Source organism: Peromyscus eremicus, chromosome 18 (genome assembly GCF_949786415.1).
Source record: "Peromyscus eremicus chromosome 18, PerEre_H2_v1, whole genome shotgun sequence".
In the NCBI taxonomy this organism is placed as follows: Eukaryota; Metazoa; Chordata; class Mammalia; order Rodentia; family Cricetidae; genus Peromyscus; species Peromyscus eremicus.
Window position 1 is genome coordinate 17,632,528 of NC_081434.1, and position 228,930 is coordinate 17,861,457.

Here is a 228,930-nt window from a genome sequence, read left to right on the forward strand (position 1 = left end):
AGAAAACTCACAGAATCAACTAGTCTGGGCTCATAGGGGCTCAGAGACTGAATGGACAACCAGGGAGCCTGCATGAGACTGACCTAGAAACTCTGCAAAGATGTTAGGTGTGTAGCTTGGTCCTTTTGTGGGACTCCTAACAGTGGGAGCAGGGGCTGTCGCCAACTCTTTTCCTGGCTTTTGGGACCCTACTCCTCACACTGGGTCGCCTTGCCCAGCCTAAATACATGGGGAGGTGCTTAGTCTTACTGCAACTTGATATGCCATATTTTCTTGATACTCATGGGAGACCTGCCCTTTCCTAAATAGAAACAGAGGAGGGGATTAGGGGTGGGAACAGAAAGGGAAAGGAGGGAGGGACTAGGAGGAGAGAAGGGAGGGGAAACTGTAGCCAGAATGTAAAATTAAAAAAAAAAATTTTTTAAAAAAAGGATTTAAGCCAAATATGTAAACACCCTAGTTTTGGGGTTTTTTTGTTTGTTTGTTTGTTTTTTTCAAGACAGGGTTTCTCTGTGTAACTTTGTGCCTTTCCTGGATCTCGCTCTGTAGCCCAGGCTGGCCTCAAACTCACAAAGATCCACCTGGCTCTGCCTCCCAAGTGCTGGGATTAAAGGCGTGCGCCACCACCGCCCGGCTAACATAAAAATTACTCATCGGTTTCAGCAATCAATGAGGAATATATTTTCATTTTGTATAGAGCAGTTATACATTTCTTTCCCTTTTCTTTCCTCCCTCCCTCCCTCCCCATGCCTGATTTCTGAGATGGTCTCATGTAGCCCAGGCTAGCCTTGAACTCCTGACCCTTTAGCCTCTAACCTTCCAGGGCTAGAGTTACAGGCACATGCACAGTGAGTGCTCTGTTCTATGTTTTCTGGCCTCCCCCAAATAGACCTGTTGCAGATTATTTTAAGATGTGTTACATTTGTTTAAGCAAAGATGTGTTGCATTCCTTTATGTTGCATTTGTTTAACTCTGTCAAGCTGTGTTACTGTGCCTGTCTACAATACCTGATTGGCCTAATAAAAAGCTGAACAGCCAATAGCAAGGCAGGAGAAAGGACAGGCAGGGCTGGCAGGCAGAGAGAATAAGTAGGAGAAAAAGAGAGGAGTGAGAAAAGAAGGGGCCAGCCACCCAGGCAGCCACGGAGTAAGAATGATAGTAAGATATATAGGAGTAAGAAAAGGAAAAAGCACAGAGGCAAAAGGTAGATAGGATAATTTAAGGAAAGCTGGCTAGAAACAAGCCAAGCTAAGGTTGGGCATTTATAAGTAAGAATTAAGCCTCCCTGTGTATGATTTATTTGGTAGCTGGGTGGTGGACCCCTAAAAGTGGTAAAGGACCCAAAGAGTAAAATAACAACCAACAACTTGGTCTTTTGCCTCTGGACATTTCTAAGAAAATTATGGCACCATGTGACTAATTCATTCAATAAATGAACACACTTTATGCAGACTGGAACACCAGGTAGCAACCTTTCAAAGACAAACTTTCAGTTTACACTACTGACCTTTGACTCAGATGAAAAGATAACCAATACAAACCAATGGCACATCTGCAAGTCTTTCAGTGCTTTCAAAGACTGAAGAATATTTGAGGCAACAAAAGACAAAATGAAGCAAATAACCTGACAGGCAATTTCAGTTTAAATAAAACTCAACAGAAACTTTGTGTAGCAGTTTAATGTAGGTTGATTACATTAATGTAGGTAGAGGTCATTCAAGGAGAAGTCACTCTTTTTGGAGAAATGGCCGCTGGCTGGTAGGTTGTGCATGCTCCAGTATGTGGACTCACACACATGGGCACATGGGCACCACTACGTGGACTCAGAGGATTAGTAATAACAAAAACAGAATGCATGAAGTTAAGATGACACTGGAGACCTCTACAGGGAGTTGAAGGGATGAACCAGTCAATGGATGTAATCAAAATATAGTCTAAATGTATAAGCTCTTCAAGAATAAAAAATATTTTAAAAGGTACTCATTAAGATAATGTGGTGGTTTCAGTAAGAGTATCCCCCATAGGCTCATATACTTGAATGCTTAGTTATCAAGGAGTGGCATTATTGAGAGGATTATAAGGATTAGGCAGCAGGGCCTTGCAGGAGGAAATGCGTCACTGGGGGTTTTCAAAAACCCATGCCAAGTCCAAAGTCTTTTCTCTCTCTGCCTATGTATGGGTCAGCATGTAGTTTCAACTACTGTTCCAGAGTCTGCCGGCATGACACCATGCTTTGTGCCACGATGATGATGGGCTAAGCCTCTGACACTGAAAACAAGCCCCTGATTAAATGCTTTCTCTTGTGATGGCTTCCCTGATCATCGTGTCTCTTTACAGCACTAGAACAATGGCTAGACAGTTAGGCTGTGGTTCAAGTCACATAGTTCACCTCAGGAATCAGTTGTAGGCCAAATTTAACATACATACTCTTTGATGCATTTTTTTTATTTTCCCAAAATATTAATTATTTGAAAATTTCATACAATATACCTTGATCACACTTGCTTCATATTCCTCCCTGGTCCACCCACACCCTTGTGCCATTCTCCCCCAGAATAGAAAAAATACACTACAAGTCAAATATGTGTTGCCCATATACTCATTGGAGCATGGTCAAACTTGCAGTGGCCAGCCACTTAAAAAAGGAGTCCTTCCCCAAACCCGCACCTGAAGCCATCAAATGTGAAGAGCTACAGTTAAGCATCTTTATTACAATTTTCAAGGACTCTCTTCAGTAAGGTCCTGTCTAGAGTGTTTCTTTTGGAGATGGTAGCACAGAAGCCTTCGATGTCTGTCATTTCCAGTTATGATTCTGCAGTCATGGATACTACTGCAAAAGAAGCTTCTTTGACAAGAATGTCAGTGGCAGTACAGATCACGGACTTCCACATGGTTTCCAGCAGCAGCACAGATCAAGGTCCTCAAGATTTCTGGTGACAGCTTGGATAACTGACATCCATCTGGTCTCTAACTTCAACACAGATCACCAACATAACGTGTTTGCAGGTGGCATCACTGATCACTAACACCAGGATGCCTTCTTGTGGCAGTACTGACCACAGATGACAACACAGTCTCCATCAGAATCTGAGTCATGGATATCCAACTGGTCTTCACCATGCAGCCCAGACCATGAATATCAGCATGGTTTTTGGTGGCAGCACAGAACACAGATGTCAACATCGTCTCCAGCACCAGGATGGCTTAACGACATTAAAATGATTTCTGTTGGCAGCTTTGATCATGCATATCGACCTAGTCCCCAGCAGCAGCACAGACTACAGTCATCACTGTCATCATTATGGATTCAAGTGGCAACGTGGACCATGGACATCCACAAGGTTTAAGATTCCAACACAGACTATGACCATAAACATGGTTACAAACGGCAGCATGGATGAGTGACATCAACGTCATTTCAGATGTTAAGTCAGATAATGAACATCAACATGGTTAACACAGGCAACAGGGATCAGTGACATCAACATGGTTGGTAGTCTGTGGCAGATCATGTACATCAACTTAGTTTCCGGTGGCAGACTGATCACAGAAATCAACATCGTACACATTGTCAGCACAGGACTCTTAGGTGAACTGGTCTCAGGTGGTAGCATGTACCACTGATTTCAGCACTGTCTCAGATGATTACAGACTACAGACAGCAATATGGCTACAAGTGGTAGCAAGGTTCAGTAACATCCAACACACAGATCAGTGACGTCAACGAAGTTTCAGATGGTAGTTTGAATCATGGATACCAGCAAGGTTAAGAGAGACAGTGAGAATCAGTCACATCAATGTGGTTGCCTGTGTCAGTACAAATCAGGGATATCACTTAGTTTCAAGTGGCAGACAGATCATAGAAATCAATATTGTACACATGGGCGACACAGGAAACTTACTTGAACTGGGTCTCAGGTAGCAGTATGGACGAATGACTTCAATACTGTTTCTGATGACACTGTACACTGCAGACATCAATATGGTTACAGGTAGTAGCAAAGTTCAGTAACCTCAACATGGTTGACAGCTACAACACATCAGTAACATCAACAAAGTTTTGGACGGTAGGTTGGATGATGAACATCAACGTGGTTAGAAGATGCAGCAAGGAACAGTGACATCAACATGATTTCCTGTAGCAGCATGCATCAGGAGTATCAAATTAGTTCTGGATGGCATGTGGGATCAAGGAAATCAACATTATTCATGTTGGCAGCACAGAATACTTACCTTGATGTGGTCTCAAGTGGCAGGACAGAACATGGACGTCAACATCGTATCCAGGGGCAACAAGGACCACAGGCATCACCATGGCTTCCAGAAACAGCAGGGATTGAGTGGTAGGGCAGATCATGGGCAGCAACTTAGCTAACAGGCAGCAAGGATCAGAGACATCAAAATGTTTGCCAGTGGCAGTACAAATCAGTGATATCAACATAGCTTTGGGGGGTAGGGCAGATCAAATCCCAGACAACAACATGGTTAACAGAGGCAGCACAGATCACGGACAGCAGCATGGTTACTGGTAGCAGTATGGAACAAGGACAACCACATGGTCTCTAGTGGCAGCAAAGACAAAGAGTATCAATGTAGCTTACAGAATGAGAAGGATCATGGAAATGACATGGTGTCCAGCACAAAGAAAGACTAGATGCATCAACACGGTTACCAGTGACAGCATAGCCTCTGGTGGCACATTTTACAGGGACATCAACATGCTTACCAGAAATGGAAGGATCCATGACATCACCAAAGTTTTGAATGGAGGGTTGGATCATGGATATCACCATAGTTAGAACATGCAGCAAGGATCAGTGACATCAATATGGTGGCCTGCAGAAGCATGGGTGATGAAGTACAACTTAGTTTTGGATAGTAGGTTAGATCAAGGAGAAGAACATACTTCACATTGGCAACAAAAACATTTACCTCAGCATCAATTCAGGAGTCAGGACAGAACATCGACATCAACATCATATCCAGGGGCACCAAGGACCACAGGCATCAACACGGCTTCCAGAAGCAGTAGGGACAGCATGGCAGGTCAGATCGTGGTAATCAACATGATAAACAAAGGAGCAAGGATCAGTGATATCAACATGGTTCAGGGACAGAATGAATTACAGATATCAACTTAGGTTCAGACCATAGGTCAACTCATGGAAATCAATATTCTTCATGTTGGCAACACAGAAAACTTACCTCAGCATGGTCTGGGGTGGCAGGACAGACCATCAACATCAGCATCTTATCCAAGAGCAAAACATACCACAAGGCATCAACATGGCCTCCAAACCAACAGGAATAGTATGGTAAGGTTTACGATAGACATCAACTTGGAAAAGGAGGCAGCAGACAGCAGTGATAGCAACGAGGTTACAGGTGGCAGCATGTACTATAGATACCAACATAGTTCAGATGGTCGCTGAGATCACGGAAAATAACATTCTTCAAGATGGCAACACAGAACTCTTGCATCAACATGGTCTCAGGTGACAGAAGAGATGATGGACATCAATGTCATATCCATGGGTAAGAAAGACCACAAGCATCAACAAGGCTTCCAGAAATAGTAGGAATAGCATAGTAGGTCCACCCGATAATGGACATCCATTTGGTTAACAGAGGCACTTGGGATCAAACATGGTTTCAGGTGGCATCATGAATTATGGATTTCATCTTACTTTTGGATGGTGGGTTAAATCTTGGAAATTAACATCATTTTGCATTTTGGCAACACAGAACACTTACTTTAATGTGGTCACAAGGGGCAGGAGAGATGTTGGAAATCAACATCGTATGCAGTGGTAGGAAGGACCACAGGCATCAACATGGCTTCCAGAAATAGTAGGAATAGCATGGTAGGTCCTATGTTGGACATCAACTTGGTTAACAGAGGCATGTGGGATCAATGACATCAACGTGGTTGCAGGTGACAGCATGAATCATGGATATCAACTTATTTTCAGATTGTAGATTAAATTTTGAAAATTGACATCCTCATTGGCAACACAATGGCAGCAAAGATGGGCATAAACTTCCTATCAAGGAGTAAGAAGGACCACAGGCATTGACATGCTCTCAGAAATAGTAGGAACACCATGGACTATCTGATCGTGGATATCAAAATGCTTAACAGAGGCCGCAGGGAACACTGGCATCAACTTGTCTGCAGGCAGCAGCATGAACTATGGATATAGTTAACTTAGTTTCAGATGGTAGTTTAAGTCTTGCAAATTTACACTGTTCACATTGTTAACACAGAACATTTACCTTAATGTAGTCATAAATGTCCAGACAGGTCATCCATATCAAGATGTTACACAGTGGTAACAAGTTGGTATGATGGGCATCAACATGGCTTCCAGAACCAATAGGAATAGCATGGAAGTTCTGATCATAGACATCAACATAGTTAATAGAGGCAGCAGGAATCAAGAAGATGACCATGGATGCAGGTGACACCAGGAATTATGGATATAAAATTAGTTTTTAAGATTGATGAAATCTTGGAAATTAACATTTCAATGGTTAAATATTGGAACTTAACATTCTTCATGTTGGCAGCACAGAATACATAATTTAACAAGGTCAAAGACAGCAGGAGAGATCACGGGAATCAAAATGGTATCTACTAGTACAAAAACAATGGGCATCATCGTGGATTCCAAATGTGATAGGAATATCATTATAATTCCAATCATAAACATCAATGTGTCTAACAGAGGCAGGAGGGATCAATGACTTCAACATGTTTGGAGGTGGCACCATGCATTCTGGATATCAACTTAGTTTCAGTTGGATGTTGAGTTCTTGGAAATTTATGTTCTTCACATTGACAGCACAGAACACTTAATTAACATTGTCAAAGTTGGCAAGAGATATCAAGGAAATCTTTATGGAATATAGGGGCCAGAAGGACCACAGTCATCGACATGGCTTCCAGAAATGCTAGAAATATCATGGGAGGTCTGTTCCTGGACATCAAAATGGTTACCAGAGGCAGCAGGGATCAATGACTTCAACATGTTTGGAGGTGACAGCATGCATTCTGGATATCAGTTTTGGTTTGTATTTCTGTTCTTGGAAATTTACATTCCTCATGTTGGCAACACAGAACACTTACATTAATATGGTCATAAGGGGCCAGAGAGGTCAAGGCAATCAAAATATTATCCCATGGAAACAAGGACTACACACATCAACATGGCTTTAGAACCAATAGGAATGCATGAGAGCTCCATTCATAGACATTAACAGGGTTAACAGAGGCAGCAGGGATCAATGGCATCAGCATGGGTGCAGGTGGCAGCATGAATTATGAATATCTGCTAAGTTACCAAAGGTTCGTTAAATCTTCTGAATTACCATTCTACACATTGGCAACAAGGAACACTTACCTTGACTTGGTAGCAGGGGAGATCATGGAAATCAACCTGGTGTCCAGTGGTAAGGAGATCATGAGCATCAACATTGCTTCCAGAAGTAGTAGGAATAGCATTATAATCTGATCATGAACATTCATATGGTGAACAGAGGCAGCAGGGATCAATGATATCAACTTATTTGAAGGTAGCAGCACACGTTTAGGATATTAACTTAGTTTCTGTTGGTATTTCAATTCTTGAAAATTTACATTGTTCACATTGGCAACACAGAAAACTTATTATGGTCATACGAGGCAAAAGAATTCATGGAAATCATGATGTTATCCCATGGTGACAAGGACCACGTATATCAACATGGATTACAGAACCATTAGAATGCATGGGAGGTGCAGTCATAGACATCAACAGGGTTAACAGAGGCAGCAGGGATCAATGGCATCAGCATGGTAGCAGGTGGCAGCATGAACTATGGATATCAACTTAGTTACCAACGATTGGTTACATCTTGGAAATTGACATTCTACATATTCGGAACAAGAAACACTTATATTAACATGGTCACAGGTAGCAGGAGAGATCATGGAAATCCACCTGGTGTCCAGTGGTAACAAGATCATGAGCATCAACATCGCTTCCAGTAGTAGTAGGAACAGCTTTGTAGTTCCGATCATGGGACATCCATATGGTTAACTGAGGCAGCAGGGCAAATCCACCTGGTTTTAGGTAGCAGCATGTAGAATGGATAGCCACATAGTTTCTAATGGTAGTTTAGATCAGGGAAATTAACATTCTTCATGTTGGAAAGACCAAACTCTTGTACCAACATGTTCTCAGGTAGCAGGACAGATGATGGACTTCAACATCAGATCCATGGGCAAGAAGAACCCTGGCATCAACATGGCTTCCAAAAATAGTAGGAATAGCCTGGTAGGTCCACTCATGGACATTCACATGATTAACAGAGGCAGCAGAGATCAATGACAGCAACTTGTTTGGAGGTGGCAGCAAGTATTCCGGATATCAACTGAGTTTCAGCTGGTATTTCAATTCTTGGAAATTTTTCACATTGGCAACACAGAACACTTACCTTAATATGGTCATAAGGGGCCAGAAAGGTCATGGCCATCAAGATATTTCTCATAGTAACAAAGACCACATGCATCAACATGGCTTACAGAACCAATAGGAATGCATTGGAGATGCATTCATAGACATCAACAGAGTTAACAGAGGCACAAGGATCAATGGCATTAGCATGGTAGCAGGTGGCAGCATGAATTATGGATATCTGCTTAGTTACCAATGCTTGTTAAATCTTGAAAACTACCATTCTACACATTGCCAAGAACACTTACCTTGCCTTAACATGGTCACTCATAGCAGGAGAGATCATGGAAATCAACCTGGTGTCCAGTGGTAAGAAGATCATGAGCATCAACACTGCTTCCAGAAGCAGTAGGAATAGCTTTGTAGTTCCAATCATGGACATCCACATGATTAACAGAGTCAGCAGGGATCAATGACATCAACTTGTGTGGAGGTAGCAGCATGTATTCAGGATATCATACTAGTTTCAGTTGGTATTTCAATTCTTGGAAATTACATTCTTCACATTGGCAACAGAGAACGCTTACCTTAATACGGTCATAGGGGTGGAGAATTCATGGCAATCAAGATGTTATCCCATTGTAAAATGGACCACATGCATCAAAATGGCTTGCAGAATCAATAAGAATGCATGGGAGGTCCCTTCGTTAACATCAACAGGGTTTGCAGAGGCAGCACTAATCAATGACATCAGCATGGGGGCAGGTGGCAGCATGAATTATGCATATCAACTTAGTTACCAACAGTTGGTTATTCTTGGAAATTACCATTCTACGCATTGGTAACAGGGAACCTTAAGGTGGTGACTAGTGTAGCAGGAGTGATCATAAAAATCAACCTGGTGTCCAGTGGTAAGAAGATCATGAGTATCGCATTGCTTCCAGAAGTAGTAGGAATAGCATTCTAGTTCCGACCATAGACATCCATATGGTTAACAGAGGCAGCAGGGATCGATTAAATCCTCATGGTTGCAGCTGCCAGTATGTAGAATGGACAGCAACATAGTTTAGATGGTAGCTGAGATCAGGGAAATTAACATTCTTCACGTTGGCAACACAGAACTCTTGCATCAACATGGTCTCAGGTAAGAGGACAGATGATGGACATCAACATCAGATCCATGGGCAAGAATGAATCCTGGAATTAACATGGCTTCCAGAAATAATAGGAATAGCATGATAGGTCCGCTCATGGTCATCCAAATGTTTAACAGACACAGCAAGTATAGAAGACATCAACTTGTTTGAGATGGCAGCATGCATTCCAATATCAACTTAGTTTCAGCTGATATTTCAATTCTTGGAAACCTAAACTCTTCACATTGGAAACAAACAATACTTACCTTAAGATGGTCCTAAGGAAGGAGAGGTCATGGCCACCAAGATGTTATCCCGTGGAAACAAGGAGCACATGCATCAACATGGCTTTAGAACCAATAGGAATGCATGGGAGGTCCATTGATAGACATCAGCAGGGTTAACAGAGGCAGCAGGGATCAATGGCAGCAGCATGGTAGGAAGTGGCAGCATGAATTATGGATATCAGCTTAGTTACCACTGCTTGTTAAATCTTGGAAATTAACATTCTATACATTGGCAACAAGGAACACTTACCTTAACATGGTCACTCATAGCAGGAGAGATCATGGAAATCCACCTAGTATTCAGTGGTTTAGAAAATCGTGAGTTTCACATTGCTTCCTGAAATAGTAGGAATAGCACTCTAGTTCCAGTCATGGACATCCATATGGTTTACAGAGGCAGCAGGGATCAATTAAACCACATGGTTTCAGGTGATAGCATGTAGAATGGATAGCAACATAGTTTAAGATGCTAGGAGCTGTCAGCAGGGAAATCAACACTCTTCACATTGGCAAGATGGAACTCTTGAATCAACATGGTCTCAGGTAGCAGGACAGATGATGAAAATCAACATCAGACCCATGGGCAAAAAAGAACCCTGGCATCAACATGGCTTCCAGAAATAGTAGGAATAGCATTGTAGGATAGCTCCTGGATATCCAAGTGTTTCACGGCAGGGATCAATGACATCAATTTGTTCAGAGGTGACAGCATGCATTCTGGATATCATACTAGCTTCAGTTGGTAGATCAATTCTTAGAAATTTACATTCTTGACATTTGTAACATAGAACACTTACCCAAATATGGTCATATGGGGACAGAGAGTTTTTAGCAATCAGGATACTATCCAGTGGTAAAATGGACCATATGCATCAACATGGATTACTGAACCAATAGGAATGCATGGGAGGTCCATTCATAGACATCAATAGGGTTAAAAGAGGCAGCAGGGATCAATGGCATCAGTGTGGGTACAGGTGGCAGCATGAATTATGGATATCTGCTTAGTTATCAACACGTGGTTAAATCTTGGGAATTACCATTCTACACATTGCCAAAAGGGAACACTTACCTTAACATGATCACACATAACAGGAGAGATCATGGAAATCAACCTGGTGTCCACGGTAAGAAGAACATGAGCATCAACATTGCTTCCAGAAGTAGTAGCTTTGTAGTTCTGATCATGGGCATCCATATGGTTAACAGACAGCAAGGATCAATTAAATCCACATGGTTTCAGGCAGCATCATGTAGAATGGATAGCAACATGGTTTCCGCTGGTAGTTGTGATCATAAAATTAACATTCTTCATGTTGGCAACACAGAACTCTTGCATCTACATGGTCTCAGCTGACAGGGTAAATGACAGACTTCAACATCAGATCCATGAGCAAGAAAGAACCCTCATCAACATGACTTCCAAAATAGTAGAAATAGCATGGTAGGTCCACTCATGGACATCCATATGTTTAACAAAGGCAGCAGGGATCAACGGCATCAACTTGTCGGGAGGTGGCAGGATGCATTCTGGATTTCAACTTAGTTTCAGTTGGTATTTCAGTTCTTAGAAATTTACATTCTTCACGATGGCAACACAGAACACTTACCTTAATATGGTCATAAGGGGCCAGAGAGGTCATGGCCATCAAGATGTTATTCCATGGTAACAAGGACCACTTGCATCAACATGGTTTACAGAACCAATAGGAATGCATAGGAGGTCCATTCATAGACATCAACAGAGGCAGCAGCATGGTTGCAGGTGGCAGCATGAATTATGTATATCAGCTTACTTACCAATACTTGGTTAAATCTTGGGAATTAACATTCTACACATTGGCAATAAGGAACACTTACCTTGACTTGGTCACAGGTAGCAGGAGAGATCATAGAATCAACCTGGTATCCAGTGGTAAGAAGATTATGAACATCAACGCTGCTTCCAGAAGTAGTAGGAATAGCGTTATAATCTGATCATGGACATCCATATGGTGAACATAGGCAGCAGGGATCAATTAAATCCACGTGGTTGCAGGTGGCAGCATGTAGAATGGACAGCAGCATAGCTTCATACAGTAGTTGAGATCAGGGAAATTAACATTCATTATGTTGGCAACACAGAACACTTGCATCAACATGGTCTCAGGTGGCAGGACAGATGATGGACTTCAACATCAGATCAATGGGCAAGAAAAACCCTGGCTCAACATGGCTTCCAGAAATAATAGGATAGCATGTAGGTCTGCTCATGTACATCCACATGTTTAACAGACAAAGCAGGGATCAATGACATCAACTTGGTTGAGGTGGCAGTATGCTTTCTGGATAACAACATAGTTTCACTTGGTATTTCATTTCTTGGAAATTTACATTCTTCATATTGGCAATAGAGAACCATTATCTTAATGTGAATATAAGGGCTTGAGAGGTTATTGCAATAAATACACTATCCTATGGTAATGAGGACCATTTGATCAACATGGCTTCCTGAAGTATTAGGAACAGTAAGGTATGTCCATTCATAGACATCAACAAGGTAAACAGAGTTAGCAGGGCTGAATGATATCAACATGGTTAAAGATGGTAACATATAGTTTGGATATCAACTTACTTTTGGATGGTGGGTTAAATATCAGAAAGTAATATTCTTCACATTCAACACAGAAAACTTCCTTTATATGGTCACAATAGCAAGAGGAAGATCATAGAAATTTAAGTCAGTGGTAACATGGTCCAAGGTCATCATCATGGCTTACAGAAGCAATAGCAATAGCATTATGTGTCCATTTGTGGACAACAACATGATTAACATACGCAGTAATGGTCACTGAAATCAACATGGTTGCAGGTGGCGGTATGAAATAAGGATATATACATAGTTTGGATTATAGGTGAAATCACAGAAATGAGCATTCTTCATGTTGCCAATGCACAACACTTACCTTACCATAGTCACAGGTAGCAGGAGAGATCCAGAAAATTAACATGGTATTCAGTTTTAAGGAGAACCACAGGCATCAGCATGGATTCCAGAAGCAACAGGAAGAGCATGGTATGTCTCATCATGTTATAACATCATCATGTTGTTATAACATCATGTTATAACATTCATCATCATGTTATACAGAGGCAGCAGGGATCAATGACATCTCGGTTGTAGCAGACAGCATGAAAAACGGATATCCACTTAGTTTGTGATGGTATGTTGAATCATGAAAATTAACATTATTCATGTTGGCAGCAATGAACACTTCCATCAACATGGTCTCACATGGCAGCACAGATCTTGGTTATCAACATCATTTCCAGGAGTAACAAGGACCACCATAGGCATCCACATGGCTTCCAGAATCAGTAAGGATAGCATGGTAGGTTGGATCATGTACATCAGCATGGTTAACTGAGGCAGCAAAGATTTGGGACATCTACATGGTTGCCATTGTCAGCATGGATCCTAGATATCAACTTAATTTCAGATGACAGTTCGGATAAAATAAATCAACATTCTTCATATTGGCAACAAAGAACTCTTGCATCAATTTGGTCTCAGCTGGCAGAACAGAACTTGGACCTCCACATCATATCCAGGGGCAACAAGGACCACAGGCATCAACATGGATTCCAGACACATTAGGGACAGCATGGCAGGTTGGATCACGGACATCAGCATTGTTAACAGAGGCAACAGGGTCCAGTGACATCAACATAGTTTTGTGTGACATCTTGAATCCTAGATAGCAACATCATTATAGAAATTAAAATGTAATAAAATACAAAATGTGTAAATTTAATGTTTTGCTTCTCTAAAGTTTTCTAACCTTAGACAAGTTAACTAGCTGGACATAAATGCTAAATTTTCTTCTATACAGGTAATCTATTTAATATTTGTGTTTCACTTGTATTATCTTAGCTGTTCCCTTATATATAGCCCTTCTTCATGCTTTATATTTTATTGTTTCACTTCCTTTCCTTTCCTTTTGTTGCTTCATACGGTCTTGTATTTTATGTTCATTCTGGTAGTCCTCCAGTTTTTCTGTTTATCATTTGTCAAATGATATACTACCTCAAACATCTTCCCCTTTACTTCAAACACTTAACTTTATGTTGAGAAAATGCTAGAAGAGAGGTAGTAGGCGAGAGCTCTTGTTTTAGAGAAAGGGCAAAGAATTCAGAGAGTGCTAACAATGACTAACGATGAGGGACTACCAAATGTCCCTTAATTATAATGTATCCCCTTGACAATGAGAAGATGTTTATCTCTATGGGTAAATTTCCATACAAATTTGAGGAATATTCAGGTAACTCTGGCAAGCCCAACAAGAATCTTACTTATGCAATGTTTTCAAACTTCATGTCTCATTCAAAAATTATAACACAATGAGAAAAGTAAATCAAGGGTTTATGTTGAATAACTGAAATATTCCAGAAGCCAAATAACCTGGTGTTCTTGCCTTACTAATATATGCAAGAAATTACTCGTATGAAAGTTCACTGCTTTCATTATAGTTCACAATTTTTAACATTGTTATTTTATTACATTTCAGGTACTGTGATAAATATTTAATGACACAAAATTTTAATTCTCAACTAGTTTAAACAAGATAATTATTGGAAAGATGCGAATCTTGAGTTATTCAATGTTAGGGAAATTTTCTCAAATGTTTATGGTGATTCCTTTATACGACTATTTCTATGGTCTTTGGGCAACCACAGAAACTGGATATCTATATATGCGTTTTAATACAATAGAAATACTGTCCCTACTACAGAGAATTGTTCTGAAAATTAACTAAAATGTAAACATAAGGCATGCTTTATAATACCTAGTATGATGGTCAGTATTAATTAATCAGCACTTAGGAGGCAAGCCACTCAGCACACCTATGAGGAATTGTATAAATTAAGATTTATCTGAGATTGTCTTTGAGGGGATAACTTGATTATGTTACTTGATACAGGACAAGCCAACTTAATTTTGTTGAGAACCAAGAAACCAGTGAGATGAAAGGGACCACGGCACAGTTAGTGGTAAGACAGCAGTAAGAGGGCCATACCAGGTTACACATGATCTGAAGGAGGCTATGGAATAGACAGACAGCGAGGGAGAGAAATACAAACGGAGGGTAAAATAACAGTAAGGATGTCTGAAAGAGTCATAAGAAATCACACTGTTAAATGACTACATAAATACCTCTAATATACATAACTTGGTAAGTGAATGAATGCACATGGTTTAAGTAAAATGTTCTAACTTTAGTTTACATATTAAAGCCAATGTATATAATTATGTCTTTTAATTGTACCTTATGTAACCATTTCTAATCATGTCCATTTTGCTTATGATAGGATTACAATTTTCATCACAACTGAATATTGACCAAACATGTATGCTGTGGTTTGTGCAGGAGTTGTTTAATACTATATCCATTTAGCAAAAAATAATAGTACTATGTTCTCCCCTAGGGCCTATGACACCCCAAGATATGGGTTCATGGGTCTTGAATCAAATCAGAAGCCTAACTTCCAATGACTAAAGTTATCTAGTTTCTTAATTCTTAACTGATGGGTGAGTTTAAGTTAAAAAAAAAAAAAAGCCAAAAATCGGAGAATAAGAAGTGCAAATTGTATTATCTGTAATGGTGTGTAATTTTTTTGTTGACTGAGATTTTCATACATGCATATAATGTGTTTTGAACAAGTCCAATCCTCATTTTCTCCCTTCTAATTACTCCTCTATCCCTCTACCACTGTCACCCCTATATTTTATGTGTTCCTTTTGTTAAATCCATGAAATCCACTGTATTAGCTACTTTCCTGTTGCTGTGATAAAAACCATGGTCAAGGCATTTTATACAAGGAATAGTTTATTTAGGCGTATGCTTTTAAATGAAAGAGAGTCCTTCAAGGTAGGGCAGTATGGCAGCAAGTGTCAGGAATGGTAGAAGTAGGAAGCTGAGAGCTCACATCTTTTACTATGAGCACAAAGAAGGGGACCATTTTGGAAGTAGAGCAGTTACATATTCTCAAAGCCTGCCTCCAGTAACATTCTCCTTCCAGGATGGCCATAACCTACTACACCTTCCCAAACACCAACACAAAAGGGGGGTCGAGTGTTCAAATGCCCGAGCTTATAGGAGACATTTCTCATTTAAACCAGTATATTCAGTTACTGCTGCCATTAGGTGCATGGCCACATCCCTAAAGGAAAGAAATTTCCATCTCCAAACAGCCACCAGAAACTTGTTAAATTTCCAGACCTAGCAGTGGGATTTCCTGATTGTCTCTTCCCTGCAAGCTGGGATTCTGTCTGGCTTGATCTTGTGCTTGTCTTGTGCATGGAGTTAGACCCACTACCTTTTCCCATGTACAACTGCCTTGTTGTGTCTGGAGAAGAGCTTCTCTGTAATTATCCACTACCTTTGGTTCTTGCAATGTCCCCACTGTCTCCTCTCTGATGATCTCTGAACCTTGGGATGAGTGTTGTTGTGATTTAAGAAAGAAATAACCCCCATAATCTCTGGCATTTGAGGTTAGTCCCAAATTGGTAGTTTTGCTTGGGGAGGATTAGGAAGAAGTAGTTTATTAGAGATGGAAATTCAGAGCTAGTATCTTCACACATCTTCCAGTTCATTCTCTCGGCTTCCTGCTGCTCCAGAGGTGAGCACTCAGTATCCTGGTCTAGCTTCCATCTTTGCTGCCTCCACTTTTCCTGTCTCTCCACTGTGATCAACTCTTAACCTTCTGGACTCAGAAACACAAAGAACCTTTTTCTTCTGTAAGTTTCCTTGGTTATAGTGTTCTATCACAGCAAAAGAAAAGTAACTAAGAAGGGTACAAGACAGATGTCTGTTGTGGAATATTTTAAGATGTGTTACATTTGTTTACGCTGTGGAATATTTGTTTAACAATGCAAAGATGTGTTGCATTCTTTTATGTTGCATTTGTTTAACTCTGTGAAGCTGTGTTACTTTGCCTGTCTAAAACACCTGATTGGTCTAATAAAGAGCTGAACAGCCAATAGCAAGGCAGGAGAAATAACAGGCAGGGCTGTCAGGCAGGGAATAAATAGGAGGAGAAATGTGGGAATGGAAAATGAAGGAGTGAGGAAAGAAGGAGGTAGGCACACAGCGAGAAACTGAGTAAGAAGGAAAGAAAAGGTATGCAGAAATAGAGATAAGTAAAAGGCCAGAGACATAAGGCAGCTGGGATAAATTAAGAAGCTGGCAAGAAACAAGCCAAGATAAGGCTGGGCATTCATAAGAAAGAATAAGTCTCTGTGTGATTTATTTGAGAGCTGGGTGGTGGGCCCAGAAAGAGTGAAGAGCAATATATATATATATATATATATATATATATATATATATATATATATATATATATATATATATATATATTGGCGTATCAGTGTTAGGCTCTTGAATTTCCATAGGACCTGATAAAGCTTTAAAAAAGGATATGGCTCCTTTAAGAAGTTCTGCTAGAGGAGGCGAGTGACTCTTCTCCACCCAGAGAGTCCCATCTCTGGGACCCAGGTCTGGGGACATAATCTATGCCCTGCCACCCCACCCAGTGCTGCCCCAGCTGCAGGCCAGCAGGGAAGACTCCTGCAGAAGGCCTCCCCAACACCCCCTATGGGACCCTACAATCTATAAGATCCACTCCTTACCCCAAAGCCATCCAACCTCCTGCAACTTCAGTGGCTCCCTGAGACACAGAATCTGCCAGCTCTGATTGGACCAAGAGGTGAGTGACTCTTCTACCACACAGAGTCCTGCCTCTATGACCTAGGCCCTGAGGCACAATCTGTGCTCCCCACTCCCACCCATTGCTGCCCCAGTTGCAAGCCAGCAGAAAAGACTCCTGCAGGCAGGCAGCCCGACCAACACCCCCACTGGTCCCTGCAATCTACAAGACCCACTCCCTACCACAAACCCACCCAACCCCCTACAACCTCAGTCACTCCCGAGACCTAGAATCTGCCAGCTCCAATTAGACCAAGAGCTCTGACTGGACCGAGAGTGGTCCCCTCAGACAAAGACACAGCAAGCACAGACTGGACCAAGAGCAGCTCCCTCAGACACAGACACCTCTTGCACCTATTGGAGAAGAGATAGATACCAGTGAATAAATATATACAACAACATAAAGAGCAATATGGCACCACCAGAACCTAAAAGTTCTACAACAGAAAGACCTAAACATCACAACATAGAAGCAGAAGAAAGCAACCTTAGAAATAATTTTATGAAGATGATAGAAGCCTTCAAAGAGGAAATGAAAAATTCCCTTAAAGAAATTGAGGAAAAGACAGATAAAAAATCGCAAAAAATCAATAAATCCATTAAAGCAAGCCAAGAAAACCAAGAAAAAGCAATTAAACAGGTGAAGGAAACAGTTCAAGTCCTAAAAATTGAAATAGAAAAATGAAGACACAAACTGAGGGAATGCTCAAAATAGAAAATCTAAGTAACTAGAAAATCTGAGTAACTGAAAAAGAACTACAGACACAAGTATAATCAACAGAATACAAGAGATGGAAGAGAGAATCTCTGGTGTGGAGGATACAATAGAGGAAATTGATTTGTTAGTCAAAGAAAACACTAAAGCCAAAAATGTCATAACACAAAATATCCAGGAAATCTGGGACACCACGAAAAGGCCAAACCAAAGAATAACAGGAATAGAAGAAGGAGAAGAATACTAACTCAAAGGCACAGAAAATATATTCAAGAAAATCATACAAGAAAACTTTAGCAACTAAAAGAAGGAAATGCCTATGAAGATACAAGAAGCTTACCGAACACAAAATAGACTAGACCCCCCAAAAAAGTCCCCTCGCCATATAATGATGAAATCACTAAACATACAGAATAAAGAAAGAATATTAAGAGCAGCAAAGGAAAAAGGCCAAGTGACTTATAAAGGAAGACCCATCAGAATAACACCTAAATTCTCAATGGAGATTCTGAAAGCCAGAAGGGCCTGGATAGACGTTATGCAGACACTAAGAGACCATGGATGTCAGCCCAGACTATTATACCCAGCAAAACTTTTAATCACCATAGACAGAGTGCACAAGATATTCTAAGACAAAACCAGATTTAAACAATACCTATCCACAAATACAGCCCTACAGAAAGCACTAGAAGGAAAACTTCAACCTAAGGAAGTTAGATGCACCCACAAAAACATAGGCAATAGATAACCCCACAGCAACAAATCCCAAAGAAGGGAAATACACACACACTACCACCAAAAAAAAAAATAGTAATAGGAATTAACAATCACTGGTCATTAATGTCCCTTAATATCAATGGACTCAATTCGTCTATAAAAAGACACAGGCTTAAAAAGACACAGGCTAACAGAATGGATACAAGGCTGCATACAAGAAATATACTTCAACTTCAAAGACAGACACTACATTAGAGTAAAAGCCTGAGAAAAGACTTTCCAATCAAATGGACTTAAGAAGCAACCTGGTGTAGCTATCCTAATATCTAACAAAATAGACTTCAAACTAAAATCAACAAAAAGAGATCAGGAAGGACATTACATATTCATCACAGTAAAAATCTACCAGAATGAAGTCTCAATTCTGAACATTTATGCCCCAAATACAAGGGTACCCACATATGAAAAAGAAAACATACTAAAGCTTAAATAGCACATCAAAGCCCATACACTTATAATGTGATATTTCACCCCACTCTCACCAATGGACAGGTCTGCCAGACAGAAACTTAACAGAGAAATAAGGGATCTGACAGATATTATGACTTTAATGGACTTAAGAGATATCTACAGAACTTTTGACCCTAACAAAGAAAAATATACCTTCTTCTCAGCACCCATGGAACCGTCTCAAAATCAATCACATACTCGGTCACAAAGCAAATCTCAACAGATACAAAAACAAAAAATGGAATAAATTCCTGTATTTTATCAGGCCACCAAGGCTTAAAGCTAGATTTCAACAACAACAACAAAATTATAGAAAGCCTACAATTGCATGGAAACTGAATAATACTCAATTGAATCACCATTGGTCAAGGAAGAAATAAGAAATTAAAGGCTTCCTAGAATTCAATGAAAGTGAATGTACAACATAGCCAAACTTATGAGACACCATGAAAGCAGTGCTAAGAGGGAAATTAATAGCACTAAATGCCCACATAAAGAAGTTGGAGAAATCTCACACTAGTGATTTAACAGCACACCTGAAAGCTCTAGAACAAGAAGAAGCAGAGTCACCCAGGAGAAACAGACGCCAGCAAATAATCAAATTGAGGGCTGAAGACAATAAAATAGAAAAAAGAAAACATTATAAACAGTCAATGAAATAAAGAGTTGGTTCTTTGAGAAAATCAACAAGATAGACAAACCCTTATCCAAACTAACAAAAAGGCAGAGAGAGAATATCCAAATTAACAAAATCGGAAATGAAAAGGGAGACACAACAACAATAATGAGGAAATCCAGAGAATTATCAGGTCATACTTCAAAAACCTGTACTCTACAAAATTGGAAGAGCTACAAGAAATGGATGACTTTCTGGATAGGTACCACATACCAAAATTAAATGAAGACCAGATAAACAATTTAAATAGACCTATAAACTCTAAGGAAATAGAAATAGTCATTAAAAGTCTCCCAACCAAAAAAAGCCCAGGACAATTCAGCAGAATTCTACCAGAATTTCAAAGAAGAGCTAATACCAATCCTCCTTAAATTGTTCCACACAACAGAAACAGAAGGAACATTGAAAAACTCTTTTTACAAGGCAACAGTTACCCTGATACCCAAACCACACAAAGATGCAACTAAGAAAGAGAATTACAGACCAACCTCACTCATGAACATTGATACAAAAATACTCAATAAAATGCTGGCAAAACAAATCCAGGAACACATTAAAAAAAAAAAAAAACACCACCACCAACAACAACAACAAAAAAAACACCCACCATGATCAAATAGGTTTCATCCCAGAGATGCAGGGATGGTTCAGCACATGAAAATCTGTCAATGTAATCCGACATATAAACAAACTGAAAGAAAAAAACATGATCATCTCAATATGTGCTAAAAAAAAAGGTGCAGACAAAATCCAACACCACTTCATGATAATGGTCTTGGAGAGATCAGAGATACAAGGAACATACCTAAGAATAAAAATATTCTATCAGATGGAAAGTTAATGCCAGGTGAATTTATAGTAATAGTCCTCTAAAAATTGTACAGACCTTGATACAATGGTCATTACAAGATGATGCATTTCTTAATAACTAGATACTTCCAATCTAGTGAAAGTTATAGAGGCTCCACACACAAACATTTCCAATGACCTACATTGGAATTTTTTTTTCCTTTCTTCACCCCTATACTGTTTTGAGGTAATGTGGTTCCCATAACAAGGATATGTAGGCCAAGGTAGAAAGTAGGAATCACATTAAACTGAAATCTATTGTTGCTTGTTGGAGACTTTGGGATCCTAGTACTGAGACTAGCAAATATAGAATGCAGTGTACTAAACAGGCAAGAAGGAAACATTCTTGGAACATGATAATATAGGGCTATGTCAATCAAAGTGGCAGGGGCAGGAAGGTATATTTCAAAACTGTGGATAGATATTCCTGCTCAAGATTTTATAGTACACACAGACATATTCATACTAACTATATAGTATTGCTTTGTTTTCACAATTATGTAATGTTTTTCATAAATACATTAAAATGTTTTATTCATTTTGTTAGAAAACAAAAATTTTGTTGGAAAAGCATTGATTACTTTTATTTTTCTATTACAATGTGATGGATATTTGTACATTCATCTTGGTTTAAGAACATGAAATTTCCTTCTAGTGGAAACACCTAGATCACATCATCATAGGATAGCAATTATTTTATCTTCATGATGTAATTCCAAATTATTCAAAACTAATTAGAGTAACTAAACTCATAAAAAACATAAAATGCTCTTCCCACATAATTGGCAGTACTTATTTTTAGAATAACTTCTATATGAGAGATTTTTCAAATTAGCTTATGGAATTCAATTCCAAATTGTATTTCATAGTTTTAATTCTAATGTCTTTGGTTACTAATGAGCATTTTGTAATTTTACATTTATTGGTATCACATTTGCCAGTTCTTTGATACCTTTGAAATACTTATTTTTATTGCATTTCTGTTCAATTATTCATGTTTTTTTGCTGATACCTAGTGAAAGCCAAAAGGAGGTCTTTAGGAGGGTACATTAAGTGAGGGAGTATGGGAAATTCTAGGAAAAATTAGAGTGTCAGACTTCGGTGATGGGAAAGACTTAGGTAGGTGGGAACACAGAAATATTAACTAAATTGGGGGTATGGAGAGATCTCAAAGAAAGGGTGGATGAAACCTATATCAAAGCCTATGATGTCATAATCCAATTAAAATATAACTGGAAGGAGAGTAAAATTCCTGGGATATGAAACTAAAAAGACGTATAAGGGAGTTAAAAGATTAATGAGGGTCAAGAAAATGAGGGAGAAGAGCAAATATTATGATGGATTTAAAAAAACTATGGATGCACTAAAAATATTTTATGGGAACTCACATCTTAGGTGATTTCCAAATACAACTTAAAACAAAGAATTCAAACATAATTATCTTGCATGCATCGACAATTTCACTCCCACAAAACACGGTTATTAAATGAAAACCACAATGTAAGAAATAAGACATCTCAGCCGGGCGGTGGTGGCGCACGCCTTTAATCCCAGCACTCGGGAGGCAGAGCCAGGTGGATCTCTGTGAGTTCGAGGCCAGCCTGGGCTACCAAGTGAGTTCCAGGAAAGGCGCAAAGCTACACAGAGAAACCCTGTCTCGAAAAACCAAAAAAAAAAAAAAAAAAAGAAAGAAGACATCTCACCTTGAAGGACTGGCCAAAGAGGCCTCAACAGCCTTTAACCCCAGCACTTGGGAGGCAGAGCCAGGTGGAACTCTGTTGAGTTTGAAGCCAGCCTGGTCTACAAATTGAGTTCCAGGACAGGCTCCAAAGCTACACAGAGAAACCCCATCTCAAACACCCCCCCCTCCCAACAAAACAAAACAAAATAACAAATATTTTTCCCACTGTCCTTGGTTACCCACCACAACTTGATGATAAACTCCTAATGATAAAGGTGCCACACACTTTAGTTAAAGACACAGAGAAATCCATTTCAAAATTACTAGAAAACTACCTTCCTGCTGGCTAGTAGTGCACTTTCATAGTGCCAGAATGGGATTGAGGATCAAAGGCACCCATGTACTTACCAGTGCTGGGGACTGCATGCTCTAACACTGACTTGCCAGACAAGATTTGCCCACTGTTGCTATGGTTGCATCACTATTATGATGTAACCACCTGCTTTCTTAGTGCACTGGAGACCTGCCCAACATAAGGGAATTTCATGCTTGGTACTGTAACCAGAGTCAAAGGCTCATGGCTGGGGAGTTCATAGGTCATAGGATAGAACCTGCTATTGGAATTTTTCTCAGAAGTGATGCTATAAAATTGCCCTCTAAACATTTCTGTTTATACCCATAGATTGTTCTCTACCTTGGTAAAAACAAAACAAAACAAACAAAAAACAACTTTTTTGAAGTGGGCAACCATCATTACACAGACCCACAATTTGCCAATGGGCAGAGAATTAAGTGACAGCAAAAGCAAAATCCCCAGTGGACAAGGATGCCACTTCCCACACCCTCCAAGTCTCAGGGGACAGCACAGAAGGCGGAAGTAACACGAACGTAAGAGACAGAAAATGAGGAGTGTCCTAATATGCTCTCTTCTGGACAGAATATGGGTACTGCGCTTATGAACCCACAGTAACTGTGGTTAGCTAGATACCCATATAAAAACAAGCCATCCAGAAGTTTGGCATTGATAGGGGAGTGTGTTCTCATGCTCTGCCTCTCATGAAGAGCACTCGGCAGTTGGTAGCTCTTGGAGGAGGATGTTCTGTTAAGATTTTCAAGGCTCTAGTGGCTCTCCTCACATGGAAGCTCAGATGAGCAGTACTCGTACAACTTAGTTTTGGATAGTAGGTTAGATCAAGGAGAAGAACATACTTCACATTGGCAACAAAAACATTTACCTCAGCATCGATTCAGGAGTCAGGACAGAACATCGACATCAACATCATATCCAGGGGCACCAAGGACCACAGGCATCAACACGGCTTCCAGAAGCAGTAGGGACAGCATGGGAGGTCAGATCATGGTAATCAACATGATAAACAAAGGAGCAAGGATCAGTGATATCAACATGGTTCAGGGACAGAATGAATTACAGATATCAACTTAGGTTCAGACTGTAGGTCAACTCATGGAAATCAATATTCTTCATGTTGGCAACACAGAAAACTTACCTCAGCATGGTCTGGGGTGGCAGGACAGACCATCAACATCAGCATCTTATCCAAGAGCAAAACGTACCACAAGGCATCAACATAACCTTCAAACCAATAGGAATAGCATGGTAAGGCTTACTATAGACATCAACTTGGAAAAGGAGGCAACAGTGACATCAACAGAGTTACAGGTGGCAGCATGTACTATAGATACCAACATAGTTCAGATGGTAGCTAAGATCAGGGAAATTAACATTCATCACGATGGCAACACAGAACTCTTGCATCAACATGGTCTCAGGTGATAGAAGAGATGATGGACATCAATGTCATATCCATGGGTAAGAAAGACCACAAGCATCAACAAGGCTTCCAGAAATAGTAAGAATAGCATAGTAGGTCCATCTGATAATGGACATCCATTTGGTTAACAGAGGCACTTGGGATCAAACATGGTTTCAGGTGGCATCATGAATTATGGATTTCATCTTACTTTTGGATGGTGGGTTAAATCTTGGAAATTAACATCATTTTGCATTTTGGCAACACAGAACACTTACTTTAATGTGGTCACAAGGGGCAGGAGAGATGTTGGAAATCAACATCGTATGCAGTGGTAGGAAGGACCACAGGCATCAACATGGCTTCCAGAAATAGTAGGAATAGCATGGTAGGTCCTATGTTCGACATCAACTTGGTTAACAGAGGCATGTGGGATCAATGACATCAACGTGGTTCAGGTGGCAGCATGAATCATGGATATCAACTTATTTTCAGACTGTAGATTAAATTTCGAAAATTGACATTTTTCTCATTAGCAACACAATGGCAGGAAAGATGGGCATAAACTTCATATCGAGGAGTAAGAAGGACCACAGGCATTGACATGCTCTCAGAAATAGTAGGAACACCATGGACTATCTGATCGTGGATATCAAAATGCTTAACAGAGGCTGCAGGGAACACTGGCATCAACTTGTCTGCAGGCAGCAGCATGAACTATGGATATTAACTTAGTTTCAGATGGTAGTTTAATTCTTACAAATTTACATTGTTCACAGTGGTAACACAGAACATTTACCTTAATGTAGTTACAAATGTCCAGACAGGTCATCCATATCAAGATGTTACACAGTGGTAACAAGTGGTATGATGGGCATCAACATGGCTTCCAGAACCAATAGGAATAGCATGGAAGTTCTGATCATAGACATCAACATGGTTAACAGAGGCAGCCGGGATCAATGACATCAACTTGTTTGAGATGGCAGCATGCATTCCAATATCACCTTAGTTTCAGCTGATATTTCAATTCTTGGAAACTTACACTTTTCACATAGGAAACAAATAATACTTACCTTAAGATGGTCCTAAGGAGATGGAGAGGTCATGGCCATCAAGATGTTATCCCATGGAAACAAGGAGCACATGCATCAACATGGCTTTAGAACCAATAGGAATGCATGGGAAGTCCATTGATAGACATCTACAGGGTTAACAGAGGCAGCAGCATGGTTGCTGGTGACAGCATGAATTATGTGTATCTTCTTAGTTACCATTGCTTGGTTAAATCTTGGGAATTACCATTCTACACATTGGCAACAAGCAACACTTACATTAACATGGTCACAGGTAGCAGGAGAGATCATGGAAATCAACCTAGTATCTAGTGGTAAGGAGATCATGAGTATCAACATTGCTTCCAGAAGTAGTAGGAATAGCGTTATAATCTGATCATGGACATTCATATGGTGAACAGAGGTAGCAGGGATCAATTAAATTCACATGGTTTCAGGTGGCAGCATGTAGAATGGACAGCAACATGGTTTTCTATGATAGTTTAGATCAGGGAAAGGAACATTTTTCATGTTGGCAACACAGAACTCTCGCATCAACATTGTCACAGATAGCAGGACAGATGATAGATATCAACATCAGATCCATTGGCAAGAAAGAACCCGGCATCAACATGGCTTCCACCAGTAATAGGAATAGCATGATAGGTCTGCTCATGGTCATCCAAATGTTTAACAGACACAACAGGATCAAAGACATCAACTTGTTTGAGATGGCAGCATTCTGGATGTCAACTTAGTTTCAGTTGATATTTCAATTCTTGGAAATTTACATTCTTCACATTGGAAACCAACAATACATACCTTAACATGGTCCTAAGGAGACAAAGAGGTCCTGGCCATCAAGATGTTATCCCGTGGAAACAAGGACCACATGCATCAACATGGCTTACAGAACCAGTTATTTTGAGAGAGTCTCACTGAATCTAGAGCTTGTCAATTGGCTGGACTAGCTGGCAGGCGAGCTCCAGGGATCTGCCTGCCTACTCCCGGCAATGCCCCAGGTGTGGGGGTATAGAGGCATGCTGCCAAGCCTGGCTGTTAGGTAGGTACTGGGGATTCAGAGGCAGGTTCCTCATGCCTGTGCAGCAGGCCAGTTTCCCAGTCATCTTCCCAGCCTACTAGCTTACAAACACATTACTAGTCAGAAACATTTCAAATACAAAGGTGTTTTTGTTCTACTTTTTCTAAATTCAATTACAAGCCAATGTTTATCTATTAATCTCTGAAGGCACTGCTTGACAGCACAGCAGAGCCAGCATCTAACTGAGTATTTGCATAGTAAGGATTTACTGAATGAATGAACGAGAAATATGTATTTAAGGGAACCGGTGTGATAACAGTTACTTAACAAGCACATTTAAACACTTGGCATAAAGAAAACATTGTTTGGGGTGTTAGAGAATCACTAAAAGTAGAAGACACTGTTCTTATTCATGACTTGACACACAGTGTGCTGTTTGCACTCAGAAGCTCTTAAAGTGACATGCAAACACTTGTCAACGTACAATACACAATGGTTCAGTTTGTTGCTATAGAATTCCGGCCATGCACCCAAACTAAGAAATACTAGCAACTGCATTAAATCCTTCCAGGGCTTTCGGAGCCAGGAGAAAATGAAAAGTATAATTTCCCATCTTTTCTGGCATTAACTTCTAATTATAAAAGGTGAATTTTCACAGCGCAAAGTCATTTTTGAACAGGTATTCAAAGGTGCAGATTTTGAAACTTTACCCTTTTTGTGTGCATGCAAGTGCCACAGTATACACACGGAGCCCTGAGGACAGCTTTGTGGAATTGGTTCTCCCCTTTAAATTCAGGATGGCAGACTTGGGTGGCAAATGCTGTCCAGCTGAACCATCGCCCCAGCCCCCAACCAGCTGTTTTCAATAGAAATAAACAAACCAAATGACAAATTAATTCATATGCTTTTACAGAGAAAATTTGACTTTATTTACTGCTTTACAAATTTTTCTCACAGAAAAACTATTTTAAATAAAACATAACAATTTCATACTCATGTTTATAAACAACAGGGGATAACATCGGAAGGCCTCTTTCAGGTTGGTAGATCACATGACTATGAAATACAGAACGTTCAAGGAAATGGAGTGGAAAAAAAATACAGAAAAGGGAAATATAGCGACATGCTCCCTTAGACACAGACAACACAGACCTGAGACAGATAATATAACGCAGGAAAGAGACGTATTTAGCCAAGTCTTTGTTCCCTAGAGCTGATATTTGTGTCTGAATGGTCTTGGACTCAATGCACTTAAGGTAAATACTGGATTGCCTTTAAAGTTAGCCAGAAGCCCGTTTTGATTTTTAGCTTGAGTTGAATAAAGCTTTTTCCTAACATGTAGTGTGTGCATCTGAAATGTGTGTGTAGGACACAGGACAAGCCTCAGGACTCCATCCTCTCCTTCCAGCCAGTAACCTCTGGGCATTGACCACAGGTCCTCTGGATTGCCTTCTCCCTGGCCCCGGACTCAAAGTTTGAGCAACAAAAAAACCTAGTGTTAAAGTTCATCTTCTGAATCTTGGTCACTGATCTTCTGAGGTTGTCTCTTAATATTGATTATTAAATCAATGGTTAGTATTTTCGTCAAACACTGAAGAACTGAAGTTAGTAACTGGTACTTACCAGCTACTGGCTCCAAGCCTGAATGACCACTTACCATGGGCTGATTGGTTTGCAGTGCATGCAGAGATCGCATATACAGGTGTGGAAAGCTGTCCTTTCCTTTCTTAGACTTGTAAAGGATTTTTGGGATGCCTAAAAGTGCATTAGCTATTAACACACTGACCAGGGCTTCACCTGACTGCCGGCATTGTTTGGCATAGTTGAGAAGATAGTAATGCAGCAAGATCTCAAAATTACCACCCACTGGCAGAACACAGCCTGCTGGGATAGTTGATGAACAATAACCCTGGGAGGTACAAGTGTCAAGTGACTTGTATATCACTGGCAACGTGTACCCTTTTCCAGGATTATTTGTGACCTGTACATTTTCAGAAGAAGTGTCTGTTCTAGTGTCTTCTGCTGTAGGATTTCCAGTGGAATTATTCTCAGTTAACAGTTCAGAGTCATCAATTACCCAGTTTTTTTCTGGAGACAAGCACTTCCGTGTTTCATCTCTTTGAGATGTATCTACTGGCGTCTCCTTGTGTGCCGACCATGGCATATGTGTTTTTAATTCTGTATCCGAAGCCACCAAATTTGAATATACTTTTAAATATGTCTGAGTGTTTTCCAATTTATTTTGGCTTTTTACTCTTGTGTCCTGATACTTACCATTACTTTCTCTGCTATTGCTATAAGTAAGAGGACTTGGGTCACTCTGGTCTTTGGTTTGTATAATGTAATTTAGATCCAGGTCAGAAAATAACTGCCGAAGCATCTTAAACGCTCCATGAAAAGCACTCTCGTGTTGTTGAACAAGACCCAAAACTGGCCCACAAAGGATCATACAGTGAGGTATAAACTCACATGTGCTAACCAAGCCAAGATGAACATACCTTTTGGATCTAAGGATAAGGGGCTTACAAAATTTCACCAAAGTAGTATCGAAAATTTCACACTGTGAGGTGACCTGTGATAGAGCACATGGAAGGAGACCAGTGATCCTCTGGACAAGAGAAACCTCTTCAGATGACAAGCACTCCACCACCGATATGCTATTTAATCTTGCACAGTAAATCACCAGGTCTGGTTGCTTCACACTGGACAGGAGCAGTTTTATATTCTGACTATGCAAATGGCTCATTACTGCTTTCGTCCTTTCCATGATCCAACACTGAGATGCCTGAAACTGTGCTTCTGAATTTAGAATAAACTCTGATCCGGATGATGAGAACAGAGGCTGGAGGATTTCTGTTACCAACACCATCCTCATATCACCATCTGCTGGGCAATACACAGAAAAGTCTCGGTGCAGCACAAGGCCATCCACAATTCTAGAATCTGAAACAGGGAGGCCTGTCACACCGATACTCAACTCAACAAAACAGTTGTCCACCAGCTCAAATACTTCAATCCCCCTTTTACAAGCCATACACTTGAAAACGTAGTCACACATCAACTGTGAAATAAATCTGCGATTGTTTCTTCCCACTCTTCCACAAAAGTATGCCTCCAGGAGTGACTCTAAAGAGTGCCTGCACAGTGTTCTTCCTTTAGCAGAAGAAGAAAAGACAGACAAATAGTGCCTGCTTAAGTACTGGTCCACAATACAATCTAGTATTTGTGTCTGAAATGTCAATAGAGCCTGAGAAACAGATTTCCACTGACAACAGTTTCTCCAGTGCCTTTCATGGGTCTGAATATTTGCAGAAGTGAATGAATCTTTTTGTTTTTCTCTGGTTGCATGAAGTCCTCTGAGCAAATGGCAAAGAAAAATAATAAATGTTTTAGCACCATCTCCTGTTTTTTTAAGGTGACTGGAAACACACGCCACTATCACCCTGTATAGGGAGGAGGGAAAAAAAGTAACTCAGATTTTCTACATTGGCGCCATGTTAAACTCATGCTTTCATTGCTACAGACATAAAGACTATCGTCTTTTTGACACACAGACTTATCTTGACTTTTTACTTTTCTATACTACTTTGTTCTATTCTGAGATCCCGGGGGTGGGAAAAGAGAACTGTTCTAGGTAGTTGATGAGGTTTGGGACCCAGGACTAGTCGTTTGGGCGGCGCTCTAACCTGATGTCTACACTGGTCTTACAAGATGGTTTTATTCCAGGTCCACGGCCTCAGGACCGGATGGGAGGCGGAGGGAGCCTGCGGGCCTGGCGGACGGCAGGTGGCGCGAGGTACCTGGCTAAGGGATGCTCTAAGTGCAGCGCCTCCAGGAGGCGGCCTCCATCCCGGCTGAGCAGCACCTCGCCGGTGGCCTTCGTACACAACACTTGCCCGCCCTCGGGCCCCACGCAGCGGCTGGCGATGGTTTCCAGCGCCTCGGCCACCCGCAGCACCGCGGTCACGGACCCCAGGGACGCCATGGACCCGGGAGCCTGGCAACCGCTCCTGCCACACAGAGGGCGAGAGACCAGGACCGCCGGAGGACGGAAACGGAAGAGGCGGGGAAGAAGCCGGAAGTGCAGCAGGACGGCTGGCGTGGATTGGCCATTGCCTCGCGCGGCGGGCGGGCGAGCCCCGGGGCTCTGCAGTGGGGTGGAGCCCGCCGGGCGGGGGCGGAGACTGCAGGCGTCCCTGGCCACGCCCCCTAGGTCTGCACCGGGAAAGGCTGGGACCAAGGGACGTGCGTGCTTTCCAGTCCTACTCCTGCAGGGCCCAGCTCAACTGCTCTCCTTAACTTCATGCAGATGGTTTTAGGATACAGGACGGACGCGGAGACCTTGGCCACCGCCATTTTTAGGCTGACTTCCGCTGGGGTGTGCTATCTTTCCTGCGTTCTGCTATCTGAGAAACCCAACTAGTTTGACCACTCCAGCAGAAATGGATGTTTGCCCTTTATTCACACCGATGATTAATAATACGATCCAACACACATTAACCTCGCGTATTGGATACAACCCCCAAACAGAAATGTTCCCTATTAAAACACAGGCTTCAGGGAAAGCATGGGCTCTGAATTCATAGCTGAGGTGGTTCTTCCAGTCAATCATCCGTGACATTCAGCAAATAACTTATGTGGTCCCTGCTTTCCTCATTTAAAAAAAAAAAAAAAATGGAGATTATACACTGAAAAAAAGTTCCACACTAGAAAATACTTTGTACAGTTTCTAACACGGAGCAAGTAGAGTGAAGTATTTGTTACAACATTCTTATGGCGGATCATAACTCTTGGGCTGTTATATCCGTAAGAATGCAGATCAAACACGTCAGTATTAGCAAAAAAGTGATCTTGTAGATACACACTGATGTTTAACACTGAGGATTTTTCCTAATCCATATTCCCATGCAAGACAGAACATTGTAGGTTCTCCTGTTATTTCTAGAAGTAGCAAATGGATTCTGAGGGGTAAACTAGGATGGGGAGAAAGGAGGAGGAAATCAGGAGTAAAACTGTCCTGGAGCTTATTTGAGGTTTACTCAGTATGGACTCCTCACTAACAGGTAACTAGAGGGGACAACATTTAAATGTTCAATGGTACTGCTTTTTTTCCTGGTTGTATTTATCACTTGTCATTATCGTAATATAGACTTAAGTAGTGGGTTATTTCAAACATTTAAATACACAGTGCACACTTGAGTGCACTGTGTAGACATGATTCAAAACGTTTTTTAGCTTTTCAGAAAGATTATGTTTTCATTCTTACTGTTTAGTTCTTGAGGTCATCTAGAAACTCTGAGCCTCATTTTTAATGTATGAAATATGTATAATTTCCACTTATCTAGAAAAACATACATTAGGGATTAGGTTAAATCCCTGTCAAGCCTGTCCCTTTTGCATACACACCCCCAAACAAAGCAAAATGAGAGAAGATTAATTTAGTTACTACATTATATCAGGAGTCATTGGATCAGATTGCTTTTAAAAAAAGTTTATTTAGAGTACCTACTTGTAGAAGTTAACATAATTTTACAGATCATTAGAAAAATTCTTTTCTCTCTGCAAACATGACAGGTTAGGAATAATAGATTAGAAATGTATACATTACAAAACCGCCTGTGACTATCTATACATTTACTGTGCACCTTAAGAGAATTGAACTGAAACTGCAGGTAACAACACACTCATAGCCTATCATACAAAACTGACCAGTGGTAGTGCTTGACTTCATAAACAGCCATTAACTGATGTATTTAAAATTAAATGTGTATTTAACATGCCAAAAGGTGAATATAAACCCAACTGAAGGTCTGTGGCTCATCATTCAAATGTTTCATGGCAATTTTTTTCAAATAAAGAATTTCAATATTACGGTAGTAAAATAACTTTCATGATAAATGAAGAGGCTAATTTCTCTAAATACTTCATAAAGTATAAACACATTCATTTTTGTCAAGGTTTTCCTGTGGCTCTCACTAAGTATGTTAATCTTATTAATAGACCCTGGTCCTGTACAATTTTAACAGTCCATCTTCAATTAAAAATTGTAACAAAATAGTATTGTAATTGTAACAAAAAGTGGATATACTAAACCCACAAAGTACGTAACAAAATGAAACCAACTTATGCAGCGGTGGCAGGTTTACATTTTAAAGAATCTCTTTATACAGGTAGTCAAATAACGAAGAGGCTGAAATGTAAACTCATTGAATTATGGGAGGTTCCCCCCTATAGGTCAAATTGGAAAGTTTGATATAAACATGAATATTTTATTTATATTTAACATAATTCAAAGTAACCTGTAGGCTCATGTATGGCTCATCTTATGCCATCATCCCTGTACATAAGACAAAAACGCAAAACAAAACTATTTACTGCTGACTAGAAATGCTAAACACCGGAAAAAGATGGAATTTTATACATTTGTTTTTTAAAATTTTGATGAAGATATTCTTCAAAAAGTTAAAACTGCCTTCCACAAAGTTCTGTGAATATGGCACGCGTTGACACCCAAAACAGTGTGAATTCCATCAAAAAGGCACTGTTTACAATACTCAGAATTAAGTTTACTTTGATGATGTCTGAGTAAGAATATATTTGAAATCGGTAACTAGACAAACCCTTATAAAAGTACAGCATGACTGTTTACATCGTCTTCAGCTATAGAAAAGGAAATAAAGTGACACAGAGAAATGACCTTTTGTGACAAATAAGCCCACGAATACTTGGAACACACTATAATTTTGTAACACGAAATAATAAAAGTATCTCCTTAAAGGCACAAAAGCATGAAATAGGAAATGAGGATTGTATCTTACGAGGCCAACTGTTCAATGGAATGCAGCTGTCAACTGAGCTGTGACAGAGATGACCACTGTACCTTTCTAAGTCATACACACACCAAAAAAAGCAGCAATAAGAACTACTGGTTAAATGTCTACTGCTGCAGCACACTAACATCTCATATGCCTGTGACTGTATTTCCTAACCAGCAACATCTCTCTAAACGGGGGACAACTAAAGACATTTAACAACTGAAAGATGAACATGTCAATAATTATTACTACTCATCTAAATTTTCATGTGAGAAAACAAGGTTTTAGATAAATGAAGAAAACTGGTCATAGTGTCACAACTGCATGGAGTTTTCAGACAGTTTGCAAGAGTGACTCACACACATTATGAAGCCATTTCTGAAGAAAGATAACCCTCAGATCAGAATGTTCAAAGTCAGGTCACACAGTCTGGCTAGACTCAAGGTCAACTCTACACTGTTCAAAGGACTTCTAGAAGAATCCACCAGTTCCTGAGTTTTGTATTCAGTTCACAGAAAGAAACTCCTACAACTAAAAGCATCAGAGAAACATTTGATTGAACATTAGCTTTCAGTGTGTAAGAAACAGTCACCCTGTTCATTAGCTTCTGACTCCTTGGGCAAGGACCCATTAACATTAGCTCTGAAGTGAAATTAAAAAACAAAACAACTACCTTTCCAGTCTCAGATACCAATACAAATAAAGCACTGTTCAGACCACATGTGACAATACAAAGGAGTAAGACAGAGCCCTAAGGCAGGTCACCAACAATTGAATATTTCAGGGTTTAACGATGAAACAACTTTTAGTGATCAACCAATTAAGTTATATATAATATAAATTAATACTAATTTAAAATCATATAAAGATCAAGTTGTACAATATTTACAAAATATCACATCAATGAATAGGCAGTTGAGCAAAATATTGGTAGTAGAATATGAAATACAAAAAATATATTGACAAATATGAAATATAACCCCAAACTCCATAATAATGAAATACTGGAGACAGGTACACCTTGCTTATGCTGTTTAAAAGTTTAAAATATTTTCCTATGAAGTACAGCCCTATTTTGCTAACACCGACCGGGTGGGAAATGGCTTTTTGTGGGACCCGAAGGTACTGGAGATAGTTATAAGCAGCTGCAGCAATGAAGCAGTCAACTCTTGGCTTTGCAGTCCTCACACAGAGCTGACTGCAGCTCCATCTCAGCTGACTGACTTGCACCTCAGCCTCTCCTTAGCTGAGGGCAGGTGGAGCCAGACCAACAGCTCTTTCTGAATTTTTTACTGTATAAACTTTCTATAACCTGTAGTTTGGAGGAATCTAAATTTTATGACATGTTCCAAAACTTAATTAACCTTTTAAAGAAGTGTTTTTTGACAATAATAAAAAGTCAAAACATTAAACTGAAGAAATAGGCAAAAACCTTTAGTAACAAAACCTGCCTGAGCCTGGACAAAAGGACTTGTACAGAACTGTGGCTGGAAACAGGACGATGGAAAGAGATGATAAACTTCCTAACTTCATATTCTCAAATGCTCAACTTATTGCACATTTAAGCAAGTTGATTTTAATGTTCTTAAAATAAAGGCCACTGCAGTCTTTTCTTACTGCCTTTTTTTTTTTTTTTTTTGCTTCTAAAGTAAAATATTAGAATTTTTCTCTTCTATTTACTCACTGAGCACTCCAGTGTCAAAATGAATGCTAAGATGTTTTCCATAAAGAAACACCAAATGATCAGGATTTCACATACCCTATAAACACTAACATCTGGACGACATCTGGACGATGTCCTAGACTAGCTGACTTAACAAAACCAGGAAAGGATGGCAAACAAATTTGACCATTTGTCAGCAAGTGCTTAAGGTGGGACTGTAACACACAGATCCATGTAGCTACAGACCAGTCTTTAATATTGATATATATATATATATAACTACGGATATACCTACATCTGTAACATTAAGTTCTAGGGGTTAGAAAATCTTGTGTAAACTATTAAAAACTTTCTACTTGTTCCTCACAATATATTAATTCTGACCACTCACACTTTTTTCTTGGTGTTTCTAAGACAACTGAGCTAGATACCTTGGAGATGGTTTTAACAGTATAATGTATTGACTTAGTCATAATATATCTATTATCTATCATTTCTCCACTGTAATTCCTTAATAAAGGTTGTATGCCAGTCTTCTGAAGAAAATAGTTGACTATACATATATTTATAAGATTGATGGCATTTCTGTTATGAACAATGGTATCAGAATATTTCCTAACATACGGCAGAACACAGAAACTACTGTCAGTTAAGAGTTCTTGTGTACACATGTGGATTTATTATACTCACATGTAGGCACAGTCTCACACAAGTGTTCTGGCACTTAACACATAGCCAATTTTAACAACCAAACAGAACAGCTCTTGTTTCTGCTTAAGGATAGAGACGTGAAAAGTAGCAGACACTTCTACATTTATCTCCTAGTTTTGTTTGTTGGATTTAGAAAGATTGTGATGCTTTAATACAGAGCAAACCAATTTGAACACTGGTCCCAGGCCAAATCTGATCTTTCCAGTTCAGTGATTCAACTGTTGAGAACTTCTACTTAAACATGAAGTTTATTATGACTTGAAGCAAAATCAGAAGGAAAATGACGAAGTAGTCTTTTTGTTGCAGAAAATAATCTGTAGCCGGTGTACTTGAAAGTAAATGATTTCGAAGAGCCATAATGTTTCTACAAAATAAACAACAAACTTGATAATTATTTTTCAGAAATGTTAGTACAAAACATCATTATTATAATTATTATATTGTCACAAAGTGTCTAATTATATTACCTCAAGTAACTAGCTCAATCAATTACTACTCTAACCAAGATCTGAGATGCCAGAATTCAGGCTAATGTGCTTTTAAGTACACTGTATTTACTTTACAGCATATTAAAGAGAATCATCACAGTTTAATAATACAAAAATATATTATCATCTTTGCTACCACAGTAGTTTTAAGAAAGGTATTTGCTCTTTAGTTGACTAAGTTTCTTTTATCTTTAATTGAGAGACAGGAGTGGAGTAAAAATTCCAAAAGGAAAAAATGCAACAGAATTCCTAACAACCTCAAATTGAAGAATACTCAATAGCCTTCTTATGCTACAAAAAAAAAAAAAAAAATGTGAATTTAGTCTCTTCATGACATCTTAAATGTTTTTGGCTAAAAGCAACTCATGAGTCAATCACCGTTACTTTTTTTTTGGAATTGTGCTATGAAAAACAGGCGGCAAACACAACCAAGTAGGTTTACACATATACTGAAATTATATAATGTGGACACCAATTTAAGGCCTGATTAAGGTCTGATGATACCCAAGAGGTCATGCTGTCTGCTCTGAAGGAGCTCACGGTCCAGAGGGGCCAACAGCACACCTAAGAGCAACTCTGCAGGGTGCTCCAAAGGAGGCCGGAGGGAACGTCAGGCCAGCTCCTGTAGAGGGCAGGCAGGGTAAACGGTCACATGGCTGCAAGAAGGTGACATGTGAAAGCAACCTAAGGGATATGCAGAAATGTTCTTTTCTGTCTCTTTTTGAGACAGTGTGTCTCCCTCCCGTCCCAATCCCCTGCAATACTCTACCTAGAGCAGGCTAGAGATTTGCCTGTCTCTGCCCCCTGAGTGCTGTGACTGAGGGTGTGCACCTTCACCCCTGGCCTGTCTCTGCCTCCTGAGTGCTGTGACTGAGGGTGTGCACCTTCACCCCTGGCCTGTCTCTGCCTCCTGAGTGCTGTGACTGAGGGTGTGCACCTTCACCCCTGGCCTGTCTCTGCCTCCTGAGTGCTGTGACTGAGGGTGTGCACCATCACCCCTGGCCTGTCTCTGCCTCCTGAGCGCTGTGACTGAGGGTGTGCACCATCACAGGTGCTGGCCAGAGCTTTTCTTGATGAATAAAGGAAAGAAGGGCAATCTGAGAAGCCAACTGCAGTATGGGCAATGGTCCAAACATGAGCATGCGCACACGGCATGGTAGACATGAGAAGCTTCATACGACAGAAGCACGGGACAGGACACGTCCAGGGAACAGCAAAGAGGCTGGAGATAAAACTGCAGCTCCAAGAAGAGAGAAAGACTGTTCGTGTTTAATTACCCCGAACTTACATCCAGCACTGAGTGATGCATGCATAAAAAGCAGGAAGGCTTAATAGTAAACATTTTTAAAGCTCATGTAGCGCTATTCTCAGTAATGAAACAGGAAAGGAAACACCTTTCCTCTAGGACCCTCTGTTAAGTGTTAATAACTGTTAGGTGCTAAATCATCAAGTAGTGTGTGTGTGTGTGTGTGTGTGTGTGTGTGTGTGTGTGTGTGTGTCCTGGTCTCAGAGCAGTGACTATTTACCCACTGCTAAGCAAGTATTTCAGTTATGTTAAGAAGTGATACATTACAATTACATCTTAGCCATACACAAAGGGGACCGCAGGAACAAGCAAGTCTGTCAGCTTTCTCAGAAACAACCCTACCTCCTACTACTTCAGTGTGGGAGGAATTGTAAGCTTCAGACTTCAGGCACCAGAGGCCAGGGCTCTGTTTTTAAACCTTAGCCGTGTCATACAATGGAAAGTTTGCATGATTTCCCTTAACAGTGTCTTTACTCCTCTGGACACAAACAACTGGTCTCTGTCAGAATATATTACCTTTTAATCTCTTCCTGGGTTTGTTTTATAGATTCAATGGAACTCTGAATGTCTCCCAGGTCTATCCCCTTCTTTCTTCGTGTACTCGGTTTTACAGATTGAGCTAAAAGACATTTAGAATGAAGTTGTAGTCACAATCTATAGCTGAATTTAATGACTTGTATAATAAAAATTTTTCTACACATTGGTTTGAATGGCCTACAGATTAACAAAATAAATATTCTGCATTTTTAAAGTCTCAAACATATCAAACCAAAACTGGAACACTGCATAGAGTAGTTACAAATTACTTGTGGAATCAGTTTTATTTTTTAAATTCATTAAAACAGGCACAAAGAATTCATTTAAAATCTGTATTAATTTTGGGAAAATAAAAGTCTCTTCTCCCCCTAGCCGCTGGCACAGATCTGAAGAACTCAGCTCTGTGAGCACCTTTTAACTCGTGCTACTGTTAACTTCATTCCCTTTCCAACTGTGCTCAGATCTCTCTCTCCAGGTTTCTCTTCTTCAACTAAGGTTAATAGGCTTGCCCCAAGTCCACACAGCTGTAAGGCATCAAATGGTCAATAAACAGCAGCAGACACATTACAGGAAATACAGGGTATTGAAAAGAAAGCCAATGAAAGAACTAAAAATATCTCTACATGAGGTACCACTCCACATACCTATCCTATGAGCTCTGTGACCTTGTGCAGGCTAATGAGTTCTAAGGTTCACAGTCCTGTTGGGTCTCCTCTGTTGTAAAATAACAGTAACACTGTAGCATTCTCTTTCTGCTATCACCCACATCCCTGTACTGCCAGCTTAGTTCAGGATGCTATCCCAGGTATGTCCCAGGCCTGGGGTAGCAAGTCACTGGACAGCCTAGTAACTCATCAGGGATCGTCCAAGAACCTTCCCCAACCCAGACTGAGCCCCTTTCTTGTAAGCCCGTCATCACTTATCATCTGTGTCCTTATATTTACTATTTATTACTCTAGTGTTGCCTCTGTAGGTAAATTAGGCTCTCTAGTTTAGTGTAAACTCATAGACATGAGTTTAAGCAGATTTTTAAAAATTACTTTTTCAGTTTCCTACAGTGTCTAAGACATTACCTTAATCCCTTCTTAATTGTATCTCAATATAGTTTGAGACAGTTCACACAGTATCTGACTTGGTCAAGACACTATTTAATCTAGTAGTTCATGAGTTTACATATTTATATTCTCACTTGTCTGCATCTTCCAAACACTACTAGTTAATTTAGGAATGAGAAACTCTTTTGAAACACGAACTGACTCAAAACTTCAAATCTGCTTCTTGAATTTAATCAACAGGGTTTCACGGAAAAGCCAAAGGGTTGCTACTGCAGCGTTTTTTTCTCTGCATCCCGCCCTTCTTCATTCCCACGCCTTTATCTCAGGGTCAGCTCATCTAGAGTCCGAAACAGCATCACACCCACCTCCTGTCTCCATACAAACGCTCACATTCTTGAGCTAATCTGAAAACCACTTACATATACCTAACAGCACAGTAAAAGATTTCTTTAAAATGTGCTCCCAGTCAACAGTCTGTGTGTGATAAATATCTTTACCTTCACTTCCAGATGAGTCCTGGAGATCGGGCTCGGGGGAAGAATAGCCTTTCGCCACTTTCTTCGGTTGCCTTGTTGGTTTATGCTTCATTTTTGGAACACTAACCTGAAATAAATCTTATTACTATTAGGTGAGTTTGCACTATATCCTGTAACTAAACCACCTGTACAACTTTCAAAACCACTGATGGATGTGATGCTTGGTAATCAAAGCACAATCTAACGAAATTTAACAAGTAAGACACACTGCACTTAGCATTCCACTGTCTTAGTGGATTTTAACTGGTCACAGAGACTAAAAAGAAGAAATATATGAAGTAATTTCTCTCCCATTCCTGACTGGTATACAGACTTCATACATACAGATGTATGAAGACTCACTGTGATCCGTAGTCTATTTAGAAGGAAGTGCACGTCTCATGTGTCTCCACCATATCAGTGGGACATAATTTAAAAACATTTTACACCCCAATCTCAGCAGAGGCAGAGGCAAGTGAGTTTCTGCATTTGAGAACAGCATGGCCTACACAGTGAGATCCAGGCTAACCAGAATTACATAGTGAGACCTTGTCAGAAAAAAATAAATCCAAACAAAAGTTTTGCAATTTAAAATTGTGATAGCACGTATATATGATAGAGTTCTGCCATTTCAAAAACTACTACATACAACCTGCCAGCAGTAATCATCTCAATGTTGACTATAGCCATCTTCAAGATTCTGTAACTGCTCACCCTCTTCTTCCTCAGGTCGCTGGGAGCCTGTAATCTACTTTCTGACTCTGGGAATTTGCCTGCTTGGAAACTGTAGAACATTTGTCCTTCAGAGTTTGTCCGTGTGGAAGCATGGGGTGGAGTATTTCATAACATGTTTATTTTATTAACATCCCCTTCTATGGACAGACTGCTTTGTTTATGCACCTATCTGCCAAAGGATCCTGCCCTGCTGCTCTCTCCCGGCCACTGTGAATATCCTGCAATGAATACTGTCACATCGTATTTCCACTTCTGATTTTCACCTCTTTTAGAGCAGAAGAGCTGGGTCACGTGGTCATTTTGTGTTCTATACTCTCTTAGGACCTTCTAAACCGTGTCCCGTACCCCCCCGCCACCCCCCCCCCCCCCCCCCCGGCTGCAGTTTTACATGCCCATCAACAACGCACTGGGCTCTGGTTTCCCCGATCTTCACCAAGACTTTATTTCTTATTTTAATTTTTTATCACAAATTAAGTGGGAAGAGACAAACTAATTGTGATTTTGAGTTGCAGTTCATATACTAATATTAACATTTTTATGTGGTTTTGGCCATTTGTGTATCTTCTTTGGAGAAATGTTTAATCTAGTCATTTGCCTTTTTTTTAAAAACCAGGATGTCTTTCATTAAGTCAGGGATTCTTTAAATATTTTGGATATTTAAATGTTGTTAGATAAATGATTAGCAAATAGTTTCTTTCATTCTGTAACTTGTCTTTCTGCCTTCTTCATGGCATCATCTGATGTTTAAAAACGTTTAAGTAAGATTTACTTATTTGTTTGTTTATTTGTGTGTGGGTGCTTTCCTGAAACTATATATGGACCACACGTGTGCCTGGTGCTGGCAGAGGCCACATGGGAGCATGAGAGCCCCTGAAGTGGGAGTTATGGACAACTGAGAGTTGGTCCTCTACAAGAGCAGCAAGTGTTTTTAACTGCTGAGCCAGCTCTCGATCGCCCATAGTTTAACTTTCTGGTTGCTATTGCTATTAGTGCTTTTAGTGTCTTACTAAGAATCTATTTCCAAAGACAAGGTCATGATGACTTACACTGTTTTCTAAGAATTTTATAGTCTTACCTCTCATTTTATATATAGATCCATTCTAAGTTACTTTCTGTACAGTAGAAGTCAGGTGGCTATGGCTCGGTACCATTTGTTCAAGAGACTAATATTTTTCCAAGGAGTGGGAGAAATAATTGTCTACAATAATTTTCAAACTTTTTTTGAAAACTTATTTTATGTGTATGAGTGTTTACTTGAGGGTGTCTCCACACATACATGCAATACCTGAGGCAGCCAGAACAGAGTGCAGAGCCCTGGAACTAGAATTGTAGATGGTTGGAGCAGCCAGCTGGGTGCTTGGAATGGAACCCAGGTCTTCTGGGAAAATACTAAATGTTCTTAACTACTGAGCCATTTGTCCAGCCCCTCACACATAACTTTTATGGGTTTAAACTGGACTCATTTTATGCTACTGGCCTATATATGAAGCCTGTCTTTATATCAAAATGACTGCTTTGATTACTGTGACTTTGGGATAAACTTTGATGTGGAAAATATGTCTTACAACTTTGCTCTAAAACAAACAAACAGAGATTGTTTTATCTATGCAGGGACCCTCACAATTCCATATGAATTTGGGGATCAGCTCTTCCACTTCTACAGATGGTTTTGGGGTAGCACTATTTTGGGGCACCAACATGAACTCTTCTAGCCTAAGAAAACAGGCAATCTTTTCACTTATTCCTGTCTTACTGAAGTTCGTTAGCAATGCTTTACAGTGTTCACTGCACAAGCCTTCCACATCTTAGTTTCATTTACTGTCAGGATTTTACTCTTCTGAATGCTACTATAAACTGAACTTTTTTTTTAATTTCCTTTTGCAATTCCTCACTATACAGACACACAAATGTGTGTGTGTCCATTTTATACCCTGCAATGCTGCCAGAGTCATTCATCAGTGTTGTCTGGCATCTGGAGCCTTTAATTAAGCATGTTTCATCCATTTCTGTCCCTGATCTTGTGGACTCCATAATTCATACAACCCACCAGAGGGTGCTCCTGCAGGTCTCTAAGGGTCTGTTTACTTTTCATCCATTTGTTCCCTCTCTTTCTCATACCGGATAATTTGAATAGTTTTATCTCTTACGTAACTGATTCTGTCTTGTACCCACTTAAATCTGTTGTTAGACTCTCTAGCACAGTCTTCCCATTTCTGTACTTTTCAGCTCTCATATTTTGTATAATTTCTTGTTGCTGACACTCTCAGAAATGATTGCCTCCACATGTGCCCTCTAGGTACTCCGAGAGGTGGCGTGTGTGCACGTGCCTGCGTGTGTGCCCTCGAATGTGCATACATGTGAGCGCGTGTGAGGTCTGCTGTTCCTTCTGGCATCAGGGACTTACACTGAAACACAGACCTCACAAGACTGCAGCTGTGCTGAGGAAGAGGCGAGGCAAGGACTTCTACAATACCATGATGATGTCTTCCTGCTGCTTGGAAGCCCCTTCTGGTCGGTCCTTCACTTCCTTAACTGCTGCAAATGTTTCAATATTCGGAGAGTTCTGGTAGATTCTGCTCTTTTCTTTTCTTTTTTTGGTGTTTGGGGTGTCAAGAGCTTGAAGCTACCTGTGATGTCACTTTACTAACCTAAATTTTTAAATTTCAGATGTAAATGTCATGATACTAAAGATTTAGCAGATTTGATTCAGGTGGTGGTGGTGGCGCACGCCTTTAATCCCAGCACTTAGCAGGCAGAGGCAGGTGGATCTCTGTGAGTTTGAGGCCAGCTTGGTCTACAGAGCGAGTTCTAGGACAGGCTCCAAAGCTACACAGAGAAACCCTGTCTCGAAAAAACAAACCAAACAAAACAAAACAAGAAAAAAAAAAAGACAAAAAAGACAAAGGAAATTCATAGCCCATCAGACCTACCTACTTTTGTGTTACATACCATTGGAGTGCGATGTTTCACTTTGGTCTGGATAACACCATCCTTTTCAAATTGTATCATATCATTAAGTGGGTCCCATGGTCGGGTACTAAATAGAAAAAAGATATTGAAATAGCTACAGAACTTAATTTCATTAAGTAATTATAAAGGCTGTTCTAATCTTAAGATTTGTCTATATCTAGTCTTGTGATTCTTAGCTTATTTGGAAAACTACTATGATAGAATGTAAAGTAGTTTAAAATTCCACACTATGAAGCCAGGCATAATGGTGCATACCTTTAATCTCAGCACTGGGCACACATGGGTGGAACTCTAAGTTCGAGGCCAGCCTGGTCTCTATATAGCAAGTTCCAGAACAGCTAGAGCTACATAGTGAGACCCTGTCTCAAATAAATAAATAAAAGAATAAATAAAAAATTACACTATGGGTTGAAGAGGTAGCTTAGTGGTTAAGAGCACCTACTGCTCTTGCAGAGAACCAGAGTTCGGGTCCCAACACCCACACAGTGGATCACAACCATCCATTTCTCCAGTTCCAGGGCCTGATACCCTTTTCTGACTTTAATGGGTTCCTACACGCACATGGTATTCATAAACTCAAAAAAGCTGGCATACACACACACATAGATTTTAAAAGTCTGTAAAATAAAAGTTCACCCTAATTCCTATGTTGATAATAAATATACTCGAAATATAAAGGCAATAAATTATGCTAATATATTTTTTGAAATAAACGTTTACATTACTTACTCTGAAAACTTATAGTGCCATTCTCCTGTGAGTGGATCAAGTTCAAATAACTTACAAGCCCACTCTTCATTTTTTGTTTTCCGATCTCTGGCAGCTTGTCTTTGAGCTTCTTCCAGAACATACTTTTCTTGCGTAGCTTCTGTTTGGTCTTTGGCATTTATAGCTCTTGTTACCCGCTGCCAGAGTCTAACAGACATGTCAAAATAATATTTCAGAAAATCGATCTCTACAGATTTTAGTCTCTGTTGGGAGCAAACACTGCTCACGTGGATGTCTACCTTTGACCATGCTTATGCTCATAGGCTTAGAAATGAGTCAAACAAAGCCCAATGCCTCAAACCGGCAACCACCACTAAGTGAGGGCTAATTTCTTCTTGGCAAGAGAAATCAATTCCATGGGTTCTTAAACACAGTGAAAACTGCTGACTGAGGCTGACAGGACTATAGTGAAGAAGTCCTCAAAGTACTCTACATTTTTAAATAGTTCTTTAGATGATTCTGACGCACACTACTTAGGAGTCACAGGCCTCAGGATGATCCACTAGAGAGCTTGGCTGCATGAATTATCAGAGAACTTTGAAATTCAGTCTCTAGGAATAGTAACAGACTCTAAATGCTTCCTAGATTTCAATACACCAATACTGCTAAGAACCACTGATGTACCAAAAAACAGCATAAGAAAAATTATTTCCTCTATTAAAATTTAGCTTTTTCACCAGCTAAATGAGAGTACAACATCTGTATCTCATCCATCTGAGAGGGCAACATGTCAGAACTGAAACAGGCCTTGAAATTTGTTATACATAGGTTAATTTTCTATGTCTTCCACTTAGCTGATGAAGAAGTTTCCTTTTCTAAGTCTTATTACCTCGTCCTTAAAATATGTAGAGCTGGACTGGGTAGAGGACGCCTATGGTCCCAGTACTGGGAAGTAGAGGCAAGAGGATCAGTAATAATAGTTTAAGGTCAATCTCAGCTATACAGCAAATTCAAGGCCACTTTTCTCTGCATGAAATTCCATATTAAAAAATAAAAAGTGTTCGGTTATATACATACACCAAAAATGGCTGCATATCCCTTTGGACAGGGAGCATCGTATGGTTACATCTGAAACAGGACTTGAAAAATTGATGCATACATATTTTCCAATGCTGACAACCTGTATTTTATATAGAAAATAGTCATGTAGTCTTGATTCACAGAAGCAGGACCACAGAGTAAGGACTCCCAGGTATCAAGTGGGTAGTAAGCAATGTTTATACAGGACTCTTTGACACAAAGAGATACAAACAGCAAGTTTATCCAAAAGCGTTAGGAGTTCTAGAAAGAGTTTCATGACTTAAAAACAGAAGCAATGGCATTAACCATGGCACTGCCTACTAATTTAAGTCCTTGGAAACCAGGGCATCAAGTCGCACTACTCTTGTCTCAGAGGACAGAACAAGAGTAGCTGTTTTCTCTCCATGTCACCTTTCCACAGTGTATACCAGACCGGAAAGCAGATGCCAGGGAGAAACTGAGAACATGAATTGTTCTATAACTCTATGCAAACAGAAATCTAGAGCACTGGAGTAGAAGAGAGAAAACCAGGACATTTTAGTTTTGAGCCGCAGAGAAACAAGATGATTCGTGAAGTCTTTATGTCACCTACACCAACACAGAATGCTCTCAATCTCACAAATGACAAACTCTCTTGCTGAATTAACTCAACAGCAGATAGAGAATAGTGTGACTACACTATTATGCAATTTGAAATACTCCTTAATGTTCATAAGGTTAGCTAAAAAAGAAGAAGGCAGACTTACTTCTCTGATTCAAAATCATCCTGTTCTTCAAATTTTACCGTGTGCCTTATTAATCGCCACTGCTTAATGTCAGGTGTTGGATTCCAGAAAATCTCTGAGTTATCAGTCTTTTTGTCATTAATGAAAACTTCACTATCCTATATTGAAAGGAATTAAACATCAATATAGTTATTTCTATTTAGAAGAGGACTACAAAGTACAGCAATACACTAATAAATTCTTTCTGCTGTTAAATTTGAAAAATATTTTAAAACAAATGTAACTAGTGCGTTTCTCAAAGTCCCAAATTCTTTCCATTTGTATGAAAACAGTAGTTTAAATATGTCATTCCAATCAATTAGAAAAACTGGCTGACTACATAGAAAGCTCATGAGGTTTTAGAAGTTTCATTTAACAAATTTCAAACATGACGGGCAAAGTCTCAAGCTTCCTGTCTGAACTGTCTCAGAAGATCATGGTGTGATGCTGTGGACAAGGCAGAAAATCAAATCATTGAAAAACTTTGGAGACTTAGCATTAAAAATTGAACTCAACCTTAGACATTTGATGTTTTTAGAACATCTGTTTTTCCAGGTATGGTGGCACATGCCTTTTATCCCAGCACCCAGGAGGCAGAGGCAGATAGATCTCTGTGAGTTTGAGGCCAGCCAGGGCTGCAACATAAGAGACCCTGTCTCAAAATAAAATAAAATGACAAAGATGGCTTTATCATTGTTCCAAATAATATTCAGATAGGAAGTCAACATCTTTCAGGGACCTGGGAGAGGACTCTATGGGTAAAGCAATTGCCACCACGCTGATGACCTATTCCTGAGACCCACACAGTGAAAGGAGAACACACACACACACCTTTCTCTCCCTCTCCTCTCCTCTCCTTTCTCTCTCTCTCTCTCTCTCTCTCTCTCTCTCTCTCTCTCTCTCTCTCTCTCTCTCTCTCTCTCACACACACACACACACACATACATCACTCACACACACACACACACACACACACACACACACACACACAACACTCTCTCACACATACACACTCACAACATTCTCACTCACCCCCACCCCAACAACACACTCACACAAATTTAAAAAACATTTTGCGGAACCTACGTAGCCACTGGCTGAGTCTCTAAACCTGGCTTCCTTTTCTTCCTGTATTTGCTTACTATATGCAGAATAGCATATACTCAGTGTTTATAGTGAAAATGCATAGGAAATATACCATGATCCGTCTCAGTCGCGTAAGCTCCTTGTAAGAACGCACACAGATGTGAACCGGTTGGCAGAGATGAGGTCAAAGCCACTGACTGCTGTTATACACCACTGCACCTTCCCAACTTCCTCCAACAGAACCCGACTCTAACTGGACCAGCAGAGCTCTGTGCAGCCGGAGGCCCAGGGCTCACTGCCAACTATCTGGCCATTAGCTTCCTTCCTTTTCAAATGGGCACATCTTACGTAGGTGTCAGCAAAACAGTACAGCTAGCGAAGGTACCTGCTACCAACTCTGACGGCCTGCACCTGACTCCTGGAACTCTCACGGTAGAACGGGAGCACTGGCTCCAGTAAGCTGTCCTCTGTCTTCCACACGTGTGTCATGGCACATGCACACACACAGATTAAATAAACATATACGATGAAAAACAGGTATCTATGTACCGATTTCATCAAGTCCAACTAAGTAGTAAATGATAAATACGAGCTATATTCTTAATAATGTACACAGCAAGTACCATATGATTGCGACTTCTACTCATATAAAAGTCTTAGAAACATAAAAAATTTATAAAACAAAGTGTCATTGGCAGCAGAGCAATACCAAAATATCTGCTTTTTAAAAAACGTATTTATTTATTTATTATGCATACAGTGTTCTGTCTGCATGTCTGCCTGCATGCCAGAAGAGGGCACCACATCTCATTACGGATGGTTGTGAGCCACCTTGTGGTTGCTGGGAATTGAACTCAGGACCTCTGGAAGAGCAGCCAGTGCTCTTAACTGCTGACCCATCTCTCCAGCCCCCAAAATATCTGCTTTTAAGATGAAGTTTATTTAATGATAATTTTACAATAAAATTGTCCATTTTCTCCATCAGATAAAATTATTTTTGCAGTGCTAATATATAAAAGTACTTACCCAATGGCCTTCCAACGTAGCTAGGACTTCTTTTCCCAATTTAAGTTTCCCTGATATTTGGTTAACATAATCACTACTTCCTAGAAATGGCTTTAAAACAGAAAATATTGAGCATTTTAGCTTATATTTGCATATATTATAGATAACCAAACATCAAAGAAAAAAGAATTAAATAGTTACCATATTCTTGAAAGTAAAAACAGTGAAATCCTGACTCAAATTTAAATTAGAGACTTTTTAAAAAATTAATTTGAATTATGGCTATGAAAAATATAGCTAAAACATACTATGAAATCTAAATAATTCAGAAAGCTGACCCAGGTATAAAGACCTATGACCTGTGCAATCTGAGTGCTGTTCTTCAGGACTGAGCCCCATCAATGTGGCGACACACCAAGAAAAAGAACTCAGAAAACAGAGGGGATTTAAAAATCTGAAAACAATCCTTCAAAAACTAAAATCACAAGGAATACACGTTGGGTCCCTACACTGTCTTACTAATGTCTTTCTTTAGAGACACAGTTTTGATGCTTTGGTACTTAATGACATGAGTAACTGTTTAAGACCACTTTTATCAAGCAAAGGGCACGGCATCAGATAATACTTAAGAACGCCTTTTCACTAGAAAAGAGACTCTGGTCACTGGGATATCAACAAGGACGTAATTAGCAACACCTATCATTACAGTCCCTATTTTTATCTGAACACAACGCACTAATGATAACTGACTGGTGACAAGGCTTCAGATTTCCCTTTTGTTGAAGCAGACAGAATTTTCCAGAGATGGCTTCCCTTGAAACCCACTCACTTCCTCTCCAGCCCCCACGCTCTTCCTCAAGGAGACCTCGGCCAGCCTCCCCCCAGAAGTGCGTCACCACCCTCCTCCCGAGCCTGAGTGGGTGTAGCTCTTCAATGAAGACATAGGATGTGCTGTCATTTGGCTTCTAGGCTAGTGATGATGGGAGACAACTGAATCCTCAGCGTGCTGCCGAGATGGTGCTGCTAAAGACGACCTCCAGCTGCCTTAGAGCTGCCATGCTGGCAAGAAGCCCAGTCACGTGGAAAGGCCACACCAACAGGTCCTCACAGGAACAACAGTCCTGGCCTTTCACGCATCAGACTCATAAGTGGGCAAGTCTTTAGTGGATTCTGGTCTCAACTAAATCACTCATATTTTTCAGGATTTCCTGATGTCCAACATTTTTCAAGAGAAAAACCATCTCTAATATTCCCATACATTTTTTTGCATTAACATCTGATGAGGAGTTATTCTTAAGCATGTGAGCTAAAATAATTTTTATACAGAAATAATTTTTATACATAAATAGTAACTAATTACTTACTAATTAAAATAGTAACAAATTAATTATGAAATTGTCTTACTGTATGCAACCAGAGTCTCTCGATTCATATCTACCTTCTGGGGTTTTCTAAAGCACCGTTTTAATTCACAGAGATACTTCAATCATTTCTTAAATCTTACTTCCTCTATAGCACCAAGTTTTATCATTAACATTTTAAAAAGGAAAGGTGGCTTCCATGCTAATTTGTATCTTCTCAGGCTGTCTCAGGCTGTACCAAGACACCGAGATTGTCTCTGGACCTGTTTCTCTTTGACCTGGCATAAGCCATGTTTTTATATTTAGTTCTTACTCTACAACTAATCTGTATTTTGTCTTCAGTATTTACAACACAGCTTCCCCTTAATTAGGTGACACCATCATTTACCAACCTTTAGCTTAAATTCAAGTACTGCACTGTATCCAGTCTTCTGACAGGTGATGTTGACAGTTCCCCCAAGCTCCAGCGTCATTGTGCCATAGAGAATACCTAAATTTGAAGAGAGAAACTTGACGAAAGCTGAGGACAGGGGGCCGGTGACAGAAATAAGCAGCGCTCTGCAATTTGATATACCAGGAGAAATCTGTGATCTGAGGCCTCCTGCCTTATCAACGAAACACTTGTAATATAGACAAAGTGTTATAGGACCCACAAGAGCATATTCACATCATGTTGGCAAGTTTACACTCTATTTAAAGTGCAGAGGCGGGCCAATGAGATGAGTCAGCATGCAAAAGCATTTCCTGCCATACCTTAGGATTTGAGCTGGACTGTTGGGACCGACCTGGTGGAAGGGAAGATCCTACCCCCACAGGTTACACTCTGACCCACATAAACACAGTAAGTAAATGTAATAAACACTCTAACTACACAGGTAATCCTCAAACCGATGCCCACTGTGCTCTGTGGCAATTCATGGACATGCTTGGGAGTAAGTAGATGCTTAGGCAGAACTAGGCCCACCGTGTTGCTTCAATGCCTGTACTGGGGGAAAAAACAAACCAACTGTCCTGGGGTCGGTCCTCAGCTCCGGGGAGGGGGTGCATGGAGAACAGTCCTTCTTTGGCAGGATATTTTGTTCATGTGTTTTGTACCTTTGTGCTTTTTTGTTGATGCTTTTGCTGTTGGAAGCTGACCCAGGGCACAGCTGAAGTGCTGTGGTACAGTGTTCTAAAGCTATGCTGGACCTTCCACAGGAACCATGCTAACGCTTCATTCAGTTGAGGGACAGTGTTCGCCGACAGTTCAATGGCAGTTAAGTCAGTAACAAAAAACGACTATTCAATGTCTTTCCATGTGAGCACACACAATACAAGGTTATGTGCCCATTAGTTGGTGGGAACACTGTAGTAAGAGACTCAAAATAATGTAGCCTCATTACCTTCCCTTGAAAGCACAGTTCTGTATGAGCCAATTCAGTGTCTGTTGTCACTTTATACAACATAATTACTACAAATAACAAGGCCCAACTCCAGGTAAGCAAACAAACAAACAAAAAACAACCTCAAAAACGGGTTCTGTGTTCAAAACATATTCTAAGTTAAAGAGACTTGAACAGGTTTGTTCAAGTGCACGTTTTATTGAATTAGACAACTGAGCTGGCCTTTAATAGATAAACACACACTGTTAACTTCTGCGAGGAAACAGACTATGAAATGTTTCTCATAATTATTTGGCTATGGAACTCCTACTTTATAAAATAATTCATGGAACTTAGCAATATAGAAAACACATAGGAACTCTTACTTTAAAAAATTTCCTATTCTTTAATCTCATTTTTTTCAATACTGTGGGAAATACACTACTATGGAAAAATAATTCCTCATTGCTAGTTGGGCACGGATGTAATAAATGACATAAAATTTAAAAATGCTGCCCATCACCACCTGCACCACTCTGGGAAGCAGGCCCTACACCTCCCCGGGGCAGCAGAGCAGAGCTGTCCCTAATGGTAGCACTGTAAGTGAGCCGACCTGAAGACGAAAGAGTGGGAGAGCTGGCCCCACGGCCTGTCATAGGGTGGCGTGGGCAAGGGAGAGACACTCTCCTCACCCCTCACACCTACTGCAGGCAGAAAAAGCTGGTCCCTGGGGCACAAGAGTGGGAGAGCTGGCCCTGCCCCTCACCAACTGCAGCACATGGGAGAGTGGGCATGGCACATCACCTGGGCAGCACACCAGAGCTGACCCTGTTGGGGGGGGGGGCACAGGAGAGCTGCCCCCGTCCTCTCCCTCATATGCCCTGGGATGGCAAGGTGTGACAGGAGGTAGAGCTGACCTCACGGGCATGAAAACAGAAGAGCTGGCCTGTAGTGGATAGCCGGTCCAGCTTTGACCTGGAAGTACTACCCCCACTGAGGTGCCGGTAACTGTCATGCCTACAAGGTGGGGCTGAGAGAGGAGCCCTTAAGACCCGAGATCCGGATGTGCCGGCTCTCTTGGTTCCTGGATCCTGGATGCTGGAGGTAGACCAAGCAGAGTTCTCCAGAGAACACTGCTGGACTGCACCACACCTTTCCCAGACCCTGTAAACTATCCCTTCACTTGTAAGTTACCCCACAAAATAAACCTCCCTTTTAACTACGTGGAGTGGCCTTAATACTATAATATTAATACTGACCTGCCCCTCACCAAGTGAAGCAATCCGGAGAGCAGGCCCTGCACCTAGCCTGGGCAAAACAGAACTGGCCCTGGTGGTGTGCGCTCAGGTGAGCTGGACCTGAGGGGGTGAGAGCAGGAGAACTGCCCCACTCCTTGCTGGCTGCTACATTGGGTGAGCTAGCCAGGGCAGTGCTGGTGGTGATGATGAGGGAAAGCCAGCAGGCTAACCAGCCCAGCGCCAGGATTATGAGGTAGCCCACCCCAACCCCCACCTCGTCTATGAGCTGCTGGAGCATGTGAAGGTGTTGGTCCTGCAGATCCAAAGCCATAGGATCTTCATGACACAGGCAACAACAGGATATCCCAGAGGATTTCTAGTGAGGGCCCAGGATCAAGGGTGCGGCAGATCCAGAGGCTTCAAAGCAGACCACTGACTCATAACAACAACACAAGTAAAGACGGATGGACTAAGGGTGAACTGTGTGACTCACTGGGCCACACTGCAGATTCCAGAACAAGATTATTTATTTGGTTTTGGTGCTGTTGTTTTGTTTTTACTTTTAAATTTTGTTTGGGGGGTGTTGCAAGGGCAGAGGATAGAAGCAAGGGGACAGGGAGGTGAGTGGGGTCAGGATGTATGACGTGAAACCCATAAAGAATTAATAAAAAGATTAAAAACTGATTCTTACTCACTTAAAATTGTAGATATTGCACTTAATTCCTGTTTTAAGAACTATATACAAAGCTCAGAGCACTACCTAGCTTTTTGCCAAATATAAGCATATACATATCAGTGATCTCAACACTAGGGAGACTGAGGCAGGAGGATCCTGAGTTCAAAGGCAGCCTGAGCTATACTGCAAGGTTATAGATCAACGAAACCAAAACCCAAATGGAGAGACTGTCAAATGAGAGTGAAGGAAAACATTGAAAGGACTTGATGCACTGAAAAATAGCAGATGGAGCTGGAGAGATGGCTCAGCGGTTCAGAGTAATGACTGCTCTTCTAGAGGACCCGGGTTCAATTCCCAGTACCCACATGGGGCTCACAACTGTCTATAACTCCAATTCCAGGGCTTCTGACACTCACACAGGCATACACGCAGTCAAAACACCAATGAACATAAAATAAAAATAAATTATTAAAAAAGAGAAAAAGAGCAGATTAAACATTATAGAGGGTATAAATGCAAGAGTATGTAAAGTATCTTTTAAAGATTCTGAAATAAGTAGTTTCATTTAATTTCAAAACTTTCACACAAGATAAATACAAGGAAATTCCATTATTATAACTAAATTTCTTACAAGGTATATATCACAAAAATAGGTGTGACTATTATGTGTGAATTAATTCACCATAGAAACAGTCAGCAAACAGCAATACTCTGAAGTAACTATGGGCCAAGGTTTTCAAAAAATTTGTCTGACTATCTCAAACAAAACAAATTCTATTCACATACATTTACTTACAAACCAAACCAAACCAAACCAAACCAAACCAAACCAAACCAAACCAAACTAAAAACCCAGAAAGAGCTGCTGTAAGTGGAAAAGACTCACCTTTACAATGAGCATAGGGCATTGTCATCACATAATCTTCACCTCGATTCAAGAAGGTTAACCGGGCTTCTCCCTCTAATATCGCAGAGAGTGAATTTCCTACAAAAAAAAAGTATTATTAAATTTCACAAAACCAATATGACCAATTCAAAACAGTATATTTGAGACATTCACATTTCTCCAGGAGAAATATTTAAAATACTTCAATCATAATTCATGTGTGATAACACGTATTCATCACCTCATAACTAAAACATTACTTCATTCATATTCCCAATCTTATGAGTCTTTTCAAAAGGCATACATAGGTATTTGTTTAGGAAAGTCAAATGAAAAATATCCCAACATGTCTGATAGCCAAGAAAATACTGCTTTGTTGGAGCCCACTAGGTTTCCTAGTGGCTGTACCCAGCAGGACTGCATGAGAGGTTGATTGGACCACGGGCCTGGATACCAGGTGACTGTAACTAGCAAGGGGGAGGTCTTTTGCTTCATCCCTTAGCATTGTTATAAATAGACCTTTGGAATAAAGTTCGGGGCCGGTGGATAAGGATCCAGGCCCTCCAAAGTCTATCCTGTGTTTTCTGTTTGTCTCTCCTTTATTTCTAACTAAGTCCCTTATCTCTTATTCCTCAAGAGTCCCTGGGGTAAATAAATGTGGGGGCTGGTCCCCCATACTGCTTCTAGTGTGACTCTTATGAATCAAAATATTAATTCTAGCCGGGCGGTGGTGGCGCACGCCTTTAATCCCAGCACTCAGAAGGCAGAGGCAGGCGGATCTCTGTGAGTTCGAGGCCAGCTTGGGCTACCAAGTGAGTTCCAGGAAAGGCGCAAAGCTACCCAGAGAAACCCTGTCTCGAAAAACCAAAAATAATAATAATAATAATAATAATTCTAAGTCACATATAGGTAAGTCTCAAGTTTTAAATATTTATAATTGATTCAATAATCCTATTAATGATTTAAAAATGTGCATAATCCAGGTGATAAAATGCCACAGTGACTTCTTTTAGCTTGTCTCTGTTTTTTCTTTCCTTAACATCTGCATTTTTAATGGAGTATAATTAACACACACCAAACAGCCTATTTCCAGCATTAAGTGTGATAGTTATGTGGTACCACATAGAGGATTCCTAATTACACCACAGAACTGGCTTGGTAGTGCATACCTATATCAACATTTGGGAAGTGGGCACAGGAGGGCTGGGGCTTCTGCATCAGCCTGAACTGCACAGAAAGACCATCTCAAATGACTGAGGGGTGGGAATGTAGTTCAGTAACACAGCACCTGTCTGCCATGCACAAGGCTGGGGTTTGATCCTCTGTTCACTTGTCTATCTCCCTGCTTATCTACCTCCCTACCTACCTAAACTGTCATCCTAAAAGGCCCCCATTATCCCTAGGGAAACACTGACATTTCCTATCATTGTATTTTTACCAATTCTAGCAAGCATTATAAAATACACCATTTATATATGGCTTATTTTCACCTAGCACATATTTTTCAGATTTGCCTATGCCATTGCACAAGCATACTTTTTTTTTTATTGATAATCAGTATTCTATAGCTATAAGAGGTCTATAGGAGTTGATGTTAAGTTCTGTTTATCAGTGAACCATTATGAGTTAGTATGAACCATTAGAAATAATGTCGTGATATTTATATAAAAGTCTGCAAACATTTATGCACAACCATGACTTTCCCCTGCCTCTACATCAACATGTATAGATTCCAACATGAAAGATACCACGAGATATATGCCTAACAGGCTACTTCATAAATTATACATCATCTCCTCAAATGTCTTTACTCAAAGAAAAAATAAGAATTTTCTTTTTGTGAACTCTTTCACATTATAAAGAGCTAGCCCTGGTGCACATAAGTCATATTAATACATAAGAAAAAAGAAATCAAAGTGCAGAAGCTGCACCTGAACATAAACCACACATCTGGTTCTCAGTAAAAATGTCTTCAGTCTATAGGGATGAACTGACACCCACTAAAGTCACCTACGCTGTAGCTGGGGTGGGGGAGGGACTGAAGCCAGAGGGAGAAGGGGTGTTATCAATATAAAATATGTGGAGCTTCTGAAGAAAAAAAACATCCAACCCAAATCAAAAGAAAAGTAAGTAGGGGGGGGCATCTCTAAAAACCTAAAGGCGGAGCTAGAGAGATGGCTCAGTGGCTAAGAGCACTGACTGTTCTTCCAGAGGACCTGGGTTCAATTCCCAGCACCCACATGGCAGCTAACAACTGTCTGTAACACCAAGATCTGACACCCTCACACAGATATGCAGGAAAACACCAATACACATAAAATAAAAATAAATAACTTTTTAAAACAACAACATTAAATTAAGGCTGGAGAGATGGCTCAGAGGTTGAGAGCACTGACTGCTCTTCTGGAGGACCCAGGTTCGATTCCCAACACCTACATGGCAGCTAACAACCGTCTGACACCCTCTAAGATCTGACACCCTCGCACAGACATACACACGGGCAGAGCACCAGTGCACATAGAATAAAAATAAATAAAAAACAAGAAACAAACAAAAAACGTAAAGGCATGTGCCATGCTCCTGATGGAAAGCTGTTACACTTTACATTTCCTGTCACAGACTAGTTTCTGACTCTGCCCTCTCATGGAATTAAAATTTAGACTTCTGTGTACATATTTTATCTTTTCTATTTTAGCTTTATGTTTGTTTTCTCTCAGGTTTAAAATTCTTTAGTTGAATTTAATTCTCTGAGTTTTAAATATCTTTAAAATTAGAAAGCCAAATAACAGCATTTAAAAATAAATTCTACCACTATACAGTTTTGACTGTTTTCTTTCAATTGTCAAAGGCATTGTATTAAGGTTTCCTACTAACAGCACATTTTTCTACATTCCTTTCCTGTACTCACAAACATTTTCAATAGTATGTTATTTGGCCCGAGGTTAAAGACCATTATTGAATGACCCAGGGCCAAACTGGATTCTTTCGATACTCAAAGACTCAAAGAGAAAGATCAGTTCCCTCAGGTCCACTGTGACAACACTAAACAACGATGAGGGTGAAGACAAAAGAGACCAGCATGCGCGAGAGAGATGGAGGGACCACTGCATCGTCCGCAAGTGAGGATCTCCATGTGTGCGATGAGGTCAGATAGAGAGGAGATGGAGGGACTACTGTGTTGTCTGTAAGTGATGCTCTCCATGTGTGCGATGAGGTCAGATAGAGAGATGGAGGGACTACTGTGTTGTCTGTAAGTGATGCTCTCCATGTGTGCGATGAGGTCAGATAAAGAGGAAATGGAGGGACTACTGTGTTGTCTGTAAGTGATGCTCTCCATGTATGCGATGAGGTCAGATAAAATGTGCAAGGATTAAACAGCAATCAGGAGTAAAGATGATGCCTAAATGACATCAATTCCTTGCCAAAATGACAAATAGAAACTTACCAGAAAACACTGCATTTTGGAAAAGCACAGTTTAGAACAAGGGAAAACTCACCATAGAACTTGGACTTAGCCAGGATGCTACCACTGAGGCAAAATCCATCTTTCCGGTTACTAACATAAAAGGCAGATATCGGTGGATGATGGGACACCTATTGAACACAGGAAAGATCGTGACATTGAACAGAACAAGCCTACTATTATGCTAGCATCAAAAGTTCAAATCTAAGAATGAGTAAGAAGGAGCAGCTGGTAAGCAACAATGAATGTTAATGACTGCCGTCCAGATTTCTGTCTCCAAGGAAATCCACCTCCTGGCATTCACACTCCAAGGCAGAATGTGAATCAACAAGTTTGTGTGGGAATGATAATACAGCATTTCTAACTTGAGATTATAATATACCTTCCATGGGGGAGGCTTTTAGGACACCCTCTCCCTCTTCCCCACCCCAACCCCTCTCTCGCTTGCATGCACATACAAGCACCCAAAGTTCCAAGTAACAAGTTTTTGTGCTATAAAACCTGTACAGAGGGGCCACATGCTGAGAAACTGAATTCCCTTCACAACAGCCATGGGGGTGATCATGGAGAGCAATCGCCCACACCAGCCAAAAGTAAGGGTAAGTATAAACTGGCTGACATCTTGACTGCAGCCACACAGGACAGCCAAACCTGATGGGTTGTGAGCACAATGGTCATCAATGTGTTATGGAGTAGCATTCAGTCTAGAATATCAATGCTTAGCAAACCTTCCCTAACAAGAAGCTAAACAACAGTGATGTACCAAGTTAGCATTTCTCATACCTGTTCAGCAATATAGAACGTTTTGCTGTTTGTTCTGGGATGAATCCATAAACAACGGAAAGTCTCACCAAGTATAGGATTATATGGTTTCTTCAGTCCCTGATTAAACAAATAAACAAACAAACAAACAACAAAAAAAACTACAAGTTAAAAATTACAAATACAGCCGGGTGGTGGTGGCGCACACCTTTAATCCCAGCACTCGGTAGGCAGAGGCAGGCGGATCTCTGTGAGTTCAAGGCCAGCCTGAGCTACACAGTGAGTTCCAGGAAAAGGTACCAAAGCTGCACAGAGAAACCCTGTCTCAGGAAAAAAAAAATTTAGCAAGATATGATCTAAATAGAAATTTTGCAATTTCTGCCAACAAACAATCTAAATAAGAAAGCATCTCTTAGAGCTGCAGGACATTCCTGTAAGATGTTACCTCCAGAGAGCAATGATTGCTTTAAAAAACCCTGACAACTGACTGGTTCAACGTCTCTATCCATATTCATCTGCCGGAGGCTGAGCCCTGTCTATATTTTGGTCACTGCAAATGGTGCGTCAATGGACATGCAAGTGTCTTTTGAATATAAAGACGCCATCTCTTCTTGGTATTTACCCAGTATTGGAAATGTCAGGTAATACAGGATTTGTATATCAGCAGCTCCAGCTCTTTTGAGATAGGCCTAAAATTTAAGTGGTTTGTCCAGGTTCACACATACAGTTCACAACATTCTTAGAAATAAAAACTCATTTTCTAATTTCTGTTTTAAGGTTCCTTCCAGGAATTGCTCTTGTGTAACAGCGCTCACTTCCTGCTTGACCAGCACACTGCAATCGCACCAACTCTCCTACTGGAGGAGGGTGACATCCACTTTTAATACCACACTTCTCCGTGGACTCAGTGACTGGCTTTTAATACCACACTTCTCTGTGGACTCAGTGACTGGCCTTTAATACCACACTTCTCCGTGGACTCAGTGACTGGCCTTTAATACCACACTTCTCCGTGGACTCAGTGACTGGCCTTTTAATACCACACTTCTCCGTGGACTCAGTGACTGGCCTTTTAACACCACACTTCTCCATGGACTCAGTGACTGGCCTTTTAACACCACACTTCTCCGTGGACTCAGTGGCGGCCCATCACCTGGGCAGTGGTGGACTCTGACTGGTGGTAGCTGCCCTCCCTCCACTGGCTGCTTCCTCTTTCCAGATTCAAGCATTTTATTCTAGTCTCGTCATGTTTTCCCACCACTGTCCCGTCAAACCTGTTTCTCACTCCCGCATCCTGACTGTACTCCTTGGGATGGAGCAGATGACCTAGAACACAGAAGACTGCTTTGACTACAGCTCCCACATAAATGCTGTTTGTCGTAGGTGCTACTTAGGTAACACTTACCAGTCTAGTCTAATGATTAAGAAAACAAATGATCACTAACACGAACTGCTCAGACACTCTGGAGAGTTCCGGTGGGTTTTCTGAGTGCCCGGGCAGTGAGTGCCACATCGGGTGATGTGGCACGTGTCTCCAAGTCCAACTGATGACTTGCTGGGTTCTAGACTCACAGACTCTAAGACAGAACTGCCCTCCTCCACGTGTGTACCACGCACGGCACCCAAATACCCACACAAACATACAACGTAAGGAAAAAGGAGGAAAAAGAAGCAAAAGTAAACATTACCTTTGGCTTTTTATAGAATCCTGACAAATACCATTTCACGACTTTCTTCAAACGGAAATACGGATTTTCTTCAAGAGCAGCCCTAAAAAAATTGGTAAATATAATCATTTAATGCAAAATCACAAATTCTCTTTCACACTTACTGTGACTTATACTTGGAAACCTAATTCATATTTAAATAAACAGTAAAATAGTCACGTAAATTTACTTCTAGAATACTTTTCCTTGCTGCTGGAGAGATGGCTCAGAGGTTAAAGCTACTTACTCTTTTGGTAGGACCAGAGGTTTTCCAGCACCCAAGTCCAAGGGCTCACAACTGACTGCAACTCCAATCCCTCCTCTGGCCTCTGTGAGTTATTGCATTCAGATGCATACACCCATGCCCCCAACAAATAGACACACAATTTTTAAAAAACTAATAACCCTCTAAAGAATCATTTTTCTCTTTTAATCTGGTTGCCTTATCCCATTTTTCTGATTCTTTCATGTACTACCTGGACACTGCTGAAAATGTTTTTGGAAGTTCCAAACCAAAGCGTCTGAAATGGGGTTCTGTAGAACTCAGGATTAACAAGGAGCTCTGTGAATAACTTTGATTAAAAAGGAAACATTCTCTGCTTTTCAAGTTGGCTGGAGATGTAATCTCTCAGCTTCCTGCTCAGGCTACCTGCTGCCATACCTCCCCAAGATTATGGATTCCCTTAAGAACTGTAAGCCAAAACACAAACAACCCTCGAAAATCAAACATAGACTTTCGAGATTCGTGCATTGTGTGGTTCCTTGAAGCCCAGTCAACAGCTTGATTAGAGGTCCTCAGTCTCACTTGCCAGTGAAGGAGCATCAGTCACTGTTCACCTGGTCACATCTAACCTGAACAGTGGTGTTAGAAATGAACAGTACTCAGAAGAGAGAGCAGCAGGCTGACGGAGCCTTTCAGATCAAGGAGCACGTGGGTTTGTGCGCCTGCCGCGAGGCTCTTGTTTCATATTGCAAGTGTGAAAGAAGAGTTAAGATCACTTCAATCCAGTGCTTTCCCAGTCACCGTCCTTCACCCTCCTGTATGTGTCACAACTTCCATCAACAGGGTTTTGCCAACCATAGTCCTTCAGTCTTCCAGCATATGTTGTATAACCGGCCGATGTTCCACCTCAACAAACTACCAGTGTAACAGCTAGTCCCTAGTGAAGAATCTGGAGGAGCCATGACTCAGCTTCCCTCTCCCCTTGACCACTTGACTATTACTGCAACTGCTACAAAGCAGTGATTGTGAACGTTCAAAGTGACTTTTATTGGCAAGCTGTTTTCATGTTTGTTTGTGAGGTAGCTAGTTATTAGACCCTTATTTATAAAAAGGCATTCTCTTTCACAAGCACATCAGACTGGAATCTTGATTTTTGAAGATAAGGTGCAAGGTGACAGAGGCTAGTCCTAGGTTTTCTGCCAACCAGAAAGGTTGAGTTTTTCTGTAATAACAAACCAATGATTGTTCTCTTCCTATCTGTAAATGTCTCATTCTGAAGTCTTATTTAAAACCTTATACGACTGATGTGCATACTGCATCAACTAATGTTTGATTTCTTCACAGTGTACCTCCTTCACTCTTGCAGAAACAATTCTGTGGTGATTTAAATGAGAAATGTTCCCCCTAAACTCAGGCATTTGAACACTTGGTCCCTTCTTGTGGGGACCACTTGGGAAAGTTTAGGAGGTGTGGCTTTGCTGGAGGAAGTATGTCACTGGACACGGGCTTTGAAGAGTATATGGCCTTGTCCTACTTCATTACTTTCTTTAAGGTGCAACCTTTCCACTCGTAGAAATTCACCATAGGAGCTCTAGTACCTGCTTTCCATACTGAGAATGACTTTCCAAGACAGACGAAGAAAAGAACCACAGAAGCGAGCAGAACAAGTGGGAAAGCTCTCCATCAACGGGCTAGATGAACAAAACTATGGCGCTACAGCCTTTATCTGCTGCTTCTTATTTTGCATAGGGTTCCAATTAAAGAACTGTTTCTATTTCATTTTTCCCACTTCTTTTTCTACAGGTTATTGGGTATCTTCACTCTGTTTCTAAGAGAGAGCTTGCTAGCTAGCCCTTTTTATTAGATGGAGGGAGATGAATCAGTCTTGCTATATAGCCCTGACTCAAGCTCATAGCAATTCTCTTGCCTCAGCTTCTTGAGTGCTAGGATCACAAATGTGCACCACCATGCTGGCATTAAGAGCTCTTTAAACTCTTAGGAGAATTAATACTTTTGTCTACTACATAAATTGCAAAGTTTTCCTGTAACATATCAATCATCTCTTGATTCAGCTTATGATGTTTTCAATGTTTACTAATGTAATTAACAACTACAGTTGAAACAGATATGGACAACAGATATTGGTGCAGATTCTTAAGTCCAAATCACTAGGCCAAAACTTAGTAGCACAGAAAACAGTGCTACTACTGTAGTGCTACTACAGACGTGGCAACAGGTAAACTATGGAACAGTGAGCAGAAAATTGCTATTCCCCAGAGGATGACCTCAGGTATCATTCCTCCACAGCTGTTACCTACCTTGTTTGTTGAGGCAGTCTCTCACTGGCCTTGCTGAGCCCCAGGAAGCCACCTTTTCCCCCCTCCCTACTGCTGAGATTACAAGTGCATGCCACCATAGCTTTTTGTTACATTATTGAGACATTCTAAAACCATTCAGGGATCTTCTATTTCTAGAAGACTCTACTTACTCAGACAGGAAATCTGCATGATAGTAGTAATCTGAAAGTTTATCCAGGAAAGAACGGGGCTCCAAAATAAATGTAGGAAGAACCACCCTGGACAGGTCCATGCCAGGACGGACTTGTTTGAGCAGAGTCCAGATAAGGCTTTTGTTCTCTTCAGACACAGTTTCCGTTTGAGAAGCCTCACCTGCCTTTAACAATTATAACACAGCAACCTGAAACATTTTTATCTTAGACAGACACATAGACAAGACACTGAAGGATAAAAACAGGACTCTCCAGGACTATCCCAAGCATTATGAAAATGTGCAAACAATCATTTAGGTAATAAAGTCTAGGCTGTAAAAGTACCAGGAGAGCTCCAAGAAGTACCAAAATAACAGCATATGCAAAAGAACCAAATTCTATTATTATTTTGTTCAAAAAAATTTACTTTTCTATTGAGATAAGGTATCCCACGCTGCCTTAAAACTTGCAAACTTCCTGCTTCATTCTCCCAAGTGCTGGGATTACAGGCATGTGCCACCATACCTAGTTTATGGTTTTACTTGCTTTGGTAATAACTGGCAACTTTTAAATTTATGCTACTTGCAATTTACTTTATACCTGGCAATGATATCAAGTAATATCCTATTTCAAAAACACACTTGAAAATGTAACTTGAAGTTTAGCAGACCACACTGGCATTCAGGTATGTTTTTGGTTGCTTATAAATATAAATAAATTTCACAATACAACTTTGAAGAAACATGTGGCATATAAATATTCTTTGGGGAAAACAATAAGCCACACAAATAATATCTACAATTCCATGTGGAGCTTTCTAGAGTTAGTAAGCAGAGAATCTGCCACTAGACAGTGCTCACCTCTCCAAGTTCCTCATGGCTCTGCTCCATGTAGGTGGTCTCCTTCAAAGGCTCAATGGGCTCAGGCTCAATGTAGGAATCATCTTGCCTTTCTGATGTATCTGTATCACTTTCTTCACTTTTCCCCATCACCTCATTGTCAGATTCATCATGCTCTTGATCATTTTCTTTGTCAGATTTATCAGAATACAGATCTTGGTCCTTAAAGTGCTGTCTTTCAATTTCACTATCATTCAACCTTAGTGGAATAAGAACAAAGGAGGCTAAGACTACAAATCCATAAATTAGAATAACATGTGGCATTTACTGTAAATGTACTACGTGCTGTGCACAGTTCTAAGTGATTTACTTGGTTTAGCTGACATCATCTTTGGGATTATCCTGTCTGGCAATATTGTTGTTCTTTCACAGAAGAGTGAGAAAAGGCACAGAGAAATTAAAAGCAGCCTGCAATAGAAGAGGACGAGCTGAGCGCTTGCCTCTCTAACTCTCAGGACTGAAATGTCCTCACAACAGAATGCAGACTACTTGCTCAGTCCACCCACCTACTGTTTTAACAGATGCTGAAACCAGAAGCAGGATCACCACCACATCTGGTTTGAAGAAAAACACTAAGTCAAGACCATCATGTTCTCAGCTTAGTGAACTATGACTTTCCACTATAAAGAGTTTCAAAGTCACCCCAAAATAACCTTTTAGAATAAGAAGGAAGGAAAACCTGCTTTCAGATCTATTTCACATTTATCTGATAGGCTTAATTGTGAGCAGAAAATGACAGGGAACAACGGGAATGACAATTTCTGCTTAAGGAAATAAGCCAACAACCCCAAAGTGAAGCTTCAAATGATGAAAAGACGGATGTTGTTATCCAAGCAATAAAAAGATGCCAGCACCTGAAAAATATCTGTGTATTGCATCCCAGTTTTGCCAGAGATATTATGTTAGTATTCACTACAATGATGCTTCAGGAGACAAAAACCACAAACCAGATACAGTTTCCACTCAAAACGTGTCCACAGGGCCTGGAGAGACAGTGCAGTGGGTAAGGGAACTGGCTCCTCTTAGAGGACCCAGGTTCAATTCCCAACACCCACATCATCTGTGAACTCCTGGCCCCGGGGACCTGACACCCTCTTCTGGCCTCTGAAGGCACAGCAGGAATGAGAGAGATGCCCAGACATAAATGCAGGCAAAACACTCACACACATAAAAACGCTGCATATAAGGCAGGCAGATCCAGTTCCATTACAAACCATGCTAAGAGAAGAACAATGGAGGAGGAGAGGTATCTCATTGTGTTGAGACTGAGAGCTTCACAAGGGATACAGTAGTCAACCTGATCTTGAAATGGGATTATGACAGAAGGAGACACAAGAAGGAGAAACCATTCTTAATGCAAGGTACACTATGCACAAAGACAAAGTAGACACTCAGTTCACTTGTGCCTGGAAAAAAAAAGAATAACGCAAACTGAACTGGCTAGAATAAAGAAAATCAATCTCTATGCCTGATTTATTTATAGCAAAGAAATTAACTTTAAAGGCCTATAATAATCATATAATACCATAAGCCTTCTAATAGTAAGACAGGCAAATCTCAACACTCTACACATTACTAAGGTAGTAGAAATGACAACTGATTTAATGAATGGACGGTCTCTGAAAGCATTATCAATGAGCAGCAAGAGCCACTTACTGGAAGTTGTCGCCACTGTGGAGATTGTTAGCACGCAGTAAACCGTACAGAGTCACGTGGGAGTTATCTGATGAGATGCTCAGGTCATGCTCCTTTCCTTCCCTGATCATTGTGCGTTTAAGAAGACTAGAACATTTCAAGGCCAACTCCAAGGCATCCATCCAGCACCTTCCTACAAGAACATGGGTTCATAGCAAGACAATGAATGAAACCAGCGTTCATTTAATTTAACCCTCTGACCTTGAAACATACTGTTTCTTTGAGAAACAAGCACTAGAAAAGTTAATCTAAATATAAAAGCTTGTCAGGATTTTAATGCAATCTTTTTTAATAAATGCTTTTTAAACAATAAGCATTTTAAAATTACAATAAATAGGAGAATGTATTATGCAAGCATATCCAATCTAAAACTTTAGAGTATTAACATGTAATTTTAAAGTATCAAACAAGGGACATAGAACACACTGAAGAGAGTATGTTTCTACTATAAACTAACTGAAACAATGTTTCATTGTTGACAAGAGCCCTATCCCCAGGCTTAGCATCCACTTTATGTCCATGGAGGAAAAGATGTTAGCACGCATTAGTCCATCACGGGCTTTGCTGTGGTCTTTTCACGTGTGCTCTAACGGATGGAGACCATATTCTCCTCACCCCTCTTAACAACTCCTCCACTCCCTTTCCTTCCTAACATTGCTTCTACTCTCACTCTCTCTCTGCTGTTTTGTTTACATCTCACATATAGAGAAAACATGCAACACCGTCTTTCTGAGCCTTGGTTGTTTTGCTTAACACAAAAAATCTAAGCCAAGAAAATACCTATACAATGCTATCATTAACTGCCATGACTGTCAATATTAATAGCTTTCTTTTATAATTTAAAATTGTATCAGTGGAATTATGAAATATATTAATATATCTAAGCACTGCTAAATTCCATACATACTTGTTTCAAGATCTGGCAGAAAATTAAACCATATAAAACATTTTCATATTGAAATCTCATGTCTATATTTTAATATAAACAGTAATTCTCTTGTATAATAAGAATCAGTACTGGAAGGTTGTAAGATTCCCTACATCAAGCTAATCTAAACTAAAAGTGTAACGGTAAAGAAAAATCCATTATTACTTATTTTATGTTGCATATGTATGTGTGTGTGTGTGTGTGTGTGTGTGTGTGTGTTGTGTTTTTGCTCTATTATTTGCCAAATGAATTATGTATCTGGCTACGAACGAGGGTTGTTGATAAAGTTATTTGTATTTTGCTATCTTACATAAAATCAAATCAAATCAGTATTATGTGTTCCACAATTGTTAATGTATGACAGCTTACAGGTTGAATATCTCACTTCAAATGACAATGTTTAAAGAATTACTACAAAAAAATACTATTAAGTCCCAAAAGAATTGCTGTGTCAGTGGAGAATGAGAGAAAAGCTGAGCTGCAGACAGTGTCCAGTGACATGTGTCTTTCCTATCAGAATTCTTCGTATGCAAAGCTAGGAATGTATTTAGCATTCTACATAGTTTATGGTTACAGTATTTTGCTTCAAGTGTTCTACAAAAATGTGATTTCCTCCAAGGTTAACACAAAGTAGTACGAAAAATAATCCCTGAAAATTAGAGCCAGTCCATCAAAAAGTATTTACCATCTGACTCTGAAGTCGCTCGGATAATCAAGTAACTGCTAGGTAAGGGTTGAGTTATGGATCCAACAGCTTCGCCCTTTGGACCCTTAATAAGAAAACAGATGGTACAGGGTAAGTATTGTGATAGAGCAACAATAAGTTAGCATGATTATTTGTATCAGATGTGGGTTATATCAGGCACAATTATAATCTAAAAGCAAACCAACTTTAATTACATCTGTCTTAAGAATGCCAATTTTAGTATTCAACTACTCTTTCCCAACAAATACGCCTCCTTAATAGAAAGTTGAACAAATGATAATATTTATCACTTAACTATTACCTGTAAATAGTGCTCATATACTAAAAACCTAATATTTAACACACTGACACAATTACAAAGAGTATCTATTTTACAATCTGAGAAATACTGTATTTACAGAAGTATGAAAAAAAGTCACTGGAAATATAATTTACTAGATAAAGGAAAATGAATTTTGACTGGATCTATGGGAAAATAAATATACACTTTATAATCAATTACTATCTGTTTTAAAGACTAATCTCAAAAACTTTTACTTTTTCTGAACCAAGAAAGAAAAGAGAATTGCTTCATTGACTGTGGTTACTTTAAAAAATTTTTTTAAATGAAAACAAACACACACTAGAACCTAGAGTCAGACTACTTAAATTTTAATCCTGTCTCTACTAGGAAAACTACTACAGCAAACACTTTAGGATTCCATTTTCTCTGTATCAGGAACAATCTATATCCTTCTAAGTAAGAGGATGAAATAACAGACTCCCTGCAAAACACATCATCTATGGGTTAAGTTCTTCGCTCTGTAGACAGTCCACATACGTTGTTCATAGAGTAAGAAAACCTAAAATTTACCATACTAATACCATTTTAATGTTAACAAGAATTGTCATCCTATAGGTATCCCTAAGTGATAAATACTTTACTTCTATAAGTCTAAATTAGGTAGTTGGACATTTAATTATAACTCACTAGTTAAAAAAAAAAAAAACAACTGAATTCCCAAACAGAAATAATTCCGTAATCCTAACTTTATTCTTCAATGAATCTAGACTACTGTGACAAAAAGGCCAAATCCTTTCCTCGGGACATCAACATTGCCTGGTATACAGTTAGTCCTTTATTCAAGGTGAATTAATTAATTACCCTTAGAGACAAAAGCAATGATCTCTCTGCGAAACTTAAGATCTGGTCATCTGGTTAATGTAAACTACATTGTTCATGGTTTGTAGAATTTCTTGATGATTAATCAGAGAAAGCATTTCTGTTTCCTGCTTATTGCTGGTGTTATAGCACTCAGGGACCAAACTGATACTTTCAATTATAAAAATTAGTTCCCTGTCTTTACAGACAGCCGCATCTTCTAAGAGCAAATAGGACAGCTTCTGCTCCCAAGCATCCCATCACACATCCCCATCACTACAGGGAAGGCCACAAAAATGTGTCAGCTTCTGTTTTAGGCAGCCATTCTGAGGAAGAATGAAGAGTCAGCCAACGTTACACAAAGTTACAAACAAGAAGTGGATAGGATCCACAACTAAGGAAAAATATAAATTTAATCTTCAATGACAAAAGAGAAAATAAGATGTAATATGTTGGGGAAATGTTCTCAGGAAAATTGTTTTAGGTCTTAAAAGCAAGTGAAAGGTTCTTTGATACCCAACTGAGTACAGCTAGAGACAGAAGGATAAATAAAGCTATGGAAGACAGAAACAATTTTATGCGTCCCATCCAAGGACACGAGGCATTTGGTTGACTTACTTACCTTACCTCTGTCACTTTGACCTTTACCTCACCAAGTGCTCACATACCTTCACTGCCCAAATAGACTGCTCCAAAGGATGGAAAAGCTTGAAGCAAAAGCCATCCTTTTTTGATGGACGTTCAATGATCTCACAGGCATTCAGAAGGACTGTGCCAACCCACTGACCATTTTTTTGTGTTTTATAGATCAGAAGCACCCCAGGTTTCAACACACACCACAACTTGGTCCAGCTCTTCAGGGTACCACGAATCTACAGAAAAACATATTTATTTTGAAGATTGATATCTGTTTCTCTTTCTAGACGACAGAATAATAAGCTGAATAATGTTTTAATCTAACGTTTTATTGCACATAAATTGACACTGAACAGGTCTTTAGTTAAAAGGCTACTTCATGGCATGCAGTGCAGACGAACGTGGAGTCAACATGGCCCCTGATTCTAAGAAGAAGTTCAAATTGTCATAGAAGGGCAGGCCAAAGTTTCAAAAGTATACAATAAGTAGAATCTGAATCTCCTTCATCACCTCAGGGGTCATTAAAACAAACTTCCATAGTACTGAAATTATTCTTTTTGTAGCAGTTGTTACAAATGATTTATGGGAATAAATAATTATTCTGCCTTTTCTAATTTTCCTTTCTGAACACTTTTGGCACATCAAGACCTTCCCTCAAATCTTTGGAAAACAACAGGAAGAAGGAACCTCTACACGACCAGAGAGTCACCTAGTCCTCACACTGACCTCCTTAGGTAACTGCTCCAGCTGGTACCTAAGGTGTGCTATATAAACGTCTAGGAAGAGGAAGCCTTTAAATGTAAGCACGCTACTTATTTTTAAGAAATGTTTCAAGAAGCAAAATGGACAGAACCACAGTAATCCCAAGATACAAGAAGTTAGGGAGACTCTGGAGCCAGGAATAAAAAAAGAAAAATATTTAAGAAAAGGTGTGTGTGTGTGTGTGTGTGTGTGTGTGTGTGTGTATGCACGCGTGCATGCATGTGTATATCTCTCTATATAAAAGAGATAGTAAGCAAAGAGAATCAAAGGAAAGATAGTTACTCTGACATAACACTCTTGATCTTGGATATGACAACAGAAAAGAGGGTCAACCATCAGAAATGAAGGGAAGGTTTAAAAGGCCAGCCACAGAGTTAGGTGTGATAGTATACACCTATATAATCCCAGCATGGAGATGCTGAGGCCAGAGGACTGCCATGTGTTCAAGGCCAGTTGGGGCTACTACATAGATGTGGTGATATTTTATTTGTGCATTAATAAATAAAGCTTACCTGAAGATCAGAGGAAAAAGCCAGCCACAACACAGAAATCATGCAATGTTAACACACGCCCTTAATCCTATCAACTGGCAGGCAGGGATCTGTCTGGATCTCTGTGAGTTCAAGGCCACACTAGGGAACAGAGCCAAGCATTGTGACTCATGCCTTTAATCCCAGTACCAACCATAGAGTTCTGGAGGCCTGTACAGACAGGAAATGACAGAATTGGCCAGGAAGAGGAAGTGATGTAGCTAGACAGAGAGCAAATCAGATGGCAGAACAGCAAGGCATATAAGCCTGGGTAGACAGGAAGTCACTCTCTTTGGAAGCTGTGGAGTTGGTGAGGTGAGGTTAGCTCGTGGTTTGTCCTAGTCCTCTGCTCTCTCTAAGGCTCTCACCCCTATGTATTACTCCGTGTTTTTTATTTAATAAGACTATTTAGAAATTCGTCTACACATATCAATACTGTGTTTCAAAATAACGGGGGGGGGGGGGGGCGGGGGGGGGGGCGGTGAGGCATGACCCTTCCACCCTAAGAATGTCTGGGAACTTGGAGAGGATGAGTTTGGCTCTGGAAAAGAAAACAAGTGGGATCCAGAGCTAATATGCTCTTAAGAAGAGATAAGGTAAGTCGGGATTTATTTTCAGCACAAAACTGAAGAAAACCCTTGTTGTATTTGAACTGTGTGCAATCATGATTAGGACTCTCAGTGTAGCAGAAGAACTTTTTAAAATGTTTCTAGGAATCATTTGGTAGCAGTTTTGCCAACTCAAGGAAAAAGAAAGCCTTTAGGGCTGTGGTAAATGTCAGACACCAGGGCATCCTGGGAGAAAGTCTTACACATTCACTTTCAAAGGTAGGAGTAAAGATTCCTGCAGCTATCCCTCAGGTAAGATTGGGAAAGAGGACAGAGATTGGAGTGAGAAAAATGAACTACAACAGCAGTGTGTACTGGACAGTGCTTCCTGGGGCAACTTCTCTATCAACTTGTCCTCATTTTGTCCTAATAATACAAATTCCAATCTGCAATAATACCTAAGTGGAATAACACAGTTTTATAATGCGTTATATTAGACAACATAGTAACACACTAATCAAAATGTCTTTTTAACAGATTTGCTGTCCATATGTGATGCTCCTAGAGTTCCTTTGTGAAGACTGGCGTACAGAACACAAAAACACTTTCCCTCCCACTGAGAATCTATCTTATTTGGTCTTCAACTTTCTCATCCCGGTGAGTAAGCACTCAGCGAGAGTTCAAACCCAAGGCCTGACCTTCAGCCAGTCGGCCATGACAATGACAGAGGGGTCTGTGATGGTGCTGAGCAACTCCTTCGTGGCTCTCTTCTTCTCCTCACGGTAATTCTTCTTTTGTACCTAAGTTATCAGAAATAGAAACAGAACACTCAGGAGAAGAAACTGCTTCTTAGAACTCCGGGATTTAAGATAAACAAATGGACAGGAGCTTTTGATAAGACAGGTGGGGATTCTCCTCCTCACCATCAATCCTCCACACCATTTGAAATCACTTTTATCCTTTCAGATACAATCTGAAGGAATACACAGCTTCTGGGTTTTGAAACGCATAAAAATCTCCCACTTGATTTTTTGTTTTGTTTTTGTTTTTTGAGACAAGGTTTCTCTGTGTAGACCAGGCTGTCCTAGAACTCAGAGATCCACCTGCCTCTGCCTCCCAAGTGCTGGAATTAAAGGTGTGTGCCACCACTGCCAGCTCTAGGTTTCTGTTTGTTTGTATGAAGAATTTCTATGTCTACCATATTCTTTTAACTGTGCAACAGGATTTACAGCATAAATAAAATATTGAGAGTGTTAACATGGAGTGCATTGGTGAACTGTTATTATTCTAAATTCATATCTATAATATCACTTCATTTAATGACCATAATAAGATTTTCAAGTAGAATTATTATTAGTCTCATGGCATTCAAGAACACTGAGGCAGAGACAGTAATGGCCCAGAACCACAGAGCTATCAATGTGTGAAGCAGGATCCAAACAAAGGCAGACTGGCTTCTAAGGCCATGATCGACATCGCCAGGCTAGTTTTTCCTACCCCATCTCTTACTGGTAGAAATCTTCTTAGCTTCTTCTTAGCTTTTGTTTATTATGCTGCAACTGCTCCCAAATGGAAGATGTGCCCCTTTGTTTTACTAAAATCTAAGACTGAAATAATTAAGAAAAGCAATGAAGAGATCAATTTGTTCAAAATATGAACCATTTTACTTTCATAGGTAAATTACTTCTATGAAATAACCCAAGAAAGCAGAAGGGAACTAATAGCTTTATTACTGTCTTGTTAGTTGAATGGGGAAAGTGTCTCTATTTTTTCTTAAATGGTAAGATTAAAAACCTATCAAAATTAAATTTGAGATTACATACACATAATAAAGTTTAACTGTTATGTATCTCTAATGCCTTAGACTTGTGGCCCTTTTTTTTTGAGATTTTACTTACTTTTGTGTATGGATGTTTTTCCACCCCACATGTATATCTGTGTATCATATGCATACAGTGCCCATGAAGGCCCCAGATAAGGCCATCAGATTTGCAGAGCGTTGCTAGCCGTCATGTGGGTACTGGGTACTGAACTCGGGTCCTCTGGAAGAACAGCCAGTGCTATCAACCACTGAGCCATCTCTCTGTCCCCCTGTGGTCCTTTAAAATACCCATGTCTAAATGAATAGATTGACTATGAGACTGCCAATACAGATGCACACAGGACCATCCATAGAACACAGACAGATGAGGTGGATCAGCAGGGACCAGAACCAGTAGAGAGCAGTGTCCTGTAGGCTCCAAGTTCTATGGCCACTCAGGAAGGTAGCCCCAACACTCCACATCTCTTAAGGGAAGTTAGAAATCTGGACTTTCATTGCCTCAAAATTTAAAACATGATTCAAGTCAAATAAAACACATATTCCTATGGGCCTGGTAATAAGCAAACTAATTTAAATGGATGCCAGAATCATCCACTGGGTGTTTCACACACAGTTAGGTGCTCACTCTACTGTTAAAGCTGTGAAGAGACACTGACGCCCGAGCTTGTGCTTGTGCTTTGGCTAGGCCTGAAACGGCGTGTTCTGGGACAGTCGGCAAAAACTGTCACCTGCTGACTTCACCACGACCATAGAGACATGAACGCTGTGCACGTGTGCTTGCCTTTCCAGCCCCTGGAGTTCTTCCTTCCCCTTTAGGAGCACACACAGAGATACTTCGTATTAGCCCATTTCAAGGCACATGTAAAGCACAATGTGACAGGATCAGGGAGTTCCACCAACACGACTGTCCAAATGTAAAGGGGACAAGAAGAAGCCCACAAGGCCTCAACCCCACAGGAACAACTACAGACAACTGAGAAAAGCTGAGAGCAGGACAGGCGGCCTTCCCCAGGGAAGAGCACCCCAATTGGCTATCCAGTGCCAAATGGTCAGCCTTGAAAACATACCTACGAGTCACATTATATACATGGATGGAGTAGCTTATATTAAGGAATATATATACAGATATGCACAATAACAATTAACAAAAGAAGAGGCCATGAATTTAGGAGAGCAGGGAAGGGCATATGGGAGGTTTTGGAGGGAAGAAAGGGAAGAGTGAAATATTGAAATTATAATCTTTTAAAAAAAAGGAAGTTTAAAAAAGTAACTACAGAAACTAACCTTAAGAGACTCTTTCTTAGTGAGCTTACTCGAAGTTGAACTGTCCTTTTCTGAGCCATTATAAAGTTTAGATTCAGACTGAGATGAAAATGAAATAAAGAAAAGATAATTAAAACTTAAATTTATCTTACATACCACATAAACTTAATGTTGCTTACACACTTCCCATTTACTGCTATGAATTAAGCAAATAAACATTTTCAATACAAGGCTTTCCCTACTTGGTATCTGTGTTATCATACACATACAAACACGCACGCATACACACACACACACACACACACATGCTCAAAAATTAATCTGCAATGTAAAGTTAATATTTCTAAATTTACATTGTATTTCTCAGAACATTTTTAAGAAAATATACAATTGTTCAGTTATTCTTAGTATAAAAACTGCCAAAGCAGTGTTAAAATGACCGTTGAAAAAAATCTGAAAAAAAAAAGGAAACCATGTAAGTTCCATCCAATTGACACACACACTACCCACCACCTCATCTCCTCCGATCTTCAAAAACTAAGACTAAGCCACTTTAATTGTCCAGTGTTTCAACAACAATACTCCCAGGATCTATCTCCTCCCACCTTTCCCGTGGACTTAAATTATGATTAATGACAAAAGTTGTAGGTTTATAGTTAATAGTTATTTAATCTTCATAAAACCTTGAAAATTGAACAGCACATGTTTTTATATTCATTTTACATGATCAAAAAGAGAGGTTCAGAGAGGTTGATTAGTCACAATCATTAACACAAGAGCAACCAAAACCCAGACCTCCTGAGCCAGTGCCCATAATCTTTCACTAGGGTGCAAGAGCATACATTTGAAAGGCATTTCTATAAATCTTCGAACAGCAATATCAATCTACTTCTTCAAAGTCCTCTAAATTTCACTGTTACCATTGTCAGACACAGGGAAACATACCAGCAATCTTAGTAATACTCCTCAGATCAAGGATTACATGGGACTCGATCCAAATGGTGGCTTTCCAATGTTAAACGACCAGACCTGCATAGCATCACTAGCTCTAATCAAAGATAAAAATGCTTAGATACAAACTCCTTCCTCCCATGGTGACAGCACCATGTTATTCACTGGCGATAGCAGTGTACTGGCTGAAGAAAAGGAATGAGTTAAACGTTTTTTTTTTGATAAACCAACCGAATGAAAATGCCATGAAAGCTTGTCTCTTGTCTGTGGTTGGTATGAAGTACTTTCCATAAAGGGGAATGAATGAGGTTATGATGATGGGAGTAACTGCAGATACTTTTCAGTGCAGAAGACAGACATCAGCCGGGTCAAGCGTTTACACTGCTGACCTAACTCAGCTTGAAATATCCTACTGTTAGCTCTCATGGTGACGACATACACTGTGATACCAAAACAATTTAGGAAGAGTGCACGTTAGAAACACTATCTAATGAAGAACACTCAGACTGTTGGCCTGAATGTCGATGAAGTTGGTGGCTGCTTACTACTCACAAAGTACTGTGTACGCCCCACTCCACTTCATGCCTAAAGCAATCCTCAGATAGTACCCTAGACAGCACCCCCTTTACTAATAAGGAGACTGTACCTACAGACTAAGTATCGTTCCCCAAATCATAGACACCAAATAGATAAGCAGGACTTTGTATCTTGGTCTAGCTATCTAATTCTGAGCCTCAGAATTAGTAATAGAGTAATCTCACTATATTGGTTTATTGCTTTTAAAAGCTCCTCATATAGTATAGCAATCAGAATCAAATGGAAAACTTCTCTTTATAAACAAGAGAAAATGCTTCCCCCAACAACTCCAAGTGACAAGATCTGGTTTGGTTATTACAGATTGCACTGTCATATGAATAAGCAGGCTAGAAGCATGTCATGTGACACAGGCAATCAGGACACAGACACCTTCAGCTGACTCTGACATACTGTACAGTGTAGCTGTGGAAAACAGTGAGTCAAACATCACCACCTCAGCTTTCTGAACCAGCACCTTCTCTTTCTTAACCTTCGGGGGTGGGGTTGGACCTCTGGCCTCTTGCATGCTGCTAACACTGCTCTGCTGCAGGCACTACACCTACAACTCCCCTTTTCCTTTTTGAAATTTTGAGAAAGGGTTTTACTAAACTGCTCGAGCTGGCCTTGAACTTACAATCCTCCTGCCTCAGCAGTCTCCCAAGTAGCTGGAATTCCAGGCATGTCCCACCAGGCCTAAGTCTGAATTAACATACCTTTAACAAACCAAAAAACATGAACCATCTTTATTTCTCTGTTGAAGACATTCACTACAGTAGGCTTCTCTTCCTTCAAAAACATGAGTGGTTACCAGCTTAATAATGACCACAGGTTTTTAATACATAAGATTTCTTTTTTTATTTAACTGTTTATTTATTCTGCGTCTTTCACATCATGCCTCCCTAACCCACCCATCTCCCTCCCGGTCAGAATAAAACAAAATAAAATTGAAAAGGAAAAAAGGGGAGAAAGGGAAAATCTCATCATGGAAGCTGCGGTGTGACACAGTGAGTCACGCAGTAAACCCCTTTATCTGTACATTTTTCCATGCAGGTGTTCATCACAAAGAATTGATCTGGTTCAAGGTCCCTGGTCTCTGCTACACCATTGATGACGCTGGACCCTCACTGGGACTCTACCTGGACATCTTTTGCTGCCCTGTGTCATGGAGATCCTGCAGCCCTAGGTCCAAAGGACTGATCCCACTGTGTGCTCCAGCAGATGACAGATGGGGTGAGCACTGGGGGAGGGCCAACACACAGCCCTGGGTCTGGGCCTGGGGGCAGGGTTGGTCAGCCTGCCAGCTCTCCTGTCTTCACCATGAGAGTGAGTGTGCTAACACTGCCCTGGCTAGCTGGTCCCTTGCTGCGATGAGCAAGGGGCGGGGCCAGTTCTCAAGCTTTCAGTTCCCCCATGCCTACACCTTCAGGGCCAGCTCCTCTGTGCTGCCCAGGAGAGGTATAGGGGCCACTTTCCTGAGCACCTTGGCTGATGAGGGGCAGGGACAGCTCTCTCACTCTTGTGACCTCAGGGTCAGCTCTCCCACCTGCCTCAGGTGCCGATGGGTAGGAGTGGGGGGATGCGGGGTTGGGCATTTCCCCCCTCCCCTATACCGCCTCAAGACAGATGAATAATGGGGACAGCTCTCTCATGCTCATAACTTCAGGGTTGGCTCACTCATACCTCCGCCTACAGAGTCAGCTCTACTGTGCTGCCCAAGTGAAGTACAGGGCCTGCTCTCCAGAGTGTTGCAGCTGGTGGGTGACAGAGACAGCTCTCCCACTCTTATGACCTCAGGGCCACCTCTCCCACCTGCCTGAGGCGTTGGTGTGTGTGTGTGTGTGTGTGTGTGTGTGTGTGTGTGTGTGTGTGTGTAGGGGACATCTCTCCCCTGCCCACAGATTTTCTTCAATCTGTTAAATGGCTTTTAAAATACTAGCATCCTCCTCCCCCTTCCCCCACACACTTAACTATTATGGCCTTACAGGCTATGTGACTTTAAGAAGTTATTCATCTCTCAGGTCTTAATGTCCTCATTAGTAAAATACCCTTATTTACTCCTAACTCACAAGGCTGCTTTGGGGATTAAATAAGGTAACACACATAAAGTGTTTAACACAATACTTGGTATACACGCTCTGATTCAGGTTTCTAACTGTAGTCAAAACCCACCTTTCAGAGTAAGGCATTAATGTAGAAAATGTCTTGTCATTTCCTTTAGAAACTACAAAACACTACATTTATAAGGAATAATAGTAAATTACTGTGATTACAAAGATACTTTGGGTTGGAAAGGAATTTTAAATATTCAGGTAAGCATATCTTTTTCAAACAGATAGTAGTAATTTATGAACTTATAGGCAGGTCCATAGATGTTGAAGGATCAAGTTAAGGGATCTATGTTACAAAAACCTCTTATCCTAGCAACAAGGTTCCATTTATCTTACTACACAAATTACTCTTGTCCATTCCTGTCATGGACAAGAGATATTTAAAAATGCTGTTTGGGGAATGGACAGACATCTTGGCCTTTAAGAGCACTGGCTGGTCTTCAAGAGAACCAGAGTCCAATTCCCAACACCCACATGGTGGCTCACAGCTGTCTGTAACTCCAGCTCCAGGGGATCCAATGCCTCCTATGGCTTCTCTGGGCACCACATGGGGTACACACACACACACACACACACACACACACACATATATATATTCAGGCAAAACACCTACACACGTAAAAATAAAATAATGTTTAAATTTTAAATGTGTTCCCCTGAATAACTTAAAGAAGAATAAAAACGAGTAGGTATACATTAACATATTTAGGAACAAACTAGTTCCTACAGATCTCTTGAAAAATAGCAGAATGAGTATAATGTTACCAATCCCAAAGGTTCCCATGTTAAGAGCTGTTCACTCTAGGTTCTGCTTGTTTCTCCAGGACAGGGTCACAGAGAGCCCAGAGTGCTCGTCCATTCACTACATTTGAGTCATCTGACACGGCAGCCACTAGCCATATGGAGTTACTGAGCAGCTGAGATGTCCTAGTATAATGGAGACGTCGACTTCCTACTTCATTTAGAGATCAACACCCTCAATACTCTTCTATACAAAGCACAGGTGTAACAAGGCACATGTCCTCTGTCTTGGTCATTAGTGGCCATCAGCATCTGCAAAGTTGGGCTCCCCAGTGCCTGCCCTAGCTCTGCACCTACACAGATGGGAACTAGAAGGCTATGGCACATCGGTCTTGGTGTTTATGCTTTAGAGCTTCTGAGCAGGAATATTCCTACACCGTATATTCAACGATTCTGGTACCAAGTGTGTAAAAACAAACTTTAAAAAACAATTCTACTGTATTTCTACCTACAGTGCTTAGGGTACATTTTTCTTTGATTTTTAAAAATTACAAGTTATAAGCCAGGCGGTGGTGGTACATGCCTTTAATTCCAGCACTTGGGAGGCAGAGGCAGGAAGAGCTCTGTGAGTTCAAGGCCAGCCTGGTCTGCAGCACAAGTTCCAGGACAGCCAGGGCTACACAGAGAAACCCTGGCCCAGCAGAGCCCAGCACACAGTGCTCCAAACCCAGCATCTTAGCATTCTGCTTATTTTAAGATGAAGGAAACTACAGGACAAGTACAGAGGAAGAAGGCCCTTCTCTGGTTGTATCTTCTCTTTCTTCCTGGGAACAGGCCATAAAAGAAATTCAACTTTTCCCTGCAGCAAATGCTCTCCTATACTTACAGGAGGATCCAATGACACAGAGACACCAAGAAGAAGCTCAGCACACACGCCTGAGGGCTGCCCTTCATCACCCTCTCTGCTGGGGGTTTGTATCTCAGCACACAGCCTGAGGGCTGCCCTTCATCACCCTCTCTGCTGGGGGTTTGTATCTCAGCACACAGCCTGAGGGCTGCCCTTCATCACCCTCTCTCCTGGAGGGATTTGTCAACTGGACACAAACTAGAGTGGCCCGGAAAGTGGCCCGGAAAGAAGGGCTCTCAGCTGGAGAATTCCCGCCATCAGATTGCTTGTGGGCATTTTCTTGATTACCGACTGATGGAGGAGGGCCCAGCCCACTGTGGGCGGTGCTAGCCCTGGGCTGGTGGTCCAGGGGTACGTAAGAAAGCAGACTAAGAAAGCCAGTAAGCAGCATTTCTTCAGTTTCTTCTTCAGTTCTTACCTCCAGGTTCCTGACTGAGATCCTGCCCTGATTTCCCTCAGTGACGGACTGTGACATGGGTGTGTACGCCAAATAAACCCTTTCCTCCAGAGAGCTGGCTTGGTTGGTATTTTATCACAGCAATTAAAAGCAAACTAGAGCATTCTCTTTATTTGTTTGTTTGTTTATTCTTAATGGAGCTGGGAACCGAACCTAGAGCACTGCATTCTAGACGAGGAGTGTGCAACTAGTTCAGACCCTTTTGTCATCCTTTTTGCTCAATCACACCTGTACTCTCCATCAAACCAAAACATAAAAATAGACAGGTTTCATATTTGTTTTTTGGGGGAGGGTTGTCTTCATTTCTGAAGGCTCCAACATTACATGGCAGTCAAATGTTAAATAAATATGCATATTTTTATCTTGTTAATACGCCTGTTATCTGGGACTTAGCTATGAACCTTGCAATGAGTAAGAAAGGAAATGTTACATAATAACTACAGTGCACTGGAGCTGGGAGATGCTCATTTGGCAAAATACTTGCTTGGAAAGTCTGAGGTCCTGACTTAGATCCCCAGAACCCACAGAAAACAGTGGCAGGGTGGGGACAGGTATGGTCGTGTGTGCTTGTAATTCTAATGCTAAAAAGTGGGGAGGCAGATTCTCTGGGGCTCGCTGTAGATAGTCTCACCTATTTGGTGAATGAATTCCAGGCCAACGAAAGACCGACCCTGTGTATTCAAAACAAGATGGATAGTGCCTAGGGAAAAACAGTCATGGTTTTTCCTCTGGCCTCCGTATGCACGTATGTACACATGTACCTGCACACATGTGCCCAATAGTAAAATGTTAACTCTGAATTGTTGTACAAAGCATGCATCCAAACACACCCCGTACTCCTCTCAACTATTCCCAAGACCAGGAGAAGGACACCCAGGGCAGGATGAGCAAAGGCTACTGCAGCAAACACACAGAGTAAGTTCACTGGGCTAAGGGGAGTCTTCCGACCACTGAAGTCGATTGCAAACTCTCTATGAAAGCTCTTGCTGCTGCTACTAAATCTTACCAGAAAACAAACCAAAGTCAAATCCCTTGACAAATTCTGAAAACGCACTCAACTTTATCAGTCTGTAGAGGGCCACCACATCATTATAGTGGTGTTTTTAAAAATACTGATTTAGAATAGCCATGCCCTCTTTTAATTATAGGATAGCACTACACAGATCTTTGTTCATTACCTGGTAAATGTATTTTGACTGTCATATAAATACATTTAAAATACTTAAAGGTGTTTTGTTAGAATTATGAAGCCTGAGACATCTCTTAATGGCACTCTCAGATTCCAGTTTGAGTTCTGCTGTAGCCCACATACCAAAACCAGTATCACTCTGAAGGCAGCAACCGTGACCAACCAGTACTTTCCAAGTACTCAGCAACACCTCAGTCAGTCCGAGTGTAGACCTTTATACTTCCCACATATACTACACGGCTTAAACACACCGACACAGAAATTCTTCTCAACACTCACAGGACTTCAGTCCGGTACCCTCCTTTTAAATGCAGGGAAAACGTCCTGCCACATATTGGGAACAACAGTTTGCCTACCTTGCTCTTTGACATTGACAGTGAAGAGTCATCTTTATTTTGAGAAATATCTTCTTTTCCTCTTTCAAAACCTTTGGGGGAAACGTCAATATTCAATTATTACAACTTTTGAACTTACCATCATTAAACATAAGAGCAAACATGAGCCATTCAATTTAGATACACTTGACATTCCTCTGTGCTTACAGAGCTCGGACTACTATGGTTTATCATCATCTCACCGCATTTCTTTAAAGTTAAGGTGGATCCAAGCTAGATTCTGAGGGGTTTTAAAGGGGGTGGGAGCCTGGAGAGATGGCTCAAGGGTTATGAGCACTTGACAGTCTTCCAAAGGTCCTATGTTCAGTTCCTAGCACCATCATCAGGCAATTCACAACTGCTTGTAAGTCCAGCTCCACGGGATCTCTCACTCCCTTCTGGCCTCTGCACCCACAAACACATGGTACTCATCAATTCAATCAATCACATGTACATTAAAAAATGAACAAAGTTGGGAAGTGGAGGGAGGAAGGAGAGTGTGTATCTGGGAAGAGTTGGGGGGGTCTGGAGGGTGAATATGATCATATAATAGAACTATGTTATGTGCACTGTGAAATTCTCAAAGAAGAAAAATAAGTTGGTTTTTTTTTTTTTTAATTAATGCAGAGAGAAGCAATCAAGAGTTCCCCGAGTCCACCAGTGTCAAGCTGAATACTGTTTTTGTGCTAATGGACCACTGTGCATGAAAGCATCCTCTCAGGGCTTTCATCCTAGCAAGCTCATTTCTTATTTCTTCTGAGACAGGCCCTCATGTAGCTAAGGCTGGCTTTGAACTTGCTATGGAGCCAAGAAAGGCCTGAACTTCTGATTCCCTTTGGGTTTACACAGGCTAGTACCACTTTACCCAGTGTACACAGTAATGGGGATCTAAATCAACGCCATGTACATGCTAGAAATGCTCTCTACTATTCAAGATAAATGCCCAGAACGCTAGTGAGCTGATGTAACTTTTCTCTCTTACTGTCAAACTGGGATGACATTCCAGAAGGTGATAAAGACAGGTGGGAAAATAACTCCTCAGTAAAGGAGGAATCAGAGAGGAAGAAGACACAGGAGAGGACACGGGGAGGAGGGAGGGAAAGAAAGAATAACAAAAGAAAGGGAGAAAAGGAGGGGAAGGAAGAGGTGAGGGAACTCAATCAACTAACCAACCAACCAACCATCCAGTCCTGGTGTGTGGGGGTGTGCCTGCAGTACCAGCTATTCAGGAGGATGAGGCAGGAAGAATAGCTGAATCTGGAAGCTTGAGACTAGATAGGGTAATACAGTGAGACATCATCTCAAAAAGTGAAATAAATATCTAATAATGTGTTTAATATAAGAATTAGATGAGCATATATATAAAGTTGGCACAGAAATTTGCATGTAGTTTATATTGCATTAATGTTGACCCTTATCATTTCTAAATAGTCTAAAAGCAGGAATCTGAAATTCATGAACAGGGCTGAGGAAACTGTGGTTAGGAGCACGTGTTCTTGCAGAAAGCCACATGGTGGCTCCCAACCATCTGTAATTTGAGTTCCAGGAAATCCAACTCCCTCTTCTGATCTCTGGGGAAATAAGGCACACACAAAGTACACATATATACATAAAGGCAAAAGGTAGACTTAAAAATAAATAAATCTAAAACTAATAAAAATTTTAAATGCATGAACACAGTGGAACAAACATGCCTGTATCCCATATTCAAATACAGCCTTATTCAAAGAGCAATTCAGTTATTACTCAAGAGTCCCATTAGCGAATTGACAATACTGAAATGTGGGAGGCAGGTGTAGACGACACAAAACTTAATGAAGTTCCTTTTACTTCTGAGGGCAGGTAACATTAGCTATTCCCTATACTGACTCTGCCTATACATCACCAAGGTGTATCAACAACAGAACCAATGCCTGAAGCATTTCAAAATAATTTTTAACACATCAATGATAATAATATAATTTATTCTGCTTGGGATTTATAATTAAAAAATGTATTTGATTCAGATATTTTAACTAAATTAAATCTGTAGTATGAGAAAATATTTCTCTAGAAAAAGTAAAGATTACTCAGCTCTAATATAGGGAAGGGGAAATTTTCATGAATGCAACATGGATTTTCATATGAAAACTCACAGGAATTTGGAACTTAAATATAAAGTACACAAAAAGTTACAAAATTAAACTTGAAAATTTTAAAATGTATTCAAAGCAACAAATATAGCAATAAAGAATTCTCAATACTAATGACTAATAACTTCAAAGAACCTCTAAATATACACAGGAAAGAACACATTCTCTAAAAGTACAACTTTGTAAACAGAAAAACATTCTTATTTCCTTTCACATGAATAGAATTCCCTTTCTCCAGTGCTGTTTTTGTGTCCCTCCATTAATAGGAACCTATTTACTATGTTATGAAAAATGTCCAGCTAACTGCCTGTTTAAAAACAGAACAGCAAGCAAACAAAGCTGGGAAGTCAACGTTGTGCCTGTGTACTCGAGTGTACGTGTGAATGCCTGTGTACTCGTGTGTACTCGTGTGCACTCGTGTGTACTCGTGTGTACGTGTGTTCAGAGGCTGACGGCATCATTGTCTTTCTCATCACAGCTCGCTCTCTCAACCTGGAGCCTGCCCATCTGACTAGGGCCAGAAAACCCCGGGGATCCTCCTGTCTCCACCTCCCCAGCACTGGGATTCCAGGCCTGTCCTGTTGTATCTAGTTTTCACAAGGGTGCTGGGATCTGAACTCAGGTCCTCAGATTTTCACAAGAGGAAATTACCAACTAAGCCATTCCCCCAGTCCTAAAGCAAACTTAAAAAAAAAAAAATGTAATGGCATACAACATTTCAAATGCTGGAAAATGACATTCATGAACCTAGCTCACATATTACTTGTCAAATCAAAGAATTCCATTTTAAAAGTCTCATACTTTGAACTCGCTAATCATATAATTAGCTTTATATCATATCATGAGTAACTGCAAATTATAATTTTAAGTATAAATGAGTGAAGTTAAGTATACAAAATCTGACCAATTCCTTGAATTTCAACTAAATTTCTAAAATATACAAATATTCTTTCTAAAATATACAAATCCGACGAATTCCTTGAATTTCAACTAAAGTTAAAAAAAAAAGATGACCAATATAAAACACACAAAATGTATTTAAAAACCTCCTCTAAAAGTCCTAAAATTAAAAAATTTCCAAATCACACACTGGATCTCCAAGAGAAATTCCAAGGCAGTAATATAAAATATTATTGCTAGTGTTTATGCTAGGTCTTCCCATGAGACGGGATAGATCTGAACTCCTAAAAAGGTACAAAATAATCTATCTTTTAAAAAAAATATGCCATAAAAGTGTATTTATCATGACCTTTTCTTTAAAACTTAGGCCATGGAAATATATTTATTAGGACGTTTGGGACTTTGTCAAAAATATTAAGTAGTGGCCAGGGATGGTGGTGCACACCTTTAATTTCAGCACTCAGGGAAACAGAATCTGTGGGACTCTATGAGCTTGAAGTCAACTATCATTTATTTGTCAGAAAAAGCTGGTGCCCAGAGAGGAGCCAAGTCCTAAGCCTAAGCGTGTGATACTGTGTTATGTGTTTATGAGGAAGGCAGTAGAACAGTAAGAGAACAGTTCCGGCACTGGCACCATCATTCATCAGCTGCAGACCTTGGAGAAGGAAGCAATTTAACCCAGTGGTTCCCCTTTGCTCTAGGCAAGAACACTAGAAGATCTAAAGAAAGTACCATAGACACTCTCTAAAAACAAAACATAATGATGACTTTCCAAAATGTTCTCGTCATCAAAACTAATAGAAAAGAATTTCCTAATTACAGTTTCCCCAAACAAACGCATCACACATAACTCGGCACTTCAAACACCTAGCATATCCTTTGTTCTAGTATTTTCATATTGGCCGCGGTCACAGGCTCGCAAGCACTGCACTGAACAGAACTCTTCCATCACGCAGTCAGAAAGCCATGTCAAGTTTTGTTTAGCTTCTATGACTTTAGTTTCTCATCTAAGTAGATTTTACATTAGAAAATTTCTTATTAGTACATAGTGTTTTCTTCTAACAAAATAGAACGCTAGCTCCAAGTAAATCAACTTTCTAAAGAATAAGAATGCTAGCATCATTAACCAGGTTCACTCCAGGAGCAAACTTGGCTTGTCAATCATTAATTAGATATAACATAAAAGCAAATTTTATGTTGCTTCGGTCTTTTAAAAATTGGGTATCCTACAAATGTAGGTTTAACAGCCATCTATTAAGTAAATAAAGAATTATCACAAACACTTACTATGCTGAATATCCAAGAACTAAAAAATTGTATGGAAACAAAAGCTGCTAAGAGAGCCGGAAAGATGGATGAGCAGGTAGCGGGCAGCAGTGTTTGCCATCACACTGAGCATGACAACCTGTGGACAATCTCTGAGACCGCAGGATGGAGTCAATCAAATCCTGCACGGTTTTCTCGGACCTCCGCACAAGCCCACAGCATGCTCCCATTACCAACCACACGGGAAAAAATGAACAATTGTTCTTTTAAAATGTTACTTGATACGTGTGGGTCCTTTGCCTGCATGTATGTATGTGTACCATGTGCAAGCCTGGTACCCATGGAGGCCAGAAGAGGGTGTGGGAGCCCCTGAAACTGGAGATACAGACATTTTCAGCTGCCATGTGGTGCTGGGTATTGAATCTGTGTCCTCTGCAAGAGCAGCCAGTGCTCTTAACCACTGAGCCATCTTTCCAGGCCTAAATAATTGTAATTTTTTAAATAGAAGAAGTAAAAAAGTACTTTTAAAGCTTGCAGTGAAGTTTATAGCCTTTTTTTTTTTTTTTTTTTTTGAGCTGAGGATCAAACCCAGGGCCTTGCACTTTCTAGGCAAGCACTCTACCACTGAGCTAAATCCCCAACCCCAGTTTATAGCCTTTTATAGGTGGGTTCTTTGCTAAAGGTTTCCCACAACTCTTAGGTGGTATTCTAGAAACAAGTACAATGACCACAGCCATAAAAAAGAACTGAGATTTAGAGACATAATCAGACCCGAACTAAGCAAAAACACACTGCACCCAGTGTTACTGTGAGTACCCAGCAGGGGTGGAGCTCTAGGATACAGGTCACTATCAGGGCTAAGACAAGACATTTCTTTAGTTAGAATGGTTTGGGGAGGGAAAGATAGAGATGGAAGCAGAAACGGATCAACTTTCCTATGAAAATTAAAATGAAAAAAAATTGACATGTAAAACAAAGTTGAAAGATCAATAATGTAGAACTAATTTCTACTCCAATGCTATTAGATGAAAGCAAATGCATTTAGGATAGTTTTTCAGTACAATAAAGTATCTTAGAAGACATCAGATATTTATTTCTTTTTACCTTTAATTTAAATACACAACAAAAAGCCCTTTCTCTAGAGTACCTGATTCTACTGCATAACTGATAAAGCTGATATTTTTGAAGAGCCTTTATCATGTAGGAAGCATCCTGCATGACTTTCTATACTGGAAGAATTGAGAGACACAGCAAATCATGTATTATTCATCTATTAAAACAAAACTATCAAAAATTATTTTAAATACATTCTTTGATAAGATAAACTCACAATTATGCCTTTAGTCACCTAATTAAGTATATGTCAAACTTTCAAACAGGGCAGTTTTCTATTGTTGAAATACTAAGGTCACTGATTATTCATTAATACTAAGCAGATCTGTGGTATGAAGGTCAACAAATGACATGTACTGTTATACCTAGCAATGACTTAAAAAATACAGTCAAGAAGATAATATAAAAAAGAACCGAGTCTTACTGTACAAGCAAAAGCAGTACTTAACAGTATTTAAAAGCTTCAGGATAGTGCATTTTAAAACCACGTCTGAATAAAAACACACCAAAACTGACACTCACTACTTAAGGACATAAAAAAAAAAAAAAGCATGATCATAGCCACACTGTGTTAAGAAGACAATATGGATTAAATACTGTTCAAAGCAATACCTAGGTACAGCTTAAAACTATGGATTTTTTTAAAACATTGTTTAAAAAGTATGTGAAATTAGTGAATTTATAATTATTTAATTGCTTAGGTATCTCAAAATAATGCATAAACTTATCATCATGATTATTCACAAAGAGCCAAAAATAAAGGTTGGGGATAAAACAGAAACTCTATTCAAATTCAACAAATGTAAATGTCAGAAAAATACATATAAATTCTAGTCAATATTTATTTACCATGAATATTAAAAAATTTTAATGTAAGGGGAAAGGCTGTAATTTTAATTTTCATAATCTGAAAATATAAAAATTACATTAAAATGTATAACCAAATATTTACCTCAATAAATCATTTTCAAATAAAAGCTCAAGTTGTCTGTATCTTATTGACCAATCATTTAATGCCTAGATGATAACTGTAAAGTATCTAATTTTATTTAATATTACTGTGTATGTAACATAATTTTCTTAGAAAAAATTATCTTCGCATAAATAAGCGTAGCAACAAATTTATATTTAGATGGAGAACTTCACTCTAGTCAAGAATAAAAGGCCGTAAGACTAGCATATCTGCTAAACATCAATTATTATTACTACCTACAGAAACAGCTGTTGGTGCTAAGGAGCTGGGTTTCATCGGCTACAACCTCTGTCAATACCATTTCTTTAAAGAAATACATATGCACTGTATGTCAAATTCAGACATGCTCTAATTTATTTCTACAATTCAATCAAAATGCACACAATGAAAAACGAAGGTTCTTATTTCTCTGACTCGTTAGCTCTCAAGTTTTAGCTGGAGACTATTGAGAGAGACCACGGGAAAGCGTAGTCATAGAGAGACAGTTACGGAAAGCTAAGCTTTCAGAACAGAATTGTTTACATGAAGCACAGCATTCTGATTTTAAGATTCCCTGGCTTATTTTCAGTAAGAATATACAAGAAATGAAGGCAAGAACGCAAGCTTAGACAAACAAACCTTGCAAGGAAGGAGAAAGTTCATTGTATCCTCCAAATGAAGCATTCCGGACAAGCTTTCGGCCATCAATTCGTGGAGGAAATAAAACCGACGAAACCCCAGCACATGAAGAAAATCTACGCTGCTGTGAACTCCCTTCTTTCATGGCTAGGTCTTTTTAATATATATGCTCACCCAGAAGGCTAATTAGCCCAATATGGCAAAGGCAGCTTTTCTCTCACGTCCAAACGTAGCAAACCCCACCAGCCACACAAACAAAGGACACACACATTTAACAGCAAAGGAGGACTAGAGACCGTCAAATCAGCAATAAACAGATAGGGAGACTGACAGGAGAGGCATTGAGCCAAGCTCCTCACTCCTTTTTCACAAATGAATTGATTAAAGGGCTACTCCACTAATGTCTTACGCTTGTATCAGAAGAATGATGCCCTACACTGAACTGCTGCCTTAGAAAAACAAAGCAAGATCAATACTTAGCCATTTTGGATGAAGTAATAGGGTCTCTTCTCAAAACGACGAGCCTTTTACCACATCTATTATGTTTCTGTAGTATCTGGCCACACTTCCCTCCTCTTCCGACCCTTTTCTTTCCAGCTTCTGGTTACTTCAAAAATAGATCTCAACATTATACTTTTTATCTTTCCTGAAGCTTCTAGATTTATATCTAATCTGCTGCTTGTCTTGGCCATGATTAAGAATTCATAAGGAAAGATATTCTTTCAAGTACAAGTCTGATGGATCACAACTGCTACAGCAGAGAATTAGCACGTAAATTTTACTTCTAGGAGGAACACAGGAGTCATTAAGACAAGGTTAATGAGAACCAATCAACACAGCAGATTAAAATGACCCCGTAACAACGCCGTGCGCTCTAACACACTCCCTTGAAGCCTGAGCTGCTACAGTCCTTCTCCATTGTGCTGGAATGGCTCAGAATACATAATCTACCAACAACCTTTGCCCACTTAAAAACAAATAATTTCCTATTTCAAAAGTAATAAACTATACCATCTCCTTATGCCTGTTAAAATTCCCAAAATTCCTCTCATTTTATTAAATTCTTTTTGCCTTACTCTACCGTACTTCATTCCAATTAAATTTGGTGGTTTATTCTTACAAGGACTTTGCTCTAAGATTCAGTATTTTCTTTACCATGTACACACTTCAAGACTGGCTCTTGGTTCATATAAAACATCTTTCCATATAATCTGAGAGTGTTTCTCCTTATTAGAAAAGGCATTTAAAATCTCAATTTCTGATAGTCATGGTGGTACATGCCTTTAAGCCCAGCACTCAGGAAGCAGAAGCAGGTGGTCTACATAGTGAGTTCCAGGCCACGCAGGGCTACATAGAGACCTGTCTCAAAAACAAAGATACAAAACACAACTGGATTTCCTGTGTAATGATATGGTTCTTTTCCTTAGCAATGGCATTTCAAAATTACGGTGACAGGAAGTTTACAGCTAATCCCACCAAAGCTGCCGGTGTGCTGTCTCTGTTTTTGTAGTTTTACTCCTTCCCATATCATAAAATGTAAACTACTATTACTTGTAGACAATAAGAGAACTATAATTAATTCATGTAGGCTGGCGCATGCCTTTCCAGGAATAAAGAAGATATTATCACAAAAGGCATTATCCTCTAACAGTCAGATAGGGTTTAAATTTAATGGGGTCTCCATTTCCTTAAATATAAAATGCTAAGCATCTATATTATAGGATTATTATGTAAAGTCTATGAAGGTTCCAGGTTGAAAATATTAGAATCTCTCCTACAATTCAAGGAATGATAGAGGAAAGGAGTTTTTCTAAAGAATATAAACAAGTACGGGAATACATCTGCAACACAAACCTGACAGCTGAACCTGAGACTCACAGCAGCCACGGTCTTGCAGAGGCACAAAAGCCAAGCCACATGCCAGTATTTGTATCAAATAGTCCTTTTGTACACAATTCACAGCAGCAAATCACACTGGAGCACGTGGCAAATGGGTTACTGATGAATAGTTTTTAAATATTCATTAATAATACTAGAAAAGGCCAGACATACAAGCCAATGTCTTCAATATCTCAAGAAGAATGATGCCTCATTTAGGAATCCCAACCCTGCCAAACTCCTTATTATGTATTAGAATACACTAAGATATTTTTAGACACTATAAAATTCAAAATCGAACTTTTAACGCATGTCTTTATTTTCTTTGTTCTCCACGCGTGCTTTTTAAAGAATTCTCTAGTGCCTCTTCTCAGTTCAGGTTCTACAGTAGAATCCAACGTACTGCACAAGGGTATCCATTGTTTGGGATAAGTTCACAATCTCCCAGGTCTCTGCAACATCTCCAACCACATACTGTTTCTTTTTTGTGTGGAGAGAACTGAGAAAATACTCATGTAAATAAATAAATACTCATGTAAATAAATTCCTCTAGGGCTTACTTCTGTCCCAGGATACCAGGCTGGAAAGACAGTACCAGCATATATACTGTGCATAAAGTGACAATAAATCACCACTGTGTGGCATACAAGAGATCATCAAATGTAAAAGAGCTGCTTTCACCAAAAATCCCCTCCAGGGCATCACCTTTCTCAAAGAGAACTGCTTGGGTCAGCTTTGTCCAAGTTCTTCTCTGACCGTAAGCTTGTGCTAGTCTATACTAGAATGTTGTCTCTTTCCCTAAACCTGCATTTGAATTAGGGAATACTTCTAGTACACTGAAGTGTCCTACTTTTCATCTATTCTTGATAGGATATTGTGAGCTACACAGTACAAAATACTTCTGCCATATTCCTGCTACTGTCCGGAACCAAACTGCAAGCAATCCTGAACACCCGAGTTCTCCAGGCCTCACTAGTAACGATTCTGCCCCATCTTCGCCACAGAGCCTTATGGCAACTGAAAAGGGGAGGAGGGGTCTGGGCTCGTGGTTTCAGAGCTTCAGTCCATGTGTGTTTTGGCTTGTCCTGTTGCTAAGGTAGGTAGTGAGACAGAACATCATGGTGGTCAGAGCATGTGGGGAAACCTGCTCACTTCACAGAAGTCAGGAAGCCAAGGGAGACAAGAGGACAGGCCTGCAGACAAGCTATACCTTCTACTAGTCTATTCAGAACCAGGGATTTATCAAGGATTTAATCCACTGATGAAGTTTGAGCACTCAGGATTCAATTTCCTCTTAATATCACCAATACCTGAAACATATGAGCCTCTGGGTTCACTTATGTCCAACCATAACAAGACCCTTATGAAACTCTCAAAGACTTCAAAGCCAAGCTTAGTCTTCTCTGGTAACACTGCCCTTTCTTTGCACAAGTCAATTTGTTAAATAGGCAGAAGATATTTGGACTGAGGCTGTCTCTGTAACTCGAGTTCCTACAGAACAAACTAGAAAACAACTTGCTTATAAGTGAATGCAAACTTAACTTGGTCTAATTTTACAACAGAAAAGCCGGATCTCAGCCAAGACCATAAAGCCCCTGAGCTCCAGCCAGTCACAGGAAACTAACCGATCAAGCTAGGCTCAGGTAAGGCAAAAAGCTGTCCTGTACTCCAATCTGAGTTCTGTCTATCAACACTGCCCACACTGCAGAGCCGAACTCTTTGAATCTCTTTCTGGTACCAAATGCTGCCTGATACACGAATTATCCTTGCTCAAATAAACTATTCAATTTATCTAAAGTTTTTCTTTGAATACTACTTAGTGCCTCCAAATAATTTTTTCCCCCTGAAACAGGGTTTTACTATGTAGCCTTTGCTGTCCTAAATGAAACTAACTCTGTAGACCAGGCTGGCCTTGAACTCACAGAGATCCACCTGCCTCAGCCTCCCAAGTACAGGGCTAAAAGGCACACATCACCACCACCCGGCCCAAATTTCTTAGATATGCACACATGACAGTATCATTACTATAAATACAAGGCAAGAAAAAACCATAGGAGAACTGAGGCCATCTGGTGCGCAGATGTGACAGCGAATGGGGATCAGGGTTACAGCTGAGGACTTCTAACTACTAGCAGTGATCCTTTCTCAACTTGGCGTCCTACGTAAACAAGTGCTGATTTTATTATTCTGTAAATGCCAAGTATATTTTACGCATTTACATGGAATAGTTCATAATTCATAAACATATTAATTTCCTTCTAACAAAGCTGTTAAATTGTTACCAAATGCACAGAAAACAAATAAGAGCCACTATGGTGACAGAATTTAAATTGTGTGTGTGTGTGTGTGTGTGTGCGCGCGCGCTAAGTAGGGGAGGCACAACTGCCCATGGCACACCTGTTGAGGTCAGAGGACAACGTGCAAAAGAGCTGGTTCTTTCCTTGCACACCGTTCAGGGACCCTGGGACAATCTCACAACTCAGACTGTCAGGCTTGGTCGAAGAAGCGTTTACTCACTGAGCCATTTCATTGGCATATTATGACAATAACTTTATTAGACACTTGTATTTATTATACAGAAAATCTGGCTCTATATCCCTCAAAGAAGAGTAAAAATGACAGCAGCCAATTGAACTGAAGCCCTGTAATTACTTGTGTGTGTGTGTGTGTCTATATATAAAGTATACAAAGGAGAATATACTTAGATTTTCCTAACAAAGAAGATTAAGTCCCAATAGCAAGAACTAGTATCTGATAATCCTTCAAGTATCTTAAGTTAAAAATACACTTATAACATTTTTTCAAGAAAAATATTCCTTATTATTCTTATATTCCTCTTTTTACTTTGATAAAGAAACCATTTTAAAGGCCTGGCAATGATAAGCCAGACCATCTCCACCCCTAGTTTTAAGCAAAGATGCTTAAAACAAAGCTGGATTAGTCATTTTTAATTTTCAGTAAACGCTTTCAAGTTATTTTTGTTTCCCTTGTAAAAGCAATGTTAAACATAGATACTGTAACATTTCACAAGAGTTTAAAAATTCTTATATTCTTATTTGCAAAATATGATGTTGACTTTCATTATGCTATGAAGCAACTTCCTAAATGCAAGGAACTACAAACCAGAAAATAACCTCATCTTCAGAAGCTTTGGCAACTTCAGAATCGAATGCACTAAGGACTCAAAAACTCGGAAGGTGGCCCAGCTTGTAATTTACACCCTTTTTAACTAAATACTTAGGGCTGGAAGCCAGTGCAAACCTTGGGATAGGGGAGGGTGTTAAAGATGGGGAAGGAGAAAATCAGAGTTCTCTTTAGACAACACAACTTCCTGAGATGTACTATTCAAGAACATATCTGTGTGTTTATGGTCCAATATAGGTTCAGATGTTCAAATGTCTTACCAAGAAAGGAGGAATTGCTTCAATTCATGGAAGAAAGTGACTTCTAGGTGTCTTTATCTGTGAACCACCTTAACGAAGGTTCTCTTGTGTTTGTCATCTAAGATTATACCAGCAACACCTAACATGGTCACCTGGGGAATATGATACAGCCCTTTACCGTAGAAAGCTGCTTCAAAGAAAACCTGCCTTCACCCTCGTGTTTTTTATTAGCTGTCGGTGTAGACTCCTGCCATTTTTAATGCTGCCGGAACCAAGAGGGAACTGACTTTAGGTTGAAGAGAATTTACTAGGAGATGACAGAAATGCAATACTCAGACAGTCGAAGTTGACTTTAATGAAACCAGGATAATCACTGAACAAAGGCTTTTGCTATGAAATAATTCAAAACTTTAACATTTAAGAATTAGTTCAAGCCAGATATAATGGTACATGCCTGTAATTCCAGCACTCTCAGGAAGGTGAGGCAGGAGGATTATAAATTTCAAGCCAGGCTGAGAAGTATGGGGAGCCTGTGTTTCAAAAAGAACAAACCAAAAATTAGTATAAAATGGGCTGAAGTTTCAGCAAAGAACACAGGCTGTTCTAACACAAAATAATGTCTCTACAAGGTAGCTTAGAAATGAAAACGTAGAAAATAGCTTTTTACAACAAAGAAGGTTAGCTACCAATCACAGCCACACTTTGTGAAGCTTGGTAACCAATCTTAACTATGACCCCGAGGGAATGAGCATCTCTCAGGAGATGAGCTACACCTCAGTGCCATCCTCCTTTGGCACTCCTCTCTTTAGAAACAGACAGAGGGAGAAAACATAATGAGTCAACATGTCTGCCTTTCCCGACACACAAACAAGTCAGAATCAAACAAACCCTACCCCTTCTAGACTGGAACAGAACTTAAGCTCCCAGGAAGGAGGCCGGTTCAAAAACACAGGGAGGCAGGGAACTGAAGAGATGGTTCCGTGGTTGAGAGCACTGGCTGCTCTTCCAGAAGACCTGCGTCCAATGCCTAGCATCTACTGGTGGCTCTCACCTGTTTTTAACTCCAGTTCCAGAAGATCTGATGCCCTCTTCTGGCCTCCACAGCACCAGGCATGCACATGGTACATGGACACGGACACATACACACACACAGACAAAATACCCATATACATAAATTTTACAAAAGTTTTAATGGTAAGATAAGCTGATAAGGAAAAATGTGGAAAATATGCAATTTTTGGAAGAAACTAAGTCACTGCTAAATAGAACAGAGAGCAAAGATTATCCTGACAAACGTGTGTTGGATGAAGAGAATCACTCTTTCTAGTTATTCCAAAGAAAAACAGGAAAATCCCAAAATCATGGGAAGAAATTGTATGTCCTTCAGAAAGCAATTATGTTTTAATCAATTATGACCTCTCCTTTAACTTGATATGAATCGACTGACACAGGAAGGAGACACAGCTAGAAAAACGGAACAATGAAACTAAATGAATTTACTGAATAGTACTTACTAAGCATGTCACTGAAGACATTTAACTCCCTTTACAAACCTCCTTGTTGAATTTGAAGCTAAACTCTACTATCATAACCACACAGAGGAGCAAGTTATAAAATCTCAAGTACTGATATGGGATTTTGAAAATGAAGACAGCAGTATCATTTCAAAAGGTCTTATAGAGGAGTAAATATTTAAGCTGCATCTTCAAGTGGACACACTTAAGAGCCTGGACTACCAGATAAAGAAGTTACAACTTAAGCTCTCAGTGGGCTCAATTACTGTTTTCCATTTGCTGGTTCAAATGATGCTGCATGAGACAGACACACTTGGAGATCTTTATAAACATGTGTTACTACGCTTCACTCCGGAGATTCTGGGTGGAGTAGACTCTGTGGCTGAGCAAAGCTCCTAGGTGATCCCAGACACCGCCCAGTACATGCCACAGCTCTAAGGAACTGGGAGCCGTTGTCTTCTCACTAGTGGGCGTGGCACAAACGCAGGCAAGTCATCTAAGCAATTTTCAATTTCAGGACTGAAGAATTCAGAAGTGCTATCTTGAGTTATAATTCTCTATTTTTACTCATGTTATTTTCCTGGAGATCTGCTTTATACACCCCATGCACTCTTTGGCCACATGCACACATCTGTAGAGGCCTCTATTTCACCAGGACCTCACTTGAGCCTAACAACTTTTTTTTTTTTTTTTTTTTTTTTTTTTTTTTGGTTTTGGTTTTTCGAGACAGGGTTTCTCTTGGGGAAAATTACAAATCTGGCCTCATTAAAATTAAGAACATCTGCTTTGTCAAGGAGACCATTACCATACTGAAAAGGCAAGCCAAGATAGGAAGAAAATATAATAGATAAGGCATGCCAAGATAGGAAGAAAATATAGTACAGAGCCATCAAAAGATGGCACAAATATATTTAATAGCTCTTAAAACTCAATAATAATGCAAGAAGCCAAGTTTTTAAATGGGCCAAGTAAGAACTGATACTTCATAAAAGGTTCACAGTAGGCATGAGAAAGAATGCTCAACACGAGTCAGTAAGGAAATACAAAGCCAAACAAACAAACAAAAGCCCCACGTGATTCCACTACACAGCCAGTAGAAGAACCGAAACGAGAAAGACAAGGCACATGGGACAGTCCTGCTCACAGGCTGCTGGCGGGAACGTGGAGGTGACCAACTACTTTCAGAGCGGTGTGTGGTCTGTAACCCCAGCTCTCAGAAGGCAGAGGGTCACTGCTAGATTAAAAGGTGAGACCTAGTCCCAACCTTCCTACCACCCTGAAAAAAGTTTGGCAACTTTAAACCTTGCAAAAATGTGATGGGTTAAGATCTGTATCTTTGTTTTAACTATTCAAACAACATGGATATATAGTAATACTTAATGTCTTCATTATATTAATTAAAAAAAACTTAGAAGTCCAAACCAAAAGTTATCACCACTAGAAGCAGACATTAGCCAGTAACTAGGCTCTTAGGTACTAACCAAAAGAAATGGAACAACTATCTCCCACAAAGCATTGTGCACATACTAGGACTGTTACCAAAAGACAACCACAATTATTAAAGTTTGGAAAATTTAAGTCTTAAAACATATACCAACTAAATTGATCAAAACTTAAGCTAGCAAGTAAGTGCCAGTAAAATCCAGACTAAAGTTCTTTCCCAGAGTAAAGCTGTTTTCTACACTATGTACAGTTGGTCAACGAAAATCATTCTTCCCAACTGATCAAGTTCCTCATTTGTAAAAGGGGGAAATGATTTATACACCATGCTCCTCTAAGAATTCTATGAGCTAACACCTGTAAAAGCACTGGAAGACATGTGTCTTAAGCATTAATCACTGTACTTTTATAACTAATTCTTCCCACTCAGAAGCAATTACTGGATTGAATATCTGACATATTGTGGGCTCTCAGGGTTTTCTAGATGTGTTTATCTGCTAGAGCAGATCATCTCATCACAGACTTAACATCTTTGTTTTTATGGGGTTGTTGGTTTCAGACAGGGACCCTCAATTGAGAAAATGCTTCCATAAGATCCAGCTGTAAGGCATTTTCTTAATTAGTGATTGATGGGGGTTGGGGGGGAACCAGGCCATTGTGGGTGGGGCCATCCCTGGGCTAGTGGTCCTGGGCTCTTTAAAGAAAGCAAGGTGAGCAAGCCATGAGGAGCAAGCCAGTAAGCAGCTTCCCTCCATGGCCTCTGTATCACTCCTGCCTCCAGGTTCCTGCCCTGTTGGGAGTTCTGGCCCTCACTACTTTTGATGATGAACTGTTATACAGAACTGTGAGCAAAATAAACCTTTTTTCCCCAGGCTGTTTTTGGTCATGGTGTTTCATCACCTCAGTAGTAACCCTAACTAAGAAAACAGTCTTCTGGCAAAAAGATTTACAAGTAGTTAAGAGCATTCACTACGATTTCAGAGGGCCTGCGTACCCACACCCACACCCACACCAGTACCCACACCAGGCAGTTCATACTGCCTGCAGCTGCAGCTCCAGGGAATCCAGACAACGTCCCTCTTGACCCCTGCAGGTACTCCACTCACATGCACATACCCACAGACAGCCACACGCACACATAAATCAGTCTTGAAAAGTCAGGAAAAGACGTATGCAGATACTGTTAGGTAAAAGGTTGACGGAGAACAGGATGTTTGCAGGGTGCCAAACACAGCGTTTCTGTTTGACTCAAAGAGGAAAAGCTGCAACTTCCAATCAAGTGCCACTCGATCCTACAACTCAATCCCATGTCCCCACTAGTAGGACAATAAGAAATTAAGTGAATCCTCATGTGTGGTGGAACATGTTGCAATCCACCACCTCTATAAAATACTACTTTTCAAAAATAGTCCCAATTAATGTGATTAAATCTTGATGTTTCTCCAATTTTACAGAACACAAAGGTGAAGGAACTACACAATGCATGAAGGAATCCAAGTGCCAACACTGTTAGGACACGGGGCCAGTTTACTGGAAGGTCAAAGGCACACGGGACAAGAACAAACAGGTCCTTCTTCGGGATTGAAGATGTAAGAGCGTAACAACGAAATTATTTTGACTTTAACAAGCCTACCAAATAAAGACCTGGGGCTGGGATGCAGCTCAGCGGTAGAGGTCTTCCCTAGCATGTTGAAGATTCTGAGTTCAATCCTCAATACGACATAAACTGGGCATTTGGTACCCACATGGCATCCTGGCACTCATGAGGTGAAAGCAGAAGGATCATGAACTCAAGGTCTTCATCTCAGATTACACAGTTTGAAGCCAGCCTGAGTTACTCGGGACTCTGGCTCCAAACCAAGATGGGCTGAACAAGCCTAGTCTCAAAAGATAATTCATAAAGTTATATTAAAACTTGACAGAGGGGGTTGAGAACTGAGCTCAGTGATAGAGCACTTGCCTAGCAAATGCAAGGCCCTGGGTTTGTTCCTCAGCTCTGAGATGAGAAGAGAGGAAAAAAAAACCAAACAAACGTGCCACAGCTAGTGTAATTATGATAGATAGGGGTCTAAAGGTAGTTTTAAAAACTACGAGATAACTAAACCATAGTCCCTTTTCCCCTTATCCATGGATATTACATTCCAAGACTTCAGTGGATTCCTACAACCATAAATAGTACTGTCTTCTTTTTTTAAAGATTTATTTATTATGTTCTGCCTGCATGTATGTATGTATGTATTTATTACATTATGTCCGCCAGAAGAGGGCACCAGGTCTTCTTATAGATGGTTGTGAGCCACTATGTGGTTGCTGGGAACTGAATCCAGGACCTCTGGAAGAGCAGCCAGTGCTCTTAATGTCTGAGCCATCTCTCCAGCCCCACTAGTACTAAGTCTTATACAGACACACCTAATAATGTGTAGTTTGTAAGTGGGTACCATAAAAGATTAACAATAAACAAGACAATAACTACACCAATATACTGAAGTAGAACTTCTAGCGATACCCCCTCCCATGCCATGGCGGGGATGTTGCATCGAGCAGAATACCCTGAACAAAGGGATGAGTCACATTCCTGGAAGGACAGAGCAGGGTCTTGGACAAGAGTTCATCACAATACTCAGAATTGAGTGGAACTTAAAACTGGAATTGCCCATTTAACAATTTCAAACCATTATTCAGAGCAGATAACTGAAACCACCCAAAATAAAAAATAGATCAATAAATTCAAGTTCTTAAGTCTTAAAAGCAAAAGCTCTTCCACGGCAGCTATGGAGTGCCACGGGGAACCTGAGAATACACAATAAAACTAATTGACTACCAGAACCTTCCATAAACTAGAAAGTGCAATCCATGGGCTTGTGGAAGTCTCTAACACCCTTTTATAGGGTCTGCAAGGCCAAAGTCAGTTTCATAATACTATAATATTAGCCACCAAATTCTTGCTGCCATATACTCATGGAAAAAGAATGTGTTTTGTTGACAAACGTCTTCAAAGAAGCACTGAAACTATTAATCTTGAACCTTTTATACAAATAGGTATAAATATTCTGTATGATAAAATGAGAAATGTATAGACCACTACCATGTAGTATATTTTTAATACAAATTTCAAAGCAGATCAGTTTTAATTTAGTAAAGTGCAGAAAGTTCACAAATGCACTTTCCAATTCCATTTTGCAGCCAACATTTAAGAGTACTATTCATCAGGTTTTGCTGGACAACATAGAAGAATGCCTGATTTGATATATGTATATGGTTGTATGTCCATATTTTATTCATATACTTTAAATTATCATATCATAACCCATTGACTATATAGAAGCAGAAATAAAAACACAGAGGTCTTTTTATTAAGCTAGACATTAAAAGTCTTACAAAAATACCAAAGAGTAAGGGAAGGGGCATCGTTTTTTAATAAAAAAAAATATATATATATTATTCATGATCCAGCAATTCCAAATACTCAAATGAAGGACATCAGTATTCGAGTAATATTTGCAATCCAATATTGACTGAAGTCACAGTAGCCATGATATAGAATCAACCTACATGCTCATGAATGGATAAATAAAACGTGAAACGTGTGTGTGATGTTCAGCCACAGAACACTAAACCTTATCACTCATAGCAACACGACGAGAACTGCAGATACTGTATTAGACGAAGTAAGCAGGCACAAAACTCAAGCACCCAGAGGCCGGGAGCTAAAGAATCAGGCCCGTGGGAGCTAAGAGAACTGGTCTTAGGGAAGCGGGTGTAAAATGGTAGTTATAAACGACTGGAAATGGAGAGATACGGGGCCTGGGGTAGAGAGAGACCGGCTGCACTCACCAGCTGCACTCACCAGCTGCACTCACCAGCTGCAAGCGTGTCAAATTACTTCCCTGATTCTGCGGACAGGTTATCACTATATAGCCTGGCCTGGCCTTGAACTCACACTGCTCTTACCTCTGCACACTGACTGTTATGATCATGAGTGTGTACTCCTGTGCAGCAACAGGGGTGACTTTAAATGTTCTGTGACACAGGACAGTGACTGTAGATGACCATAATTAATCACGTATCTCAAAATAGCCAGTAGTGCGGATTTTGAAAATTTCAAACACAAAAGTACATGAAGTGATGTTAAACAAAAATTCATTAACATTAAAATGTATTATTTTAATTCAATTAATAATAATTTTCTAATTCCATAGGGTTAATTTATATTACAGTAAACATCAGCAAATGTAATTCACATAAACAGAACCTCTTCAAAATTTTAAGTATTTTTCTCTGGATGTAAGGAGGCTATAAGACCAAAAAGCAAAAGAATACCTGGTTTACAAGAATGAAACAACAAAATACACTGGTAAGTCTAAGAGCCGTCAAGTAACTAGAAAGGAAGGTGTATTCTAAGTCCACTGCAAATGATACAAGCAAAATAAACAACAACCACCACCAATCTGCATAAATCCAGGTAGCAATGCGCTGTGGTACAACCGTGTCAGCCTTCCGCAAACAAACAAGAACCCCAAGCCTGCGGCCTCTTACCCTGACTGTGAAGACTGGCAGGACTGAGGGACGGCTGGTGCGCCTCTTTAGTTGGTGTTGGATAAGCTTCTTTCCCTTGGCGCTGACTCATCTTTCCTGGGGTCAAAAGCTGAGATTCGTCACTATTTGCTACAACAGCTCAAGGAAAGAAAAGAAAAGTAATTACCAGTAAAGTCATGGGTTTTATGACATAATTAATAACTGGGACTAAAACTGAAATTCTCTTATGATTATAGTAATCTTACTACTTTAATAAGCTTGCATAATCATTCTGTTTTTATGTTCATTACATAAATCCAAGAGGAACAGACAGCTAAGTCTCAGTTTACACATTACAGACATTGTACATATCGACCTGGTAGGGCCCCTATGGTTTACTGTGTATCTTTCACAGGGTAACGTAACTACTCATTATCTGCCAGTGCAATAGGGAAAAGACAAGTCATTTCAGAGAAGAGTCACAAATGGAAAGACGTATAGCTGTATGAATGATCAGAAAGTACAAATCAGCAGAGGAGAAAACCAAACTGTGCATTCAACTGAATTTCTACTCTGGTTTCTAATTTTTGATGGCAAGATTTCAGTTTCAGATACTTGGGTTCAGAGACTGCCTTCCCCAAGACTAAACAGAAATAACAGGTGAGATTCACTCTTGCACTAGGTCCCAAAGTCTGTCTTCAAAAGGCTGCTGGGTAGGGAGCAGCACCTGTTGCTGTTGGAGGGGACCCTGGTTTAGTTCCCGGCTCCCACAAGGTAGTTCATAGCCATCCATAACTTCAGGTTTAGGGGATCCAATGCTCTCTATAGACCTCTGAGGTCACCAAGGCATACATGTGGCACACACACATACCTACGGCAAAACACTGACACAAAAAAGTCTTTAAAAAACATGTTTAAAAAGCAAAACAACAAACAAAAACACCGCCATCCCAACTATCAGTTCGTAGAGAACTGTGCACTGCTTCTCACCCTCCTGGCCACGCTACCAATACAAAGGAATAACACAAAAGGATGAAAAGAAATTTAAAATGAAAACGATGAGGGAATGGAGCAAATCAAATCCACAGTCCCTATTACCTCCACATTTTTTCATGTTTCTGTGCTCGCAAGATAGTTTAGTTTCATCTTAAAAATTTGGTCTTCACTTACAAATTAACTAGAACCTCTCATTAATATTTTTACCACTGGGGCCGGGCGGTGGTGGCGCACGCCTTTAATCCCAGCACTCGGGAGGCAGAGCCAGGCGGATCTCTGTGAGTTCGAGGCCGGCCTGGGCTACCAAGTGAGTTCCAGGAAAGGCGCAAAGCTACACAGAGAAACCCTGTCTTGAAAAACCAAAAAAAAAAAAAAATATTTTTACCACTGTATCTTTTAAAAATCAAATAGTTTCACATATTTCCTATTGTGCTAAAGTTTTCAAAATTCTATTTTGGCTCCTTATATTTCAAAGCCAAAATACAAAGTACTCATTTATTATCCAAGTAAAGGTATGAAAAACATTTACCATAAAGTTAAAACAAACAAACAAAAACCTATGGGCAGGTAGCCCCTAGATTTATATCTCCACTTATAATATCTCCCGTATCCAACTGCCAGCCTGTGGAAAGAGAAACTGAAAATGAAAAGAGAATGGAAAAAGAAAATGAAAACAATACCCATTGCTAAAGTCAACAGGCATCATGGACGGACCTGGAGCACAGCCTTGGCTCTGCTTCTGGTACCTGTCTCTCCTCTGTCTCAGTGCTCTTCTGTCCCCACTTTCCCAGGGCAAATGCAGAGATGTTCCATGGAATACTTAGACTCTCCTTCAGATGTATCTGGAATGCTATGACCTCTCCCCACTTCCACAATTCCTACCCTGGGCTGACCATGTTGCCCTTCGCTGTGTGGAGTTCATTTTTCACCCAAAGGCATAAAGAGTCATTATAATTTGAGTTACTAAACCAGATGCACATCAAATGGAAGTATTCTTAATAGCTTTCCATTTTATACAGTGCCTGGTGCCACAAAGCATGTAATCCCAGCTACTGGGAAGACTGAGTCTCTCTGCTGGCCCAGGATACAGAGTGCTGAAGTGCATTGTTTCAGCTCGTCACTATAGCTTGGATGGAGTGGTGGTGCTATCTTAGTGCAGGGCCCTGGGTTTAATCTCTAGTAAAAAGAAGAAAGGAAGAAAGTAGGGGGGAGGGAGAGAGGGAAGCAAAGGGGGAAGAGGAGGAGGAGGAGGGAGGGAGGGAGAAAGAGAAAACTCAGAAGAGCAAGCTTACTTTCCTTTCTTCATAAACCCATTGCCTCAAGAGCCAAAGGGTCTGGCATCTTTTTATCTTTTCAATTTCCACTTGGCTCCTGCCATAAGGGCTACCTTAGTATTACTCAAAAACGTCACCTTGCAGTTTTCTGAGCCGTTCTATTTCTTTTTTAAGATTTATGTTTTACTGTGTGTTGTATTGATGTGAGTGTATGCCACCCATGTGTTGATGCCTATGGAGGCCAGAAAAGGATGTCAGATCCCTCTATCATAGTAGTTCTCAGCCTTCCTAATGCTGTGACCCTTTAATACAGTTCTTCATGGTGTGCTCACCCCCCACCCTAGCATAACTTTATTTGGTTGCTACTTCATAACTGTAATTTTGCTACTATTATGAATCATAATATAAATATCTGATATGCAGGCTATCTGATATACAACCCCCAGAGAAGTAACGACCCCCGGGTTGAGAACTGCGGCTCTAGAGCTGGAGTTACAGGGGGTTGTAAGCCAGCCATTGGTGGTGCTGAGAACAGAACCCAGCCTCGGGAAGAAAAGCTCTCTTAAGTGCTGAGCCATTTCTCCAGCCCCTGGGGCCTCTTTCTTGTTCCTTCTATCTGGAATACTCTGGGCCCAGACTTTTACTTCCTGTTTCCTCTTGCTCACTGTCTGTACTCAAATGCTATCTGTTGGGAAAAGTCTTTCGGTGTCTTCATGGCGCTTTCTCCTCGACAGGTCTTGGTTTAATAGAGCTCAGTTCATCAATCTCTCCATTAGTGTCCACCCTCTCAAGCTATGTCTGTCACATTACTTCCACGGTAGCTCATATCACTATCAGGACTATGTAACTACTGCCTCTTCTCCTCCACTAGAACTTCAATTTCAGGAGTGCAAGGCTTTTGTCTGCCTCATTTCCCCATAAATGCTTAATCCTGATGTGCTTCCTGACATACTAAAGATATTGCTTCCTGTTAATAAAATTTCACTTAAAAAAGTCAATCAGGCCGGGCGGTGGTGGCGCACGCCTTTAATCCCAGCACTCGGGAGGCAGAGCCAGGTGGATCTCTGTGAGTTCGAGGCCAGCCTGGGCTACCAAGTGAGTTCCAGGAAAGGCGCAAAGCTACACAGAGAAACCCTGTCTCAAAAAACCCAAAAAAACAAACAAAAAAAAAAAAAAAAAAAAAAAAAGTCAATCAAACTAGCTTTCTATCTTTATAAAGCTTCATTATCACAAAGCATATATTCTGGCTCCTCCAGCTATCTGATTCATTTGATTGATTAAAAAATAACAGATTTATAATTAATAGTTGGAATGCACAAACTCGAACTCATTGAAATACCATTCCAGAAAAACAGTAACAGATCCCTTCAGATGTGTAGTCCAGATACATAACAGGAAAAAGACAAGGCCCTAGGACAACTGATTAGGCAAACCAGACACACAGATTCCATCCTTCCTCATAACACACTCGAGCAATAGTCCCATGAAAATTAAAGAAACCAATGAAAAAACAAAACTTGAAAACTTTTAAAATGTAAGAGAGTATTTTTATAGATTTGGGGTAGGCAATGATCCCTATATAAAGATATAATAGCACTAATAAAAAAGGAATTGATAAATACTATCACTCCAACATCAAAATTATGAATTCAGTCATCAGATAATCCCATAATGAAGCTGAAGAAACACTGAACAGGAGAAATTATTCACAGCCACACAGTTAACAGAGGTTGTATCTAAAGTGCTTTAAATCTACAGCTCCTATATATCAATTAGAAAAGACCAACAGCATCATAGAAAAACAGAAGAAGAACTGAACAGTATTTCACAGAAAATGTACATGTCCAAAAAGTTCATGAAAAATATTCTTTCTGCTTAATAATCAGGGAGGTAGAAATCAGTTTCATAGCATGATATTTTATAGTAATCATAACTGAAAAAGTTAATAAATTGGTAATATCAAATAAGGAAGATGGGATCATCAAGATCTCGGGCGCTGGAGGAGTATAAATTGATACTAGCACTTTGGAGACCAACTTGGGACTAGCACACACTTGATGAATGCAACATGATCTGTTCTTATACCTAGAAAAACTCTTATGTGTTCTAAGGGATAAGAATAAGAAGTTTCAAACAACACTGTCCAGAGAACAAATAAACAAAGCCCCTCGAACAGCCTAAATACTCACCAATTAAAAATCAAATGGAGTGGGGTAAGGAGCGCTGGAGAAACAGCTCAGCCGATAAAGCACTAACCGCTGCTCTTCGATGACCTGGCCTAGACTCCCCTGCACACACGACAACTCACAACCATCTGCAATTCCAGTTCTAGGGGTACCACCGGCCCCCATCTGACCTCTGCGGGCACAGACACACATGCAGGCAAAGCACACATAAAAGAAAGCAGCAATAATAACTCTAAAACTACAAAATGTGATATGATTTAGTCAAGTGTGTGATGTACATCATTACTCCCCGTACCGGGAGGGCACAGGCAGGAAGATCTCTGTTCTTTAAGAGCACTATTCCCCACAGCAGCTTCGAGCTACAAGGCCAGCCAGTGCTACAGAGTAAGACTCTGTCTCATAAAAATAAAACAATGAACGGGTTAAAAAAATGTGTCACAAGCATAAGCTAAAACAGTATATGGTACCTATTTCTGGATCAAACAGCTCAGATGAATCACAGAAATACATCAACTACAAAGAGCAAGTTCTCAATATATTGCACACACTATGATACAGTCCTTTAAAAAAACAGGGTTGGCAGGGCACTTGCCTCGCATGAGAGAGGTGCCCTGGATCCAATCTCTCCTATTATAAAAGAAACAAGTAAGAAATCAAAAACCAGCAAAACTTAGGGATACAGGGACCAGAGAGATGACTCAGTGGGGTAAAGGCACTTGGACCCAACCCACGTTCAGGACTCACACAGTGGAACAAGAGAACCGACTCCCACAGTTGTCCTCTGACCACACGGCTGCACACACACACACACACACACACACACACACACACACACACACACACACGCATGCACAGGATAAATGCTAAATTAAAAACCTTAGAGATACATATGTAATTTAAAATCTTTAAACCTGAAAAAGCAATCCTTTTTAAGCAAAAATTAAAACTAAGAAAGATAAATAAATAGTCATCACGTGTGAGGAAGGCCACAAGGTAGAGAAAGGGAATAGATTAAAGCATGCTTTAGCATTTCATCAGTAATGCACAGGTCTGTGTCTTAAATAGTAGCTCTACTACATAGGAAACAGCTCAGCTCACCTCTTCCCAATCCAGTGCTCTTGTGTGATTTTTTGGAGACAGGATCTCATCACAGAATCCAAACTGGACAGAACTCACATACTCCTGCCTGTCTGCCTCCCTGATGCTGGAATTACAGACCTGTGTCGTCATGCCCAGCTCTCAAGTAATCTCTTTTTTCAGAGTGCCTGACAGCAAGACAGAAAGCCTGTCTTCCTACTTGTTTCGTCTCAACCCATTCACAAACATGAACCATTTCCAGATGAAGGAAGCTCTTCGTGACACAGCTCATTCAATGTCCTGCAGCAAGTGCACAACAGTGGACTCTCTGAACGGAAGCTTAAGAAGCACCAGGACTTTGTTTTGTGTGTATCCACTGACACAACTGATCAGTATTTGCTGAGCAATGAAAAGCTACTTGGCAGTTTCTGACAAGTGATTCACCTGCCAATGGTGACGTTACAGTGCCCTCTGCTGGTTCCACTTATAGTGCAAGTAGCCTACTTTGCATCTCCCATTACTCAACAGAAATCACACCGGAATAATTAATACTGTGTTTACGGTACCATGTGTGAATCTATCACCTTCCTTACTTCCTGAAGTCAACTCAAACATTTCAAGAACTTTGCAAATTCTGGTGTTCTCCCGTAGGCTACATGGAAACCAAGATAAGAAGCCTAAGTAACCTGCATGTCAACCTGACTCTCCTTAACGTTTATGAGGTCTTTCTTTTCTAAAATCATGGTAATGATAGGATACAGTAATATTTGTAGAGGGTTTTAGGGATTTAAAAATATTCTTGGCAAAATAAAAAAATGGGTAAAAAAAGATTTATGCTCTACTTTTAAATTTTCTACTATCTGATAATATTGTTGTGTAATATGCAACATAGTTTAAATAGTTAAGGACTGTTGCAATTTTTAAAAATTAGTGTATTACTTTAAATTATCATTTTATAAAGGGAATTAAATATGCTTTCTAACCAGTATTTGAGATAAAACTACCATAGACTAAAAACTATATATAGATTCCACTTTTTATTAAAATATCTTAATTGTGGAAAAGAATGGGTTTCATTGTGACATAATGTATGTAATCACATTCGAACCGCCAATCCCCTGTCTGTAGAATACCAACAACAGAAAGAACCTCACTAGGAAGAACTCCTGCATTACCTTGCACAATCCCTTCCTTTGAAGCCCAAAGCACAGGGATGGCTTGCAACAGTGAGGTGACTTTTAGACAGAAATACTGAAACTTGTAAATCAGTTTCCTGTGTTGCTACTCAACAAAAATCAGAACCTCTGTCCAACTTACGATCGAAGGAAGCTTTAATGATTTTGACGGACCAGCTTCAACCAACCACACTTGGCTCTCACTATTTTTTTTTGTTTGTTTGTTTTGTTTGGTTTTTTTTGTTTTGGTTTTTCGAGACAGGGTTTCTCTGTGTAGCTTTGTACCTTTCCTGGAACTCACTTGGTAGCCCAGGCTGGCCTCGAACTCACAGAGATCCGCCTGGCTCTGCCTCCCGAGTGCTGGGATTAAAGGCATGCGCCACCACCGCCCGGCCGGCTTTCACTATTTTTTAGTGACAGTAACAGTGGTACAGAGTGGCTGAGCAGCCATTGTAGCTTCCCGGATGTGTAAGCTTTAGCTTCAGTCTCTTCGGTGGTGAAATCAGCATTTTATTAACTGATCTGGGAGGCTCTTTGCAGTTCAGAGCTGCTATGACTTTTAATGGAACAGCTGCTTCTGTCCCGTTTAGACTAAAACAACCCTGCAGTGTCAAGTTTTATCTGTTGCACTTACTCAAAAGCTACCACGATATGCAACCTTATTCAGAAAATGAAAACAAAACCAGAAAAATGTGTTACAGTAGACTGAATATAATTTTACTTTAAAGGATAATCTTCTAGATCTCTAAGATAAAACATATTTTCAAAAAACAAACAAAAATTCACAAATTATATTAAAATTCTACAAACTAAAGACTATTTCTCAGTTTGACGAGGCAGTGAGTTCCTTGTATGATCTCTTTATGCCTGTGATGACTGTACAAGAGTCTCAGAAGAAGGAGGTCCTAAATAATGAATCATTCTCTAGATCAGCGGTTCTCAACCTTCCTACTAGTGCGATTCTTCAATACAGTTCCTCATGTTGGGGTGACCCGCCCAACCATAAAATTATTTTTGTTGCTGCTTCATAACTGTAATTTTGTTACTGCTATGAATCAGAATGTAAATATCTGTGTTTTCTGATGGCCTTAGGTGACCCCTGTGAAAGGTCATGTGACCCCGAGGGGTCACAACCCACAGGTTGAGAACCACTGCTCTAGATGCCTGTGATGTCAGTACAGATTCTGCCCATGTGGACAACAGCAACAGACGAACAGTGGGCATTGAGCATTTCTACAATCAAAATTGAAATGTTATTTGTCATTTATAAGTAACACCAAAATATTAGCATGTCCTCACAACATGACATTCCAACGTTAGCTACTTACTTGATGGCCCAAGGACATCTTTGCTATCACCAAGAAGCTTTGAATGCAGAGGCATTGAGCAGCAAACACACACAATCCAAACCAGGAAGAAGCAGATACCGGACGGAAGCAGCGGTGAGACAAAAGGACAAGAGGAACAGCGTTAGTCTGTGAGTAGGAAGCGCATGCACATTAGTGTCAATCGTCGTCGTCGTAATTTAAGACATTTCCTTCTCTACACCCAAAGACTCTTGGCTTAGGCAATACCAAATACTTGTTTTAACTTGGGGAAGTGAAGAGAAAACGGAATCACCACATGTGTTGCTTTGCCTCCAGTCAAAAGTCCCTTTGATTCCAATCAAGGTAGGAATTAGCGGTAAAGCTTGTTCAGAAAACTAAGAGCACTGAGCATTCATCCTTTTAAATTTAAAGCTTTAAAACTACTTACCATCCATACTCTACTACACATTAGCTATGATGCCATCAGAGCACTCCCTACAGAGATTAGTCTTATACAAAAAAGCAGAATCTTTACTTGGTGCTTATTATATGGCAAGTGTGATGCAAACAGTTTCTACAAAGACAACAACAAAATACATCATTTTTAACCAAACAGCAAAAATAAAAAGGAAAGAGAAACAGTTATTGTCAGATAAATTCCTCAAGGATAAGTTTTCAGTCAGACATAACTTTCTTAGGACTTGCAGAATCTAGAGCTACTCGTCCTTCAAGAAGTCAGAGGACATTCCATACCTGCCAACCCCAACACAACCTCACTAAGTAACCTAGGCTGGCCTCAATCCCACAGTCCTCCTCCAACCTCCCATGTTCTACCGTACCAAGGCCCAGATTCAGTTCTTTAATGAAGAAGTTAAAATGAACATCAACAGAGAAAGGCTGCAGACCTCTATCTGGAAAGGCTTTTAACCTACAGTATCACTGCCTCCCTCAGTGGGTACCCAGCTCTCAGCTATCCTGCACTTCACACACCAAACTGAAAACTTCCACTGATTACATTGTTTCTGGGCACAGTGACTGAACAAGGTGAGCTGTTCGCTTCAGGCTTCTGTCATCTCCTTGGAGAAATTCTCCTACCTGTCACTTTCCTAAAGTGATAGCTATTGAGCAATTCTGGATATCATGTTCTAGTGTCTATTTTTCTTCAGATGCCAATCCATGCTTATTCTTCTATGAACCGATTTCAGTTTCACAGAATACAGCTCTGCTGACAATGAACTCATTGTGCTCAGGTCCTTATTAAAACAGCAAGCTTGAGGGAGGAGATTAAAAGGGGTGAAGGATTAAAGTATTTGTGAATCAGGGATGGAGACCTGGCTCAGCTGTAGAGAGCACCTGAGTCCACAACCACCTGTAACTCCAGCTCCAGAGAATTCACTTCTGGACTCTGCAGGCACCTGCATTCACACATGCACAGACCCACAAAAAAGGCACACACACAAACACGTAATTTACATAGAAAATAAATCTTAAAAATTAAAAAAGCAAAAGTATGTGTGAAGATGATCTGAAATGGCAGCCAGTGGTCCTTATTCCCCGGTGGACAATCCCTTTTCTCCCCAGTGTGCAGAACTGCTGCATTTCCTCTTGTTAGTTCTGCTTTGGGGGCAGGAGGCATAGGCTTGGTTTTAACACAGTGCCAGGCTGTTCTGAAACCGTTCATCTTTCTGCCTCAGCTCCTAGACGGTGAGCAGGTACCACCATGCCTCGCTCTCCACTCATAAAGAGAAAATGGCAAAAGGATGGTGGCCTCTTGAGATCGGGTCTTGGTTCCAGTACTCTCTCATGGTCAGTCTCTAAGATGGCCCTCCTCTCGGTAGCCTTGCAGAGAGGCCTACCAGGCAAACGCTGAGGTGAGGCACTAAATGAAGTTAAAAAGGATCTCCCCTCTCCAGCCAATCAAGTTTTCAGTGGAGTTAATAGTAGAATTCTCCCCCTAATCCTAACTGCAACCAACTGCTCTTGGATTCCTGAGTCACAAAGTTTGAAAGACATGCTCTGTTTAATATGACTTAATTCTGGGGTCACTTATGAGACAATAAATCTATAAATAAATAACACTGGAAAACTGTAAAAAGCCAGGAAGCTGACAGAGACAAGTACAGCCAACTTTAAAAATGCTTCAAATGTATCATCCATGTTTAAAAATCTTCCTGCAATGAGAAATTTAGAGAAAAACCTATATTTATTTGTCTTAAAACGACCCCCTCCAAAAAATTCTAAAACAAACGAAAGGAAATACAGCAGTTTGAATACTCTGGGAGAGAATGGGGTTGTTCACCAGGGAATAAGACCAACCAGTGGGTGTCATTTTGGATTATCACGAATATTTTTGTCTTTCTAATTTCTTCGATTTTTTTTACTATTATTTATTTTCCCCTAGATTTACCAGTAACTTCACAAAGGAAAACTGTAGTTTTAATCACACAAAAGCACACAAGAGCAAGAACATGTGTGCACATGTACACATACCAAACAAAATTTTAATTTTACAAACCTATGTATTTGAAGGTTTTAGAATCCATCTTCTATTTGGAGTAAAGGGTTAATAAGCTTATTCATTGTACAGTTTTGTTTTATATTCTTCAATTCTGTTGGTTAACAGGCCTGTGCTGACTTTTGTGCAGTTTCTATTCCTTACCTGTTCACTCTCAAAAACTAATTTCTAACATAGACAATAACCGTAGGTATTGTTCCAAAAACTGTATATCAATATTATACCTTTTAGCATGTCTGTGCCATTTGTATCTTATCCCACTGGATTAATCCTAACTTGTTCAGTTTGACAGTGACTGATGACCTGAAATACATACTGTCAATACATCCAATAAATGTTTACTGAGAAACACCTATAGACATATATCATTTTAAGCACCAAAGGGTATTAGCAGTAAACAGACAAAAATCCTGTCCTGGGCTGGGGTTTGTACCTCAGTGGTAGCGTGTGCCTACCTCTGGCCCTGGGTTTGACCCACACACCACCAAAATCAGAATTCTGTCAAAGTAGTACTTCAGTTTTAGAGGAGAAACCATATAAGACCATAACAAACACTACATGGTTTAAAAGTAAAAGGAGAAGATATACACAGAGCAGGGGCATACTGAGCCTCAGAGGGAAGGAGCTCCAGACCAGACAGGTAGCCTAAGATCACCCTACCACAGCACTCAACATTAAGAAAATAAGGGAAACTGCCAGAAAGGATTCTACAGGGAACACAAAGCAAATACAGAGCACTGGGATGTGAGCCAGGGCAAAGGTCTGGGCAACAGTGTGAATGCAGAAGCTAGGCTGCATCAGGAAAGTGGAGTAATGACACTGACGTCAACGAGGTAAAGAGGTGCCAGACTATGGAAGTCTTTGCACGGCCTTAGTCAGACTTTGGTTGTGTTTTGAATAGGATTAGGGGAGCAATAAATGGTTTTGAGAAAGGGACTGACTTGGTCTGATTCTATTTTAGCAGGATTGTTCCAACTTGTTATTTTGAAAACAATGTAAGAACGGGAGTATAAATGGAGTTTACTGAAACAATCTGGGGTAACACAGCAGTGCAGTGCAGGTGATGAAAGGTTATCCAGTTCTGCAGCAGGAGGATTTCCAAACAGACCATGTGCAAGACAAGAAAGAAGGAGCCAAGATCATCTCAAGTGGTCTGAATTGAGCACCTGCATGATGGAAAGGCCACCAGCTGACCAGCTGTGTTATACAGAGAACACCACGGAGCTGGGGAAGGCTACATGTGAGACGTCTGTTAAGATATCCAAGTGGATGCCAAGAAGGCAGCTGTATATATGAAGTCAGTACAGAGAAAGGTTCAAGCTGGTAGAAGAAGCACAAATGGTGGTGTGTGTGAGTTAGGTTTATGACCTGAATGCCTTGGTCACTGACGACTGACAAATGTCACAGTATAAAGGAACAGGCACCAGAAAAACAACGAATACTGGACAATACATCTACGACTCCAGTGACAGCACTCCCAAGCAAAGCTGAAACACTATGAGAACAAAGCATGTCTTCCAAACACTGCCCAGGAAGGTGTGGACAGGAGGCATTCCATGGGATGTCAGTAAACCGTCCTCCCAAGCCACCTGAGAATAATGCTGACAGAATGGGGAACAAGCGAGCATCTTCCTGTCAAGTAACTTTCTTCCCCGAGGGGACATTAATGTGTTGGCTTTATGTCTGGGGGATACAGTACCACATTGTGTGATACAGAAAGACTGTGCAATAACTAATGTGGACTAACTCCACCCAAGTATCCGGTGCCTTTTTTATAAGCCAGGCACTCTATGGCTTTAGCTAAAGTACTAAAATACTACGCACATCTCAGAGAGTCCAGAAACTTCTTAGAGTGAAAAACCATTAAGACAGGACGAAACATTTTCTTTTTAATCAATAAATAGCCAAATTCATTTCAGTAATTTGTTACAGAAATAAATCTTCTAATATGACTGAAAATAGTTTAAAAAAAAACTAAAATGACTGAAAATTTTCATTTGGGAATTTGTGTGCTACAAAGCATTTTCATTAAAATCACTTAATATTTACAAGAATTATTTAAATTAGTCTGACTCTCATAAAAAGAGTGCTATATGGAAACCATGATCTAATTGTACTGAGTATCTAAATATATGTCACCGAATCTCTGCGTATTCCACCTTTAAGAAACATAAAGGACAAAGTAGAAGGCTAGCACCGTGCCCTTCAACCTAAGTCTCAGTCAAAGCAAGACAGCAGTCACCCCGAGGTACAGAAACGATTCCCTGGGACGGGCTGTGGTTTTCATCCACAGCTTTAAGCGGTCCTTTCTTCCTTGGACACGCACTAGCTCGACTTGAGCCGTTTGGTGGCGGAAGGGGAAGCACAGAGAGCGCACCAGCAGGGACACAGCTGGCAGCACCTCTCCCCGGTACAGTTCTCATCAGTCATCTCGGAACAGAACCCACACTTGCAGGGATTACACAAGGCGTCTAAGCCGTTCTTCTCAGTGTTATCTTTGGCTCCGAGAAGAAGAAACTCCAGTGAAGGATATATGTTGCAGCTGGGAGCTCCTTGTTCCTAGAACGGGAGTCATCACTCTCTGCTTAGCTTGAATTTCTCATATTCCTCTAATCTGCAAAACTGTGCCCAGTTTATACTTGAGTTTTACATGAAAGATTTTAAACGTTTTTCCCCCCAGGAACTTGAGCTTATCACTGATGGCTCGAGAACATACTGTGGTCCACTAGGTACTTTCCATTTTTACTCCACTTAATGTGAGACAAACACATACAAACTTAGGAAAAATACACTTAAACATTAACAGTGGTCATATTTGGGCAGCAGAGCTTTACTTACTATAGTTTTACATATTATTTAATTATGGTACACTATGATGCATTACTGTTACAGTAAAAAATAAGAAGTGGAAACAAAATTGTAAATTGACTCTCCAGCCTCACTTGCTGCGTTATATAGAGACAATGTACAAAGTGTAGTGGGAAACACCCACTTCCAACTTGAAATCCTAGAAAAACAAATGTTAGCATCTTAAACACAGGACCATACATTACTCACTGTCTCTTGAACTTCAGCAGCTTCTGAGTATGGCATGATCTAAAAAAACAAACAAATGTTCTCAGGAGCACTGTAATCTCCAATACCTGAGGTATGAGATGAAAGAGTACCCAGAGTTTACAAAGGACTTAAGTGAGGAAACAGTATTCCCTAAAGTAACATTTAAAGAAAGGTAAGGGGGTTCAAGAGTACTTTCACACTAGGAATTAAACCCTTCACTTTTTTCTTTTAAATTCTGTGGCTTCGGGAAATTGCAATCTGTCAAGCTATGGGGTTCTCCAGAACACTCCAGAAGGAATTTCATTTTGGTTTTCCTGCTTGTACTAGTGTGACCCTGTCTTATTGCACTGTGTCCTCTCAGTGGATGAGCGGCCCCGATGAGGCCTCCGGCCTGCTAGTCTCTTCTGCAGACGAAGTTGACCTTCCAACACTTCTACCCATGCACTTGGACATTGTCGGGAATGCACTTCTAGTTCCAAAAGTCTGTTAGAAAGGAAGGCTTTTAGGCTATTTTAGAAAGCACTTTTTCTGTCAAAAATAACCCTGATTACTCTCTCTCTCTCTCAGAAACCCGTCCCCCTCTACCCACTTACCCCTTATTTGACCTGCTCAGACAGCTCACCCCACCCAGCTCTAACGCAGTCACTAGGTTCTGATTCTTCTCCTCTACACTGTTCTATTTCACATCGATCTTCTCTTTAATTTCCCACTAATATCCCTGCCATTTCTCAGCCTTTTCCTCCCCCTTTCAGAAGCTGCACCCACAATGACTGTTACCCCACTCATCCATTTACCTTGCTAGACACTGAAATTCAGAAAGGAATGAAAATACCTTCCTACTGCCAAGACTAACCGTGTGTGTTGTATTCACTTGACACTGAGACGCATTGTAATTGGACTACTCAGTTTTAATCATTCTTCAAGCCAGCCCATGAACTCCTGTGATGTTTCTTTCTCCTCTGTGAATGCATTAGTCATTCAACTTTCTCACTCTCTGGAGCTACTGTGAAGCTTCCTAACAATTTGTTTAAGTGTATTGTCTGGTGTCCTTTCAAAGTACGACAACACAAAGAACTGATCTGACAGTATTCAACCTAAGATAATTTCCTACACAATCATGCTGACTGTGTTATTCCCCTAGTCAAAAACATTTGATACACTGTTCTTTACAAAATAAGCCTCAAACTCTGGTATTTAAAATCTACAATTCAGCTAAATGATTCACCCCACAGAAATGTTCTGATCTCCTATAAACAAAGCCTTGAAACTCCACTTACTACACTTTCAGGCAGTTGTGGCTGCCAGAACTGACTGTACAGTGATTTGTAACCTGTGCCCCCACCCCCACCCCCGCCACAATTTTTCCTTTTGTTTAGCTGTCTAAGTTTGAAAATCCTCTCATCGCGGTGGCTCAATTTACGTAACTAATTCTGTTGCCAAAATCCAATCTGGAGCTATCCTTCCCAGTCTCTGGCTTCTTCGGAGAATTTTCCTTATTGCTTAGTGTATAAACATGACACTCCATCTGTATTGCTACTGCATCCTTCTGTTAGCATCAGACAGGACTGTGACAGAGCCCGGTGCCATCTATTCCTTCAAACACTGGCCCTGCACCTGGCAGTTAAACCCAACCACCAGGCTACTCAACAGATGCCCACTGTCACTTCTCTATGCTCAGAAAACACCTTGGTAACCAGGCTTGGTTGTGCAGACCTGTAACTCCAGCTACTTAGCAAGCTGAGGCAGGAGGATTACAAATTCAAGGCCTGCCTAAGCTACAGAATGAGTACAAGGACAGCCTGGGGAACTTAAGCACATTCAGATCTTATCCCAAAATAAAATGTACGAGAATGGACAGAGCACTTTCCTAGCATGCATAAGGCCCATGTTCATTCTCCACCAGAGAAGGAGGGCTAAGGGAAGATGGGTAAATCCTCAAGATTCTGCTCGAGAGCTGCTCCATCAGAAGACATTCTTTACAGTCCACTCCTTAGTCTACGGTCTATCACTCTCTCCTTCCCATCACGCTTTAGTTTTCATCAAACTGACACAGGACATAGTTTACACCATTCAGATATTCCACTGGAGGAGAACTGGGTCTGTTTTGCTCACTGCTGTGTCCCTTAAAGCAACAGGAAAACCTAGCACATTATAGACACTCAACAAACAGCAAATGAGTAAGTGCGTAAGTGAAAGGAAAAGCCTTAATAATTACTATAAACTCGATAAGCAGTGACATTTCTAAAATATTACTGTTGGGGAGTTTGGGGGCTGCTCTTCCACAAAGTTGGGGGGGGGGGCTAGAGGACAACTCTGTAGTCAGTTCTCTCCTTCCACCTTTACCTGGGTTCTAAGGTCAAACTCAGGTCATCAGGCTCATGTAGCAAGACCTTTCTCCAGTGAGCCACCTTACCACGCCCAGGGGAGAAATTCCTCATGTGTAGTTTTCTGCATTCCTGTCTACTGAAGGGCTAGTTCTATTTCTCTAAGACAAAAGTAAGTCTTGTCCATCTTTTTTTTATTTCCACAAATGTTAATAGAGTGCATGCCTAATGTCTTAGGATTACTGTTGCTATGATGAAACACTATGACCAAAGCACCTTGGAGAGGAAAGGGTTTACTTGGCTTATGTTTCCTTATCACTAGTCATCCCTGAAGCAGTCAGGAAAGGAACTCAGACAAGGCAGGAACCTGGGAGCTAGGAGCTGATGCAGAGGCCATGGAAGAGTGCTGCTAACTGGCTTGTTTTCTATGGTTTGCTCAGCCTGCTTTCTTATAGAACCCAGGACCAGCAGCCCAGGGATGGCACCACCCACCGTGGACTGGGCCCTCGCCCCATCAACCGCTGATCAAGAAAATGTCCTACAGGCTTGCCTGCAACCAGATCTTATGGAGGTGTTTTCTCAATTGAGATTTCCTCTTCTCAGATGATTATAGCTTGTGTCAAGCTGATATATAACTAGTCAGCACATCTAATATGACACACAAAAAACAAAGAATTAACGTAGAGTATAAGTATGAACTCTGAGTTTCTCTTTTTATGTCTTAAGACGGGCTAGCCACGAACTAGTAGCAGAGGGTGATAAGTAGCAGAAGGTGACCTTGAACTTCTAATCTTCCTACTTCCACCTCTAGAGTTTATAAAGTCTGAATTATAAGCCAAACTTTATAACAATGTAAAAGTTATAGCCTTGAAGAGTTATCTTGAATTTAGCTTTTCTTATTTGCTCAAAAGATCAAGTCGATTCCTAAAATTTTGTTACCACTAATATTTCAACACAGAAACTGGCCCAATCCTAACTAAGAACATCCTTAGTTTTCATCCACGACATAGTCAAATTTTCTCCCATTATTACTCTTTAGAATCTATACAGATTTATCAAGCTATATCCACTTTTAGTAATGGAGCATAAATGGCAATTCTTCTGGTGCTGGTAGCTTGTCATAACTAAATTCACCTCCTTCATCAAAGTCCTTACACAGAGAGCAGCTCAAAACTGATCAACATGATTTTCATCTGTAGTTTGTGCCATTCAAATGGTGGGGTAACAGGAAGAAAACTGTGGTTATAAAACAAGGAAAATGTGTTTGCTGTCCATGGAATGACTAAACCTGCGAACCTAGCCTTTGACCTCATGAAACATTTTCCTCTAAATCTGACTCAATCAACCATTTACCTGGAAAGGTTATGGAAACAATACAACCAAAATCGTATTATCATGCCACAATCACACCAGGTGAGATATGAGAACCGGTTATATCAGAAATGCAGGTGATATTTCAGAGTTGATCTTACAACATAAGCTTAATCTTACAATGGGTTTAAATTATTTTAATTTTCAGTCTGAAAGAACTTACCTAACCTAGATTTTTAGCTGGCAAATCATTCGCCTTATTTACAGGAATATACGGATTTCATGTTTGAGTGAGTCAAGACCAAGATGTAAAAGAAGACAGAATAACAAAAGTCTTCTCAGCTTCTGGAGTCTGTTTCTAAAGACTGCTGCATAAATGAGTGTACTCATCCATAACCTTGTATACCTTGCTGAATACTATCAGCCACAATGAGACTACTAATGCTATGGAAACGGTGGTCTCTGTACTCCTAACTCTACCACAGATAAGAAAGCGGTTGCTTGTTCTTCAGGTCTCAGAAACAATGTAGTGCCCAAGGATCAACATGAACCTCGGACACAAAGTCACAATTAGCTACCAGAGCAACACCCTGGAAATGATCATGTACCACATCGTTTTCAAAGTGTGCATTATAATAATACAAAATACTTTAAAAGAACGCTTCAGAGAGCAAGTGTAATATAGAGTTTCTGACATAGTATGTGTCTTTGCACACAATGACAAGAAAACCAGAACTGAGTAGCTGTACTCAAGTCTCAAGATTATCCTCTTACCTGGCTAAGAGACCTTACTCAAACGGCCCTCTGAGAGCCTCACCTCTTCCTTCCCACAGAGAATACCTACACTACCTATACCTCATGGTAACATGGAGATTACCACGGAAAGTGCGTGAGACAAGCAGCTCAGGACAGAGCACATAGTTAAGAATGCAAGAAATCATTTTCTTCCCATACAGGTAGAGTAGTACAACAGTCTAAAATTCCGAAAAACAGGGGTGCCGAACACTAGCAAATCCTACGGCAGCTCCTAGAAGAAGCATGAGGAGGTGCTTAACGAACTTCTCACTTACTCCTGTATTCTCCTGAGCTGTGCAAGTAGGACAGCTCTTGACTACAGAGACCAATAGAGCAAATGCGAGAAAAGCCTTGCAGTAAAATGAAGTGTCAAGTTCCACTAGGCCCAACTCTCTCAGACAGAAATAGTGGCCACGTTATTTACTACTACACTATGAAGTCACAAAAGTCCTTTCTAAAAAGAGTGCTCAGTAAGTACCAAATACACACCAGAGACTAAACTGACCTTTTGTATGGACTGCCCTAACTAACCGTATCCTAGCCTCTCTAGACAAACATCACTAACCAGAACACAACTGAAAGGGTTGTGACTAAGAGAGAACTAAGAATGAACAGTATCTTGAGTAACAGAGACAAGCGATGGAAGACAAGGATGAAGGAATCACTGTGGAATTAAGAGCCAGGTGTGATGACGCCAGCAACTGGGTCGTGAGGCAGAAACCCAGGAGTTCAAGGCCATCTTATACCTAGTGAGTTTAAGACCAGCCTGAGCTACATAAGACCCCATCTCAAAATAAACAAACAAATAAAAACAAAGAGAAACATCTGTCTCTAAAACACATCACACCCCAATGGTCCTACTACACCTTACGAACGTGCTTCACTTCCCTGAATATGCTGTGTTGTATGGTATTTTCTTACAGCGCTCCTCTGCCTACAATGCCACTCTGACCTTCACGAAGCCAGAAAAGGGCCTGTGTTCCTTTCAATACACAAGTCAAGTATTATCTTCAAAGACATTTTCCTCAACATTTTCTCTCCTCCTTTAAAATAATTGACTCTTCTGGTCCCCTCTGCAGCATACACTATCATCTACCCATACATTATCACACCGACTATGAATTGTTACATGTATTAATGCCCTAAAACTCACAAACAGAAATACAAGCCTGGAGTCCACTTTCTACTTGCTCTCCAACTTTGGAAAAGGTACATACTTTCCCTAATATTAGTTTCTGCATCTGTAAACAAAGGATGCTGCCACAGACGCTCCAGGTCCTATAGATACATATCTCTAACTCCTTTCACGTATTTTCCGTATGGCTATTGCTACCCTACCGGCTTTAACTGCTGTTAGATAACTTATTCTCCAGTCTGACCAAGAGCCTCTCTTCCTATTGTCAATCTTAGCTGCAACTGCAATCACCTAGACAACCTGGAGGAACTGATGCCTGCATCTCATATGAACAAGGACGTAGCCATGCACTGCAATTTCATAAAGCACACTAGACAACTCCAGTGATGAGTTTCTGGTTCGTGTGAACAGGGTCTCTATGCAGCTCTGCTGTCCTGGAACTCTCTATGTAGAGCAGGCTGAGCTCGACTGCCTGCCTCTGCCTCCCAAGTACTGGAAGAAACGGTGCCCATCACAGTGCCCTGCATCGGATTTAGTGGTTACTCATAACTGTCAGCATATTTTCTGAAAATTCCTCTACAGCAACAACTGGCATTGCCCATGGGCTCTAAAACCAATTCTCAGTGGTGTAGGCGTGAATGCAGCAAGACACTGTGCTGAAGGCATGTGCTCAGCGAAGTTCAGTTATCCAACGTCGTATGCAAATGTCTAACAAGAAGCAGCTTTTCTGCATACCTGGACGCTGTGTATCTCCCCACCCATCACACACACAAATAAAACCACCCTCCCAACCTTGTTTCTGCCTCACGGTGCTCTTTTCAACATACTGAATTTGATAAGATTTTGAAGCAGTTACATAAGCAAATGAAAACCTATTGAATCCAGATGAAAATACTTCGACTGTTCCACTCCTGCGAGATAAAATGGTGTGATTTGCTTGGGCTTCCAACTCAATTTTATCTTCCTGTAGGTCTAACATGTAAGATTTCTATTCCTGTTTCATTTAAAAACAATAAGCAAGTCGACAAAACAATGGTACTGAGACATTTCCCACGTGTGGATCGTCACATTCTGCTCATCGATTCACCACCCTCTGCCTTCCCGTCTCCCTCCTCACTACAGCTCTCACTACAAACAGATCCCAGAGTCACTAGGAGAGGAGTGCACGGCTGTCCTCCTCACTACTGCACACTAGAGTCACTAGGGGAGGAACGCACGGCTGTCCTCCTCACTACTGCACACTAGAGTCACTAGGGGAGGAACGCACGGCTGTCCTCCTCACTACTGCACACTAGAGTCACTAGGGGAGGAGTGCACGGCTGTCCTCCTCACTACTGCACACTAGAGTCACTAGGAGAGGAGTGCACGGCTGTCCTCCTCACTACTGCACACTAGAGTCACTAGGAGAGGAACGCACGGCTGTCCTTCTCACTACTGCACACTAGAGTCACTAGGAGAGGAGTGCACGGCTGTCCTCCTCACTACTGCACACTAGAGTCACTAGGAGAGGAGTGCACGGCTGTCGTCCTCACTACTGCACACTAGAGTCACTAGGAGAGGAGTGCACGGCTGTCCTCCTCACTACTGCACACTAGAGTCACTAGGAGAGGAACGCACGGCTGTCCTCCTCACTACTGCACACTAGAGTCACTAGGAGAGGAACGCACGGCTGTCCTCCTCACTACTGCACACTAGAGTCACTAGGAGAGGAACGCACGGCTGTCCTTCTCACTACTGCACACTAGAGTCACTAGGAGAGGAGTGCACGGCTGTCCTCCTCACTACTGCACACTAGAGTCACTAGGAGAGGAACGCACGGCTGTCCTCCTCACTACTGCACACTAGAGTCACTAGGAGAGGAGTGCACGGCTGTCCTCCTCACTACTGCACACTAGAGTCACTAGGAGAGGAACGCACATTACAAAGTCTCTAATCTTGCAGACTTCTCTCCAGAGTTGTATGGACTCCTTCGTTTCACTAATAAAATTGAGATGAATGTGCAGTTTAACTGACTTAGAGACGGGACCCCTCAGCTTTGGTCACATCCTCTTACAGGAAGCTCCTTTCCATAAGCCTTAGAGCTTCTGGAAAACAGTTCTTAGTGGAGATTAGGAAAAACCTTCAATCCACCCATTTAAAACTTCAGTAACTGTATTATTTATAAACACGGGAAGAAATAAGCCTTTAAAACCAGCTGTCCTCAAGTCTAGTTCAGGAAAAAAAAAAGCTTTCTATTTCTGTTTTCCGGCTAAGAATGATACTGTCTATACTGAGTAAAGAACACCTAAATACCTATCATTTCTATTTAGATTTCTAAACTGTGAGAAGACACACGCAGCAGGAGAATAAGCCCCTCCCCCATTTTTAGAATTGTTTTAAAATTCCAAGCCACTGTTTGGAATCTTTGAGTCACTTTTAGTCACGCTACACATAAAGAAAGTAACGTTACTAGGAAAGAAAACGACTGTTTTGCATAGAAGAAGTAAGCCCACCCCCACTATCACCAACACACATCCCAAGAAATGGAGGACGAGGCAACTGTGGAGCAGGACGTAACTTTGGAAGTCTACAGAAAAGGGATAAACCTACTAAAAGAGAAAATTCTATAAGGACTCTCCAACTCTTACCTCTAAATATATACACATAAAGCACAGGTTCAGCTGTGAGGACCAAAAAGAGAACCACAGAAAGACGGATTACAGACAGGTGTAATCCCAGCACTTGGAAGGTCGAGGAAGACCATGAGTCCAAGGTCTTTTTCAGCTACATGGTAAGTTAAGGCCAGCAATGGCTCCATAGTGAGCTCAAGAGCAGCCTGAAAGGTAGCAGATTTTACTTCTGAGCTCTTCCTAAAACTCCTTAGGCCATTCTAGTCATAAGAAAACAGAGACCAGCCAGGCATGGTGGCGCACGCCTTTAAACCCAGCACTCCTGTGAGTTCGGGGCCAGCCTGGGCTACAGAGTGAGTTCTAAGACAGCCAGGGCTGTTATACAGAGAAACCCTCTCTTAAACAAACAAACAGGGAGGAGGCAGGGGAAGGAAGGAAGGAAGGGAGGGAGGGAGGGAGGGAGGGAGGGAGGGAGGGAGGGAGGAAAAGAGAGACCAACTCCAAGTGAGAAACGACTTGCAAAAGTACCTGGTTGAACCCTTCAAAGCTGTAAGGTGAACCGGGTGTTTTACACCCATCATCTCAGCACTGGGGAGGCTGATGGACTACTAATGGTATGTTGGTCTGGGTTACATTCCAAGCCAGCATTGTATGAGATTCCCTCAACAAGAAGCAACAAAAACAAAGGTTTATTAAAACCAAGTCAAGTATAACAACCTGCCACAGCCTAGACAAGCCCAAGGAAACATGACAACTATGCACTGTGGCAGCCCCGGTGGGACCCAGGAAGAGAACATGAACATTAGGCAAAACTAAGCAAATCGGAATCAAGAACAAACTTCAGTTAGTAATAATTGACTGGGTCAGAAAGACGGCTCACTGAATTCAACCTGGCAACCTAAATTCAATCTTCAGGATGCATATGGTGGAAAGAAAAAATGAACTTCTACAAGTTGCTCTCTGATCTCCCTAAGTGCACCACAGCATATGTGCACACACAATTAATTAAATATTTATTATTGATAATCAGGGTAGAGTGCTTGCCTAGCATGCCTGAGGTTCTGTATTTGACCCCAAGACCTCCATCATGGAACATGCCATTTCTTAGGAGATGGGGGCAGGAGTCAGAGCAGACATTCAAGAGCATCCTCAGCTATACAGCAAGTTCAATGCCAGTCCCTATATTTAAAAAGAAATGAGAACTAGGGTGATGGCACAGAGAATGAAGTGCTTGCCTGAAAAACATTAAGATCCCCAGCACCCACATTAAAAACCAGGTGACATGATGGCAGGAACCTGTAATCTCAGCTCTTCCAGGCAGAGCCAAGAGGGCCTTGAGAAAAGCTCCCTTGGCCACTCAGACTAGCAAATCAGTGAGCGCCAATGAGCTCTTGGTGAGAGATCCCATCTTAAATAATGTGAATAAAGAAAAACATCACACTCTGGCCTACACACACACACACACACAAACCTGTGTGTGCACTGCCATAGACATATGCCAACAGGAACACATGCATATCCTCCACACACAAACGTACAACTTTTTATATGTGTATATGCATACACACATGCCCGTGTGTATAAAATCAGTATGGGTTCATTATGTCAAATGTACCATACTAAATATAAGATCATAGAAGGGGGAAATGGATACAAAAATTATAGAAACTATCTTTGTAATTTTTCTGCAATTCTAAAAGAAACTTCCAATGTCAAAACATTGGAGCTGGAAAAAATTAAGAGAACTTGTTCTTGCAGAGGATCCAGGTTCCACTCTCAGCACCCACATGCTCACAACCACTCATAATTCCAGTTCCAGGCGGCCCAATGCTCTCCTCTGATCTCTTTGGCACCAGTGCACAGACATACATGTGAGGAAAAACCCACTCACATAAAATAAAACAAATAAAAAAATTTTAGCAAGGTCAAAATATCCTGTGGAAAAAATTCAACTAAACAATTGAAATCACAAGATTTCACAAGCATACCTTCAAATAAACAAATAATACCAAATTAGTGTACAGGTACAAGAACGTAAGAAAGAAGCAGAAAGTGTTAAATACCATGGTATTATTACTAGCATAATTTTGATCTCACATTCTGTGAAAGCCTTTTTGGAACTGAAGAGTCCTGGGAACATACATAAGGTTTCCAAGCAGGACTGGGGATGTAGTTTAGTAATAAAGCATTTGCCCATCATACTCAAAGCCCTGTGTTCTAACAGCACCAATGGGGAAAAGAAACCTCCAAGCAAAAATGCAAATCAAAACACACAAGTTTTAGCTAGGAAATCTGCTGATATACTGTGCAGAGGACTGGCTATTTTTCTCACTTTCTTGTTAACTAACTCTTCCCCTTACTGGCTTCTCCAAATTTACTGAACAGTTTCACTGTGAACCTGGAATATTTTATCTTATTTTTATGTAGGAAGACCTACTTTAAATTATCAACATGAAATTGTGTAATTCTGAGAAATCAGCTTTCAGTTGCATTTTGCTTTCTTAAGATTTATTTTCTTTTGTGTGTTGGGAAACATACCTATGTGTGTGGGAGCACACACCCCAGCAAGTAGGTGATGGTCAGGGGATAAACGGACAGAGTCAGTTCTCTCCTTCTATCAAGTGGGTTCCGAAGATCAAAGTCAGACTGTCAGGCTTGGTGGCCAGTGTCCTGACCCAGGGAGTCATCTCACCTGCCATATACCTGGCAAATTTTATCACCACATTATTCAAGTCCCGAGTAAAATCAACCTCTAACAACTACAAAAATATGTAACAGAAAGATGGAATCTTTAGTACCTATTCAATGGGGTAAAGTAAACAATATTTTCCCACTTGGGAACTCAATGACAAATAATTGTTAACATAATTTTCACAAGTTTTAAAAAGATACACAAAATATAAGGCCTTTCAAATTATTCTACACTTTTAAAAAATATTTCCCTTTAGTAGCCTCAGTGTGCTGGTTAGTCTTAAGTCAACTTGACACATAAACTAGAATTATCTGAAAAGGAGGGAAGCTTGAGAAAAAAACCTCTGTAAGATCCGGCTGTAAGACATTTTCTTAATTAGTGATTGATGGAAGAAGACTGAGCCCATTGTGGGCGGTGCCACCCTGGGGCTCATGGTCCAGGGTCCAATTAGAAAACAGGCTCAGCCAGGAATGGTACACGCCTTTAATCCCAGCACTCAAGGAGACAGGCAGGCGGATCTCTGTGAGTTCGAGTTCAACTTGGTCTACAGCGTCAGATCCCGGACAGCAGGACTGTTACTCAGAGAAACCCTGTCTCGGAGAGGCGAGGGGAGGGAAGGAAAGAGGGGAAGGGAGGAAGGGAGGAAGGGAGGGAGGGAAGGAAAGGAAAAAGAAAGCAGGATAAGCAAGCCATGAAGCAAGCCAGTAAGCAGAACTCCTCCATGGCCTCTGCATCAGCTCCTCCTCCAGGTTCCTGCCCGGTCTGAGTTCCTGTCCCGACTTCCTTCAGTGATGAACTGTGATACAGAAGTATAAGCCAAATAAACTCTTTCCTCCCCTAACTAAGACACCAAGCAAAGTTTTTAAACAGCAGAAGGGCTAATAGTCTAGAAGACAAACACATTACAAAATGTGACTGGTTAGTCCGCTTGCTTAAAACTCATTATAATTGTCATTTTCTCAAACCCTCATTTCCTAAGTCAGCTGAGTTAACAGACACGACTCCCATTACCATAACAAGAGAGAAAGTTCACACTGTAGTCCCCTGGCGGTAAGACACAAAACCATCTATAAAGTGCTCGTGGTAAGGAAACTGAAATCTAAATCTAAGCAATCCTCTACCAATTCTAACTTCAAGAAACAGGGACTGGGGAACACATTTAAAAACATGATCATGTTTTTCTTTTTTAATGGGTCAATGGGTGAAGGGTTTGCTATGTAGGCATGAGAACCAGAGTTCAGTCCCTCAGCCCCGTGTGAAAGCTAAGCACAGCAGCACACATCTGTAACTACAGTGCTTGGGTAGTGGAGACGGGGGTCCAGTGGAGAGCAATGAATAAAGATACCTGACATCAGCTCGTGTCTTCATATGTTTCAGATTCCTCATTCTCCAAATTCAAGGGTTATCATTATCTGAATATCCAGTCCAAAAAATCCTTGTTGTGGCACCTGATCTGTACGTCTGGTCTTTATCTGCTGTGGCAATCATTTTCCACATAAACCCTACTGATTCCAACCTAATATATTCCACTTTTACCTTCAACTTCAAACAACTTATTCCCTAGTGATCCTCGCCTCCTATTTCATCCTGAAACGTTCTCCTGGCTCATTTTCAATCCGAAGAGCCCTCCTTCCTTCTGTTTTCACAATTACTATTCTCTTCAAGCTTTTCCAGACGGGAGAGGTGGCTCGGTGGGTAAGAGAACTAACTAGATGCTCTTCCAGAGGACCCGGGCTAGAGTCCCAACACCCACCTGGTGGCTCTCAACCATGTGTAACTCCAGTTCCAGGGGTCTGGTACACTCTGCTGGCCTCCACGACACCAGGTATGCATGTGGTGCACAGCCATACGTGCAGGCAAACATCCATACACATAAAATAAAAATTTAAAAATAAAGATTTTCCAACTATGCAATGTATACAAATAGACTTCACAGACTTATTGATCTTTTTGGAGAGAAGCTTTTTTTTTTTTTTTTTTTAAAGTAAAAGCCATACTTAAAAAAAAGTAGCTTTTATTTAATGGATTTTTTTAAATTACTTTCTCTTTTTTTTAAGATTTATTTATTTATTTACTATGTATACGGTGTTCTGTCTGCATGTATCCCTGGAGGCCAGAAGAGGGAGCCAGATCTCACTACAGATGGTTGTGAGCCACCATATGGGTGCTGGGAATTGAACTCAGGACCTCTGGAAAAACAGTCAGTGTTCTTAACCTCTGAGCCATCTCTCCAGCCCCCTTAATGGATGTTGAAAATGTGTGCAGCATTAGTCTTGGTCTCCATTAATACTCAAAATCACTCTAGAAGGCAGACATTACAGTCATCTTGACGTATTTCACAGGGAAACTGTAACCCTGGAGTTTATATTCATTACCCACATCACACTAAGTGGCAGAGCTCTTTTCTTTGTCTTACATGACATGGGTCTCACTAGGTAAAGCTGCCCTCAAATTCATGTTCCTTCTGCTTTAGCTTGCTGAGCAATGAGACTGCAGAAGGACCCAACACTGGCCAGTCTGCTCAGATTTCTAGCTACAAGTCTTCAGAACCATGTTCTCAGCCACCTCTTCTGTGTGTCAACAGCAACGAGCTCAAGGCACAAAGTCCACTGGGGCTATTTTATAAATAGTTAACTCAAAAGTGAACCACAACACTAGTTTGAAATTCACATTTCTGTAGTTTATATTGAAATTATCAGTGTTGAGTCTCTCTACAATAAACTATAATATATCACAGAAGAAACCCTGAAAGGAACAAAACAGTTTCCCTACTTCTTCAAATCTTTGCTCCAACTTCTCAGGGAACAGAATTTAGAATTAAAAAAATAAATCACTGCAGTTTCATCTGATTCTGGCACAGAACTTAATACTATGTAGTTCGTATTTAGTTTCCTTTCTGTTGCTGTGAGAAAAGACTCTGAACAAACAACTTGAAGGAGGAAAGGATTTATTTGGCCTAGACTTTCAGGTCACTGTCCTGTCCATTCTTTTTTTTTTTTTGGTTTTGGTTTTTCAAGACAGGGTTTCTCTGTGTAGCTTTGCACCTTTCCTGGAATTCACTCTGTAGCCCAGGCTGGCCTCAAACTCACAGAGATCTGCTTAGCTCTGCCTCCCGAGTGCTGGGATTAAAGGCGTGTGCCACCACCACCCAGCCACTGTCCATTCTTAAGGAAAGAACTCAAGGCAGGAATTCATTCACAGCCAAGGAGTGCAGCAGAAACCATGGAGGAATGCTGCATGCTGGCTTGCTTAAGCTTATTCTTTCTTATACAGCTCAGGACTACCTGCTCAGGGAACGGTGCTATCCACAGTGGGCCTGGGCCCACCTATATCCCAAGCCTATTATTGACAATTCTTATTATCACTAAGGCATCAAGGACATTTCAGCCATAAGAACAGTGAAATAGCTTTTCTAAAGATGATTATGGTCAAGTAATAATACAAGGTTTAGTTTTAACTTTTTCTGAAATCACAGTAAAAATAAAATAACCATCAGCTGCCCCATTTCTAGCCAGCTACTATGCCCTGTATAAACCACATTATTTCCAAGCTCATTTTATTCCCTATTAACAAGTGATCACTTTTAAGTTTAACTTTTTTTTTAATGTTTAAGGAACCAAAACAAATCCGAACCAGAAATTCAAAAAAGGTTTGAATCAAGTTAATCCAACTCAATAAAACTGCATGTTGCTATTAATTATTACACTGTCCCTACACTGGGGCCTGAACAAAGGACATCCACTCAATTAAAATTTACAATCACCTTGATGAAATAGTAACTCATCTCCGTAGTAGAATCAAAGACAGGAAGCTGGCCACTGCCTTGCTCCCACAGGGATTTTCTTTAAGAGAGAGAAAACAAACTTGCAGAGATGATGATTTAGCTTAGTGGAAGAATGCCAGTTCCACCATCATCACCACCAAGAACCGCATTCACAAATAAAGGAACCCCTGACGACATTTCATAGAGGAGGCCTTTACTTTGGGTAAGAGCAACACTGCTAACAAAAATTCTATAAATCAGTATTTAATAGAATCACTCAAATATAAGAGCTAAAATGATTATTCTGGAGTAAAGCCTTTATTTTATAACGACATATCATCCACTTATTCTATACCAGGGTGAATTTTTTTAATTATTGGACAGTATATACTTTCCCTGCTATCCACATTTACTTTAATTTCAGAATCTAATTCAGGAAGCATTGTTGATTAAACTTTCAATTTTCCACACACTATATAGTGCAGTTGCTTTTAATTCTTTATTACTTTAAATGTTTCATTCACTCTCCTTGCTCAGAGCTGCACATGATTTGAGATTTAGAGGTATTTAATTTCCTTAACAATTAATATTCTCTTGATTTTACTAAGATTCAAAAAGGGTTTGAGAAAGCAAATACAAACTATTACATCAGTATGTCTGAGACAATATGAATGGGAAGGAACAGAGAAGTAAAGAATCTGAAACAGAAATACCAGAAATTTGACAGGGCTCTGCTCCAACAAGCTGTAAACAATCTGTAATTCTCATAACAATGTGGGAGTTAGAGTATTATTTTTAAAATATTTCAAGTAATTTGCTTTTGCAAGGCATGTGACACTTGCTTTTAATCCCAGCACTTGGGAGGCAGAGGAGGCAGATTTCTATTAATTCAAGGCCAGCCTGGTCTACATTGTGAGTTCCTGGCCTGCTAGGACTACATAGTGAAACTGTCTCAAAAATAACCCCAACCACCCAACCAAATAAACAAGCCTTTGCTCTCAATGAGTTGTCAAGAATGAAGTATGGCTCACATCACGCACTCCACAGCTGTAGGTGGCGCGTCCTTATTGTACTGTTTTAAAGTACTCACCGAAGCTCTGTCAGGGTCTCCGTCTGCTAAGCCTGCCTCCATAGTGGAAGGTCAATTTATGCCTCTCCCTCCATTAATGCTTAGCCATTCTAGAAGTCTGGAAACCCTAGAAGAAGAAACGTGTATGTATTAGCACTGGCTAACAATTAAAGAAAGCAAGTAGAAAATAAACATTAATGATAGTAGAAGGCAAAAATATTTTATACTAAGGTTACTGGAAAATTAAACAAAAAAAAACAGATTTTGACAAAGTTTTTTCATTTGTTTTTGTTTTAAGAATTAATCTTGGTTATTAATTAGATGGCTCAGTGGTTAAAAACACTTGCTGCTCTTGCAGGGCACCTGAGTTCAATTCCCAGCATCCACTTGGCAGCCAACAGCCATCTATTACTCCAGTTCCAGGGGACCCAACACCCCCTTCTGGCCTCCATGGTCACTGCACACATGTAGTGACAGACATACACGTAAGCAAAACACCCATAAACATAAAATAACAAAATAATAATCATACATGTTTTTTAAAAGAATAAAAGTTCGACGAAAAGTGAAACAGAAAATTTATCTCAGGTGAAAAGAAATACCTAGAGGTAAGCTTTAAAAAAAAATGCAACTGAGCCAGGCGGTGGTGGCGCACACCTTTAATCCCAGTGCTGAGGAGGCAGAGGCAGGCAGATCTCTGAGTTCAAGGCCAGCCTGGGCTATGGAGTGGGTTCCAGGAAAGGCATAAAGCTACAAAGAGAAACTTTGTCTCAAAAAAAACAGCAACTGCCCAACATCTGGGAAGCAGAGGCCAGAAGAGTGATGAGGCGCCATCAAACTCTACCTCAAGAAAACAAAAACCAAGGACATCTCCTGGTTTTCCACATGCTGCATTTTAACACAGTTTTGTTTATGCCAATGTAATAAAGAAGAACTATTTTATTCACTAATCATATATTGACTAGAACTAAAAGACTCAGGCATCCCTTCAAAATAATACTTTATATACAAATATAAAACAAAATATTATATATAAGTCCCCAACTGGATCAGGACCTCTGAATAGGTGAGACAGTTGATTGGCTTGAACTGTTTGGGAGGCCCCCAGGCAGTGGGACCGGGACCTGTCCTCAGTGCAGGAGCTGGCTGTTTGGAACCTGGAGCCTATGCAGGGACACTTAGCTCAGCCTGGGAGGAAGGGACTGGACCTACCTGAACTGAATCTACCAGGTTGAACTCAATCCCCAGGGGAGTCTTTGCCCTGTAGGAGATGGGAATGGGGGGAGGACAAGGGATTCTGTGGCTGATAGGTAAAATTAAATTAAATTATAAAATAAAATAAAAATAAATATTATATATAAATATAAAACAGGTAGGCTAATTAAAATACAAAAAGTGGTGAATAGGCAGCCTGAAGTTGAAGCTGGTGGTCTTGGGAATACAGTTGGTAAAACAGGATATGTACAGACGTGTAAATAAACAGGATGTGGAAATAGCAGATGGAAACCAAGAAGCACAGAGGTACAACATTTGCCTAATAACAACTCTATCGTGATCCAGGTGTGGTACATGGGTACCTCTAGTCTTAGTACTCAGGAGACTGAGACAGGAGGATCACTAAGAGTTAAGAGGCCACCCTGGGATACATTAACAAGAAAAACAAAACAGAAAACCCAACTCCAACAGTTAATAAACAATACAAGGAAGAAGTAATTAACAAAAGAAGCAGAAGAAACTTTTCTGCACTGGAAAAATATAGATCTTCATAATGAGAAGACCTCTTTGAAAGCAAACAGAATTATTCAATGTCTCAGCCAATCTGTGCCACCTTCATAACTAAATCCTGCACATTCCAAATGCCACCATGCAGACAGAAGAGGAATTTAAAAAAAGCATTGGGTGACTTTTCTTCATTTAACTTACTGGAGTAGGTGTAATTATCCTTTTCCTTTTCTCAATGACATTTCAAACATCTAGAGAACAGCATAAAATAAATATTGCTGACACTGACCTTTTTTTTTTTAAAAAAAAACATGGACTCCAAATGAAAGTAATGCCTCCCCTGTAAATGTCTTGCCATCCAATAAAGCGAGGTAGAAAGATGAAAGCTATGTTGAAGTGAGTTACAGAGCCTGAGAAGTTCCAAAATCCATCCTTCTTTAACCCTGCCTAAAAGTCAGTGTGTATTCTTCCCAATGTAATTTTCACTTAGAGCAGGGAGAAGACTCGCTCATAAAGCCCTTGACATATAGCATGAGGACCTGAATTGTATCCCCAAACCCACGGTAAAAGGCATGCTTGGTAATGCATGTAATTCTATTACTGGGAAGAGAGAGACAACGGGATCCTACTGACTAGCCAATTGGGCCAAACCAGTGAGCTCCAGGTTCAGTGGGAGACACTGTCTCAAAAACAAGGTAGAGAGTAATAGAGGAAGCTACCCAGTGTCAACCTCTGGCCTACACACACAAATGCATACATGTGCATACACACAGAGAAAGACAATACATACACAAGCTCACAAAAACTTCATGTAACTGGACCTTATATATTTAAACTTTTAATTCAGGGGTATGGGGCATGTGACTAAACCATAGCACATAATCTAGAAATGATCTTTATAGTTCTAAAGGGTTATAAAGGAAAAATAGGAGTAGTGAATAGGAGGACAAAAATAAGTAACACAAGACACTATGTAGACCAGAAAGCCTGAAGTCCTAACTAGCCTTGACAATGATGACAACTAGGTCTCACGTGAATGTTTCATCCAAGGGTGACTCAACAGTGGGAGACTCTAATGACCAAATGGACAGCGGCCCGTTCTGTGATGTCATCTAAGGGTGACCTCAACAGTGGGAGACTCTAATGACCGAATGGACAGTGGCCCGTTCTGTGATGTCAGGGAGTCTTTCCCCAGGCATTCCTGTTTGCCCAATAGATTCATGAACAAAGTGGTCATGGTGGCAAGGATGGAATTGGGATCAGGAATATGGCTTTCTATTTCCCAATTAGGCAGGCAGCAATGCCTTCCTGGAGCATTGCTCACCAAAAGCTTACACATACATATTCTGAAAAAGACTTCTACTATACGGTACTGCTTCTCCATTAGTTAGGATACATACTTCTCGAGGTGCTATTTCCAACGGGATGAATGCTACATTTGGGAGACACAATAATGATCTCACTTGGCTAGAGACTGAAATTACACCCTAGCCATCTTGGAGTATCAGTGCCTCTGAAACAACTGATTTCAGTTACTACAGAGACATCACATTGGTGGTCCACAATGAAGGTAAGAAAGGCTACATCCAAAGTATAGGAAAACCCTTACTAATCTCTTTGTATTACTATTTCTCATGATTAATGTTAATGGAAAACTACAGTAGTACAATCCAAACACCGTAACTAGACAAGATGCTTGCAGAGAGTAAACCATATAAAATGGATATACTAGAAGATACAAATATTTGTGTGCTGTGACTATAAAGTTACAGAGAACTGTACTTTATTTTGAGCATGTCCATGTGCAAATCAAGTAAGTTTGATTTCTTCCCTCTCACTGGCTTATAATGTAAGATATACTGACCTCACATTATATTTAAAGCCATTGTTGTTGTTGTTGTTATTATTATTCTTATTATTATCACTATTATTACAAATGTACACATATGATGGGAGGGATGCACAGGCTATGATGTATATGTGGAGGTCAGAGGTCAGCATATAAATGGGTCCTTTCCTTCCGATGTGGATTGCAGGGATCAATGCAGACTGCAGGGCTTGTGTGCATGCAAGCCCTTCTACCCACTGAGCCCTCACTGACCCTCAGCTTCACCTGTGTAAAGACCCATTGTCTCCACATGCAGCTACAGTCTCAAGTACTAAGGTTGGAAGTGCATTGTGAATTAGTGTGAGTGTGGTTTACAGAAGCATATATGGTGCCAGGCTGACTTTACAGGACCACTTGGCTGCACTATGGTTACCAAGTATTCCGTCATGTACAAGTCTAGATGATGCTGAGAAGGTAGCTTTCAGATGTGACTAACATTTAACCCCTCAAAGTGAAAGTGAAATAGGTTAATTTCCATAATGTGAGTGGAACTCAGCCAATTAGTTGAAGGCTGGAAAAAAAAAAAAAAAAAAAAAAAAACCAAAGACTGATATTCTCTAAAAAGAAGTAACTCTGCTTCTTGATCCCCTTTCATTCAAGACTCCAGTACCAACTCCCTAGGTTTCCAGTCTGCCTTGCATATTTCATAAATATAACTCCTCACTAATGCAATGAGCCAGTTCCTCAAAATGGGCAGAATAAGGGGCTTCATTTAATCAGCTAAGCCTTGGGGAGAGACTATGATCTTCTAAAGAAGGAAGGTGGCCTTGTAAATTTTAGAGGACTGTTCATTTTTATTTGTGTGTTTGTGTTGTTGCTGTTATTTCTTCAGTTTTAGACAATCTCTTGGAGTGTCGTGGCTAGAACACCCTATGTAGCACTGGATGACCCTGAACTCTGATCCTTCTGTCTCCACTTCCCACACGTTAGGGTTACAAGCATGCACTCTCCAAAGCCTTCTGTATGCTAGGCAGCTACGAGTTATTCTACTAACTAAGCTATAACCCAAGTCCACAGATTTTATTTCTAAACCCCAATAAGTATATCAGCCAATTCCTCAAAATCAAACATTTGATATCCTTTCCCACTCCCTTTTACACACACATACAAAATTGATTGCTTTTCTGTAGAACCCCAAGTCCAAAAATATGTAGGCATATGTGATAGTTTAAACAAGATGTACCCCATATTCTCAGGTATCTGCATATGTAGTCCCCAGTTGGTGACAACGTCTGGGTAGGGTGTGGCCTTGCTAAGGAAATGTGTTTTGAGGTTTCAAACGCCATGCACTGTTTCCAGTGTGCATGTGGTTCAGGGTGTGAGCTCTGAGCTCTTTCTGCTGCCCTGCCTGGTGTTTACTGCCATACCTCCCTACTGTGAAGATGGACTCTTATCTTTCTGGAACTATCAGCCAGAAACAAACCCTCCTTTCTATATGTTGCTTTGGTTTTTGATGTGTTATCACAGCAACAGAAAAGTAACTCACAGAGCGTATGTCACCTGCACGGGCACAGGTACATTTCATCATCTATTCTCAGTGCCTGGGTGCTTTCCTCTGCATCAGACACTGAAGGCATGGGAATTCCACTTTGCAAACATCTTTGCCTTTGAGATTCTGAATGATTTACATTAAGACAATGCAATGCTATGCATGTTGTCTGGAAGGTCCAAAAGAAATAGAAACCAATCTACCCTTCATCTGAGCTCAGTGAACATGGATTTGGATAGGCGTGAGGTTTTGAAGTGATCACCAAATGATTCCATGTCAGCTACCACTTGGCATGGCCAGACAACATTTACATTATACAATTATCACCAGTGACAAAATTCAAAAGCAGAAAGTGTCTTCTGTTTTCACATCTGTAGTTTTCTGAATAAACTTACCAGGGTCTAATTCCTCAGACTAATTTTCCTTGGACTTTAATTATCTTCAGTAATTTGCTTTCTCAAAAGCTATCTAACCCGATAATTTTTAAATAGCATTTAATGCAAAAGAGAAAAGTCAGGCAGGGAAGAAGGCAGGAGTTGGGCAGGGAGAATCATGGACAGGAGGGAAGGCCTCAGAGATGATCCCGAGTCAAGACCCCAGGAACATGAGGGAATGAGCCCCACAGCTGTCCAGGCAGAAAAGCAAGCGAGTGCAAAGCCCCTGGAGCAGGACCCTGGCATGTTTGCAGAACAGCAGGGGATTCCTGCTGCAAGTGGGGAAGGAGAATGGGGAGCGAAGAGAAGAGCAGCTAGTTCCCAACCACAGTGAGTCCGGCTCCACGGACAGCACAACTTTACCCTGACTGAGACGGAAGACAGCTGCTGAAAGTAAGTACAAAAAAGGACTTGACTTCTGTAGGGCGGTCGGTCGGTTGGTCGGTCAGTCGGTCGCTCTAGGTGCTAGCTCTGAATACAGTAACAAGTGAGTACTGACTGTGCCATACAAGAGACAGCGGTGGCCTGCACCAGAAAAGCAGCAGACACGGGAGACGCTGCCCAATTTTTATATACCTCGTATATACAGTCAAATTATTATTATTGACGAGCCTCATATACAAGGTATAAACTACAGAGGAGGTTGGAGAAACTGGCAAGGATTTTGCTTTAAGCAACTAACAATAAAAAATGGAGTTGCCACTAACAGGTACTCAGCATATCCTAGGAAGACTTGGGAAGAGCATAAGTGGATATGAACTCATCTCCAGATGGACACTCATGGGATACCACTTAGACCTCTGAATGGAGACATCACGGAAGCCACTGAGGAGCTGGAGAGATGGCTTAGCTGTTAAGAGCAGTTGTAGCTCTTGCAAAGGACCTAGGTTCAATTTCCAGCACCCACATAGTGGCTGACAACCATCTGAAACCCCAGTTCTAGAGGTTTCACCCTCCTCTGACCTCAGGCAGCAGGCATGCACATAGTACACATACACACATTAAGGAAAAACATTCATACAATAAAATAAATCCTCGAATTAAGAAAAAAAAAGGCAAAGGAGGAAGTTGAACATGCAGACCTGACTCTGAGGTGGGTCAATCTAGCAATCGAAAGTGACAGTCTGCACATGTAGCAGAATTCAAATCAGATGAGATCGTGTTGAGAACTGGGGAGGTGAAGCTCAGTCCAGGGCCATGTGATACTTACGCTTGAAAGGATCAATGTTTATTTTTTAATCTCATTTTTAGTTTTCAATGTGAAGAATTTTCTGTTGTTACTCTTTGCAAAGGCAAACTCTCTCTATAAAAAAGGACAGATCCACACAAACTAAATCTTAACATCTAACAATGGGCGCAGGAGAAGGAAAGGAAGCCTGAAGTTAACAGTCTGTGCTATAAGGAACAGAGTTAAGAAACACTGCTAACAGCAAAACCCTGGAGGGAGAAGGTGGTGGGGGCTGTGACGGTTAACATGCGTTTCAACTCGATGGATTAAGAAGCATCTAGGTAACACACCGCTGTGAGGGTGGAGGCAGGTGTTTCCAGGGAGGTGAAATTGGAGGGTGTGGGAGACCGACCCTGACTGTGAGTGTCAGCACCCATGGAGTGGGAGCCCAGACAGAGCCGGAGGAGATATAAGCTAGGCAGCAGGTTTCCTCTTTTCCTGCATCCTAAGTGTGAGTGCAGCATACCCAGGGGCCTCAAGTTCCTGGCCGTCCATGCCTTGCCGTAGAGAAGTCTATCCTCCAAACAGGAGCCAAAACACACACACTTCCTCCTCCCTCACGTGGGCTGTTTTGTTACAGCACCTAGAAAAGTAACTAATGCAGAGGCTTAAAGGATTTGTGCATCCATCTCACAATCTCTTAGAGGTGAACAGTTATGGACATCTCTATAACCCCAACTTAGAAAATAGAAGTGCGGATTGTTTTAACTAAAACGGAAGTTGAAAGCAAGCTCAATGGTAGTAAGTTTACAAAGCAGGCTTGAGGAAAAGAGAGATAGTCCCCTCTGTCAATCAGCAGCTTTTCAGAGTTGCGGTGCTTCAACACCAAAACAAGAGCTTCAGGACTTTAAGAGTTCTGTATCAGAACACTCAGGTCTCACTTCTCAAAACCGCCAAGTGAAGCTAAGGCTGTATGTTAATTACTAGCTGAATTCAAAGTTTAAAAAAGGTCATGTTCTCTCTTTTGTTATCAGTACTCTAAAAAGACCGCTCGGAAAACTGGCCCCTCAATCTCCATACTTAGTCTAACAAAGTTCTTACAGAACCTAAGCATAACAAAATTTCTTCTGTATTTTGGGCTTAAATTACCATTTTGGTCACAGAGAAAAGGCACAGAGAAGCAAGTACCAAGCAAGGGTAACGCCATTTGCAGCCATCCTACAGGATACCCCAGAGGTTTTTTTGTTTCGTTTTGATAAACACATATATAAGAAAAACAACAGCTCTTTCATTTTGATAACTAAATCCACTGAACTTTTAAATAACATATTTTTATCTCTCAAGAGAATTTCACTCTGTCAGTTTGACGTAAAGAAACAATTTAAGGTTACCCGCCAAGCACTGTGGTTTGGCGCGTCTGCATGACGCTTCAGAATCTATGGTACAGCAGTGAGGGTTTGGAGCACAGGCCCGTGAGCTGGGGGGGACTGCAGGCCCTCTGAGGGCAAAGCAAGCCAGAGAAGCGGCCCTGGGCCAAGGAGCAGGGAACGGCTGCGAGTTTACAAGTGGTTTGGATCTACACAGAGACTCTCAAAAAAGGAACCTGACACACCTGCATCTACTCTCCATAGTCTTTAGCTAAGAAGAGGTAACCCTCTGAATTTAACAAACCTGCAGAAGACATCACATTCGATGATGAAACACTTGTCCTCCCACTGTAATGTGGACAGTGTCAACAGCCTTTCCATTTAACTTCACAGTAGTTAGGGATCCTAACTAGTGTAATAAAGGCAATTTTAAATTCTAAGAAGTGAAAGAAAAGAAATTATATTTGCAGATAATGTGAATGCACACAAAAGAATATGAAAATTGGTAGAATTCTGTATAATGACTAATCTTGATCATCAACCTGATTGGATTGAGAGCTGTCTAGGAGCTTAAGTAAACAACACTAGCTGTGTCTATGAGAACATTTCCAAAGATGAACATGCCCAGAACGGCTCTGACAAAAATCAATGCTTTAATCTTTTGACGGATCAAATTCTTGAAATCAGACTACTCAGAAATGATGGCACTGTAGGGGTGGGGCCGAATCCGGGAGGAAGCAGGTCGGCATGTCTTTGAAGGGCTTCTTCTGGCCTAGGCCACCTCCTGCTCCTCTGCCCTGCTGGCTGGCTGCCAGGAACTGAGCACTCATGTCCTCAGGCTCTCTCCATCACGCAGCTGAGGCTCAAAGCAATCGAGCGAGCTGGCTGTGGACTGAAGCCTCTGAAGCTATCAACTCAACAAATCTTTCTTTTCAGTTGTCTTCTGACGTGTTTATCACTGAGATCAGGTTTAACGCAGTGCAGTTAGCAAGACTACAATACATAAGGAAAATCATCCCTACAGATAGGAACTGTCAGAATGACATGATTCCATTTGTAAATGAATATATTTCACATACGTAGAAAATAAACCCAATATAAATATGAAAGGCTTCTATAATGCATAAAAAGTTGCAAAATGTCACAAAAGAAATAAAGAAAATCTAAACAAAGAAAAATATACTATGTTCCTGGCCTAGAAAGCCTTGATATTTTTAAATTGTTAATTCTCAGGCTGGAGAGATGGCTTGGTAGTTAAAAGCACATACTGCTTTTTTAGAAGATACAAGCTCAGTTCAGAGCATCCATATGGGGTAGGGGTTCACAATACCCTGTTTCTCCAGCTCTAGGGGGATCTGATCTCACTGGCCTCCATGGGCACCTACACTTCACAAGCATATACCCATAAACAGACACACAGAGAAACATACACATAATTAAAAAGCAAATTAAATGCATTAAAAGTTATTACTTCTCAAATTAATTTATATACTCAAAACTGTAACCAATCACCCAACAGACTTTTTCTCCCTTTTTTGTAACTAAACATATTGATTTTATAAATAGTATGTAAAATCAAATGGGAAAGGAGGACCAGAGTTCAGTCTGAACAGATATTTGTTATTGTTCTTGGTATTGTTTTAAGAAAGTAAATAAAAAACAGGAGGAACTTCCAGTCATGGTGGTGTATGCCTTTAATATCAGCTCTGAGGAGACAGAGAGAGGCGTTCTCTGTGAGTCCCAGGCCAGCCAGAGCTACACAGTGAGAGCCTGTCTTGAAAACAAAAACCAGAAACAACTCAATCATCTTAAAGCAAAACTAATTTCAAAAAGTACCAGGAGTAGGATGCATCTCAGTGGCAGGGCACTTGCCTGTCATTTGTGAGACTCTGGATTCAATCTCTAACACTTAAGTAAGTGGAGAGGAATTTTAGAGTCCTTTTATAGGACTCAAATTCTAAAGGTCTAACAAATCACTTCTGCAACAGAGTGGCCCACCAAACCTAATACCACCATACCAGTGAGTTTTCTATCAACTTGACAGAAGCCAGAGGCAGCAGAGAGAGGAGGGAGATTCGATTGAGAAAATGCTTCAATACGATCACACTATAGGCAGGTCTGTAGGGTATTTTCTTAACTAGTCATTGATAGCGGAGAGCGCAACCATTGTGGGTGGTGCTGCTGGTCCTGGGTTCTGTAAGAGAGCAGGCTGAGCAAGCCAGGGGAAGCAAGCCAGTAAGCAGCACCCCTCCATGGCCTCTGCATCGGCTCCTGCCTCCAGGTTCCTGCCGGGTTTGAGCTCCTGTCCTGACTTCCTTTCATGATAAATGGTGATTGGGAAGCATAGTCAAATAAACCTTTTCCTCTCCAGTTTGCTTTGGTCATGGTGTTTCATCACAGCAACAGAAACCCTAACTAGGAAATAACATAGGAGAGCTTAGTGGCATTCTTATATTAGCTGATGTTGTAAACTCAACTTGTGGATGTTAAAGGACCACTTGTGAAGTATGACCACTTAAGATTTATTTTTATTTTTTAATTCTCTCTCTCTCTCTCTTTCTCTCTCTCTCTCTCTCTCTCTCTCTCTCTCTCTCTCACTCTCTCTCTCTCTCTCTCTCTCTCTCTCTGTGTGTGTGTATACTTTGAGAGAGAGACAGAGGGGAGAAAGTGTGTGTGTGTATACTTTGAGTGCAGGGAGCTTCAGGGACCAGAAAGGGCATTGGATCCCCTGGAGCTGGAATCACACAAGGCTGTGAGTCACCCAGAGTGAGTGCTGGGAAGGAAATAACCCCGGTCCTCTGGAAGGGCAGCAAGTGCTCTTAACTGATAAGCCCCAAGTGCCGTCACATTAAACCACGGCTGAGTCGTTAAACAGGGGATATCTGGGACCTTCTCAGACTTCCGCTTGCTTGACTCCCCTCCCTACCAAGTTCATCTACCCCACTGCTGCTCATTTATCTACGTTCCGAACTGGTAGAACCGCCCTCCTTCAGATTTTCCACATACCCTCTATTCGTCACCTGAACAGTTTCCGACTTCTCTCATGAATAGTTTGCAATATTGTACTTGGTTCTGGAATTCTATGTACTCCTGGGACTATATCAGACTGATACGTTGAAAATATTCTGTGTCTTTCTCATTTTTAAGGGCTACACTTTACTTTCGCATCATGTGTATATGTTTGCATCTTTGTAGGGTACATGTGCTTGAGTCTCTGTGTGGGGTGTGTGCCCATGGGAATCCAGAGGGGCAAATGCCTCTAGAGTCACAGCACTTGTGAGCCTTCTGACACTGAAGCTGGCAACTGAACCCACATCCTCTGCAAGAAGAACACGCACCTCTTAACTGCTCAGTTACCTTTCCAGTCCCCAACTGAAATAGTTCAATAAATTAAAAATAGGATCTGTATGCAGGAAACAAGAGTAGGGGATGCTCCTGAATATAAACTGTACTAAATGATTTATTAAAATTTGTTTTTATTTTATGTGTGAGTGTTTGCTCGAATGTATACCACGTGTGTACCTCGTGCCTGTGGAAGCCAGGAAAGAACACTGGATTCCCTCAAACAGGCAGTTAGCCACCACGTGGGTGCTTGGAACTGAAACCAGGTCCTCTGCAAGATCAACAAATGCTCTAAACCACTGAGCCCTCTCTCCAGCTCCAGCACTGAATGCTTTCTAAGACAAGATTTTTTTTAAACCATTAAATTAACAGAGACACAGACTTTCATTATTTGTCTCAAAGCCTAGTGGAATTGAGTTCACAGTACTAAGTCAGCCCTTTAACACTCTATTCCCCAGCTGTAATAAAATGTTTTGTGCTTTTCTCCTTATTTCTCTGGTGTGCACTTCACAGCTCTAATAAGGCCTCCCTGTGTCTCATCTCCTCCCTGTCGCTCTAAACACCCGTGGCTTCAGCCTCCATCACAGGCTGACTAGTCCCAGTACCATCTCTATTCTGAAGGGCTCATCCCACATCCACCATGCAGCTTTTCCAAAGCAGAGAGAGCCCTCCATGTCCACATCTGTGCTCGCTCTCCATAGCCTACTCTCTGCAATGCTTCCCCTTCCACGACCACTCTTCACAAGGACACTGGTCTTTGGTGGTTCCAATTTTAGACTGTATTATTTTTCAGAAATGTAAGGCCTATCGTGTCCTTCCTTTCTCAACTTAGTTAAAGGGCTTCGCCACCTGTCATCCCATTAGATCTCCTCAGGGTCTCCTCTGGCCCTTGATGTTATGAGCCACTTCCAAGGCTCAGCTCCTATGCCTCAATGGACACTGTGAGAACCTGGCCACTCTTCATTTTCCTAATGCTTGCCTGTTGTCCAAACTGCTCAAGAATCCCCTCTTCTGGGAAAAAGATGACTTCCTCAGCCTGAGAGAGATACTGTTCAATGGGCTGGGGAACTTACCTTTATCACAAATCACAATAACCAGATGTGATGGCCCATGCCTGTAATCTCAGCACTCAGGAGGTAGAGGCAGGAGGAGCGCTGTGAGTTCAAAACCAACCTGGAAAATATATATAATATAGCATGGGTTACAGAGCTAAACTCTGCTTCAAAAATTTTTTCTTTGTACTTCTGTTTCTTGTTTTATATTTTTAGCATATAGATCTCATTTAATGTTTTAGTAATAACCTTGTAATTTCCATAAATGGGAAAAACTCACTAAATAATACAGGGGAAAATGTAATTAAATCACTTACTCAATTAAGAGTAGCAATGGGTGCTAGAAAGATGGTTCAATGGTTAAGTGCACTTGCTGCTCTTGCAGAAGACCTAGGTTCAGTTCCCAGCACCCACATGATGGCTTACCTTCAGTTCCAGGGGACCCAATGACCTCTTCTGGCCTCCAAGGACAACAGTTAGGCACGTGGTGCATATATGTGTATGCAGGCAACATTCACACACATAAGATAAAAATAAACCTCTTGTTAAGAGTATTCACAAAAGACAGGGAAACGTCACTAGCAAATAAAGTGGGCCAGTCTTTGGGAGCACTTAACAAATGTCATTTTACTGTGAGGGCGAATCTCCAAGGACTGGGGCGTCTGGGCTAGGTTACACCATTAGAACCTACAGCAGTACTTCTCTCACACACAAGAGACCTCAGGAAAGCCATCGGGGAGGAAGAGTTTGAGAGCACAGTCCATCGTGGCAGGGCAGGCAGCAGGAAGAGGAGGTTACAAAGCATCACAGTCAGGAAGGAGAGAAAGAGGACGTGCCTGCTCAGCCAGGGCACAACCCACGAAACGATACTGCCCACTCTGGGTGGGGCTTTCCACCCCAGTGAATCTGATCTATAATCTCCCTCACAGGTATGTCCATCTTTGTCTCTAATGTGATTCTAGAGCCTATTGGTCAGCAGCCAATTTAAACCATCACAGAGGTAGATTGTGGTTTTGATCTGCCCAATGCAATTCCTTTGGTAACAAGAGCTAAGTGTTATCTTCCTTTGAGGAAAGCAGCGTTTTTCCTGATGTATGCAGTTATGAAATGTCATCTTCTCCCAGCCATTAAAAAAAAAAAAAAAAAAGGAAAGGAAAACACACCTCGAGGCAGGCCGACCTCAGTCTCCTCCTCCACACTGGAAAACTATCTGCTCCAGAATAAGGCGTGGACACAGTAACTGATGACTAACCCTCCCAAGGCCCTGACCACAGCCTACCCCCGTCAGCAACTGTAAAAGGCAGTGCAGATGACACGCCAACCTCACAAATGAAGAGGGGAGGGCTCACAGAAGACCTTGTCTTAAAAGCAGAAGAAGCTCGGATGTTCGGAACTCAAACTACTGACCTCCGGGCTACTCATCACCTACACATTTTTAAATTCCAAGTTGTATCAAATACCAAGCTTAGAAATGTCTTTAACAGGAGAAATGTAAATTCATCAGGGAGAAAATGTACTCCAATTTTTTTCTCTAGCCTTAGCAAGTATTAATTCTTCTGAACAAATTAAAGTGGACATCCAAGATCCATCAGCATTTCCATTATGTGAAAAACTAAGAACAGGAACGTAAAATAAACAGACTGTCAAGTCCTTATCTTCTCCTTAACAACTTAGTTGGAGGGACCAAAACTATGTATGAAAAAATCCAGAAAAAAATCATCACACCCATAATCCCAGTGCTTAGGAAGTTGAGGCACAGGAATGCCATTGAGCTTGAGGTTAGGCTCCCCTGTGTAATTTCCTGGCCAGTCTCAGCCACTCGGTGAGATCCTGTCTCAGGAGAAAAAACAAAAAAACAAAACAACTGCAAGGGCTGGAGAGATGGCTCAGTGGTTCAGAGCACTGGCTGCTCTTCTAGGGACCTGGGTTTGATTCCCAGCACCGACATGGTGGCTCACAACCATCCGGAACTCCAGTTCCAGGGATCTGATGCCCTCTGCTGGCCTCTATGGACATCACAGTGGTGCACAGACATACTTGCAGGCAAAACAGCCATACATATGAAGTAACATTAATAATAATAATAATAATAATAATAATAATAATAATAATAATAATGTGTTGGCTTTCCTGTTCCTTTGGAGGTTTAGGAAAAGAAGGAAGAGCAAGTATTTGGGTGATCTTTGAAAACCATGTTGGGTGTTCGTGCTGGTAGTCACAGTGGCTCTGGCCTGCAAGTCCAGCATTTCAGCGGGAGAAGTAGAAGATTGTGAGTTCCAAGCTAGCCTGAACTACATAGCTAGACTCTGCCTCAACTCTCCAGCTAAGCCCTTCACAGAATCCTCACTACTATGGACCTGTCCCCTTCTTTGACCCCTACTCAATCTGTGTCTAACATGTCCCCACTAAATACCGACCTCCAGCTAAGCGATCATCACCGCGGCTCCTCTACCGCTCACACCAAAGACTGGGTCAGGTAAAACCAGGACGCTTCCAGGAAAATGTACAAGACAGTGAGGAGAAGCAACACAGGGTGCTAAAGTAACTGAAAAGTTACAAACTCATTTCTTGACAAATTCAGGTCTTCTCATGGGAGGACAGAACTTAAGGTCTGACCTATGATAGAAAGGTTTCTACTACTGAGCTATACCAAGTCCCAGATTCCATGTTTAAATACCACATTTCTGATACACAACTCTAGTTACCGCAGCCCCAAACTATCCATCTTCCTAAAAATTAGTAAACTAGTCAGGTGTGGTGGCATATGCCTTAATCTAGCACATGGGAGGCAGAGATAGGTGGATCCCTTCAAGTTTAAGGCCAGCCTGGTCTACATAGCAAGTTCCAGGACACTCAGGGCCATGGAGTGTGACTATCAAAAAACAGAAACAAAACAAAAAGCAACAACAACAACAACCACAGCCCAGCAAGCCATACCTCTGTAAGCTTTGGTTAGTTGCTCAGACTGAGGAAGCACAGCTAAAGAACAGCAGCTGCTGGCTAATCCCCACTGACAGTCCAAGTCCTTTGCCTCTTCCTTACTACAAGGAGTACTTAGCATGCTAGAAAACAGCAAGCGTAAGTCTCTGTTGGAGGAACTGGTAAAAACATCAACTTCCCCCGAGACCAAAAATATAAACCATGCCGGGAGGTGGTGGCGCACGCCTTTAATCCCAGCACTCAGGAGCCAGAGCCAGGTGGATCTCTGTGAGTTCAAGGCCAGCTTGGTCTACAGAATGAGTTCCAGGACAGGCGCAAAGCTACACAGAGAAACCCTGTCTCGAAAAAACCAATATATATAAACCATGAGGAGGGAGTCCCTGAATTTCATGTGCCAGACATCATAAAAATGATACTCTTGGCCAGGCGGTGGTGGCGCACGCCTTTAATCCCAGCACTCGGGAGGCAGAGCCAGGCGGATCTCTGTGAGTTCGAGGCCAGCCTGGACTACCAAGTGAGTTCCAGGAAAGGCGCAAAGCTACACAGAGAAACCCTGTCTCGAAAAACCAAAAAAAAAAAAAAAAAAAAAAAGATACTCTTATTCAAAAGCATAGTTTTCGGGATGGAGATGGAGCTGGTAGAGTGTTTGCCAAGCATGCATAAAGCCCCTGGGCTTAATCTCCATTACCACAGAAATCCAGGTATGACAGTACACACCTGTAATTGAACATTTAGGAAGCAGAGGCAGGGAGACCAGGAGTCCAAAATTGTCCTCAGTTATGTAAGGCTCTGGTGCAGCCTACTCTACATGAAACATGTCTCAAAAAAAAAAAGTATAAAGTAATTCTTAACGGAGAGGGACTGGAGAGATGCAGTTAGGAGCATTGGCTGTTCTTTCAGAGGACCTCGGCCCTGTTCCCAGTAACCACATGGTGGCTCACAACTATCCGTAACTCCAGTTCCAAAGGCCACAACACCCTCTCGTGGCCTCCCCACTCAGAACACTATAAGCATGTGGTACATACATGGAGACAAAACACCCACACACATAAAATAAAAATAAATAAAATCTCAAGGAATTATTGAAGCCAATAGAAGAACTGAGTTTAAAAGAAAAACATGATGAGAAGCACTAATTTGAAAGCAGATGAAAGACTCTAGAGCCAGACTGATATCTATAATCCAGCACTCAGAAGGCTGAAGCAGGACTGCCCTGGGTGCAAAGCCATCAAGGACTACATCATAAGACATGGTCTCCAAAAACAAAACAAACAAAAAATTCTATTGGTTTACAAAAAAATTAAGATATATATGGAATTCAAGCAAGATGCTCAGTTCCACTAGTCACCAAAGAAATGCACAGAAAGAAAGGTACAATAACACACTCTTGAAGGGTGACAAGGACAGCTAAAATATTCTTAAATGACAGTGCAAGAACTAAGGATGAGCAAGAACCAAATAAAACACTCCTACACTGTAGGCCCAAGAGAGATGGACAAGTAGCCAGCCAAAGACCTGTAACACGGATTTCCTTCTATAACAGCTTCATTTATAATAGCCAGAAACACAAACTAAGCCAAATGCCTATCACCTGGTGAGCAGATAAATGAAGTGCAGCACAGTCACATTTCAGTGAAACAGTCCCCAGCCGTAACAAGGAACAGTCTCAAACTTCTGCTGAACAAGTGAAGCCAGACTACAGTATATCCTCCAATTCTAACGATATGAATTAAGAACAGAACCCAGATCAGCTGTTACCTGGGGAAGAGTGGGAAAGAAGAGAAATCAAGGAGGAGGCATGGGAGATTTTAAAGGGCTACTGGAAGAACTGTCTAAACTGTGGTGTTGGTGTCACGGGTGTATACAACTACAAAACACAAACTGTCGTTTAAAATGGGTATGTTTTTAAATTTCATGCACACCATATCTGAATAAAGTAGTCTGGGGTTTCCAGTTGTATTTTAACATATGAGAATTATTACAGGAAGAGAGAAAAGCAAGATTATACTTTCACAAACAACGCTGTCAGGCATCCTGGACACACTTTTAATTCCAGCACTCCAAAAGGCAGAGACAGGGGGATCACCGTGACTTTGAGGCCAGCTTGCAGCCTGTGTTAATAGTGACTTAAGGCAACCTGGGCAACATAACGAGGTCCTGTCTACACTCACACTCACACTTTAAAATGAGGGGAAATGTTCAAATTTTAGCACAGCTGAACCTAAGAGGATGCCTAAAGGAAAGCCTGTAGGAAGGAGAAAGTGCATGTGCTCTGCTGTCCTCTGGGAAATGGAAGCAAGGCACAGAACGGCTGTGAAAATCAGACAGGGCAGTTAATCTGCCTGGCTGCCAGCAAGTCACAGCTACGCAGTGCACAAACTTGAACCCTGTATCTGTACTCGGGTGAGGCCGAGACAGTAAGAGTTACATGGAGGAGATGATGAGCGGCCTTCCAGAGGAAAGGATTTGGACGGTAGTTTTGAAGGGAGAGAAGAAAATGGACTGAAGGGAGGGGGTGCACCACAGGTGGGGGGCTGGTGCTGTGCAGAAGCGCGGAGGCGGAAAGGAGCTGTCGTCGTTGTAGAGAGACGGCAAAATGAGTGTGCCTATGGCACCAAGTCCATGTATGGGAGGAAGAAGTCAGTGTCTTCCATCTGATGCAAATACCCATTTAAATTTCACAGGAAGATCCAGAATTGTAACTTCTTCTTCTAGGGGATGCTACCTTATGTAGGAGAGCAGGATATTCAACTGGGAGAGAGCTCCTCCTGTTTAAAAAAACAATGTGAATGTCCATATTCACCAGTTTCACGCTCTTGGACGTCAGCCATAGCCTTCTCTAGAGCAAAAATAATGATCAACTGTAATAATAGATACACAGCATATGGACCTGCTGTGCATCCGTTACCATGTGCTTCAGAATTTTTGAAAGCCTTTACATTTTTCATAATCTCCATTCAGTTCATTTGGAAATCAACATGAAAAAATTCTCCCCAGAAAACTATTCAGGCATGGTGGTACATGTCTGAAATCCCAGCACTGAGGCAGAAGGATCAGGAGTTTAAGGCCACAAACTCCTTTTCTTACATAGAAAACTCAAGGAAAGTCTAAGCTACAGGATACCCTGTTTACACATAAATAAGAATTAAAAACTAAATAAAGCAATGATCTCATCACATCAAAGCTGTATTTCAGAAACCCAAGGGATTTTATGGTTTTGGAGCAGAGTTTTTTGTTTTTGTTTTGGAGTTTTTTTGTTTGGGGTGTGTGTGTGTGTGTATGTGTGTGTGTGTGTGTGTGTGTGTGTGTGTGTGTGTGTGTGTGAAGATTTGAGACAGTGTTGCTACATATCCCACACTGACTTTAAACTCATCATGTAGCCCAAGCTGACCTGGATTTCTCAGAGATTCACCTGCCTCAATGACCCAAGAGCTGGAATTATAGTGTGAATAAAATAATGTAAAAAATTTTTAATTTTGAAGTATTTTTTGTATTAATATATTTTAATGATTACTTCTCAGTCATGGACACGTTCAAATGTAGAACTGACGAAAGAATACAGAATTGTTCTTCTTACAATACTCATAAACTAGCAGATTTTCATTAGGATTCTGTACATATAACAGTGATTCTTTTCTACACTTTATATAAAAAGTGTCCTTTTTAAAGTCTTAGTTCTTCAAAAGGACAGCTACAATACCTCGTTAAAAATTGGAGCCATTTCATTCTCCGCTAAGAGAACTGTGTGCTGAGAAAATGAGACACACAACGAGCATTAACTTTAAAGATCAATAACGCTGACCTTTCCACAGAGCAGGGGCAGTAGAGCTGCCACAGGAAGCAAAGGTACAAGGTAGGCTCCGTGCTGGCCTCCTGTCACCTTGAACAAGCTACGGTCACCGGAGACGAGGAAGCCTCCATTAGAAACGCCTCCAGAAGATGGGAACGAACACACGAAAAGGGCATTTTCTTAATTCGTGGTTGGTGGGGTTCTACCTCCACCACCAAAACAAACACCAGAGAGAAGAACGAACGAACAGAGCACGTGAGGGGGCACGGAGCACACGCACAAGAAAGATGAAAGCTAGCCAGGCTGGGCCAGGGAGAAGACTCAGTGGATGAAGGCATTTGTTGTCAGCCCCGGCTAGGACCCACATGACAGGAGAAAACCACTCCTGCAAGGTATCCTCTGACCTTAGCATGTGCACTAATGTGCACACACATACACATGAAAAAAAGAAATGTACAAGAAAAACTGAAAACAGAGACAAAAACATAAGAGCATTCAAAGATGAAAAACTGAAGGGAAGTAAAATCAACAATTTACAATAAAAAGGCAAGAAACCCAAACCGACCTTTCGTTTGTTTCGGTGTTTGAGACAGTCTTACGTAGTCCAGGCTGACTTCAAAATCCCCACACGGCCAAGCATGACCTTACATCCTGATCCTCCTGTCACCATAATGCTCCCAAGTGCTAAGATTATAGGTATGTGCCCCGGCCCGCAGCTCCACAGTTATGTTTACTAACCATAATCAATAATTAATAACAATAAACTAGCAATGGTAATTCAAAAACAACACCTTCACCCAGCAATTCTTAAAGCTAAGACTGCTTTCCCAGGCAAGCTTGCAAAACAATGTTAAGGCAGAAACCAAAGAGTGGGAAGCACACTCCTGGCTTTCTTTCCATCAGTGGTTCCTATGCCTGGACTCGCACCCTGCTTTCCCAAGGCACTCACTGTGAGAAGATGACATAATTCTCAAGAAAAAAAAAAAATAGTTGAGCAGATCCGAGATCGAACTAGTCTGACCTTCCAAGAGCAGTCAGTGATACAATCATAATCCCAACACCTCCCCAAAAGCATTTCAATTTTCAATCAAAAATATATTCAAGGTTAGTATAGTAGTGCATGGCTATAATCCCAGCATCTGGGAGGTAGAAGCAGGGGGATTAGGAGTTCAAGGCCAGCCTAGACTAATCAAAATAATGCCCCCCACCCCCAGTGACAGACAGACAGACAGACAGACAGACAGACACACACACACACACACACACACACACACACACACACACACACACACACATACACACACACACCACCTACCATAAGTTTCAATGAAGCTACTTTTTTCCATTTTAGGTCATTGTTACGTTAAAAGTAGCAGATCAACCTACTGGGTACACTAGAAATCGTCTTTTTGAATCCTGTTCATCTTGTTTCTGACATTCACTCTGCCCCCTTCTCCTCTGCACCATCATTTTTAACTTGCCATGAGTTTATCCCTGTAAGTGTTCACAGCTGGATTGAGATAATCACTTTCTATATATAATGCAAGGCCTGCTCTTTAAAGCCCTAGCTTTCCTCAATAGCATTTTAGAGCAATTAGGAAACTTCAAATCAACCCTTCAACACCATTTATTTTACAGATGAAGAAACCAAGCACAGAATGACTATGGCATCTGCCTAAACCATAAGGCAGGAAGCCAGGCCTTAGTCTCTTCAGTACTGAGCTAATGTTTTATGACAAAAATCAGTACAAGGACTTACTAAGAATTAAAAGTGATTGGTGGAAAACTGAAAACTAGCATTATAACACAGCTCTGTCTCTGGTCTAAAATATCCCACATACAAACATGTATATGCATTTGCTGTGTTCTCAGAGAGAGAGCGAAGGGGAGAAGACCAACTGGGACTCTTCCAACTCTTTCAGACAATGAAGAGTCTGGTGGTCAAAGATCAGAGTCTCCATAGCTACTGGATGTTCCACTGAGTGGTGCTGGGATAGAACTGAATCTTTTCCCTTGAAGAAAACCTACTGGTCATGCTGCTGCATACCGTTAATCCCAGCACTCAGGAGGCAGAGGCCAGCAGATCCTGTGCCCGGTTTTCAAAGAGATACCGTTTCAGGGAGAGGGGAGAGGGGGGAGAGAGAGAGAGAGAGAGAGAGAGAGAGAGAGAGAGAGAGAGAGAGAGAGAGAGAGAGAGAGGAGAGAGAGAGGAGAGAGAGAGGAGAGAGGAGAGAGAGAGGAGAGAGAGAGGAGAGAGAGAGGGAGAGAGGGAGAGGGTGTGTGTGGGTGTAAAACTAAGAAATTTGGGGGTAAAAATCAGAAGATAGTTTAAGTTCATATTCTCTTCAGCCCTCCCTCCCTCCTCTTTATCAAACACACAAGCTCACTCTCTCACCACTCAGGGTATTACTTTATAACCAGCATTGACCCTGAAATGACCTTAACTGGTCTGCACATTAAATGTGGTCTTCCCAGCTGAGTGTGGTAACATTAGGGGGCTGAGGCAGGAAAATTGTTTTAGTTCAAGGCTAGCCTGAGATACAGAGTGAGACAGTCTCAAAAAGAAAAGAAAAGAATTTTTAAAAGTGGCTTTCCCTTTCGACTATCACCACCTCAGTAAGGTGTGGTCCGTGCCTGCAATCCACATCTACACATGCAGGAGTCCAGTACTCGGGAGGCAGAGGCAGGCAGATCCCTGTGAGTTCGAGGCCAGCCTGGTCTACAAATCGAGTTCCAGGGCAGCAGGTATACACAGAGAAACCTGTCTCCAAAAACAAAAACAAAAGAAAGAGAGATAGCATAACCTTTATTAGAATTATTCTAACAAGTTAGATTAATGAAAGAAAGGTTTGAATTGTAAAATAGATTTAAATATATTTTGTAATCTAAACATTATTTTTTAAATAGACACCAATTATTCAAGTGTTTTGTTTTGACACAGGGTGTCATGTAGCTGGTGAGGATCTTGAATTCCTAGTCTTCCCACTGCTATCTCACCTCCCTGGTGCTGGGGATTACAGGCCTGCATCACCATGCCTGTTTGTTAAACTGGCTTCACTCATGTTTTGTTGTTGTTGTTGTTTGTTTGTTTGTTTTTAAGATTTATTTATTACCTATACAGTGTTCTATCTGCATGGATGCCTGCAGGCCAGAAGAGGGCGCCATATCTCATTACAGATGGTTGTGAGCCACCATGTGGTTGCTGGGAATTGAACTCAGAACCTCTGGAAGAACAGCCAGTGCTCTCAACCGCTGAGTCATCTCTCCAGGCTGGCTCTACTCATGTTTAAGAGTATTTTTGGGAGGCCACACATCCCTACCTGAATCTCCTCTGTACGTTTAAATATTATTATGGTATGCCATACCTTGAAGGCTGGTGAAGACAAAGATGAACGAGCTCACTTCTAGGAGTAAATTATGAGTTTTAGAATTAGTAGGCACAACAGTAAGAGAGTATCACACACTTACTGTCTTAGATCAGCAGTTCTCAATCTGTGGGTCAAGACCCCTTTGGGGGGTCAAAGGACCCTTTCACAGGGGTTACCTAAGACCATCGGAAAACACAGATATTTACATTATGATTCACAACAGTAGCAATATTACAGTTCTGAAGTAGCAATGAAATACTTTTATGGGGGGGGGGGGTACCACCACCTGAGGAACTGTATTAAAGGGTCACAGCGTTAGGAAGGTTGAGAACCACCGTCTAAGTCTATTTTCTGATTCCATAACAAGATGTCTGGAACTGAGTAATTAAAAGAAAGTTCCTGGGAAGTCCACAATCAGGTACCCAAGTGTGGTGAAAGCAGAACGCTGCATCAGCACATGGTGGAAAGGGCAGGTGGGGATGGATGCCCGGGGAAAGTGGGAAGGGCAGCCTGACTCTAACCAACCACTCAGGAGAATGAATCTGATTCCATAGGAACGATATTCATTAACTCAAATACTCTCTTAAAGGTTCCATCATCTTTGACATTCATGATCACATTTCACCAGGCATTTTGGAGGCAACAAACTACACTCAAAGCACAGCAGTTGTCGATAGACTCTTACAGTGGGGTGTCTTCAAGGTTACTTACCTTTCACAGTTTAAAGAGTTAGAGATGTGAGAAAATGCCATTTTCTTCCAATTCCCTTCTAACGCATGGAAAAGTAGTACCCATCCTTCTAACTTTTCTACTATTCACACAAAGCTCATTTCTCACAAAATCTAATGCTCACTTTGCCTCTCCATTCTCTAGACGTTCTTGATCCTCTAAACTGGAGTTCACCCTGTAACCCAGAGGCTGGCCTGGAATCATCAAAATGCTGGCCTCAGCCTTTCAGGTGCTAGGACTACAAGAGTGTGAGAGCCTTGGCTCTTCATCGTTCCTCTCTTTTAAACTATTGCTTCATGTAGGTTATTTTCTCTCCTTATCACCAGCCTACACTTGTATTCAAAAACCATACATCAAAAGGCCTACAGCAACGACTCAAAATCATTCTTTAGAAGATTTTTAAGTGTGTGTGTGTGTGTGTGTGTGTGTGTGTGTGTGTGCGTACGCGCGCGCACAGCGCGCGCAGGTGTCCAAAGGCCAGAAAAGGGTATTGGATCACCTGGAGCTGAAGTTGCTGGCAGTTGGAAGCTCCTGACTTGGGTGTTAGAAATTACACTCAGTTCCTCTGGAAGAACACAGACCACTTTTAACTGCTGGCCCCAGGTTCAAAATCTTTTAAGATGAATCAGAAACATCCTCAAGTTTCTGACTCTGTGGTGGGGATCCAGCCCAAGGCCTTGCCCATGTTAACTGAAGCAAGTGCTTTCGCATTTCACCACACTCTTAGCCCACCTCACCCCCTCTTGTTTTTTATTTTCTTCCTTTAAACTCTGTTTATTTATTATCTCTAGTGGAAGGGAGCACAAATGTTGAAGGTCCAAGGACAACCTTCAAGAGTTGGTTCTCTCCGTCCACCCTCCGAGAGCAGGGGTTTCACAGGACCTTAAGGTATGCTAAAGGAGCCATCTACGTTGGCTCCCCTCACACAGGTCTATCAAGAAACCTGGAGGACCCTGATATAAATGGTAACCTTAGAAAGGGCCTTTGGAAGGCACTGGAGCATTCTGGCACTGAGAAAATGAGAGTTCCAGACAGAAGGAGATTCAAAAAGGAATGCTAGTGTATGGATTTTACCTATTTCAGTTTGTCTGACCAAGGTGACCAGCCCCAGCTAGAGATGAAGAGCCAAGCTGATCAGATGAGGGGAGTGGTACTTGACTGGCCATAAAGACACCCAGATGGCTAACCAGGCCCACAGTGCACACTGTGGGGACAAGCAGGACCTCTTGGGGTTTATCAGGGAGAGAGGAACCCCACTCAGGCTTCAGATGTGATGTAGATTCTTCCTAAAGGCAGGGAGCAGGTGGCAGTGGCCCCTCCTCTACTTGGTGACCACTGGAAGGACCCCAGCCAGGTCCACCGTTGGATGGTTGTCATGTCTGTGGGAATGCTGGTGTGGCTGAACCCCCAGCTCCTGGAGTGGTGAGGAGCTTTGGGCAGCCTGGAGGACAGCAATAGGCAAACCGTACCAGCAGCTGTGACTGACTTTATGGCAGGATGCAGGGCAGGTAGCAATCTAGGTAGTTCATGGCCGGGGAAGACTTCCCCTCACAGCACCGCTCCTCCTGCACCTCCAGTATCAGTGTGCCAGCATCTTCCACGTGTGCATCTCTGGCCATTCACACTGGAGCATGAAGCGCTGGGCATGTTGTGCTCCTCCAGGCACAGCAAGCTACAGGATATGCTGGGTCCCTGGACAGATGCTCTTCCAGAAACAGCCAAGGGTCTGCCCAGCATGGACTGCCATAAAGGGTACGCTAGCAACACAGCAGCTCCATACTGAGGCAGTTTACAGGTAGAACAAGACTATGGGCTTGTGAACCCTTAACACAGAAATCACAATTCTTAAGTTGGGTGTGGTAATACAGATTTGTTATGCCAGCACTTAGGAGTCAGGGACAAGAGTATCAAGAGTTCAAGGTGGCCAGGGATAGGGGTACATGTAGCACGAATATTAACAGGTCTTATTAATAAAATCAAACCTGAAGCCAGGTACTGGGGTGAACGCTGGAAGATCAGAGAAGCAGAACAAGCCACAGCCACCTCACCTCGCCAATTCCTCAGCTGATTCTGTTTCCTCAGACTGGAAGCCTCTCAGCTGAACTGCTGCTCCAAAGCCTAAAAGCTTAACCAGCTCTAGTTCCTGGTTTTCACACCTTAAATACCTTTCTGCTTCCTGCCATCACTTCCTGGGATTAAAGGCGTGAGTCACCATGCCTGGCTGTTTCCAATGTGGCTTTGAACTCACAGAAATCTGGACAGATCTCTGCCTCCTGAATGCTAGGATTAAAGGCGTGTGTGCCACCATTTTCTGGCCTATATGTCTATCTAGCGGCTGTTCTGTTCTCTGACCCCAGATAAGTTTATTAGGGTGCACAATATATTGGGGGACACAATATATCACCTTTAAATGCTGCACTTTGGAGGCAGAGGCAGCAGGTTGATCTCTGTGACTTCTAGGGCAAGCTGGTCGACATACCAAGTTCTAAATGAGCCAGGGCTACACCCTGACATCAAAAAGAGAGAGAGAAAGTCACAGTCACCCTTGGCTGCACGCACAGTTTGAGACCAGCCTGGTCTATTGGGCAACATGCTATCCTGCCCTGGAGCTCAGGAGTGAGGAGGCAGGAGGCGGACAGAACTCTAACTCTTAGATGCTCTCATGCCTCAGATGATCCAATTCCCTCCCTAGTATTCTCTTTTTCACACATTTTCCCCTAGGTACAGTGAATTCTTTCAGTTCCTAGCAAAGGCTGAGTTCCCTTGCTTTTTCTGAGTCATTAAACAAGATGCCCTGACAGAAATATTCCTTTTTCCTTCAGCTCATGTCAACTTCTTTGGATCCCCTCACCTGCTAGGTCAGCAAATCCTTATAGCATCCTACACTCCGTCCTATTAGGAATTCCCACAAAGTGAATTTCAGTTGGAGAATTAGTAGTTTACCCCGGCATCCCTTCCCTCCTGCATACACACAAGCTCAAGGAGGCCCGAGCATGTATCCACCTAGCTCCTACTCAGCTGTCAGCTCCTGTAAGGTGATTTGCACTCAAACTGATTTCTGCTCTTGTAACGGTGACTTATTTTGAACCACAAAAGGAAACTTATTACTGAAAAGGTAATAGAAAGCTAGGCATGGTGGGTGTATGCCTATAACCCCAGCCATCAGGAGGCTGAGGAAGGAGGACTGCAGTAGGGTCAGTGCCTGCCTCTGCCAGAGGACTCCATCCTGAGTTACAGAAACAATCCTTGTCTCAAAAACTAACAAAATAAATTTATAAAACAAAGCTAGAAAAACACTAGAGATATTTTTCTTATCTTTTAATTCTTAGAACTGAGGATACACCATTAAACTCAACCATCTGGAAGCTTTAAAGGGAAAACAAACACCTTCACAAGACAGATTAATATCACAAATTCCTCCACATTCCTATCTGTTTATTATTATTAGCTGAACTTAGTACACTGATATCCAAATGCTATGCAGTTAGGGATAATGTAATCTATAAACCTAAAGGGGCTTGTTGTCTAGTTTTTGAAACAGGGTTTCAGGTAGCTGAAGATAACCTCCAACGTGCTATGCCGCCACAGATGACTCTGGACTTCTCATCTTCTTCCCCCCACCTCCAGAGTGCAGGCAGGCATATGCACCAGGCCTGCTTTATACAGTGCCGAGGACTGAATGCTAGCCAAGCACCCCACCAGCTCCATCCCCAACCTCCATTATCCAAAGTTCTTAAGAGAAAATGAAATTTAGATGTAAGACACTCAGATGGGGTAGCTGCTCGGATTCGTACTAAGCCACAGACAATCACAAATTATGTAACACTAGTTATATTTAACCAATAATTATCATGCAAACTTCTGCAAACTGTTCTACAAAATCTGACAATCTTTAAAATGGAAAGAATTCATTCACCAACTTATTTCTCTAAAGCATGGTGCCAGATCAGCACAGCATCAACCTAAATAGGAAACAGAACTAACAGAAATAATCTCATGACATATTTTAACTAATGCAGCAGAATTTACATCCATACAGAGGTTACCTCAAGCAAGGCATGGGAACACAGGCCTATAATCTGTAATCTCGGCCCCTTGGAAGTGGAGACAGGAGAACCAGGCGGTCAAGGTTTGAGAACAGCCTGGAGTACACGGGACCTTGCTCACAAAATAAGACAAGACAAAACAAAAAGTCACCTCCATTCAAAGGAGCTACATTTAGTTGTTGTTTTGTTTTCTGAGACAGGGTTTTATGTAACCAGGCTGGCCTCAAACTCCTGACCCTCCTCTCTCTGCCTCCAGAATGCTCTATTATAGGCAGGAACCACCATGCCCAGCCAGACTATTCCTCTTTAGAGACTATTCAAGCTGCCAGTGCACAAAGCAATTTTAAAACGACTCTTATCATCACCTTATAAGAGACACCAGAATACGTGTTCTTCCTCTAGTCCTGCTTACATTTAACTAAAACTGACAATTCTCATTTTATTTCCTAAGTGCAGATGGTTTGCTTCAGAAAGAGTTCTTCTTTTTTCCAAACATCGAACTTATTCTCAAAAGATCTAATTTACCACACAGAATATATGTGAAAATAATGAGGTCAAAAGCACTATGAGAAAGTCAAAAGAGCTGGGAATGGTGGCATAAATCTTCAATCCCATTCTTGGGAATCAGTGGTCAGGCTTGGCTACTGGCAAGTTCGCGGCCAGCCTGGGCTCCATGAGGTCTTGCGTCACTAATCACCTCCTGTATATAAGCTCTGGTTTATCTATTTAAAAGCTGGTCACATTTGTCTTTTGGGCACAAGTCAGAGACAGGTCTAACAGCTGACTTCTAATTTTCCTGCTGTAACACAAAACAACCTCATTACAAACTACAGATTATGAAAGGGAACAAACTGTAGAAATAAAATGTGATAGTCTAATGTACGAACGTGGTTCAGAAAAGTAGTGTGGCACACTAAAAAAAAAAAAAAAAACGTGTTCACAGCACAAAACAGGTCAAGGTTCAACTTCTCACTTGGCCCCTTAGCAGCTCATGACCAAATGTTGCACTTAAACATGGTCTATAGAAACTGAAGTAATTCCATTTGTAAAATGGCAGTAACATTGATTCCAGAATTGTTTTAAGAATTACGTAGTTTAGCACATTTCCTGATATGGATTCTAACCTCTAACATCTTCCTCAAAAGACCCCCCAAGGCCATCGGTCCCCAGTGCTCTTCCTTACGAAGACCCAGAGCAGCCAAGCGGTTGTCAAGGGCACACATTTACTCAGAACGGTGACACCCTTCTGGCAGGACTCTTATTTTCCCAGTGTGTCTGTTTTCTGAATCAGTGTTGAAATGATGGGTTCCTCTGGCCTATCACAGAGGTCTCCATGAGTAACTCAAGTCTTCTTAAGGACTGTGCTCACAATTATGTGCTATAAACCACAAATTAATCATTTAGTTCTATATAGTAAATGTTTAAATGTTTTAAAAGATACATATTTTAAGTGAAAGTCAAAATTCACCTGGCTCTACATATTTCTATTTTCTTGAAAGTTTTTTTTTCTAAGAAAAATATTAACCTTGTTTTGACTTGAGGAACTAGAAAAAATAAATGTGTTTCTCATTCATTAAGTATGGCAAACAGTTATAATAAACTTAGTTACCCAGTTTCCCACAAGTAAAAATTCATACCCATACTTAAGTTGAAAATCTATTAATAAACAAATCTTGAAATGCAAGATCTAATCTTAATTCAAAATAGTCTTTGTAATTTTATCACTAATATTCTACTCCAAAAACAATTTCTTCAGACTTGATAAAGATTTAGAATGGCTTTCTGATTTGGCTATAAAAGAAAAATATGTAGTTGAATACCTACCTAACCCTGGCCTAGATGTTCCTTGGTTTTAATTCTAGGTATAAATTACTACAACCAAAGTACTCATTATCTTTAATTTATAATGCAAGTAAACAAAATACTTAATTACACTTGTATATGATGACTCAAAAAAGATCTAAGAAAATCAACACAACGTTTACTATTTAAATTAAGAATAACTACCAAAAATCAGCAATACTGGAGATGACAGTTATACTCACAGTCCATTCCTAAAAGAAATTCTGATCAGCCTCACGGGTAGAAAACTTGTGGTGAGAAACTCATGTCATTTTATTACTACTGTGTGCGTGATGCTGGGGAGGGAGGGAGGGAGGTACACACGTGTCGCAGGGCATGTGTCAGAGGGCAACTTTCAGGGGGTCATTTCTCTCCTTTCACTGTTTGTGTTTGAGAGATCAGAGCCGGGGCAGACTTGCACATCAGGCACTTTTAGCCACTGGGCAGTTCATCTGCCCTAAGTTAATTATTTTGGCAAGAATGTATCTTCTGTATTCAATTAAAATCACAAAACTATACTTTCAGTTGAGAAGTCTGAAGAAACTACTATCATCAGTTACAAAGTCCTCCAAAGTAAGCAATAAGCCACAGCTTACGAGTTAGCACACTGAAGGAGGCATCACAAGCTCTCAGATCTCTAGGTTCTAAGCACTGCTCCCTCAGAACTTACAGCTCCTTTTCTGTGGCTCGTGTTTGGGTTGTGGTGGTCCTGGGGATGAAACCCAGCACTTCACACCTGTGGCAACCACTCTACTTGTTGTGCTTATAGTTTTTATTTTTGCTTTCTTTAATTCCTGTATCTTTTCTCCAAAAAGAAAATGAAAATCAGGCAGGAATGCCGACACCAAGTAAAAGAGTCTGGCATTCAAAGGCCTACAGCTCTACTAGCTAGCTACCTCCCTTTTAACCTAAAACAAAGCTGCCAGAGGACAAACTCGACTGCCCTGATTCCAAATGCTTCATCCAGAACTCCTACTCAAAAGAAAAGCCTAACACAGGTAACAGTTCAAACACGGTAGAAGGGAAGGATGCCCAGACCTTGCAAACTCTAGGTCAACCAACCATCACCAGGAATCAAGGGAAAACTAAGCCTGAAAAAGAACGATTACAAAACCACAAACTGACCACAGGGGATAATGCTAGTACAACATAAGTGGGAAAGAAAATCTGTTGATTAACCTCAGGAAAAGGCTACGAGTGGGGGCCAAAGGAAGCCCCTAAACACAGACAAGAATCACAAGTATGAAAGGAAAAGTAAGACAAGCAGGATCATTCTAAGAACCCAACAAGCAAGCAGGAAAACAGCAGCATCAAGGACACAGTAGACAGGCATTTCATCAAGTTGGGAAAGGCCTAGGATCCAGACTGCAACGGCAACTATGCAGAAGAAATTCATGTTCCACCTTTTTGAGGATGGAGTAGTTTGAAAACACAAGTCTATAGCCAGGCTCTGTGCTTCACAGGCAAGAGGCAGGGAAGGGAGTTGGATATAGGATGTATCGCCACCAAAACAAACCCCCTTTGATGAAATTCATTTGCCCAGGTAAAAGATCCCGGCGTCTTGGAGTCTTTTAGCTAGACACTCACCGACAATGTCTCAGTAGGGTACCTACTAGTATCTGTGAAAGGGAAAGGCCCTGTGAATGTGGCCATGACCAGAGCAACAGCTAGATTCTAACATTATATTCTTACAAAAAGTCCACAGCCATCCTCAGCTGTAAAGTGAATTCAAGGAAAGTGTGGACTACACGGGCCCCTGTCTCAGAAAGAACAAAAGTGAGCTGAGGACATGGCTCAAGAGCAAAGAACAGGTGCTGAGCAAACATGAGGACCCCAATTTGGATCCCCAGCATCTAAGAAGCCAGGGAGTGTGGCCTGGGCTGAAGGGCCGGAAACCCGAAGACTGAGACAGGAAGACCACTGGGGCTTGCTAGAAAAACAGAAGGAAAAGTTCTTCAAATAAAGAGGGTGATTCTTTGTAGCTTAAAATGTCTTTTTCCGGGCTGGAGAGATGGCTCAGAGGTTAAGAGCACTGACTGCTCTTCCAGAGGTCCTGAGTTCAATTCCCAGCAACCACATGGTGGCTCACAACCATCTGTAATGAGATTTGGTGCCCTCTTCTGGCCTGCAGACATACATGCTGTATATATAATAAATAAATAAATCTTTAAAAAAAAAATAAAAAAAAAAAAAAAAATGTCTTTTTCCTTCAGGTTCACTCTGTCTTTAAGGCACTGATTCTCTACTGAAAGTGACCTCACTTCCCCCAGGAGACATTTAGCAATGAATTGAAACATTTTCCAGTTGTTACAATTAAGAGAAGTAATCCTGGAATCTAGTGGGCGCAGGCATGGGGTTACGCATTCTCTAATGCACAGGAACCACAACCAAAAACTTAGCCAGCTAAAATACTGTATGCCAAGATGAGAAATTATTCTTTAAGAAACTCTTCTAGCTTTTAGTTTCTCTTCCTACGTCTTATGATAATGTCTGCATACAAGACAAAGCATTCATGGGCATGGAGACAGTCAGGATTCATCTAAACACAGACTCAAGGACTGCCCTCTGGATCTTCATAGGCCTCTGAGGTCTGGCCACTGGCTCTCAGAGAGTCCATGGCATATGCTATGTGGATGATGTAACACAACATTTCAGCACCACCCACCTCAGCCACCGATCTTACAGATATTCTTAGGACCTCAAACATGTCATCTATTCGATGGCTTACAGCTGTTACAGCATTAGCTACCTAACCCCAAATTCTCAGTAGCTTCCCACAATCAAAATTACAGTCTATTGTTGTGTGTTCCTGTTTAGTGCACAACTTTCTTCCATCTGGAACCAGTTTGTTTACTTTGCAGGTGTTGGGGGGAGCGGGGGTTATAGGTGTGTGTACAATAACACATGGACAACTTGTGTGTGGAGGCCAAGGACAACCTCAAGTGTTAATTCTTCATGCACTGTTCACCTAGTTTTTCTGAGACAGTCTATCTGAGCCCTGAGGCTTACTGATTATTAGGCTAGGCTAGCTGGCCAGTGAGCCCCAGGCATTCACCTGTAATTGAACTCAGGTTCTCAAGCTCTCAAGGTCCTCACGCTTGTGCAAGCATAAGCTAGCTGCCTAAGCAGGCGGCCCTTGCGAGCACTTCACCTGCTAATTTGGGGACTCTAAAGCCTTTGAGTCTATGTCTATTTCCCATAAAGCCACCAGTCTCCAGATCTGGCTTTTTAACTGAAAAGAAAGTTAAAAAAAAAAAAAAGAGCACCCACTTCTGTCACTTCAATCCGGCAGTGACAGCGCACGACTTCTACCACATTCACTAGACGACAAGGAGGAAGACTCTGGTAAGCAAGAATCGGCATCTGCCCTTCCTACCTCTCTCCAGCTGGTCTCTCCCTCCTAACAGCAGCCTCAAGACAAGCTTTGCTAATTTGTTTCCTTCACTTTCTAGTAAAAAATTCCATCTCTTCTCTACTAAGTAAGAACCATGAGAAACTAACTCCCAGGGTGTGTCCACAGCCTTCACATGGCTTCCTTTCCAACCTATCAATTCAGCCTAAATATGCAGTTTCTTCCCCTGTGGCCAGCCCTGGTCGGGGTAGAGATGGTGAGCAGTTCTGAACCCAGCCTGGCACCAGGCCAATGCTGTTCTGCTCTTCTGTATTTCCAAAATAATGATGAGAAGAGAAGGCACTACTAGCAATATTTGTAAAGCATCCATGTGGTACCATTATAAAGCCACGCTATGGTGCACAATGCTGTTTTTCTTTACATCTCAACCGCCCATCTTAAACGGTAGGACGGCCACAAGACACAAAATGACACACTTAGCACACCTGGTTTCTGGAGTCCTTACCCTAGTCTCACTTGAACAATGGACCCAAGCCCTCTAGTCACCAGCTTCCAGCTCATCACTAGTGCTGAGACCAAGCTCCTCTCCCCAGAGGGGCCGCACTCCCACTAGAGACTCCGTAACTTACACGGGGCTGGGTTTCTCTGCAAGACACTAGAGAATGGTATAAACTGCTGCTCATATAAAGCATCTGGCAACCAAAAACCCAGTGCCTTTAGTGGCAGTCATTACAAGTAAATGCAGTCAGCACTTAGATGCAGGACAGATTCCACTGTCAGGTTAAACTTCAAGTTCAAACCCTTCTGGTGGGCTCTACCATCCACACCTCAACCTCTGAGTGTCTTTTAAAGAATAACTTGGTTTGGGAGGGTGGTGGTCCTTGTGAGGATTAGACATGATATGTGTCAAGAAGGTTTAGGATTTCATAGATAGGAGTCAATACACATTAGCTACTATTATTACAAGCAACTAACTATTCCTCAAAGACACCCACAGGAGCTATAATTCCCTTTCAGCCTATCAATTTTTAACAACCCTAAAATAAGAAAGTTTCTTTTTTATTTGAAAAGAGCCAAGATCTAAAACCATAACCCCTTCCTCAGGCTCTTGTTAAAAGAGAAGATTTGTGGTAAACAATTTTTTTACCATTTAGAAACTCAACGTCTATCTATCAAAGTATATCCATTATATATGTATATATATGTGTGTGTGTTCCCAAACAGTAATACAATATATACATTAAAGATATAAATTTATATATTATATCTTATATATATGTATGTATATATATACACACACACACACACACAAGAGGGTTCAAGGGTTCAAGTGAGTATAGGATAAGGACTTTTAGAAACTAAGTGTGCTAAGTGTATAGTATATATATGCATATACATTTACATATATCAGAGTGCTCCACAGACCATGAAAAATACAAAGAATTCACAAAGTATAATAAAGTTTTGAGATTCATAAAGAACAATAAGTACTGGAGCAAAAAGCTTAGCTAAGAAAAGCTGCAAAGTCTGCTAGGGAGAGAGGTGAATGCTGAAGGGCTTGCAAACAAGGACCGAGTTCAGTCTCTAGACCTTGGGCAAAAGCTGGACAGTGGCCGACCTTTACAGTCCCAGTGCTGGGGAAGCAGAATTCAGGACATACGTGAAGCTCGCTGGCGGCTAACCAGTCCAGCCTCCTCAGCAAGCACAACACTGGAATGCATGCATGAGTATATACAAACATGCTCATATACACAAGCACACACCAAAAGAAATGTGTTGTAAAAGCCTATTGACTCAAAAACTACTGAATTCTAGAGTAAAACAGAAAGTAAACATCTTCATGGTTTACACTGATATATCACTAAAAATAGAGAATTTTTTTAGTAAATGTTATTGTAACTTGAAAACTTCTTGTCTTTTGTTTTTCAAAACAATGGACAGAAAAATGTAGTGATAAAGATAATTTCTTTTAAAACAAAGTCTAGGGGCTGGAGGGATGGCTCAGCAGTTAATAGCACTAGCTGCTCTTCCAGAGGACCCAAGTTTGGTTCACGGTACCCATATCAAGTGACTCACCACAGCCTACAAACTCCTATAAACTCCAGGTCCAGGGGATGGACGCCCTCTTCTGGTCTCCATGGGCACCTGCACTCATGTGCACATACCCACACACTGACACACTTATACACATAATTAAACAACATACGTACTTTTTAATTTTACAGGAAAAAAGAAGCCTAAAGGGTCAGATTTCTGCCACTCATGTCCCTTAGTTAAAACTTTACAGTTCTGAAGAATCTAGTATTCCTTGTGATCTGTGACAAGAAACAGTAATACAATTAAGATTCACTCCTACGAGAAAACATTAAGTTTCACTCAAAGACAACTACCTGTGGGGCATAGTGGCGAACCTGTAATGGCAGCACCAGACTGAGGGTCAGGAATTCAATGTCAAACTGGACCACAAAGAATCTGAGGGGGGCAGACACAGACCGAGACAGCACAATCTATCTCAAAAGAGATTACCATTGGTTATTGAGGGAAATCAAGTACATAGGAGAACTCAGGATAACCAGCCTAGTTAGTTCACTAACAGTCCAGTGATAGAGCACTTACCTAGTATACGCAAGGCCCTAAATTTAAATTAATGATACATGAACTAAAATAGTATTTAAAGATCTAGAGGCAAAGAGAAGATTTTACATAATTTTATAATTGCTGAATTTCTCCACATGCTAAATATTGAGGTAGGCAGTTGAAAACACATAATTGCATTCTCCCAACCATCATGTAAGGCAGTGGTTCTCAAGCCGTGGGTCATGACCCCTTTGGGTTCAAATGGTCCTTTCATGGGTGTAGCATATCAGATATCCTGCATATCAGATATTTACAGTTCATAACAGTAGCAAAATTACAGTTATGAAGTAGTAATGTAAATAATTTTACAGTTGGGGGTCACCACAACATAAAGAACTGTATTAAAAGATCATAGCATTAGGGAGGTTGAGAACCACTGATATAAAGTAAGAATATTATCCCACTTTACAAATGAAAAAGCCAGGAATTTGCTCAAGGGGACATTACTTGTTTAAGATATAATCAAACCTCCCTGTAAAATTTTCTGATATTCAGTCCAGTTTCCTTGGTCTAACTGTAATACTGACATTCCTGAAAACACAAGTATTCTGTATGTTCACTCTTACAAAATGTGCTGACTTGTTTTTATTATCATTATTCTTAGGAGAAATAACCACTGGGATGGGAGAAGTTTTCCCTAATGTAATAGGAAAAATAAAACAAAACAAAAACATTGTGTTTATTGTGACATTATTTAAAGTGTGTTTGTGGGTTTTTTGTTGTTGTTGTTTTGTTCTGTTCTCTGACTAATCTGCATCCATTTCCAACATTCTTTTTTACCTTCTTTTTTTTTGGGGGGGGGGGTGAAGGGGGCTGCTTTTTGAGACAGGGTTTCTCTGTGTAGCCCTAGCTGTCCTGGAACTCAGTCTGTAGACAAGGCTGGCCTCGAACTCATAGATCTGCCTGTCTCTGCCTCCAAATGCACATGCCACCACCATCCGATTCTCTCTACTTTTAACTAAGTTGCTAAGGCCAGTCTCTCTTGCTTTGCATTTATGTACTAATTTATAGGGATGGGTAGTGCTTGTGTGACAAAGGACAACGTAAGAAAGTTGGTAGTCTCCTCCCAGCAGAGACCAAACTCAGAACTCAGGTTATCGGGCTTGGCAGCCAATGCTTTTACGAGCTAAGCCATCATGCCAGCATGTTCAGGCTGATCTTGAACTCATTCTGCAAATCAAGTGGGCTCTGACCTTGTCTCAGACTCCCAAGTAGCTGGGATTACACGTCTGCCACACCAGGTCTGGCTTTGGCTCATTCTGTCTCACCCTCTTAAGATACTAGGTTACCTTCAGATACACAACCCACACAAAGCATAACATAAAACTCCTCTTCTCCAAGAAGTTCCCAGATTAAATGACTCCCTTCATCGTCTCACCACTTGTATCTACTCTGAATGACACTATCACACACTCCATTTGTCCTCCAGCCAAGTATCTGGAATTACGTTTTTATTCATACAATAACTGATAAACTAAGTGGACTGCTGCTATTTTGGAGCGTTTTCACTGCTGGTGAACAGCAAAACGGATTATTGCTATTTTGGAGAGATTGCATCACCTAGAATAATAACAAAGGTGATTTTATAAAAGGATAAGGCCTGGGAGTATGAAATTCCAGGCTAAGGACTTCTTCCCCACAAGCTGCCTGACTCACAACATGTTTGGGAAGAAAAATCCCTATTATTATGTCTTCTAGATTCCATCTTTGATTTCATACTTTTATAAGGGTCTGTAATACAGACTAAGGTAGAAAGGATAAATCTACAATCTCTAATCTGGTTCTTATATACTAACATGAGATCTACACACACTAGTCCATATATCTACCTATGGTTCCACCCACAAGAAAACTACTTCAACCACAATTGCTCAAATTAAGTACTCCTGGTGATCTCCTTGCATGCAGCCACCTATATTAAAAGTTTCTCAGCGGTTTGTGGGGTTTTTGTTTAGTAGGTTTGGGTTCCCTTTTTCGTTGACAGGATCTCAAGGCTAGCTGCAAACCGAAGGTAACCCTCCTTCCTCTATCTCCCAAGTGCAGGATCACCAGCAAACACCACACCCAGCACCTCAGTAGCTCAAAGCTGTATTTATGCCCCATTTGTAGATCCTATTTATAAGAATAAGGTATGATCTTATCCTCTACTTTTGATTGCCTGGTATTCCAAGATTATTGTTATTCATGTTTTCAACTCTGGATATAAAACAAATATAATATAACACTTCAAGTTTTGCTATCAGGGCAAATGTTTTCAAAAATAATATTACAACATCTATAAATTCTGTGTGTGAGTTATCGATTGCTGATGGACTAGTAATTACCCAAACCAAGTTGAAACATACTAAGACCACTCAACATTTAGCTAACATCTTACAATTTGTCCCTTAAAAACAAAGATTTTTGTGTAATGGCACATTTTATAAATTCGCAATTGTATCAATTTTTTAAAAAGGCAAATGGAAAGAGAACTTCATCTCACAGGATTGCAGAGCTATCTCCAAAGTAGATTTTTAACTCTCAATTCAAAAACAAATTCAGAATTTTTTAAAAGTTTTCTAAATATATCTAAATTTTATATTTTACTTTAAAAAAAAACTTTAAAAAAATAGATATTTTACCAAATATCTAAATCCTATGAATGTGTTAAGAAACATTCACTTGCTTCAAAAATGTAACAAAAGCAAGGCACAGTGGAACACACACGCAGTCAGAAGGCTGAGGCAGGAGGATTTTGCCACGTTCCAAGGCCAGCCTTAGCTACATAATGAATGCCATGGCCAGCTAGGCAACACAGCAAAACCCTATCTCAGAAAACGAAAGAAAACAAACAAAAAATAAAACTGAAATGGAAAAACATCTGCACAGATGAGACATTCAGTAATGACCACAACTCAATGAAAGAAGTAAACCATGCCCAGTTTTAATTAAACAAGCATTTTTAGGCACCTGTGTTGATCTCTGTGGCTCAAACTGTTCACGTGAAATTTGACCGCAACAACTTAATCTCCATAATTAAAGACCTTTAGGTAGGTCTTAGGTTTCATCTATTCCCTTTACTAACACTTTGAACAAGCATATTGTATTCATTCTACATACTTGCTACCAGAAAGAGTTACAGATTTGAAGTTGGTGGCATTTTTAATAGAGTGCATTTTAAATTGCATGGCCTTTTCCTTCCATCTCCAGCCTGTTTTGTAAAATTAGAATCTTAAGAATCTTACTGCAAAACAGGTTCTAGCAAGCAGAGCAAGATCGCAGTCTCTCTGCATGATCAAATTCAGCGGAAACCCTAAGGGAGGAGGAAATGTAACAAGCAATTTACCTGTTCCTCGCTTGCTCTCTTCAAGAGGCAGAAACTGTTTTAAAAGGTTATCTTAAAAGACCTTAAGTTGCACTAATTTGGGGCTGTTTACAGTGAAATTACTTTAAACAAAACAAAACAAAAAAGCCCTGCCATATCCAAGATATTCTAACACTACTAAATGTTACTTAAGTCTTCCAGCAGCAAAAAAGGCAAGAACTTCATTAAGTTATTTAAAGCAGATATGCTCTTATCATCAGCCAGATAAGTTTTCCCATATGTTTAGAGTGTAACCTAAGTTCGTATTTCTGACGGCATTTAGTTAAAACGAAATTAGGTTATGTTTCACAACGCAGATGTCGCTCATAAAGAAGTGTTAGATGACTTTCGTGAATGGAAAATCTGCATCTACTGTTGCTTCGCATCAGCTGCTCTTGAGTGGGTTGCTCAATGAACCAAAAGCATGCTCCCTATCAAACTCCCTGGAACCTGACTGCACTTTCCACAGCGGTAGCAGCAAACAAAACGGGGAAAAAAAAAAAAAAAAAAGTGCAACGAAGACCCCCCGCCTCGCCTTTTCTCCGGTGTGTGGCAAGAAGGCCACGGGAGAGGTGAGGTTTAGGGAACACCGCGACACTCTCTGCAAAGGCGGGTGCGGTCTGCAGAGCGCGGCACAGCCTCTTCAGGGGCTGTCACAGGAAAACCCCAAAGCCTTGCCTTTAAACCGCCCCGAGCGACGACGAAGCGCCAGGTCGTTCCCCCCTCCGCGGCGCGGGGGGCTTCCGGCGAGCCCCGCCATCGCCCTGTCAAACTTCGGGAGGGGCTGACGCTCGGGACCCAGGACGCCGAGCCGCCCCCGCCCCCCATCCCAGGTCCCCGCCGGGCTTTGTACCGCCGCAGACGCACCTACCGTGGGCCCCAAAACGCGCCACCACCACCCCCACCCCCCCGCCGCCGCCAGCCTTGCCGATCTCCCTTCCACCGGGGACAAAGGAGCGGGAGAGGAACTCGCGGCGCGGGGTGCCCGGGGAGTGTCCACAGCCCGAGCTCCGGATCGCGGGACTGAGGGAGTCCAGTCCTGTCACCACCACCCCCCACACACACAAAGACACGACTCCGCTGGCCCCCCAACTCCGGGGACAAGCGCCACTCACCGATGCGGAGCCCCTGGGGTGGCGGCTCGCCGGGAGCAGGCTTCGGTGGGATCCCGGGGACGCCCGAGTCCCGGGTCCTCGGGTCCGGTGGGACACCCCCCCCTCCCCGCAACTTCGGTCGCGGTCGCCGGCAGCAACCACAGCGAGCCAGCCCCGGCGGAGGGCGCAGGCTAGCTGCGGCGGGGGGCTCGCTCGGGCCGGAGCGGCGCGGGAACTCGGGCCCCTCGGCCCCGCGGGCCAGGGCGGGCCAGGACGAGCGGGCCCTCCCTCTCCTTTTCCTCCCCTACCGCTGCCGTTCCCGGCGGCGGCCAAGTCGGACGCCGCTGCCGCTGCCGCTGCCGCTGCCGCCGCTCGGGCTGCCGCTGCTGGCCGCCGCTGCCGCTACCACCGCCGCCCAGCTGGGAGCGCGTCGCAGCCGAATGCTGTCATCCGCCCCTGACGCCGCCTCTCTGGGCGCCGCGAGCCGCCACCAGCCGGCCCATGCCAGGCCCCGCCCCCTCGCGCCCCAGCCACGCCCCGCCCCGGCGTCCGGCCACGCCCCCTTCCCGTCACGTGACGCCGCCAGGGGCGGAGGCGGCGGCCCTGGGCATCTTTTTTTTTTTTTTTTTTTTTATGCAGACCCGGGCGCTGTCGAGCCTTAGCTGTGCTGGCGTGCTGGCGCGGTCACCTCGCCTCCGCGCGCTCCGCTAGGTCCCCTGAGGTGAGAGGCTTTGCGGAAAGGCCTGGCTCACCTGAGGAGGTCGCCTCCCGACCTCCCCGCCCCGGCTCGGTCCGGATCCAGCCCAGCCAGCCTCGAGGAGGGGGCTCAAAGAGCATTTGGGAACTGCTGCTTCCTCTTTGCAATTGAACGTTCACTGTTGCAAAGGTTCGCTCGTTGGCTGTGTTCCCCCTGAAAAGGTTTGCAACGTGGATTTCAGTCACGCTGGGATGAAAATAGCCTAGCAGGTTTTTGGAGGGTTTTTTTTTTGTTTTTTTTTGTTCCTAGTCATGTTCAGGATCCTCGTGCCAGCTCTTACAGTCATTAAGTTTTACAGTGAGGCCGGTGGGCAGTTTAAACAGATACGTGGCAATTTGGCACTACCTCTCGATTGGAAAATAAAGCCTAATTTATTTTTTTAAGTACCTCAACTCTTACACAAAGATACTTTGGCTTTTTTAACCATGACCCCACCCTGGGAACCCCTCTCCATCCTGTGGATGAAAGCACGAGGTAGATAGAGCTCATCACCGGAGGAAAGCAAGTTACAGTACAGAAGAACAGATACAGGACACTAAGCCCCGCTAACAAAGCAGTTTTCTGAGATAAAAATTCAATCCTTTGCTTTCCCTTCTATTTTAGAACTGTTTTGTTGTTTCAAGTTTACCCAACTCCCGTTACATTGTCTGGACAGGAAGTCGGATGACATCCACATCATCTTCGAACGATACTTCAAAATAAATAGGCCACAGAGTTTGGCCTGTTATTGATAGCTTTCATTAGCAGCTCTAAAAAAAAAATTACAGACTTGACTGGCCATTACGTTGCCCAAGGAAAGAGCAACTGCCTGCCCAGTTAAATGATGCCAGGCTATTGATCTTTCAGGCACGTCTTGAATCAGATATGTTTCAACATTTGAAAAACAATGAGACTTTTGTCATGAAGTGCTGTCCCAATGAGGGAAAGATTCTGCCGTGTCCTGTTCACAAACCTGAGCGACTGTACTTCACATAAACCTAAGTTATGTGAAGTTAGTAACTTTGCAATTTGTTACCAGATCAAATTTGTCACCTACTATCTGAATGGTTTCTTTGTTGTTGTTGTTGGTCAGACCAACTGAAAAACCCATTTCATTTTTTTAAATAAATTAGGTTTCAATAGAATATAATTTAAAAGATAAGAATGCAAAACATCCAAACCAAGCAAAAATTAGTTTGTGGGAGGCTAGAGAGAGAAGCTCAGCAGTTAAGAGCACATGTTCTTGCGGAACCCGGTTTCTCTTCCCAGCACTCACATGGTGGCCCACAGCCATCAGTTCCAGGGAATCCACCTCTTCTGACCACCTCAGGCACCAGGCATGTACATGCAAGCAAAACACTCATATACATAAATCTTTTTTTTTAAATTACTTCCTAAGTAGCTGGATGTGGTAGCCCATGTCTGTAGTCTGCACTTGGAAGGCAGAGGCAGGTATCTGTGAGTTCAAGGCCAGACTGTTCTACATAGCAGGTTCCAGGACTACACAGACACAGAGAGAGACCCTGTATTTAAAAAATAAATAAATCAGGGTAAAAGTGTGCCCCCTGCTGTTGTTTAAATTGCCTTTCTTACTGTGAGCTGCAGTCAAGTCTGTTTAAACAATGCTCCTAAAATATTAGATAACAAGGAAAATACACGAGCTCAGCTGTTTCCTTTGTGCACTGCTTTTACTCTGGTAATTGAGCCTGAAGATTACGACAAAGGAGGCAAATTGCTTTGCATAATTTTTTCCTGCCTCAGCCCCAATTTCTCCAGTTGGCCTTTGGAAATCTGGCCATTTGCTGCAGTGGAACACAGGGTCTGAGAAACACGGAGATCTACATTATGGACATAGCTAATTAGATATGAGGCAAGATAAATTACTCTCTGCATTTCCAGTTCTGAAAAAAAGTGGGTTGGACTACATACTCATTACTAAGAACTGACAACTTTTTTTTTCCTCAGTAGATAATGCAAGAGCAAGAACCGCTCTTAACCACTGAGCCATTTCTCCAGACCCCTGCATTTGTTTGGGGGTTTTTTGTTTTTTTTTTTTTAATTGTTTCTTTAATCTCTTCTTAGACAGGCAAAAAGAAATGTACTATTTAACATACTGAAACTCAAAAACTTAATCATTTCCTGGGAAAGGTAAAACAGTCTCCAACATGCTTCACCAGGATGCCAGTTCATCTGCCAACACCAAGAAAATGTAAATGAACATGACAGACCGTCCCCATCTGCACCTTCATTAACTACTATTCAATAACCCTTGCTCAAGCCTAGACACACAGCACACTTCTTTTTTTGGGGGGGGGGGAGGGGGGTTTCGAGACAGGGTTTCTCCCTGTAGCTTTGCGCCTTTCCTGGGACTCACTTGGTAGCCCAGGCTGGCCTCGAACTCACAGAGATCCGCCTGGCTCTGCCTCCTGAGTGCTGGGATTAAAGGCGTGCGCCACCACCGCCCGGCCACAGCACACTTCTTTTTCTTTCTTTTTTAAAAATGTTTTTTGTTTGTGTTTTCCTTTTATCAAAAATAGATTTTTTTTTTTTCCTCAAATAATGTATCCTGATTATGGTCTCCCTCCCTCTAGTCTTCCCGGCTCCTCGCTACTCTCCGTCCCATCTAATTCCACCCCCTCTGTCTCTCATTAGAGAACAAACAGGCTTCTAAGGGATAATTATAAAATATAGTCCGATAAAACAAAAACTAGCACATCAGAATTGGATAAAACAAACAAACAAAAGGAAAAAAGCCCAAGAGAAGGCACAAGAGACAGAGGCCCACTGGTTCACAACGTCAGGAATCTCATAAAAACACTAAACCGGAAGGGTAAAAAGAGAGCAAAAAAATATATGTGTAAATAAAATTTTTAAAAATAAGGTAAAATTGGGAGGAGAGTGAGGGGAAGATTCCTGACAGAACATTATGAGACAAGGAACCCCCAGGGATGCTGGGGTTCATTTCTGTTGGCTGTCTACTGCTGGGCATACAACCTACACTCAAAAGTTGTTTGTTTCCCCCAGTGAAATCCCTTGGAGGAAGCTAACTTTACATTTCCAAGTGGTTATCAACTGGAGACAGCTTCAGGGTTAGGTATAGGGACATGGGTCCACTTCTTTCAGACCCCATCTCCTGCAGACCTGTGCAGGCCCTGTGCATGCTGCCTCCGTCTCTGTGAATTCAAATGTAAGATGGCCATGTTGATTTTAAAAGGCTTTGTTTTCTTGGTGTCCTTCATCCCCTCTGGCTCTCACAATCTTTCCACCTCCTCTTCTGAGGGGTTCCTTGAGCCCTGAGGGGAGAGATCTGACACCCATTTAGGCTTAAGCGTTCTGAGGTTTCTCACTCTCTACATACACAATGTCTGGCTGAGGGTCTACGTATCTGTTCCCATCTGCTGTAGAAAGAAGCTTCTCCTATGACAGCAGAACAAGGCACTCTTCTAGGAGTATAGCAGAATGCCACTGGGAGTCATTTTATTGCTATGTTGTTGTTGTTTTAGGACAGTAGTATTTGATTGTACCCTAGGTCTCTAGGCTATCTAGACTCAGGTTCTTGGTCATGCTAGCAGTATTAGGTATGGCTTCCATCTCAAAGAGTGTATCTTAAGTCAAATCAGATATTGGTTGGTTACTCCCACAAACCTGTGCCACCATTGACCTAGCATATCCTGCAGGCAGAAAACCATTGTAGATCAGCAGGATGGTAGCTGGGTTGGTGTTTACATTTCTCTTTTGGTGTTGTGCAGCGTACCTTCCTATACCCAAGATGCTAGAATGTGGGGGTGAAGGGTCTATGAAGGCACCAGCTCAACCTCTCCATGTTCAGTGATTTGAGTAGGTGTTGTCTTCAGCAATAGGACTTTACCATCAGTTAAAGGTTATAGGAGCAACCTATAGTCTTGGCAACAACCAAGGTTATTTGGGGATTCTCATGGGACCCCTTTGGCCAACAACTCAATTACATGTAACCCAATCCCAGTACCAGAAGTTTCATTTGGTGACAAGAGATGTCCAGCAGGGGCTTGGTCTCCCCCATTTGGTGATTTCATTTAGATTGCCTACATAAATGTATATATACATTTGTGAAGCTTCTACTGTATTGAGTTTCCACACTACCCCTCAATTGGCCCTTAATTTTAGCCATCTCTCCTTGGATTACCTCATTCCATCACACTCTTTCCTTCTCCTCTCTACTGGATCCTCCTGTTCCAGTCTTCCCCCACCTCCATCCATCCATAAGTATTCCATTTCTCTTTCCTAGGGAGATCTGTCTCCCCTAGTCCCTTGCTCTATACCTAATCCTTATGTTCTATGGATTGTAGCTTGATTATCATTGACTTAACAGCTAATATGCACATATAAGCAAATATATTCCATATTTCTCTTTCTGGGTCTGGGTTACCTCACTCAGGATGATTTTTTTTCTAGTTTCATCTGTTTACCTGCGAATTTCATGATTTCACTTCTTTAACAGTTGAGTAATACTCAACTGTATAAATACATCACATTTTCTTTGTCCATTCTTCTGTTGAGGAAATCTAGACTGTTACCAGTTTTTTGGATATTCTGAATAGAGCAGCAATGAACATGGTTGAGCAAGTATCTCTGTGGTAGGATGATGCATCCTTTAGGTATGTGCCCACGAGTGGTATAGCCGGTCTTGAGATAGATGGATTCCCATCTTCCTGAGGAACTGCCAAGCTGATTTCCACAGTGCCTATACAAGTTTGCACTCCCACCAGCAATGGAAAATGTTCCCCTTGCTCCACATCCTTACCAGCATGAGCTGTCACTTGTTTTATTGATCTCAGCCAGGGTAAGCTAAAATCTCTCAAAGTCGTTTTGATTTGCATTTCCCTGATGACTAAGGATGTTGAATATTTAAAGTGTTTCTCAGCCATTTAGGTTTACTCTTTGAGAATTCTCTATTTAGATCTATACTCAATTTTTTAACTGGTTTGTTTTCTTGATATCTAGTTTTTTGTTTTTTCTTTGTTTGGTTTTGGTTTTTCGAGACAGGGTTTCTCTGTATAGCTTTGGAGCCTGTCCTGGAACTTGCTCCGTAGACCAGACTGGCCTCGAACTCATAGAGATCCGCCTGCCTCTGCCTCCTGAGTGCTAGGATTAAAGGCATGCACCCTGAGGGATATCTAGTTTTTTTAGTTCTTTATATATTTTAGATATTAGCCTTCTCTCAGATGTGTAGTTGGTAAAAATCTTCCCATTTTATAGGCTGATGCTGTGTCCAAATGATGGCGTCCTTTGCCATGCAGAAGCTTCTCAGTTTCATGAGGTCCCGTTGTTAATTGTTGACCTTAGTGCCTGTGCTGATGGTGTTTCGTTTAGAAAGTCTTCTGTGCCAATGTGTCCAAGGCTGTTCCCCACTTTCTCATCAAGTTCAGTGTTCTAGTTTTACACTGAGGTCTTTGATCCATTCAGAGTTGAATTCAGTGCAAGGTGATAAGTATGGATCTATTTGAATTCTTCTACATGCAGACATCCAGTCTGACCAGCCCCATTTGTTGAAGATGCTTTCTTTTTCCTAGTGTATTTCTGGCTCCTTTATCAAAAATCAGTTGTCCATGGGTGTGTGTGGATTTATGTCTGGGTCTTCAGTTCCATTCCATTGATAAACGTTATCTGTTTTTGTACCAATACCATGCTGTTTTTTATTACTATGGCTCTGTAGTACAACTTGAAATTGGGGGTGGTGATATTTACTTCTCTTATTATTCGAGATTGTTTTAGCTATTGTTTTTTCTATGTCCATCTGAAGCTAAAGACTGCCTTTTCAAGATCTGTGAAGAATTGTTTTTGGAATGCTTACAGCAATTGCATTTAATCTGTAGATTGCTTTGGGTAGGAAGGCCAATTTCATTATATACGTCCTACTGATGAAAGAGCATGGAAAATCTTTCCATCTTCTGACATCTTATTTAATTTCTTTTTTCAATGGCTTAAAGTTTTTATCAAATAAACTTTTCACTTCCTTGGTTAGAGTTACCCCAAGATATTTTTATTATCTGAGGCTATTGTGAAAGGTGGTATTTCCCTGGTTTCTTTCTCAGTCCATTTGTCATTTGTATATAGGAGGACTACTGGTTTGTATTGGTTAGTTTTGTATCAAGCTACTTTGCTGAAAGTGTTTATCAGCTTTAGGAGTTTCCCAGTGGAATTTTTAGGGTCACTTATGTGTACTATCATATCATCTGCAAATAACGAACTTCGACTTCTTCCTTTCCAATTTGTATTCCCTGGATCTCCTTTGTTGTCTTATTGCTTATGGAACTTCAAGTACTATACTGAATATGTTTGGAGAAAGTGGACAACCTTATCTTGTTCCTAGTGTTAGAGGAATTGCTTAAATGGGTTTCTCTTCATTTAAGTTGATGTTAGCTAAGGGCTTACTGTAAATTGCTTTTATTATGCTAAGGTTTGTTCCTTGTATCCTTAATGTCTCTAGGACTTTTATCATGAAGGGGTGCCAACAGAAAAGGCCTTTTGTCAAAGGCCTTTTCTGAATCTAATGAGATGATCATATGGATTCTGTCTTCCAGTTTGTTTATTTGGTGGATGGCATTTATTCATTTACTTATGGTGAACCAACCCTGCATCTCTGGGGTGAAACCTAGTTGATCATGGTGGATGATCTTTTTGATGAGTTCTTGGATTAAGTCTGCATGTATTTTATTGAGAATTTTTGCACCTATGTTTATAAAGGAAATTGGTCTGTACTTTTTCTTTGTTCGATATTTATTCATTTGTTATCAGGATAACTGTGGCCTCATAAAAATGAATTGGGCAATGTTCCTTCCATTTCTATTTTGTGGAATAATTTGAGAAGTATTAGCATTACTCCTTCTTTGAAAGTCTGGTAGAATTCTGCAATAAAACTGTCTGGCCCTGAGTTTTTTGTGGTTGGGAGACATTTAATGACTGCTTCTATTTCACTAGATGTTATAAGTTTGTTATCTGACCTTGATTTAACTTTGGTAAGTGGTATCTATCGAAAAAATTATCCGTTCTGTTTCAATTTTTCCAGTTCGATCAAATACAGTTTTGTAAAGTAGGTCCTTATGATTCTCTGGACTTCCTTAGTTTCTGTTGTTATGTACCTCTTTCCCTTTCTAACTTTGTTAATTTGGACTGTCTCTCTCTGCCTTTCATTCATTTGAAGGACCTGACAATTTCACTGGTTTTTCTCAAAAAACCAACTCTTCGTTTCATTGATTCTTTGTATTTATTTTGTTTCTATTTTATAGATTTCAGTCCTGAGTTTGATTATTTCTTGCCATGTACTCCTTTCTATTCAGATTTCCTCTTTTTGTTCTAGAGCTTTCAGGTGTGTTCTTAAATTATGAGGATGAGAGCTCTCTATTGTTCCAATTGTTGATATCCAGAGAGGATGCAGCGTGTTATTTCAATTTTCTTGGACCTGTTGAGACTTGCTTTGTGTCCAAGTACGTTGTCAGTTTTGGAGAAAAGTTTCATGAGGTGTTGAGAAGAAAGTATATTCGTTTGTGTTTAGGTGAAATGTTCTGTAAATATCTCCCAGGTGCATTTGTGTTCTAATGTTAGAACTGGCATTTCTCTGTTTAGTGTTTGTCTGGATGACCTCTCTGTTGGTGAGAGTGCAGTACTGACGTGTGGTATTGGTAGTGGGTAGTGACCCACTACCAGTGTGGGAGGGTCAGTGTGGGACTTCAGCTGTAGTAGTGTTTCTTTCATCAACTTGTGCCCTTGGGTTTGGCGCATAGATGTTAAAATTGCAATGCCTTCTTGGCGCATAGATTTTAAAATTGCAATGCCTTCTTGGTGCATAGATGTTAAAATTGCAATGCCTTCTTGGCGCATAGATGTTAAAATTGCAATGCCTTCTTGGCGAGAATTTGATGTCCTTCCCTGTGTCTTCTGATTAATTTTTGTTTGAAGTCTATTTTGTCAGACATTGAAAGGTACTGAGGGCTGACAGGAATAGGATGGGGGTTGTGGGCCTCCACAGGACGGAGGAAAGAAAGGTATTTCAGGGGACTAAGAGTGAGGAGAGGCCACCACAGGTAGTCTGCTATGGAGCTGGGAAGGGGGGGGGGGGAGGCACGGTTGGATATGGAGGAGAGGAGAGAGAGTGGAGATCTGAAGCTCGCCTTTGAGATGCAGCAATTGACATGAAAAAAAAAAGAGTAAAACAACAGGATTGGTTGTTGCAAATCACAGAGATTTTAAGACTGCCTTTTATATAACATAATCTCACACACTGTCTAAAGTGAGCCCACCAATTAGTGACTTAAAGGCTAAGTGTACTATAGAATGACATTTAGGCATCTATTTAATAAGAATCAGCAAACTGCTCAGACAGATGGCAAACATCTAAAATATATGTTTAAAAAGTGGTCTCTCCAGGTATGGGATCATATACTTATAATGCTAGCACTTAGGAAGTGGACTCAGGAGGGTCAGGAGTTCAAGACCAGCCTCATCTACATAACCAGTTCAAGGCTGGTGTGGGCTAGCCGAGATCTTGTTTCAAGAAAATGGAAACAAACAGAAGGAACAGGATAGTGGTGTGCACCCATGGGTAGGGGTGAGCTTCTCCAGAAAGAGACAACAGTAGTTCAAAGCCGGGCATGGTGGTGGCCACCTGTAATCCCAGCACTTGAAAGGCTGATGCAGGAGGACTGGACCCTCATGACCAGCCTGTGCTACACAGTGAGTTCTAGGATAGCTTGGACTGTATAATGTAACCCTGTCTTAGGAAACAAAATCAAACCTAATATTTAATTTAATGACCTTTCAATTTACAGTGTTCAAAAGATTCAAAAGACAGAATATTTAGGTGTATTTTTGTTTGTTTGGTTGGTTGGTTGGTTTTGGTTTTTGGTTTTTTGAGACTGGGTTTCTCTGTGTAGTTTTGGTGCCTGTCCTAGATCTCACTCTGTAGACCAGGCTGGCCTCAAACTCATAGAGATCCACCTGGCTCTGCCTCCTGAGTGCTGGAATTAAAGGCGTGCGCCACCACCACCCAGCGGTGTATTTATTTTATCTAAACAGCTCTTTAGTAACATTTTAAGAGATGCTATGAGGTTCACTATACAGGTTTACCAGCTATAAAATAAAATTACAGGTCCAAAAAGTTCAAAGGAGTAATCACTATTCATGGGTCCCATGGAAGCGAAGACAATTTCTGACTATAAACAAGGTTCATAATCTTGTTTGTGAGATTTTTCTCAGAAAAGCAATTATAGTCCTTTGCAAGCAGTTTGGAGATTCTTGGCAAGCTACTCAAACAGATGGCTGGATAAGCAGTTCTTTTCCCCTCCTGTGACCCCTCGGTGTCTCCTGTGCTTTGATCTGAGCCAAAAATGAGCCTTGCTTTCCATGTGTCCTCATGGGAGAAACACACAAGAACCAAAGAACCAAGGATGGTTTGTTAGCTGTCAAGGTAAGTTAAAAATAATAATAATAATAAGCTTGTCTTCACTAATGCTCTCCTCTGGAGTTTTATAAGAAAATCAGTGAATTACCTTAAACCCTGGCACCCAGTGGACGGGGGAAAGCAAGGGTATATCTGAGCATTTACAGCTACAGTCCAGTCCTCATACGAGCACCCAGGTAATCCCAAGGACCCTTAGGCTGATAATTATTGATTCTGACCGATTGCTTCCTCAGACACCTGCAAAGCAAACAGCAGTCCTCTCTGGAGGAACCTATCCTCATCTGGAGCCTTAAAAAAGATACTGTCAAGGAAACCCTGAGAGAAAAATGACCTGCTCACATTTTAAAAGTAGTAAGTACAAGAGAAGTAGGTTACCCTGGCTGGTTAGCTTCATGTCAACTTGACACAAGCTGGAATCACCGGAGAGGAGGGAGATGCCATTGAGAAAATGCTTTAATAAGATCACGCTATAGGTAGGTCTGTAGGGGATTTTCTTAACTAGTCATTGATGGGGGAGGGCCCAGCTCATGGTAGGTGGGGCCATCCCTGGGCTGGTGGTCCTGGGTTCTATAATAAAGCAGGCTGTGCAAGCCAGGGGGAGCAAGCTAGTAAGTAGCACCCTTCCGTGGACTCTGCATCAGCTCCTGCATCCAAGTTCCTGCCCTGTTCAGGTTCCTGTCCTGACTTCCTTCAGTGATGAACAGTGATGTGGAAGTATAAGCCAAATAAACCCTTTCCTCCCCAACTTGCTTTTGGTCATAGTGTTTCATCACAACAATAGAAACTCTAACTAAGGAAGATGCCATTAGTGAGAAGCCATTGTAATATAAGACAGCAACATTTACAAGGAACTAAGACATTGGATTTCTGGAAGACAAGCTGTAAATACCAGTAGTAAAGTATGAATGAAAGACAAGCATGAAGGGTAGCAGTGGTGATAACTATCTTTAATCTCACTACTTGGGAGGCAGAGGCAGGTGGATCTCTGTGAGTTTGAGACCAGCTTGATCTACAGAGTGAGTTCCAGGCCAGCCAAGGCTAAATCATGAGACCCTGTCTCAAAAAAAAAAAAAAAAAGGCATTATGTGAAAAAAACAATAAACTATAATAATGAGTGAGGATATTTAGGAAAGAAAGATTTTTTTTTCCCCTGTGTGAACTGTATATACATGTCTTAGAGTTTCTATGGCTATGAAAAAGCACCATGACCATGGCAATTCTTATAAGGAAAATATTTAATTGGAGTAGCTCACTCACACTTTCAGAGCTTCAACCCATTATCATCATGGGGGAGGAGGGAACATGGCGGCATGCAGGCAGATGTGGTGCTGGAGGAGTAGCTAAGAGTCCTACATCTTGCAGGAAACAGGAAGTCAACTGAGACACTGGGCAGTATCCTCAAAGCCCACCCCCACACAGTGACACACTTCCTCCAACAAGGCCATACCCACTCCAACAAAACCACACCTCCTAATAATGCCACCCCCTATGAGATTTTGGGGGCCAATTACATTCAAACTACCACAATGCACATCTGTGTGCATGTGCATGGTACGTGTGCACGTAGAGGTCAGAGAACAGCCTCAGGTGTTACTCCTCAAGAGCCACCCACCTTGTTTTTAGAGAGAGGGTCTCTCAATGGCCTGAGGCTCACCAATTTGTCTAAACTGGCTGGCCAGCAAGCCTCAGGGATCTCTTTGTCTCTGCTTCCCCAGCACTGGGATTACAATTGAGCATATTTTTTATGTGGGTCCTGGGGATTGAATTCAAGTCCTGGCTGTCTTCGAAGACTGCTAAGTAGAATTGAAGGGACTAAAATATAAGTAATATCTTAAAAATCAATGAAGAGGTGTAATAATCTGTTTGACACAGCTGAAATACAAGATGGAAGGTAGAAATGAAGAAGTATCCTAATGCAACAGGAAAGGTGAAATTTGAAAAAGAAAGGAGATTTGCAGTGGCAGCACATGACTGTGAAACCAGCACTCCAGAGGTACAGGCAGGAGAATCAAGAGTTCAAAGCCATTCTCAACTGCACAGTGAATAAAAGGCCAGCTTGAGCTACCTGAGAACTTATGTTAAAACCAAAAAGACGTGAGGAGAGAGCGATGTCTCAGCAGTTCAGAGTTCGTATTGCCCTTGCAGAGGACCTGAGTTCAGTTCCCATCACTCACACTGGGTGAATCACAATCCGCTGTAGCTTCAGCTCCAGGGAATCCATCACCTCTGGCTTCTGAGGGCACCTGCGTGCATGTGCGCACACACACACACACACACACACACACACACACACACACATCATACATTTGTTGTACACCCAGAGATGGAGAAAGGAAGAAAGGAGGCCTTTTTTTATTTTAAATTAAAAACAAAAACAAAAAGACTTCTTTGTAACTAGGTGTATGAAATACGTATGAAAGAGAAATCTAAGTGACAATTGAAGACATTGTGAGATTTAAAATAAATCTAACTATGGTTTTGGAAGAAAAGCAGAAGGACAATAAGCAGAAGCAATTTTTGACAAGATAATGGTTGAGAACTTTTCAGAACTGATGATAGACTCCAACGCACAGACTTCGGAAGCTCTCCAAACCCTAGGCAATTTGAAGAACAATAACTTCGCACTTCGATACGCCACAGTGAAGCAGCAGAATACCAAAACCAAAGGGAAAGCCATCTGAGTGGTCAAGAAAAGATGTTTTATCAGCAGCAATAGAAACCAGAAGACCGTGGGATATGTTCAGTTGGCTAAAAGAAATGACTAGCCCGCTATCCCAGTACTCAGCGACAGAGGCACAGAAGCAGGAGGATTTGCAAGGTAGGGGCCAGCCTGGGCTACATAGTGAGTTTGGGGCCTGCTCGGGTTAATAATGAGACCTACTCCCAAAACAAAACAAAAAAAACCTGTCAGCCTTAATTCTAAGTCACCTTGAAATGCCCTTTCAAGAATGAGGCTAGGGCCGGGCGGTGGTGGCGCACGCCTTTAATCCCAGCACTCGGGAGGCAGAGGCAGGCGGATCTCTGTGAGTTCGAGGCCAGCCTGGACTACCAAGTGAGTTCCAGGAAAGGCACAAAGCTACACAGAGAAACCCTGTCTCGAAAAACCAAAAAAAAAAAAAAAAAAAAAAAAAAAAAAAAAAGAATGAGGCTAACTGGGTGTGATGGCAGAGGTCTATAATCCCAGTGATTTGGGAGATCAAAGCAGGAGGATTATAAATTCAAGGTCAGCCTGGGCTACCAGGTGAGTTCAAGGTCATCCTGGTCAACTCCGTGAGAGCCTGCCTCAAAAAACTACAGAGCTGTGGATGGAGCTCAGTAGTAGAGTGCCTAACTCAAAGTAGCAAGCCCTAGCTTCTACCTCTACCACTGAAAATAAAATAAAAACCCTAATATTGTAAAAATAAAGAAGTATTTTAGAAAAAGCAAAGGCAGAATTCATGGCAAAGTTGCAAATATGGACACTAAAGGAAAATCTAAAGAAATTACTTTTTTTTTTTAGTTAGGAAAAAAAAAAAAGATCCAAAGTGAAAGGCCTGAGAATTGAGAACTAAAGAGAGTTGGAAGCGGTAAGCATTTTTAAAAGTCAGGGTTGGAGAGATGGCTCGGTGATTAAGAGCACCAGCTGCACTTCCAGAGGACCCAGGTCCCATTCCCAGCACCTCTGTGATAATTTACAGCTGTGTAAGTCGAGTCCCAGGAGATTTAACACCCTCTTCTGGCCTCCAAGGACACCAGACACGCATGGTACCCATAACTTCATGCAGGCAAAACATTCATACATATAAATAAAAATAAGTCTTACAAAAGTCTTTAAAAAATTATTTTGAGTGTACAGGGTCTCATTGTGTAGCCTGAGCTGGCCTGGAACTCTAATAGGACAAGACTGGCTTTGAACTCACAATGGTCCACCTACCTCTGTGTGTGCCTCCACACCCCCCTCAGTTTTTATTATTATTATTATTATTATTATTATTATTATTATTATTATTATTATACAGAGTTTTAGGTATTCAGGCTGACCTTGAACTCACAATGCAGTTGAGAAAGACCTTGAACTTCTGATCTTCCACTCTCCTAAGTGCTGCTATGACAGATACTTCTTTGATGCTGAGGATCGAACCCAAAGCCTCATACTTAATAAGCAAGCAGTGTATCAATAAATCTGAATCCCATCCCAATATCTGAAAAACTCTAAAAAGCATTCACTATACAAAAACCACAATGTTTTTAAAAATTGGTTTAGCAATAATTTCAAAACAATAAAATAACGTTAAGGAAATGCCTGATATCAGAAATAGATCTAACCAGATTCTCATTCTCCATCGATTGTTAAATAGACCTCATCCAAGTAGTTTATGTTTGTACTATTTTTTCTATCCAGCCTATGCCTTAAAAAGTGAAAATGCTACACACAGCCACTGGCTTTCTCTTCTCTCTCATCCATGTGGGCAAAATTATATTAATATTCTCTAGGTGTTCTCTTTTGAAACAACTGTGCTACTCTTACATTTGAAGCATTTTTCTTTATAATGACATCCTTATTTCAAATTTGCACAGTGTACCAGTGAAGAAGGTTTATTATGCAGTCAGTAATTAGTCTATATTTAGGAGCTGATGATATAAAGCCACAGAAATCAGAATTATATGATTCTCACATAAGCATTAATGATTCCTACCACAGACGTCTAAAAAGGAAAATTCATCATAACAAATTACATAATTATGCATTCACAGCTTAAGAACAATTAAGTCTTATTGAAAAGCTCCGCCCACTCTTTCCGCCCACATTGCCTCTTCAGAATTAGGTGTGCTAAGTTTTAACAACTTGCCCCAAAATAGCCTGAATTTTAGGTTCAAAAATATAAGGATTGACTCCTGAGTTTTAATTCAACTCATAAAACATCCTAAACTCAAATTCTAAAAAGAATAAGAAACCAAGTATGGTTGCTCATGCCTCTAACCCCAGCTTTCTGGAAGCAGACGCAAGAGGGTCATCTAAAGTTCAAGGCCAGCCTAGTCCACATAACCGGTTCCAGGCCAGCCAAGGCTACAGAGTCAGACTCCATCTCAAATGAATTAAACAAACACAAAGAATAAGAATCCATTTTTTTTTCAGATTATTACATAGATCACATAGACATTCCCTGTTGTAAACGTGTTTTTCTTTCAGTTCTAAAATGGCAGATAAAAAAGCAGCTTGTCACAAATGTGACTACACACTGAAATATCTCAAAAAGCTAAGTAAACATAGGAATATCATAACTCATATTTCCAAAGCTGTAATTGACTCTAGTGCAAAGAAAGTGTACTTTGTGGGTTTGTTTTTTTTTTTTTTTTTTTTTTAAGGGTCTTACTGTGAAGCCCTAACTGGTCTGCAACTCACTTTGTAGACTAGGCCTCAAACTTACAAATATAGATCCCCCTGCCTCCACCTCTCAAGTGCTAGATCAAAAGTATGTACCACCACACCAGGCACCTTGCATTTTTTTTAGATTTTCTTTTTATTTTATGTGTACAGATGTTTTGCCTGTATGTATACCTGTGCACCACATGTGTTCAGTGCCTGTGGAAGCTAGAAGAAAGAATGGGGGCCTCTGGAACTAGAATTTCAGATGGTTGTGTTCCATCATGTGGGTGCTGGGACTCAAACCCAGGTCCTCTGGAAGAGCAGCACAGTGTTCTTAACCACTGAGCCATTTCTCCAGCCCCACCTTGCTTTTTTTTCTAAATCAAAACTTTCTTTTCTTTCTTTCTTTCTCTCTCTCTCTTTCTTTCTTTCTTTCTTTCTTTCTTTCTTTCTTTCTTTCTTTCTTTCTTTCTTTCATTTTTCCAGAGCTGAGGACCAAACCCAGGGCCTTGCGCTTGCTAGGCAAGCGCTCTACCACTGAGCTAAATCCCCAACCCCTAAAAACTCTACTTCTTTTGTCTGTATAACACTATACTTTTTCAAACTTTGCCTACTTCTTAATACATTATTAATAAAACCAGATCTATAATTTCTCTGCAGAATGCCCAAATGCCTTTTATTTACCTCTTTTTGTTTTGCTTGGTTTAGTTTGAGGCAAGGGTCTCAAGTAGCCCAGAAAGGCCTAATATTTAATATGAAATCAAGCATGACCTTGAACTTCTGATTCTTATGCCTACATTTCTCTGACAGCTAAGACTATCAACACATATCACCAAATACAGTTGATTTATTCAGGGCTGATGATCATGCTCAAGGCTTTGTGCATACTAAGCAAGCATGCCACTAACTGAGTGGTCTCTCTAGCCCCTCTGTCTTTCAGTATAAATAAAATGAACGTATTACTTACATTCTAGTTTGTGACTAAATATATTACTAATATTATAAATTATTATATTTATATAATATAATTATCAATAAATAATAATATTTATTAATATAAATTAATAAATAACTGTTTCAGTTAGTTTATCCAATCTGTATTTATTCAACTCCTGAGAAGTCTCGATTATATAGCCACGTTGTATATACTTCTTCCAACTTACTAAGTTGTAGTTTTTACTCAGTCCTAGCCTCACCCTAGTCACACACAATTATCCAACATTGTATATTCCTCTGCCTTTGTTCTGAAATAAATGCAAAGCCAGCAAGACGCCTTCACTCTGTAAGCCACAAGAGTTTAGAGTGTCAAAGCTCATGGATGCTGTTCTCTGAAAGCGAAGGTGCCAGGCAGGCTTGCAAAATTACCAGGGAGCAGCGATAATAACCATTATCGCCTCTTGCAGTGACAAGCATACATGCCTTCTACCAGATCTTCAAGATATCTCTTTACTCTCCCAAACCCAGGTGAAATCGGGGAGGTGTAGGGAGGGCGGGACGGGACTTGAAGGAGTGGGTTCTTTTCTTCCAACCTGTGGGTCCCAGGGATCGAATCAGCTTGTGAGGCTTAGAGGCAAGCGCCTTGACCCACTGCACCATGTCTCACTGGCCTGAGAAAGACGACTTCAGGTTCCCATAGAATCCCTCTACTGTAGGCTCTCCAGATTCATCCTTCTGCTCTGGACTCTCTGGATGGTCTCCCCTCTCTGTTTCCAGTGGCTCTCGAGAGAAGTCTTACTTTTGCCTGTTATTCTCACGTGCACAGCTTTAATTAGACTCCCAACCCCAGGCCTACGAACTACTTGCTGGAAATAGACTGTGGTTAATAACAACCCTCCTGAAAAACTAGATCCTTTTGTTCTCTTCTGGCTTTTGTTTTGCTCTGTTTTAATGTGGATATGTGTGTCTCTGCTCGAGCTCATGGGGGCCGCCACGCACATGTAGGCGCCTTCAGAGGTCCGAGAGTTGACTATCTACTGGAACGAACTCAAGGGACAAGGCAGTTGTGGGGCGCCCGGTATTGATGCGGGGAACTGAACCTCTTTCAAGAGCAGGAATCGCTCTTCACAGGTGAGCCATCTCTCCAGCCCCTGGTTTTTGCCTCGTTTCTTTTTTTTTGTTGTTTTGTTTTGTTTTGTTTTTCGAGACAGGGTTTCTCTGTGTAGCTTTGCGCCTTTCCTGGATCTCGCTTTGTAGACCAGGCTGGCCTCGAACTCACAGAGATCCGCCTGCCTCTGCCTCCCAAGTGCTGGGATTAAAGGCGTGCGCCACCACCGCCCGGCCACCTCGTTTCATTTTTGAGACTTGTCGCGTGTAGCTCAGGATGGTTTCAAACTCACTGTGTGGCTGAAGGTGACCATGAATTCTTGATATTCTTGCCTGTACTTTCCAAGTGCTGATATGACAGGTGTGGGCCACCATCCCCAGCTCAAAACTACCTTTGAAGGTCAACTGCTTTCTAGGGATCACAACTCCATGGATACTTAGTGATCTCACAATGTTACAAATTTCACTTTGCACTTAGCCAAATCTTTGGCTAATTATTTTCATCTAAATTTACATTATTTACAGCTGCCTTTACTTTCTTAAATTGCTAAAGTATACCATTTGAATATATCTAAACTGAGGGAAAAGAAAGGTCTATGGCGAAATGACCTTTATTAATTAAAAATATGACAGGGGCACATACATCTGTATCACCGGCGCTTGAGATTAAACACAGAAAGATCACTGTAAGTCCATCCTGGTCTACATAGCAAATTCTGGGCCAGCTTGTGCTACATATGAGACTCTATTGGGTGGCAGGGAGAAAAAGAAAAAGACAAAAAACCCTATAAGGCTGAAGACATATCTCAGTTGATAGAGTATTTGCATAACATGCAAGTGTGTGACCCCCAGCACCTGAACCAGGAGAGTGGTACATACTTGTAATCCCAGCACTTGAGAGGCAGAGGCAGGGGGAAAAAAGCACTATTAACTGTGACGAAAATAGATTCATCAGACCTGTCAACTAAATGCAGTGGATGGACTTTTAATTAGATTCTGATTCAAACAAACTGCTTTTCAGTCATGAATGGTAGCTCAAACCTAGAAGGTTATCACTTAGAAGACTGCGGCAGGAGGATTACCTGGAGTTTGAGGCCAGCCCGAGCTACACAGCGAGTTGTAAGCCAGCTTGGACTACAGATTAAAATGTTATTTCAGAAAAAATTAGAAAGGAAAAATAAAACAAACAAAAACAATTATGAAAAAACCTTGAGGGCCAACTATGGTGATGCTCTCTTGTAATTTCAGCACTCGAGAAAGTGGAGGTGGCATGATCAAGAGTTTAAGGTCATCCTCGGCCACTCAGTGAGTTTGAGAGCAGCCTGGGCTAAATAAGACACTGTCTTGAAATAACAACAAAAAGCAGGGCAAATAGAAATAATCAGGAAAGTCTTAATATGCTTAGGAATGAGATGATATCAAGAAACTACATGTAGTGGTGATACATGGCTGCATGCTTGTTTGTTGAGAGAGGGTCTCTTGTAGCCCAAGGTGGCCTCAAGCTTACTAAGTGGCAGATGATGACCTTGATCTCCTGATCCTCCTGCCTCCATCTCCCAAGAGCTGGATTTGCAAGAATGTGCCACCATATCTATTCTAAACCATGCTGGGGACAAAACCCAGAGCCTCACGGATATTAGCCAACTCAGATACATCTCCAACCTAGATATACATGATGTGTGTATGTGTGTGTGTGTGCGTGCATGTGTGTGTTGTTTCTTGGATCCCGTACTTGGGGGAGAGGATATGTCAATTTTTTTTTCTGTACATGGAGGTCAGTCACATGGGTATACACCATAATTAGTGCATATTATTTTCTTTTATCCTTAACCAAATAGAAAACTATAAAAAGCATTGCCTCCTTATCATACCTTTAAAAAAAAATAGAGTGCAACCATTGCAAAAGAACTATGGTAAGTGAACACACTAACATGTTCAAAATTATATAAAGCAATCTACAAATACAGATTACTCTAGCGATGTGAAGAAACAGATGTACAGACTCTTCTGTTCACGTGACTTGGCTACAAATAGAATTTGAACAGATTCCAAATGCACAGCTGTCAAATTCATAAAAAGTAGCAAAAAAAAAAAATCAAATGCAAGCTTAGACTTTTTGAACAGTTACTGCTGTTTGAAGGAGAAAAAAAAGTATTCAGTTAATGTTTCATTTTTCCAGTGCTAATATTTGACAAGAACTGTACTTTGATTGCACTTTGGTTTTATGCATGGATGTCCCTGTCGGGTTAAGTGACAGAGTGCTAACTCAGAAGCTGTTGGGAGTTAGTATGCTCCAAAGAAAATCCCTTTAAAAACCTTTCAATATCATGACGTTCATTAATGTAATTTTTTTTTTTTAGATAATGTTTCACTATATAGCTCATGCTGGCCTCATACTCCCCAGATTCCTTCCTCAGCCTCCCAGACGAGGGCTGTGATGATAGGTATGTGCCATCACACTCGGGTAATACAGAATTGATTGACTGGCTTGCTATGTTGTAAAGGAGTTGAACTCCCAGACAAAAACTAAACAGATCTTAGTTCTAATCCTGCCCCTGCCACTTGCTAGTTACATCACCTCACTTGTCCTTTCTCAAGTGTAAAAATCAAAGATCACCCCCTCCCCGTGGGCGGCAGTGGCACACGCCTTTAATCCCAGCACTCGGGAGGCAGAGCACTCGGGGCCAAAACTTCACAGTCATCCCAATAAGTGCGTAAAACCTGCCCGACAAACTTCAACAACCGAAAAATCTCTCAATCCAGTAGGAATAGAAGGATAGGCCTCGGTATACTGGAGGTTATACATGAAAATCCCGGAGTCAGTTGGGCCAACAAGCAAATTCAAGATGAGTTTAGATAACAACAACGCAGCAAAACCCTGACTCAAAAAAAAAAAAAAAAAGAAAGAAGAAGAAGAAGTGGGATGGCTAGATGGCTCAGTGGGCAAAGGAGCTTGCTATGCAAGTCTGACAACTAATATCGATCCCAGGAAGCCTGTGAAAGGGGAAGGAGGGGACCAACTCCAACTCCACAAAGTTCTTCTCTGAGCGCCACACAGCTCACATTATAATGAATGAGTGAGTGGATGAAATTGAAGGTGAGGAGAAGGAAGAACAAGAAGAGAATGAATGAATGAATGAATGAATGAATGAATGAATGAAACAAGACACTAGCCAATGGACGTACATTCCACTTTGATGGATTAGAAGAGTTCATAGCTACACCATATAGACTGGTCTATGATTCAATGCCATTTGCATCACAGAAAAAAGTGACCTGTCAAAGAGAAAGGGGGGAGGGAGGGAGGGAGGGAGGGAGGGAGGGAGGGAGGGAGGAATCGAGAAAGGTGGAGGAGGAGTAAATTCAGCCTCAATGTCGAAAAAATGAGGCTCTGGCCAACATGGAGCTTTTATTCCTCCCTCCCCCTTCCCTCCCTTCTTTGTCTGGTCCTGGGAATTGAACCTGGGGCCTGGGTTTGATTCCCACACAGTGGTTCACAACCATTTATAACCAGTTCTAGGGCTCTTCTGACCTCCATGGGCACTGCATGCATGTGATGTACAGACATGCAAGGAAAAACACCCATACACATAAATGACAAGTAAGTAAATATGCGAAATAAACTAAATTCTTGAGTTTAATTTTTACTATGTCATAAAAATCTATCTTACATGTACTAAAAACATAGCCAGAACATAAAAAGTTTCCAAAATACTACAATTGTCTCAGCATGTTGGGGCTGCTGTCGTAAATACCACCCCTGGGGTCTGGTGGTTGATTGGCTTTGGTTGCAGAAACTTATTTCTGATAGTTCTGAAGCCCAGAAAAAGTCTGAGATCAAGGCATCAGCAGATTCACATCCCAGAGGACCCCCTGCCTCATAAATAGCTGTCTTCCCAGTTTCCTAAGTGAGGGGATGTCTCTCAGGCCTGCTTCATAAGGATACCAATCTCATTCATGAGGGCTTTGCCTACATCATCCAGTCACCCCCCCAAAGACATAGCTCCTAACATCAGTCACCATTCTGGGGTGTGTGTGAGGATTCGAACATATGGATGGAGGGTCTTACTAGGTAGTCCTAGTTGGCCTAGAACTCTATAGGTAGCCGGGCTAGCCAGGAAGTCACAGAGATCCGCCTACATTTCCCTCCCATGCACTGGGAGTCAATGGATAAACCTCCATGCTCAGCTAGTACTACTATTTTCACATCATTGCTGTTATGATGTAACATTAATGTAACATGTTACATTAATGTTACATCATAACAGCAATGATTCATCCATTGGAGTTACAGCAAGCCACCTGTTCTCCCTCATGGCTTCCCTACCTGGCTCTTACAAGACTGTAAAGAACAGTAATCCCATGTTTCTTTCTACTACCTTTCCCAAATAGGAGGATTTCAATTAATATTTAGGGGAGAAGATAAGACCCAACCTCTTTCTTGTTGTCTCTTTCAAATTTGCTTACCCATAATAAATTGTGTTATCAGGGCCCAGTCTCGGCTTCCAATGTTAATCCCAAAGATTTGAGGAGAAAGACCACTGACCCAAATCATCATGGCCAAATTAATTCAAGCAAGTAATTAAAGCAAGCTTTTTTAAATTCACGTGCATGAGCTGCCTCCCTCTAAGGTGGTGTTCAAGAGGTCAGCATTGGACATGGGGAGGATAAGGGTTTTATAGCTCAGAGGTAGGGGGATTCCAGTTGGGGGATTTGGCAGGCATATAGGCAGGGTTACAGACACAGAACATAACAAGGTAGTCATAACAACAGTGGTCATAACAACCTCCTGAAACAAAGGTAGGGTTGCAAAGTGATGATAACAATGTTTTTAAACAAAGGAACAGTTGCCGTTTCCAGGAACAGGCAGCACAGAACCATTTGTAGTTAAGGTTACAGGTGCGCATAGCCCAATCTTTGAGAAACAGAGATTTAATCATAAACAGGAATGAACCTAGTTTGTCTTGACTATAAGATGGCTTTCAAGCCCAAGATGGAGGCAGGCTGGCTCAATACTAAAGTAACCTAAGATCCAATTCTCATTCTTTCTATTATTGACACCAACCGTGAAACAAGTTGATCCTACACAAGTCTATCTGACATCGGAGTTGATAGTCACCTCCCATTTATTCTCCCTTCCTTCCCTCCCTCCTTTATTTCTTTTCTTTTCTCTTTCTTTCTCTCTCTTCTTTCTTTCTTTCTTTCTTTCTCTCTTTCTTTCTTTCTGAATTTTGCTTTTGTTATGCAGACTAAGCTGGCCTGGAACTCACAGTAATCCCCCTGCTTCTGCTGCTGGAGTACTAGGACCAAAGGCATGCACCATCACACCCAACTCCCATTTGTTCTTCAGGAGAACTAATTTTTTAAAAACGGTTGTAGTTATACGATGGATTCATGTGGTTCAAGAAGCTTTATCAGTAAGAGTAATAAAATTTTTTTCTGTTTTGGTTTGGTTTTTGGTTTTATGATTTTTGTCGTGGTGGTAGTGATGGCACTATGGGTTGAACACCAGGGCCCCACATATGCCGGGCAAGCACTTTGCCGCTGAGCTGTAGCCCCAGCCCAATGGTGTTCCTTTCCTCTTCCTCCTCCTCTTCCTTCTTCTTTTCCACTTTCTCTGATTTACCTTCCTATTTGAACTCAGATTACAGTTAAGATACAGGACAACAGCTATTACTGCTGTGGTATGTGTGCATGTGTGTGTGTGTGTGTGTGTGTGTGTGATACACATGTGTGAGCACACACGTGCCACCTCCACATGTGTGGAGGTCAGAGGACAATGTTATGGGTTGGGTTCTCTCTTTCTGCCTTTACTTGGGTTCGGGAATTAAACCCAATGATCAATAACCAATTAGAGAGTAACCAATGAGGTTACCAGTCTTGCGAAGCAAGCGCTTTACCTGCTGAGCCAACTCGGGGGTCCCATCCTCACTGTTTGAAGTAGGATTATCCACTGAGTCATCGCCCCAGCCTCCTAAGACTCATGAAAAGGTTTTTTTCCTATACTGAGAATTAAACTCAAGGCCTTCTTCCTGGTAAGTAAGCACTCTTATCACTTAGCTCACATCTCTAGCCCTTCCTCATTTCTCTGTATTTCATTTTGAAACAGGATCTTGCTGAGATGCCCAGTCTGGCCTTGAATGTGGCAATCCTCTTGCCTCAGCCTCCCAAGTAGGTGGTATTGCAAGCGTACACCTTCATGCCCGACTTCTGAATTTTTGAATTCAATTGATTGATTGATTGAATTTTTATGATTATTGTGTGTGTGCATAATATGTGTGGGGGCGTTTGTACCACAGGGCACATGTGAGGGCCAGAGGACAACTTCGTGGACTTGGTTCTCTCTTTCTACCTCTTCTTGTGTCGTGGGATTTGAACCCAGGTTCTCAGGCTTGCCTCGCATATGCGTTTATCCACTCAGCCATCTCACCAGCCCCTACTAAAGCTTTGTTTTTTGTTTTTTGTTTTTTTTTGAAACAGGGTGGGTCTTACTATGTAGTCCTAGTTGGCCTAGAACTCTATAGGTAGCCAGGCTAGCCAAGAAGTCACAGAGATCCGCCTACATTTCCCTCCCATGCACTGGGAGTCGATGGATAAACCTCCATGCCCAGCTAGTGCTACCACCTTCACAGGAATCATTTGGCAAGGTAAGAAAAGACAAGAAGAAAGCCCTTGGGAACTCATATTGGCCTTTCACTCATCTTGAAAGTTACACATGTCAATTCTTTCCTTGGTTTTTGTTTTTGTTTTTTTTTTTTTTTTTTTTTTTGGTGCGGGGAGGGGAGCCATATTTGTTTTTTGAAACAGCATCTCATGAAAACAGTAATACATGACCTGGAAAACCCAAGAAGCTGAGCAGGACCATCATGAACTCTTGATCCTCCTGCCTCCAACCTCCTAAGTGCTGGGATCACCAGTATGGACACCAAACCTGGCTGATACAAGCCAGTTCTACAGCATTTCCCCAATCAGGTTAAGTCATCAGCTTGCAGGGCCACCAAAACACGCCACCCCACTGCATGTCCACACAGGGAAGAGCAGCGAATGCTGCTTAATGAAGCAAAATGTACCGCAAGTAGCCAGGATGGTTCTCTTTGTTCAGGGGAAGAAATGGAGAGCTACATCAAAGCCAAATAACTCATCCAAACTGCATACAGGGTTAGCTGGGGAGCCAGTCGGGGAAGCTACACAATCTATCTAGAGCTTTCCCTTCATCCTACCTTCTCTTCTCCACCAGCACCACACCGGAAGCCTGGCAGAACCCAGAAACCTCCAGGGAAATTTAATTCAGTCATATAAATTCAGTTCATACCGCGTGTGTGTATGTGTGTGTGTGTGTGTGTGCCACAGTGCACATGTGGAAGTCAGAAGACAACGTGCTGAACTTAAGCTCTCTCCTCCCACCATGTAGGTCCCAGGGATCAAATTCAGGTTACAAGGCTAGGCAGAAGGCACGTTCACCTAGCGAGCCACGGTGCCAGACTCATGTGCAGTTTAAAAGTCAGCACACACTTGCTGGATATCCTTTGTATTGCAATCAAACCTAGATCAGGCTTGGATATTCTAACCATGGAAGATCGTTTCCAATTTTTTTTGACTGTGGTATAAACAAGTAGGACACTGTGATGATTAATTTTGTATACCAAGGTGGCTGGGTCATGTTGCCCAGATATTTGGTTAAACATTATTCAGAATGTTTCTGTGATGGTGCTTTTGGAAGAGATTAACATTTAAATGAGTGGACTTTGGGTAAAGCAGAGTGCTCTTCATAATGTGACTGGACCTCATCCAGTTGGCTGAAGGTCTTATTACATCAAAGACGGGCATTCTCAGAGCTGGAAGAGATTCTGCTAGGATCTTTGCCTCAAACTGAAACCCTACTAGGTCACCACAGTCACGTGTATGAATTCTATAAAAATAAATATTCATCTCTAAAAAGTTACATTTATACATTTTATTGGTTTGGTTTCTATGGAAAGGCTTAAAAATTAGTCTCTGTGTAGTACAAGCCAAAGGATGGGAGCGGGGAGGGGGGGTATGGAACTTCCAGGCAATGGTGTGGTTGTAGCGCTCTTGGACTCACAGTAATTGTGAATACCCACGTTAAGACCTGCACATGACTGGCCCTATGGTATAAGAAGAGGGGCTTACAAGGTCTACACACACACACACACACACACACACACACACACACACACACACACCGGATGGATCTATAGGCAGTTAATGGTTGTTAAGACAGAAATATTTTCTTCTGTGGTATACCCATCGGGAAGGTGCCCATTCTACTGTAAACACGCCCTCACCAATGCTCCTGTGAGCACCGCTTAAAGTAACCTACTGGGGCTGGGGGGTGGGGACATGGAAGTTCCCAGGACACCAGCTGAGTAGAGAGGAAGGAGGTAAGTGGGAGTGGTGGGAGAGAGGAAGAGAGGGTGATGGGGTGAATATGAGCCAAGTGCATTATGGGCATGTATGGAACTATCATAATGAAACTCATTGTTGTGTGTCATATGCTAATAAGGACATAAAATTAGCCTCCTCAAAGAAGGCTAGAAAATTGTTCAGAAACTTCCCTTTTTTCAAGATTTATTTTTTCCAAGCAGTTGTGAGCCCCCTGATGTGGGTGCTGGCAAATGAACTTGGGTCTCTTCCAAAAACACCAAGTGCTGTTAACCATGGAACCATCTCTTCAGCTCTGATCCAGTAGGGTTATTTCCAGGTAGAGATTAAGTTGGAAATATCTTAAGTTGGAAGTACATTTAATATACCTAACCTGCTGGTCATTATTACTTAGCAGGGTATGGAGAGTTTTTGTTACATATCCCCATGGCCACTTAGTAACACAGGCCAGTACTGTTCTACATCTCACTAACTAAGGAAAAAAAAAAATCAAAATTCAAAACCTGTAGCATAGGTTTGTTTTATTTCTGTGGTGCTGAGGGTTAAGGCCAGAGCCTCCCACAGGATAGCCAAGTATGGTTCCTACTGGATGTAGGTCCCTTTCACACCAGTGAGAAGTATAAAATCATTAAGCTGAATCATTTTAAGTAAGGCACTACTTGTAGCAGAAGTCTCTCCATTTCCTTAATCTTAGAATACCTAGTGAAATGCAGGACAGCCCTAGAACACTCTACCAAAACAAGCCTATCTTTATTAATATTCTTTTTATAATACAGGAAGTTAAAAAATAAACTAATCCATTATAAAGACATAAAACACTGAAAGTCCAACCCAAAACTCTAGTACAAATAAACCTTGGAATGTGGTTTTATAATGTTCTCTTAGAAGAGTGAATTACTGAAATTCCAACCCCCAAACTCTAGTCCAAATAGACCTCAGAATGTGGTTTTAGAATCTGTTTTCTTAGAAGAGTGCTTTCAGTTATTTTCACAAATTCAACGTGTGAATGAATGTGTGACTAGGTCGGCTCCCCCAAGTGCCGGAGGGCTCAATGGGCTCTGTGAGTGCAGGAGACTCAGCTCCTTGATGGCAGAGGACTCTGCTCCCTGAGATGGGAGGGTCGCCTGAAGGCTGTGATCACTTCGGGAGAGAAATAACTTGACATCTTTTGCTGTAAAGGACTAACGTACCTTCAGCATGCTAACAGAGACCCAAAGGCATAAAGCAGATGATACAAGGGCACAACTCTTGGTCTCAAAAGGAGGAAGAGAAGCCAGCAGTTACGTTTCAGTTATGGCTGTGGGGGGTCACATGACATGCAGAGTGTATAATTGTACGGTGGTCAAACAACAAAAAGCTGAACTTAAACCACACGCCCTTTGTTACAGAAAGTGTCCCCTTCCGTGGCTTTTGAAGGTTGAGTGGCATTGTGTAGTGATCTTAACAGTATAAAAACATGAGCCGGGCGGTGGTGGCGCGTGCCTGTAATCCCAGCACTCGGGAGGCAGAGGCAGGCAGATCTCTGTGAGTTCGAGACCAGCCTGGTCTACAGAGCTAGTCCAGGACAGGCTCCAAAGCTACACAGAGAAACAACAACAACAACAAAAAAAACATGATTTGGTTCCTAGGCCATTTTTAGGGTTTATGCTCAAATACGGGCCTAGGCAAAAGCAAATTGACTTTAAAAACAAAAAAATAAAAAGCTAGACTAGTTTCTCACTGGTGGAGCTGGAAATGGGCTGAAGAAGTTCCCACAGTGTGGTGAGTAGGTGCCACAGAAGGACAAGTGCATGGGTGAAGGGCACTTGAATCCACTGTCTTCCCATCTCTCAATGTCCTGAACGGTGTGTAACTATCAGAGAGAGAGCTCTGGCAGGCTCCCATTTGGGCTGCAGAGAGGTGGCCAGTCTGAGGGTGCATCAGAGCCCTGCGGGCACACGGACAGCACGTCTCACACTGGATGACATTCTATTTTCAGAATTTTTGTATTTGTATATGGAAATGGGTTTAATAACCCACCATGATTCTGATTTGTCTTGTTGTCATCATTTCTTAAAACTCTCGTCCATGTTTTTATAATAAAAATTAAAAGCAAGACAGACACATATGAATACCGAAAACCCAAACAGTGTAGCACAGACAGGCCTTAGCATGTGGTTTTATAATCTGTCTGCTTAAGAGTGCTCAATTATTTTCACAAATTCGAAGTGTGAATGTGTGACTAGGTGTTAATTACCATTTTAAAAGGCATTCAGCTGTCTCACACAGCACAATGCCAACAGACAATCCCAATTTTAACTTTTTTTCCCCTTGCACAGGGTGCCATTTCCAAGTATTTAGTTGCCCCCTGCTGGCCATACAATTACAGAATTCCTTTTTTAAAATTCCCAATAGATTGATTAAGTGTAATAAAGATAAGATTCTGAAGAGATATATTTACCTTTTTAAAAATATGTTGAGGGGATGGAAAATTTAAAAGCACTGGCTGCTCTTCCAGAAGACCTGGGCTCGATTCCGAGGATCCACGTGGCAGCTCACAACTATCTCTAACTCCAGATCTAGGACATCTGATACCCTCTTCTGGCCTCCGTGGGCACCAGGCAAGCGCGTGGTGTACAAACATACATGTCAAATACCTGTACATAAAATGAAAACACATGTTTTTAAAAAAACAAACAAACAAAAACTATGTTGGGCGATCACTTTGACAGCGCATTTGCTAAAAGTGGAACAAAACAGAGATTAGCATGGCCCCGGTACAAAGAATATAAGCAAATTTGCAAAGTTTTTATAATAAAAATCACTTCATTGTAATGAATTCACAAATAGAAACACCACACAGCTCGAGCAAGGCAGCTACTCAAACATTTGGCCAGTCTAACCTCTGTACATCTCAGTAACTTTCAATACAGTTAGAATGGACGTTCTGAAGCCCGGGAGCTTCACTTAGGGTTTTACACTTGGATGATCAGCTCGGCTACATTTTACGTACTTATCTACCACAAAAAAAAAAAAGAGAAAGGAAAACAATAACTCTATATCATCTTTCATGATTATTTTCCGTCCTTGGTCTCTCTTTTAAATATTATACTATATCCAAACTTACAGGCATACACACACACACACACACACACACACACACACACACTATAAACTAAGACCCATGTTTGAGAGAGAACATGTGTTCCTTTTTTATTTTTCTTTCTGAGATTGGGTGACCTCACTTATTACTATATATTCTAGGTCCATTGATTTTTCTTCAAACTGCGTGATTTCATTTTTCTTTAGAGTTGAATAACATTACACACACACACACACACACACACACACACACACACACACACACAGATTTTCATTATCCACTCATCTGTTGAAAGACATCTAGTTTGGTTCCATTTCCTTAGTGTAGTAAACAGAGCAGCAGGCAAGATGGTTATACAAGTGGGTCTGTGGCAAGATATGGAGTTCTCTGAGTGGTATGCCAGGAACAGAACAGCTGGGCCATATGCAGTTCTGTTTTCGTGTTTTGAGGAACCTCCAAATTGATTTCTATAATGACTGTATATTCTGTGTTCTCACCAGCAGTGAATAAGGGTTCCTCTTACCCTAAGTTTAAAAATGTGTGTGTTGTTGTTATTGTTATTGTTTAGAGACAGGGTCCCACATATCATCAAGTTGACCTCAAAACTGCCTGAGTAGCAGAGAGAGGACAGCCTTGATTGAAGTTCTGATCTTCCTTCCCTACTTTCCCAGTTCGGGGATTATAGGCACCCACTCTCCGGCCTGGAAGTATTGTTATTTTTGTTTGTTTTGTTTTGAGACGAGTGTTCCTCTGTAGCTCAGGAACTTACTAAGAAACTAAACTAGTGTCAGATTCACAGCCGCCCTCCTGCCTCCTGCCTCAGCCTCCCGAAAAGGATGGCAGGGGCTTTGTTCAATAATTGTGGTGTGGTTGGTGTGGTGGAGCACGTCTTTAATCCTAGCACCCAGGAGTCAGAGGCAGGTGGAGCTCTGTCGTTTTGGGGCCAGCCTGGTCTACATAGCAAGTTTCAGGCCAGCCAAGGCTACATAATGAGACACTGTCTAAACAAACAAACAAACAAAAAACAAAAACAGATTATTATGCTGTGTCTGCTTGCATCTCTGCAGCTAATCTTGGACAAGATTGTTAACTTTCTCTTTTTCTTTTTTAGATTCCTTTGCCCTGTATGAGTGTTCACCTGCATGTATGTGCACCGTGTGCATGCCTGGGCCTTTGAGCTTCTCTTGATACCTAACACTGCCTTATTGAAAAATGGGTAGAACTGACACTAAAGAACCTGCATATAGGACTGGAGAGATGGCTCAGTGGTTAAGAGCACTGGCTGTTCTTCCAGAGGTCCTGAGTTCAACTCCTAGCAACCACATGGTGGCTCACAGCCATCTATAATGAGATCTGGTGCCCTCTTCTGGCCTGCAGGCATACATGCAGACAGAGGACTGTATATAATAAATAAATAAATCTTAAAAAAAAACAAACAAACCTGCATATATTTCAAGTTTATAATCTGGCAGCCTTGATACGCACTGCGAAACCATCCTGACAATCGACATACGGTGAGCACATTCATCACCCCCAAAGTTTCTACCTGCCATGTTGTAATTCCTTTATTCTGTCTTTCAGGCCTTTCCCACCCTCAAGTACCCACCTGTCTGCTCTCTGTCTCTGCAGACAAGATCGAATTTTCTAGTTAAAAAAAAATGTTTAAATTCAGTAGTTTGAGAGTAAGATGAGATATGGACCTAGATCTGGTGGCACAGGCCTATAATCCCAGCTACTGGGGAAACTGAGGCAGAAGGATGATGACAAGTTTAAGTCTGGCCTGGGCTTCAGAGTGAATGAAGCACAAAAACTCTTTCAGATGCTTTTCAACACACATGCATTTATACACATAATACAGTTTATATCTAATATGCATGTCTATATCAGCCATCAGGTTGCCCTAGCTTGACCCCCCCAAAAGCAGTAGTGTAAAGCTATGGTTATAGGCTCAGACTTCTGACTCATCGGCCATAAGCCCGGATCTCAGCTCTGTCATTTACGAGCTGTGTGACTTCGGGCAAGTTACTCAACATCCTAACTGAGGCTGGTAGTGGCCCCCGTGCTTCGGGAAACTAATAATAGCACCTCATCTCATGAGGATGTTGTGAAATGCCATGCGAGCGCTTGGCTAAGACCTGTCACTCCACCAGTGGTCACCACCTGTCTTCAGTCACTTGGAAGAGCACCACGTCGATTCTAGGGAAAGAAAATGAGAGCTCTGACCATGAAGCCAGTGCTAAGCTCAAGGGACCATTTCTGAAACATCGGCGTCACTCATCAGTTTGACATGGTGTCCAACTGACTCTGACTCAGGTCTTTTTCTTAAGCACCCAATGGATTTCCTTTCTCAAGTGTCATGCTATCCGTTTCTTCATAATCCCAACCTCTGAATTTAGGGCCTTAGAGTCACTTCATTTCACCTGGCTGGAGACAGTCACAGTTACTCAAACAATTGAGGGGGACAGGCATTTTGGAAACACAGATGTCTTGGGTAAAGTTCCTATAGATGTGATGAAACACCATGATCAAAAACAACTTGGGGAGGAAAGGGTTTCCTTTGCTCACAGTTCTGTGTAACAGTTCATCCTCTAAAGTAGGCAGGGCAGGAACTCATGCAGGATAAGAACCTGGAGGAAGGAGCTGACGCAGAGGCCATGGAGGGGAGCTGCTTACTGGCTTGCTCCTCATGGCTTGCTCAGCCTGCTTTCTTATAGAACCCAGGACCACCAGTCAGGGGTGGCAACACCCACAATGCGCTGGACCCTCCCATATCAATGACTAATTAAGAAAATGCCTTACAGTTGGATCTTAGGGAGGCATTTTGTCAATTGAGGCTCCTTCCTCTCTGATGGCTTTAGCTGGTATCAAGTTGAAACAAAAGTATCCAGCATACCAGAAAACTGAGGTAGCTGGTGGTTTTTATGGTAATATTCTTTTCTTTTTGTTGTTGCTGTTTTTTGACAAATAGTCTTACGTAGCCCAGTCTGGCACTGAACTCACTATGTAGCGAAGACTTCCCATGCGCCCAGGTTATAAGCATTTGTGGTTTGTGATAAACACTCTTTAATAGTTTTCTCTTTTACATCCACTACTATTGCTACTCTGTTTTGAACTGTCAAGAACTGCCAAATTCATACTTGGTGAAGTTCTTTCCCTACAGCATCAGCTACTTCAATCAAGTATTTAGAGATACAACCTGGCTGGCGAGGTGGATAAGCAGAGAACTGCTTTCTGTGCAAGCCTGAGGACCTGAGTTCAGATCCCCAGAGTCCAAGTAAAAGGACAGGAGTCATGGTGTGTACCTGCAATCCCAGGATCGAAGGGCATATACCGGAGGATCCCAAGGCTTCTCTAGCCAGTCAGGTTAGCCAATCAGTGAGCCCTAGCTAGGTTCCATGAGATAACCCCCTCTAAAGATAAAGAGCACTAGAGGAAGGCAACTGATGTCCAACAGATGTGCATGAGCAGGTGTGTACACCAGCACACACAAACATGCACACATTTGCATACAACACACACACACACACACACACACACACACACACTCCTACACACTGCTCTAGCCTCAGTAGGCCAAATGAATAAGTATATAAATCATGCAGTAGAATTCACCAAGAATTGGCTGCGTGAATAAAGGAGAGAGGAACATTTATGCATTGGTTTCCTTCCCCTGTCGGTAAATGTGGCAGACACCCCTGAAGATAACTCTCCATGATCCCTTGTTTTAGGGACTGAGAACTTTCTTTAAGCCTCTCTCCCTGAGTCTGGGTGGAAACAGAATTGATTCCAACCCAAAGACTGTGACCAAGGTGGTAAAACTTTACCCCTAGGATTACATCACAGCATCTGGCCACGCGATGAACAGTCGCATTACTTAAGAATCCATCTCACCAATAGATGCTTCACATTCACGTCGACCTTGAAGAAGCAAGCTGCTGTGCTGTGGCCTGCCTGTGGAGATGACCACCTGGCAAGAAATTAAACTGCTAGAATGTCAGGCCACTCCAAAAACCTTGAAACTGTTATTGACTGTTTTCTTCCAAAAATCTAGGTGAGCCTGTAGTTGGGATTTTCTTTTGGCCACCAACCAACTCCCAAATAAAGACACAGAGACCTATTATTAATTATGAGTGCTCAGCCTTAGCTTAGGCTTGTCCCACTATCTCTTTTAACTTAGTTTAACCTGTTTCTATTCACTGGCATTTTGCCCCTGGGCTTTTACTTTTCTTTCATTCTGTATGTCCTATTTTCCTGCTTCTTCTGTGTCTGGCTGGCTGGCCCCTGGTTTCCCCTGTCATCTCTTTTTCTTTCTTCCTTCCTTTCCAGCCTAAATCCCTTCTTCTACTTACTCTCCCTGCCTGGAAGTCCCACTTATACCTCCTCCCTCGCTATTGGCCATTCATCTTTTTATTAGACCAATCAGGTGCCTTAGGCAGGCAAGGTAAAACAGAAACATATCTTTGCATAGTTAAACAAATATTCAACAACATTTCCCTTTTTATCTAAATAAAAGAAAGTTTTTAGCTTTAACATTGTAAGACTATATGCAATAAGAAAAATTATCAAGTAAGAATTACATTTACAATATCCAATCCATTTGCATTTGGAAAATTCAGAGAAAATACTCCATTATCTATCCTATCTTGGTGAGTCCAAAGTTGTGTTCCTAATTTACTTTCTATCCTAACTTGTATTATCAGCCCAAAATTATCTTTTTAGACCTCAAAACACTTTTTAGATAAGTAATTTAAACTTACGTTTCTCAACATCCTAAATTTTATCTCTCTTCTATAAGTTTCTTTTTTAATTTGGCAACAAGGAAAACTATAACTATAATTAGCTCATCTTCACCTCCATCAGAGACCCGAGAAGGATACAATATTACCTGAGTAAACAAGAAGCACAGAGCAAGCAACTTCCTAAACTATAGAAATGACAAAAAACATCTGGTTGCCTAGACAGTTACCCAAGGTTCTTCTGCAATGTTGGGGCATCCATCTTCAGCCTACAGGCCTAGAATATCTGACAGACTTTTATGTGAAGTAGGAATTTTAAAGGACTGTCCCACCTTGTCCTGGCAAAGTTTGGCAGTCCCTTTTCCTTTGTGTCCTGCTTATCCAGTTTATACAGCATACTGTCAGCAGTCAAGACAAAGGTACTTTCTTACCCAAATGGCTAGCTTTGCCACAGTGAACGTGAACTCCATATGGAGGTTCTTCGATGCCCATCATCCTTTTATGAAGTAGATTGGTGCTGCCATAGTTGTCTCACTGTCATGAAAAGCCTTAGGTTATTAAACATCCTAAATGACATATTCTGTAGGTCTCTGAAGCGTTTGAAGAACATCTGTCTATCTAAAAATAGATCTGTTTAACCTTGAAAACATACTTAACATGACTACAAGTTCGGTTGCTATAGATGACTAACTGCTAACCTGCATTTATTAATTATTCTAAACAGTTTGTAATAATAGCTTTCAAGGACTAGAACTTTATATTACATTTTTAAATGGGCTGCATAGGTACAATACCTGAAACAACAGTAGAAACATATATATGATATAACAAAAATAATCTTAAATTTGTATCAATACAAAAATCCATACCAATGTAAAATATTTGAGATGAATAGTTGTCTTTTTATCCTGTATTCCTATATCCCCACTAAATGATGACAAACAGCCATAACCCACTGAATGACCAAAAACCAAACACTCACCTCTTGGGAATGTGGGTGTTATGTTCTCTAGACTGTGTCCTGTTGTTTGGGGCCAACAACATCCCCAGGGGACCCTGAGAAAATTGAGATAATGGTCAAGTCCTAAGAAAACTAGCTATAACATTTGTTGTACGGTCTCTGTGTAATGGGAAAGTACAAGGCTTTTCTGAAATCCTGGCTAGAACATTCTGTGAGGCTAGACCATCTCAGCTAGCAACCTTGAAGTTGTTCTGAATTCAGAACTCTGTGCAAACTGCAACAGAGGCACTCTGAAAGGCTGGATCACCTGGGCCACCCATTTTCATTGGTTTCTGGTTCCTTTGCTCTGAAAACACACAAACTTTCAAAGGTAACATACATATCTGCATTAACACAAGTATGGACTGTGCATTGTACACAAACCAGCCAAAGATAATTTTTTTGTTTTTATGTTTGAGCAGATAAAAGACATCTGTCAACTTTATAAGTTTGTTTGGACTCTATAACCAAACCTCTATCTGATGAGCATCCATCTGAAAGGACAGCATGTAATAATAAGTCATAAAGACTCTATTATCCACAAGATTTATCATGTCTCATCCAGTCTCAGAGATGTCCCTATGTTGAGGGATCAGTATATATGTCACCTGTCTTGAAGTTTTTCTAGGTTGTTTTTTTTTTTTTTAATGTCTGTAGCCAAGATTTTTAGGGGGTCTCCCTCAGTCAAATCTTGTCTCTATTAATTTTGAAGGAATCCACAGCCTTTCATTTCCTGTGGAAACAAAAGTATAACCTCTCTCCTAACACAATATATTTTCTGAATTCCATTTTAAAGTTAAGACATCCCTAAAGTATCTAGGCTGGTTAATTAATTCAGCAATTCCTTTTACAATCCCATGTCTCTCAGCAGCTGCTGTTCACTCAGAAGCATTCAAAAAATTCAAAGTCAACAACCATACAGAATCCAGACTCCCCATCTATTTCCCATTTTTATGTGGCTTATTCTTTGTATATTACTTTACTCTTTCTTTAAAGACTTTACTTAATTATTTTTAAACTATTTATTTTTTTCCTATGACTGTCTATACCCATTTTTTTCTTTCATAAACACCATGTACATCGTAGCCTGTTTAAAGGATTTTTATGGTCTGGATTTGTTTTTCTATGCACCTGTAGTGTTCCCTGACCTCTTGAGCCAAACCTCAAACTGCTAAGCGGCAGCTAAGCCCTCTGCTGTGTGGCTCTAGTGGTTGGCTCCACCCTCTCCTTGGCTCTGTGAGAGCTGAGCCTTAAGCCTACAGGCCTGGCTAAGAGCTGCATTTAACCACAAGCTGCACTGAACTGCCCCAGCTCCAGGAAGTTAGTGCCCACACTGTGGCAGGTGTTTATACTCAGCTTGCTGTTTCTACTTATCGTGCTGGCTGCTCAAGTGTTCTACCACACAGCAGCACCTCTTAAAGGAACCGTATTTGGACCGGTGGTGGTCCCAGCACTCGGGAGGCAGAGCCAGGCGGATCTCTGTGAGTTCGAGGCCAGCCTGGTCTACAGAGAGAGATCCAGGACAAAGCTACACAGAGAAACCCTGTCTTGAAACCCCCCCCCCAAAAAAAAGGAACCATATTTGTTTTTTGTTTGTTTTTCAGCTTTCTCGGACCCTATGTGGAAATTTGGGCCCCACATTGGGCACCATTTGTAGTTGAAATTTTCATATGGTATGGCCACCAACCAGCTCCCAGATAAAGACACAGAAACTTATTATTAATTATGAATGCTCAGCCTTAGCTTAGGCTTGTCCCACTATCTCTTTTAACTTAATTCAACCTGTTTCTTTTCATCTACACTTTGCCTCTGGGCTTTTGACCTTTCTTCTATTCTGTATGTCTTACTTTCCTGCTTCCTCTGTGTTTGCCAGCTGGTCCCAGGTGTCCCTCTGTCACCTCTTTCTTTTTTTTTTCTTCCCTTTGAGCCTAAATTCCTCCTCCCATTTATTCTTCCTGCCCGGAAGTCCTGCCTATATGAGCCTATTTTTATGTCCTGTTTTGGTGTTTGTTTGTTTCTTTGAGACAGAATCTCACTCTGCAACCAAGGCTAGTCATGAACTCAGAGCAATCCTCTGCCTTCAGCCTTCCAAGACACAAACCACCATACCTAGCTCTCTTTTCTCTGCTTCTTGTTATTCTGGAATATGAAGAGTTGAATGATCCCTGGTACACATTCTTGTTAGAATGGAGGGAGCCATCTCCCTTTCTGCCTTCCCCCACCCTGATGTACTATATCCCCTCAAAACCAAACTAAATTTTTCTTCCCTTAAAAAAATATGTGTAGATAGATGGATGGATGGATGGATGGATGGATGGATGGATAGATAGATAGATTCCCCAAGTACAGTGGTGCATACCTTTAATCCCAGCACAGGGAGGCAGAGGTAGGCAGATGTCTGTGAGTTCAAGGCCAGCCTGGTAGATCCAGGATAGCCAGAGTTACACAGAGAGACCTTATCTAAAACACCAAAACCAAAAAGTCTCATTCACCTAAGTTTTAGGTGGTAGTCATACACCTTTCACACACCATGCCTCCGGAAGAGAAAGGCTGCACATTTATAATAATTCTGCCTTGGGTCAGCACGACGGTGCAGTGTGGAAAGGTGCTTGATACACAGGTTGGTGAACTTGGTGTGACCCCTGGGAACCGCATGTTGGAAGGAGAAAACCAATTCCAAAAAGTTGTACTCTGACCTCCACATGTGAGTCTGTGGCACGCCCCCCCCCCCCCGCCCCATCAATCATCTCTCTGTGTGTTTGTCTCTCTCATAATAATTAAGCTGAAAATTTAAAAGATATCCTCGATTAACTATTGTCTCTGTGGCATTTTCTGTTTGGTAATGTCATGACCCATCACACTCCATTCTTAGTTCTAGCCCAGTTCCCAATCTCTCAATATCCATTCTTCTTGCTGTGGTAAAAACTGCTTGTCTCTCATTTTATCCAATTGATTAAATCTCAAATTAATCTTTAAAAACTTTTTTTTCATTGATTTACTTATCTGTTTATCTGGGAGGTGAGGTGCTCACATACTCTATCTGTGGAGGTCAGAGAACAACTTGCTGGAGCTGATTCTTGTCCTCTACCGCTTCCTTCTGAGGATCAAACTCAGGTGGTCAGGGTTGGCAAAGTCCCTTCACCATGCTGACTCATCTCAAGGGCCCCTTCTGACAGTCCTCAGTGATTTGATTTTAATCTTGCTACTGTAATAATCCATGAGAGAAAGGTACAGACAAGCATGTTGATTAAGCCTATTAAAAGTCCTTTATTAGCTGGTGACCAAGTCTCATGCCTCACCTTTTGGTGTTGAAGCTCAGGGGTACAGTATTTTTTGTTTTGTTCTGGTTTTGGTTTTTTAATTTTTTTTTTTGTTTGTTTGTTTTGTTTTTCGAGACAGGGTTTCTCTGTGTAGCTTTGCGCCTTTCCTGGGACTCACTTGGTAGTCCAGGCTGGCCTCGAACTCACAGAGATCTGCCTGGCTCTGCCTCCCGAGTGCTGGGATTAAAGGCGTGCACCACCACCGCCCGGCTGGTTTTTTAATTTATTTTATGTGTATTAATGTGAAGGTGTCATGTCCCCTGGACCTGGAGTTACACACAGGTGTGAGCTGCCATGTGGGTGCTAGGAATTAAACTCAGGTCCTCTGGAAGAACAGCCAGTGCTCTTAACCTCTGAGCCATCTCTCCAGCCCCCTGAGTACAGTGTTTTTTAAAGGCAAAAATCACAAAGACCATAACTCACACCAATGTTAGATGAGGGGCAGGGGTAACATTGAAATGTTCATTCCTGGCCTAGCATAGTAATTATTTCAGATACAACATGACAATTATTTATGCCTTATATACCTTCTTCAGTTATTTTAGTTCACATTAATTATTCTGGTTAATCCATCTAGACCATGGTCAAAGTCATAAAAACCTCAGATGTGTTGCCAAGGTGGACATGATCATGATAGGAGTAGAGGGCCAAGAGCTAAGTGAACACAAAATGGAGTCAGGACATGATGGTGTTATCTCAGGCACTTCAGTTACATCTTGTCCTTCATGGAAGTTGTTTTATTATTATTCTTACATTTGTCTGTCCATTCCAATTTATCAAAACCAGTTTCTGCAAACATATTATGGCTTCCTAGAGAAAGAATTTACCTTTGGTCTTAAATGATGACATTATTTGAACAAATAAAATATGCTCAAGTTTTTTAAAGCAGAATATAAAACAGTCACAGATTTATAGAAGTTAAAAAAATAAGGATATTGGCTGGGTGGTGGAGGCATACACCTTTAATCCCAGCACTCAGGAGGCAGAGGCAGGCGGATCTCTGTGAGTTCGAGGCCAGCCTGGTCTACAGAATGAGATCCAGGAAAGGCGCAAAGCTACACAGAGAAACCCTGTCTCGAAAAACCAATAAATAAATAAATAAATAAATAAATAAATAAATAAATAAATAAATAAATGATATTATGAGGCTGGAAGAAGCTGAAGTTTGGGGCCAGCCTGGGCTAGCTATAAAACGATGCCTATTTCAGAAAGTCCCGGGGTGTGTGGTGTGGGGGTTGTGTAAGGCCATCTCATAGAAGTGTTAGCCAGAACCATGTTGTTTTGTAAAATTCCACTTTGGTAGTAGCATTGTGCCAATTCCAGTAACCACAAGTGGTTTAATTTCTGGAAATAAATTAACTTGTTTCTCTAGATGCTGGATTGCCCTGTGGACCCCGAGTAATGGCCAGCCAGGGAAGACGTTTGCGGATCACCTGACACTCTTTAAATGACTCCACGCCAGCTACTCCTAGAAACCACCAAACTCCAGCCAAAATAGGAAAAATTTAACCTTCTTTCCTGCCCCCGCTTCTGCCCTGTAAGTACCCTAGCTAAGTAAACAGATTATGATTCTTTCAGAGAGACCTCTGCAGCGGCCACCCCCTATAAAAGCCTGGACTGTCTTAAGTCGATGATTTCCTTGTTGGTCTTCCTTTTCCAACTGACATTTCAAGGAGGCATTGGATAGTCTTTGACAATCAGTGGGAGCTACTGGAGATATCTGCGTGGATACAGAAATAGCGTGTTGAAACATGCTCAAAGGGTTTTGCTTGGATTTAGTTGGCAACTGCATTCCAGATAAAATTTGATGGGGAAAGAAAGCTGAATTGAGAAAACCAAGTTGGAGTCCTGAAGGAAGAGGGTAGTAGCTGTAGACATGGGGATGGGTGGGGGCAAGTTTTGAGAACAATGTTAAAGTTCAGTAGGTGATAAGACCGAAGTTGTAGGTCAAAAATAATTACTGTTTCAAGCAGTAACAGTTTCTGGGAGGTGGTTATGCCAGTAACAGAAATCAGGAAGCCAGAAAAGGAACTTGGTGAATTCAGTTCTCTGCCTACTGGACATTCAAGTGGTTATATTGAAGGAGGAAATGTATACATTATTTATAACATTTGTGAGAACTATATCCTCATAGACAATAGAAGATTTGTCCTTACAAGGCCAGGGATGTAGTCAGTGGATGGAGTTTCTGCTTAGCATGCATGAAGCCCCCTCTAGCTGGGTTTGATCTTTAGTCCCACATAAACCAAGCGTGCAGGTTCAGGCTTACGTATCCCAGCACTGGAAAGGTAGAGACAGGAAGATCAGGAGTTCGAAATCATCCTGGCAAACTGGGCAATAGAAGACATCATCTTAAAAAAAAAAAAAAAAAAAAAAAGATTGTGTTTATTTACAATATAAATGTCAAGGGGCGCCGGGCGGTGGTGGCGCACACCTTTAATCCCAGCACTCGGGAGGCAGAGGCAGATGGATCTCTGTGAGTTCGAGGCCAGCCTGGGCTACAGAGTGAGTTCCAGGACAGCCTCCAAAGCTACACAGAGAAACTCTGTCTCAAAAAACCAATAATAATAATAATAAATGTCAAGGGGATTAAAAAAAAAAAAACACCACTCAACTTTGTATTTTCTCCGTAGTTTCTCTCTATACAAATTTAGCAGTCATCTAGAGCTATCACAAAGATAGCTCTTCCAAAGTGGTAAATATTTATTGCATGGCTGTGTCATTGGTGCTAACATTTCACATATTTTATGTTAATTAGCCTTCTTCGAACCTCAGATATTATCTTGATTTTCACAAGAGAAATTGGTGGAGGGAAGCCCACGAAGAGACTAGAAATAGCAGTCTTTAATCCCCACTGGGAATTCTCCCAAGCACGGAATCCTGAATGACTAGCCAGGGAATGTTGTAGGCAACCTCCACACACAACTGAAAATGTGCACACCCTGATAACGGCTGTGCACAACTGAGAATGGCCCAACAAACTCTTCTTCCTCTTGTAGTCTAAAGGGTTAACTTACTTGCCACCTGAGTGAACTGAAGACATGACGGCTCCATAGTATACAGGTAGGGGAGGGTTTTGTTGTATCTATGAGAGAGAGAATGGCACCTGGAAGAGCCCAGAGCAGAGAGAGAAAGAAGTAAACTGAACATGGCCAGCAGACTGGACATGGCCAAAGCCATCTGTGAGAGAGGATAGAAGAGCAGGGTATAGACAATGGCAGAAGGAGAATAGCAAGGGTTATAAGGAATGTGAGTAGCTGCGGGGAGGGAAGGGCCAGGAGACTGGCATGGGGTCTGTAAAAACACGTACTTGTGAGTAGGGATTGAGGAAACCTTGAGGCTAGCATGGACCTTGATATGCTAATAGGCGCCATAGGTCTGCGTTAATTGGAGAGCCATGTGTCCCTTTTGCTATAGGAAGGGAAATGACTCCTTTGGTAGACAGGCAGCACAAGTTCCTGAAGAATGTTGGCTTTTGAACCGTCAGAAATCCAGGGAATTGGCGTTTCCTTTGGACCTGACACCACCCTCCAATCCCTTCCTCTCTACCATAGTGGCAAGTCACCATTAAAAAGCTCTATTGCTATAGGAAAAGCAGGTTTTAAGTACACCATAAAGAGGAAAGCGGGGCAGACTAACTAGAGTACAGCTTCCTCCTCTGAGGACTGGAGAAGGGACTCTGCACTGGAGAGAAGTACCTCCACAGCTAGGGTGGCTTTCTTCCTGGCATGTAAAGCGCATGCAAAGGTCAGGTCACATGACCTGGTGTGCAGTTCTGGGAGGTGAGCTCTGAGTTACTGTACACAGAATTTCCAGTTGGGCAATCTTGACCATGCAAAGCGGGGGGCCATGCAAATCCAAGCCATCCAAATAAGAGTAGTCCTGCTCAATCAAAGCTGGGTCCTGATCAAAAGGGTCAGAGCACAGGATGCTTCGCTGCAGATTTACGGTGTCAGGGGACAGCATTCCTCCAAAAGCAGTTTGGGATTCCCGGGCCACGTTTGAGAAGATTCCTAACGGGGTTTGGTTCCATTTTCTGATCTCTCATTAACAAGCTTTATGGGGTGTGTGCTGGCTAGTTTTATGTCAGCCTGACACAAGCTGGAGTCATCTCAGAAATTGAGAAATTGTCTCCATAAGATCGGGCTGTAGCTGAGCCTGCTGGGCATTTTCTTAATTCGTGGTTGATGGGGGAGGACCCAGCCTATAGTGGGTGATTCCACCCCTGGGTGGATCTTGGATGCTATAAGAGAGCAGGCTGAGCAAGCCATGGAGAGCAGGCCAGGAAGCAGCACTCCTCCATGGCCTCTGCATCAGCTCCTGCCTCCAGGATCCTGCCTAGGCTTCCCTCATTGAACTGATTCAGGATATGTAAACCAAATAAACCTTTTCCTCTCCAAGTTGCTTTTGGTCATGGGTTTCATCACAGCAATAGTAACCCTGACTAAGACAGGGCATAAAGAGGTTATCCAGCTTCCCAGGGTCAACCAGGAAGTGTTGGAATGAGATTTGAACTAGGTTCTTCCTGAAGAATTTTCAAGCCCTATTTTTTCCTCTTTGTCACTATTTACCTTCCTAGCCTATTTTTTCCACAGAATGAAAAAGAAAAAAATGTCTGTTGACACAATAAACAAAAAAAGTCTGTTGACACAATAAACAAAAAAATGTCTGTTGACACAATACTTGATCTTAATTATGTGACTGTGTCGGGGGACTCCTGTGCTGCCCACTCAAAAGAACTATTTCAGGGAAGGCTGGTCCTCAGAGGGTTTCCCAGGAAACTACTTTCCCCATGACTGGTAATTCCTTTACTTCTCTAAGAGAAGTAATTAATTTCTTTACTAAGAGGGTTATTAATTAACAATATAAATGCCAGTGAAGTCACCCTTTAGAAAGAACAGACATTAGCCATGCTGCATGCCTTTAATCCCAACACCCAAGAGGCAAAAGCAGGTGGATCTCTAGAGGTGAGTGTGAGCCCAGCCTAGTTTACAGAGTAAGTTCCAGGCTAGCCCAGACTCAAATATGTGGTGGTATTTTACTTGTACTGAAATGTGATTTTAATTGTATGTTAATAAATAAAGTTGCCTGGGGGTCAGAGCTATTAGAGCCATAGCAAGTGCGTGGCGGTGGTGGCGTACGCCTTTAAGGACCTGGAGGGCGGTACATACAGGCAGTGACAAGGCAGTCACGTGTTTAGTTTACAACCAATGAGAAGGCAGAACAGCTAGACTATATAAAGACATACACACAGAAAGAGGCCCTTTTTCGAAGAGCTCTCTTGGCTGAAGCAGGATTGCTGAAGCAGGAAGGGTAAGGCTCTTAGTTCTGACCTCTTGGCTTTCTTCTCTGAATCAGCTCTGTGTTTCTTATTTAATAAGACGGTTGGTTACATCTACACAAATAAGAAAAAAAGGGGGCGAAATAAGATTGATAACATACTGGCATGAGGCATGTTAACTCACTTGGTATAGTACTTATCTGCCATGCACAAAGCCCTGGGTTTGATCCTGAGCAATGCATAAAATAACCACTGGGGTCCACACCTGCAATCTCAGCATTGGGAAGCAGAGGCAGGAAGATCAAGAATTCAAGGTCATCTTTGGCTTCAAGGCCAACTTGATCTAGAGACCATGTCTCAAAATAATGATAAAAATAATATAGAAGAATGCTGGGGGGTGGTGGCCCACATCCATAATCCCAGCACTCGGGAGGCAGAGCCAGGTGGATCTCTGTGAGTTCGAGGTCAGCCTGGTCTACAGAGCGAGATCCCTGACAGGCACCAAAACTACACAGAGAAACCCTGTCTCAAAAAACCAAAATAATAATAATAATAATAATAATAATGAAGCCAATGATAATAAAGTAACAGAAAGCTAGTCAAAGTCCCTTAAAGCCACCATACATTTAGACAGATGAGGACCAGGGGCATGCCCCAGTGGTAGAGCATTTACAGAGCGAGTATCAGGCCCTGGGTTTGATCTCTCCAGCACTGAAAAAGAAATGAACAGCAGCAAACCCCTTCACTGTGAGTCTCACCAATGAAGTCCGATTACTTTGTCAGGAAGGAAGAGGGAGGATAAGAAATCTCGGAGATTAATGTCATAGGTAGAGACTCCAAAACAGAGCGAGGACAGTGAGCCAGAGCCAAGACACCAGAGCCAAGACACCTACACCACGTGCACTGCCTGGCGCATGCCGAATGAGGTCCGTCACTTACAAAATGCTTTCCCACATCTCCCTCCTTTAACTCTGTGTGTACAACAGGATCCCCTGGGGGAATAAACTGCCTCCCCCATTGTGCTGTAGAAGTACCTGATGCCACTGCTTGAAGCTGAGAATGGTGGGGTAACTCTGTGGCTTGGTTCCTCCAACCTGGGTGTCCCCGGTTCACAATCTTCCATTTAGAATTATTTTTTTCTTTGACCACTGAGCTGTGATAATGAGAGGACTCCTAGGAAGGGTCTTTCCTGGACGTATGATACTTTCTGGGTAACGTGAGTGAATGTTCCCTTGTGCCGCAGCTAAGAATGATACCGTTAAACCCTTTATGTTTAGAATTGCGGGCGTGACATATTGCACAGCAAAGATATCCGAGCCGTGTAATTTCACAGTTACCAAAGGAAGCGTCAGAGAAAGTCTCAGACAGGAGGTGAACTTTAAGGACTGGCAGGATTTGTGTAAGTCAGGAAAGCTCCGATGGCTTGCCAGACCTGAAGAAAGGCAACACTCAGCTGGAGAGCCCTCGGCTAGTACGCACAAAGCGTAATCCCCACTACCGGGCAAAATTGAACGTAATGGCACACACCTGTAATCCCAGCACTCAGGAAGCAGAGGCAGAGGGATCAGAAGATCAAGGTCATACTCAGCTAAATAATGGTTTGAGACAAACTTAGGCTACACGGGACCTTGTCTTAAAAAAATAAAATAAAAAATATGGAAATCATAGTGTGGCTGTGTTTCATAGTAAAGACTAGTGTAGCAACAACCTAAAGCGGAATAGCAAATCAGATTAACTCAACATTCAGAGGCAGACAATTGGGGATGTTGACCAACAAGGTTATTATACATGTTGGCTCTGATGTATATAAATCGTGTGGGATTTTTTTTTTGCATATGTCTGTGTATGTGATATGCACGTTCACACGTGTTTGTGTGTGCATGTGGAGGTTTGATGCAGGGTCTCTCACTGAACCCAGAGCTCGGTGTTAGGGCTAGCCTTTCTAGCAAGTTTTCTCTGGCATACTCTGTATCTATTTCTCATACTCTGGTAATACAGGCCGACTGCCATGGCCACCTGGCTATTACATGGGATTCAGGGATCTAAGCTCTGGTCCTTAACACTTGTAAGGCAGACGCTTCCCCTGATGATCCATCTCCTCAACAACACATGGTTTTTCAGACGGAAGATTATTTATGAGTCAATCTACATTATCTCTGCCACACCCGTGTCTTTATTTCTGGACCCTCGTTCTGTAAGAGGAAGGGGGAGGTAACTCGTCACCAGCAATGCCAGTCAACCAGTCCCTAAAGAGGAGCCACACAGGTAGTCTCCAAAACAGCGCTGGCAAATTGTTCTCCCTCCTCTAGTGCTGGACAGGGATCCTCAGAAACGGTAAGTTCCTGACTGCACTGAGCTCAGCCTCTTACATAGAGGAATGCTGGGAGGATGTTAGGGGACCGAAACAAAGTATAACAGGGTGGGTGGCTCGAACGACAGAGGAGAACTTTATCACGGTCTCAGAAGGCAGAAATCTGAGATCGTGATGGCTGTATGGCTTCCGGTGAAGGGATTGGGATTCCCACCCCCCACCCTGGGACTGTAGATGCTGTTTCTGACCTCGGTGCTCACAGGGCCTTTTGAGACAGAGACAGAGACAGAGAGATACAGAGACACAGAGAGAGAGAGAGAGACAGAGACAGAGAGACAGAGAGACAGAGAGACAGATTGAGAGAGATCTAGGCTCCATATATACGTAAAACATGTATATGTGTATAATGCATATGTATATATGTAAAATATGTGTGCATATTTGTGTATATATGTATGTAAAATCACTAATCACATCCTGACAGTCATCCACGCAACTCTAATTGTTCCCCCAAAACCCCTTCCCCAAATACCGTCACACTGCGGGTTACATACAACCTTAGTGCATGAATTTGGTGGCAAACCCAAGTATTCAGTGCACACATTGTTGATCATAAGGTAACAGAATAGGCTTTTCTAATTGCCTTCATACAGTTCCCTATAAAAATACCAGGGAAGCCCAGTGCACGCCCATAAGCCCAGCACAGGGGAGCGTGGCAGAAGTTCAGAAGATCAGAAGTTCAATGCCAGCCTCAGTGACATGGCAAGTTTGAGTCTAGCCTGGACTACATGAGATCCCATCTCAAAAAAACAAGCCAACAAGGAAACCCAAACAACAACAAAATTCCAAGATGGCATTTGGGTAACCCAGGATGCCTGGAATCAAATTGAGATGGACCTGTATTAGATATAATACAAACAGGTCGTATTTTATATCCACATTCTACTTGTTCATTCAACAAATGTTTATGATGTCACTATTATATGCTAGGTATGATGTCATTATTGTATGCTAGTTAACAGTAGTCACGAGAGACACAGTTCCTGACTTCATGGAACTTGCAATCCCGGGAAGAGAGGCAGATTTAACATTTAACAATATATAAGATTTAATGTATTTTTCTCGTAGTAACTTTTTTTTAGATGAGTCTCATGTAGCCCAGCCTAGCCTTGAACTACCTATGTAGGTGAGGGTGACCTAGAACTTCCAAATCTTTGCCTCCTTCTCTAGAATGCCTGGATTACAGATGTGCCATACCTAATTTATACGGTGCTAGGGATTTTGATGGGGCTTCATGTACATTAGGCAAGCACTGTACCCGCTGAACAACCATTTCCCAGCAACCCTTACTGGCCTGAATTCACTGTGGAAACCAGGCTGGACTCAGATCTGTGGCTCCTGAGTTCTGGGGTTACAGGCGTGAACCACCATGGCACACATGTCCAATATTGTCTCCTTTGCCCTCAAATCCCATTTCTAACAGCACGCCAATCCCTCTTCATTCCATTTGCACAATTATAGCACATTATCACTCCGGCCAGTGAAAGCGATAACAGGATCTTTAGCGTCCTCACTGAAACGTCTTTCTCTGTCATGCACCTCAGGAGACACAGAACAGACCCTTTCATTCCTGTTTTAGGAAGAGAAGAGCTGCACTTTCTTTGGCCAGAGAGTTTATGGAGCCCAGGAGGTCTGAAAAGCCCGTTTCTGAAGATGACGCAGCGGAGAGCGGAACACAAAGACCCACTTGCTGGAGGCCTGGCGAGTTTTCTTTTGTGTTAGTAAAAGATCCGGATTTTTGAAACATGAATTCCCTCGGGTTTATAGCTTAGGTCCCTTTGAGGAGATGAAACCACACATAAGGATGATCTCATTACGCTGCCCTCAAAAGCATTAGAGAGGCTCTTTCGGAGCGGCCAGACAGATGCAGTAAAAATTCCTGCAGACCAGCTGGGTCTCAGGGTGCGCATCTCTCCATTAAACATATACAGAACTTTCAGAGTTTTGGACCTCATTTGGGTAACATAATGTGCTTTTGTTATACCTCTGAGCTGTATCAGAAATATGAATGCTAGAACTGTTAACATTCTTCTAAAACCCTACAAAGATGAGAAATCATATTACTTTTTGTTGTGTGTGTAGGGGAGGGTGTGCATGTCACAGTGCTCCTGTGACGGTCAGAGAGCAGCTGGGTGTCAAATCTCTTCTTCCACCATGTGGATATTAGAAGTCAAAATCGGGCTGTCAGCTTGGTAGAAAGTACCTTCATTTACTTCATCTCACTAGACTGAAATCTTGCATTTACGCGATGGTTTTAGTCATGAATGATGTTAATTTATTCTCTGGGATCCCCCGACTAAAAGAATTAAAATATGTACCCAAATATTACTTCTTAAAAGGTCTTTATTCTCCAAATTTGGCAATATGTCTTTAAATAAAAAAAATTGAGCTGCCGGGCGGTGGTGGCGCACGCCTTTAATCCCAGCACTCGGGAGGCAGAGGCCGGCGGATCTCTGTGAGTTCGAGGCCAGCCTGGGCTACCAAGTGAGTTCCAGGAAAAGGCACAAAGCTACACAGAGAAACCCTGTCTCGAAAAACCAAAAAAAAAAAAAAAAAGAATTGAGCTTTCTATATTGTCATTCCTTTTCTTTTTCTTTAATTGACAGAGAGAAAAGAGGTTGGGCACTTGGGAAAAGAGCCCTCGGGAAGCAGAGGCAGGTGCGTCTCCGCCAGTCTAGTCTACATAGTAAGTTCTAGACCAGCCAGGGCTACAGAGTGAGATCCTGTCTCAACCAGCAACTAACAGAGGAGGGGCATGCCGGGGCAGATGAGGAGGAAGAGAGGGGAGGGGAGGGGAGGAGAGGGAGGACAGGAGAGGAGAGGCTTGCAGGAGACTCACGTATCTCCGACAGTCCTCAAACTCACTGTATCAGCAAAGATGTCCTTAAACTCCTGATCACCCTGCCTCTACCTCCCCAGTGTTGGGATTACAGCTGTGCACTTTCACGCCATCTGGTTTATGAGGGCTGGGCACAGAGCCCGGGGCTTCAAGCATGCTAGGCATGCATTCTATCAACTGACCTACACCCCCAAGCCTGTGTTTATGTATGTAGTGTGTATAGTGTGTGTGTGTGTGTGTGTGTGTGTGTGTGTGTGTGTGAGAGAGAGAGAGAGAGAGAGAGAGAGAGAGAGAGAGAGAGAGAGAGAGAGAACACGCATGCCATGGTGCACATGGGGACTTGGTCAGAGGGCAAGTTTGGGGAGTTGCTTCCTGTCTTCCACCTTCGTTTTGAGGCAAGGTCTCTCTTGTTTCTGTTGCTGTGCGGTGTATTTCGGGCTAGCTGGCCTGGGAGCTCCCACGTGGTTGGTGCATTGTATCGTACCTAGCTTTTGACATGAGTTCCGGGGATCAGGTTTCCAGGCTTTTTACCCATGGAGCCACTTCTCAGACCCTGGAAAGTATTTTAAAAGCTGTATGCTTTGATGTGGTTTAGATATAAGTGAAAGATACTGAAGAGATTCGTGTGGCTTAACTTGGCATTGATGTTTCTGTTCCTTGGATGACAGACTTGCGTTTTTTTTTTTTTTCCACGACTGTCCACCAGGTGGCACAGCTGTCATGGCGACCTCACAAGTAAGCAAAATCCCCTTTATTTGTGCGGTGCTGAACTTGAAGATGCTTACACACACACACACACACACACACACACACACAGAGAGAGAGAGAGAGAGAGAGAGAGAGAGAGAGAGAGAGAGAGAGAGAGAGAGAGAGAGGGGGGGGCGGAGAAGCAACATCTGGTTCCTTTTCCTTTCTAGCACACATCTTTCGGTGGGGTCTCAAGGAGTCTATCCTGCTGTCCTCTGTTCTCTTGGATGTTTTCATTCATGGAGACACCCTCCCCACCCCCCACCCCCATCCCCTCACTTTTTTTTTTTTTTTTTTTTCCTTTTCTTTTTGAGACAGAGCTTCTCAGTGTAACAGCCCTGGCTGTTCTGGATCTCACTCTGTAGACCAGGCTGGCTTCGAACTCACAGAGATCCGCCTGCCTCTGCCTGTTGAGCGCTGGGATTAAAGGCGTGCGCCGCCGCAGCCATGCCTGGTTGAGACAGCCAAACTTGAGAACGGCTAATCCAAACTTCTGGTCTGTCTTTTCTCCTCAGGTCTATGATCTTCCAACCTCTCGGCTGCTCATCCAGAAACTGGAAAAGCATCCTTGATAATTCTCTTTTCTCACCTTCCACGTTCTAACCCATTGTCAAATCCTGAGTAACTCTTAGCTATAGTATTGCCCCGTGATGACTGCAATAGCCTCTTGACTGGACTCTGTGTTCTCAACACCACTGGGGTTAGCATTATCTTAAAAACATAAATCTGCTACATTGTCTCCCCCATTTAAATGATCTCCTTTTTCATCTAGACCAGCAGTTCTTGGCCTGTGGGTGGCGACCCTTTGGGGGTAGGATGATCTTTTTGCAGGACTTGCCTAAGACCATTGGAAACCATGGATATTTACCTTACAATTCATTGCAGTAGCAAAATTAGTTATGAAGTAGCAATGAAAATAATTTTACAGTTGGGAGTCAGCACAACATGAGGGGCTGTATTAAAGGGTCGCAGCGTTAGGAAGATTAAGAACCACTGTGCTAAGAAGATACAGCATCTTTAAATTGGTTTCTGCAGCTGGGCAACCTCATTTCTCGGACTCCCACCGCCCGTACTGTGCTCCAGGTAGTCGCTGACGTATCGGTTCCTCATCCATACTGAGGGTCCAGCCTAGTAACGGAAACAACTTCAAATCCTTCCTGTTGATCTCAAAACCAATTTCTAAAATTAAACTGCATATGAAAGACTGAATTTAAGAAATTTCTGACATCTCGAAGGAAATCTTTTTTTTTAATTGAACTTAATTAACATCTTATTTACGATACCAGATTTTAGAATGAGGTATTTGATGTGAACAGAAGGCAAAGCAATACATTAACTCTAACTGCCCAATTGAAGTGAGGAAGAAATTCTCAACGGAAAATAAATTGTGGGTTTAGCATCCTCTGGTTCACAATCGGCATGCCATTTACCAACAACAACCTCCCCCTACACACAAAATCCACTGCTGTGGGTCTGAAGAGCTGGCTCAGCAGTTAAGAGCACTGGATGCTCTTCTAGAGGGTTCAATTCCCAGTGCCCACTTGGCAGCTCACAACTGTCTGTAAATCCAGTTCCCAGGCTTCTGACACCCTCACACAGACATACATGCAGGCAAAACACCAGTGTGCCTAAGATAAAAATAAATAAATTTTTAAACTCCACTGCTTTTCATAGGGACATCAAAAGCATATCTTCAGTATGGAGGGACAGTTCAGTAGTTAAGAGCACTTGCTATATAATTCCAGATGAGCCAGGTTTGGTTCCTAGAAGTCCTGTAGCAGCTCACAGTCATCTGGGAACTCCAGTTCCCAGAGATTGGGTGCCCTCTTCTGGCCTCCTTGGGCACTGCATGCATATGGTTCTTGAAATACATACACTCAGCATTCACACAAATACATAAAATAAAATAAACATTTAAACAAAAAATCTTACATCAAAAGTTGTAAAAATCCCTTGGGACAGCCGGATGTGGAGGCCCATGCTGGTACTCTCAGCCCTCGGTATGCTCAAGCAGGAAGGTCATGAGTTTGAGGCTGGCCTGGGCTGGCGTTCTCCCAATCCCCACTAACATTTTTGTTTGCTTGCTGAGAATTTTTTGTTTTTTGTTTTTTGTTTTTTTTTTTTTGTTGTTGTTGTTGTTTTCGAGACAGGGTTTCTCTGTGTAGCTTTGCGCCTTTCCTGGAACTCGCTTTGGAGACCAGGCTGGCCTTGAACTCACAGAGATCCGCCTGCCTCTGCCTCCCGAGTGCTGGGACTAAAGGCGTGCGCCACCACCGCCCGGCGCTTGCTGAGAATTTTTAACGCTATGTTTTAATTATATTCTTTTCTCTCCCCTCTTCCCAGATCCTGCTCTCCGACCCTACCCACCCAACAGTCTCATTCTCTCTCTCTCTCTCTCTCTCTCTCTCTCTCTCTCTCTCTCTCTCTCTCTGTCTCTCTCTCTGTCTCTCTTTCTCTCTGTCTCTGTCTCTCTGTTTCTCTCTGTCTCTGTCTCTGTCTCTGTCTCTGTCTCTCTCTCTCTCTCTGATTTTGAGACAGGGTTTCTCTATGCAGCTCTGCCTGTCCTGGAACTCACTCTATAGACCAGGCTGGTCTCCAACTCAGAGATCCACCTGTCTGTGCCTCCAACCGCTGAGATTAAAGGCGTGTGCCCAGCTCCATCCGTAATTCTAACTCCGGGGTATACTTTTCTGACTGCCTCCAATATCAGGCACACATGTGGTATATATGCATACCTGTAAACAGAACATGCAAACATATGGAACACATGATCTAAAATTACATTTTAACTTTGTGCATGTGTGTGTAGCAATAGGGATTCCTATGCACTCCTGGGACCACAAGCCCTTGGTATCATAATAAATGGTTCCCTTGGAGTTTTTAGTCTCCAGCTTGGCTGTCTTTGTTATTACAGCATTGTTTGAGGGTTGGTGCTGCGGAGCCTGGAACAAAGCCGGGTGGGGAAAAGAGGGAGAACATTCTCTACTTTCTCTGACCCCTAAAAACCTTCTCTGGACCTTGGGCCAAAATAGAGAAGCCCTGTTGGAGACTTTTCTGTTGGAATTCACTGAGCAGTTCCAGATTCAAGGCCAGTTTGGTGTACAGAGTAAGTTCTAGGCCAACCAGCACTCCATAGCTAGATCCTGTCTCTTGAACAAAGAACAATCAATTGAAAATGTGGGGTAGGGAGCTGGGGATGCGGCTCAGTTGGTAGACATCTGTGCCTGACATGCATAAGGCCCTGGGTTGGCTCCCCAGGGGTATATAACCTGGGCATAGGGACACATGCCAATCATCCCAGCCCTTGAGAGATGGAAGCAGGAGGATCGGGGGTTCAAGGTTACCCTCAAATACACAGTGGGTTTGAGGCCAGCCTGAGTTAAAACACCCTGTCTCTAAAAATAAAAGACAAAAGCCAGGCATAGTGGCACACACCTTTAATCCCAGCACTCAGGAAGGAGAGGCAGGTGGATCTCTGAGGCTGGAGGCCAGCCTGGTCTATAGAGTGAGTTCCAGGACAGCCAGGGCTATACTGAGAAACTCTGTGTCAAAAAATAAAATAAAATAAAATAAAATAAATAATAAAAGACAAAACTCTATGGTTCGGGGACTGGGGATGTGACTCAATAGCAGAATACTTGCACAGTAGAGCTGACCCTGTGGATGGGGATGCAGGTGAGAACTTGAGTGTGGGAAATCTGGCCCCACCCACCCCTCATCTGCTTTAGGGAGGGTGTCAGGGGCAAGGGAGAGATGCCCTCCCCTCCTCCTGCCTGCCGCTGCCTGTGGCTGGTGGGAGAGCTGTCCCTGTCCCTCGCCAGCCGCAGCACTTGGGAGAGCAGGCCCTGCACCTCACTTGGGTGGCACAGTGGGGCCAACCCTGACAATGGAGGCGCAGGTGAGCCAGTCCCGAAGGTGTGAGCGTGGGAGAGCTGGCTCCACTACTCGTCTGTCATGAGGCAGCGTGGAAGACCCTCCCCCCTTGATCCTCATTGCCAGTGGCAGGCGAGGGAACAGACCCTCCCCCATACCAGCTGCAGCCTGCAGGAAAGCGGCCCTGCACCTTGCCTGGGCAGCACAGTAGAGTTGACCCTCTTGACAAGGTTGCAGGTGAACCAGCGGGTGAGCTTGGAGGATCCAGCCTCATCCCTCGTACCATATGGTGGTGTGGACAAGAGAGAGATGCCACCCCTCTCCAGCCCCACACTGCCTGTGGCAGTTGGGAGAGCTGGCCCTGAGGTTACAAGAGTGGGAGAGAGCTGCTCATGCCCATCACTAGCTGCAGCAGTCAGGAGAGCAATACTTCACCTGGGCAGCATATAGAGCTGGCCCTGATGATGTGGGTGTGGGTGAGTCAACCCTGACGGCGTGGAAGCAGGAGAACCTGCCCTGTATCTTACACACTGTTGCATAGGGTGAACTAGCCGGGACAGTGCAGGAGAGCTCACCCTGGTAGTGAGGACAGGGGAGAGCTCACAGGCTGACCAACCCTGCAAACTACCCAAGCCCAGAACCAGGGTTATGATTTGGCCCACCCCAACATCTACCCCATCTGCTGCAGCACAGGAAGGGGCCAGTCCTGCAGACCCAAAGCTGCAGGATCTCCACAACACAGGACAACAGAATGTCCAAGAGGAGTCCCAGTGAGGGCCCAGCATCAATAGTGTAGCAGAAGCCAGAGGCCTCGAACCAGAACAATGACTCTGCAGTGAACGCTTGCAAGGAAAGATATATGGACAGAAAGGATATATGGTATGTGACCCACTGTGTTACATTACAGCGTCTATGACGAGACTTTTTTCCTTCTCTTAAAATCTTATTTTATTTTGGCAGGGAAGTTGCAAGGGCAGATGGTGGATACACAGGGACGGGGAGATGAACGGGATCGAGATGCATGATGTGAAAGACATGGGAATAAATAAAAAAAGTTTAAAAAAAAAACTGGACTATAAATTGGAGTGTTCTACCACAGATGAATATTATGGTCACCCATCTCTTAGCTATAAATAATACATGTCAAATGCTTTATGGAATAAGACGGACACTGAAACACTAGGGTTAAATGAAGTCTAGGGCAAGAATCTTGCTAAAATAAGAACCATTACAGGGAAAGTCAGGCAGTTCCCCTTGTTGGCCAACAGGTGGCACCAGAGCCGCTTTGATGCCAACCCAAACAAAAGGAGGACCTAAAGGCCCGTCAAATCCCAACTGCCTTTTGTTGAAAACCCTGCAACCCAACTGTGTTTATGTTTGAGTACTATGCCTTATTTGTCTTGTCTTCCTACATCGTCCACTGCTTGAAGTGAGGGGCACTTTCGGCACAACTAGAAGCTGAGTGGGACCTTCCCGTGCTTTGGATTCCTGCCTAAGAACAGACATAAAAATAATGTGTACTTTATAGGTGGCTATAAACATGCAAATACAGCAGTACTGAATACAGAGTGAGCGGTCAGCAAGAGTCAGTCATTTTGACGCTACACGATGACCGTGAGGTGCACGTAGCAGGAAATGAATCCATGCGGACGCAGAAGCCAATGGGATGCTTACAAACCTGGTGTTTATAATTCAGAGGTCACTGCGTATCAAAATGTTTGTAAAATAGACCCATACAAAAGCAATCTTTTACATTGGTAATCTGAGATGATGATGATGGTGATGATGATGATTATTATTATCATTATTATTATTAGCCTCTCATGTAACCCAGAACGGCCTCAAACTCACGTATTCTGTTGCTAAGGCTGCCATTTTGATCCTCCTGCCTCGGCCTCCCACGTGCTGGGATTATAGCCATGCACCATCACCCCCTTCTGGCATGTGGTTATTTTTTTAATAAGTATATAACCTCAAGAGTTTGCAGAAATGGCAAATCTATTTTTTTATCTTCTTTTGCTAAGAAATGTCGGTCTCAATGATTTCAACCCTGTTCAGACATCGATTTTTTTTTAAAAGGCCTTTCAAATTTGTGAGCACAGTTTTCGCATTACCTAGAATGATGGTTCTCAACCTATGGATCACGACCCCTGAAGAGGTCACATGATCTTTTCACAGGGGTCTCCTGAGACCATCAGAAAACACAGATATTTACCTTACAATTCATAAGAGTAGCAAAATCATATTAGCAACAAAAATAATTTTATGGTTGGGAAGTCACCACAACATGAGGGACTGTATTAAAGGGCCACAGCATTAGGAAGGTTGAGAACCAGTGAGCTGGAAGGTCATTTGTTTAAGATGTTAGGCTGTGAGAAGATGGAGCTGGGAGATCTTTCACTGCTCTACACGTATAAGCTTCATCTTTTGTAAGGCAGACAGGAAACTCCGGGCCTTGTTCAGCAATCCAGCTAACTTATTCTTCCTACCTGACTCTGTAATTTTGGGGGACTGTGATAACACAAGGTTTTTTGACTCTCCATTTTATATGTGTATGTGCATGCACACACACTCATTTGTTTGAGACAGGGTCTCCCTGTGTAGCCCTGGCTGTCCCCAAACTTGCTACGGAGACCAGGCTGGCCTAGAACTCAGTGATCTGCTTGCTAAGTGCTGGGATTTAAGGTGTGCGCCACCACCACCACCCGGCAGACTCTCAATTCTTAAACTTCTACCTAGCATCAAGGTTTGCATGACAATTCTTCCTGAGAATGTGGCTCTGTTCCTAACCCCAACCAAGGCCTTAACTACTTGCTACTTTTTAATGTCTTATCCTGATATTTGAACTATACCATTGCCCCTCAAACACTGGATGGGATCCTGCTTCAAACCACGTGGCTTTTCCTGGCGTGGTTATTCTCGGAGTGCAAACACTACCGTGGGCAGAGGGACACTAACTGTCACATGGCCTGTCAGACGTGGTCCCAGCCCAGCTTTATGCCTCCCTTACATCATTGCTGGTCTGTTATTGGCCCCACGGAGTTTCCACAAAGGGGTGGGCCAGGGACTGTACTGTGTCGACTTTACATGGTGCAGTTCAACCCTCTTCTTTTCTTTTTCTTCTAGTTCAGAAAAAATCTCATTCATGGTCTATAGGAAAGGTGGACAGAAACAGAATTAGAGAAAAGCAAACTGTACAAGGAAAAGGAGAGATAAGAGCACTTTTGCTCCAGGGAGAAGAATGCTCTATGTAGGAAAGGGGAAAACAAGGTGCTTCTGGAGTCTTAAAGTGAGGGAGGAAATGCAATTTCATGGAGAGGAAATATGAAATAAAATTGGGGTTTAGCGGTGAGTGGCATCTCCTCTATTTACAGTGTACCTAATTTATTCAAACTTAGGCCCTCCACTTCCTAACTACACAATGTGCTTATAAAAATATCCACACTGCACACAAAAAAACCCACCCCAAACTAACGGCCTGGGGACGTACTCAGTCGATATAGTGCTTGCATGTGTGAGGCCCTGGATTGCTATCCCCAGCACTGTGTCACCAGGCGTGGTGGCACACACCTGTAATCCCAGCACTCGGGAGTTGGAGGCAGGAGAATCAGGAATTTAAGGCCATCCTTGGCTACTCAGGGAGCTAGAGGACAGCCTGGGATAGAGACCCAATCTCAACACGAAACAAACATAAACTCTACCAGCCGCAGCCACAGTGCAGAGCTGCTGTGAGAAATAAGGGAGACAAGGAATGCAAAAGTGTTTCCTTAATGGGTGGTGGCCATCTTGTCGTGATCGATTCTTATGTTAGAGACTGAAGTAATAACTCTGTGGGTTGGATATGGCTCGAAGATATATTTTGTCCAGCTTTGTTTGGAGGGGTTCCTATGACTACCTCAGTCTGGGTCGATCACTAGACAGGGCTGCAGGACTCTGCACATGGCAGTACTCAGGACTCAGAGTGGAAGTACTCAGGACTCAGTGTGTGGAAGTGCTCAGGACTCAGCTATGGTGATATTTTATTTGTATTAAAATGTTATTTGTATGTTAATAAATAAAGTTGCCCAGGGGTCAGAGCTATTAGCAAGCCACAGGAAAGCAGGGCAGTGGTGGCGTACACTTGTAATCCCAGCACTTGGTAGGCAGAGCTGGGTAAGCCTCTGTGTGTTCAGGGATACAGCCATTATTGGATACACATGCCTTTAATCTCAATACCAAGCATGGAAAACCTGGAGGCCTATACAGACAGGCCGTGACGAGGCGGTCATGTGGTTGGGTTTACAACCAATGAGAAGGCAGAACAGGAACACTATATAAAGACTTTAACACAGGGGTAGTTCTAGTTCGGAGAGGTAGGACCACTGCAGGAGGAAGGGTAAGGTTTTAGCTCTTAGCTCTGACCTCTTGGCTTTCTTCTTTGCATTGGTTCTGTGTTTCTTATTTAATAAGAAGGTTGGTTACATCTACACTCAGTGTGTGGAAGGACTCAAGACTCAGTGTGTAGTAGTACTCAGGGTTCAGTGTATGGTTGTAGCTGAAGTTTTCCTGTGTCCACCCAGTTCCTGCAGCTGCTCAGACCCAAGTAAACACACAGAGACTTATATTACTTACAAACTGTATGGCCGTGGCAGGCTTCTTGCTATCTAGTTCTATATCTTAAATTAACCCATGTCTATTAGTCTATAAGTTGCCACATGGCTTGTAGCTTACCAGTACTTTTACATCTTGCTTCCTCTGTGTCTGGCTGGTGACTCCTGACTCAGCCTTCCTGTCCCCAGAATTCTCCTCTCTCTTTGTCCCGCCTATAGTTCCTGCCTGGCTACTGGCCAATCAGCACTTTATTTATCAACCAATCAGAGAAACACATTCACAGCATACAGAGCAATATCCACAGCATATGGTAGTACTCAGAACTCAGAGTAGCAGTACCCAGGACTCGGGGTGGCAGGACTCAGGACTCAGGGTGTGCTGGTACTCATGTTTATAGTTAGGATTTTTATGGTGAAAGGGTACACAGCAAAATCAGCAAAAGAAGAGGCACGGGGAACAAGGTGCATGGAAAACCAGGTGCAGAGGTCCCCGCCCATGAGTCACACAAGATGTACTCAATTGCCCCACTAATGACTGAGACAGCCTTTGGGAAATGCTGACAACCAGGAAGCTCAGTAGAGACTCCATGTCCTGAGTGTTATTGGGGGGGACTCAGGAACGCAAGCAGCCTCTGCCAGACACCTACAAATACAGACACTCTAGACTCCCAGAAGGAAGGCAAGTGGCCAGTCGCTCTTAGCAGGCTGGGGATGATGGGAACCCTTCTGAAACCTGCCATCCCAGAGGCCAGCTGGGCCCGCTTTGTGAGCTTGCCTTTCTCAGCAGAAGCAGCCCAGTCTATCATGTTAGCTCTTCTCTGCATTGGCCTACTGAGGGTTGCCCCCTTCCAGGTTTTATTCAAAGCCATTGAAGTTAACTCAGAGTTATTATCATTGGGTTCTATTGGATCTCATTTAAACATTAAGAAATTTCAGTCAGGATCTCTAACTTGTGGAAAGTCAGAGACTGCAGGGGATACCGATCCATAGTCCCATATGGCAATAATTGATAACTGCATATCAATGATCAAAGGATTAGTATCGGCTCAGGATGGCCAAGACCAAGCACAAAGGAGATTTATTCGCCTCAGAGGGACAGAGGGCAGGGAATAAGAGACAAAGACAGGAGACAGAGGATAAGGGAGAAGGGGAAGGGAACAAGGGACAGGGGGCAGGGGTATTTATTTGTCCTGGAGTGGAACAAAGGGTTGCCTCTGGATATAGAGGAGACAGACAACAGATGTGGTCGGTAGGAAAACGGCAGTTTATAAAGATAAAGGGGAAACCCTGTGTTAAGATGAGGCGTTTGATTTTAATTGGGCATGTTAATTAGGTGAGCCAAAGAGGGCTTCTGATTGCTGGACTTCAATATGTTGATAGCTGGACCCTGGTAGTCAGCCTCAGGAGGAGGAAGTAAGCAAATAAGGGGACAGACCTTCACAGCTAGTTTTAGGGATGTCATCCAATGGTTGTTAGCAAAGCAGAGGGAATGGGGGAGAAGGGCAAGGCCTGCCAGAACCATGTTCGCCATGCTCGAGCTGGCCAGAGTCCCTTCAGATGAGGCTTCACGTGCCCGTGAATCCCCCTTGTCTGTACGACCCCAGTAACCTTGGCATGTGGAGCGCCAATTGCCTGTAACAGTATCCACGCTCACTTGGGCTGCTTGAGTCAAGAAGAGCCTGTGACAAGAGAGGGCAGCAGTCTGGTAGCATACCACGGAGTCATGCTAATTCATGACTATGCAAACAGATCACGGTTAATGAATTCCTGCTGCTCAGTTTCCCAGACATGCCAGCAATGCTGAGCTCCCCTCGGCTCTTCTAGCCCAACCGTTATTTGTGAGCATTCTTGGATCGATGTGACAGTACTTTCACTAGAACTGCATTGTAACGCTGCTCTATTTAAGCCAACCTGAGCAGACTTTGTTCCTATCCATGTAAATATTGCAGATTGAAATAGTGACAATAGAAATTAATCATTGCATATATTGTGGGTAACTTGTAAATGGAAGCCGCTGTTAACCTACCACTCAGACTTGCTAAAGTATAT

General features: G+C 41.6%; 2 protein-coding genes, 2 long non-coding RNA genes and 1 other non-coding gene across 14 annotated transcripts; 1 reads left to right on the plus strand and 4 right to left on the minus strand.

The window, feature by feature from the left end:
* Window positions 1-2,691: 2,691 nt before the first annotated feature.
* LOC131895251 (uncharacterized) lies at window positions 2,692-3,943 on the minus strand. Its single transcript, XR_009375132.1, has 2 exons — window positions 3,903-3,943; window positions 2,692-3,807 (listed from the first exon to the last, which is right to left on the minus strand). It is a non-coding gene; the product is annotated as an uncharacterized LOC131895251 (long non-coding RNA).
* Window positions 3,944-3,962: 19 nt separating this feature from the next.
* On the minus strand, window positions 3,963-7,883 carry LOC131895252 (uncharacterized). The gene is made up of 4 exons (XR_009375133.1): window positions 4,933-7,883; window positions 4,727-4,836; window positions 4,234-4,371; window positions 3,963-4,030 (listed from the first exon to the last, which is right to left on the minus strand). It is a non-coding gene; the product is annotated as an uncharacterized LOC131895252 (long non-coding RNA).
* A 19,640-nt stretch (window positions 7,884-27,523) lies between these two features.
* Window positions 27,524-30,693, minus strand: Bbs10 (Bardet-Biedl syndrome 10). Its single transcript, XM_059245282.1, has 2 exons — window positions 30,424-30,693; window positions 27,524-30,066 (listed from the first exon to the last, which is right to left on the minus strand). Exons 1-2 carry the CDS (start codon window positions 30,606-30,608, stop codon window positions 28,122-28,124), a joined length of 2,130 nt encoding a protein of 709 aa, XP_059101265.1. The 5' UTR covers window positions 30,609-30,693; the 3' UTR covers window positions 27,524-28,121.
* A 1,400-nt stretch (window positions 30,694-32,093) lies between these two features.
* Osbpl8 (oxysterol binding protein like 8) lies at window positions 32,094-169,514 on the minus strand. 10 transcript variants are annotated; one of them, XM_059245543.1, is made up of 25 exons: window positions 169,387-169,514; window positions 129,497-129,602; window positions 113,778-113,816; window positions 108,227-108,263; window positions 100,212-100,349; window positions 80,441-80,511; window positions 73,177-73,254; window positions 70,769-70,870; window positions 68,263-68,466; window positions 66,433-66,517; window positions 64,781-64,952; window positions 63,086-63,323; window positions 62,226-62,410; window positions 59,497-59,578; window positions 57,830-57,928; window positions 57,081-57,177; window positions 53,584-53,682; window positions 49,815-49,912; window positions 48,083-48,172; window positions 45,953-46,089; window positions 44,148-44,333; window positions 43,383-43,485; window positions 39,696-39,801; window positions 38,123-38,225; window positions 32,094-36,176 (listed from the first exon to the last, which is right to left on the minus strand). In XM_059245543.1, the coding sequence occupies exons 2-25, from the start codon at window positions 129,536-129,538 to the stop codon at window positions 36,044-36,046; spliced, it is 2,724 nt and encodes a 907-aa protein (XP_059101526.1). In that variant the 5' UTR covers window positions 129,539-129,602; window positions 169,387-169,514; the 3' UTR covers window positions 32,094-36,043. The 10 variants fall into 10 exon arrangements, with proteins under 10 accessions (XP_059101526.1, XP_059101529.1, XP_059101527.1 ...); XM_059245546.1 differs by lacking the exon at window positions 169,387-169,514 and adding an exon at window positions 169,100-169,231 and having other exon boundaries at window positions 43,398-43,485; window positions 100,212-100,340; XM_059245544.1 differs by lacking the exon at window positions 169,387-169,514 and adding an exon at window positions 169,100-169,231 and having other exon boundaries at window positions 100,212-100,340.
* A 28,224-nt stretch (window positions 169,515-197,738) lies between these two features.
* Window positions 197,739-197,842, plus strand: LOC131895415 (U6 spliceosomal RNA). The gene has a single exon (XR_009375171.1). It is a non-coding gene; the product is annotated as a U6 spliceosomal RNA (small nuclear RNA).
* The last annotated feature ends 31,088 nt before the right edge of the window (window positions 197,843-228,930 follow it).

Bases quoted from the DNA above. Each gene is read 5' to 3' on its own strand.
- Bbs10 (XM_059245282.1), bottom strand. From the start codon at position 30,608: ATGGCGTCCCTGGGGTCCGTGACCGCGGTGCTGCGGGTGGCCGAGGCG. The intron at 30,067-30,423 runs GTACCTCGCGCC...CTCCCTATACAG, and splicing joins TTAGAGCATCCCTTAGCCAG to GGTGATAGTGGCGTGTGTTT.
- Osbpl8 (XM_059245543.1), bottom strand. From the start codon at position 129,538: ATGGAGGCAGGCTTAGCAGACGGAGACCCTGACAGAGCTTCG. The intron at 48,173-49,814 runs GTTGGTAAATGA...TCTGTTTTAAAG, and splicing joins TACTTGAATTTAAGCTAAAG to CCATTTCTAGGAAGTAGTGA. The intron at 46,090-48,082 runs GTAAGTACTTTT...CTTTCAATATAG, and splicing joins CTACGTTGGAAGGCCATTGG to GATAGTGAAGTTTTCATTAA.